The sequence below is a fragment of the Marmota monax genome, unplaced genomic scaffold (genome assembly GCF_021218885.2).
Source record: "Marmota monax isolate L192 unplaced genomic scaffold, Marmota_monax_Labrador192_F-V1.1 WCK01_AAM20220418_F8-fsc00247, whole genome shotgun sequence".
Lineage (NCBI taxonomy): Eukaryota > Metazoa > Chordata > Mammalia > Rodentia > Sciuridae > Marmota > Marmota monax.
Genome location: NW_026694880.1, coordinates 1,872,436 through 2,160,793, shown reverse-complemented (window position 1 = coordinate 2,160,793; position 288,358 = coordinate 1,872,436). Strand labels below are relative to the sequence as shown.

Genomic DNA, 288,358 nt, shown 5'->3' with positions numbered 1-288,358 from the left:
TATTAATCCTCTGTGAGACAAGCAGCTGTCAAAGATTTTCTCCCATTTTATAGTCTTCATTTTATCTATTAGTTGTTTCCTTTGCCATACAGAAACTTTTTAATCTGATGACATTTCATTTATTGATTCTTGGTTTTATTTCCTGAGATATAGGAGTCCTATTCAGAAAGTCATTTTGTACTTGTGTGTTGGAATGCTTACCTCATGTTTCTTCTAGGAGTTGGGAAATTTCTGATCTTATACCTTGGCCTTGGATCCAATTTTAGTTGACTTTTATATGGGGCAAGAGATAGGGATCTAGTTTCATTCTTTTATTTATGACTATCTAGTTTTCCTAGTACCATTTGTTAAAGAGGTGTCTCATATATTTCTGTTGCCTTTGTTGAGAATCAGATGACTGTAGCTATATAGGTTTGTCTCAGTATCATCTATTCCATTCCATTAATCTGTGTTTCTGCTTTTATGCCAGTATCATAATTTTTTTAAATTACTGTGACTCAGTAATATTATTTGGGATCTGGTACTATGATGCTTCCAGAATTGCTCTTTTTGCTCAAGTTCATTTTGGGTCTTTTATTTTTCCCCATGAATTTTACGATTTTTTTGGGGGGGTTTTGTAAAGAATGTTTTTGGTATTTTTATGGGGATTGCATTGCATCTTTACATCACTTTTGGTAGTACGGAGATTTTAATTATATCAATTTCACCTATCCATGGACATGAGAAATCAGTCCATGCTCTGGTGTCTTTTCAATAATTTTTATTGTAGAGGTCTTTAACCTCTTTGCTTAGGATTATTCCTAGGTATTTTACTTTTAAAAAGGCATTGTGAATGGAATTATTTCCCGATTTCTTTCTTACTTGGTGTATAGAAATACAATTGACTTTTGTGTGTTGATTTTGTATTCTGCTACTTTCTGAATTTGTTTATTAGATCTAGAAGTCTTCTGATGCAGCCTTCAAGGTCTTCTAAATGTAGGATCATATTACCTGCTGATATCGATAATTTGACTTCTTCCTTTCGTATTTGTTTCCCATTTATTTTTCTCTTGCCTAATTATTCTGGCTAAAATAATCAAGAATACAATAACAATGTATGCTGGTAAGTGCTGGGGGAAAAAGAACTCTTATACATTGTTGGTGAGAATGTAAACTGATACAGCCACTATGGAAAATAATATGGCAGTTTCTAAAAAACTAAAAATTTAACTACCATATGATCCAGATATAGAAGTCCTTAGTATTTATCCAGAAGAATTAAAGTCAGCATACTTTAGAAATATATTTGTATCCTTGTGTATCACAGCACAATTCACAATAAACAAGTTGTAGAACCAGTCCAGGATTCCATCAACAAAAAAAAGCTGCATAAAGAAAATTTGGTATGTGTACACAATGAAGTATTATAGAGTCATAAAGAAGAATGAAATTTTGCCATTTTCAGGAAAACATATGGATCTGAAAAACATTAGGTTAAGCAAAATGAGCCAGAATCAGAAAGACAAGTGTCATACGTTCTCTCTCATATGTGGAAGCCAGGGAAGAAAAGAAAGAAAGAGAAAAGGAATGTCATGTAAGTAAAGGAGTCCATTGGGGTAGAGGAAGGGATTAGAAGGATGGTTGAGGGAAAGGTAAAGGGAGGTATTAGGGAGTGAAACTGCTCAAATTATGTTATATGCATGTAAAACTATACCACAATGAAATTTGCTGCTTTGTATTATGAATATACACCAATAAAATAAATCATTCTTCCTCTTTGCCCCAAAATTTAATGAAGTTTTATTGTATACAAAACTAATAGACTAAGTTTTATAAGTGGTTGAAATAAAAACAATACTATTATTTAACTATTTTTCAAAGGTTAAATCCAAAGCAACATGATATACCCATACAAATAAGTAACTGGGAGCACTAAAGGAATACACTTGGATTTTAATGAATTTCCTCTTGTATGCATCCAAGAAAAATAAAGAGTAAAGAGAGTCGACATTACTTCTCCTTCACCTTTAGTTCTTCCCTATCTCCAAGGGAACTACCAAGGCTACTAGCAAAGGTTTTTCTGGTCTTTTGAGATCATCATTCAGTTTCATGGTTAGCAACCAAATGGGGCAGTTTATGTATCTGCTTCATTATTACAGAGCTAGGTGCGACTTGATCAGAATGGAAATTTATTTCTTTTTCTAGGGCAGCAAATGGTTAAAACATCATCTAATTTAAATCAGGAGAAAAATTAATTTAAAAAGTCATCAGAAAACAGAAAGAGTAATATACTTAATGACAAATTCAAAACCATTTATCTAAGACTGAGAAGATATTTGTAACACATGCTTAATCATGGTTTGTACAATTTTATTCAAAATAAACAGTCCTACTATGTCTGGAAGTTACCCATTGTAATTGCTTTCTATTTTTACAATTTAACAATCATATATCCAATATAGAAATTACTACAGAAATTTAAGTAATGTGGATCTTATTTTAATTTTCAGAGTACTCATTCTGAATCAAGGTGGCATATTATAAGCCTATATTTCTTTGAGTCAACATTCTTATCTGAATTGTAAGGAAACCTATCTTAAGGCCACAAAGGGAAATCAACCAAGTTGATGGTTTATGCTTAAGTAGTATTCTTATATGGCTTTACATGAAGTATACTATAAATATCCATTTTCTCATGGGCAATTGTTAACATACACTCAGTTTATATGTTGTTTAGTTAAATAAATTAGAAAATAACATTTCTCTAGAAAAGAGAGACCCTAGTATAGTCTTTGATAATGTAAAGGTAATTCTTCAGTTTTTAGTTATTCATTCACACAATACAAATCTATACACCCATGTCTACATCACTATAAATTTTAGAAAATAATAATAAAAACTAAAGGTTTTCAAAATATTAGGAAAGGTGCTTTAAGTTATTCTTCCAGATTTCATGTGGAAATTACTCTTTTGGGTAATTGGTTTTTGAAATACTAAGAAAAAAATGTGCCTGTATTCTTACAAAATAACACAAAACTTTAAAAAAATGTTTAATATATACGCCATGTTGTATCCTAAAGTTTGAGAATTGACACGTCAAAAACTTCTTTTCCCAAATTTCCCAATACAAAAGGAAGAGTGAGAGAGTTGTCAAAGAATGTATCTATTAGGCAGAGCAGTGAAAGTTTCTTTTCCCTAAGGCAAAGCCAGGAGTGGAGAACACATGTATTTTTTTCTCTACTCCAAATTTGAGTGGGAGACTGCTTAATGGTCATTCTGGATTTATCATACTACTATGGAAACAGGAAAATATACCATATTAATGATTTTGACAATCTAGGAGAAATGGGATTGTTACAACCAAATGGACACCTGGCAGGGGTGGAGTTGGAAGGGTGAGATGTGTGCCTGAGGGCTTTTCATTTCACAGCTATATTCAATAGTGAAGTTAACACAGGACTATTGTATACCACACAGAGTTTCTCACATGAGGAATAAAGGTTTGAATTACCCCACCAGAGGAAAGAGTCAACCACTGAGGCTCTAGGTGAAGGTATCGATTATACTTAGAACAGTTCCTGAAAATGAGAGCTGTAGTCTGTATCTGTATATGCTTAATGTGTTTCCCATTATTTTTCTTTCTCTTTTATGTAGGTTATGTTTAGTTTTTTCCCCAAAGATTGCAGACTATTGGGAAGATAACTGGTAAGGAACTGTGTGAATAAATATTTCTTTGAGGTTCAAGATTTGGGAAACAGAAGCCCTATAACATTACACAGAACATTCATTTATTGATGTATAAAAAAATCTAAGAAAAAATAAACTCTTCATGTTGATAAGTATAGAAATAAACTCTCTAGGTTGCTAAGTATAAAAATACCAGATAGAGAAAAATACAAAAAGTATTCATATTGAAACAATTATCAGACACAGAGAATTTTGGATCTCGATAATGATTTTTTCTCTTGTTAATGTTAGATTGGTTGTAACAAACCGACAAAATCAGAAGCAAGTTGGGGTATGGTATTGTTAGGAAGTAGCAGTGGATACAGGTCTTTAAATCATGACTTCCTGTTGCATATGTAAAACAAACTTCCTGGCTGGTACTCAAAGGTCATCCTAAAGAGATTGCTTAAAGAGGGTGCTTTCTTCTTATCCAGAATGCCTTTATAGTAGGGTGACTCTCCTTTTGGGGGCCTTCTTTTTTGAGCTGTCATTAAATACACATTTCCATTATCCAAATAAATAAAGAAAAGGTAAGCGAAATACATCTTCCTGATGAGTTCAGATATTTTTATCTGGTGGTTTGTCATGAATGGATCCAACAGATTTTATCTGAGAATCTTTCCCTTCTATGGACTATATCTTTTTATTATTTTAATTTTTGGGATAGGGTCTTACTAAGTTGCCTTGGCTGGTCTTGAAATGTTTCAGTCTCTGGAGTGACTGGGATAGAGGCATGCTCCACTGGGCTTGGCAGAATTCATTTTTAACATGCATTTTTCCCTCTTAGTATATTCATTTCTATCATTTAAATTTCTTTTCAACTTTTCCTTTTCACCTTCGCCTTTTCCTAAGAAAAATTGTTATTTGTGTGTAGGGGAAGGCAACAAATAAAACTCTGGCTAGAAAAAAATTTCATGGAGTCAAATAAATGGCCCATAATCAAAAGAAGACGTAGCACACTCAGGCAGAAGTGGCTTTGTGAAGAACTTTGGGACAGATGGCAGAATATACTATGTAACCACCCTGGCAAGAGTGGCTATGGTGTTTCCAGGCACGATTTCACTGCTCTCCTCCGCAAGAAAGTTCTCTAGCAGGACTGTTCCCTGGATTGCACTCCTCTTCAGAAAATCAGGAGCAGCATAGGTTTAATTCTGTGTTTTTAAATTAGTATAAAAAGGTATTTCCAAATATGACATTAAATTTGCTGCATAAATACTGAACAGAAAAAAGAAACATAAAGATTGTAGGTGATTTTAATTTCTTTAGGAAAATTACTTAAATTTTTATTCATAAATTTTTTTTGTTATCATTCATTGCTTTAAAAACCAGAAAAAGGTCTAATTAGAAATAAAATACAGCTGGGTGCAATGGCATGCATCTGTAGTCCCTTACTCAGGAGGCTGAGGCTGGATGATTGCTCTAGGCTAGGAGTTTAAGACCAACATGAACAACAGCAAATAAAAATAAAATAATTCAAGCATGCAACTGCATCCTCCCTATGGCTGAGGGAAGCTCAGAGGATAAATGCTATTTTCTGGACCCTGCCTTGCTATTGTGGCAGTACAAAAAGAACTGAAATAGTTCTCCATTCTCAATCACTTGCAGAAAAGTTTTTAAAAGTCTCCAAATGAATTTTCTTTGTTTTGTTTTCCTTTGCTTATAATTTTCATTAGATGATGTTTTAGAATTACATCACATCAACTCTTTGAAACCAGTTTTTCAAATAATTATATTTGTCCAGAGTCCTCTGTAACTAGTGGGCTTCAGGAATAAAAGTTAATAAAATAAAAAGCTCTTTTATAATAGATTTTAAATACAGCTGTTTTAATGATATTTAAAATAATTTGTCACTTACCTGAGTTTCATTAACTGAATTAAGGCAGAACTGTTTTCATTGCATTATGAAAGTACTATAGAACATTATTTAAATGTCATTTTTTATTTAATTTAAAAATATATTATCTATTTGGGCTGGGGATGTGGCTCAAGCGGTAATGCGCTTGCTTGGCATGCGCGGGGCGCTGGTGTCGATTCTCAGCACCACATAAAAATAAAATAAAGATGTTATGTCCACCAAAAACTAAAAAATAAATACTAAAAAATTCTCTCTCTCTCTCAAATACATATAAAATCTATTAATCTATTAGATAGTTAGAATCAAAGATGTATAATGTCAGAGTCAGAGTAGTAACAAATAATCAGGGGAATTAATTCAGGGAAAATTAGTTACAGGGTAAATTTCATTCCAAGGATCCTACAGGGAAGTATGGTAGGCCCCACAGAAGAAGGAAAAATAGCTGGTATGGTTCTATATATCAGTGTACTCTCATTGTATCAGGTTACACCTGTTACATTCAGAAGAAGTAGAATTGTTAAAATGACTTGTTCATTCTCTGGGAGCAAATTTGAACTTTTGAAGTTTGTCAAAAGCAGGGATTCATAACAAGGATCTCTGTGTATTTAGGTCCAGAATACTGTATTTCCATCATACTTACCTGAACCTGTGTGGAACCTTTTACATAGTGTCATTCTGACCTTGTCACATGTCTCATGTATGCAAAGACATCTGATTCAGATCAACAGTGACCAACTGTAGCTATAAGGTGCAAGTTTCCTGAGGCATGGACTTTCAGTGTAAAAACAGGGCAATCCCAGACAAACCAGGTCAGCTGACCTCTCCACCAAATCTCCTGTAAGGGATTAAATATTTTACCATCAGAGTAGGCAAAACTGCTTCAGCCCCTGTGCATCAATGAAGTAGTCCTAGTGTCCTTTATGGGAAATAGATATTTTCCTTTCTTTCTCAGCTTATTCCACAGTACCAGAAGGTAGCAAGTATGAAATCTTTAGATAACTTCTTGTTACATTTCTTTGAACAAGAGGTCATTAGATCATCCCCTATTGACAGGGAAAGAGCAATGATAAAGTCCTCTCAGTCAAAACTCAGAGATGATTTGCCTGGAGCTTAACTCAGAGGCAAACATGTACCCAGAAAAATCAATTGATATATTACAGCAGGTGGGCAAGTATCCAGATGTAGAAGTTTATTTTAAGTATTTTCCTTTGGTAAAGTTGAGAAAAGAAATTTGCTGAATTAATTTTTAAGCATAAGCAATAAAATAGAGCTGCAAAGGATCTATTATGGTTTGAATGTGTGGTGTTCTCCAAAAGCTCATGTGTGAGACAGTATAAGAAGGTTCAGAGAAGAAATGATTGGGTTACAAAAGCTTTAACCTAATTAGTGAATTCTTCACCTGATGGGATTAATTGAGTGGTAACTGAAGGCAGGTGGGATATGGCTGAAGGAGGTGGGACACTAGGTGTGTGGCTTTAGGGTATATAGTTTGTATTTAGTGAGTTCTCTCTCTCTCTCTCCTTCTCTCTTCCCCTCTCTCCCCTTCTATCTCCCTCTCTCCTCCTCTCTCCCTCTCTCCCTCTCCTTCCTGATCATCATGTGAGTTATTTCCCTTTGTCACACTCTTCCACCACGATGTCCTGCCTCACTTTGCGTCTCAAGGAATGGAGCCAGCCACTTATGGATGAGAACTCTGAAACCTTGAGCCCTCAAATAAACTTTTCTTCTCTAAAATTGTTCTGATCATATCTTTTAATCACAGCAGCGAAAAAATACTGACTAAAATAGGAGTCAACCTGTCTTTTGGACATCTTTCTATGGAAGGACATGATGAGCAGCTATTCCTGGAATTACTTTTAAGTTTCTTAATTTTTGAAGCATTTATTGAGATTTTTTCAGGAAAGTAGTAGTTCTCACTGCCAAAAGCTCTTCAGCAGAGATTTTGAGCCAGTTGTTATGAACTTTCTGATTAATAATAACGTGGTATCTTAAAGAGCTTTCTTCACTTCTCAAATTTAGAGTTCATTTATTGAATGTTCTGTTAACCTTCATTTCTACATCCACGAACTTCTACATCTGTCAACTTTTCAGTTTTATTGAAAAAAACCTCTATGGCTAAATTATATGTGGCCTGATAGAACTGCCTAGAGTTCTCTATATTAAAGCAAGGGCTTTTCCTTTACCATCCATTGGAATTTTGTCCAGTGAATTTCACTAAAGAAGCCATCACATTTTTTTCCCCTAACAATCAATTTTTCAGTTTGTACTGGAAAGTGATATATATATTACTTTAAATTTTTGTTAATATGTCATATTTTAAGGGTGAGAGGAGCAGGAGGAGAGGAGGAAGAGAAGGAGAAGGAGAAAAAAGGAAAAAAAAAGGACAGTGTGAGAAGAAATTTCTGATATCAATAAGGTTACATCTTGAAACAATGCAGAAGTTTCTTAATAAAAATGTTGTATAAGTACAGGGTTTTATCATTTTGGTGAAGAAATGGGCATGTCCAGCCTATTGTTTGGTATGGACTTTCTTGGGTAGCTATCTATTGATGAATCATCATAAGATCCATTTCTTGACCTGAGTGTCTTAAAGTCTAAACTTTATCATTTTTACTAGTTACAATCAGTGAACTCAATGAATTTATGAAAATTTTGTTGCCAGGTGTGGTGGCCCATGCCTGTAATCCTAGTAGCTCAGAAGGCTGATGCAGTAGAATTCTTAAGTTCAAAGCCAACCTCCTCAACTGAGTGAGATCCTGTCTACAAAAGGGTTGGGGATGTAGCACAGGGGTAAAATGCCTCTAAGTTTGATCCCACATTTTGCATTTCTTTATTTTTGTAAGCATTTGTTTATTCCGTTCCATTTCAGGAAGGTATCTTGTGTATTCTAAAATAAAATTTAAAAAATGTGTGCAGAGTTAGGGATCAAATTCAGAGTCTTATGCACACCAGACAAGCACTCTACCCACTGAGCTATGCCCTTACCCTTTGTTAAAATATTAATAGAAGAGTATGTCTGTGGTTGATTCATAAAGTTGTAAAATAAAATGTAAAAACACGAGGTAGTTTGAAAAAAAACAGTTTTAGAGTTTAATCAAATCATGTCTCATATTCAGGGAAGGTATTATTTAGATATTTTAAAAGGAGATGCAAATGTTACACATAGACAATTAATCATTATGCCTTCTTTCCTAAGACCTTTCCAGAAGTATGACAAATATATTCTTATTAGTATCATGAGAAAAAATGAAACTGGATTCTTGTTCTTAGAAAATTGTTTAATTTGACCTATTAATAGTATGTCATTAATTGCAGTCCTTTCTCAGTACGCATGAGGGCTCCGTTCCAGGGCCCCTGCTGATAACAAAACCTTGGGATGCTCAAGTTCCTTATATAAAATGGCATAATATTTGTGCATAAACTATGAATGTCCTCCTGTGTGCTTTAAGTCATCTTTAGATTACTTTTTATATCTAATGCCGTGTAAATGTCTTACAAAGAGCTGTTAAAATATATTGTTTAGGGAATAATAACAAGAAAAATGTTCATGTTCAGTGCAGATGCAATTTTTGTTTTGTGAATATTTTCTATCTGAGGAGGGGGACATGGAGGCTGACTATATGTTCTTCCAACAGCACATTTTATAGTTTGTTTTTATTATTGATGATTTTTACTAAAGTTCATGCTCTTCAAAGATTAAAAACTTGACAATATTAGAAAATAAAATGCAGTATGTAAAATATGCAAACCTTCTAAATGTAAAGTTCCAATTATTATTTTGTAGCAATCTCATTATTTTAATAAGAAGCTAGAAAACAATTCTATATACTAATTTATGTGTCAGCCCTTTCTACAAAGAAATTGTATAACTTATAAGAACTTAATCAAACCTTTAAAAATGTGAATCACTGCAGAGAAGACAAATTTTCCATGTCTTATATATATATATATATATATATATATATATAATATGTGTGTATATACGTGCACACACACATATATGTATCATAAAAATAGACTATTTCATTATTATAAATTTATTTGTTCTTCTTGTTTTTTATTTCTCATCTCCCACTACTTATGCCATAGACCTAAAACTTGATTTGACACCAAGGAAAGTCACTTAACTTCTGAGTCCTTTTTTTTCCTTGAGAATAAAAGAGAAAAAAAAACTCCTCTAGTATGGGAAGTCTAGCATGAAGTAAAATGTTTTCTCAATTTGCTTAGTTTGACACTATTTGGACTTAGCACAGGACTGTTGACTTTAGTTTATTGAAATGTGTTTCATGGAATGAAGAATTCCCTTCCCCCTTCGCAGAGATGAAATTGTTATGCTTGCCTTTGAGCCTTGCCTACTGAGCACAGAGCCTTGTCCTCAGAAACACTTGTTTTAGACTTATATTTATTCCTGTTCTGTGATGTTTACAAAATGAGTGATTAAGTCATCTTTCTTGTAGAATTTCTTCCTTAAACATATTTATTTTCCTAATCTAAATGGGTTGAAGGATTTATGGAGCTGAAATTAATGCCAATTAATTAATTAAATGTGATTAGTCCATATTCCTGGCTTCTGACTAGTTTGTCCTTGATTTCCCTATCACTGGTAAAACCCCAAGAATTATTTCTTCTGGGTGTAGGTTAGGTGTGATGAATGTGCTTGGTGATAGTAATGTAAATGATATATAAATCACATTATTTTGCTACAAATTATATATCAATCATTTATGGACCATACCAAGGATTCCTTTGCAACCTACCTATGAAAAACACCTAGTCCTGCTCCCTCCCTTTAGCCAACAGAGTTGAATCTTCCTAGCATAGTGTAGCTTAGAGAAATCAGGAGATTTAGTAGTGGATGCTAGAGGCAATTTTTACTCAGAACTAGAGGTTGATCAATGGGTTGAACTGGTTTGCATCTGGCATTTAATATTTCATAACTCTAAGTCAGCCACCGTATTTTGGTGAGATTCTTGAGAACTACAGTGAAGAAAAACCATATTATATTATTCATAAAGGTAAACAATCTTACAAAAATATAAATGGGTAGTAATTTTAATCTGATAGTAAAATGTACCTTTTAAAAAACACAACATCATCCCTTTAGTTGTCATGAATAACATTAGAAATGACACTTATCACCATTATCAGTCAGGGGTGTTCTGCAAATATTTTCTCATGCAATTAGTTGTACAAAATAAATAGCAGGAATGCAAATCTCCATCCTTTGCAGTTGTCATAATTATACATCTGGAAAACATGAGAACATGTTTTCTAAACTGAAAAATACATTCAAAATAATAACATGGTTGAGTAAGTTATTTAGAAAACAAGGAAAGCAACAGTAGTCTTCATACAAATAATAACCAGATGATAAATATAATGTAATAAAATACAGTCATACATCTCTGAATAGTGGGGATGTGTTCTGAGAAATGTGTGTTTAGGTGATTTTGTGGCTGCAGGAATGTAATAGAGTATATTTACAAAAAGTAAGATGGGCACAATGTCACTAGATGATATAATCTTATGTGACCACCATTGTGTATGTGATCCATTATAGACTGAATGTTGTTATGTGGCACATGACTGAAATGTGTAAAAGAAACAAATAATTGTGCTCTAAAAATATAAATATTACTTAAAACTATAATGAAGGGAATAAAAGACTAAAGTGAAAGCAAAGACAAAGACATACCTTGCTCCTGCACAAGAAGACTCAGTAGTGAGATACCACTGTCCTCCTCTTTTATTTCCCTATTAATTTTTTTATTAACATGTATTAATTGTACATATTAATGAGGTTCAATGTGATATTTCTATACATGCATAAGGTATGCACTGATCACATCCAGCCTCCCCTTAGTCACACTTTCCCTTTCCTTCCCTTTAGTAATTATTATTTTACATTTAGGTAAACTTTAAAAAGGTTTTTTTTTCTTTTTTACCTTCTACATATAAAAGTATTAAAAGTGAATATGTGGTGCTTGTCTTCTGTGCATGGCTTATTTCATGTGGCATAATTTTCTCCAGTTCTATTCATATTTTGCCAATGACAGAATTTTGTTCTTTTTTTGTGGATCAATAATATTCCACTGTGTGTATATATCACATTTTCTTTATCCATTTTTGTGTTGATGGATACCTAGGCTGATTATGTCTCTTGGGTGTTGTGAATAATGCTGCAATAAATATTGATCTGCAGGTATCTTGTTGGTATGCTGACTTCATTTCTTTTGGATTTATACCTAGGATGGGATAATTGAATAATATGATAAATCTAATTTTAGATTTTATTTAAAGGAACCTCCATATTCTCCATAATCATTGTACTAATATACATTCCTACTAAGAGTCAATACTCTTATTTTGTACTCCTTTAATGCATCTCTATAATGCAATCCTGCTAAAAATCAAAGATTTTTTAGTTAGAGAAAAATTATACTAAATTAATTTGAAAACAAATTAATGTGAAAATATAGAATACAGAAAATACAGCTTATTTCAGTCATGTCTGTTTGTTTGCTCATGTACAATTTCTAAGAGGGTGAATAATAAAGGTACATTAGCCCCAAGACGGGTGTTAAAATGTTTTATGATGTATTTTTACTAAAGTATGAATAAGCAGAGGGATCAAGAGAACAGAATCTGGTCTGATGTGTGTTTGCAGGTGAGATTGGAATCAAAAGGGATCTTGCCACACACTTGACAGAAGTAGAAACTCACTGCAGCAGAAAAGCCGGTTCCTGGTTATTTAGTTCTGGTGCAAATACTATGTATAATTATAATGTTCTCCTATTTTATATCTTATTTAGGGACAGGGTCTCACTGAGTTGCTTAGCACCTTGTTATTGCCGAGGCTGGTTTTGAACTTGCAATTCTCCTGCCTTAGCCTCTCAAGCCATTGGGATTACAGGCGTGTGCCACCGTGCTGGCTTCATAATATTCTTTTTTTTTTTTTTAATTTAAAAATGTAAGAGCTTCCATCATGTCCCTTCTCATTCCCTTACATTGATATTCTTACTCTCCCCCACACCTAAACACATTTCCTCCCTTCTCTCTCTTTCACTCCTTTACTTCCTATTTGGGGCTTTTCTTTATTTTGAAATATTTATTAATAATGTATGATTGTCCTGGATCCTTTCAATATTAAAGAACCCTAAAGAGACAAAACAACAACTACAACAATATATAAATAAAATATATATCAAATTTATCCACAATGTATGTATCTAAATTGGTGTCTTTAATAACGACAGGCCAATAACCTACAGGTAGAAATATGAGGATCTTGGTTTGTTTGTTTATTTAAAGTTCATTGAAAAGAAATATATTTTCTTGGTGTTTGATTTTATGACAGTTGTCAATAATCCAGTTGTACAAACTGTGAAGAAACCATTCAGATTTCTGGTGCTGTACTTTGTAAGAGCCATGAGATGCAGCAAACACTGGCATAGACTGGCTTCAGCCACCTGGTTTCAGGAGGGTCTCTTCATTCTATTTGTTCTTTTTCAAAAGTCTGCTCTTTTCTGTACCTTATGCCTTCTCTCTTTCTCCTCCAATATTTACACTTCTTTTTTAAAAAAATAATTTAACTTTTAATTTATTTATTTGTTTTTATGTGCTTTGAGGATCAAACCCAGGGTCTCACCTGTGCTAGGCAAGCACTCTACCACTGAGCTACAACCTCAGTCCTTATATCTACATTTCTTGAGTCAGCTTATTTCAGTCATGTCTGTTTGTTTACTCATGGATTTCTTTCAGGGTCTCCATTTCCTGAGGCAAAATTGCATGTTTAGATTTTAGTCAAGTTTTGTCCATCCCCAGGGGAAAAATGTCACTTGCCAAATTATTTGTGAGTTTTTAGTTCATCCCTCTTTGGCAGCTAACTCATCACACAGCACAGGTTGTCAACAGTCTCCATCTTAATCTCTTCTTAATACAGTTTTGATTTGTGAGTCACGCATCACTTTCAGGTTTCTTATGCTGATCATGTTCTTCACTGGTTGAACTTATTTCACCTCTGTCCATTTCCTCCCTTATTAGAAATGTTCCTAGATTCAGAATTGATAGTCAGCCCTGTCATTAGCATAGTGCAATTACTCAAAACTTACTTTAATTTGACTTTGCTGAAGGGCTAGCTTCATTTTGTAAGCTAGAACTTGGCGATCTGAGAGTTCTGATGTATTTTGTTTGGGTCACTAAGCTGAGTATGCTGCTCAGTCCAGCTGTCTGCTTCCTGTTCTATATTCTTACACCTGACATTTTCTTCTTAAGCACAAGGAATTTGTATCTGATTTTTCTTTTTATTTGTTTGACTTCATTAGAGGAACTTGCTACCTTCAAAAATGTGACTTCTTTGCAAGTCTAGATTAATAGGAATAAATAAAGTAAAATAACATGGTATATAATACTAGTATGATATGTTATAAAGCTAGTATAATCCTAGGTCACCTTATCATGTAACCATTTAAGGTTCATACTTTTGTTTATTTTGTAAAGTGTGAATGAAATTCTGAACAATAACTTGGGGTATTATTTTTATTCATTCATAGTCAGTGGTTCTCAGACGTCACCTTTATCATAATCACCTGGAAGATTGACTGCTGAACTCCATTCCCAGGGTTTTGAATTCAGTAGGCCTAGGATGAGGCAGAATAATTTGCATTCGTGATGGGTTCTCAGGTGATATTGCTGCTGTTGGCATGGAGAGCATACTTATGTGTGCTGATGTAAGGATTTTGTAAAAAAAAAAAAAAAAAAAAAGAAAAGAAAAGAAAAACTTTCATTTTCATCAATACATTGAATTTCCTAAGTTCTTAAGTCTGATATTTATACATAAAATTCATTGCAACACATACACGCACAAGGTCATGTTCCTGACCATCCTCATACGCTGCAATTCTTTTTCCCAGAAGCAAAGCACTCTTAAAGACAATCATGTTTATCAGACAGGATAACAATTTGCACCTGAATGAACCACCATCAAAATCTGTAAGACTTGAGACAAAAAAAGAGTGTAACAAAAGATAAATATGGGAGTAGGTGTTAGAATGGAAATACCCGAAGATGATATGACATGTTGGAAGATGCTGGTCACTTTGAACTTTGAGGGTCAGAAACATGAGTACCTAGCAATGGAAGAAGTCACCCAGAAGCTGGGTATTGTGGATGGTTTGGCTACAGTATATTTATAAACAAAGATACCCCTACAGACCAGAGCAATGGCTGTAAACAAAGAAGATTTGTAATATGTGTCTTGAAAGAGCAAAGACCTTGTCTGGGCTCTTCTATCAAATCAGTGTCCAATTCAATTCTAGAGCTTGCAGACAGCCTCCATTTCGAAAACCATTAGACACCAGTGGTCCTCTGTGCTACTCTACAGGCCAGTTTCCAACCATTGCTTTAGGCAGTGGCTTGACTTGGTCATTCTTTGTGGTGTTGGAATTGCCAGGAGTACTTTATTATCTAGAAAATCTTTTGATTCTTTAGATCCACGAATTCTTCAATGTTCTCATAGTCCTGTGGAACAATTCTTTTATTCTGGGTTTTATCTGCAGATGAAAACTTCTCTTCTTTTTACATACCCTCCTTCAAATTATGACTCTCTTTACTTAATATTGAATAGAAATCTTTTTAAGATTTATTTTTCATCTTTATATACTCATTTAAGATCTTCTGCCTTTAAAAGAAATTGTTGAGTCTGATTTTCATGCTGATTGATTCTATTTACAACTTTTCAAGTTTTTTTTTCTTTTCAAGACAGCAGTAGAAGCAATGTTGTATTTCAGAGATCCTTATGATAATTATGAAAACAAAAACTAGCTCAGTAGTGATAATTTAAAAGAAGAAAGTATTAATAGCCTATGTTGATATCTAAGGTTAATAGATTGCACTATTTTCTTTACCTCCAAAATTCAGAATTAATTGAGAAATAAGACATGTCAGGCAAATGCTTACAACAATATCAGTCTTATTAGAGATAAAGTTTAATAGGAACTATGGATGGGAACTGGGGCCAAATGGATTTTTCTAATATTCTTTCTGAATTTAAATGTCTATCCAATTATAGCCAGAGTTGGATGCCTACAGTTATATTGCCTACCCCACCCAGATTCAGTAACAGTATGTACCCAAATGAACTTGGGCTTGATGAAGATTGCAATTCATTCTGAAGAGAGAGAGAGAGAGAGAGAGAGAGAGAGAGAGAGAGAGAGAGAGAGAGAAAGAGAGATATCACAGAAGAGGGGAAGGAGGCTGTGGCCAGTCCTTTCTCCTGTGCTCACCAGTCAAGAATAGCCCATGAAGCCATGCCTCTTTAGGTGACTGGAAGATGTAGGAAATGCATCTTGTGGAAATCGGATGCAAATTTAAAAACATACTAAATTGTCTTAGGAGAAATTCTGTTTTTTTTTTTTTTCTTTTCATGAAGCTTCCTATACCACAATATAGATGGAGATAACACTGTGAAGTATGTAAATATTTTTGATCAGCCCAAAATTCCCAAAACTCAGGCTTGTTCTTCAAAAGCAAGAGCACTAAAACTATGAATAAAGAAAACAAACTCCAAAGGGAAACAATTTGGTGACATTAGTTTTTAAAAAACCAAATAAAAGTAGATAGAGTTTATATTTAAACTCCTTAGAATTGGCTTGGAAATAGTAAAATGAGAGTTTAGACAAGCAGAGATCTTGCAGACAATGCATTCTACTAATATCAACTGAACTCTTAATGATTTGGGGGTTTCATCCAAAGATATTGTCCATAAGGCAATGACACACTCTCTTGAGAACAATTTTATCTGCAACCTGAATGAGTTCAAATTTATGTATTCTACTGGCATAGTCATTCAGAATAAGGATGTCCATAAGACAAGGTGACTTTGAGAGCATTTCAGCCTTTACATTTAACAGATGGACCACAGAGATTGGCCAAGGGAAAGAAGTTTGCAAGCCTGGAAATAATGCCATGGCCTATAAGGGTGACTTTCAAAGAAGGATTTTTGTTTACCTATTTTCAATAAGTCCAATGAGCATGTATCTGTTTTTTTAGGGCCCTCTGGGTACTCATTCAATATGCTCATTTCTCTTTCTCCCTAGGCTTAATGAAAGAAGCTGAGTGCGGTGACTGCTTATTTTAAATTGTATTTTAATTTAACTGGAATTAAAATTAGTGAAGCTTCAAACATTAGTCAATAATTCAGCTATTTCAAACCATTCATCCATTAATATTAGTTCAAAACCTATACGTACCATATGTCCTGAGACTTACTGAAGATATAAAACCGAATGTTCCATTTTTTTTTCTCCTCAATCAGGAAATATATGGGTCCTTTGGGAAGACAAACTTGTAAACAAATAGTTAAAATACGTATGTATCATACATTACAGCACAAGGTACATTAGTGACACAAAACGAGAGACCCGCTCAGAAGGAATCAGGGAAGTTTGCATAGAAATAAATATCAAGAAACATTTCACTCTTTTTTAAAAAAAAGGGATATAAAGAGCATTTAAGCACAATCTTTTCTGTGTCAGGTAGAATAATTTTTAAGATGGTAAACTTTCGATAATATTATTTAGGAATACTCATGGAGGACAATGATCATTTATCTAAGGGTATTCTGTCATAGAGAAGAAAGTTGTGGATATTTTACTTTCATGTTTTTCTTGTTGTAAATTATGGAAAGAGATGGCAGATGCAAAGGAAACCCATGATTTCCCAGAACTTTAAAAAAACAAATTATCAAAATAAGTCTGAGGACAAATTTTGCAATTAGCCAGATGGTTTCTATTCTTTTTCAAAGACTAGGAATTTTGTATGTAGAATAATCATGAGAGAAGATTTTTGCCAAAATGTGAGGAGTTTTCAGGCATATGGAAACTGAAAAGCTGCATGATAAGAAGGTATAAAATTCAGGTTTTCTTTAAACTGAGGAATCAATTTACAGGCCAAGTTGCACAAGTGTTTGTTGTTCACTAGGTGGCAGAATACTAAAAGAATACTCTGGCAGAGTATTCCATTCTGGTTTCATGAATGTGCTAGGTCCTTTGAGTTAAGGGCTTTCATATGGTTGCAAAATTCACTGATTTAGAAGCATTCAATACATATACATATTCTGAAATAGCCTCTGCCACAGATGAAGATTGTTTCCTTAGATAAACTAGAGATTCTAAATTTGCAGGGGACTTTTGTTTATCATCCCTATTTCCTATGGCATGCTCCCAAATCTTAGCTTTATTCTGTTGCCTACTACAAATATTTTCATTTTATTTTTTTCTGGCTTCCCAACTCATAAGCCTAGGAGATATTCTTGAGAACTTCCTCTCTCTCACCCACCCTTAATGCTATAGTAAGTATCAGGACCGAGGTTTGTTGATCCACCTCTTCCACAGCTAGCCTTTCTGACACAGCCTCTCCCTTCCTTGTCCCTTCAATACACTGAAGACACTGCTTCAGTTAAGCTGTCCTCATCTCTTACAGTCTATGTAATTGCCTCCTATCTGTCTTTTCTGCCTTGGTATGACAAAACTAATCTTCCATTTTGTCTTAGTATGTTCTTCCCCAAAATACTCATTTCGTCATTATCAGGCTGTTTGAAAAATACTTCTTACTTTTCAGATGGGAATAAATTTTAAAACAAATTTGTTAAAAACTCCCTCTTGCCAAGAATGTAGGTTGATAGTCACTCTCCTACACTAAGACTATTGGATATCTCTGTTTATGCTGGGCACTTTTTCATTATTTCTCAATATTAATATTTCCATTGAACAATTCCACTGCTATTAATTTTGATGTGGCATTATTTTTAAGGGAAAAAAAAGAATTGAAATATTTATGGGCTGGGGATGTGGCTCAAGAGGTAGCGCGCTCGCCTGACATGCGTGAGTGTGCCCGGGTTCCATCCTCAGTAACACATACAAACAAAGATGTTATGTCCACTGAGAACTAAAAAATAAATATTAAAATTCTCTCTCTCTCAAAAAAAAAACTAAAAAAGAAATATTTATTAATACAAAAACTTATAAATACAATTTGGAATGTTTACATAATGGACTACTGTGTAGTCCCCAAATATAAAGGAGATCTAAATGTGTTCTTAAGAAAATAAAAGTATATTACCAAGAGGAAGAGCAAGGTGCAGAGTGAAATGTGGAGTATGATTCATATGTGTTAGAATATTTTTTATTTATTTTTTTTTAGTTGTAATTGGACACAATACCTTTATTTTGCTTATTGTTTTTATGTGATGCTCAAGATCAAACTCAGTGCCTCGCACATGCTAGGTGAGCACTCTACTGCTGAGCCACAACCCCAACCCCTAGAATATTTATTTCAGTTTTTCACACATATAAATCCATGAAAACACATGAAGCATTGCAGCATAGTTGCTTATAGTATAAATCTAGGGCCATGCTCAATGGATTGAAAACCTAGCTCCAACATTATCATTAGCTCTAAGCCCCTGGGAAAATTAGTCTTTCTGAGCCTTAACTTCAGTTTGAAAATTGGAAATTATAGTTTTAGCTACCAAATAGGGCTGTTGTTAGAATTTAATGGGTTAATAAATTATAACTTACTTTACCAAGTGTGGCAGCTGGTGCCTATAGTCCCAAACATAGCCAGAACATACTGAACCTTGTATAAAAACAAAACAAACAAAGGAAAAAAAGAAAAAGAAACATGCATATATTATTTATTTGGAAGAGTATCTTGCATATTATAAGATCTATATTAGTATTTATTATAAATTTGTTCATTAGTCTACTATTTTCTGTAAGGTGGGTCAAGGAGTTGAAGTATTTTTTAAAAATATGACATGTAAGTACCATTTTATAATATTTAAGAGGAGATAGCCTTAAAAAAAATCAGTGGTTCTCCATTGCTTTAGGTGAATTTCAAATTAATTTGAATGTTTTTTAAGTCCTCTCATGATCAGTTTTCTTCTTGTTTGGCTTCAATTCATGTTCCTCTTCTACACTATGTCACAGGACTTATTCAACTTTCTTTGAATCTATTATTTCTTTCCAATATTCCTTGATTTGGCAGGTTATCCTTCTCTTCTTCAGTCTTGTATGTGACCTACAAGACTCTCATATCACCCCTCCAAAAGCCTTCTCTTTCACCCTTGTGCCACTTTTTGTCACTCACAGCTCTTGGGCATAGACCTTGTCTACTTTGAGACTGCTCATTCAAATGCCTACCTTACCCATTCATAGTGAATACTTGAAGGCAGGAACTACTTTTCTTTCATCTTTGTATTTCTATTGCCTGTCACTATAACCATTCATTTGCTGAATAAATGTTGAATTGATTAATAAATGAACTGTAAACAGAATTCCACTTAACCCAGAAATTCTTTCTCAGATTATCACACATGGGAAAATAGAAACTTCACTTGGAATTTCAGAGTTGATTATGGAAAGGTTACACAGGCTTAAGGAGAGAAAAGGAGATAGATAGTAAAGTATTTCAGTTTAATTACTGTAATAAGAAGCTAGGGAAATACTATAATTTATATCTCAAATGTCCCCCCAATGTCTTGTTTGCCAGACTGTGGTGCTATTGCAAGGTAGTGGACCCTTTAAGAGGTGGGGCCTGGTGAAAGGAAGTGAAGTCACTAGGGGGCGTGGTTAAGAAAGGGGCTATTAAGACATCAGCCTCACCCTTTCTCTCTCTTGTTTCCCAGCTGCCATGAGGTGAGCCGTCTTGCTCTACAGTGGGTTTCCAGACACAACATTCTGCCTCACCAGAAACTTCCAAACCATGGAGCCAAATGTTCATGGAAGGAAACAGCTAAGACTGTGAGTCAAAATAAACCTTTCCACATTTTTAAGTTGATTTTCTCAGACATTTTGTCATACTGACAGAACACTAATACAGGAATAACATGGAAAAGGTGGGTTATAGAACTCAGGAGTTTAATGAAAGGTTTAGTGAGGCTGGTGTGTTAGAATTCTATACAATTTGTACTGGGCTTTTGAAAAGGGAGTATTAGGAGCGTGGATCTCAGACCAGGAAAGGAGATTTTGCCTGGTGGACACTCAGCCTGCTGATGTAGAGGTGATGAGTGGGTGGGTGCTCAGATGGTCCCTAGCTAGGATTCTGTTGATGAGCACATGGCTTGGCCGTTTCTCAGACTGTGAAAGCAGCACTGCTAGCTGCTGTTGGTATCTCTTAGGGGCGGTGGAAAAGTTTATGCTGGCAAACACTGAGGGATGGGATAGAAGTCTGCAGCCACAGAGGCAATACTGACAGGAAGTAAGAGGACAGGAAGGCAGCCCTTTTTCTTTGCCTCATGCCTTCTAATTTTCCTTCATTGCCTATCATTAGCATATAGTTCCAGAAAGACAACTGGCAAGGGGTGTGAGAAAGTAGTTTGCAGAGTTTTAGCTCTAGCATCCAGGAAGACAGGATAGGAGGTTGGACTTGTTGCTGAAAGACAATATTGAAAGAACTGGCCCTCAAAGTATTTTTATTACCTTCCCCAAGTTGGATTTGTAGACCTGAAATAAAATCAGCAGTATCTTTCTATTAAGCGTCTGACTCAGAATTTCAATAAAATATCTAATGTTAATGTAATACTTTAGGATTTTTCAGTGAATTTTCAAATACATTATCTTCAGCAACATAAGTAACCATTTCCATCTTACATGTTGCCCAAATATCAACTTAAGAGATCTTATAAATCTTGGATATTTTAAAAAAATTTTATTTAAAAGTAATTGTAGGCTTTAGACTTACAGGAAATTTACAAAAATAATACAGAGATGTATTTCCAGCAGCAATGTATGAGTGTGCCTATTTACCCTACAGCCTTACCAGTAGGATGTGTACTCTCATTTTTAAAACTTTGTCATTCTGAAATGGTTATCATGCTATCTAAGAATAGGGGATGTTTTCCCGTTTGTGAACATTTTCCTTTTTGTGTCTTCCAGAAGTATTTTAGAATTTTCTTCATATAAGTTTTACAAGTTTCTTTTTGTTATTCCTTTATCTTCTCTATTGCTATTATAAATGAGGACTTCTTCACCATATATCTCTACCTGGTTATTTGTGTTTGAAGGTTTTAATTTTTATGTCATTTTATATCTTGATGTCTTAATCATATTTGCTTGAGTTATTTTTATGATAGATTCTTGCTGTAGCTTCTACATATGAGAGAAAACATTTGACCCTTGACTTTCTGTGTCTGGCTTATTTCGCTTAGCATGATGTTTTCCATTTCCATGCATTTATCAGCAGATACCATAAATTCATTCTTCTTTATAGCTGAATAAAACTACACTCTGTATGTATATATCACAGTTTCTTAATCCATTCATTTATTGACAGACTCCTGGACTGGTTCCATAATTTGGGTCTTGTAAATTGTGCTGCTATAAAACATTTATGTGTTGAAATTCCTATAGTATTCTGATTTTAGTTGTTTTGGATAAATACTGAGGAGTAGAATGCCTGGGTCATATAGTGGTTTTATTCCTAGTGTTTTGGGGAATCTCCATACTACTTTTCAAAGTGGGTATACTAACTTGCAGTCCCAATAACAGTGTATAAGTATACTTTTTCCCTCACATCATCACCAGCATTTATTATTATTTGTATTCTTGATGATTGACATTCTGACTGGAGTGAAATAAAATATCAGTATAGTTTTGATTCGTGTTTCCCTGATTGCCATGGATGTTGAACAATTTCATATATTTGTTGGCCATTTTTATTTCTTCTTTTGAGAAATATATGTTTAGTTTTTGCCCATTTATCGATTGGGCTACTTTTATTTATTTATTTGGTGTTATATTTTTGAGTTCTTTATGTCTTCTGGATATTAATCCTGTTAGAGGAGTAGCTGGCAAATATTTTCTTTCAATCTGTAGACTCACTTATTATGCTTCTAATCATTACCTTTGCTGTACAGAAAGTTTTTAATTTGATGAAGTCCCACTTATTGATTCTTGGTTTTATTTCTTAACCTTTAGTGATTTTGTTGAGGATATTTGTGCCTGTGCCAATATGGTGGTGTTGATCCTATGTCTTTTTCTAGCCATTGCAAAGTTTCTGGTCTAATTCCTAGGTCTTGAATCCACTTTGATTTGACTTTTGTTTAGGATGGAAGATAGGGATATAGTTTATAGTTTCATTGTTCTACATGTGTATATCTAGTTTTTCCAGCAACATTTGTTAAAAAGGCTATCTTTTTTCCAACATATATTTTTTGTACCTTTGTCAAGTATCAAATGCTATAACTATAATGAGTTTGTCTCTGTGTCTTCCATTCTATTGGTCATCATTTCTATTTTGATATCAATTATATGCCATTTTTGTTATTATAGCTCTGTATATGATTTGAGATCCAGTACTGTGATGCCTCCAGCATCATTCTTCTTGCTCAGGGTTGCTTTGGCGATTCTGACTCTTTTATTCTTCCATATAAATTTTAGGACTCTTTTTTATTTCTTCAATGAATGTCATTGGTATTTTGATGGGGATTGCATTGGAAATGTTTAATGCTATTGGTAATGTAGCCATTTAGACAATGTTAATTCTGCCTGTCCAAGAACATGGGAGGTCTTTCCATCTTCTAAGGCCTTTTTTACTTTCTATCATCATATATTCTTTTTGGATTGTTCCCTTTATCAGTATGTGACCTTCTTCATTACTCTCTTCTGATTAAATTTTTCTTGAAATCTGCTTTGTCAGATATGAGAATAACCACTCCTACTTGTTTACATTTTGCATGGGATATTTTTTCCCATCATTTAACTTTCAGCCTGTGGGTTTCTTGCCTATGAGATGAGTCTCTTGCAAACAGCGTATAGTTGGATCTTGTTTTTTAATCCATTCTGCCAATCTATGTCTTTTAATTAGGGAGTTGAGACTATTTATATTCAGTGTTATTATGGATTGATCACCAATTTAAATATATCACATGGATTTTGTTATACAGTGTTTCATTGTCATTATTTTCACCCAAGTGTTGTTTAAAGGAAAAGTTATTGTTTGTGTGAGTGTTAATTTCTTTGTTGAAAAATTTGCTTGGAAATATGCTTAAAATTGGCACAAGCCCCCACCTACATCCTATTAAATGTGCACTGATTTTTCTGTGACTTCTGTGAATTCTCAGGGAACTAAAAAGTTCTAGGCTAAGGGTCAGTCACATTCAATCTAAGAAATATAAATATTTACTGAATTTTCCTCTTGTGCCCAGTAGTAAACTATTTTGGAGTGAGACAACTGGTCAATTTTTTTTGTTGTTATCAATTATACCCAAATAAATTCATTTTCTGCATCCTCATTTTCATAGACACCATGATAAGATAATTATTTTGTTTAAAACATGTAAATGGACTATGGAAAACTAAAACAGGCTAGATTTAAAGTATAAAACCTTGCTAAGCAGCCAATACTACAGCATATTTATTAAAGTCTAAAACCACATCTTTTTACATTTAGAAATGAATTTTTAAAGAATTTTTAGAGTTGAAAAATAATTTTAGAAGGTATTTGGTATGAAATTATACACGTTAATATCTCCAATTGGGTAATTAAATTTTATGACTATACATTTACTAATTTAGATTTAATTTTAATATTATATAAAATCTAAAATCAATGATACATTAAGTCAAGTTTATAATAGATGTCCTAAGAAATTTTATTTTAGATTTCATTTCAAGAAATGTATTGTTATTGGAGAATGTTATCTCTCTTTTCTTTTTTTTTTGCACACAAATGTCTTATTTTTAATCATATATTTTTGCATATGAAGTTATATTTTTCATTTTTTTATAATCAGAACAAAAATATTTTTAATTGGTATACATTTCAGTTGTACAAAAAGGTAGATTTCATTGTGATATATTTACACATATATAAAGCCACAATTTGATTAATTTCACTAAGACCCTCTTTTCCTCCCCTCAATATCTCTCCATCCCATAATTTTGAGCAAAGTAAGCCAGACTCAGAGGAAGAAGTATGTTTTCTCTTCAATGTAGAAGCTAGAGGGGGAACAAAAAGTATGTGTGGGAGGAAGGATGTCATGACATTAGAAAGGAGAACATTAGGGTACAGAGAAAAGATGGGGGGACAGCCTTTTCTTTTGTTACCATAATTAGAAGTAGTGCTGGTCTCTTTAGGTGACACCTTTTCTGAGTGTTAATATACAATGTGTTTGGATGCTTGCCTAATTTATTTGAGACTGGTTCTAAATGAAGTAAAATATTGAAGATTTAATTACTAACTTACTAAGTTACCTTATAGTATCAAATAAACTAATAGGCATGAAATTCTTATGTTTACTTTGGAGATCAATGAAACTAAGGATTTAATTCTATTAAATTATCAGAACAACATTGTGGGTATTGAGTGGACATGGAAAGTGGAATAAACACAGTTTGAAAATCCCATTTGTAGAAGTTGGAAATGTAACTCAGAGGTAGAATACTTGCCTGGAATGTGCCAGGCCCTGGAATTGATCCCTGGTACCACAAAATCCATTTGAATAAAAATAAATCAACATCAACATCACACTGAATAAACATGAAACTAAAATGATTAATTAGTTGAAGCTCAGAGTTTAAGGGAGTTTTAATAGTGATTTCATTTTTAACATTGCATAATGGCAATTGAACAATTTAGTAACATTGTTAGTAGTAATGTGTACAGTATTATAATATAATTCAAAAAATCCTTAAAAGACAATGAACAAAATAAAGAATATCTACCCTATTTTTAAGGAAGGTTAACTCCTGAATAAATATATCAGATTTATAATTTAGATCATTTTATTGGGTATTAATGAAGTATAATATAGCACATAAATTCTTGTACATCTTAAGTGAATACTCTGAAACGGAAATTTAAACAAATCATCTGACCTTTCTGTAGATGGTTCTTAGGATTTGGAAACTGAGACCTAGGATATATTGTAAAGGATCTTTAAAACTGATTTCTCTTTGAATCATATCGATAGAACTATGTAGTTTTTAGACAGAGAAGCATGATTAAACTCCCAGTTTCTAGATGACATAGGAAAGGAAAGAGAGTGAAATCTCTCTCTACATAAACAAATCGTGCCTTTTCTAACAATGCTTCCACTATGCAGGACAAACTAGTAGGATTTGTAGTACTTCAATCCTGTTATTCAGTAAAAACAAGGGAAATACAAATCATAATCCAGGATTTTACTTGGATATCTGAGAGATTATTTGGTGAAAGAATCATTGTGTGGACGATAAAGAGGAAGAAAAATTAAAGCTCCACTCCACTCCAAAAGAAATGAGGAGGACGGGGGTGGGTGGGGGTGGGGGTTACTTTATCACATCAACTGGAGGAATGCACAGAAATGTGAGAATGCAGGCCAAGCATGGTAGCTTGCCTGTCAACCTTGCAGACATGTCACCTGCGTTTCATTAGGATGAATTATCACATGGATGTTTGGAAGTTTCTAGGAGATTATTTCATTATCTTAGGGATATATATGTATATATGCATATCTAATATATAATATTACACACACACGCACACATGCACACACGCACTTTCTTAAAAATTTCTGAAAATTTATCAGGTGAGATTTTAGAGAACTGAATGGTTTTTCTGATGATTTATTCTCTGCTAACACAGTTCTGTGGCTTGAACTTTGGTTAGTCCTCAGTGTTGCACAGAAACATTAGGGAATCACTAAGTTGCTCAGAATCCTTCAAACCTTAGAGAGCTCCATTTTATGAGGTCATTGCTTCCTGAATACCTAGTTTTATCTAAAGTGCAGACCAAATATCTACTATATAACCAGTTAGACATTTAACATAGAAATTCTCTGACTTCTGAAATCGCATAACTCCTCTCATTCTCTACTCTTTGCACTCTACTAGTCTCTCTCCCTCCTCTCTTTTTTTCCCCATTTAGAAACTGGAGAAAGGTCCTGAATATGCCATTAGAGAATTGAAAAAGTGAGCAGAGAAGATTTGCTCCTTGAAGGAATATTTTCTGAGAATCTCCTAGGCATCAGCCTATAGGATGATGTTCAAATATTGTTTTAATTCTTTGGAAAACCTACAGAAGCTATTTTTAAAGGTTTATGACAGAAGAAAGTATCCTGTTTAAAACAAACAAAAAACACATTAAATTCACATTCAATCTGGCTAATTCTACTTGGGGGAAAAGACAATGACAATGTGGCTGATACCAAAGTAAATTTACCAGATGCCCCTCAAAAGTATTTTTGTTTTGTTTTCCAATCTTCCAATATTATAGTCTATACAATCTATATTTTAAATAAATTTATAATTGTCAGGTTTTTAAAAGAAAAACATGTTTATGCTTTAATAAGTTTTATGAGACTCAACTTCACCATAAAATAGTTCCATTTGTGAATGGAATTTCAGTTTATTTAATCTTCCTGGCTCTTTTCCAAACCACCACATTGATCATATGTATGTAGCTTGCCAAATTAACTGAGTACATTAACCTCTTACAGCCATCTGACATAGAGAATCACTATGTTAATTTATGAATTGGTCCTTGTATATGCTCTTGTCTTTTCTGTGTTGTTTTAATGTTCTGGTGCCAAACTATTCACTTGTTCTTTCATGCATTCATTCTTTTATAGAAAGGGTTCTGGTGGGAATATCTGCTCATTGCTTTCTTCTAGGACATCAACCTCCTCCCCCCAAAGTCCACTAGCAGCATTCAAAATTTGGTGTCTGCTAGCAGGCCTGTGTTCTTTTGTATGGACCAGAGAAATAAATAGAGAAGGCAAAAATGAAAGAGGTGCAAGAGAGACGCTAAGAACAGAGATGGATGAAAAGCCCTGACAGCATGCAGACCCCTGGTCCCAGTTGAACTTGAAACTCAACTCTATTCCTGATCTTGGAATTTGAGAGGCCCCTGTTTCCTTTCTGTACATTCCCTTACATTTAACCTAGTCTCAGTGGGGGAGTCTCTTAACTGTAAATGATTCACTTCTAACCAGCATAATTCAGTATTACTAAATGGTTATTATTGAAATGCTGATGGGTTTGGGGACTTTTTAGTAGGTGCTAGGAAACAAAGATAAATAAGACATGGCCCCTGATCTCAAGCATCCTTAATTTACACAAATGTTCTTAAGCACAGGGGAATGCAGACAAAGTATATTTTACACAGTGATGAATTTATCTTAATACCTAAAAAGGTCAATAGGGGTCACTCATGATTCACTGAACCACTTTTCACAACTACTTAACCAAAACACTAAGTATTTATGAGCTCATACATTTTCTTTCATGATCTTGTTAATAGGTTATACTAAATAACTGTATAGGAGTAAATGAGACAGATTTGCCTTTATAGTGCTAAAACAGCATTTATAATTCCCTAGGATCCTGACAATATTGTCTTAGTAATTTAAGAGTCAACATTTCCATTTCAAATACCAAACAATCAGAACAATTGTCTAAGTTGAAACTAATGGGATTATAGTACCCTTAGGGTGCTAGAAGCCACCACAAGAGAACTTCCCATGTACTTATCTACATATCAAGACAAAATGACAATATGTACCAATACTGAAAGATAATAAAAACATTGCTTGCATTTCTGTTGCCAGTATTTCCCTGGAAATAGAATTGTTTCCCTGTCTTGTGTGGCTTTTAAGTAGGGCTCGCTCGGTAAAGTTCTGAACTGATGAAGAGGGGAGCTCAACCCTTGATTTTCAAGCATATTTTACTGGTTATTATTACCCAATTAATCTCTCTTGTCTGAAGCTGCATGTATGCTCTAGTATCAAGGCCAGCTTAAGTACATGGCCAAATACAGGTGACTGGTGGGTACATGATTAAAGAATACATGTTAATGGGACTTGTGATGTGCTTTGGGATATGACTTCTGTGAACCTGATATATCTATAGCTATATTAGTTGGCCATGGCTACCATAATACAGTACCATATTTTGGTGGCTTAAACAATGGAAATGTATTTTCTCACAATTCTAGTGGCTAGATGTCTGAGATCAAGGTGTTCAGAGGGTTGATTTCTTCTGAGGCCTCTTTTCTTGGCCTTTCTCCTTATAGACAGCCACCCTCTCCCTGAATCTTCATATGAATTTCATTCTGCATGTCATATATGTAGCCTAATCTCTTTAGGGAGAGATTTTTTCTCTTTATTGGATTAGGGCTCAAACAATGGCTACATTTTACTTTAATTACTTCTTTAAAGACCCAATCTCTAAATTTAGTCACATTCTGAGCTCAGGATTTAAAAACATGAATTTTCAGGTGACATAATTCAGTCCATATATGCAACTTAACTATATTGACAACTACAGATGATTAGTGGGCAATTTAAAAAATAAATAAAAATAAAAACAAGTTAATGAGACTGGTCATGTGATATGCCTTGGAATAAGAATCCTGTCAACCACACTTGTCCTATTGGTACATTAACAAGAGAGTCAGATGAATAGGTCTGTCTGTGGTTGCTCAGACCTGGATTCAGGCTTTGAAGCTATTTAGGAATATCAGTTTTTCCCAAATCTGGATCTGTTTTAACTCACAGTTCAAAATATATATGTTAATCCTTCCATGTGTAAAAAATTATTGATGAACTTAATTAATGTCATGAATTGTAGTGTGTGTGTGTGTGTGTGGGTGGGTGTGTGGGTGTGTGGGTGCACGCAGCTGCTAGGTAAAGTATTTCTTAAGTGTTCAATAACAGGGAATCTTTAGGCTTTTGCTAAAAAGAAAGTTGACTATTAAGATACGGGTAGGTAGCTATTGTGCTTTTCTTTAGCATGGTTCCTTGAAGATTTGTAATCTTTGCTAAACACCAAAAAAAAAAAAAAAAAAAAAAAACAGCCACTTAGTAGAGTAACTGTTAAGCATCAGCTATTAAGTAGTACCATTGCTAAAAAATGAAAAACAAAAGAAAAGGGCCATCTGGGATACAAGAAAATGTTTTTATAGGTCTCCACAGGATCCTTTCAAGAATGCATGAGGAGAGGAATAAGTGCATATCTTTGGAAAACCAAAGAGTAATTTAGAAAAAAGAAAAATGTTATTTTTTTAAAATGAAGGACAACTAAATCATTTAATGTTTTCCATATGATAGAGTTGTTAAAGTTAAAATCAGTTTTGTTGTTAATCTGTGTTTAATATTTATCTGTGTGTTTATTTTTAAATATTTATTTTCAGCTCTTGCTATTTTCTAAAATAACTATTCTATGCAATATGCTGTATATGTAGGTAGTAAAAATTTAAGGGTGGTGTTTGCAGAGTTTATACTGACTATACCACTTGATGTATAAGGTGATCTTGAGAAATTATAGGATACCTTATAATCTTCAAAATCTGTAGCATATCAACAAAAATTTGAAGAATATAGTATCTCCATTAACCATAAGAAGATACTTTAGAGGCAACTTATTAATTCAATACAGATTTTACAAATCTGCTATAAAACAGAGCATCTTTCATTTAATCAGCCACTAAATACAGATCTGCAAAAAAAATCAGATAAACTTTCTTGTATTCAGAGGGGAAAAAAAAATTGGTCAAATGCCATTTCTTTGAAATAATACCTCTTGATCATCTGTACCAACACAGAAAGAGACTTGAGCTAAAGAGAAATTAATGTAGACTCTTAGAAGTTGGACTAGCCTCTTGGAAAGACTGTCTATACTTGTTGGCTTTCTAAGACCGGTGAAGTCTTTTTATTTGGCTTATAACCAGGCAAGAGTGAGGAGCGTAAGCAGTCATTCGAGCATAGTTCTTGGGTAGCTCTAAATAATAATCATATATATTTTGTTATTAGTAGGAAAATAAGAGGGCCGATCTATTCCTTGTTGAATACTTCATCAATGTTTCTTGGCCACTCCTTAATTTAATTTCTAGCAGCTCTAAGCATGAAAAATATCTATATTGGCACTGCAGTTCTAATCAGTTTTCTAATTGTGTTTGTGTGTTGTTGTTATCATTTTTGTTGTTGCTTCTTCCACAGATAGTTGCTAAACTGGAAAATAATTAAGTATGAATGAATATGGACAGTGCCACATAGTGGTAAGTAAGAACTGTGAGTTTGGGAGGCGGGGTTCAAATCCCTGTCCTGCCAGTGTGATGTTGAGCATATTATGTCTTCTCTTCTTCAGATTTATCCTCTGTTAAATGGGTATAGTAATAATATGGTGGACTTTTGTGGTTGTAGGAATTGAATTTACATAATAGATTAAGAAACTGGGAGTAATTTTATCATCTTGGTAAAAGTGTTAGCTGGCACAGTTTGCCAAAATAAGTACCTCATATAATTAACTCTCCTGTAAGATTTTTTTTGTTCATATCCCAAATATTTATGGTATGTCTGATCTTTTTTTGCTAATTTAATCAGGACCTATACAGGTCTGGTATGTTTGCAAGGCCCACAGGGGAACATTACTCCACTTCAGTTGATCCAAAGAGCCAGTCTCCTCCTTCCCTCCTTGCCTTCTCTCCTTCCATCCCTCTTCTTTTTTTGCTTCTCTTCTCCCTGTCATTCATTAAATATGTACTAAATTTAAGGCACTGCATTAAGGTTGAAGAGATGAGTATCCCCCAAACTTCAAGGAACTGATAGATCAATTGGAACAGGAGTATGTGGCACAGGTAAGTCAGCAGTCAATTTCGATAGAGCTTGGTTGCTGCTGTCACAGAACTAAGCACAGGGTCCTAGGAGAGCTGCTATGAAGGGGATTTAGCCCAAAGTGGGATAGTGGTCTGAGAGGAGCAGGAAAGCCACGGTGAAAAGCTTTCTGAAAAAGCTAAAATCTGATTCAACCTGGGGACTGATAGATTTGGGTGGGAAAGGTAGTCTGTTAGTGGATGGAGAGGAAAGAAGATACAAGATAGAGAAATGCATGTGGCATGTTGAAAGACTAGAGGTGAGAGGGTGTTTGTCAGATTTGGAATATGGAAGAAGATCAATGATATGTAGGAATCTGGTGAAATATGAAGGGGGTCAGTTAGTAAAGGTACATTTAGTCCATCTTAAAGAGTTTGGAATCCCCCCCCCAAAAAAAAAACTTTAAAGACTCACTAGGGATTTTAAGAAGTTAAATGTTATGACCTGACTTGAATTCTAGACAGAATCTTCTTAGCACTGTGGGAAACAGATTTGAAGGAGCTAAGGTTGGATGTCAAGTTGATATTTGTAAGTATATTACAGCAATATATGTGAGAAATTAGAGTCTAGCTAAGGAAGGACCAATGGGTTGAGTGAAATATACACAACCGAGAAGTACAATTTTCAGAATTTGGTGACTGCTCAGATTTGGAAAATGAGATAAGCAGGGATGCATCCAGATGACCACTGATTAGGGCATCTCAGAGGCAGTAAAGCTGGTCACTGAGATTAGTCAATAAATGTCTGGGGCTCAAAGATACATGGGAATAGAGAGAGATTTAGTGTAAGGTAAGAGGTCTTATAGCATTGGTAGCATGAAGAGCAAGAGTTTGGAGTGAGATGATAATTAGCCAAAGACAATAGTTTGAAGCATTATCATCTGAAGAGTGTTTATACTTTGTAATTGGCAGGTGGGGAAGAATACTGTGAATTTCTTTTCAAAATACCCAAGTGAATGTGGAAATATATTTAGATAAATAGGCAGCACAGGAAGATGAAAGAGGTGAGCATTTGACAGTAATCAGGGATGCCAGTAGAGGTCTGATGCAAGGATGTTTCTGCAGGTGCAGGCCAAGGTGGAGTTTAGTGAATTTTGACATTAGCTGTGTGGACCCTGATGTCTTGGCACTGTAGACTTTCCTCCTAGCATTAGAAGCATGTTTTAATCAAAGGTTCTCGTGACTGGATTGAAATCATTGTTTTTCCTTGATTCATGGTTGGGAAGCTTAGCAGAGGATGATTGAGAAAAGTCTCATTCTCTTGATGCCTGCCTGTTTTTCAATCCTAGTGATGAAAGATTTTCATTTCCATGGTATACTTAAGAGAAGGAAATTAACCCTGCTTGACCATCTACTTTGTTCCCAGCATTTGGACTCTTGTATTATCTGAATTATTTTACAAATAAGGAAACAGATTCATCAGGTATAAAAAAAAATACTGAGAGTTACACAGCTATGAGGTCACAGAGCAGGAATGACAAATTGGTTAGGTTCTTCATGTTACTTTCATTCTCAATTGCATTCAGGGTACAGAAACAGTATAAGTTGATTTATCTTAAGTATTTGGTGCAGTAATAGAAAGCTGGCTAGAGAATCGGGAAAGAGAAAAATACTAAAGGAGCAAATTAAGAATGGGAAATGGGACACAATCATAGATGAAGAGGATATTAATATTTAGAGAATGGTAAGGAAAATTCTATACTGATAAATTTAAAAAAATAGATATATTGGATGTTCTTCGAGGAAGATACAGAAAATATATGTAACCTAAGCTTATCAGGGAAGAAATATAAAATCTAAATAATTAGCCATGGAAAAACACAAAAAAGTTGATAAAGAATCATGAGACAAAACAGTGCCAGGTCCGAATGGTTTTTATAGGAAAACATTATACACACAAAACATTTGTTTGCTACCTCAACTGTCCCAGATCATAAAAGAAAAAGTTCTTGAATATATTTGTATCTTTTTAAAGAAAATAACCCCAAAACATTATAATTGTCAATATTTATTAGTATGAATTTTAAAATCCTTAATCGTTAAACAATATCTATAGAGATATATGAACACCAAATATAATTTAGAATAATAATGATCTAGAGTAGAAAAACGTAATAAAACAATAGATGTTAAAGGATTATAAAAGAAAATAGTTATTCCTAATAAAGGAAAAAAAAACTTTTGTGAAAGTATATAAACTTGCATTATGTTTATGCTTTAATATACAGAGTGTAAATTATCATTTAGATTTTATGTGTAAATCGTTTGTACAGGGTACATTTGGGGTTTGTGTGCTAGGGATTGAATCCAGAGCCTCATGAACAGCAAGCACATGCTCTATCACTGAGTTCCCCCAGCTCTTCCCATATGATTAAAATAGCAGATTGTGAATTGGAAAGAAATATACAAGGTTTCATTCTGGGAGTATATACCATGAGGATCACTGAAAATTGTTAGGATTATTACTACCTACAAACATTTATTGAGTGCTTAGAAATCACTGTGAAAAGTACACTGGATATTTTACTGAATTTAAATGTACTTGAGGCTTCAGAGGGTACACAGTGTGATGTGTCAGAGTCCATCTCAAACCCATAGCTGCTTGTCTGACAGAATGAGGTCTTCAACCATGCTCTACTGCTGGAACAAGAGAGTTCTGTAAGATGGCTAGTTGGGGACAAATGTGCACACTTCATTTTATAGACAACATTGCTGTATTTTTTTGCTGTCTATTATTATGGGAAGTTTAAGCAGAGAATATCCATTTTCACATAGCTACAACAATGACATATAACAAAGAAAAAATGATGACAATAAAAACATGCTTGGAATAATTTAAGCAATCATGTTATAGGAAATCACTGACTCCTGACGTGTGTGAAAGATGACTTAAATGGAAAGACATATCTAATGCTTGTATAGAACTACGAGGATGTCAGCACTTCCAAAATTATTCTATAATTCAACATCATTCAATCTAAATGATAAGGGTTCCACTTGATGTTTCTGAAGTTTATCTGGGATACAAGAATAAAATAATACAAAAGAAAATTATTGAAATGAAAGACATGATGTGTTACTTGCCATTCCAAATATTATAGGTAGTTTGAATCTCCTCCTACTACCACTGGTTTATATGAAGGTTATTAACTTACTATGAAAACTGTTATATATCTATATTACTTGACCTGGGAAAACACACACATAAGATATTGAATAAAAATAGAATTAAAGAAGTTGGTAGAGAATGAAATTATTTATGTAAAGTCATGTATGTCTGTAGTTATTTGTAAACCTAGAGAGAATTCTGGAAAGATGTTCACCAAATGTCGGCAAATGTCTTTGATTATTGATGCTTTGATGAGAGGTTTTAATGATACTTTTTGTCCTGTTTACATTTCAAACATTAAGCATGTATTAGATTCAAAAAGAAGGAAATAGGACAAAAGGTAAATCAGTTATTAGATTTACTATTAATAATAAGGTAATAATATTAGATCCAAATACATGAACTCCAGGGTTTGTGTGCCTTGGAGGAGAGAGGGTCTGGAGAGATGATAGTAAGCACACCATTCCACCAGCTGCATTGTTTCAGAGGAATTGGCACTTTGCTAAGCCCTTTAAACACCTTGATGTTTGGTCCAGAACTCCTAATTACAATATCAGATATTTGTAATAAAAATAATGCAGGGGCAAAATATCCCCATCTTTTTTATTTAGATCCTTGGCATACATTATTTGCCTGTAAGATTGTAGTGCTCATCTCATCCTTTTGTAGAGATGAAACTGTATTCCTAAAAAGACTAGTCTGTTTTGAAGTATACTGTTTTTATGGGCTTAAATTCAAAACCATAAATGATATGATAATGAAATTTGCAGCTGTTAAGAATTCTTGGAAGATGCCTTTGTGTTCAAAAGATAGGAAGACTGAAGAGGGAAAAATGTTTGCTTAAATTTAAAATGAAAAGCATTAAGATGAAATGAAGCTGCAGAAAAATTTAGAAAATTTGTTCAACCTATAGGGGTGGCTTGCTCCCTGGGGAGCCAAGTATGAAGGAGAGTCAGGTGTTGTGTGACTCTATTGTATTGAGGTAACTGATATTTTTAGTCTTGTATTTTTTTCCCCAGAAAACTAGTAGTCAATATCATTGTAATATTTTAACACTACTTGATCATTAATTATAAAGGCAGATTTTTCTTCTCATATCTTATTTAAGGAGATGCTCTATATTCTCCAATATGACTTAGTTAAATTTGGACCCAGTAGTCATAGTATTTAGCAGATCATGTTTCTGGCTTGCCTTTATATATGAAACATATTGTACAGGAATAGTTTGGAGAATATATAACATATTCATAAACAGAAGAAACTGGAAAATGTTAATGAAGTTATACTTTAACAAGTAAAATGACAGGTAATTCAATAACTAGATAATATCAAGAAGTGCTCTCCCGTGATCTATTTTATTCTATATCATTTATTAGAAGATATTTACCTTAATAATTTACTTTTAGCATATATCCTTAGCCCTGACCTTACATTTATGCAGTTTTCTCCATTAATCAAAATATTCATCATTTTCAGAAAATTTCACATTTATTGCCTTATTTGATATTCACAAAAACACTTGAAGATGAGAAAAATACTTAGTCCCAAGTTACTATGTGTATGTGTGTGTGTGTGTGTGTGTGTGTGTGTGTATAATACATAATTATTATTATTATAATTCTAAATTTATAGATTAAAAATGAAGGAAGAAAACTTATATATAAGCATAGCACATTACAACTCTTCCTATATATTTTAATGTTCTTCAAGTCTTTGACCTTAGGAGTAAGTAATATGCAGTATATGCAGGAACATATAGTCTAGTTCATTTATTCAGCAAGTATTTTTTCTGTGCCTATAAGTTTCTAATATCAGGAATATAGAAGAACAAGACAGATTATGTTTCTGCCCTCACAAAGCTTACATTCCAGTAGTTAAATAGATACATAAATGTTTGTTTTGTATTGATAGGTCCCTCAAATAAAAATGAAAGAGATATAGGGTATAGACTGAAGGAATGCTTATTCTATAAAGTGTGATTGCCAGTGCTTCTCTGATGGACCAACATTTGAACAGAAACATGACTTGAGTAGGAATGTGAACTCAGGGATATGGGGATGGGGCAGAATTCCAGGAATAGGGAAGAACATGTGCAAAGACCCTGAGACATGCATCTTCAAAAAAAATCAAGAAGGCCCATATGGATGAAAAGATCAATAGGTTAAGACAATATAGCTATGAGAGGCCATTTATACCTCTCCCTAGCCTGAGCAATCCCCCAAGCCTTTCTGGCTGACCTAAAAGATTTAAGGAATAGGAATGCATGAAGGGGCTACAGAGAGTGTATCTTGGTGCCATAGATAGGCAGGTAACTTCAGTAGCTGATGGTTGCTCAAAGACCTAATGAACCAGTGGAACCAAGTATATCTCAAATGATATGAGAAGAGGATTCTCAGTGATTTCTGGATGAAACTTGAATGCAGGAGGATAGTTGAGCCTCTGGAGACCATAGATTCTCTTGGGAAAAAAGAAGAAAGGAGTAATTAAAAAAATTCAATGGGTTTATATACTGAAACATCTGATTTACTAAGACCCAAAAGAGACCTTTAAACCTAAAAGGACCAAGCTCCCTTGAAAGTATTTGAAAGATTTAAATAAATTTACTGAGTAGGAGTGGAAACTTGAGACAGGATGACATCATCCTTGGATTTTAAAAGTGTGTTTTTTGTACATCTGAGTTATAGTGTGCCAATTCTGTCTCTTGCTGCATTAGTGTATTTGGCATACTACACAGTAAAAGACTATCACACGGCATGTAAGCTGCCATGAATCCAAACTGATTAATTTGTAGCTTTTAAACCACAAACCATCCTCAAGAGAGGTGACTTTCCACATTTCTACAACTCTTCTTTATTTTTATGTCCCTGAAAATTTCCACTCTCACCCTAGTGTGGTCAAATTATGGTTCAGATTCCTCCCAGGGTACTCCTAATGCCTCCCTGTAAATCCGTCGGTTTCCATAATTTAGCAGCTCTACCTTGGTTGCCTTGCTTCCCTCGTGTCTGCCCCAGCTTATGGTCTTGGATCTAGAGTGGCTGTCTACATATCTTGAGCTTGTCCCAACCAATATCAATATATCATCCATGGACCTGCCTTTTCCTCTCAAAGCATGATCTAACTTTTTAAAAAGTCCGTATCTGAAGACATGAGCTCATACTCCATCTTTAGTCGGAGACATTGACTCTCAAAGTTTACATGGCCCTCCCCTCCTCAGCATCCCCCACGATGCTCCTCTAGCACTGATAAATCATTTGCTTTAAACAAGTCTCTGGCCCTCTGGGAGGGTGTTCTAAGTCCATTACTGCTTTTGGCACTTTCACTTTGTCCCTCAGAAACATTCTGCTAAAAGTTTGGTGTCTATGGTAGATCATCTTCATTGGTTCAGTTCTAGGGTATAACTAGGTTTGGGAGCAGCTAAACAATCTGCTTTGTATTATTCAGAGTAAATGACATTAGCTGCTATAAAAAAGTCTTGGTGATTTATTTCTCACTGAAGTCTGAAACAGGTTGAATGCTCTCTTCAAAGCAGTCACTTAAAAAGCCTGCCTAACTCTTTCCATCAATGTGACTACATCATCTCAGAATCCTTTGGTTCCAGCCATGTAGACAAAATAAAATGTTTGCAAAAGACATTTTAAGGGTTAGGCATAAAAGTGTGCAGAGTTCTATCTGTGTGTGCATGGACCTGTCTTCCCTCTCAAAAGGTTATTTAACTTTTTGATGAAAGTCCATGTCTGAAGAGGAGCTGCCAAATACAGAGCAGCACATGCATATGGAAGAGCACTAACAGTGTCTGCCATTATCTATTCTTTGGGATACCAAAGATCAGATGCAGGTGACTTTTATACAAAGAAAAGACCAACTCCATCCTCAAGGGAGATGACATGAATCTCAGCCTGTCTGTCACTCTATCTAGCTTCCAAGTCTGGGACAAAAATGCCTTTTCTTTATCCTATAATCTACAAACTAAAATAACAAATCATTCCTCCTCCCACCCTACATGCCTGTTGTACAGATAGGGATAAAGGCCAGGAGCACAAACTTAGTGAACTTTTCAGTGGGAAAAGGGAAGGAAGGATGACCTGCAGAAGTCACTGATTCATGGCAACGCTGGAATTCTTCACAGCAAGTACTGTGATGACCTGCTTCTTGTGCAGGTGGGGAAAATTCTCTGTTGAGCTCCTGTTTGTGCGTCTTTTCTCTGACTTTTGAGAGGATTGTTTTTTTTTTTTTATTGTTCTCCTTGATCATGTCAAAGATGGCTGTTGGTGGCTGTAAGTATCAAGGATTTAAAAAATCTAGAGGAAGGCAAGCATGGTGATGCACTCCTTTAATCCCAGTGGCTCAGGAGGCTGAGGCTGGAAGATCACAAGTTCAAAGCTAGCTAGCTTCAGCAACTTAGCAAGACTTAACTCAGCAAGTCCCTGTCTCAAAATATAAAATAAAAAGGTCTGGGGATATGGATCAGTGGTTAAGTGTTTTGGGGTTCAATTCCTGGTACCAAAGGGTGGTGGTGGCAATCTATAAATCATGGAGTAATAAAGCTTTGTTTTAAGAGTAAATATGTGGGGTCTTAGACCTCAATGTGTAAACACATTAAAAATACACATATTGGCAGTTTATACAGAAAGTTTTACTGCTAAGGTGTAGCCAAAAGGCTCTAAACTATAGGTAGCACATGGTTTTACTGTGGTTGCTGTCTACATGCAAGAAGATTTTCTTAGCAGTGGCATCATTCAAACTTAAGAAAAGGAGAGACAATAGGAAAGCACCCAGGCTTTAGCAAGTATACACTATAATATAGGAAAAAGTAATTACTGGCTTTTGAGACATGGTGGGTTGAACAACATTTGCTTTCCTTAAACTCAGAATGAGTCTGACACTTACAAAGCTCACTGCTCTAATTAGGTAGGCAGCGCTAGATCAATTAAGAGTCAGGGAGAAAATTTAGGGGCCTTAATTCTGAATTCCTATGGCTAGTTCACAGGCTCAAGAAAATGCAAATATTGTAGATTGACATGTAGACAGCCTTAGACATGGGGAACCATGCCTAAGAAATACACAAAATTTGAAATGACAGGGGTACTGAAATGTATTAGTTCCCTGGAGCAGAGAATGAGTATAAGCATCAACAGCAACTTTAGTTTACATATCTGCTCAGGGTGATTCTCCATTTGAAACTAAGGAAAAGCAGTGAGCCTCTTCTATAATAGTCAAGTTTCTTAGGACTAGAATTCTTAGGACTAGAATTCCTAATAAGAAGTAGTGGTATTATCCTAGTGAGCTATTACAAAATAGCTATTGCTGTACATCTGCTCTTAATTCAGGCTCTTCACAGTGTGACTTTGTAACTCTTCTACTCAAAAGTTCACTCAGTAGTCATTAATAGAGGCAAGGGCTGTAGCTCAGTGGTAGAGTGCCTGCCTCACATGTGTGAGGCTCTGGGTTTGATCCTTATCACCACATAAAAGTAAATAAAGCTATTGTGTCCATGTATAACTAAAAAAATTTTTTTAAAGTCATTAAATATAAAGGAAACAAACTTCATGATGAAGATAAGCAAAAATAATAAGGATTTATATCTTCAAGGGCCTAAAGATCTAAAACAACTACTTATGAAATATTTGAAGAAATAAAAAATACAATAGAAAGTCACATAGAAAAAAAAGAACATTACCAACAAACATCTAGAAATAAAAAAATCAGGTTTTTGAAGATGAAATTTTAATGAATGGGTTAAATAGCTTATAAGACACTGATGAGGAAAGCATGAATGAGCCTGAAGATAGAGTCATCTATTCAACAAATACTTAACAATTAATTCAGCATTGTATGTATATTACTAGTCCCTTGCTATGTGTCAGTGAATAATACAGGTAAAGATGCTTGTCCTTAGGGAGTTCATTGTCTTATGGGAAGAGAAAGACAAAAGAAAGGAGCAATTTGCTTAAATTCCCCCAGAGTCACACAGAAAAAATACTTTCCCAGACTTTTGAGTCTAGAAGAAACATGAATACTTCTGATTAGTGGTGGATAGGAGGAGTCATTATGCACACCACATTTCCTGATAACAGTGCTTATAAGACACCGACTTTAACTTGAAACCAATAAGAAAAAGACAAAATTTAAAATGTATGAATTTGTAAATTAAAGCACTTTCAAAGTAGCTTATGGATTGAAGAAAAAATTCTAATGGTAATTCAAAAATATTTGGGGTGACAATCATAATAGAAACAGTATAGAGAATTCTAAGTCATATGAGACTTTGATACATTTACAGATGCGAATTTTCCAAAACAGTATGGTAAGTTGGGATATCCAATATATGATTCTGAAATTATTGATACACAGATTGAAAAACAAATAAATCTCTGCCTACGACATATGAAAAAAATGAAATTTATATTGTTAAATACTTAAAATGATATAAAAACTTTAAAACATTTATAATGTAGGATAGGAAAGTGTCTTTTTGGCTTAAGGGGAAAAAGATTAATTTAAAAGGACACAAAAGATGTTAATCATACAGAAATATTTGACATATCAATTCATTAAAATTAAGAATTATTTTATCATAAGAGGCAAGTAAGTCACTGAGAAATGGTGTTTTCAATATATATTGACAAGAAATGACTGGTACCTAGAATATATAAAGCACTGCTGCAAATTAATGTAAAAAATGACAAAAAACCCATACCAAAGACAAGCAGGTATTTCACAAATGGCCAAGAAACATAAAAATATATATAACCTTGTCAGTAATCAGAGCTATTAAATTCAAGACCATAATAAATGAACTTTTTCATGAAGGCTTGGTTCTTGTTTTTTCTAGGACAGAGGAAAAATCATTGCCAAGAAAGATGCTATGATGTGTTCTTATATTTAGTGATTGATGAAAATAAATAAGATTAAGCATTATTCATTTATTTAGTGATTGATGAAAATAAATAAGATTAAGCATTTATTCATTTATGTATTTAACACGTTTATTGAGTATCTTCTATGTACTAAGAACAGTGCTAACATTGCATAGTTTTCTAAAATAAATCATTTAATTATGGAATTAGGAAGGTTTACAGAAAATCTCTTAACACTGCCATAAAAGTTTTATAAGTTTACATTTACTATACTACCAAATATGTTTCCATAATAGTTGTATAAATTTATAATTTTACCAATAGTAGATGATACTAGCACTGAATATTATCACTATTAAAAACATTTACCACATGTAGACAAAGGTATTAATAGTCAACTTAAAAAAGAATAAATAAACATGAACACTGAACTAAATTTAAAAGCATGTAATCTCATTTATATTTAGAAATGCAAATTAGGTAGCACTATATCTTGTTCATAGTTTGGCAAAGATAAAAGATAGAACCAAGCATTGACATGAATGTAGGGATAATTACAAATACTACTCTTAGGACCTCAAATTGGCACATCCATTTTGGAGAACAATTATTTTAAAAGGTTAAATTGACAACACTTTGACTTAGAGATTTCACTGAAACTCATGACACAGATGCACAAGTACATTATGTAGAAAACTGTTTCTTGAGGATATTTTGTAATAGGAATGAATTGTAAAGAATTAAAATATTCAAAAGAGTTGGTTAAAGAAATCTTGTTATTTTTCAGGTTGGTAGATAATTATTAATAATTCTTGCAGGGATATTTATTTATTAGCATGAAGAGTTATTCATTTTATATTAAGTGAAAGAAGTAGGTTTAAAACAATACATATATAATACTTGTATATATATTTTTCATTGTGCACAAAAATTCATACATATGTATGCATAGGAAACATCAGAAGATAAGCATAGGAAAATTCAAAGAGCAATTATTTCTAAATGTTGAAATTTTAAGTGATTTTACATTATTTTCTTTTTGGGGGACATATTTACTTTTAAGCTTCCTTTTATTAGGTGAACATGTATTAACTCTGTATAATTTTTATAGTAGAATTCAAATTGAATGGTAAAGATTATGATGTTGTTAATATGTATTATTAGGATCCTGACTAATTTGAAGTATTTCCCTAATATTTGTTTCATTTTCTTTTTTTAAATTTGTGATTTGGAGGGAGGAGGGAGAAGATGGCGGCGAGGGGAGTGCATTACCCCCGTGTGCTGCTTCACTGTGTGGGAGTATGACAAGTCAGGACGGCTAAAGGATATCTTGTTAGGAATTTCCAGCAATAGTGGGGTGCTCCGGAACCTGGAGGAAGGATTTCCATCGCACGAGGATCGGCTACGGGGACTCAAACGCGAGAGGTTTGTCGCACGGAGGGTAAAACTGCTTATTCAGCAAATCGCCCCGCGGCTAGAGTCTGCAACGCGCGCTGGGATAGAGACGCAGGGTTACAGTGCTGCAGTTTCTGCCAGACGCGCAAGCACCGCACTCAGGGCTGAATTCTGGGTTCGAGACGGGGGAAGGAAGCGGTCCATCTCGGTTCTCCACACCGGTCAGACCACAGAGGAGGCCAGCAGCCACCATGTTGGTAAACTGACGTCACCACACCTGTTTTTGACTGACCGCAGCTCATTCAGCCATAGAACAGGTAATTTCAGGCTGCAATTCGCCTGTGGCTCGCAGACAGATTGCTAGGGTTCAGCGCCTGGGTGCTTCTTAAAATCTGATCTTATCGGAGTGAACACGGAGCGCGGGGCGGCCGAGTTCCAGCTCCCGGAACCGTCCCGGAACCGCCCTGGCTCAGGGCTGCGGAGCCTGCGGAGGCTGCTTCTTGGACCCTGCTACTATCAGAGCAAACACCAAGCACCAAGAAGCCGAATTCCAGCTCCCGGAACTGAGCCCGCGGGGACTGCTTCTTGGAGCTTACACTTATAGGAGCTTACACCGAGCACGGAGCGGCTGAGTTCCGGCTCCCGGAACTGTCCCGGAACCGCCCTGGCTCAGGGCTGCGGAGCCCGCGGAGGCTGCTTCTTGGACCCTGCTCCTATCAGAGCATACACCAAGCACTAAGAAGCCGAATTCCGGCTCCCGGAACTGAGCCCGCGGGGGCTGCTTCTTGGAGCTTACACTTATAGGAGCTTACACCGAGCACGGAGCGGCCGAGTTCCGGCTCCCGGAACTTCCCTGGACCCGGGCTAGGAGCCAGCGGAAACTGCGTCTCGGTCCGGGTCCTGCTGAGGGCTGGTCAGGACTCACCCGTTGCTTGGGTTGCCCTGCAAGGGGAACGAAATGCTGCCATTCGCATAGGATACCAACATGGCAGAGATCTGATGTCAGCAGAAAGCGGTGGAGGAGAGATCTTCATCAATACCAGCGGTGACATAAGCAGTTGGTCTCCTGGTAAGGGGGGTGAGGCTCAGTCACCCGAGTCTCCTCAATTTGTCCTCGAGCCAGAGGGAAGGAGCCGGGCCGCCGCCAGCCCCCGGAGCAGGCCCAGCGGCTCGCCAGCGTGGTGACCGCGTGACCCCAATTGGAGAGGGGGCGGAGCGGAGCCGCCACCCACACGCGCCAGGTGGGCAGACCCACGACCCAGTAGTACATGGGCGTGGTAGGAGGGGCAGGGCAGAGCAGCCCTTCGCGCTTGCAAGGTAAACAGACCTGTGACAGCCTGGCGGGTCAGGCCCAGTGGCCTGCCAGTGTGGTACTCACGTCACCCCAACTCGAGTAGGGGCAGAGCAGATCCTTCTCCCACGCCCGGATCAGGCCCTGCCGGTGTGGTGGTCACGTGACCCCAATTGGAGTGGGGGCGGAGCGGAACCGCCACCCGTGTCCGCAGGGTGAGCAGACCAGTGATCAACCTGCAGATCAGGCCCAGGGGTCCGCAGGCGTGGTAGGAGGGGCAGGGCAGATCCGCCGCCCGCGCCTTCAAGGTAGGCAGACCTACAACAGACCGGCGGATCAGGCCCAGGAGCCTGCCGGCGTGGTACAAACACCACCCTAATTGGAGTAGTGACAGAGCAGAGTCGCCTCCCTTGCCAGGAACAGACCCAGCGTCCTGCAGGTGGGGTAGTCACGACACCCCAATTGGAGTAGGGGCAGAGCAGAGCCTCCACCCGTGCCCGAAAGGTGGGCAGATCTGCGACCGACCAGCGGGACAGGCCCAGTGGCCTGCTGGTACGACAGACACGTCACCCCATTTGGAGTAGGGGCAGAGTAGAGCTGCCGCCCGCGCCTGCAGGGTAGGCAAACCTGCAACCGACCGGCGGATCAGGCCCGGTGGCCTGCCGGCGTGGTACACTCGTCACCCCAATTGGAGTAGGGGCAGAACAGAGCCGCCACCAGCTCCCAGAACAGGCCCAGTGACCTGCCGGCGTGGTAGCCACGACACCCCAATTGGAATAAGGAGAGAGCAGAGCCGCCGCCCACGCCTGCAAGAAAGATACGCAAGCAGTATGAAAAGACAAGGAAAGAAAGGACCACAAGCAATGCAGGTCAACGCAACTTTAGAAGAGGTAACAGCTGCAGCAGATGGAATGTCAGATAAAGAATTCAGGATATACATGCTTCAGATGATCTGGAGTATCAAGGAAGACATTAAACAGCAAAATCAGACAATGAAAGATCACTTCGACAACGAATTACGCAAACAAATCCAGGAAGCAAAGGATCAACTATACAGGGAGATAGAGGTTATAAAAAACAAGCAATCAGAAATCCTAGAAATGCAGGAAGCAATAAACCAACTTAAAAACTCAATGGAGAATACTACCAACAGAGTAGAACACTTAGAAGATAGAACATCAGACAATGAAGACAAAGTATTTCAACTGGAAAAGAACATAGACAGCTCAGCAAGACTGTTAAGAAACCATGAGCAGAACATCCAAGAAATATGGGATAACATTAAGAGACCAAACTTAAGAGTCATTGGGATACAGGAAGGTACAGAGCTCCAAACCAAAGGAATGAGCAGTCTATTCAATGAAATAATACAAGAAAACTTCCCAGACTTGAAGAATGAGACAGAATCCCAAATCCTAGAAGCCTACAGGACGCCGAATGTGCAAAATCATAAGAGATCCACACCTAGACACATTATAATGAAGATGCCCAACATACAGAATAAGGAGAGAATTTTAAAAGCTACAAGAGAAAGGAAGCAGATTACATTTAGGGGCAAGCCAATCAGGATAACAGCTGATCTTTCAACACAGACTCTGAAAGCTAGAAGATCCTGGAATAACATATTTCAAACACTGAAAGAAAATGGGTTCCAACCAAGAATTGTGTATCCAGCGAAATTAAGCTTCAGGATGGAGAATGAAATTAAAACCTTCCACGATAAACAAAAGTTTAAAGAATTCGCAGCTAGAAAACCATCTCTTCAAAACATCCTCGCCAAAGTATTACAGGAAGAGGAAATGGAAAATAACAATGAAAACCAACAGTGGGAGGTAGGACAGTAAAGGGGGGGGGAAATAATCAAAGAGGAAAACAAACCATGTTTAGTAACAGAAATAAACAAATATGGCTGGAAGAACAACCCATATCTCAATAATAACCCTAAATGTTAATGGCTTAAACTCACCAATTAAGAGACACAGGCTAGTAGAATGGATCACAAAACAAGACCCAACAATATGCTGCCCACAGAGGACGCATTTGATAGGAAAAGACATACATAGGCTGAAGGTGAAAGGTTGGGAAAAATCATATCACTCATATGGACTTCGGAAACAAGCAGGCGTGTCCATACTCATATCAAATAAAATAGATTTCAAGCCAAAGTTAATCAAAAGAGATAAAGAGGGACACTACATACTGCTTAAGGGAACCATACACCAACAAGACATAACAATCATAAATATTTATGCCCCAAACAATGGTGCAGCTATGTTCCTCAAACAAACTCTTCTCAAGTTCAAGAGTCTAATAGACCACCACACCATAATCATGGGAGACTTCAACACACCTCTCTCGCCACTGGACAGATCTTCCAAACAAAAGTTGAATAAGGAAACTATAGAACTCAATAACACTATTAATAACCTAGACCTAATTGACATATATAGAGTATACCACCCAACATCAAGCAGTTACACTTTTTTCTCAGCAGCACATGGATCCTTCTCAAAAATAGATCATATATTATGTCACAGGGCAACTCTTAGACAATATAAAGGAGTAGAGATAATACCATGCATCTTATCTGATCATAATGGAATGAAACTGAAAATCAACGATAAAAGAAGGAAGGAAAAAGCATACATCAATTGGAGAATGAACAATAGGTTACTGAATGATCAATGGGTTATAGAAGACATCAAGGAGGAAATTAAAAAATTCTTAGAGATAAATGAAAACACAGACACAACATATTGGAATCTATGGGACACATTGAAAGCAGTTCTAAGAGGAAAATTCATTGCTTGGAGTTCATTCCTTAAAAAAAGAAAAAACCAACAAATAAATGATCTCATACTTCATCTCAAAATCCTTGAAAAAGAAGAGCAAAACAACAGCAAAAGAAGTAGAAGGCAAGAAATAATTAAAATCAGAGCTGAAATTAATGAAATCGAAACAAAAGAAACAATTGAAAAAATTGACAAAACTAAAAGTTGGTTCTTTGAAAAAATAAACAAAATCGACAGACCCTTAGCGATGCTAGCGAAGAGAAGAAGAGAGAGAACTCAAATTATTAGCATACAGGATGAAAAAGGCAATATCACAACAGACACTTCAGAAATACAGAAGATAATCAAAAACTATTTTGAATCCTTATACTCCAATAAATTAGAAAATAGTGAAGGCATAGATAAATTTCTTAAGTCATATGATCTGCCCAGATTGAGTCAGGAGGATATAGACAACCTAAACATACCAATATCAATTGAGGAAACAGAAGAAACCATCAAAAGACTACCAACTAAGAAAAGCCCAGGACCGGATGGGTATACAGCAGAGTTTTACAAAACCTTTAAAGAGGAACTAATACCAATACTTTTCAAGCTACTTCAGGAAATAGAAAAGGAGGGAGAACTTCCAAATTCATTCTATGAGGCCAACATCACCCTGATACCTAAACCAGACAAAGACACTTCAAAGAAAGAAAAATACAGACCAATATCTCTAATGAACCTAGATGCAAAAATCCTCAATAAAATTCTGGCGAATCGGATACAAAAACATATAAAAAAAATTGTACACCATGATCAAGTAGGATTCATCCCTGGGATGCAAGGCTGGTTCAATATACGGAAATCAATAAATGTTATTCACCACATCAATAGACTTAAAAATAAGAACCATATGATCATCTCGATAGATGCGGAAAAAGCATTCGACAAAGTACAGCATCCCTTTATGTTCAAAACTCTAGAAAAACTAGGGATAACAGGAACATACCTGAATATTGTAAAAGCAATCTATGCTAAGCCTCAGGCTAGCATCATTCTGAATGGAGAAAAACTGAAGGCATTCCCTCTAAAATCTGGAAGAAGACAGGGATGCCCTCTCTCACCACTTCTGTTCAACATAGTTCTCGAAACACTGGCCAGAGCAATTAGACAGACGAAAGAAATTAAAGGCATAAAAATAGGAAAAGAAGAAATTAAATTATCACTATTTGCAGATGATATGATTCTATATCTAGCAGACCCAAAAGGCTCTACAAAGAAACTATTAGAGCTAATAAATGAATTCAGCAAAGTGGCAGGATTTAAAATCAACACGCATAAATCAAAGGCATTCCTGTATATCAGCGACAAATCCTCTGAAATGGAAATGAGGACAACCACTCCATTCACAATATCTTCAAAAAAAATAAAATACTTGGGAATCAACCTAACAAAAGAGGTGAAAGACTTATACAATGAAAACTACAGAACCCTAAAGAGAGAAATAGAAGAAGATCTTAGAAGATGGAAAAATATACCCTGTTCATGGATAGGCAGAACTAACATCATCAAAATGGCGATATTACCAAAAGTTCTCTATAGGTTTAATGCAATGCCAATCAAAATCCCAATGGCATTTCTTGTAGAAATAGAGAAAGCAATCATGAAATTCATATGGAAAAATAAAAGACCCAGAATAGCAAAAACAATGCTAAGCAAGAAGTGTGAATCAGGCGGTATAGCGATACCAGACTTCAAACTATACTACAGAGCAATAGTAACAAAAACAGCATGGTACTGGTACCAAAACAGGCGGGTGGACCAATGGTACAGAATAGAGGACACAGAAACCAATCCACAAAACTACAACTATCTTATATTTGATAAAGGGGCTAAAAGCATGCAATGGAGGAAGGATAGCATCTTCAACAAATGGTGCTGGGAAAACTGGAAATCCATATGCAACAAAATGAAACTGAATCCCTTTCTCTCGCCATGCACAAAAGTGAATTCAAAATGGATCAAGGAGCTTGATATCAAATCAGAGACGCGCCGTCTGATAGAAGAAAAAGTTGGCTACGATCTACAGTCTGTGGGGTCGGGCTCCAAATTCCTCAATAGGACACCCATAGCACAAAAGTTAATAACTGGAATCAACAAATGGGACTTACTCAAACTAAAAATTTTTTTCTCAGCAAAAGAAACAATAAGAGAGGTAAATAGGGAGCCTACATCCTGGGAACAAATCTTTACTCCTCACACTTCAGATAGAGCCCTAATATCCAGAGTATACAAAGAACTCAAAAAATTAGACAATAAGAGAACAAACAACCCAATCAACAAATGGGCCAAGGACCTGAACAGACACTTCTCAGAGGAGGATATACAGTCAATCAACAAGTACATGAAAAAATGCTCAACATTTCTAGCTGTCAGAGAAATGCAAATCAAAACCACCCTAAGATACCATCTCACTCCAGTAAGATTGGCAGCCATTAGGAAGTCAAACAACAACAAGTGCTGGCGAGGATGTGGGGAAAAGGGTACACTTGTACATTGCTGGTGGGACTGCAGATTGGTGCAGCCAATTTGGAAAGCAGTATGGAGATTTCTTGGAAAGCTGGGAATGGAGCCACCATTTGACCCAGCTATTCCCCTTCTTGGTCTATTCCCTAAAGACCTAAAAAGAGCATGCTACAGGGACACTGCTACATCGATGTTCATAGCAGCACAGTTCACAATAGCAAGAATGTGGAACCAACCTAGATGCCCTTCAATAGACGAATGGATAAAAAAAATGTGGCATTTATACACAATGGAGTATTACTCTGCATTAAAAAATGACAAAATCATAGAATTTACAGGGAAATGGATGGCATTAGAGCAGATTATGCTAAGTGAAGCTAGCCAATCCCTAAAAAACAAATGCCAAATGTCTTCTTTGATATAAGGAAAGTAACTTAGAACAGAGTAGGGACGAAGAACAGGAGAAGAAGATTAACATTTAACAGGGATGAGAGGTGGGAGGGAAAGGGAGAGAGAAGGGAAATTGCACGGTAATGGAAGGAGACCCTCAGGGTTATACAGTGGAGGGGGTAGAGAGAGAGGAGGTGAGGGGAGGGGAGAGGAGGGGAGGGGATGGGAGAGGTGGGGAGGGGGGAGGGGGGAGGATGGGAAAGGCAGCGGAGCACAACAGACACTAGTATGGCAATATGTAAATCAATGGATGTGTAACTGATGTGATTCTGCAATCTGTGTATGGGGTGAAGGTGGGAGTTCATAACCCACTTGAATCAAAGTGTGGAATATGATATGTCAAGAAATTTGTAATGTTTTGAACAACCCACAATAAAAAATTAAAAAAAAAAATAAAAATAAATAAATTTGTGATTTGTAGTTTGTTTCTTTTTTACGGAATTTTGAGGTCTTTATATATTTGGTTTTTCATTACAATTGCATTTTTAATTCTATTACCTGACCACATTTACATTTACAGTATTGTATTATGTATCTATGTTTGTGTCTTCAAAACCAAGAAAACAGTTCCACACATTTATTTCGAATGGCCCCCAAAAGCTATTCCAGACCATCACAGCTCAAGTCAGACTTGTGTTATTCCATCTCAACACACAATGTAGATAACCTGACTTCTAACTTCATAGACTGAAACTCTTTCAAAATCCTTCCTCTCTACTCTTCCACCTCTCCTACTTATAGTCACACCAGTATTTATCTGCATGTACAAATGCTTCTATGTCCATCACCCTTGAGTGCAGGGAGTGAATCAGCCTTCCTTCTACCTGTGTCCTGGATCCCATCCTCTGCCACCTTATGAATGACTTTTAACCTGTTGGTGATCCCTCTTTTCTTCTGTGTGTTCCTCTTTGCTGCTTCTCCAAGCAACAAAGTTAAATTAAACTATAAGCAAGTTTAATTTCCATCTACATAACAAAACAGAATAAACCAACTCCCACTGCCAAGCCCAAATCCTTCCTTGAGCTTTTCTTTACACAGTGGGTGACACGAAGGACCAGTTATATTGGGCTCTATACATTGATGAGCACTCAAAATGCCTGGAGCTGCAGTAATATCTGGAGTGGCATGGGTAAGTCAGTTACATGCTCCAGAGTCTGACTGTTGTTCTTCATGGCCTCTGGGTGTGACATCATGACCTACCTCTTAACAATGGAATTTCACTCAAGTAAGAGTTCCTTCTATGAATTTTCTTGGGAAATCCCTGAATAGAGGAGAAAATGGTTAATTAATTAAGGTCCCTGATCTATTTAAATCTTAAAAAAAAAACTATGGATATTAGTTGGCTAACAAATATCATCTCTCTTCTTTCCTTTGTAAGGGACCGGCGAATGACGGAGGAAGAGACCACCAAGAGACCGACTCATGCAACAGCAAAAGGAGGTTTATTGAAGATCCAGCGCGCTGGGGCTCCGTGCTCACTCAAGAAGGGAGAGTGGCCAAGAGCCCCGAGCAGGAGTTAAGCAGTGCTTAAGTACACTTTTTGTGGAGGGCGGGGGCTTTGCATACATCAGAGCAAATCATCATGAGGCCTGGGAAAATCAAACAACAACTCTCAAACATGATTAGCACATTCATTGGCGGGAACAGGTCGGGCGAGAGTGATAGGTCAGTCCTAAGGAGGGGGATACATTCAAACTGATTGGTTTGGGCCCTAAGGTGCCTATGTGCTGAGCTGCACAGGGTCCAGGTTGTTAAGCAACTAAGTGGTCAGGGGGGGATTTTGACACATATCTAATGGGCAGTTCTGGGAATTGTCTTAACTGCCACAGGAATTTCAGGTTCTGAGTGCAGTTTAGAAACTTTACAATACCTGGTCCTTTGCATTTTAACTTCAGTTTCTTTTATCCTTTCATTCCCCACTCCTTTTTCTGACTATTTTTAATCTTAAAAGTAGTGAATCATAATTATTGGGGAGTCTCATTCTCCATCTCTGTCAGTGAAGCATATTGCTGTCTGATTACCATGAGTTGTCCTGCGTTTCCTGGAATCATTTTCAGCATGGCCTCCATTTTAGATTTCACTCGGTATTAGACCCCGATTTACCTAACTACACTGACTACCTAACTTTAAATCTGGCTTCATTCCCCCCTCTAATTTGGGAACTTCTTACTGCTGTAAGGAAGGGGGGCGAAGAAGATCTTTCTGGCTTCTTCAGGCTGAAAAGGGACTGTGTGGGGCAAGCAGTTTGGAGTCCCCCTTTAAAAATCGGGTCTATCGAGTGGTCCATGATAAAAGTCCGATTGAGAAGTAATAGGCTGGAGGGCCATTTGAGTGATGGGTGGTCTATAAGAGAAACAAGAATTCATTAGTACTGGAACCATATTGATGCAGCAATAAATGCCACCACACAGGAATATGCCAATGAGTATGATGGCAAAGACAAAGACTAACAATGTTTTCCACCAGGAAGTACCAAGAACCAGGAGCTAAGATGTTGTTTCCATGACAAAGTTGCTGAGGACATGGCTTCTATCTGAGCATGTAAATCTTTAAGGATATTTGTCACATTGCCAGAAATGTCAGGGATGTAAACACAACATTTAACATTTAGGTTTACAGATGTTCTTTCCCTTAAGATATAGTCTAATAATTTAATGTCATCTGATCTAGCAAAATCCTTTTACTAGTATGACCTGTGTCTAATAGAGAAATCTTTAATTCTGTTACTTAGGGCTGGATAACCATACTAGCAAACACTAAGCCTGCCTGTGTAAATTAGAAATAAAGGCTTTAAATTAAAAACTACTCTGGTGGTCCCTTTTGATAGTTATCAGGCATTCCTACCTAAGAATCTCTTTTGTAGCCTCCAGTTTACTTATTTATGGAAGTTACATTTAACTATTATTATTATTATTATTATTTAAAATGCCCAGGAATAGCTGTGTTTTGGCTTTGACTGTCTTTGCTAAGTGTTTAAGATGAAGCAAGTCAAACTGACTTTTGTTTCTATCTATTGTTAACAGTCAGCTGAATTTCCCTGGGAGTCCTCGGGAAACTTCACAGCAGCTTCTCAGTTCCGCTAGTGCCATTTGCGCTAGGATGGGTCCAGGCCTTGCTTGACCATGTGGCTTCCCTTGGAAGCACCCTCCTCTTCACAGCAAATGCACTGATTGGCTTTCTGTCCTCCACTGGTCTCATTAATCTCCCTGATCGGGAGGTTATGTGGCCTATAGTTGCAAAGCTCTTTTGGAGAAGTCCCCTATCCCCTGATTCAGACTGACTCAGAGGGCAAGAGCCGAATATTGGTTTTCTTGGCCCTTTTAATTTAACTTTAATTTTAAAACTTAATCTTAAACATCCAGCAAATAAGTTAACAGCCTTATATTAAGAGCACTGGGCTTTAATGTCTATCTCTCTATCCTGTAGGTGATAACTCCTTATCTGAAATTAACCCAGGTTGTGTGTTCTTAAATCAGTACCTCTGCAAAACATTAACAGGCAATTTTCAGACCATTTATAAGAAAACTACAGAATAAAATTAACTAGGGTAAAAACATATTTAGTTTATGTAATAGCTACCTTGAATTTTGGCAGAGTTGTACATTATAATCCCCTGTTTGAGTTCCACGTAATCGTGACAAAAACCAACTTTTGGACACAACTTTAAATGTACTGAAATCTGGCCTACTTCTTTCATAGTCATTCTCACATGTAGTGAGAGGGGACATAGAGCCTTATCTCAAGAAAGGCGGGGCTCTTCATAAATCTTAAATACTATAGTTCTGAAGCTGATCTTTGCTTTTTAGACATCACTTTACAAAGCCTACATAAATTGTTGCTCAAGTTCACATGAACATTAGCTAACACAACATAATATCACATCTAAAACATGAATTAAAGAAAGTCTGAATGCTTTTAACCTTTTGTAGAAAAGTAGCAAAGTATTTTTGTGTTTTACAATAAAACCTTCACACAGATTAGGCTCTCATTAACTTAAAAATACATTTAAATTGTATCTCAGTGTAAAAAGTAACATAGAACTTTACATAACTTATTGATAACAAGTCCAGTTATAGAACACAAATGATATAAATAAATCTCCAACATGTTTTTTTTTAAGCCTAAAATTACCATACAACTTTAGAACACCAGCTTGATATAATGTTCTTTTGAAGCTTCTACCTTACAGACTTGTATACCTGGAAGATATGAACACATTAATAGCACCATAATTACATTGATGATTTTATATTAACCAAGGTTAGCTTTTAAACAAATAACAGCTGTTGTTTAACCATAGTTGTATAATTTTTAAATTTTTTTTTAAGATTACTTGCTCAAAAACTTACACATATAACCAACTTACACAAACCTTCTTTATCAATTACTTAAACCCTCTTAATTACTTAATCACTTAGACTCTCTTATCCAGAAACACATTTTTTCTCTATTAAATCCATACCTAGAACCTTTAATTTTTTTTTATCTGTTAACATTCTTTTTTGTTCACATTTTGAAACAATACTTGTAAATTTCTGAATTTAAGCAGATTTAACATTCTATTAAGGCCTTTTTGAACACCTAGAAAAACTTATAAGCTTAATTTTAAAGACATCTTTTTTTTATCTATTTACCAAATTTAAATTGAGCCATTTGAATCACGTGAATCAAAGATATTTGGATCCATTTTTTAAATTTTTTTTATGAGCGCTCCTCATATATCTGCCAATTGTCATATAATTGCATGATATATGGACATACACATACAGACATACAGACATACAACACATAACACAAGTGTGCACACATACACAAGGCCTTGTAGCTGTTTTTTTTTTTTTTTTTTTTTCAGGTGAAATCTCCATTGCAATGTTTAAAAACTCCACAGTTGATCAAAAATAGAACTGATCAGAAAACACCAACCCATCTGCAGGATCAAAATCATGAGCTCCTACAGACAAGTTAATGTTCTCTGATAGGCTCTAGGAAATACCATACAATTTACTTTTTGGTTTGGTCTAGTTTGAGTTCAGGTAAAAAGACACTTTTACTCCTTTTTTTTTCTTGGATCTCAGATCTGTCCTCTACTGAACCCCAGGCTTCTTCTATTTGCATATCAACTTAAGTCCTGGCTGAGGTCTGGAAGGAACTGGGAAAACTGGAATTCTGAGCAGAAACCTCATGCCTAAGGCATTTTAACCATAAGTCACAATTTTCAGGTTTGGATGTTGAAAATTATGATACAAGTTTAAGATGCAATTCTCAAAATTTTATATCTTTATATATTTCTACACTAGAAAAACTTGCTCACACAAAACTGAAAATAGGATCTTACTTAATAATATAAAGCTACCATCAGAAGAAATTCCTTCAGGATCATTAAGCCACTTTCTTTGTTCTTAAGTTCCTAAAGTAGCATTAAGTTACATTAAATCGCCTGAAAAAATTTTTAAAAAGAACCACACACTACCATGTGTATCCAAAATTAAGCTTTGAAAATTCCCAAGACTGTTGCTAATTAATGTCATTTTAATAAGCCAGGCCAACGTTCCAATTCAACACTTTTTTTTCCTGACTCTTACACACTGAGGGGAACAGATATCATATCATAATTTACTATCCTTTCCCAAGTTAATGTACTGGTACACCTAGTGAAATCTTTTCAGGCTACCCAGTTCAGAAATTGATGAAAAAATAAAACTAAATGATTGGGAGTTACTTGCCAACTTGGAAGTAGAGTTCTTTAATTTTCTATCCTAAGTATTTAAGTTTTCTAGCATGAACTATCTGAAATCACAAGCTAAACAATTACTTGAACCCAACTTTTAACTGCAAGATTGTGCAATGCTTTAGAAACCCATTCAGATACCAGATTGTTACAATAAAAAAATCATCTTTTAGATACACATTCAGCCAAGATCATCCCCAAGAAACAATCTATAATATCAACACATTCCTGCATTCATTGTCCCCTTTTTTTTTAAGTAGACAGAGGTAGAGTAATCCTTAAAGTGCAGGTAAGGAAGAGGGAGTTCCCCAAAGCAAAATGGCTTTGGCAGCTGCTGTGAGTCCCTTAGTCCCACCTTTTACTTACAGGATTAGTTCCTCTGGTTTGCTCTGACCCCAGGCACCAGGCATTTTCCACATCTCCTAACTTTTCAGTAGTCAGCTCCCAAAAAGTTCATCCTCTGCTTGCAGTTGTTTCAAGTGCTAGGCTTCCCCAAGAAGGCAGAGTGGGGACTCCTCTAAAGTCCCCTCTGGGGTGCCAAAATTTATGACTGAAAGTTTGGTTCCCATCCCCAAAGCCAATTAATGACAATTTAATAATGAGGACAGGGTTTTGAGAAAAGTTAAAGCGAGATATCAAAGTTATTTAAGACACAGCTAAAAGGGGTGTAAAAGGTGAGAACAGAAAAGCTGGCAGTTCTATTGACTTTTGGTCCCTTACAGAAGAAGCATACTAGGGACAATTTAGGCTAAAATTTAGCTAAAGTTGACTCAGGGAGAATGGAGGGAAGAGGGGGAGGAGCAGAGGGTTTGAGTGATAGGATCGTGGGGGAAGGGGTAGGAGTGGGGGCAGGGACTAAGAAAGGCTTCACCCAAGGAGGAGATTCCGGCATTTTACTGAAAAAGAAAGATTCTGGGCCCTTGAGCGGACATCAGTCCAGTGATCAAGGGTCAGGGACAGAGGCGTGGAATGGCCTTGTCCCATAATGGGAGTTAGTCAGACAGTGACGACACAGACAAAGACGAATAGTACACGTTTAACACGAGTCCAAAAACAAAGATTAGAACTGAGTAACTGGCAAAAAACCTGATGGGTTAGACCATAAAGACAGACAGTAAACTCAACCTGAGACAATGAGTAGCCGGCAAGACCTGACGGGTTGGCAGCAGAGTCACTGAATCCGAGTCAGTGGCAAAAACACACCTGAAAAAAACACACACTCCTCCATCCCCCAATTCCCCGACTTGAGGGCCCTTCCATACCCCAATATCCCGAGTCCTCCAAGGTGTCCCTTGGGGACGTGGCCTGTGGCTTCAGGACACGTCTGTCCACCACCGCCAGGGGGAGCTCATGCTCTCCGCTGGCAGCCACTCTGCCAACCCTTAAACTGAAACTAAACTGAGAGCTCTGAGCGATAGCAAGAAAAAGAAAAGAGTTGCCTTACTTACCCCTAGAGGAGTCCATTGGGGTCTCCTTGTCTGGCACTGCGGGGTTCCCGGCCAACGCACCAAATGTAAGGGACCGGCGAATGATGGAGGAAGAGACCACCAAGAGACCGACTCATGCAACAGCAAAAGGGGGTTTATTGAAGATCCAGTGCGCTGGGGCTCCGTGCTCACTCAAGAAGGGAGAGCGGCCAAGAGCCCCGAGCAGGAGTTAAGCAGTGCTTAAGTACACTTTTTGTGGAGGGCGGGGGCTTTGCATACATCAGAGCAAATCATCATGAGGCCTGGGAAAATCAAACAACAACTCTCAAACATGATTAGCACATTCATTGGCGGGAACAGGTCGGGCGAGAGTGATAGGTCAGTCCTAAGGAGGGGGATACATTCAAACTGATTGGTTTGGGCCCTGAGGTGCCTACATGCTGAGCTGCACAGGGTCCAGGTTGTTAAGCAACTAAGTGGTCAGGGGGGGATTTTGACACATATCTAATGGGCAGTTCTGGGAATTGTCTTAACTGCCACAGGAATTTCAGGTTCTGAGTGCAGTTTAGAAACTTTATAATACCTGGTCCTTTGCATTTTAACTTCAGTTTCTTTTATCCTTTCACCTTCAGTATTAAGATTCTGAGAAAACATCAAATGGTTGTTAACAGTTGGGCTTCTACTCTGTTCACTTCCCTGAAATGACAACAAATGATGGATATTCTGTATTCTTCTCTTTCTTGGCCTGTAAGAGACATTTGACACTTTCCATCTTCTTCTTGAAAACTTTTTTCCCTCCACTCCATGTTGCTTAGCTCACCCATGGCTGCTTTTTCCTGGAGATCATTTATAAGCTTCTCCTTAGTCTCTCTGCCATGAAGTACTTGCCATTCTTCCCCTGGCCTATTTTTGTTCTCATCTTCAACTTCTATTCCCACATGTATATTTGAAGTATTGAGGAAGAAATAGATTAATGATTATTTAATCTACTACAATCTTAAGAAAACTAAGGAAAGAAGCAAATATCATTTCCAAGAACTCATATCTAGTAAGAAACAGAAATATCCTGGACTCAAATGGGATTTTCTAACTCCACATCTCATTTAAATTTCCCTACACAATCCTTCTGAAATGGCTTTGGAGCCTTCCATCTCTTCATGCATGTGTTACATCAGGAATAATTGAGTTGGGTCCTTTCATGTGTCACCTCTTTTTTTTTTATTTGATGATATAATTTTTTAATCATCAGAAGGTGTAAGATTTCTCCTGGATTCCATGATGACTCAAAGATAAAATTCTTAAAAGTGAGAGTAACTTAAAACAATGTAACTTGGCAGAGCCCTGTGAGAGATACAGTTGGATATAGTGTGTTTCAGCTGGTCTGTGGTGCTGCTAGTCCTGGGCCTTGCATAAACAGTCCTTGTCCATCCAGTGTTCCACTCCACCCTGCTCTTCTGATTCCTGTCCAGTATAATGAGGCATCTCTACAAAGCCTATCTATTGTCTGTACAAAGGAGGAATGACCCACTCCCAGCCCAGGCACTTGGGTTATCTGATGTGGATGAACTATGGAGTCTCTGTTTCTGATTCCCACAGAGAAGTTGTAGGAGTAATGAGGCCAGTTCTAGTCAAGAGGGGTGGGGTGCCAAAGAAGCTCTTCTTGTTGAAGCTCTGAGTGCCTCTGTTGAAATCAGCATGCTACATAAACCTGGGCCCATCTGAATTGTAAACAGCAAGTTTTATAATTTGTGGATTAGGTGTGTATGTGTATTTAATTCTTTGTTACTAATACTGATTGTTGACATGCAATATTTAAAAGTCTGATTACTTTAGACCTCTAAATTTTCAATATATCTTCAAGAAAAACATAAATAGAGAACTTTCTGGACATGCCTAGAACAAAAAATCCTGAAAGGATTTATAGCAAAAATGTAGAAATTTGTTTGAGTATTATGCATACTTATTTTCTTTATTTTACCTTTTATAGATTTTCAAATTCTAAAAATAAGAAATGCATTTGTAATAAGTCATGAATATGAAATGAATATGAAATTCATAATATGTCATGAATATGAAACTTTGGTCTATTTGCATTAGGACTAGTGACCTAGAGTCTGAATTCTTACTAAATGATTTTGTAGATTTGATAATTATTATTAAGATAAAAATTCTGACTCCTATTAAGATTTGTTTTGCTGATCTTATTTAGTCATTTTGCTAAGTTTCTGCAGTATTTGTTTTAAAAATAAAAAAAATATATAGGCAAATACTTTGGGTATTGCTCAATCAGAACATTTTATTCCCTCCAATTCTCAAGCTGTTAACCAAAGAATGAAATCATAATGAGATCATTAAAAAGGCAACTTGGCACTTAGGAAACCATTCCACACACTATTTAAGACTTATCTATGCCAATGAAATCACAACAACTAATAGTTTTAACATTGATGTTATTTTGCTGCATTAAAGTTCCTACTTAATTATAATGTATTAGCATTTGAGCATGATTTACAAACTCTACTGGTCCACATATATTGTCCTCATTTATCAGAATGGGAAAAATGCAGAACAAATATTAAATGATTTACCCAAGGACATACACTGTCATTTAAAACATCTGGAAATGGAATTCTAATCTTCTGACATCTCATTAAGTGCTATACTCATTAGAATATATTTTCCATCAAATATGTCATTATCATTAACTAGTTCTTATAGAATTAATTTATTTAAAATATGGCCTGTTGGTAGTGATCATAATTTGGCTTTTTTATTCATAATTTTAGTTTGAATTTTAAAAATCATAAAAATCTCTTTTGGGGGAGGTCTTGAAAATAGAAAGTCAGAGTATGGAGAAATATCATGTAATACCAATAAAATAATTGTGAATGTTTGGAATAAAAATTCCAATATAAAGTTCTTTTATTTCACATTTTATTTCCATCTCAATTGATGACTCAAACTTTGTAGCACATGAGAAGTATCATGCAGAGAAGCTTTTCTTAAGCCTCAGACATTTGCTTCCGATTTGAGCTGTCAATGTTGCAATTCTCTTTCTTGCAACTTTTGTTCCACTTTGTTTTAGTGCTAGTGATACCATGAGGAAAGAAAAGTGGGGGTATTTTAATATTTCTAAAATTTGGGTAAAGTTTGAGAGACATGGAGGTCTTATTTTATATTTGGTTTTAGTTACTTTGTTCACTTTTAGTTTTAATAAAATGTGAAACAAGACAAACTCTCTGGGGTACAAGCCTGTTTATTTTATTGTGCTCTGTTTAGTTATTCAAGGAAAAAAAGTTACAGAAGTGTAATCGTTGCCATCTGTTGTATTTGAGTAAAATCTAGCCCAAAAGTCAAAAAAGTCATGGCAACAACTTATAAAAACAACTGCAATAATATCAACTCACTATGGTTACTGGTGAAACCTTATTTTTCTCCCAAATGAAGTAAATTTCCTTAGAGGATTATTTTAACGTTTGATTTATATCATTATTAAATTTGCCTCCAAAATCATCAAAATCTCTAATAACACTGTTATTTAACTCCCTGCCTGATAGGAGATTAGCAGATTTTTCTGTCATTCTGAGTCAAACCTCATCAAAACTCCATCTTTGGAGAGTTATTATTTTAAGAACTTTTTGAGATATGATTTTTAGGAGGAATGTGTATGTATATGTGTATACATTTTCCCATGGCATTAACTGACTACTGTTACTTGCAGATATAAACAACATGTATGCAGAGTAGGTCAAGGGTAGAGTTTTCATTGTGGCTTAAAACATTTGTTCCTGTAAAGGTACTGCTTGAGGCCATGTTTTTGTCATGTTTTCCTTTAGAAACTGTGTTGTAAAACATCAGGTGGTCTTCAAGATCAACATGTTTTGTACAAAATTGTGCTCCCTAGAGAGAACAGAGGTATAGTATGACCCCAACTGCCTTCTTTTGAAATCAGGAGGGCTAATATTTAAAGGCATTGATTGGAATTGCTTATGTATTTACTATTTTCTTTTTCTTTTCCAGCAAGGAATTCTGATTACCATTACTTAAAGAGGAAAGAACTTTCTATACTTACTTATTTAAAATCACAGATTTAACAGTTTCTGAATGTTTTTCAAAAGAAAACATAATCTTGGGATTGGGGTTGTAGTTCAGTGGTAGAGCACTTGCCTAGCATGCACAAGGCCCCCTATTTGCTCCCCAGCACAATAAACAAACAAACAAATAAACACATAATAGAAAGAAAACGTAGCTACTATGAATATTCAAGAATATAGCTAACATATTTTGGAGATATTAGCATGAACTTAGTGTCGAGTGATTTAATTATTCTTCCTATACTTCTAGGAGTTAAATAACTGTGTAAATTGAAAAAAAAATAAATTATATACCAAATTTTCAATTACAGTATGAAATTAATATGAATACTTTTTACTACCTATGAAAAGCATCATGATTTATCCAAAGTAAGATTTTTTTTTCAGAAAAAAAATTTGATTATAAATTCTTATATGAGTAAAATGTGTATTAACAAGATTATGGTGTCGGAAGGATTTTTATATGGATGTGCACTTAGGTAGTGAAGAAAATTGTATAGAAGGAAAAGGCTTCAATTCATTTAACAGATATTTTGTTCCCTTACCTATGAGGCAAGGTACTAGGCATTGTGTAGGGTTCATAAATGAGCTAGAAGAGCTTATACTCTAGATAAGATTGAGACAATAAATACATATGTGTATCATTGTATGCCTGGAGATAATTATAAAAAATCATATTTTTATTAATACACATTATTTATTTCACTGTATTTACCATCACTAAAATTTCTCAACTATTTCTTAGGGTCCATGGATGTTTCTCAGATGTGTTTAAGGTGAGGAGTTTTAGCTGGAGTAACCATATAACATTTTTTCTTTTTGATCTGAAACAGTCTAATTATACATCCTCAGGAAAGCTGGTAACTACAAAAAAAAAAAAAAAAAAAAAAAAAGGTGTGTGTGTGTGTACTCCTTATTGTCTCTCTTTGTTTTCAGAGACACCAGATTCATTTTCTGCACTGGGATGGCTTTATTCTTCCCCTCAAAATCCCAAGCAGCAAAGCCATTAATAATAAGAATGGGGTTTGCTCAGTCTGATAAACTTGCTGTTAACCACCTGCTGAATATGTATAGTCAATTATATGCCATGTCCCAGTGAAAGCTGCTCCATGAGCTGCTTGAAGACCCTTTAACATTATAGGAGCCTATAGCTTTCAGGTTTTAGTGCTATGGTAATGTATCCTCACATATGGAAAATTCTTTCTTTTTAACCTTTATGATGTGTATAGCAATAATATTCAGAATTTTAGTGAAGCAGTCATTTATTTTTGCTTGCTATTAATTTCCTCTATCCCTGGCATTTAGATATAAATCCTCAGGTGTAGGACAGGAAGACTATCAGAATCACCTGGACCCTCTAATAATGAGGGTGCTGTTATGGAGCTTATCTTCTGTCCCTAACCTTACATATCTTAAAGTCTTTCCAAGGTTTTATTGTCTTGCAAATATATTACTTGTTCCTACTTCACCTGTCCTGCCAGTTTATCTAAACTTTAATAAATCCCCAAGTGAGAACAATTTGTACAAAACTGGGATCTCTGCAACAGAAGAGTTCACAGATAAGGAGCTACAGGACTTCAGAGAAGAAAAGGTATAATTTTGTCTAAGGTTTCACAATAAAAGTAATATTTAACTTGATGTCTGGGAGGAATGAGAAGATTTGCAATACATGCATAGTCTTTAAAAATCAAGTAGCAAACATGTACCAACAAAACCAGTTGTGTAACAAAAATTTTCCGTAAGGAATCAAGAGTTTATAAAATGTGTGGAAGCCCTGGAGGAGTGGGCTCTAAGGTGGCCCTCTGGGGAATATTCCAGAGTTAACCCACCAGAATTTTTTCATGTTTCCTTGTAGGTTGCTATGGGCACTACTTAATTTAAGAACCCCAAAGGGAGATAGTATGCAGAGAATAGTTGATCCCTGCCTACATTCAGGAACCCAGAGAGGGAACAATGGAAAAATGTGCAGGGACATCTCAGGTCCCCACGACTTTGCTTCCCACCAGAGAACATTGTCCTACTTTTCCAAGACTATCTGTCCTGAAGTTCATCTAATTGTTGGCATTGCATTTGCATCCAGAACCCTAGCTGCAGTGTAGATAAGAAGTACTTATACCATTTTAATAGACAAGCAAATACACTTCAGAGCCTGCTTGACCCCCAGGCTGATTTTTAAATATTTATAAGGTCATAACTGTCACATTGTTTCAATCTATATTATTGTCCATATTTTGCCCAGGGTATATAATATGTAAATAAAAGTGTAAAACAAGATTTGAATTTTATAAGACTTTAAAATTAGATTTTTGAAGAATGATTTGGTATCAATATATAGATATTTCTTCTTTTTTCTTATAAATAAAAGCACTGGACTTTATAATACCACTCTGGTATGGCATCTTAATGAGTTAAAGTAGAAAATTAAAATAATAAGTGGTACCATTTGTGAGCATATCTGTAAAAGTAAACCTACTAATATGTTCCTGTTCAAGAATATCATATTTATTAACAACTCATTGTCTCCATTATGACCCAATTTTCCAGTTTGAAACTGTTGAGAAATAAAGATACTCTGTACATAAAATATGATGACTCCACTATTTATTTTCTATCATCCAAACATCATTGGCAGTATGTTCAGTGGAATTAAAAGTCACAAATGGCAAATAATATCACTTTCAATTAGAACTAAATATATTCTTAGCAATGAACAGTTTATTTGTAAGAGAATAAATATTTTCAGTTTACACAATAAAAATTATTCTAATATTAGTTTTTTTTTTTTTTACAAACTTGTACATACTTTGGGAGAAAGGTCTTCAAATTTTATATTGTTTCATCTTTATAATTAATTATTTAACAATGCATTTATTTTCACTGCAACCATACTAAAATGAATTTTTCCTCTTAGATATGAAAATATTCCCAAGTCTTATGAATATATATTGAAGAAAAATCAAAATGACTTGATTATTTTATAGAATCAAGATTAGATTTTATATGGGAAAGATAGCCTACCCTCATAAATTACAAATAAGGATGTTGAGGATATAGAATTTTTAAGAATGGAATTAACTGATAGAAAGCATCTGTGATCATGTGGGTGCTTGATATTTTTTGAGCAAAAGACTCTGTACTGCCTACTAGAGCTACACAGATGACTAAATCACATTATTTTGAGGAATTTACAGTAGAGCTTTAATACCCTTTGGCTCCTAATGATGTTTGGCACAACTGTTGAAAATGATGCTTCTCTCCGGTAGGAACAGCTTCCATGAATTATGTAGGGAATACTTAATAAAAGGAAAATGGCTGGTTAATCAAGTAAAGATGTAAGATTATTTCAAGTCTACAGAAGAAAGTCTGGCTGTCAATTGTATGATCAGCCTAAAATGATGTCAATGGTAACAGCCTTTGCCTAGTCCTTTGTCCTGCTGAGTACAGGGTGGTAAACTGACCCAATGTCAAGGGACTTGACCCCTGAAAAATTTTACAACATGAAATGAACCCTGCAAGAGTAGAATCTATAGCCAAAGTCTGTATTTGACTTTGGAGAGTACTATTCTTCCCTTGTCCTGTGAAGTCAGAGACCTGCTTGTCACCTATTGTTAGATATTAGTTTGGCTCATTCTTATTAGCAAATGAGTCAGCTTGTTCAATTGGGTTTTGTTCCCAAATATTCCAAGTTAGAATATGAGTTGAGAGAGGGATGATACCCTTAAAAATAACCACTTCTTGGTAATATTGACCTTTTTGATACTAGAGTTAAAAGGAAAAACAGACCAATGTCAGTGATATCACTTCCTCCTGGAAGTAAGTTAATGAGTGAGACAAAAATTTCTGATCTAGGATTCCTTTATTTAGCTAATTTGTATTTCTTTACATTGATTATTCTGACAAAAATCGGCAGTGATCATTACAACAAAACATAAAATAAACTTTATTATAAATATGTAAAAAATAGAATTCAAATGTTATGAGAAATACTTTGCAAAATAACATTAATAACCTAGTTCTAAAATCTCAGATGATATTATTGATAACGTAATAGGGATCTAAATGGTTTTATTCATGGAGGAAGGAAAAGTATGAAAATTTTACCATGGATCTAAAGGAAAATTTATATATACTTTTTAGTCTTCATAATTGGAAAAATTTATATTCCATTTTTCATTAGTAAACACATCAATAGTTTTATATTTTTGAAGTCACCAGCCAAAGAAATATTTAGAAAAATATTGATTACAATGGAAAAGTGATGATATATAAAACATAAGACACAAAGTAGATCACAGATGCATGCTCAAAAAGCAGGAATGCTACAGATTATGTAACCAGATCACAATGTAGAAAAGGAAAAACTTAATAATAATATAGATTGACACCAAATATTTGAGCTATTGTGAAAAATGCTTTCTTTACATTATTTTGTAAAAGTAATAAGTTAAAATTGAATAACATTTATAAAAAAAATGCTGAAAGTACCTCAAATAAAAATTATGGGATTTAACTAAAGCCTTAGAGAAAAACTCATAAGTAGATTTTATAAAGTATGAAAATTAATAAGTATTAAAGTAAAAACTTACTTGAAAACTCAGAAAATGGGAGGGTAATTTTAATAAGCATTAAATCAGAAATCAGTGACCAAAAATTATGAAGAATGAGAAAGTATAATAAATTGCTATGGGCAACGATACATAAAATCTTTTTTTTTTTTAGGATAAGATTGTTTATTTTGATATTAAATAAAATGTTCCCTATAATGTGGATATTGGTTGTACAAAACATTACAAAGCTCATGATATATCATCTTTCATACATTTGACTCAATTGGGTTATGAACTCCCATTTTTACCCCAAATACAAATTGCAGAATCACATCTGTTACACACTCACAGTTTTACATAATGGCATATTAGTGACTGTTGTATTCTGCTACTTTACCTATCCCCTACTATCCCCCCTCCCCTCCCCTCCCATCTTCCCTCTCTACCTCATCTGCTCTTGTTCAATTCTCTCCCTTGTTTCCCCCCCCCTTTCCCCTCACAACCTCTTATATGTAATTTTGTGTAACATTGAGGGTCTCCTTCCATTTCCATACAATTTCTCTTTTCTCTCCCTTTCCCTCCCACCACTCATATATGTTTAATGTTAATCTTTTCCTCATGCTCTTCCTCCCTGCTCTGTTCTTAGTTGCTCTCCTTATATCAAAGAAGACATTTGGCATTTGTTTTTTAAGGATTGGCTAGCTTCACTTAGAATAATCTGCTCTAATGCCATCCATTTCCCTGCAAATTCTATGATTTTGTCATTTTTTAGTGCTGCATAATACTCCATTGTGTATAGATGCCACATTTTTTTTTATCCATTCATCTATTGAAGGGCATCTAGGTTGGTTCCACAGTCTAGCTATTGTGAATTGTGCCGCTATGATCATTGATGTGGCAGTATCCCTATAGTACGCTCTTTTAAGGTCTTCAGGGAATAGTCCGAGAAGGGCGATAGCTGGGTCAAATGGTGGATCCATTCCCAGCTTTCCCAGGAATCTCCATACTGCTTTCCAAATTGGCCTCACCAATTTGCAGACCCACCAGCAGTGTACAAGTGTACCCTTTTCCCCACATCCTCGCCAGCACTTATTATTGTTTGACTTCATAATGGCTGCCAATCTTACTGGAGTGAGATGGTATCTTAGGGTGGTTTTGATTTGCATTTCTCTGACTGCTAGAGATGGTGAGCATTTTTTCATGTACTTGTTGATTGATTGTATGTCCTCTGTGAAGTGTCTGTTCAGTTCCTTGGCCCATTTGTTGATTGGGATATTGTTTAATTATTGTTTAATTTTTTGAGTTCTTTGTATATTCTGGATATTAGGGCTCTATCTGAAGTGTGAGGGGTAAAAATTTGTTCCCAGGATGTAGGCTCTCTATTTACCTCTCTTATTGTTTCTCTTGCTGAGAAAAATCTTTTTAGTTTAAGTAAGTACCATTTGTTTATTCTTGTTATTAACTCTTGGGCTATGGGCGTCCTATTAAGGAATTTGGAGCCCGACCCCACAGTATGTAGATCGTAGCCAACTTTTTATTCTATCAGATGCAGAGTCTCTGATATCTAGCTCCTTGATCCATTTTGAGTTAACTTTTGTGCATGGTGAGAGAAAGGGATTCAGTTTCATTTTGTTGCATATGGATTTCCAATTTTCCCAGCACCATTTGTTGAAGATGCTATCCTTCCTCCATTGTGTGTTTTTAGCCCCTTTATCAAATATAAGAAAGTTGTAATTTTGTGGATTGGTTTCTGTGTCCTCTATTCTGTACCATTGGTCCACCTGCCTGTTTTACCAGTACCACGCTGTTTTTGTTACTACTGCTTTGTAGTACAGTTTGAACTCTGGTATCACTATACCTCCAGATTCACACTTCCTGCTTAGAATTGCTTTTGCTATTCTGGGTCTTTTGTTTTTCCATATGAATTTCATGATTGCTTTATCTATTTCTACAAGAAATGTCGTTGGGATTTTGATTGGCATCGCATTAAACCTGTAGAGAACTTTGGGTAATATCGTCATTTTGATGATGTTAGTTCTGCCTATCCATGAACAGGGTACATTTTTCCATCTTCTAAGATCTTCTATTTCTCTCTTTAGGGTTCTGTAGTTTTCATTATATAAATCTTTCACCTCTTTTGTTAGGTTGATTCCCAAGTATCTTATTTTCTTTGAGGATATTGTGAATGGAGTGGTTTTCCTCATTTCCATTTCATAAGTTTTGTTGCTGATATACAAAATGCCTTTGATTTATGCATGTTGATTTTATATCCTGCCACTTTGCTGAATTCATTTGTTAACTCTAGCAGTTTCTTTGTAGACCCTTTTGGGTCTGTTAAATATATTATCATGTCATCTGCAAATGGCGGTAATTTAAGTTCTTCTTTTCCTATATTTATGCATTTAATTTCTTTTGTCTGTCTAATTGCTCTGGCTAGTATTTCAAGAACTAAATTGAATAGAAGTGGTGATAGAGGGCATCCCTGTCTTGTTCCAGATTTTTGAGGGAATGCCTTCAGTTTTTCTCCATTTAGGATGATGCTAGCCTGAGGTTTAGCATATATAGCTTTTACAATGTTGAGGTAAGTTCCTGTTATCCCTAATTTTTCTAGTGTTTTGAACATAAAGGGATGCTGTACTTTGTCGAATGCTTTTTCTGCATCTATCAAGATGATCATATGGTTATTGTCTTTAATTCTATTGATGTGGTGAATAGCATTTATTGATTTCTGTATATTGAACCAGCCTTGCATCCCAGGGTTGAATCCTACTTGATCATGGTGCACAATTTTTTTGATATGATTTTGCATTTGATTCGCCAGGATTTTATTGAGAATTTTTGCATCCAAGATCATTAGAGATATTGGTCTGTAGTTTTCTTTCTTTGAAGTGTCTTTGTCTGGTTTCGGGATCAGGGTGAGGTTGGCCTTATAGAATGAATTTGGAAGAGCTCCTTCTTTTTCTATTTCTTGAAATAGCTTGAAAAGTATTGGTATTAATTCTTCTTTTAAGGTTTTGTAGAACTCCACTGTATACCCATCCGGTCCAGGGCTCTTTTTGGTTGGTAGTCTTTTGATGGCTTCTTCTATTTCTTCCTTTGTTATTGGTCTGTTTAAATTGTGTGTGTCTTCCTGACTCAATCTGGGAAGATCGTATGACTTAAGAAATTTATCGATATCTTCACTATCTTCTATTTTATTGGAATATAGGGTTTCAAAATAATTTCTAATTATCTTCTGTATTTCTGTAGTGTCTGTTTTGATATTGCCTTTTTCATCCCGTATGTTAGTAATTTGACTTCTCTCTCTTCTTCTCTTCCTTAGCATGGCTAAGGGCCTGTCGATCTTATTTATTGTTTCAAAGAACCAACTTTTAGTTTTATCAATTTTTTCAATGTTTTTTTTGTTTCAATTTTGTTGATTTCTGCTCTAATTTTAATTATTTCTTGTCTTCTACTACATTTGCTGTTGTTTTGCTCTTCCTTTTCTAGGTTTTTGAGGTGTAGTGTGAGTTCATTTATTTGTTGTTTTTTTTCTTTTTTTGAGGAAAGAACTCCAAGAAATGAATTTCCCTCTTAAAACTGCTTTCATTGTGTCCCATAGATTCCAGTATGTTGTGTCTGTATTATCATTTGTCTCTAAGAATTTTTTTTACCTCCTCCTTTATGTCTTCTGTAATTCATTGATCATTCAGTAGCATATTGTTCATTTTCCATGTGATGTAGGATTTTTCCTTCCTTCTTTTATCATTGATTTCCAGTTTCATTCCATTATGATCAGATATGGTGCATGGTATTATCTCCACACCTTTATATTTACTGAGAGTCACCCTATGGCATAATATATGGTCTATCTTTGAGTAGGATCCATGTGCTGCTGAGAAGAACGTGTATCCACTTGATGATGGTTGATATATTCTATATATATCGGTTAAGTCTAGGTTATTGATTGTTTTATTGAGTTCTATAGTTTCTTTGTTCAGCTTTTGTCTAGAGGATCTGTCCAATGGCAAGAGCGGTGTGTTGAAGTCACCCATAATTATTGTGTTGTGGTCTATTTGACTCTTGAACTTGAGGAGAGTTTGTTTTATGAACATTGCAGCTCCATTGTTTGGTGCATACAAATTGATAATTGTTATGTCTTGTTGGTGGATGGTTCCTTTTAACAGTATATAGTGTCCTTCTTTATCCCTTTTGATTAACTTAGGTTTGAAGTTGATTTTATTCGATATGAGTATGGCCACTCCTGCTTGCTTCCGAGGGCCATGTGTGTGGTATGATTATTCCCAACCTTTTACCTTCAGCCTGTGTATGTCTTTTCCTATCATATGAGTCTCCTGAAGGCAGCATATTGTTGGATTTGTTTTTTTGATCCAGGTTACTAGCCTATGTCTCTTGATTGGTGAGTTTAGGCCATTAACATTTAAGGTTACAATTGAAATATGATTTGTACTTCCAGTCATGTTTATTTATTTATTTATTTTAGTTTGGCTAGTTTTTACTTTTTGGTTATTTTCCTCCCCCTTTACTGAGATACCTCCCACTGTTAGTTTTGGGCACTATTTTTTTTTTAATTTTTTATTGTTGGTTATTCAAAACATTACATAGTTCTTGATATATCATATTTCACCCTTTGATTCAAGTGGGTTATGAGCTCTCATTTTTACCCCATATACAGATTGCAGAATCACATCAGTTACCCATCCATTGATTTACATATTGCCATACTAGTGTCTGTTGTGTTCTGCTGCCTTTCCTATCCTCTAATATCCCCCCTCCCCTCCCCTCCCCTCCCCTCTTCTCTCTCTGTCCCCTCTACTGTCATTCATTTGTCCCCCTTGTATTATTTTTCCCTTTCCCCTCACTTCCTCTTGTATGTACTTTTGTATAACCCTGAGGGTCTCCTTCCATTTCCATGCAATTTCCCTTCTCTCTCCCTTTCCCTCCCACCTCTCATCCCTGTCTAATGTTAATCTTCTTCTCATGCTCTTCCTCCCAACTCTGTTCTTAGTTACTCTCCTTATATCAAAGAAGACATTTGGCATTTGTTTTTTAGGGATTGGCTAGCTTCACTTAGCATAATCTGCTCTAATGCCATCCATTTCCCTGCAAATTCTATGATTTTGTCATTTTTTAATGCAGAGTAATACTCCATTGTGTATGAATGCCACATTTTTTTTTTATCCATTCGTCTATTGAAGGGCATCTAGGTTGGTTCCACAGTCTTGCTATTGTGAATTGTGCTGCTATGAACATCCATGTAGCAGTGTCCCTGTAGCATGCTCTTTTTAGGTCTTTAGGGAATAGACCGAGAAGGGGAATAGCTGGGTCAAATGGTGGCTCCATTCCCAGCTTTCCAAGAAATCTCCATACTGCTTTCCAAATTGGCTGCACCAATTTGCAGTCCAACCAGCAATGTACAAGTGTATCCTTTTCCCCACATCCTCGCCAGCACTTGTTGTTTGACTTCATAATGGCTGCCAATCTTACTGGAGTGAGATGGTATCTTAGGGTGGTTTTGATTTGCATTTCTCTGACAGCTAGAGATGTTGAGCATTTTTTCATGTACTTGTTGATTGACTGTATGTCCTCCTCTGTGAAGTGTCTGTTCAGGTCCTTGGCCCATTTGTTGATTGGGTCGTTTGTTATCTTATTGTCTAATTTTTTGAGTTCTTTGTATACTCTGGATATTAGGGCTCTATCTGAAGTGTGAGGAGTAAAGATTTTTTCCCAGGGTGTAGGCTCCCTATTTACCTCTCTTATTGTTTCTTTTGCTGAGAAAAAACTTTTTAGTTTGAGTAAGTCCCATTTGTTTATTCTTGTTATTAACTTTTGTGCTATGGGTGTCCTATTGAGGAATTTGGAGCCCGACCCCACAGTATATAGATCGTAGCCAACTTTTTCTTCTATCAGACGGCGTGTCTCTGATTTGATATCAAGCTCCTTGATCCATTTTGAATTCACTTTTGTGCATGGCGAGAGAAAGGGATTCAGTTTCATTTTGTTGCATATGGATTTCCAGTTTTCCCAGCACCATTTGTTGAAGATGCTATCCTTCCTCCATTGCATGCTTTTAGCCCCTTTATCAAATATAAGATAGTTGTAATTTTGTGGATTGGTTTCTGTGTTCTCTATTCTGTACCATTGGTCCACCCACCTGTTTTGGTACCAGTACCATGCTGTTTTTGTTAATATTGCTCTGTAGTATAGTTTGAAGTCTAGTATCGCTATACCGCCTGATTCACACTTCCTGCTTAGCATTGTTTTTGCTATTCTGGGTCTTTTATTTTTCCATATGAATTTCATGATTGCTTTCTCTTGGAGTATTACTCTGCATTAAAAAATGACAAAATCATAGAATTTGCAGGGAAATGGATGGCATTAGAGCAGATTATGCTAAGTGAAGCTAGCCAATCCCTAAAAAACAAATGCCAAATGTCTTCTTTGATATAAGGAGTGTGGTGAGCCGCTTCTGCCGTTTCTGCAGACTATGGTCGCCATTACAAGATGGCGCTGGCTCTGCTGTGGTCTGTGACAAACAACTCCTTATTTGGGAGAATTGGCGCATGGTTTTTCACCACCCTATGAGAAAGCTCCACGTGGCAGCTTCGCATTGGGGCTTGAGATGCTTTATTAAGGCTGGGAGGGGCATCCGAGAGAGAGAAGAAGAGATATCAAGGGCCTGAATAAACTGCTGAAAGAAGATTCCTGAGTTGCGTCTTCCTTGCGGGCAAGGGGTCGCGACAAGTGGTGCCGAAACCCGGGAACCAGAACTTTCAGCAGTCAGGGGTGGTGCACCGGTTAGTCCCAGGTAAGTGGGATCCGTGACCAAAGCGGGGTTAGTCCCAATAAGTGGGATCCGCGATCAAAGCGGGGCAGCTCCTCTGTAAAGAAAGAGAGAGCATTACATTTTATTGCAGCTGCACTGTGTACTTTCGCTTCTACTTTCGCTTTTGTTTTCTGTGTTTCTTTTGTTGTGTCATTTCGATTTTGTTTTCTGTGTTTCTTTTGTTGTGTCATTTCGCTTTTGTTTTCTGTGTTTCTTTTGTTGTTGTGTCATGGGTGCCGCATCTTCAAGTCCGCTTCTCCTGGCCCTAGATGGCCTGTTACGTTCCAAGGGCCTGGAAGTGAAACATAGTACTTTACAGAGATTTTTACAGAAGATAGATATCGCTGCACCGTGGTTTGCATTTTCGGGCAGCCTTACTGTACCTAGTTGGGATAAATTAGGCAAAGATCTTGACTTTGCTTCTGAGCATGTCATATTAGAGGGTGGGGTGATACCCCTTTGGAAAATGGTCCGTAGTTGCCTTACAGATGGCAGATGTCAGGAAGCACTTACTAAAGGACAGGAAGTTCTAGAGCAATTACATGAGGAGAAATCAGAGATGGCAGGAAGTGAGGTGCCTCAGGAGGATGGGAGTGTGCGGAGCGTGAAACAGGGGAGGAGAAGATTGTCTCCGGCAAGAAGTGAGGTATCTCAGAAGGATGGGAGTGTGCGGAGCGTGAAACAGGGGAAGAGACGATTGTATCCAGATCTCAGTACGGTGTGCACACCCCCATGTGAAAGTGGGTCAGAGGAAGAGGAGGATGAGGAGGAAGAGCTCGGGAGGCTGTCTCGTCAGCTAGAGAGTTTAGCTATAGGAGAAGGGAACAGAAATAAACAGGGGCTCAAGAAAAGCGATCCCCCGGATCCACCGCCACATGGTGGGGGTGTTTCGGGGAGAGCTTTCCATGCCCAAACATGGAGGGCTGTTAACGCTGAGATGGGTCTTGCTTATCCAGTTTTTCAGGATGACAATAGGGGAAGATTCCATGAACCCTTAGATTTTAAAATTGTGAAGACCCTGGCGGAGTCTGTCTGCACTTATGGCATAGATGCCGCTTTCACTCTCACTCAGGTGGAGGGACTTACTAGATTTTGCATGACTCCCTCAGATTGGGCTAGTCTAGTCCGTGCTTGTGTTTCCCCAGGGAAATATTAGGAGTCCAAAGTTGGCTGTTTAATGTTTCTGGCAGTACCCAAGACTCGGAGTGAGGTAGGAGACTTAAAATTACTTCACACAATTCACAATTGTTTAATGCTACATTACCCTCCGCAGCAGTCTGTCTCCAATCTCCGTTCCTGTTTCTTTTGGCTAATGACACCTCGTTGGGGATGCTGGATTGTTCTAATGTTACCTGTTATTTGTCTGAGTGTTGGAATGGCTCCTGGACTACGGCAGTGATTATGAAAATTCCAACCTTTGTCCCGATCCCGGTTACTGCAGATCCAGAGTCTTTTCCTATTGTTGAACTGATTAGAGCCCGTAGAGATTTTCGAATTATGGCAGCTATAGTGACAGCTGTGGCAGTGTCTGCTGCTGCAGAGGTTACGGCCGGAGTGGCCATGGCCAGTCAAGTACAAACTGCTGCCACCATTAATGAAGTTGTTCAACAAACTTCCACCATACTTGAATCCCAAAATACAATTAATCAACATATTTTGTCAGGGATTTTAGCTGCCAACCAAAGAATAGATTTACTCCAAGCTCAGGTAGAAGAATTGGCTGACTTGGTGCTTTTGGGTTGTGTTGACCAACGTGCACATTTATGCATAACCTCTGTCAGATTTAATGATTCCAGGAATGCCTCCCGCATCATTGGCGAATATTTGGCTGGAAATTGGTCCATGGCAGCGGAAGACATGATCCAGTCTCAACTAATCCAGATAGCTGTCTTGAACAGTACCTGTGTCGATCCCGTGACTTTGGGTCAATTCACCGATTGGATATCTTCTGCTTTTTCCTTCTTCAAAGAGTGGGTGGGGGTAGGCATTTTTGGTGCAATGTGTTGCTTCGGTATGTTCCTCTGTTTGTGGTTTCTCTGTCGCCTTAAGGCCCGCAGTGCTCACAATAAGGCTATGATCATACAAGCTCTTGCAGCTTTAGAAAATGGCAACTCACCTCAAGTCTGGCTTGCGCATCTTAAACAGTAAACCTTTGACATGGTCGTTACACCCCAAGTTATTATAACATTGCACTGGGATCGACATGACTTTCCTTGTTATTCTCTTAGTGTTGGAAACCCCTTGCACTCTGCCGGTCTTACTGCCATTGCACGCAGATGGGTTTCCACACTAGTGCTTTTCTATCGCCTTAAAGTCCGTGCCTTTCTTTCAGGGTGCTGTCAACTTGTTTGTCGTTATAAACAGCCACAGTTCAGCCTCAGCTATCCCCCTTCGTCCACCATCGTCATGATACAGGATGCGAGGCAAGGCACTGCACTTGAGTGATCCTTGACGTGGACCTCAAGGAGAGCATGTCCTATTGCATGCGGGTTAGACGCGTCCACGCCCCGCCCCACGAAAAAAGGCGTCGGCTGATATGGCCTCAGATCTGGGGAAGGGCCCTCCTTAGGACTGAGCCATACTATGCAGCCACTTCTGCACAGTGGGATAGGACCTCTACTCTCGCCTGTATTGTTTTAAGAAAACAGAAAGGGGGAACTGTGGTGAGCCGCTTCTGCCGTTTCTGCAGACTATGGTCGCCATTACAAGATGGCGCTGGCTCCGCTGTGGTCTGTGACAAACAACTCCTTATTTGGGAGAGTTGGCGCATGGTTTTTCACCACCCTATGAGAAAGCTCCACGTGGCAGCTTCGCATTGGGGCTTGAGATGCTTTATTAAGGCTGGGAGGGGCATCCGAGAGAGAGAAGAAGAAATATCAAGGGCCTGAATAAACTGCTGAAAGAAGATTCCTGAGTTGCGTCTTCCTTGCGGGCAAGGGGTCGCGACAAAGGAGAGTAACTAAGAACAGAGTAGGGCACTATTTTTCAATTCCTCTTCTTGTAGTATTTTGCTCAAAGTGCTTTGCAGTGCTGGTTTTCTGGCTGCAAATTCTTTTAGCTTTTGTTTATCGTGAAATATTTTAATTTCATTGTCAAATCTGAAGCTTAATTTTTCTGGATACAGTATTCTTGGTTGTAATCCATTATTTTTCAGTGTTTGAAATACATTGTTCCAGGATCTTCTCGCTTTCAAATCTGTGATGAAAAATCAGTTGTTAACCTAATTGGTTTACCCCTGAATGTAATCTGCCTCCTTTTAATATTCTCTCCTTGTTCTGTATGTTGGCTATCTTCATAATTATATGTCTTGGAGTTGGTCTATTACGGTTTTGAATGTTTGGGGTCCTGTAGGCTTCCAGGATTTGGCAATCCATTCCATCTTTCATCTCTGGGAAGTTTTCTAGAATTATTTCATTTAATATGTTGTCCATTCCTTTGGTTTGAATCTCTATGCCTTCTTCTATTCCCGATGACTCTCAAATTTGTTTTTTTTATGACATCCCACATCTCTTGAATAGATTTCTCGTGGGATTTCAGTATCTTTTCTGTGTTGACTATATTCTTTTCAAGTTGATAAACTTTGTCTTCATTATCTGATGTTCTGACTTCTACTTGATCTAGTCTATTTGTAATATTCTCATTTGAGTTTTTAATTTGGTTTATAGTTTCCTGCATTTCTAGGATTACTGTTTGATTTTTTTTTAAGATCTCTATCTCCTGGTAAAGCTCGTTCTTTGCCATTTGAATTTGTTTGTTTAATTCATTTTCAAAATATACTTTTATTGCTTGGACTTGCTGCCTCATGTCTTCTCTAATATTCCTTTCCATCTGAGTTAGGTATGCCTTGAGTTCTTTCCCTATCCCTGTTTCTGATGCTTCTGGGTCCTTCTGTAGAATTAAGTTGTCCTGCACTGTTTGTACTCCTTTTTTCCCTTATTTTTTTCATGATGTTCACGTTACTTTCCAAATCTATTTGATTGCTGTGTTTCTGCTCTCTTCTATAGATTTGTTTTGGTTTTGTATATCTCTGTTGTCTCTCCTTTGTGTTGGTAGACTATGCCTGCTAAAGTGGATTCCGCTGGGAAGGAAGTCCGACGGCCAAGCTCCAGTGACGTCACCTCTCTGCTATGGCTGGCCCCAGGCTCCTTGCCGGGGTGTCCGAATGGGGGGGTGGGACTGGACTGTCTCTGGTTGGTTTCAGCTCCTGGTCGCTGGTGGGCGGGCGGTCTCCAGCCCCCCAGTCACGTGGGCAGGGGGTGGGCTGTCGCCGGTGGGCGTGCGGTCTCCAGCTGCCCAGTCGCAAGGGCCTGGCCTCTAGTCCCCTGGTTTCTCCTGCTAGTCCTGGTTTCTCCTGCTAGACCAGATTTCCCTTGAGTGATGCCTCTTGGCAGTTCAAACTGTACTCTGGGCCTGCCGTTTGTTGGGTGTGGAGGGTGTCTATTGGGAACCCCGGAACTCTATTGTTTTGATTTTTTCTGCTTGCCCCTCCCCCAGTGCTGGCTAGACAGGTTTCGTTTTCGAAGCTGATGAGAGGGGGAGTTGAAGGTCAGGTGCCTCTAGTTTTCCCCTTGTCTTTATGCAGGTTCGCTCTGATAATTCCTCCCCCGGAAAGCCTAGGAGAGATTTTATGTGAATTCCCTGCTGTATGGGAGATGAGCTGAGTAACACACACCTGTTTTATTGTTGCAGTCTGTCGGAGACTGGCGGTGGTTACTTCAGCTCTCCAAGATGGTGGCCGCTGGTTTCCTTGGTGGAGTTTCTGTTGTGGGGGATAGAACTGTACCACTTCCTTCCCCATCTGAAATCCCGAACTCATCCTGGGGCTCAGTGGGGGCTCAGCCGGCAGGATTCCACAGAATCCCTGCTTGCTGGTTGCTTCTCGGTGGTGTCCCGCCGTCTGTAGCCATGGGGCGGGCTGCGCGGATCAGTCAGCCCAGATCTCCCATAAAATCTTAGTAAATCTAATGAAGTCTAAAAAATTACACTCCTGAGTAATTATATTAACCATTTGAACTCAAACCCAAAGTTTATAGTCATAAAATCAAAGGTTACATAATCATCTTCATAATATTTGTTACAAACTATTTACTGAGTATCTATTTTGTGTCATTCTTCTAGTTTTAAAGGTGTACTAAACAAAGATGTATGCCTAGGAGCTTATATCCTAGCAGTGGGAAGTGAGACAATAAGTAATAACCATAGTAAATAAACAAGTTAGAAAATAATACAGACTCCGGAAAAAAGAAAAAGGAGAATAGGGAAAAGATCATTGGAATTATGTTGTGCATCTAGAAATTTAGTGGTCTAGCAAGAAAGTGACATTTGAATAAACACTTGAAGATAAAATTTTCACTGTCTTGATACCTGGAGAAGAGTGATAAAGGCAGAGGAAAGAGCCAGTGCAAAAGCTCTGAGGACTCTAATCAGAGTGCAGGGACCAAGAGGGAGACTCCTATCAGGTAACAGATGTGTGACCTGATCATTTAGGTCTCGTAGGCTGTGGTGGAGACAATGCTGTGTTTACCACATCTTTTTCATTTGCCTCCTGGACACATAGCTAAGTCATTTTTCTCTGTAGTCTGGGAGGGGGTACATAGTGAATTTTGAGCAGGACAATATAGGCAGATGTGATTTGTGCCTCTTCTAAAGGTGGCCCCTAAAACCCCCAATGAAATCTTCCTTGGCTCCTCGGATAGTTCTGTTTCTCTTTTTTTCTCTTGTTTTTGGTCAGTTGAATGGCAGAGATCCAGAAAGTATTCCAAGAAGGTCTTATGGAACAGCGGATTTACAGGATGAAGGAGTCTGAATTCCTGAGTGACCCTTGAGAAGATAACCACCTAATCTGTATCATATTGTGACATTTTGTTGAGCCATTCAACATTTTTTTAAATATATAAAACCAGGAAAGTAGCATTACTTATGCTTACTAACACAGAAGCAATTACAGGGACTTGGAGTGTACTGGGGAGTCAAGAGTGTTGTGCAGAGGGGTGATCTGATCTGACTTAAAGAGTTTGGTTTGGGCTACTGTATTGGTAATAAACTGTGGAGTTGCAAGAAATAAAAGCAGGGGAAACCATGTAAGAGGCTGTAGGAATAACTCCAAGAAATGACGGTGGCTTGGACAACTTCACCAGCAGTGGAAATAATGAGAAATTATTAGCTTCCAGGTAGACACTGAAGATAGAGCCACCTGAATTTATTTTATTGGATGATGCCAGTGTTTTTGACCTGAGAAACTGGGAGGATACAGTATTTAATCACTGAAATGGGGAGTGTGGTGTGCGGAGAGGTTTTTGGTGGAAAGATGAATTGAATATGTTGAGTTTCAGATTAGATATGAACCCAGTTTCAAACAGAAATAATAGATTAAAAATATTAAATAAGTCACCTAATTCAACTGAGTATATATTGATTTTTATAATGTAAACTTTTAAAAAACACCCTATATGAGAAATTATATCAGAAAGTATCTTGATAATATTGGATATTTTAATTAATCAATTGTGATCCTCGAGAATAATATATTTAATTTGCATTTCTTTAGTTACTCTTGAGAGTAAGATTTTACCATGATTAATCCCCATCTGTATTTCTAGGAATTGCATGAGAGTTGAACATTTCTCTCTGACTTATTTTGATATTATATTCTACCATTTCTTTAGTTTTCTCAATTACTAAATCTCAGAATTTTGACCCAAATCATAAATAAAAATGTTAATTCCTTATTGTCTAGTCTCTCATATAAAGACAAAAGAGAATAAGAAAAAGAAAGAAAAATAAAACTTCTTCTGCTTACTATACTTGTCTAATTTGGATCTTTAAAAAAATAAGTTTTCCCTTCAACCATTTTCAGTTGTTTCCTACTCATTTGTCAAAATATTTTTCCTCTTTTAATACCAGATCCTATGTAAGGCAAAGGCTGAGATCAGAGGAAACGGAGACCTGTCATGTTCCTTTGGATGGTGGCTAGCTCCAATTTATGAACTAAGATTTTGTTAGATAATGGTTATCATCAGTAGGTGGCCACCAGGAGACCATGGGAAACTTCCAAGGAGGCTCTGAAAGCTGTGACCCTGGAGGACTGTGAACTCCTCCCAGAGAGCACTGTCAGTAATCAGGAGACTGGAATGTGAATTGGTAGCAGAGAAGACTCAAAGAATTTTAAATAAACACATTCTGTTGTCTGACTTGTTTTTATTGTGACATCTTCACCACAGGTAGCTTTTGTCTCACTGGGAAGCTGACACTTTGTATCTGACAATTGAATGGTTTTGGTCTGAAGATCTCAATCTGGAGCGGTTTCTGAATTCCAGCATGTCTCCTCTGTGACTTGTTCCCTTGTCATGGAATAACTCAATCCTCCCTGCCTTCTCATCTATTTTAACTGCCTTTGCAAAGAGTCAGCTTTTGGCTTTGTTTGCCTTCTGCATCTTCTCAGTTCTATAGTTTGTTTCTGGAATTGTTTTTATTTCCTCAGTGTTTCCTTTAGTTAGTTGACTCTCTTATCCACTTCCTTATGTTGTTTTATTAGTGTATTAGTTACCAATCTTCCTTCTATAATATAAACATTTATGCTCTTGTTTCCCATTAAATACTCTTTCACTTTTATTTGACAAGTTTTATGTGCAGTTATCACATTATATATTAGGTTTAGGTATACAATTATTTCCATAATTTCTTTGTTGACTCATGAGTTAAGATGCTTACATTTTAAATAAAAATATAAAACATTTATCTTATTGACAATGATTTCTAGTTTATTACATAAGACTGAGGCTGTCTTTGTACTACACTAATTCTTTGGAATTTGTTCAGAGTAGGTTATGGACTATTACATGATGAATTGCTTGTGTTTAATTCAGTAGGATGTGTATTCCTTAATGGCGAGTTGAAAATTCTATGTAATCTCATTAGATCAAGTTTGTTAATTCTGCTGTTTGAATGTTCCAAAAGTTTTCTAGTTTCATTGACTGAAACTCATTAATTAGAGATATATGTTAAAAGCTCCTACAGTGTAATGTTTGGTGATTGTTGAATTTCTTTTTGTGATGTTCTTAAATTTTTTGCCTTATCTATTTTGTGGCTATCTTATCAAGTGTATAAAATTGTGGAAGTATTTTTCATCCTTATTAGTTAAAATATTTGTTATATGATAAATCTCTTTATTTTAGAGTATCTCATAAATAGTATGTACTTTGACGTTTTTATCCAATCAAGTATGGCAGTTTTTTGTTTTCACTCATGAACTTAATCCATTTACAATCATTATAATTCTTAGTTTATTTGGATTTAATTCTACTATTATATGTTGTGTCCTTTCCATGTTTCTTATTGTCACAGTGCAGGTATTCTTTTGAGTATGTTTTTGTAGTCTTTTCAACTTTAGTAGGTAATGCTGAATTGTTTTCCAGTTACTAACACTAGTCATGTTGGGAGCGGGTGGTGGAATCTCTTTGAAGTTTTAATTTCCATATGCTTATTAGCCATTTGAATGTTACTTTTCTGTAGTGCTTATGAAATCTCAACATAGTTTTTCTGTTGGGTTGTTGGCCTTTCATTTACTGACTTAAGGAAGTATTCCTAAGTTTCAAATACATGATCATTATAAGTAATATGAGTGGTAACTATCTTCTCCCAAACATGGAATTTGTCATTTCAATTTTCAATAACCATGTATTTTTTTATTTCTAGAAAATCTATTTAACTCTTTCCATGTACATTTTATTAGCTTTTGGTAGACTTTAAATTTTTCTTTACTTTTTAAATTATTCTTTTTGTTTCCTTATGCATTTAAAAGTATTAATATTTTGTATTTCAAGTTTCAATATCTTAACTGTTTTTGAATCTAATTCTGCTCCTTTCCCAGAATTCTGATTTTCTTTCATGTTTCCTTCAAGCTTTTGTGTAATGGATACAGAAAGATGTCAGGCAGATGTTTATGCTTTGGTTGTTTCTCTAGTGAGAATTGGCTGGTTTCTTCTTATTATTTTTTTAAAATATATTTTTAGTTGTTGATGGACCTTTATTTCATTGACTTATTTATATGTGGTGCTGAGAGTCAAACCCAGTGCCTCAAACAGGCAAGGTAAACGCTCTACCACTGAGCCACAACCCTGGCTCCCACCTGATTTATTTTTTTCCCCTGCCAAGATCCTCTTTGTGATAACAATTTCTTGACTTCATTTCTCATGGATGGTATGAGGCATTGGAGTTTGTACTTAATTTGGTAAATGAAGGGAGACACTGTTAAGTTTAAATATGAATATGACATGAGTAGATCTCTGATATTCAAAAGAAAGAGGGAGGAAGAAGGGGGGAGAGAAGAGAGTGAGAAATGAAGTGAGAGAACAGAAAACAATTTGGGTAAGCAGTTGGAAGTTGAAGGTCAGTTAGGACATTATTGCTATCATTCTGCTGATGGGGAGGTAGACAGGTACAATAGTGGAATTTGGAAGAATGTAATTACTCAGAGACAAAGTGGGTTTACAATTAATGTCAATAAAGTAGAAAAAATAATAAAAATATAACTTTTGGTTTTGTAAAAAGTCATTTTCACTTGCTGCTGGTTGAAATATAACTTAGACACTTCTTCAGATAGGGAATTTGGGATATACACTAGAAATTATAAAAACAAATGGATACAGTATACCCTTTGTCAGCAATTCATGCTAGAAAAGTTAAGGAACTCTTTAGATATATATATATATATATATAAAAGTATATTAACAAATCTTTTCCCTGTAGCTTTATTTCTGTGGTACACATTAGAACCAATCTATGAATTTATTCAATAAAACAGCATGGAGTTATTAAAAATGAACATATAAATCCCTACCTTTGGACATGGAAAAATTTAAAATATATTGCTAACTAATAAAAAAGTGACATTGTAAACTATTATATCATTAAAACAAAAGAATATACACATATATGTAGAAAATGAATATATTTGTATATATATTAGCTATTTCTTTAGGAGTGTTTATGTCAATGTTTTGTCCTTTCTAGTTATATTTTTTGATAATGCAAGTAGATTATTATGTTTAGTTTTCGGAATTTGGGTTTTTGCAAAGTAATTAAGTCATGAGGGTGGAACCCTCCTTTATAGGTTAGTGCCCTTATAAGAAAAGACAGACAAGAGAGATAATTTTTCTCTACCATCTGACGATATAAGCTGACACCAAATCTCTGAGCACCTCAATCTTGAACTTTCCAGCCTCCAGAACTGTGGAGAAATAAATCTCTGTTTTCACATCCCAGTAGAAATGGCAAATATCAAGAATAGTAAAGATAATAAGTATAGGAGAGGATGTGGAGAAAAGGTAAACCTTGCACAGTATTGGGGGAATATGTACAGCCATTATGAAAAACAGTGTAGAGGTTCTCAAAAATTAAAAATAAAATAGAACTACCATATGATCCAGCAATCCCATTGCTGAGTGTATATCCAAAGGAAATGAAATCAGTATGTTGAAGAGACATCTGCACTCCCATGTTTATTGCAGCACTGTTCACAGTAGATAAAAAAATGAAAACAACCTAAGTATCCACCAATGATGAATGGATCAAGAGAATGTGTCACACATATGCAATGGAATACTACTTAGCCATAAAAAGAATGAGATCCTATCATTTGTGAGAACACAAATGAAAATCCAGATCATTATGTTAAGTGAAGTAAGCCATTCACAGAACAGCAAGAACCCCATGATCTCACTCATTTTTGGAATCTAGGAAAGTTGATTTCACAGAAGTTGAATACAGAATGGTGGTTACCAGAGGCTGGGGACAGTGAGGGGGGAGAGAGAAGGGAAAGACTGATCAGTGGGCACTAAGATGTTGTTAGATAAGAGCAAGAAGTTCTGGAGTGCTATTGCACACAAAGGTTGACCACAGATAACAATAATGTACTATACATCTCAAATAGATTGATCTTGAAAACTTTCACCAAAAAGAAATGATAAATGAAGTGTTAAACTTGATATAAACATTATGCGCTATTACATGTGTTGACCATCACATGATACCCCATTAATGCATACAACTCCTATGTTTTTTATGTATCAGTTTAAAATAAAAGTAATGAAAATATAGGAAAAAATTCCTTTTTAATAGCCTGATATTGTGGGGTGACCAGCACCCCACCAGGGTAGGTTCCTGCTCAGGAGGTGTGAGTCACCTGGGAAATAAAAAGTTTGAAGTAATTAGTAAGAAATAGAGACAGAGTTAAAAATTAGTTATAAAAAGGGGAGCATCTGATAGGTCTTCCAGTCCTGATAGGAGCTGAAAATGAACAACCGGGAAAGGATCCAATTCTTTATTTATGGGGGAGTACATCAAAGGCAGGGATGAGGAGTCTTGGGTGCTTGCTTCTCTGTGTAGCAGGGGGTCTTGCAGTAAACAGGTTGATTGGCATTTTAGCAAGCCACACCCATCTCTGAAAGGCTGTGTGGCTCCAGCAAGTCACCCCATCTCTGGTGCTGTGCTGAACTTGAGATGGAGCTAGAGAGGAAGCCACATGAACCAAACCAGGCATTGCCAAACCAGTGGGGTTACCACTAGGAGTTCCGGATCCCAGATTTTCCTGCCTAATGGCTTCATCATCACTTTTGTTCAGGCACAGGGCTCAGTTCACATATGGGTCATGGATGGCTTCTGGCAGCCTGAACTGACTAAGGCAGTATGGTAATCTCATTAGATTAACACATGCATAAAACACCAACAAGAAAGTATCTCCCAAGCAAATACCACCTCCCCCTCTACCTCCAAAACAAATAATGGAATAGAAAAAAAATTGAAGATTGTTTAAATAGAATTTCAAATGAACCTGTTCCCTCATATTGGCTAACAATGGCCTTGCAGCCTTTGATTGTATTCAGAATTATTGCCCTTTCATTATTATTCAGTTATTATATTGTCCATGTAATAACTGAAACCACTTAGTGTTCTAAATGGGAAGGAAATGTATCGGTTGTCTTGCATTTGTATGATGCTTAATTTTTTTAAAAAATAGATTATTTCAACATCTGTGAGAAATGTTCTATTTCAAATTTCAGTTGAAACAATACTACACTCAATACGAGGTTCCTTTTCTTGGTTATTGTAATGAACTGCTTTTAAAAGTACTCTTTTAAATGTACTCTTCAGGTACATTATTACATAGTAGTTCATTATTTAAATGCTTTAAAAATAATATTCTGCATAAAATATTTTCATTGCCTATATTTATTATTATTCTTTTAAATTAGGCATTAAAGTAACTTTTCCCAAAATCACAGGTATTGGTATTGTCTCTTCTCCATTAATCATATTTTTTTTCTATTCTTCATGTCCTTGCTCTTCTACTGGTTGAAGCATAAAGAGCAGGGCAAAGCTGTGGCTTTCCTTTTCTCTTTTAATTTTCCTTGTTTTCAAACATCACTTAATAAGACCACAATAATTTTTTTTTCATCTTAAATACGTTTATTCTCATACTTTTAAAACCTGCGCCTTGGTACCATTTGACAGAACATTGATAACTCAAGTCAGCTGCTGTCTGGTTTGAAAGTAAGATTATATCATTCTTTGCTTGTATCACTATCATAGACTTCCTAACCAATTCTGAATTGTTTCTTGGTTAAGGAGCTCTCTGCTGTCAAAATCCCTATTTGGCTTCTCTGACCTAATAGGTCTTTCTAAAACGAAAAAATAAAAATAAAAATAAAAAACAGAACCCTAAACCATTGCAGGCTTGAGCCTCTCTGACTGTGCCAATCTTCAGGGGTGCTCCTTTCCCATTATCTCTTTGTAACTCAGAAACTTCTTCTCTGAAAAAATGAGTCACGTTTATCTAAATCTTACCTTTCAACTCTTTTTTTTTCTCCTTCTGTTTCTTTCTCCCTTCTTTTACTTATATTTGGGGCCTCTGGAAATTTTAGCCTAGGGAAAAGAAAAACAAATGCTCTGAACTTTTCTTCCTAAGAATGACTTGGCTGTTACCCTTTCTCTGTCTGTGCAGCAGATACAAAGCCTCCATATCCATTTCATGTAGATCCTTCTCCCCAGAGCTCTTTTATTCCAAAGTAAAGTGAAGAATTTATAGTCATCTGGTGATTCCAACACAGTGATTCAACTTTTATAATGGGAATTTTACTCTGTAATATTTTGACTAAGCTTATCTTATTACTCAATATTGTTAATTATGTTAGTGATAATACCCATTATTGACATTTAAAATGTGCCTATTGTTCAGTCATTTACATTGTTATAATAAGATTAGCATTATATAAGATTAGCAATCTCCCCTTCACCTCAGTCAATACTGTGTTTTTTGGTCCAACTTTTTAAATTTTGGTTTGTTTAATTATTTTGCTGTGCTGGGATTTAACCTGGGACCTGTACAAGCTAGGCAAGCACTCTATCATTGAGCTATACCCCTAGTCCAATGTTACTTAAAGCAAGTCCTAGTTAAATCTTTCAAATTTTCCCACTTTTTTTTCTTACATAGTCTTAAAAATCATTATTTCATCTAGGAAATAAGTGATTAAACAATGACCTTGATTCTCTACTTTTAGAGAAAATTCAAAAGACATAGGTGCTTCAAGATGTGACATAGTACCTGGCATGGTGGAACAAGCCTATTATCACAGCTACTGGGGAGCCTGAGGAAAGAAAATTATAAGTTTCAGGGTAGTCTGGGTTACTTAGTGAGAGGATCTCAAAATAAAAATCAGAAAGGGCTGCGGATGTAGCTCACTGGTAGAGTGAACCTGGGTTCATTCCACCACACAAAAGGGAAGAAAAACAAAAAAGATGTTTTTGCCATTGGCTATTTTTCTTAATGTGCTAATATTCTCAGGACACAATAGAAGTTCTAAGCTTTGAAAATTTTAGGAAAAGTGTCTATGAAAGTATAATTTTTGTGCAGTCATAATAAAAAATAACCAGCTCCAATTCATCTAAAAAAAACCCCAAAGACAATAAAGTGGTTGTATGTGTTTTGACAACTTGTATATAACTTCAAGGTCAGGTCTGAACACCTGAGCACTAGATTTAAATTCTAACCTGCTTTTCATATTTTTATATTTCCATGGAGCACACTGAGATAAGACTACTTGCTTCCCTATGAGGACACTACACAAACTGATGCTTTTGAAACTTTACTCAGGTATGATCTTTGCAGGATATTTGCTTCATGTCCAGCCCCACCCTTGTTCTCTCCTGTCAAAATTCCAGGATGTTTCAAATCTCAGTTTGGGTCCTGTAACCTTTTCTTTTTCTATTTTTCCCTATTATTCTTACTTTTCATATTTCTATAGCATTTAGCAATGTATCTCTAGCATAGTATATTTTTGAGTCTGTGTTTTGATTTAATTTATTTTTTAATCTAAAGCATTTGTAATATTTTAAAAATTGAATTATTAATCATCTGTACAGAAAACAACATCTAGGCAATATTATAACTAAATTCTGTAAAATTTTACAGGGTTATATTATTTAAGTCATATAAAAATTTCAGATAAGAGAAAACAAAGGAGATTCTCCTTCCTTTTTTTTTTTTTTTTGTAACTCTAAAATAGCCTTGATATCAAACATAGATAAAGGTAATAAAATAAAAGTAAATTACAGGCCAATCCATGTATGAAAATAGGTGCAAAAAATCCTGTAAAATGCTGGCAAATGAATGCAGGAAATATATAAAAAATATAAATTGAAAATCTTGTATTCTAGATTTAAGCCTGGCTTGACATTAGGAAGTGTAGTAGTGAATTTGTTATATTAATGGATTGAAATGAGGAAAACTTGACAGAAATACATAAATAATTTGATAAGATTCAAAGCTTTTGGAGGATTAAAAATATCTTAAAAATAGGAATAGAATGCAGTCATACTAACATTCTACAGCAAATAATACACTTTTTTTCTAATTAAAAAAATAGTTGTAGATGGACACATTATCTTTATTTATTTATTTTTATGTGGTGCTGAGGATCAAACCCAGGGCCTCATACCTGCAAGATAAGTGCTTTACCACTGGGCCACAGCCCAGCCCAGCAAGTAATATACTTAATGAGAAAATGTTAGATACATTTCTTTTTGAATCAGGAATAAAAGGTATGCTCATTATCACCATTTGATATTATTTAGGTTCTCTGGGTCCTAAGAGTAAGCATGCATGATAAGTTCCTCTGGCAAGACTTAGAGAACCACATTTCTCCTATAGAATCTGATAACTGAAGTAGTGTAGGGTGGCAATACAGACTTGCCAACTACATTGTCTTGAGTATTTTTCTCCCTGAATATCAAAAGCCTTAGTCTCCTCATGTATAGCAAATATCTAGAACTTGGCTGTGCATTATGGTAGCCACCATGTACATTGTTATGGTTTGTATATGTAGTGTCCCCATAAAGCTTATGTATGAGACAATGCAGGAATGCTGTAACCTAATTAGTAGATTAATCTATTTAGTGGATACATAATTTAAAAGGACTGCTGTGCTGGGTAGTATCTGTAGGCATGTGGGTTATAGCTGGAGGAAGTAGGTCACTAGGGGCATGCCCTTGTGCCTATTCTTTCTGCTTCCCAGCTGCCATGTACTGAGCAGCTTTTCTCTGCCATGCACTTCTGCCATGATATTCTGCTGCATATCAGGCTCAGAGCAATGGAGTCAACCAATCATAGACTGAAACTCTGAAATCATGAGCCCAAAATAAAATTTTGCTCCTCTAAATTGTTCTGGACAGGTATCTTGGTCATAGCAATGAAAAACTGTCCAACACATATGTGTAGCTTTTTAGCCCTTGGCAGGTGGCTAGTGTGAATTGAAATGTACATTAGATCTAAAATATGACACTGGATTTCAAAGATGTAATACAAAAATGCAAAATCTCAATAATCTCTTGATAACATGGTAAAAAGCAAGTATGTTTGATATATTGGGTTAAATGAATACATTATCAAAATCAATTTCACTGATTCTATTGTAGACTTATAAAATAAAGCCACTAGAAAATTTAAAGTCACATATGTGGCTCTGCTGAGTTGAATTATTATTTTTGCTGAACAGCTCTGGACTGTGGTAAATTTCGGTCAGAGAGCATTAGTCTGGGATGGAAGGGGTCGGGATAGCATAATGCTAGCAGAATAAAGAAGGAGGAAGAGGCAGCCACATCATTCACAATGGTCTGCAGCCATCATGTCTGGAGGCCTCAGCTGTGCTGACTGAGGAATTGGAGCTGAAGACTTTCTGGTTCCATTTTAAGGTGCTGCTGCCATGACTGTCTGAGGTGGCAGCCAGTTTGGGACTGTCATAGTGCCATGACTGATTCCCGGTGGCTTTCCTAGACATGCTAAATTTGGAGATTGACCTTTGAGGCTGGAGCAGTAATCTTATGTATTAATAACTTTCCTGTTTCTTGCATTAGACTTTAATGTTCTTGAGGAAGTATTGTAGCTTACCTTCTTCCTCTCTCATACTATGTAACACAAGGTGTTTGGGACATGAAATACGTTCCAAATTTATTTCCTTAATAAAATTGGAATTATTTCTTAGTTTTAAAACTTTCCACAGGACCATTATTATTTTTCTTTGTTCACTACCACCATCCTTTAGGATAATGAGAAAACAGGACCCTTTAGCTTCCTCACACTGCCCAGTAATAGAACCCCTTCCAAACACACAGTGCATGATGTCTTTAATGTATGTTGGAGATTCTAGTATTAGTATCATACTATTTGTGTACTTTATAATCAATTTTAAATGAATTCTCACAGCCCTATTTAAGAAGCCCTTTAATATATGATCTGTGAAATTCCAAAATCATAATTAGTATAGAGGTATTTGAATGTCTCAGTTATGAAGAGACAGTAAAATAGTTCTGTCTTATTTCTTTCCCTTGATTTTCTTTTCCTTGACTCGTTTTGCACAAACATTCTTACAGATTCGCATACTTTCTCATATTCTGAAACATCTACAGAGTAAAGCTCTATAAGGGCTAAAACGTGTGAGGCATGTTCTCTGATCTTCATACATCTAATTACCTCGTAGGAAATATACACACCAATAATTTCAACACTGACTCCATGTGAAAAGTGTGATAGAGGTTGTAAAAAATTTAAGACTGTTAGATTACTCAGGAAAAAGGGATTTCTTCCACCTGAAGAGATCAAAGCAAAAGTCCTTGTTGAGAGGACATCCAGACTGAGTCTTAGATGGTGAGTAGAATTTGGACATGTGGTAAAATTGGAGACAACATGATCTACAGGCAGAGGGAAAGAGCTGAGCCATGTTATGGTCTTATAAATATGAAGTGTAGCTATTTAGCTGAGCAACAGTTTTGAGGGATTTTTACTCTCTGTAAATTAAAGTACTGTTTGCTTTATTTGGTGAGAAATAGGAAAGTACTGAAAAAATGTAAGCACCACATGATCAAAGCTGTTCTTTAGTAAGTTCATATTAGAGCATTATATAGGTCACTTAGAAGACTAAGAAGACATTATACTTCAGGAAGTCTTGATAAGAGAAAGGGATAAATGATAGGGCAAGTGTGAAAACTACTACAGGGAAACAATATATAGCATTTGGCAACTTGTTTTTAATAGATGATGCATTAAATGAAGAGAGAAGTATAAGCAAAGATCTAGCTGAGACCAAGGAACTAGTGAAAAAATTATGTTCTTCAATTCTGAAAGCCACAACTAGTCAAACTTTCACTCTTAAGTTTCCCTTTGATGGCAAACCTTTCTTTCCCCTTTCTGTCACTTCCCTAAAGTTTTTTTTTTTTTTTTGTTATTGTTGTTGTTAAATAATTGTACTCATTTACTATTTCCATACATTGCTTTACATACACTTTGAAATCTAGTTTCTGTGTAGGCCACTCCACCAGAATGTTTTAGGCAAAAGGTCTTTGATGAACCTCTAAGTAGGGAAGATTCCTTATCTTACTTGGCTTCTCTGAAGTATTTGCTAAAGGTAATTAATCCATCCTTTGAATCTCCTATCTTGCTTTCTGTGACTTGACTATCTTTTTTTCTTTTCATACCTTTCTTGCTGTTTAAAGAACAATGCTTCCCCAACCCTATTCATATGTATTGGTGTCTCTTAATTTCTGTTTCTAGCTATTATAACCTGGATCCTACATTTGTATTCCCATTTTCAACAATCAATTCTGTTTTTTAAAACAAGTATTTATTAAATACTCTCTTTGCCAGACATTTTATTGATGAATATCAAATCAGCTCTCTCCTGTGCTCCATCTCTCAGAAGTTCAACTACCTTTTTTTTTAAATTTTTTTTATTAGTTGCTCAAAACCTTACAATGATCTTGACATATCATATATCAACTACCTTTTTGAGTCAATCTCTTTGATTGTCACCCAGGCACTGGAAAGATAACCTTCTTCATTATGACTGATACTCAGGTTTGCTCTTCTTCCTGTCTTTTTTCCTTATGAACTGTAATTTCATTTATCCAGTTGCCCCAGTTGGAATTCCAGGAGCCACAATTGACTCCTCATTCCAATAGATGACAGCATAGACAGATGCTAGTGGTCAGAAACTGATGTCTTCTTTTTATGACATAGAATTAAAAACCTTCTCAAGAAAAGGGGAAGTCAAAGGACAATCTGAAAAGCACTGTTTTGTTTTAACAGAATTGACTAAAATATTATAGTGGAGATTTAAAATTGAGATTGAAGTAAATTACAGAAAAAAATGTTAAATTTTTGCCTATGTGAGTGTAAAACTTAAAAATATGGGTTAAATGTGTAATATTACAATATACTTCTAAACATTTTTTTTTCAGAAAATTTTGTATGATATTCAGGATGTATGGGAACCAAGACCCTTTGCAATCTGTTTCACATTTACTTCTCTAACCTCGAAGCTGGCTGTAACCACTCTCTTAGTCTACCTTTGAATAACAATGCCTTTTCTGATCTCTGTGTTTGCACTTACATTTTCCTACAATGTTCCTTAGCCAGTGTTCATTTGAATGATTTCCATTAATTAATTAATTCATAAACATTTATAGAATATCTAACTGTGTATATAGCATGATCTAGCACTGAAGTCCCAAAGATTGAGTATGTCAAAATGAATCCTACTATTATAAATAACTATTATGTGCCAATAAAAATACTAAAAGTTGGGGCTGGGGATGTGCCTCAAGCGGTAGCGCACTCGCCTGGCATCCATTCGGCCCGGGTTCTATCCTCAGCACCACAAACAAACAAAGATGTTGTGTCCGCCGAAAACTAAAAAAAAAAAAATAAATAAATATTAAAGTTCAAAAAAAAAAAGAAAAGAAAAGCAAAAATTCCTGCCTTTAATTGGACTCATTATTGATTGGAGGAAGAACACAGAAGAGATAAGTTTATCAATAAGGCATTAATAGAGAGATATCACAGGTGGTGTTCTGGAATCAAGGGGAGGATCTTAGAAGACATCTTGAAAGGCATGAACATATGAGGACAACCATGTTTTCCATGATCAGGAAGTGCTTTCTCATGTTCAGAACTTTTTCTTTTTGTAGTTAATCTTGGGTTTCTCCACTGAAGAATGAGTTAATTAAATTCTAAGCCAATGCCAAAATTTAAAGTGGTGAGATTTGGAAAAATAAGATGGCTTGGCCCCATTAGGACCCCGTTGAAATAGGTCCTTCAGTTGGAGTGTAAGAGTTTCAATTTTGAAAAATTCTGGAGGTAACAGTGATTTACATATAAGTAAGTGTTGTTATTAAGAAATCTCCACTGCAGAGCACACAGAAGAAACCCAAATGAGAGTTCTGTTGGCAGTTTGCATTTTATTCAAAATGTATCTTAGGTAAATCTTACAGAAATTCTTCTAGGATAATTGAAGTCTGGGATAGGTACCCATAAAAAAATCTGGGCTTAGCTCTATCAAAATTATGCATAATATGTATACTCCCCTAGACTTGAAGGTAGGAACAATGTTATTTGCTAAGAATAAAAAACATATTTTAGCTTTATATAGAAAAAGCTAAAATAGTATCATAAACAGAGAATGTTTGATAGATAGTAAAATGCATACACTCTGCACTATGGAATATGGGGCTCAGATTTTGAAAGGTAGAAAATAAATTTCATTTTTCACATAATGTGCAATTTGTTGATGCAGTTGTAAGTGACCAAAAACTAGTTTTAGCTTTAATTTTATATATAATGTTTTAGTTGTGTATATTTTGTTCATATGTAATTTTATGTATGTTTTGCATATTTATGTATATGTATTTATATGTATATATAATTAGAGGAGCAGAAGAGGATGAAGAAATAATGAAAAAGACATTAGAGTTTTTCCTAAATATAGGAAGAAAAGGAGGAGAATCAGTGCCATATAATTCAAGAAAAAATTTTAGGATGAAAAGTATATGGTCAAGATTGATAAATATAACTGAGATGTCTGTCAGGTGTTGAGAGCTACAAGAAAGCCAAGAAAAGAGAAAACATATTTTGTAATATAATTAGGAGATCAAAATTGACATGCAAGCAAAGAGTTTAGGTAAGTTGTGGGGACAAAATCTTAATACTAGTTGTTCACAAAATAGATGGTGTTAAAATAGAAGTCTGGCCAGGAGAGAGATTGAATGATAATTTGAGGGATTAATAGATGAAAACAAGTAATTCAGACAGTCATCCATTGGTGTCCACAATGGATTGAATCCAGACCATCACACACCCATGGGTACCAAAATTTGGGGATGCTTAAGTCACTATGTGCAGAATTTGCCCATTATCTTAGAAATCCTCCTGTGTATGTTAAATCATCTCTATATTACTTATAATACCTTGTATAATGCAAATAGTTGTTATAGAATATATAGTTCAGAGAATAATGAAAAGAAAAAAATATGTACAAGTTTAATTCAGATGCATTTTTTCCTGAATACTTTTTGAGTCAGAGCTGGTTGAATTCACAGATGCAGAACCACGTATATGGAAGGTTGACTATTATATTGAGACATTGGTGAGGGAGGAGAAAAGGACTGACAAGGGAGGGTGGTAGAAAACCTTAAGAAGGGAATGGATGGTGGAGGATGACTTGGGCAAGATAGAATGGAATGGAAACATTGCCATTGTAGGGCATTGAAGAGTTTCAGGATCATCTCTTTGCATGACATAGAGGAAAGAAGGTAGATAGGGATATATAGTCATTTTGAGGAAAAAGGGAATTTCAGTTTTTCTAGAACTTTTCAATAACATAGCATCCACTAAAGTTGTGTAAAGTAACTATGGAATGGGAATAGAAGGTTGAGGTGACTAGGTAAGTCACTTGGAGAGTCGCTGTGAAGATTTTAAATACAGGTTAGCAACTTACTCATGGTAATAAATGACTTCCAAAGTAGTGATCAGAATGACTGTGAACAGAAACAGAGGACAATCAATAGGTATGAGAACAGAAAGAGATTATTTTGATGGGGGATGCTAAACATTTTTTTTAATGAGGCATTTAGAGGTCTTATTATTCTGCATCAACTGAATTAAGTGACCATTTGGACTGCATGAGTGAAACAGTTATGAGTGAATGAATTGAGAAATGTGCTGCAGGAATCAAATGTAAACCCAGAAAGAAAAACCAAAACAAAGGATAAGAGGTGATTTCAGTGAAAAGAGCATCCTTTTGTACTCCTCATTGGGTGTTTTTCCAAGTTTTCACTCCTAGAGTAAGTGGCCCATAAGAGTCTTATCGTAAGAATCTCTCTGATTCTCAGATATTTAGATTTTACAAGCTGATACAATTTCAGATTTTAATGGCATACCATTCCAGTTTTAATTTTTAAATTTATTTTGGTAATTGTTTACAATAAATGAAATAGTGTATGCTATTGCTATCATTGTTTACATCAAATGTGTTTTAATATAGAAAAAGCAAGAAAAGTATAATCTCAGAATAAAGTTCCACAAAATTAATATTTGTAGTTACCTTAATGTCTGAGTTTAATTTTTACATACATATGAATATGTTTGTGAGTGCATTTATCTATCAAATCATTGTCATTTTTTTGCTTTATTTTGTTATAAAATCTTTACCATAATCTGGTACTAGACTGATGACTTGCATTTGAGGAAATGATTTTTCACCTGAATGCTGACACATTTGGCATAATTAGGTGTGGGGTGCTACAGAGAAAGGTACTTCAGGTAGAAAAACCTACAATCTAAACACCCTACTGCAAGCAAGAATATGATAAGTTTGAGGGACTGAAAGAAGGCAGGTGTGACTGAGAAGCAGAGAATGGCAGAAGATGAAGATTTATAATAAAGCTGAAAGGAGAGGAGGGCAAATGCAAAGGTGAAGAGCCAGTTTCTTTCCTCCCACTGACTACTTACCTCCTCCACCAGGAGCTGCCTTTTCTGATCATTCTGGGAATTTAAATGGTGAGGAAGAGAAGAAAACATACTGGGTTAAATATAGTCCTCAAAAATTGATGTCCATCCATAATCTCATAATGTGCCATCATTTGGAAATATGATTTTTGTAGATGTAATTAGTTAAGATCAAGTCAGATCATGGTGGGCCCTAAAGCCAATCTGACTTGTGTTCTTATAAAAAGAAGAGAAAAAGACACACAGGAGAAAGGACCATGTGAAGAAGAAGGCAGAGCTTGCAGTTATCCATCTCCAGGCTCAGCAAGACCAAGGACTGCTGATAACCACCAGAATAGGAGAGGCAGAAGAAGGTCTTTGCCCTTTAGCTTTACAGAGAACATGACTTTCTGACACCTTATTTTGGACTTCTGTCCTTCAGGACTGTGAGTTCATACTCCTGTGGTCATCACTCGGTGGTAATTTCTTATGGCAGCCATAGGAACTAACCAATACAGAGAGGTGGGAGCAACAGGTTATTTCTTACATGGGAGGAATAGACAAACTCTAGATAGGGCAGAGGGGTGGGAGGGAAAGAGAGGGGACAGGGGGTGAGCAAGGATGGTGGAATGTGACAGACATTATTATCCAAAGTACATGTATGAAGACATGAATTGGTGTCAACATATTTTATATATAACCAGAGATATGAAAAATTGTGCTGTATATGAGTAATAAGAATTGTAATGCATTAAATTGTCATTTATTTTTAAAAAATCAATTAAAAAAAGTCTTCCTGTTCTTCATTCCCATTCACTGGGCCTGCAGATCTTCAATATTTATCCTTTTCTAAAGCACTGATGTGAATTCTTTATTTTAAAATATTTAATTGAAAAACAATGATTGTGTATATTCAAAAGGTATACATGATGATTTGATATCTGTATACATTGTATAAAGGTTATCGTAATCAGATCAGTACATCCATCACCATCACTACCCATGCTCTAAATCAGAACCTCAGAACTTATTCATTTTATAATTGGAAGTTTTACCCTTTGATTAACATTTGTCCATTTTCTCACCTCTTGTCCCTAGCAACCACTGTATACTTTCAGTTTCTGTATTACTTTTTTAGATTCCACACACAGGAGATCACACAGTATTTGTTTTTCAGTGTCTATCTTATTTCATTTAGCATAATGTTCTCCAGGCTCATTCATATTGTTGGCAGGGTTTCCTTATTTTTTATAAATAAATAGTATTCCATTGTATATACACACTAAATTTTCTTTATCCATTCATTCATTGATGGATATTGGTTGTTTCTGTATCTTGGCTATTATGAATAATGCTTAAATGAACATTGGTGCAACTATGTCTCGAGGATGCTGATTTCAAAACAAGTAAATAGACAGAAGGAAGACCAAATAGTAGAGGAAGGGAACAGGGAAGGGAAAAGGAATTGGAAAGAGGTCGCACTGCACTAAGGATTAATATGGAGAAAGCTGTGCTATATGCATTTATCAATATGTCACAATGAATCACACTATCATGCATAGCTATAATTCACTAAAAAATAAAAGATTTTAAAATGTGAGTGAGAGAGGGGACCCACGATGAAAGCTACAATAGTTTTATGACCTAAATCTGGAATGAAGATCACATTACTTCTTAATGTTACTCATTAGAAATAAGTCAGTAAGATTAGCCTACACCTAATGGGAGAGTATTATATATACTAATCAAGAGGACTGTGAAGCCATTTTAAAGGCTACTTATCTTACTCATCAGAACTTCAAGTCAAAGTGAGAAATTTCTTGAGAAATTCAAATTTCTACTTTGTAGGCTATGTGAAAATCCTTAGCAATAGCAGTTTTGAAGTCACTCTTACTATTTGACTGCCTGCACCACAGAAAATCTTTTCTGATTATTTCAAGCAATACTTAGGAATATTATTAGTGATGACTTCTAAGGTAGTTATTTTGTAAATTTATGTGTAAATATTGTATTGAGACAAAGACCCTGAATCTGTTGAAGAGGAACCTGCAATAAATAATGCTTTACAGAGATATCCAACAATTTATTTTTCATATTTCCTTCTCTTTACTTTTTTTTCTGGTACATATGGAACTAATTCCTCTGGTCTATTTTCTAGTTCATTTATTTTCCCCTTTAACTGTGTCTAATTTGATTTTTAATCATTTAAAAAATTTGGTGACTATATTTTTATTTCTGTAAGAATTTTGTTCTTTTAAAAATCATTTTGTTCTTTCAATCTCTTTTACTTCAGGTGGTTTTATCTATTCCAGTTTTCTTAGATGTGCATTATCTCTTGATGTTTCATTTGATGACTTTGTTCACTCTAAATCTAAATTGCTTTCCTTGCTTGGTTTCTAATTTTTAATTTTGAACTATTTTCAGTAATTAGACCCCACCTCCAGCCCCTGTTGGAAAATCATGTACTCTAGCTTATTGAACTGATGCTAAGCATCTATGTTATGTTAGGTTAATTAGTTTACAACTAGTTTTTAATTTCTAGGCCTGAGAATTCTATTATTCTTAAGATCTCCACAGTACCATTGATGGTTTTTGTTTTAATTTTTTTAAAAAGATCATTTTGTTTTCAAATTAGAACCAAAAGCCAAATCAAATATTCTTGTTACTTCCCTAGGTATTATCATCTTATCCCTCTCCTCTGTCACTTAGGGGTTACCCCTTCATTTTCCTGGCTTTTCTTAGGAATTTCAGGTTGAATGTCCAACCTCAATATACCCGAGTTTATGGTAGTGCCTCTTTGTGGGGCATTTAATTTGTAGAAATGAGGCTCTATTTGAGTCTGATAAAGCCCTGAACATCTGCTGAGTCATTTACACATTCTCTGTGTAAAATTCCTTTTTGTTGCCATCACCTAGGAATTTCTCTTTCTTAAGTTCATTCCCATTTTGTTATTTTGGTTATGTATTTGATTCTGTTTCTTTTTGCAGTTCTGGTACTTTAACCCACAGGCTTGCACATTTCTCTTCTTCGATAGCCAGAGAGGTTCTTTGTTAATACAGTCGACCAGGTTGTGGGAACTGAACTGGGGGGGAAAAAGAATAGTTTGCTATTTAACAAGTTTCTTTCTTTATTTTATTTTTAAAAAATGCCTTCTCTCATATTTTTGATTTTCCTTGTTTTGTCTCCACTTTTAAATAATCTCATACTTTCAGATTCAACCCTAAATGAAAATCTATGTCTGTGTATATATCTTCACTTCTTCATATCCACCAATTAGTCCCTAGATTTGCCTAGGCACCTACTGTATCATTTCTACCCTGTAATTTAAAACTACTTATGAAGTGCAAAGGCATAAATCCTTATGGCTGAAAGAAATACAATTAATGCTTTGGTGAATTTGATTGTGACCTTGCAAAATCATGCTTTATTCAGTAGTGGTGTGGTCTGATATAAACAGATGTAATAGAAATGTACACAGTAGAGCCCAAGATATGACCACTTCTTTTTGTTTTTCATTACTGGGTCATTACTTGCCATTCTTTACAAAATAAGCAAGAAGAATCACTCTGAGTCTCTAAAGTTCAAGAGTTTTTGGATAATCTTAGAAGATTGGGAACTGAAATACTGAAAATACTGTAACTGAGAGACAAAAATTTAAAGATAAATATTTTCATACCAACAGAGACAGGATTTCTACTTTAAAAAGCTGAAAGTATGAACATTTCCATTCAAAAAGGCTGCAGTGAACTTCTGCAGCTTTGCAATTTATATAACCAAAAGGTGGCAGTGTTCCATTTGGTTTCCTTAGGAACCACATTTTTACAGAGGTAAAATTTTCAGCTGTATTCTGCCCCCAGTTGATTTTTTTTAAATATTAAGCAATACTACTATCATCACATGTATCAAAAAATAACCTGATTGAAGACACATTATGTTTCACAGTGGGATCATTATAGATTTTGCTATATAGAATGGTTTGATCTGAAGCGCCAAAATAAAATGAAAGAGAGAGAGAGAGAGACACAGAGATTTAAAAAATCAACATATGATGTTTCATATCTAAGGTATTTTGTTCTTAGACTATCTCTTTGGGGGTTCTACTCTGTCTTGAGTATTGATTGATTCATTTTATAATATTATGCAAGCAGTGATATATTTTCAGTCTAACTAGTTATCAAGAAAATTTTGGATTTTGTGTGCATAATGATATATTTCCATCATTGTGCTTTAAAGTTTTCTTTAAGAAGCAAATGACAAACATTTATAATTGATGAGTAGATTGAAAATAGATGCAAATATATCCCTAAGTGACTAATATTATAATGGGCATAACAAAAACAAATAGCTCAAAGAATTCAATTCCAAATTCTGTTCCAAAATCTTAAACGAAAGCTTACTTAAGGCAAAAATTCTTCTGTACAAGTAAATCCTGGCAAGAATCTACTTAACAGTCAATTATTATAAACGAAATCCAGGTTTCTTAATTAAAATACAAAATATTGGCTTACCCATTTACTCTGAAATAAGTTATGTCTTACGAAGACTGCAATTATGGTGGCGCCTTCTAATGCCATTGATGGTCAGAGTCTGTCAGTGTCTGTATAAAACTCTTTTACTTTTTTTTTTTCCTTCAGAACTTTGCAACAGTGCTCTGGATTGCTATTTCCTTAGCTAAAGCTTGGCGTCAACATTCTAAAGCAGAAGAAGTTTAGGGATTTTTGTTTTGAGTTTGGTCTGAATGCCCAAAGACTTTCATTTTTACTCTCATAAATGCAGGAAAAAGTAAATTCTTCCATTCATTATGATTATAATTTTGAACTCCAGAATTTTTTATTCATCTCCTTGTACTATATATAGAAGTTATAAAATGGCTACCTTTGGCAAAGAATAGAAAATACAATCAATGAACTGCATATAGCATTTTGAATTTTAAATAAACTTTGAAGCAAAGGCTTTATGTATTTGCATGATAGCTATTTTTAGTTGGTGAACAAAAATAATATTTTATAATTGGTTTTATGAAAATGAATAAAAATACATCTACTTTTGAGTTATATGCGATAGTGGCAGGGTTTTTTTTAAAATGACTCATTCATTGAAGTTCCTTTACTACATGGCCTACCCTAATTTCTGGTGCAGAACAGGTTAGGCTAGTTTCATTTTCATCTTTCTTATCTTCCAATTGAAAGAACCCAAATGACAGTCAAATCGTCTGTGGTTGATCAAAGAGAGAAAGTAAAAGTCATGAAATAATTTTATACCTCAGACTCATACAATGATTACTTACTTCTATGTAGTATTTTTCAGGATTATGTAATTTGAAAAAGTAAAATATTATCTTTTTAGTTCAAGGAAACTATTGTTAAAAGTGCATCTTTCTAGGTTCAAATTGCTTATAGTTTATCTGTGCACTTAATAAAACAGTGATTAGTGTTGTTATAGGTTCTGTGGGCTAAGAAAATATTCTTTAAGAGTTAGGTGTTGTGACCTGTTGTTTAGCTCTAGGTTGATGCTTAGAAAAAAAATTTTTAAGGGACTGGGGATATAGCTCAGTTGGTAGAGTGCTTGCCTTGCATGCATAAGACCCTAGGTTCAATCCCCAGCACTGCAAAAAAAAAAAAAAAAAAAAATATATATATATATATATATATATATATTTTTTTTTTTTTTTTTTGGTGGCGGGGATTTCCAGGGCCTCATATATGCTACATATAGTATATAGTATTCTAGCACTGAGGTCTTTTAAAATTTTATTTTGTTACTTGGTCTTGCCAAGTTGCCTATGCTGGACCAAACTTGTGATCCTCCTGCCTCAGCCTCCTGAATACCTGAGACTTATAGGCATACAGCACCATGACTGGCTTAGAAAATATTTTTAAATGAATATATGGATGTTTAGCATATTGGGCATCTATATTGGGCATGGGATATAATAGTGCATAGGAAGAAAGTTCTGTCCTCTAGGAAGTAGTGGAAACTAATGCTATCTGACATTGACATTCATTACTTATTATGGGACAAGACCCATGCTAAGTAATGAATCTTTCTTTTTTCATTGGTTCTTTTTCCTTATATGTAACAGTAGAATTTATTTTGATTTGGCCAGGGTTCATGATAAGCACACACTCTCCACAGAGCTACTACCCCCGCCCGAATTCTTTTTAAACTTATTATCTTTTTTTTAACATCTTAAAATTTCTTTTATTACATGAGAAGAATTATCTTCATGACTACATTTGATTGAAATATGATATCAAGATCATGATCAAATGCAGATTTTTGGATAGTTGTTTAACCTGTATTAAAGTTTACGTAATGGAAACCATCATTATCCTCATTTTATAGACCAGGAAACTGAGGCAGAAAATAGTTAGCTGTGAAATGTGGAACCAGGATTCAATTTCAGTCAGATTCCTGAGAACAGCTCTTAATCACCACATTATCTTGCCTCTCCAATTGTAGTAAGTCAGATTGATTCTTTTCCAAAATGTGCTGGTCAAGGATCTGTTTTGCATAACCGCAATCAGTTTCTTAAATGAATGACTTCACGGTAAAATTTGTTTGGAAAATGTTGCATACTATATTTCTCCATCACCCCCATCTTTGTTTACTCTAAATGCTCAGTAGCATGCTAAATGCTTTGAGTAATCTTTCTATAAAGGTATGGAAATTAAACAACTCTCAGCAGCTGTGTTCTGAGTAATATGTTAGCAAATGTTGTCACAATAATTGCTTTGCATTAAATGAAAGAATATTTATATATGATGTCATTTAAGAATTATAGCAATCTCCTAAAACATAAATTATAATATTCAATTTTTTAGATGAAGAAACTGAGGCAGAGATGTTATGTGAACTTTGTTCCATGTAACAAAATAGTAGCAAAACCAACACTTGAATCTATACTTTCATCTGAAGCCTCAAATGCTTTCAATCTTGTAGAACAGATGTCTGCATTGGTAAACACCATGACCTTGCAAGCAATTACCTATATGCTAAAATTAAATGTAAATTTAAAGAGTAAATGTGAATTAAACTTTTTTTTTCCTTGTTCAGGAGTCAGAACAGTTAGCTAATCAAGCCTGTTTTTCTTTTTTTATTTATTTTTTAAATTTTCTTTTTCTTTTTAACTTTTGCCATTGCACTGGGATACAACAGTAAATAATATGAGATAAACTAATGAAACAGTGAGGCAGTGAGGGAATATCACCAAGGAGAGAAATGCTTCAAGAGATTGTGAATAAAGATAACAGCATGAAATCCAAGGCTTTGTCTAACTTTTTCTGTCCTTAGACATAACAACCTTATTTTGGAGAATGATATTTCCATAGTAATTCTTAAGTATTTTTTTCTGCATTAAGTGATTAAACAGGAATAGAAACATTAGGTCTCTGTTTCTTAGTGTAGACCAACTAATAGCAAAACTTAACAAGAATTTCAATTTTAGTGGGCTGTGACAATAAGTTTATAAAACATTGATTTTAATGAAGCATTTTCTCATACTTTAACTTAATAATACCTTTGCCAATTCTATGGGAGATATTCCCCCCCATTTCATAGATGAAAAAACTTTGATTCTGTAAAGTGACTGTTTGCACTCCATTCACATGATTCCAAAGCAGCTTTTCCAAGGTCATTCAGACACTAAGTGGCAAAACTAAGATAAAAGTTTAGTTTCCTCACTGTAAATCCCATGCAGTTTCCTTGCCAAATACAATGTTCTTCAAATATCCCTTGCATAATTCATGAAAGTGGAAAATAATGTAAGCAAAAGGATTGTAGAATTTCTTACATTCTTTGAGTATATGTTAAGTGATAAGATAAAATGAATGCCTATTAGAATGCCTTTCAGATAGCATTTGATTAGTTGCAAATATAATAGTGTGCAGATTATAGGCCAATGAGTTTTAAGCTTGTGCCCTGTAGTTTGGGGTTTTATCCTTCTAAGTGATTCTGATTCCACTGTATTGTGATGATTTATACTTCCTTTAGGTGGTGGTGGCAGGGAATCATGCTGGTACATTCTTGGTCTTACTTATAAAGCTAAGTACCCAGTGAAATCTGTATAATTAGAACAGAAAAAACTTAAGAGTATTTGAACTTGTGCAGATTTCCATGGAAATAACTTTTGCCAATTAGAACCTTAGAGATGCGACCAGTTGTATTGACATTTGTTCCACTCTGACCACTGGATGTTATCAGACTGGTCTTGTCTAATGAGGCTTACTCATTGATTTAAGAAATATATTTGAAAACACATGTAAATGAATAGTGTATTTATATATACTATAATATATTTATAGTATATTTATATATCCCTGAATTAAGTTAGAAATTGTAAACAATTTGGCTTAACTTTATTTTTCTAAAACTGATTGGAAAACGATATACAATTGATAAAATATTAATTATATCTACAGATTTTTCTTTTCTAGAAAATGTGGTAAAATCTTAGACATTTAGAAGACATACCATGAAGTAATAGTGCACTAAGTAATTAGCATCTACTATTAAGACAAATATATTTTACATCAGAATAAAAAATTTTGAAAGTAAGAGGTTAGTGATTTTGACTCAGTGAGATTATACTTTATGGTAAATATGGACTGACATTAGCATATAATTTTAGTAGTGGTAAGTAATTAAGCTATTTTCTTGGATTTTTATTATGTGGCTGCATGTCATTAAAATTCAGACTTCTTATTATTTGCTTTGTTATTGTTATTGTTGTTATAACTTTGTCCAGAAATATTTAAACAATTGTGAATGTTTCAAAGGGATTGGTATATACTATGAAAATTCTGATCTTCTAGAGTTGTGTCAATAGACTACAGAATTTGCAATGATTTCCGAAGAAGCATCTTAAAACTAAAATACATTTATCATATGGGAAGAATACTATCTTATTGTAATTTTATATCACCACTGCCTTGTTAATGAACATGCAGCTGTAGAAAATACAACTCTTCAAGAAGGAAGAAGAAAGAACTGGAGATTGGTGGGGGAGGGTAAAATCCTTCTCTGTAGGAAAAGAGGAGTGATGAAAGGTGAGAGAGAAAGAAAACAGTAACACATTTGAAAGGGAGTTCTAGATAAGAAGACTAGGAAAGATAAGGCTTTAAAAACTGGAGACAGATAAGAGTTTATTGTGAAATGGAGGAACAAAAAGATATAAAGAGAATGAAATTTTTAGGAAGAGAAAATCAATAGATTTTCAATGTTAAAAGTAACTGGGAAATAAAGATAGAAGATCCAGGGTAAGGGAAACCTCAAAAATAGTCATGTATATGAGGAATGTTAGTGTGTGTGTGTGATGCATGTTCCTGGTGACACACCTCTAAAACCCAGAAAAATGGGAAAATTTTAGAACTGAACATACCCAATATAGGCATGAAAGTCACCTGTTGTATGAGTTCAGATGACTGAAATTTTAAATTGAATTTTAAAGTTATATAATGGAGGAGTGTTATGATTTTAATTCAAGAAAGAACAGCAAATGAGAGCAGAGATAAATATGTAATAAGTAGATACCATTTTGAAAAATACATTATTACTCTGTGATATAGTAGCACTTCATGTATAACAACTTTCATTTTAAACTTGGTATTTACATGTGTGAGGTCCTGGGTTCAATCCCTGGTATTGGGAGAAGAGGAAGGAAGGAAGGAAGGAAGGAAGGAAGGAAGGAAGGGATGGAGGGAGGGAGGGAGGAAAATTTAAGTTCTGTATTCAAATACAAACATTCAACGAATTCTTCTAGAAATAACTGACCTTTGGGAAGAGCAAGGATTGTCTGTTTTATTTAATGTTATAGAAGGTATGAGAGAAGATAGTATTTATTGTATATATAGGTGTAAAATGTTTTCTAGAGGTAAGCATTGTGTATTTGTTTAAATAACCACTCATTACATACCATGGAATTTTATTGGCAATCAAGGAAATTTAAAAAAAAAAATCTTCTTTTAATTTGGAAATCTTTTATAATATTGAAACACAGTCTTATTTTATGCACAGTTGTTGCATGTTGCCAAAATTATTTCTTAGGAGTTCTCAAAATTGTCTACAAATTAATAGTATTGCAAAATTCTGATGTTTGAGTCCCTTCCTTAGGGTATGACCATAAATATTTCTTAAAATCATCTCCTGTTCCCAATATGCAATTCTAATGTGAAATCTGGTTTTGAGGACATTTGCATTAGAGGGATATTATATACTTGCAGCTTATATATTAATAGTGATTATCCGTCTTCTCCATTATTGGTCATATTTCCTTAATATTAAGTATTAAGAAGCAGAGTCATATCCTTTTAATGTTGCAGAATATTAATGGATCATGAGTAAATACACCTCTTTTTATTGCTGATGGACAATTTCTATCATTTATTTGGGATTAATTTGTTAGCCTCTAAATTTATTCTGCAGTTTCTGAAGAAGATTCTATGAAACGTTTTCTGTTTCCTGGGACAAAATATGCTAGTAGAACCCTTTGATTAAAATGTTACAAATAATAGTAAGCATGCGATCAAAACAATTTTGTGTCAGGTAGTTTTAAATCTTCCTTTAAATTGTCTCATTTTGAACATACGATTAGTGACATAGATTTTATTTTCTACTGGTGATCACCTTGCTGCTGGGGAATTATGGAATAAATTGGTAATTGTGCCTTTCACCGAACTATTGCATTTCTGTGGGTTTTTATTGTTCAGATGCTTGTAGTTAGAGTCAGCCATCTGCACAAGTGAAAAGTATGAAAAGTGTGGGTTTAAGAACTTGGGTACTCTACATGCTTTATTTGGGGCCTTTTCCCATGTGCCCCTCCCCACCTCCCACACCAGAGTTTATTGTGTAGTTCATCTCTGTTCAGCTTTAGCACGTATGCTGTTAATTGCTAAAGTTTGTTAAACAAGTCTTCATTTTCAGGGCTTCTTGCATTATAATATGGGCTGTTAAAATGCCACCAAAATAAAACACAAAACATAAAAAATCCATTGTAATTCAAGGAATGAGGTATTGACAGGAACAGACATTGCTCATATGGGTCTGGGGTAACTTTAATTCAGTATAGGGTTTTTCCATAATAATAGTCCAATAGATTTTGCAATTGATGATGTAACTTATTGTATAATGCTTTTCCTTCTGAGTCATGATAGTTGTCTCCTATTGATAGGAGCTTGTAATTGTATAACTATGGGATAAGACCTATGATAAGCAAGTTTTGTTTGTTTAGAAACTTTAATAGGTTGGGGAAACCTAGCAACTAAGAGATACAGCATTCCATCAACTTGTAAACTTAGTGAATCCTTATAACTGTGCTTCTAGAGAGAACTGTTGTTAAAAATATCCCTTGGAATATTGTTCATCTTTGTTAAAAAATCAGTTATTCAACAAACATTGAGCTCCCAATATGTTTCACATTGATGCACAAAATAAATTCAGGCCCTATTTTCATTCAGCTTGCATTCTAGCTAACATATGAAGGGAAAAAAGTAGAGATATACTTTAATTAATAAATACATAATTTTATGCCCTAAATCAATTGAAAAGATAATTCTGTATGATTATAAAGCTGTAACAACGTGAACCTTGTGAGTTTGTTGTCCTGTCTGAAGTATGTAGTACTTAATATTTTCATCACAAGCGTATGATAAATGTTTGTTGAATGAATAAATGAATTAATAAATAATCCCAAATGTTGGATTATTGTGAATTAATTTTTAAAATTACAAAGTGCTCTACAAATGAAGATATTATTTTACAAATGACTACAGTATTGCTTACTGAGCAGCCTACCTAATTATTTAAAATCTGTTGCTATGGATGATGGATGAAATATCTTGCCAAACAAACTGACCCAATGTTTTGGGGTGAGCTAATTGGGGTCTACTTGCTGGATATTGTCACTAGACTGGTGGTCCTTTCATAGTGTTGAATTTTTAATGATTGAATATTGCTTTATTCTCTATAAGTAATTATTAGAACACCTACTCATAAAGTAATATAAAAAATCTTAAAAACACATAATAATTCAAAGCACTTTGAAAAGTCCTCTGCTCACTTAAAACTACTCAGTATTGCCACCATTCATTAAAAATAATACCAAACATTCCAAAGTTTTGGTGAGTATTTTTACTATTCATTTCCAGGTTTTCTTTAACAGCTAGTAATCTGATGGAGGAGAAGCAAAACTAAGTCAGATGGTGGTGTTGTAGCTCTGCTCTGCCTTCCTTTGGACCACTGCAGTACACACCATCTTCTGTTTATACGTTTGGCTTAAAAAGAGAGTGAACTGAAGGCAATTTAATATCACAGATGCTGCTCTGTTATGCCCGTGCAGCTGCATTCACTAGCGTGATTCCAGAAGGGGCTACCTTACCTGTGCTCTCCATTGCTACCAGGTGCTTCTTCATCCTCCTGAGCACCTTCATCTCCACCTTTTTGCCTTAGCCACTCAATGTAACCCAGCTTCTGCTTAAAAATTTTATGATCATATTATAATGGTTTTGTATTATTTTCCAAATTTGAGAGATACTTTAGGAATTCAAATACCATTTACATTGGGTATCTCTAGCATTTGGTGTAGTCTTATTTTCTGAAGGGAGATTTTGTTTCAAGGAGAAAACAACACACCAGCAAACAACAACAAACTAGAAGTGAAATTGGAAGAACCTTCTAGAACAAAACAGACTAGTAATCAACTCAAATTCCTGTTGAGCTAGTGTCTTTTGAAAAAGCTAGAAAAAAAATGAAATTCGTCAATTGGACATGGTTGATTTCTATATCCATGGAATAAATGTGTCTAATTTTAATGAGGAAAAGAAACCTGAACAGAAAGAATGAGTTGAGAATATTTCCTATGTGGATTCTATTGTCTCTGCTTCTTGCCAGAAGGTCATTATGTTAGTATAGACCCAGGCAAAAACTAAATTGTGAGGGGTGGATTTTTACTAAGGTTCCTCTTCCTGAAGTGTACTTTCTTTAAGAACAAGTCTTGTGATGACCTGGGTTGTCTTCAGTCTTCACCTTTCTTCTCCTGCATATGATTATTCAATAGGTTTAACTCCTTGTCTAATATCAAAATGCATGCTTTGAAATTTGGAATGTTTATACTTGGCAATGACAAAATATTTTATCTTTCAATTTGCTTTCTTAAAGATACAAATCCTACCTAGAAATTCAAATGATATGGTTAAAGGCATTTACTTTTCATAAAAAATAAATCAAACATTTTGTTTAGGCACTAGCATTTCCCCTTTATTCTTGGAAGGTTTTGTCTTTATTTTCTTTTCCTCATTGCACATGTTGATCTTTTTGGAAAAAAATGAATGTTTGCCAAATCTAGTCTTAAGTTAGAAGGGAAGGTAGGGGGAGGGTGAACACTAAAACTTGTGACCAAGAATAGTAGCAACTGATTTCCAAAAAGGAAGGCTATGTGCCTGGGTAAGTGATTAAGTTATAATTATACCAGTTGATATCATAAATCATACTTTGGGAAAATGAGTTTTTGAGACTTGTGACACCTAATCTCATTTTTATTTTTTACATGTATTTTAGGGAAAACCACCACATATGGAAGATAATAAGAATGATTTCTTCCTCTAGTGTGGTGCATTTTAACTTTATAACTCCATGCTTAGCCCTAGAAAAATGAAGCAAATTGATAACATTGATAATTTTTTTTAAAACACAGAGGAAAAAAGTGTAACCTACTATATCTGGGATATGTCTTATAAATACAGAGAAATATTTTACTTTTAAAGTAGCTTATCTGAATCTCTGTTGGACCAGAAATTATTAGTTTGATTTGCATATTAAATAAACTATTTCAAGGATTTAAGTAGTTCAAACCATTTTTTTTATTGTTGTTGAAATAGTATTTCTTCACTTACTTCCAATCTGTACTTCTGGTATTCTTTGCAATTGCTGCTACTGTGGCATCCTGCATGACTATTAATAAAAAAAAAAAGTTTCAGCAAGGCAAATATCACACAACATCATTGAGTTTTAGTGTCATGAGTTTGTATAAGACAAATGATGCACACAATAAGATTCTGCAAGCCCTTTCAGCATCTTGCATTTACCAATAAACTGAAAACTTTTGAGAAATATGACTTTTCTTTATGCACTCAGAGGAAATATGTAAAAAGAAATTAAACAAGAAACCAGGCGCCTCTAGGTAAAGGAAAAACATTAAAATTTCATAACAGTTCTAGAATTTGCTCAATAAATTTATGTTGGTATCAGAATGCTATGCAAGACAATGAAAGTACTGTGAGTCCTAAGGTTAAGTGAGTGCTTGTGAGGAAAATTATAGCTGCACAAAAATATTGTAGACTTCCAAATTTTAAAAGCATTAAACATTAAGGATAAACACGTACTTTGCTCATTTCCTTGGATTAAGTATGGTATTTTAGAAAGGTGTACACTTTCCCCATTTTACCCATCAAATTTTAGAGACTCAAATTTCAATCTACATGTAATCATGAAGAATATTAAATCCCAGCCAACTTGTATTTATTTGCATGGGTTAAAATAAATTAAAGTTCTGAGAAATATTTATGGGAAATATCTAGTTTGTAAGACTGTCTACATTTCAACTGAAACAAGTTAAGAACCATGATACAACATCTTAGGATATATGTGTTTCATCTGTACTGATTTAATAAGAGAAATATGACTATGCTTTTCTATTTAAAAATTTGATATGTAAAGAAACTTATTAGAGCTGTGTTATCTACTGAAGTAGTGTAGCAACTATTTTGTGAGATATATTTACAAATGATTAAATTTCTACTGTGTCATTTTAAAAAGTCTAGCTATCATTTAGAAACAACTAATTAACCCCAATTTTCAACCTGTTCTTTTACTTTTTTTTAAGAAGAATACATCAATGATTTTTAAAAAGCTAGAAATAATCTCATATAGAACTTGTTAAATTAGCTACAACCAGAGACTTAATGTAGAAGTGTATTAAATATGTGCCCTTAAAAGACAGAGAGCTCTAAAGGAGTGCTATATAAAGTGGGTGGCAAAGTTTTTAGAAACTTTGCTACTTGAAAAACCAGCTTTTATTCCCCCTGGAACTCGTATGTCCCATACATCACTGTTCTATGTTAGATGTGTGGTTATAAAATTGTGAAAATGGAGGCTTTTCTGGTAGCAAAAGGGTTAAGTTCTTTTTGCTTTACCAGTTTCAAATTACAATGAGAAGCCTCTTCTTTCCCAGCAGGGTTGTGCTTACACTACTCTTTAGATCTCTCTGGAAGAGGGCTGGTATATTTGTGCCTGCTGGAGGTGGAATTAACAGTAAGAAGGAGAAAGGGATTGAATGGACTTACAGGAAGGATTTCAAGTGAATTCAGGGAAACACATTTACTTGAATAGTACAACCTTGAGTCTTATTTTATACTAAGACGATACAAAAGATGTTAAAGTTATCACCAAGCTGCCGGACAAATATATATTCCAACACCAAGGTGCAGATCAGCATAGATCTGTGATTCAGAAATCAGGATTTGTCTTGGAAAGAGCTCAAGGGTTGAGAAGAACTCCAGAACAAGTGAAGATAACTTGGGAACTACAGTTTATCAGAAGATCAGCTTCCGTTAATTCAAATACCAAAGGCCTGATTATCATAAATTCATATAGGAATGCATAGGTCATCTGATCACATAATATTGGCCGTCTTCTGCTCCATCAATGCAGCAAAAACTCTTAGCAACTGTGGATAACTGGAAATCTGAGTTTCAGCTTTCCTAGAAATAACTACTCTTGACACATTCCAAAATATTTAAAATAGGACAGGAAAATCAGTGAGGATGTCGTGTTCAGAAATGTCACTGTCATGAAGATAGGTAAATTTGTTTTTACAGCTACTGGGAAAGTGAACCTCCTAGCAACTTAGATTTCTTTTTAAGAACAAGGACAAGAAGGACTAAAAATATCAACTTTTGCTTCTGGACAAAAATGCATCTGACTGTATTTTTACTTAGGGGTGTTGTGGGTTTCCTCTGGAGCTGCTGGGTTCTAGTGGGTTATGCAAAAGGAGGTTTGGGAGACAATCATGTTCATTCCAGTTTTATTTATAGAAGACTACGGAACCATGAAAGACGGGAAATACAGAGGGAAATTCTCTCTATCTTGGGTTTGCCTCACAGACCCAGACCCTTTTCACCTGGAAAACAAGCATCCTCTGCGCCTCTCTTTATGCTGGACCTGTACAATGCCATGACCAATGAAGAAAATCCTGAAGAGTCAGAATACTCGGTGAGGGCATCCCTGGCAGGAGAAACTAGAGGGGCACGAAAAGGATACCCAGCCTCTCCCAATGGATATCCTCGTCGTATACAGTTATCTCGAACAGCTCCTCTGACCACCCAGAGCCCTCCTCTAGCCAGCCTACATGACACCAACTTTCTGAACGATGCAGACATGGTCATGAGCTTTGTCAACTTAGGTATGTTGTTCATTTATTTGTTAATCTGTGTTATTACAGAGTGGAAGTTTTCCTAATGGTAAAGTAGCTGCTTGGTAGGTGGCCGTGTTTATACAAAGTCATTTTCTGTAACTCTTCTCTCTAGCTTCTGTTTCCTTTCTTTCACTGATAAAAGGTAAGATTTTCCTTTAGGCAACAAAGTCATGTCTATATCTATATATTTAATGTGAAATGCTAGAATTAAAGTTATAGTTTGGGTAGATTTGGGTCTCTTCAGAGCTTGTTAAAATGTCAACCTTGCTTAAATATATGAAGAAAAAGGCCATAGTCTAAAAAAGTGAAATTTATGAGGATAGCAATGCTTTAGGCAAAAAAGAAAAAGAAAAAGAAACAAGCACATATGGGGAAGTAAAAGTAACATCCTGTACCATTTTTTTTTGGTTGGAAATTTAAAGAACGTATACTTTCATGTACTACTTAAAAACTCTCATGTAGGGGAAGCAATTACTATAAAATATTAATAGGAAATTAACCAAAATCAAATAATACTATTAAATATTACTATCAAAGAATCTGGGATGCAATTCTGAAATTCTATGAAAACTATTTTAGAAAAGAAGCCTCAACCTAACATTTTTTTTAACTATAATGATGAAAATATATCATACCTACTTGATTTTTTCCACAGGCAAGAGACATGTAAATCATGCTTTGATAATCTTTACCTATATATAATTTTTCTTTTATTTGAGGTAAAATATTTAATTGAGGATTTCTGTAAGTAGCAATAATATTTGTGAATAATTTTTAAAAATTATGTTTTATTCAATGCTGGAAATTTAGGGTAGTTTTTAAATGTCGACAATATCAAATAGTAAATTGGTGCCCCAAATTCTCTCTGACAATAATAGTAAAGAGTTTATCAGTTCAAAAAGCTTTTACAAGGGATGTTGTTCTTTTAAATATTTCCGTAAAAACTAAAGGTTAATATACTATCCTTAAATATTCGAAGGAAAATAACATTGAATGTTTAATTTTTGAAGACTAAAAATTTTACCAACAAATTTAATCAACTGGAAAAAGCTGAGAACTTTATAATGCAAGAACTTTTAAAACACTATTTTAAAAATTACAATCTGCTTTGACTTAAAATCGACATGTTTTATTACACACTTAATTAAAAACTTCCTCATATCTCAAAGCAAATATTCTTTGAAAAGTCAGATAGCAGCAAATCTTAATGACACATGGATGCTTTTATAATATATGTTGCTTAATATGCTGTGCTCATTTGCTTTTAGCAGTGACTCCTAGCATGAAGGATAAGGTGCTTAATAAATAATATGTCTTATGTTGGTACACAAAGCTCTCATTATTAAGTTTTCGTAAGTCATCATTTGTGGTACTGGTCAGGTATTCTGGAGGCCTTTTCTTCTATATATAATTAACAGGTTTCACTTGGACTTCTAAAACAGCTTAATTCCAAATTAGTTTGATTCATTTTTCCTAGTGTAAGAGGCATGAAAATGTAGCTCAGAGTACATTTGACTCTGTAGCATTTCTAAAGTATTTTCAAGACTTTAAATTTAAGCTACAGTATTTTAATAGTAAATTTCCAATCTAGCATAATTTACATATTCAAAAAAATTTAAATCACTCAAAGAAGTATCAGTTCAGGTCATCTAAAATCTGACAGACATCCTCTTTTTAAAGTATTATATACTTTAAAAAATCAACTCAGTCATTAATTTATTCTAATAATGTTTTATTTTAATTGAGTATTTTGATCATTTGTAAGAGAAGTATATGATTATTTTATAAAAAATTAAGTCTTTTTGAATTCAGGTGCCATTACATTTTAGAAATCTACATACAACAAGAAAGTAAAAAACAATAAACAGCTTTATTAAGTGATTTCTATGTTCTTTTTTTATTAAGAGACATATTTTTAAATCATTGAAATTTTGGTTATATTGTTTATATTATAATAGCACAGTGATTTATAAGTTTATTACCAAGAAATATGTTCATTTATTTAATTCTAGAGAAACAATATTGGATATAAACTATAGAAAACTATTTTTATTATACTTGAACTACTAAATAATGGCTTATCCTCACTAACAAACCATGTCATTTCTTTATCATCTAATAATTCCAAACTAAATTCTTACAAGAAATTATTGATTCTGATACTGGCTGAATGCTTCTAGTAGTCTCTGAGGAAAATAGAACCATGATTTTATTACCCTTATAACATGCCTTCTAATATATCCACTTCTTACACCCAATCACTACTTAGTAAAAATTTATTAACTTCTGTATTATTCCACAGTAAAACAGGTCAAAGCATACTCAGAAAAAGTATAAATGTAATATTATTATGAACTGCCCTAAGACTATTACCTGCAACATAATTCATGATCTTATAAGACCCAGGAGAATTTTATTTATTTTTTGTATATCTTACAAGATGTATATATAGTGGAGACTAAGTGCAAATGAGACAAATTAACAGCAGCAATGGATTTGTACTCAGGAAGTAACTTGGACATGTAAATATGTGGAAAGAATCTGTTGATATTTCCCATAATAAGGTGAATTACATAGAAAGGATCTACTAGAATACTTTTAAAAAAATTCTTTCATATTGTCATCTTCAAGCCAAATAATGGATTTGGTGCATTTATCTAATCATTTAGAAAGACATATTTTCCAATATAGATTTTGCTTATCAAGAACAGTTAAACTTAATCCATACTCAAAATCATATTTCATGAAACATCTACTTTTTAAAAATGTGCAATGTATTTGTTATATCTACTTTTAAAATTTCCAGTGAGATAATTTTGTGTTCATAAGTGGAAAATATAATTTTCTAAAAGGCAAAATAAAATGTAAATAAATAGATTTAAGTCATGTAAACACCTAATACAAAACCCAAGTTGTCATTTTTAACTTTAAATTATTTTAAGTGATTTGCTCACTTTGAAGAAACAAATACAAATGATTAATTGAATGAAGAGTAACTTTCTACTCTTTTGTATGCATTTTTCTTAGGCCCGATTTTGTCAGTCTCATAGTAGGAGATCTTTGCAGGTTGAATTCCCTTGTTTTTCCCTGAAACTGCTGATTACCAGTGGAAGTTTTGCTAAATCAATACCACATTATTTTGTTAGTAATAAAATCACCTTACTGGTAATTTTATTTTTTAGCCTCTCTTTTTCAACAGTGTTCTGTTAGTTTATATATTAAATACCCATGCAAAGGAAAGTAGTGATTAGATTATGTGCTTTCACTATTTAAGTATATTCTCGTTTATATAAAGAAAAAATGCAGTGTATTTCTAAGATTTTTTTTTTAATTAGAAACCAATTTTTATTTGATCTTGACAGTATAACTAAAATGACATAACATTGTGGATGTTTCAGAGGAAATTACAAAAAACAGTAAACACAGGAAATTCACTTTTGTATTATTCTTTGTATGTCCTTTTATGAAAAAGTTGAACTTTGGTTTTCTTAATGTTATTTTATTCACTGATCAGCTAGTTGGCTTGCAGTCAAATCTATAGATATATTTCAAGAATATACATTAATGCTCAAGCGTTAAAGTATGTAAATATGATGCTTAAAGTTTTTCATGTTTTCTAACCACATATTTAGTGTGTTAGATATGAAAGAAAACAAGGCTTTCAAAACTTTAAATTAACTCCTCCTTTTCAAAATCATTGGACTCTCATGATATTGGAAGAAAAAAATGTTATGTCTTAAATTGACAGATTTGAAGGACATCACTGATATTTATTGTTGTTTCTGGCTAACTCAAGTGCCAGTAGAGAGGAATTTATATAGACATCTACCTGAAGATGCCTATCTATGTTCTTACCAACAGGGTTATTAACACCTGTGTAACATAAACACAGCCATAAACACATGCAAGAATTTTTTTTTTGAAGTGGGGGATGGGTTGAGAGGAAAGATAATTTGAAACCAGTGTAATACATGCTCATGGCCTATGCCTGGAATAATAAATGCTAATATTGGATAAAACAGCAGTCATTCTTTAAAAATTTTAGCTTTTGAAGAGAAAGACATTATGGAGGGAAGAAAAAAAATTTTTTTCTCTTCCTCAATGACCCTTTACATCCATAAATGTGACCACAAGGATTATTATTCCACTTAAAAACATTTGATTGTCAAATGCAGCTGCCATACATAGTTATAATGAGAGTTTAATTAAACATTTTTGAAACTTGCAGGGGTCACCGACAAATAGCCAATTTCAAAAGTTTAATGAGAAATAACAATGGGAATAACATCTGAAGACAAGGCCTTGAAGGATTTGGGAGTCCCCCACCATCACCTCCAGCTCCTTCCCTCTTCTCTTCTCTCTTCTCACCCCACCCCCAGCATTCTTTGGTCCTTCCTCTTTAATTTTGTGGTCTCTTTAGCCCCAGGCTCTCTGGGCACCTCTCTCCCTACTACCCCCACCTTCCTGGGGTCTGCCTTTGGTCCTAGTTTCTTCATACTTAGAGGCTTAGATTAGTTGAAAATCAATTAGTTCCAGTTTGAGAATTTAGGTACAGTCTCCTGTTTTCTCTCTGGTTAAGAAGGAAAGGTTAGGATGTGCCAATTGCAGCCTCCACCCACTGGGAGAAAAGCTCCCCAGGGCTTCAGAGCAGGTCTGGGTTTGCCAGACCCTGTAATTGTTTCTCCTTCATCCCCTTTTTCAGGGTCTCCTCATCTCTCTTGGAGGCTTCCATTGAGATAATTTAGTATTTCTTTTCCTCTAGCCTTAGAGAATCATTAAAGAATTAAAAATGGAAATTCAAAGGAAAGTGAAAGAGAGGAAACAGTACAACATTGAACAAAAATAATTTATCAAAATCCAGTTCCCATCTAGTTTATAAAAAGCTTTTGTGTTTATTATCTTTAATTAGTACACATGTCACTATAGTGAAGAAATTATTATTCTTTTTTTTTTTAAATTCAGGAGAGATGATAACAGGATGAAGAGATCAAAAGTAATAATTGGAAGCATAGAACAATGTTGATGACACAGACAGAAAGAAAACAGTTTGTAAAAAATACTTGAAAGAAAGAAAATGACTGAAACCAGTCATTAAAGGCTGGTCTTTGAGTTTGCAGGTGGAGGGTGTGTTGGGAAATCCTCAGTCTACCTCATACTGACACAGCAGCTAATTCAACATCCCCAACCACATCAGCTCCAGGGAAAAGCCTTTCATCCTTCCACACTAAAATACCAAAGTGGGGAAAAGTGGGCGGGGATGTCTCAGTATGTGTATACAAGGAGCATACAGAGGGTCTACTCATATTTACAGTCATAAATAATGTAGTAGCCCAGCTTTAAAAGAAATAAAACAAAACAAAACATAAAAAACAACCCACATGTTAAAGGAAGAGGCTTCCCTGACGCACAGAGAGGGGTTGAGATCAGAGGAGCCACTGAAGAGTTGGAGGGAAACAATGAATCCCTTGTTCTAAGTAATATTTATGAGTGCTTCTTTGCACCTTTGGTTCATATTTTATTGGCTGGGCTGTGGGATTTCCCCATTTGCTCATCTCTTAAAATAATACCCTTGGCTAAGATGTCCTTTAAAACACACCAGTCTGTTCTGACAACTAGCTCATTTACTTGGGAGGGGAAGGGGAACTATTTTGATTTTGATGTCAGATTGGGATGATTAAGATTCAACTTACAAAGTTTGGCAGTAAAATAAAAATAGTGATGATAGTATTCACCTGCTTTTTTCAGAGATGTTTAAGAGAATCCAAATAATCAACTGGTAACCCCTTGGTTTGTAAAAGTCTTATCCAAAAGATGGTTAACACACTACAATCTAAAAAGGTAGACAAAAAAATCTATTAAAATATACAGAGTTTAAGATGAGGAGGAAAGTCATTTGTAGGTTGGTAAGAAAGACCTTTGGCACTTTGAGAGAAAACAATTACAAAAGCAAACTTTTGTATCCCGAGACAATAAATCATCCTCTGCTTGCAAGGCAGTGAATTCAAGGGCTCTCCTGTAATATTTCCATACCAAAGCCTTGTTTAGTTATGCAGAATTTTATGTAGAAATTAAACTAGGATTCTGCAATTTTACAATTTCTAAGTCAATGAACACCTTCTCTTCATAATCTATCCTTTTATTTTTCTTTTCATAAATAGTATTGGTGTTTGCATTACAAGAAATAATTTTGTATTTTAGAAATGACCTTCATTGTTTTTAATTAAAACAGGATTCCTGGAGTAGTTAGAAATAAAGAAAATAGTTTAAAGAGATCAGGATCAATGGATGTAATTATTTATATTTTAGTCAGGATTATGATTTAGGTCATGTCTAGGTCAAAATTAAGAAAATATTTGATTTTTATAACATTTGCAAAAATCCTTTAGCTATTTTTATGCCATCATGATATGGGAAGTTCAATATTATTTGTTTTGCATAGATTTGCAGCCCCTATTGTGAATCTCTGATGAGCCTGTCTGTATAGGAAGCACAGTCCTTTCCAGAATTTAAAGTCCATAGCATGTTACTGCTCACATGGCTTTAATTTACAATTAAACCTAATTGTTTTCTTTTCTGTGCTTCTATCAAAGAAATAGAGTAGCATAGAAGAAGCCAGAATGTTTGGATAGGAATCCCATATTTCTATACTTACTAGCAGTGTGTCTTTGGGGCAAGTTACTTCAATTATCTGTGCTCTGGCCCATTATCTAAAAAGTAGAGATAAATAATAGCACTTGTCTCATTGGGTGTTGTGAGGATAAAATGAATTAAAATGCATACAACTTTAAGAACTGTATTTGAAATACAGTAAGACTTCAATAAATATGTCATTGTTATTAGTTTTGTACTTGTATCCATCATCTGTACCATATTTGCAGAAGTGGTACATAATCTGTGAAGCCCAGTACAAAATAAAAATATAAGCCCCTTGTTCAGAAATTACTAAGGATTCCAAGATGGTCACATCAGAGTATTAGACCAGACCCAAGGTTGTTCTGAGCCCAGGGCACCCATACAGACCTCATGCCCCAAATACTGGCCCTACAGGTTTGAATACATATAGTGACAGCAGGACCATATCCTATTTATCCTTTTTTTTTTTTAATCCCCTTAGTGGTCTATCAGGTCACTGAAGGAGAGACAACATGTACAAACTGAATCATTTGAAGAATGTTTAACTAATGTTATGACTATATAGTTGTAGACAGAGCTTTTCAGCCAAACAAGGGATAATGCAATACTCTTAGATGGGTGGGGAACTTTCTTACTCTGGGGCAGAGGGCAGAAACTGTTGTTAGAAAACTCATAGGAGAGATGTATGGAGAATGTACAAAGAAATGCCATCTAATCAATCCCTATATTCAGAGTGAAGAATAAATTCCCAGACCATACTTTTATGCCAGGTTTCCCATTCATTGATCCTGAATGATAGCCAGAGGATCAAGGAGCCAACTAGTGCAACTCATGGAAGTCAACTTTTTGATACAGAGGGTGGGGTAATGAAATGTGAAGATCTATTTGTGAGACATAAATTAAAAATGTTGGGCAAAATGGATAAATTAAGGATTGGGTATATGGTCAATAATCATTGTAGAATTACTTCAATTTCAGTGCAAGTTACTGATATATATATATATATATATATATATATATATATATATATATATATATATATATACTGTTTTGCTTTGTCTTAGCTAATTTCGGATGAATTTCAAAAGAGAACCATAATTTATAATGGTAGGAAATTACTTCAGAAGTTGATGAAGTAAAGTGATAAAAACCAATCTTGGGTTATGAAAAAGATACTTAAGTTGTATATGGGTAAGTAATTTCAGCTGATACATTGAAACTAATTTAGAGAAAACTGAAGTTAACAACAAGGAAGCCAAGCAAAACCTCTCAAACAGGGAAAAGTAGCACTTTGAGGTCACAAAACAAAAAAGAGACTGCAATTTCCAATCAACAAACCCAGTAAGGAAAGTATTAGAGTATAGGCAAATATGTAGAGGAAATACAAAGAACAATACTTTTTTTAAAACCTAAGCCTGTTTATTTTCAGTCCTGATCCTTCTGAAATGATCCCTTGCTGTGTGTTAAATTTTTTGAATTCATAGTGGAATCATGAAACTCACATTTACCATTTATACACCACGGCCAATGTTACAGACAACAATAATGTTAGGATGAAGTAAATTTGGTTTATTTTCTGTCTTGTTTGCTATCTTTACTCTCCCTGAAGTTTTTGTGACTCAGGCAGAATTTAGTGGAGGAGCAGGTATGTCAGCTATTTAGTTCTCATAAATAACAAACCACTAAGCCTTGAGGTCAGAACCATCTCCCTGCCCTTTCATCACACAAAAACACTGACAAGAGAACAGCTTCTTTCCTATATGGTCTATGTCCTGGCTTCAAAGCTGCTAAGGATGATAATTTTACTTCTGTTACTACTGTTATTATTCTATAGTTATTAAAGGTGGAAGAGGAGAAAATTCAACTTGAAAATTATGTAGCTTCCTCTGTAAATAATCTTGATGCATATGGGAAAGAAGTGAAAGTCACTGATTAGATAGGGTTTATGTTAATGTTTTGAAGATTTTTTTTTTTTTTAATTGAGGAGGAATCATTCTTTCTCCCTTAACTATCTCAATAGGGTTTACATGTAAGGGCTTTGAAGTCAGACTGGTTTGAACACCAGCTTTGAATTTAGCAGCTACATATCCTTGAGCAAATCATTTTACTTTATTGGAACTGTTTTTCATCTTTATAGTGTAGATCATAACACAAAATTGTAGTTAGGATTTAATAAGGTAATGTTACAGGCCTATAAGCCTACATGAGATAAGTATTAAATAAATGGCCCCTACTGCTACTAAAACAACTGTTACTATGGTAGATTCTAAGTAGTCCTAAGGAGATTTTAAGGAGATCTACATATATATTCCACAAGACTTTGGCACATAAATGTCAATGAAGTTGTGAAAGATACACATCACATTTCCTCTGTCCAAAAGAAAATGAATCGTTGTATTTTAATGACTGTCTTCAGGTTGAACAGTTCATGGACTTGGTTCCCCCATTGGGGTGTTCTGAAAAAGTCATTCTGTGACACTGCCTTCATGTGACTGATCATGGTACTTCCTTTTGAACACCCAAGGCAACTTTCTCTAAGATGAGTTGCTGATAGTTGTTTTTCATATTACCTTTGGTCAGTGCTTCATGGTTTTACTTGAGTTGTAGATATTATTATAAAGTAGGGGGAAACTGATTATAACCTAAAGTAATAATAATACACAATTAAAAGAAGTCTCTGTGAAAGAAGGAAACAACTTGAACAATTTTTAATGCTTGCTTTCATAAATCAACTTGTTTTCTGAGTTTTAATTTGTGTGTGTGTGCATGCTTGTGTGTGTGTGTGTGTGTGTGTTACTGGGGATTGAACCCAGGGCCTTAGGAATGCTAGGCAGGTGCTATATCACTGAGCTATATCCTCAGCACTGAGTTTTAGTTTTTTGTAACATCAATTCATGATGAAAATACAGGTGAATAAACTATTTAACTCTATGTAGGAAAGCCACTATGCTTAAATAATTATTCAATCCTTAAGCTTTTAATATTGTCTATAACTTAAATCATGTTTGAACTTATGATTTATAATTTTTAGCATTAACATTACTATTTGTATCATTATACAATTTTGGTTTTATTTAGCCATCTAGCCTTAAGTATTGTGACTTTCCTGGTCTATTTATTTGGACTGACTTGTTTTTTTCTTCAGCTGACATCCAGATCTTTGTGTCAATTTTCTTGAGTTGCCATAATAACTGTTATAATATTTAAAGCAGGATGGGAATTTATGAGTTTGATACCAAAAGGCACAGAAAAAGCTATTCATGAACTGTGGACATATTTGGTTCATGGTATCTACATTGTAAATTTATCACAATTATTTTTGATATTTCAAAATATATTAAGTGAGAAAATAGGGGTTCATTAGTTTTTTATTATTTGGCAAGTTGGTAATGGGTGTTAAAATCATCATTTCTAGCCTTTTAATTGTGGTGAGTAAAGTTCTTAAATTATGAATTTCAACTACATGTAGCTATATGTTCAAATTAGCATTAAAGATTTTCTTCTTCCACATGACCATTTCAAAAACAGTTATAATTCTATAGTTGTTTATGTTGAGGAAGAATTTTACTTTTTAGAGTTAAGTGAACCAGGGCTGGGGTTGTAGCTCAGTGGTAGCATGCTTGCCTGGGCCCGGGTGAAGCACTGGGTTTGATCCCCAGCACCCCATAAAAACAAACAAACAAACAAACAAACAAACAAACAAATAAATAAGGTATTGTGTTCTTCTACAATTAAAAAAAATAGAAAAAAAAAGAAGTGAACACCATTTATTGCTTTTTTTGTGTGTTCAAGACTTTTAATGTATATGACATTGTCAAGTTGTAGTATAATTGTAGCAGCAGTAGTATTTAAAACAACAATAAGAACAATATAATTTTATGCCAGAAATGAGGATAAGCGATTTGCATGGATTAATTGAAAAATTAACCCATATATTTTTTTGTTTTGAGTACGAGGGATTGAACCCAGGGACACTTAACCACTGAGCCACATCCCCAGCACCCACTCTTTTATTTTTTATATTTTATTTTGAGATAGGGACTCACTAAGTTGCTTAGGGCCTCTCTAAGTTGCTGAGGCTGATATTAACCCATATTTTAATTCTATTGATAAACATTTTTCTCTCCACATTTTATGCATGTGAAAGTTTAATGTTATCAGCAGATTAATGACTTACAAAAGACATCCAGCTAGTCATCCAGCTAGTCATACTGTAGCCATGATCTGTCTGGCTACAGCTTTTATGTTCTTGGCAATTATTCTCTAGCTTTATAACCCCCTACTGAACAGATAAGAAAGGTGCAACTTTTAACACTAATAATGGTTATGCTTTGAAAAGGCATCTGAATGTGCATTATGTAGCTTCATCCAAATTGCTGGTGTATATAGTACTCAAGGAATTAGATATGATTCCATAACACATATCTATGGAAATGAGCTCTGAAAGGTCATTCATTCAGTCATTTACAAATAGAAGCTGATTACCTACCATGGGGCCTGCCACTGTGTGAAAGACTGTGCATGTTTTACTGCCAAGATCACAGTGCAAGGGAGACAGGCCTAGGCCCCAAATTCTTGATTTTTGTGCCAGGATTTTTTTTTTTTTGCTCAATGTTGCATATTTAAAATAAATCACATCAAAAATATAACATTAAATAAAATTGAAAACACTAACAAAAACCAAAACAATGCATTCTTTGTTATTTAAATAACCAGATTTATTTAACCTCCTACACATAGAAAATATTTTTGAAACCTCAATCCCTTTAAAGAAAATTAAAAAAAAAAAATCTGTTACCTTAAAACAGAACCCAAGGGCAACTTTTAGTCCAGAAAACAAGGAGTAAAGGCAGAATCAAGCTGCAGCAAAACTTAAGGGCTCTGCCAGAAACCTGTTTGTGTAGCATAGGAACTTGGTAATATGGGGCCTCCAGTGATATTTAAGGAAAGGCCTAAAAAGAAGGTTAGATTTTACACAGGATGCTAACTGTGAATTCCAGAGTATAAGCATAGTTCAAATATTCATTTTTTGTTTGTGTTGCACTCAGGAAAGGAAAGTAAAAGAACAGCCAATTTTTAAAAATTAAGTTGTTTGATCTGTCTCAGTATTGACCCTGGTCTAACCTGACTTCTTCAATTGTATGTAATAAAGCTTTTTACCTGTATTCTGTTGCTAACAGGATTAAGTTCAGTGTTTACTTTGTTGCTGTCTATACTGAACATTATGTGGTTTCAGCTTATAATCAGAGTCAACAGAGATACTCTTTACAACTTAGAAAATTTTAAAAAATTTCAAGAATTGGTATTAGGTCCTTTTGGTATATTTTCTTGAATCTACACAGGATGTTGGACATTAAGTAATAATTATAAGTTAATTATTGGGAAAATTTGACCAACATTCTATGATTGTTTCACACTTTACCAACAGTCAACTATGATTGTAAAAGGAAGATTGCAGCAAATTGTGGATCTGAGTCTACTGGCGGATCATCATCATTGTTGAATATCCACCTGTCAATTCACGTTAACAAAACCCCAGATCATCTAAGTGTAATTTAAAAAGTAGATCTCAAGACCTGTAATGAGTCCTGCTCTATTGGATGTTCACTGTCTTGGGTAGATAGTACTGCTTATGATATACAAGTGGATATGCAAATATTCTTTCAAGTGCTAACTTATCTAAGTGACCCTATTTTATAGAGGTGGAAATCGAGACCCTGAGATCTGGAGTCATTTTCCCAAAGTGCTACATCTTGGAATAGGGGGAACTGAATTAGGAGTTCAGTCTACCCATTGCTGTGCTGCGCTGCCCTTGAAAGGCTGTTGTAGGGACATTGCTTAGCTCTTAGTAAAACTCTATATATTTTCCCAACATATTGTGTATAGAATTTGCAGTATTTTTACTTAATTAGTAATGGACATAAAAATGTCATACAGTGACATAAAATTTTTATGAAAAAGTCTAATAATGAGTTTACCAAGAGTCTTCCCCCTGGAGTTCAACTCTTATGGCCTTTGATCTAAGAATTATGCAGCTGGGGCTTTCTCAAGGAGGCAAATACTATAAAGAAGTACTTTGCAGACACCAAGCATACTGACCTTTGTGCCATGCAAACTAGCTGATCACTAACAAGGAATAGAAAAAACTGATCTATGTTTTTGATTCCTATCTTTAAAAGAGAAACTGGGCAGGAAAAGGAGTAACATTTGACAAAATGGGAAAGAGGTAGAATATTAAAGTTACAAACAGTAATAGGCCGCAAGAGCAGGGGTTAGAGGTTGGAATAAATAATAGAGTTCATTTGGGATGCTGGAAGATTTCCAACCTATTGGCCAGTATAGAAGGCCACACAAGCAGGGTTGCACTGCAGCTTCTCTGCTCTCACCCCAGATTGGCCAGTGAATCTCGTGAGAAACCTACTAAAGTGGAAGTTTGGGCTATAGAAAGATCTACAACCTATCAGTTAGGAAACCCCTGCTGCTGTAGATAGAAACTGGCAGATAACATCTGTTCAGTGCAGCAGAGCAGCAGCTCCTCTGTATTCCATACATCCCCGAACACTCCAGATTTGATACGCATCTCTTAATCTGTAGCATTTACAGCCCTACTCATTTGTATGTGTAATGTGACTTCCATTCACATAGCTTACTCTTTGCACCTGAGCTGCGCAAAAGCTAAATGCATTTTGTCTTCTCTTTACGTATATTATAAATTAAAAGTTAAAGACTTTGGGTAATTAAATATTTTCCTATAATAATACCTCTGGAATAACAAAATTTCTCAAAATAAAATGCTGAAGTACATGAGGACAATTCAGTCCCAGTTATCCTCAACTCTCAATACCATGCAGGGGTAAAACAGCAACAATAAAACCAAACAGGGAAAAAAGAGATGATATTGTTGATTTATTAACTTTTAGCTAACTGCCTGGGTATTAATCTCTGAAAAGCCAAACAAGATGTAACTAATGAGAAAAAGTTGAGTGTTTAGGATATCATATGCTGCTTTTTAGAAATTCAGTTTCTCTCCCTACATCCCTAAACTTAACATTCCTTCTCTGTCCACCTATACCATGGCTGTAACATAGGGAGTTGTATGAAGGATCTTGACTTCTCATTTCTAATAATTTAATCTGACCAGGAAGTCAGATGCTGAAATTAAAAGCCAATGAATAAGCCAAATATTTTATTTAAATTTAATTAGATGAATTTCATTGACATATGATAACTAAAGTATGTGTTTAATCATAATTGTTCAAAACTCTTAGTCATTTTCAATCATTTACTTTTAAAATCATAATTCTTATTCATCATTTACTAAAGTATATTTCATTGAAAACATTTCTATCTCCTTTCAGGAAGTGTTTTTAGAAAATTTGGAGTCAAATAGATTTGAAATATGTGAATAAATAGTAATTGAATGGGGTTTTCCATTTTCAGGACAGGATTCTGCATTCATTATGCTAATGAGCATGTGAATCTCTGCAAGGCATATATGGATTACAGTGTCTCACATCCACATTGCAGTCTGGACCCTCTAACAGAGCACCATATGTGTGTGCCTAGTATTAAAGGAAGTCATCCTGAGAAAAAGTTGTCTATGAGGAATGTCTATTTTATCAGAGCCATTTTGGAAATACAGCAAGTAGGGCTTTGTGAAAATCAACTTTGTTGACACTGTGGGCACACCGTACAAAAATTTTAAGTAAGCAGAAAAAAAAAGAGTATAATTCCATGATATAGAAAACTATTATTGATATTTTATATATATATATATTTTTAGGTGGTGCTGGGGACTCAAACCCAGGGCCTGAACTACATCATCAGCCCTATGCCTTTTTCATATACTTGAACAATGTTTATTTACTTTATTCTTGTTATTTTAGCATATGACTTTTCTTATTTGTTCATTTGCTTTTTTGAGCATAGTTTTTATTTTAACTGATACATAAAACATACGAATTAAACATATTAATGGCATAACATGTGGTTTCAATACGTGTATACATTGTGTAATGTTTACATCAGGCTAAATATATCTTTCTCTTAAAACATTTACCATTATTTTTTGGGGAAACATCCAAAATCCTTTCTTCTAGCTTTCTGAAATATACAGTACATTATTGTTATTTGTGGTTCCCGTGTGTGGTAATACACCAGAACTCTTTGCTCCTATCTAACTACATTTATCAACATTTCCTCATCTCTTCCTCCCCTCTGTTTTCCTCTGGCTTTGGTTACCACCATTCTATTCTCAACTTCTATGAGATCAATATTTTTAGATTCCGTAAGTGAGTGAGATCATGGATTACTTGTCTTTCCATGCCTGACTTATTCACTTAATGATCTCTGGTTCTATCTATGTTGTTGAGAATGACAGGATCTATTTATGTATGTATGTATGTATTTATTTATTTATTTAATGACTGAAAAGCATTCTGTTGTGTGTATGTGCTCTAGGTTCTTCATCCATTGATGGAAACTTAGGCTCTTTCCATTTCTTAATGTTGTGAACAATGCGTCAGTGAACATGGGAGTGTAAATTTCTGACATACCGATTTCATTTCCTTTAGGTTCATACTCTGTAATGAGACTGCTAGGTCATATTGTAGTTCTGTTTTTAAATTTTTTGAGGAAACTTCATGTTGTTTTCCACAATGGCAGTGGCCTTATCAATTTACATCTACCAACATTGTGTAAGATTCACTTTCTTCCACATTCCCACTAGCACTATTTTTTTCTTTGGTCTTTTTGATAATAATCATTTTTACTGGGATGAGGTACTATCTCATTGTGGTTTTCATTTGCATTTCTCTGATGATGAGTGATGTTGAACATTTTTTTCATATCTGTTGGGTATTTGACTTCTTTTGATCAATGTCCATTTAGTTCTTATGCCTATGTTTCAATGGTATTATTTGTTGTTTTGCTGTTGAGATTTGGAGTTCCTTAATTCTGGATATTTAACCAATCAGATGAATGATTTCAAAATATTTTCTCCCATTCTGCAGATTGTCTCTTACTCTTGATTTCTTTTTTCCTTTGCTATGAAGAAGCTTTTTAGACAGATATACTTCCATTTGTCTGTTTATTTTGGTTTACTGTGCATCTGGGTTTTTCTTCTCCAAAAAAATCTTTGCCTGTTCCAATATCCTGAAGCATTTCCTTTGTTTTCTTCCAGTAGTTTCATATTTTCAGATTTTTGCATTTAAATTTTAATCCATTTTGAGTTTTTTATAACTTATGATTAATAGGTGTCTAGTTTCATTCTTCTGCATATAATATGGACATGTTTTTAATGACTGAATGATGTATCAGTTAAACAATTCCACATCATTTACATAGATATTCTTCAATTGAAGGACATGCCAATTTTTCCAGTTTTTACTATTGCATATTCTTTTGTAATGGATGTCTTTGTACATAAGTGCTAATAAACATTTCTGACTATTTCTGACCATTCCTTAGAGAAAATGAATATTTAGAACAAATGGTATGATTATTTTTAAGCCTCCTGAAAAAATAATAAAATGTTTTTCAATAAATTTGCTATAATTTCTATTTGTACTAGTAGTTGATGCTAGTATTTATTTACCAGATTGAAACCTGAATGAAGCATAATATATATTTTATTACTGAAAATCTAATATATGCATTTTTAAAAATTTAAATTTCTTTGAGATTTATTGGTTATTTATATTTTCTTTCTTGGAAGTTCTCTGCCAATAGTTTTGCTCATTTTGTTTATCATAGTGCATTGTAGCTTATGCTTAGGAATTGCTCCTGCAACTAGCTATTTGATAATTATTCCCTGTATTTTTTTTTCCATTTTATGCTTTGATTTCTTACTTTCTCGAGGACTTATTATTTGTCAATAACAACCATGTGAAGATATTTCCAGATATTTAAAAAATTGTGAAATATATTTTATTTCTCTAATAATTGCTCAAAGGTATACTGTAGCTGATTGCTGATTAAAAATTAAATGGGAAATTTGTAGTTTTCTAGGGTTAGAGTTTGAGAATTAAAATCAGATGAACAAATAGATGGTATAAATAGCTTTATGTTCATATAACTTTCCATGATTTGTGAAACAATAAGATACATGTGACTGAAGAGTAATCAGAATTATGCAGGTATAATCCCTCATTAGTTATACTATCTAAAGGTGCTATTCTGGTATTGAAGGAAGGGACTAAATGCAAAACTTTATTTAGAATTGATCAGTAATTATATACTTTTACCTAAAATTTACATATTTTTAGTTCAGTATCAAATCTGATTTTTGAGTCAAAGCCCTTTCACCTATGTGAAATATTCTAAGATGTTTGGGAATCACTTTATAGTATGAGCCATTTATCTATCTCTATCTATCTATCTATCTATCTATCTATCAATCAATCAATCATGGTTTGTATAAGAGTAATCTATTTACTTTTTATATTTGTATAAAGAAATATTGAAGGGCCAGGGTTGTGACTCAAGTGGTAGTGTGCTTGCCTGGCATGCACGACGGGGCACTGGGTTCAATCCTCAGCACCACATAAAAATAAAATAAAGATGTTGTGTCCACCGAAAACTAAAAAAATAAATATAAAAAATTTTCTCTCTCTCTTTCTCAAAAAAAAAGAAATATTGAAAAAGTATAATAAATGTTTATCGGTCTGTGTGGTTATAGTTGAAGAACAGAATGAATGGGGCACAAGCAATATCTTAGACCATGTTTTGCAGAACTGTTATTTAAATGATCACATTGAATGAATCTATTAACCCACTTTTATAACCTTGACATCTTTAGTGCCTTCATGGTGGATAGTTATTTCTTATGGTTATAAAAGAGTTCCAGGTACCACTGCATTTTTGTTTTGGCTAAAATTGGCTTCTTAACTGATAACTGATGAATTTTCAATACAAATATACAGCATCTTATCAGTTTCTCAGCATTAAAAAATTTTCAGTCATTCATAAAAACTCTTTGAGTTTCATTACTGTATTGGAGTGCAGTTTTTAAAAAGGAATTTTAGTAACAATCAGAAATATATACTCACATAAGATATTGTATTAACTATAAAAATAACTCAACTGAACTATTAGTCAGAAAATTAAATTTTGAATAATAGAATAAATTATATTAAGACTAACAAGTAGAAGAAAGTGAGGGTCACAGTTTTCTATTAGCAAGCCTAGGATTCAAGGAAAAATGAATGTCACAAAGCAGAAAATTCACTGTATAAAAATAGCTATAAAACTTTATAAAGCTCTGACATTGCCAAATCTTTACATGAAAAGAAATTAATCAGGAGCTGGGGCTGTGGTTCAGTGGTAGACCGCTTGCCTAGCATGCGTGAGGCACTGGGTTCGATCCCCAACACCACATTAAAAAAAAATGTATAGGCAAAAATTGTTAAAAGTGCAAGTAAAAATTAGTATAGGCAGATCTGTAGTATGAAATCTTATCATATAATTAAAACTGCACAACATAGCAAGCCCACATACTAAATGTGAAGTAATAGTGTGTTTGAATAATAACAACTAATAGCATTAAACTAATTTGACATACGCCAAGGATTGTACTTTGAAATAAGTTGACAAGAATCAAATTGTGTAGAAAATACATGTTTTGAGATCCCACAGAAGATTTAAATAAGTTACTAATCAGGTGTACATTCCAAAATATAAACATTATGGACAGCTAATAAAGACACAAAAACACATTTGAGGGCGAACAAGATCATAAAGATGGGAACAGATTAGTGTTTGTCAGGGATTAAAGGTACAATAAGAAATTGACTACAAAGCAACTGTAGTGATGAGACTATTCTGATTGTTGTGGTGGCCACAGGATTCCACACAGTGAAAAGCTATAAAACTAATGGAAAATTTTATTTGAAAAAAAAAAAAAACTAGATGAGGCAGATATTTTATGTGTCCTGTCTACAGTTGAGTATATAATTTCATAATATATTTTATAAACATTTAAAATAAAACTTTTAAATAACTAAAGTAAATTTACTGCTTATGAAATAATATTTAGGAAATACCATAAATAAAAATTTATCAAAATGTAACATTGATTGCCAAAACTATACTCTCTGATAAATTAATGTCTTTAGAATTTTGTATTTAAAATATGGAAATGAATGTAGATTAATAAACAACTGACTCGGCATACCCCATTAAATCCTGAAACAATGACATGCAGAAACAAATTCAAAATAGACAAAACTAAAAGATAAAAACTATAGAATCATTTAAGGCTTGTTAATAACTGATCAATAAACTTTTGGCAAATGTAATAAAAATAAAAGGAAAGCAAATAAATAAAAAGAGAAATAACATGTAATTAAAATATCAACCATAATTCTTTATATGTTACTACACTATTTATTAATAAGTTGAAAAATCTTAATGAATTAACTCAGACATGATAAACAGGAATAAACAACACCAGTAGTTACTGTTACTGACAATTTGATCCTATCCTATTTTTCAAAGGAATTTTGAAGTTTTGCCATTTTGTTGAAAAGGGAATAAAATAAGATTGAGTTAATAAGGTTTTAAATGCATTCACAATGAAAATTTTCTGCCAAAATATCCTCATGAGATAATCAATGAGTCTTTTATATTGCTTTAATGTATTTTTTGATTTACCTTACTATATTTTTGAAATAAAGAAAAATATTAACCAATATAAACATATTGGTCAGACATTTAAAAATAAAGATAAATTTGTTAGAAATTCATAAAAATTGTCTTTCACTATCAACTCCAGAAATTGCAGTATGACATGGTTTTGTTTGTTTGTGTTGCAGCTAGAAGATTTCAAATGTTTTCACATTTGAAAAATTTTCAATAAGATATCCTCAGAAGAGAATTTGCCATAAGATAAGATGATATTGTATTTGGTATAAATTTCTAAAGTTCATCATTATTTGGAGTTGTTTCAGCTTACTCAGGTGCTGTTTGTGCCAATAAGTTCTGTGATACTGCATATTCCTGTGTCAAAAGAGATTTGATTTAGACAATGATAACATGGTGCTTGTAAAGAAAAAATAGAACTAAATTTTTGCTCACCCCTTGTAGTTTTGGTTATATAACCAGTAATTCTTCATAGAGTACTATGTATATTAAAGTATAGATAATAAAAATGTGCTTATTGCAATTTCATAATATATTCTGAAAATGCAGTATTCATAGTGACAATTTTTGAATTTTTTTTTTTTTTTTTTTTTTTTTTTTTAATTTTTTATTGTTGGCTGTTCAAAACATTACATAGTTCTTGATATATCATATTTCACAATTTGATTCAAGTGGGTTATGAGCTCCCATTTTTACCCCATATACAGATTGCAGAATCACATCAGTTACACATCCATTGATTTACATATTGCCATACTAGTGTCTGTTGTATTCTGCTGCCTTTCCTATCCTCTACTATCCCCCCTCCCCTCCCCTCCCCTCCCCTCCCCTCCCCTCCCCTCCCCTCTTCTCTCTCTGCTCCCTCTACTGACATTCGTTTGTCCCCCTTATATTATTTTTCCCCTTCCCCTCACTTCCTCTTGTATGTACTTTTATATAACTCTGAGGGTCTCCTTCCATTTCCATGCATTTTCCCTTCTCTTTTTGAATTTTAACACCAACTTTTTTTTTCTGAGAGGAGTATTTTGTTACACTGTTTAAAAATATTGAGACATATGGTAATAGAAAGCAGAATGACTTATAGTTGATATTGTTTTGCATTTAAGTTCTCTGCAGAAATAAATTTCTTTCTTTCCTGGACATGGCATGGCTCTCTCTATCCTCCTACCCTGGGTACATCAGTGATCTTCATAGAAAGTTAATGGTGTCTGATAAAATCAACCTGGTTCCTAGAGAAAGGGGTGGGGGGAGGCAACAGAAACTTGACAGCAAAAACTAATAAGTGTGTTGGTTTATCACCACCAAAAATTAACATAGGACTGAAAGTTCTGAAAATGTGGAAAGTCTCAGAAGCATAGAGTCATTAGTAGTGCTTACCTCAAAAATTAATTGAAAAGTTACTAAAATAAATTGGTATGAATAAATGAGCAGAAATAAAACTAAGAACAAAGCACAGTAGATTTCTTCAGTTTAAACTACAGCCAGTTAGAAACTCTGATGAAAAGATTACATTCTGATACAATAGGAGTAAAAGATATACCAGCATAATAGTGAAGAAGGTTTCATTAGAACCCTTAATTAAAAAGAACAGGTAAGACTTCTGAGTAAAACTATAAAAATAAAAAAAATAAGTTCAAAGACAGATAATTTCATAAATGAGAAAAAAGATGTAAAATGTATATAGATTTGCTGTAAATATCACCAAAGTTCTTAACTAGATTTTTCTTGAATCTTGAAGAAAACACATAGGAATTCATCTTGCAATTAAAACTAGATAATAAGTAGCAGAACAGGAAGTTTAGTAAGTCTTCTTACCAAATCTTATGTACATTATAAAGCTCTACCAAGTAATATAGCATCTTGTCGTAATGTAATAGTAGAAGCAGTATAGTATTTGGGTATAAAAGGGTATATATCCATGAAAGAGAATAGCCACGAAAGACATATCATTCTATATAAGTCTATGTGCAATAAGTGGGTACTAACTAGTCAAATGGGAATTAAATGTTTAATTAGTAATGTTTATTTAGAAATATTCATTGGAGAAAGAAACTCTATAGTTAATGGAAATGGAAAAATCTTGGGAAAAAAGACAGCTTTTTTAACTAGACAGCTATATTTAACTATATCACAAATGAGCAATTTCTCAACCTGAGAAAAAGAAAATCATCAGAAGATCAACAACCAATTGGACTAAAATATTTGGAATAAATGTAAAATATAAACATTGCCTACTACATGGATAATGAGCTTATATAAATTAAAAAATAATAAGTCTCAGATAAAATGTGCAGAATGTAATAGATGTATGGATCAAACTACACTTAAGGAATATACAACTTCTTATGCATATGTTTTGAAGACAAATCACAAATTGCATAAGAACTGCACCAATGTTCTTATTCACTTAGTCTCTGAGTAATAAATCTTATATTTTCTTCTTTATATTTTATTAGTATTTTACAAGATGGTATATAGTATTTGTATTATCATAAACAAATATTATTAAAGTGCCTATACCAAAATTTCTTTATGTATGTATTTTATATAAGTTCTAGAGTTTTCTTGCATGCTTTTCTTGTTTTCTTTTTCTTTTTTATTGAGCACCTGTTATTGTAGATCAAGATTTTATATAGCATGTTTCCTGATTTGGATTGATTTCAAAACAGTTAGGACAGATAGACATAAACATTAAAAAAAATTCTGGATGTTTTAATAAATTCTCATTACTGTGGCTGGGGTTGTGGCTCAGTGGTAGAGCACTCGCCTCTCACAAGCGAGACCCTAGGTTCCATACGCAGCACCACATAAAAATAAATAAATGAGATAAAGGTATTGTGTCCAACTGCAACTAAAAAGTAAAAAAAAAAAAAGAAAGAAAAGAAAAAGAAAGAAAGAAATTCTCTGTACATAATAAGGTTATCATTCTTTTTTCTATTTTTCAGTAAAGAAAAGCATGAAATTTGTGTTAATGAAATTTTTTTTTCTGAATGTACTCAAAATTAATGAAATCTTTAACTCTCTTGCAGAGCCATACACTTGAGATAGCAATGAGATAAATTTCTTAAAATCTGACACAACCCAAATCTAAACTAAAGGAGGCTTTTCAGAAATCATGATATGAAGTTCTCTAAGATAAACTGAAATGCCCTCCATATTACAAATTCTCAGATTCTTTTGATGTCCAATGTGGCTCACTGCCCATCCCCCTCTCCAAGAATATTTCAATAATATTTTCTGGGGTTTAAGGCCCACTTTGTGTTTCTCTTCCAAGGGCACTACTTCCTACCTCCATGAATAAACTGGCTTTGGGCTACCTCCTTAGTCTTGTTGCTCCTGCCTGTCTCCTCAAAAGCATTAGCCCCTCTGCTTCCTCCTCTGACATATGTAGCATAGTCCCTTCAGTTGCATTCAATTACTGGTCCAAAAAAACAGTAGGAAGGGGAGGTTTTCTACAAGTAACCTTTTTTTCTGTAGTAAGATAACCCCCTGAAAGAAAAGATAGCATAACAACCTATTTAACTCCTTAGAGTGCAGAAAGGAAAATTAATGGAAAAAAATTATAAAGAGCTTTCCTTTTCCTTATTCTCTTCAAATAACAAACAAACAAACAAACAAACAAAAAAAAACAAGCAAAATATACTAAAATTTCATGACTCCATACTTTAGGGAATATAAAGAAGAATGGGCCACAATTTTTTTTTTTTAAAGAAGTGCATAGTAAGCCAGGCATGGTAGAGCACACCTGTAATCCCTTTGGCTCAGGAGGCTGAAGCAAGAGGGTTGCGAGTTCAAAGCCAACCTCAGTAACTTAGCAAGGCCCTAAGTTACTCAGTGAGACCCTGTAGCTAAATGAAATACAAAAAAAGGGCTGGTGATGAGGCTCAGTGATTGAGTGGTTGAGTAGATTCACCCTCCAGTACAAAAATAAAAAAAGAAGTGCATAATCTATTAGATAGTTCCAAATGATAACTTTATTATTCCCCATTTACAGATGAGGAGCTTGAGGCTTGGAGAGGCCACATTTACACAAGTCAGGAAGATGGGATTATGATCTTTCTCCTAACCACTGTGATGAATAACCTCCATATGTACATTTAGTGGATGCAAAATAAATATGTGATGAAAGAATTTTTGGTAGCAAGCACACAGCTTATGATATACGACAGTGCCCCTGTCAAATAAGCATTATTTTGAATGCCTTCAAAGAGGTCAGGATGACTATGAGTAGACAGAGGGTGCTGGAAAACAGGTGCCCCAAACAAGGCCCACATTGAACAGAATTTGGGACAACAGAGCTCTGTGGGATAGAGTAATGGTTTGAATAATGCCATGCATATATTTCTTTATTTATTTTTAATGGTGCTGGGGATAGAACCCAGGGTTTCCACACACTAGGCAGGTATTTAACAAACGAAGCCACATCCCCAGTCAATGGTGTACATACAGATTATGCATATAACATTGGGTCCCTGGTAAAGACATATCTACCTACCAACTATCTTCCTATCTAAAAATCTTTAAGTGCATATGTGTATATCCGTAAGCATATATATGTGTGTGTACATATATAAACATATAGTTAAAATCTTATTAAAATAGTTTAAAATACATATACACACATAGTAGAAATAGTTAACATTTATGTACCACATGACATCTGCTAGGCATATCCTGAGTACTTTATATGCATTATTTATTTATTCCCCAACAACAAAGTTATGGTGAAAGTATATACTATTATTAACCCCCATTTATAGATAAATAAAATAGAGTATAGAAAAGTCAATTAATTTTGTCAACACAGTACACCTAGTAGATAACACCTGGGATTTGAATCCAGATCATTCAGGAAAAGGTGGCATATTAGAGGTGAACTTGAAGTTCTGCTCTAGGCCAAAAAATAGAAAAGAAAATTACAACACTGACAGACCTTAGTAAAGGCCATGTGTGCAAAAGATTTGCAAGTGATTTTTGACCACAAGCTCAAGAGGAAACAAATTTTGCCAGAAAAACTTACTGAAAATTTAGGTTTATTAATAGAATAGATTATCAAAAACGAATGGTGTGACTCTACTTTGTGTACAACCAGAGATATGAAAAATTGTGCTCTGTATGTGTAATATGAATTGAAAAGTATTCTGCTGTCATATATAACGAATTTTTAAAAAGATGGAAATAGTTCTATCTTATTTGTCAATCAGAGAAATCTAGGATTATTTTTATTTATGTCTGTTCCCTGTAATTTGAAGTACATGTAGAAAAAGTACAACAAGTTCAGAAGAGGCAAATGTTTGGCTGTGAGAGTATTCTAAATAATTTAATTCAGAAGCACTTGAAACATTTTAAATGCTTTCTATCATAATTAGGATAAAATTCAAACCCTTATCTGTGTTGAACAAGGCTCAAAGTAATGTAGTTTCTGGTGAGCTTTCCTACAAAAAATTTTTTATTAATATTTTCTTCAGATCACTCAAATACAGTCTGCTCATTGTTCTGTTTCTCACACAAGCTAGTGCCCTTCCTCAGGGCCTTTGCACCTGCCTTTCCTGCTGCCCTACTATTTGTCTACAATATGTGTATGCTGCTTACTCTCTTTTTACTAAACAGTTACTTCCTCAGTGTCTATCCTTGATCATCATACCTAAAGTAGCATTCACATTACTTTCTATCTTGTTATCTTGATATATGTATGAATGTGTGTGTATATAATACACACACATTCATACATATATATCTGGATTCATAATAAGTCATAGTCAATGCCTGATAATACATATGTGTTCATCAGTTCTTAGTATTGCTATAGTTTTTTTTTTTTAGGAGATAAAACATGAACTCTAAGGATAGGGGCTTTGTCAGTTTAGTTCATTTCTATAGTCCCAATCCCTAGCACTATGCCTGACATACAGTGGGCTCACTGTAAATACTCATTAAAGGAATAAATGACAGGCCATTAACTTGGACAAGGGAAAATGCAGTGAGGAAAATTGCTTTCATCAAAATATTTGAATTGCTTTTTTAAAAAAAAAATTTAGATGTTAATAGACCTCTATTTTATTCATTTATTTATATGTGGTGCTGAGAATTGAACCCAGTGCCTCACACATGCTAGGCAAGTGATCTCCCACTGAGCCATAATCCCAGTTTTTAATAGTTGTATGATTAGACATAATCTGAATGAAGCTAAATTACTAATAACCACTTTTGGGCTCAAAATGAAGATGGATCTTGCCACAATTGCAGCTATACAGAGAAAAGGTGAACTGTTTGTTACAGGTGGTGTTCCTTCTTACCAAAGATGCTCTAGCATTGATGGCCTCATTGAGTAAGATTTACAGAGGATCACACTTGGACAAGATGAACTCCAAGAGACAATTGAACTTGCAGTCTTTAGTTCATGATTAGAAAGGAAAGAAAAACATCCCTGCAGCATCCTTTGTCCTACTTGACACCTGAGTCATGTTTCTATTTTAGAGCTGCGAAAGACTAGAGAACTCATAGAAAATCAAGTTGAAAACTAGGAAAAGATATTACCCCTTGCAACAAAGTCCATGATAGACATCCACAGACTACAGCATAAAATCTTCACTCTTCAGTCATCAGTAAATAATTATTAAGCTCCAACTACATGCCAAGCACTGTTTTCATACCTGAGGTTACACAATATGGGAGGAATAGGATGTTTTTTTCCTCATCTTGATGACATCCATCATTTGGTAGCTAAACTTATATGTATAGTTAGGAGGTACATGTATGTATATATAGTATTTATACACAACATAAATATATTGAATTTTGACTAGTACACCTATCAAACAGCTAAACTTTGTGCATTGCTACTGAATGAAACAAGTCAATAAAATGTGGGGACTGGGAAGTGCTGTTTTTGTTTTGTTCACAAATTCGCATTCTTTTGGCTGTTGAATGATTACACCAAAGTGGCAGTGTTGGTCAACCAGCAATTAGGAGTCAGCTGAATTTTTGCAGGATATTTATTCTTACATTAGGGTGGTCTTCCAGGAAACCAGAACAACAAACAGAACATTTTACAAGCAGCATTATAGAAATATACACAGAGAAGCATTCTGGTTGAAAGTGGAAACTTTTGACCTCACACAGGGAAGTCTAAATGTAACAGCCCACACTAGCAGTTTTGACTAAGAAAGTAAATAAGTATTTGAAAAGTTATTTGTAAAATAATGGCTTAGGCATCTTAATGCATAGAAGCATTCATCCTTAGAAAAATTAATTGGCATAAAATGAAAACGGCTCTTACTGAGAATATTAGTGATCTATGTGAAAAAACTATTGGTATGACATGAGTTATTGTAGAAATCCTTTTGAGACTTTTGGAGTGCAATTATCATCCTAAGAACATTGACATATATGACTGACATTTTGTTTACTGGAAACCCTGTAAAAATGGACACCCTGTACAATCAAGATCTGACTGTTTCTTGTATAAATTTCTAAATGTATTAGGTGATGGAGATGCTAAATGCCCTGATTTAATTATACAATATGCCCATGTATTGAAACATCAAAATGAAAAAAAAAAAAAAAAAACAAATAGAGCAGACTTTCAGGCAGATTTGAGTATATAAATTACTACGAAGAAAAATAATACGGACCTGGGTCACTTACACATGAAAAGAGAAAGAGGATAGTAATTAGTGTGTGGATAAGAGTTCAAGTTTAATTGAAGGAGGAACACATGACAAGAGAAATGATCCGGTGCTGAACTCGACAAACTGAGAGACTATTATTTTTTCTGAAATGAGGCTGTAAATAATTCTATCATGAGGCCTTCATGCTTCCATCTTTTCTAAACTACCTTCTGTGGCATTTCTTGGGTGATCTTCAACAACTATAATAATAAAACTACTCATGAAAGAAAATTATCAAGTCAATACTTGAACTTTCCTTTTTATTTTATTTAAATTATACATTGACTAAACTACAGAGAGAAAGCAAATAATAATTCAAGATAGTGCCTTTGCCCCAAGTCATCTTCCTTATTCATGTTGAATATTTTTGTATTTTCAGATAAATTCTTATAAAATAACTTTTTCTTGTTATTAATATATGCACAATCATTATTAATGTATGAACAATTTATATTTATGGAGTTTATAGTCTCCCAAGTCACTCAAAGACTGTGTGGGACCCATGACAATTTATTCACTATGAGGAATTCTGACATTCCAAAATATTTTTGCTTTTCCACCTAGATTCCAAGGTTCCACATGTTTTTATACTCTCTGTATAGGACATAGTTCTGCCTCTGAGATTTTTGTGTCTTGAAAGAGGATGATGATAGAAAGAAGAAGGAATTAGATTTGTGTCTTTGTTCCCAAATACCTTCTTTCATAAAAGGACGTGAATAAGGAGTTAAAAATATCTGCCTAAGGGTACAATGTGTTTTCCAAGAACAATGGCATGGAGAAATTTTGATAAATTGAATCCAGAGAGTTTATAGCATAACCTTCATGTAACAGAGGAACAGAAGCACCTCTGCTCCTGTATCAGAGGGAACTGATTCTTGCTTCCCAGTGTTTCCTGAAAGGCTTTCTGCAGTGCTTTTTATGATAGTTCAATCTCACATTTTAATCAGGATGAATATGGTGGAAACATAAGTGACATCAAAGTGACAGTTCAATGTTACTATCACCCAAGTATAAGCATAGAAAGTAGAAATCATCTTAAGATAGTAGGAACATTTAGTACAGTAAGTGGAGCATTGCACATTCACACAATTTATGGAAATTCCTCCTCCCTAATTATATCACTACATCAAAACATCAAGATCATAATTTTGTTCCAGAAATTGCTACACAGACTCATTTTAGGTCTCAGCTAAATTTGTTACAGTAATTTATTTACTTGCAGTTGTCAAGTGATTTGTATGGTAAAATCATATCTTGGAATAATGCATAAAATTCCATGTTTGTTTTTCATTGTCTCAGTGAATCTGATTTGTTGTGAGACTAGGATTTCTTGGCAAAAATATAAATCTCATTATAAATGTCCATTGAAGTAAGTATGACGGCTCTGTTTCTTATTATGTACATGTGCAGTGTGAAGATATTAGCCATAAAATTTGGTGAATGTCCTCTGGGGAATTTCAAATTTTAGTATGTTTCAAATAATGTGCAGAATAGCATTTGTTTATGGTTTTTCATGTGTATAGGAAATAATAAATACAACTGACAGTCATATACATGGTGAATTAAACCAAAGCTATATGATATATACAAGGTGTCATATTTTGCTTTTTAAATGAGTTTAGAATGAATTAAATGTGTCGTAGTCAATATTTCAAAATGTACAGTTTTAGTTAAACATCTAAGTCTTTTAGAAAATATTTTGGTTGGTGTTAAACAGCATCATTACCTTTTTCCTTGATAACTTTTATATCTTGATGATTCCATTTATATGAGATCATAGGTATGTTTCCGTAGAATTTCAAAAGTTCTGATGGCAGGAGTTAAACTGTACACTTACCAGATTTTAAAGGTTAAGGAAAGAAATTTTCAGAAGAGCATGTAAATTAAAAAAAAAAAATCTTAAAAAAAAAGCATTAGGATTCCATTTATTGAATACACATTGGTTTTTAACTATCTGCTATGATCTATTTTGGAATCTCAAGTTTGGGTAACAGAGTAATCTACTAATTTGTAGAAATCATAAAATCAGTCTTAAGGAAAAAAGGTTCATTGTAAATAGGAAATTACTTCTGGTTTAAATTCATGATGTTAAAAATGAGTTAAGATATTCATAATCTATTTTAGTTATAAAGTTGTATAGTTTATGGTACTGTTACTTTCCCATATTAATAGTTTTTGGTTTTGATTTTTAAAAACTTCCTGTCTTTATAGTGACATCCAATGAAAGGGAACTTGATGGTGTTTTCATTGATTATTCAATTCAAAATCAGGATTAATAAAACATATTGAGAGAAGCATAGTTAAAGAACAGATAAATTATCAGTGGAGTACCTCTAAACTCTGTTCTTCCTCTTTTGAGCCTAATGTCTTTACTGGGTGAAATGGCTTAGTCTAGAAGAGAGAATGATCCATTCTTATGCTCATGACTTACTGAGTCTTGACTTATATCAGAATATATTTATAGCTTTCTTACTTTGTCTATTCCTGAATGATTGTACTTGCAGGAGAACCATCTAGTACTTTACAGGTATATGCCGTCTATTCCATGGGAAATTCAGTCCCCAGGAATTAGGTTAATGCAAAAAACAATGTAACTCTGAATTTGGAGGAAAATGTGATTACAACAAACATGATCAAGTGTTTAAGATAGCATGAAAGTCTTTGAAGCTTTAGCTACACTTGTCTTCATGGAGATGCACTCTTAATCTTTAGTTGGTTATATTTTCTGAATTCAAAAGTATCTTAGTTTATGAAATGCTTAAAAATTTAAAGGAAACTCTTTAAAATTTTAATGCTTTCATAAAACTATCTAATGAGATGATCAGTTTATTTTAAAAGCTAGTGATTTATCAATAGTCTAAAAATCATATATCCTAATTGATAATGCTGGAGAGAAATAGAAAGGTTATTTTTACAATAGGATAAAGTAACCATGAAAATTAGTTGTCTTCTTTTTTCAAATTCAATATGCCTACAGAAAAAGCAAATTTGGAAAATGTCTTATAGCATTTTTATTTTATAATACATTTATGTTTTTGCTTTAAAGTTTTCATAATACTCTGTATCAGTGGTCAGGAAGAAGTTTTAATGATATTTGTTCTTAGGAAGGTGAATTTGGTGTGATCAAACAATTAGTTTTTTTTCAGCCCCATAGCCAAAAATGTAATTGAGTGAAGAAAAATAATACTTTACAGTTGAAATTAATTATTTTAGCTCAAAAATTTAAGTTATGTAAATATAGTTTATTCTTTTGGTTGTAACAGACTAACTGGTTTTAGACTTATAGTCCAAATGTTACAACCAAACCAAACAAAAATCCAATAAATCTGGAGAAAAATTTTAGGTAACATTTCTAGGCTTTGAATAATAGTCAGTAGAGAACTAAATCTTCAACAGAGTGGTTACACACAAGGTAAAACCCCCATAATGCATGAAAGTGGAACCTAAGCAAAGAACAACAATCAGTGAACTGTGAAGGTAGTGAAGGGAGTCCTAGACTCCCAAGGTGGATGGGAATTTTAGGAAAAGGTAGTATAGGAAACCGCGTAGAAGTACTGAGCTTTCCTTAAGAACTTGGCTTAGGTTTAGCCTCTGCATGTGCAAGTTGAGACTCTCAAGGTCTAGCAGGGAGCAGCTGCTACAGGATGACTATTGCAGATATGCCAGAAGTCAAGCCACAAGAGACCTGGGGGTTATTGCCCAACCAGAGTAGAGAGAGCTTGCTGATTTCCTGGACATTCATTTAGAATCCCAGAAAGGCCACATGTTAGGAATAAGAGTACCTAAGCTAGAATCATCCCTAGAACTAAGACAAATTGAAGTAGATTCACTCTGAGGAATTTTACAATGAATTGTGACTGGATTAAGAGAACACAGTGGGGCCTGGGGTTGTAGCTTAGAGGTAGAGCACTTGCCTTGCATGTGTGAGGTACTGGGTTCTCTCTTCAACACCACATAAAAATGAAAATAAAGGTTTTGTGTCCATCTATAACTAAAAATAGAAAAAGAATTTTAAAAAAGAGAAAATTTATCTGGCATTTAATTTGCTACTAGAATAAAACTCATCCAGCCTTAAATACTGGAAACATGTATATTGTCTCCAGAATACCATTCAAAATGTCCAACTGGAAGAACAAAAAAATGATGCAATCATGATCCAAAGCAGTCAACAGAAATTGACCCAAAGATGATACAGATGTTTGGATTAGCAAATAATGAATTGGGCATTTAAAAGCATGCTTAAGGTTGGAAATCAGCCTATCTATCTATCTATCTATCTGTCTGTCTGTCTGTCTATCGGATTGATCTTCTTTATCCATGAATGCTTTATTCCTTCCAAATTCATATTTTGAAGTCCTAACTGCCAATACTCCAGACTGACTACAGTTGGAGATGGAGCCTTTAAAGAGGTGATTAAGTTGACATGAGGCCTTTGGGTTGAGCCATAATCTGATGGAACTAACATCCTTATAGGAAGATGGTATTTGGACACACAGAGATACCAGAGGTGTAAGCACACATGGACAACATTGTAAAGAGGCCAAGAAAAGGCCTCAAAAATCAAATCAAAACAAACAAACAAACAAAAAACCTACCAACCTATACTACTTCTAGCTTCCAGATCTATGAGAAAATAAGTATCTGTGGTTTAAGCAGCACAGTGTGTGTGGCATTTTGTCTGGCAGCTCTAGAGAACTAGTATAATATATAAAGGAATCAAATGAAAGATGGAATGTGGGTTAGTGAACTTGAAGACAAATGAATAGAAACTATTTAAAAGTTTAAAATGAAGAAAAGATTAGAAAATAAAACAGCTCCAGTGACCCCTGGGATTCTCTGTTAAGTGGATTAAGAAAAAAAATTTTGAGTAGTCAAAAAATATATTTGAAGAAAAAAATGGTTGAAGATTTGGTAAAAAATGTCAACCTAGAGATTCAAGAAGTATAGTGAAGCCTAAGCAAGAAAAAACAAAAACAAAAACAAAAAACAAAGAAAATTACACCCAGTTACATTATGTTTAAGCTGTTGAAAACCACAAATGAAGGAAAATTCTAAAAGCAACCAGAGCCAAAAAGGACACATTACATTAAAACAGTGATTCAAGCAATAACTGACTTCTTATCTGACACAATGGAAAACAGACAACAAAAGAACAATACCTTTAAAATGATGAATTAAAGTCAACCCAGGACTGGTGTTATAGCTCATTGATAGAGCACTTATACCCTGGGTTCAATCCTCAGCACCACAAAACAAAACAAAACAACAATAAAACTACTATAAGAAACACTAGATGAAAAATTTCAGGGCACTGGGTAAATATATTAGTATTTTAAAGAATGTCTATGTGACATCTGTAGTTAACATTATGCTAGAAGTTGGGATAGTAAGTCATTTCCCTCTAAGATATAGTATTAAAATAAGTATAACTGTCCTTACTGAGTCTCCTATACATTGATGGAGGTCCTAGTCAGAAAATTAGATCGGGAGAAATAAAAGACATAAAGGTTGAAAAAGAAGTAAAACACTCTTTATTCATAGATGACATAAATATATACAAAATACTAAAAAAAGTTTACACAATCAAGGAAAGAAAAAAAATAGTGCACTTAGCCTATGAAAAGGATACAAAGTCAATACAAAAAAAATGTATTTCTATATCTGACATCCAAAAATTGAAAAATAAAATTAAGAAATACTATGTACTATAGCATTGAAATAAATTCAACAAAATATATTTAAGACTTAGATATGAAGATTATGACATATAGCTGAAATAAATTTAAAGAGACACACAATTGGAAGGAAAGATAAACTTCATGGGTTTAGAAACTCAATGTTATTGATATGACAATCTCCCTCAATTTGATTTATACATTAAATGAAATAGCAATTGAAATACCAATAAAGTTTGAAGACACTGAAATTGATAAACTGCTTTTATACAGTATGTGAAAATGTGAAAAATCTAGAATAGCCAAAATAATAATGGAAAGTTGGAAGACTTTCACCATCTAATTTTGGGAGTTAGTATAAAATTACACAATGATCAAGGCAGTGTGGTATTGAAGTAAGAACAGACATATACAACAATGAAACATTTGAGAAATCCCCAAAATAAGCTCACAGAATTACTTATGAATTTTTGACAGTGTTGGCAAGGGGAAAAGGAACTTTAACAGATAAGAGAAATTCCTTTTAATAAACGGTGCTGACACAACTCGAACATTTTTTAAAAAGCGGCATCTTAACTCCCACCTCACCCTCTGAATTTATATTACTTAGATCATAGTATTAAATGAAAAACTTTAAACTATAAGGTTTCTAGGTGAAAACAAGATGATACTTTCATGATCTAGAAAGAAAGAACCATTAAAAAAAGGTAAATTGGACTTCATCCCCTCATGAAAATTTCTGATCATATGTCACCATTAAGAAAATGAAAAGTGCTGAGGGCCATTGCTAAGTAAGAATGATGCATGGCATGACCCAGGTCATTTGCAGTGACATTGCATGTAAGGTGACCTTGCTCAAGGACCAGGGCGGAACCGGGTTTAGGGTGGATGGGGGGTTTAGGGCGTTCCTGGTTTAGGACAATCCAGGTTTAGGGCGGTTCCAGGTTTAAGGTTATTCCTGCTGGGAATAGGGCGTATCCTGCTGCCTGAGTTCCCGTTGAGTTCTCAGGGGATTCAGAGAGTATTTTGGGAGACAGAGCCCAGTGGAGATGTGGATTTTGCCCAGAACGGGGATTTTGCCCAGAACGTGTGTAGAGTGCTTGTGTGAGTTCTGGAATAAAGAATTGCTGTTTGAATCTACAAGGCTGTGAGTGGCTCGTGATTTTGTGCCCAGCCAGACTGCGGCAGAAAAGGAATTCTTGCATGGTGTTACACACCTATAATCCAGCTATTGGGATACTAAGGCAGGAGGATCACAAGTTTGAGGCCAGCCTTAGCAACTTAGTGAGACCCTGTCTCAAAATGAAATCCAAAAATAAGGCTGGAGGTGTTGCTCAGCTGTTCAGTTCTTAGCATGTGTAAGACCCTGAGTTTGGGGGGGGGAGAGAGAGAGAGAGAGAGAATGGTGGGGTGAATGAGAGAGAGAGAGAGAAAGTCATATCCTCAGGGGAACATATCACTATACATATCCACCCAAAGGACTGACATGTAAAATACATGTTGATTTCTACAACACATAATAATAAGATTAATAACCCAATAGCATATGGACAAAAAAAATGATCAGAAACTTCAAAAGAAGTGAAAGGGCAAAAAAAAAACATGCAAAAGTGTTCTTGAATATCATTAGTTATCATTAGGGAAATGTAAATTATAACTATGCTGACTAGCAAAATTAAAAAAGAAGATGGCCTCAGTGTTGGAATAGAGAGATAATAGAGATGCTAGAAGTCTCCATGTATTGCTAGTGGAAATGTAAAACAGTACAGCTGTTGAGGGACATATGCCCTATGACTCAGCAATTGTATAATCATATACTTGAAATTCTATGCATTTCATTATATCTCAATTGTATCTCAGAAATTAACTCCATATGATTTTCCCAATAACTCTGTCTAACACAGTCTGTGTGTGTGCTACCATGTGGTTGTCTGTAAAATCACACACACACGTAAACCTTGCCTTTGCGTGATGGCATGTTAACTGAAACTTATGCATGTTAGAACCGTGTCTTTGCTCCGAATGGTTCCATGCAACTGAAACCATGACAGAACACTGCCAAGTGAAGACAGATTCAGTATGCACAAGTTTCAGTTAACTTTGTATCATGCAAAGTGAGCTTGCCTCTGTGTGTTTGTGGATGTCTGTTTTTATTTTTTTTTCCACAAAGTTTACCAATTTTTTAAATTGGTAAATTTAAATTGATAAATTCTGCAATCTTACTAATTTTTTAAAATACACAATCAAAATATCACTTCTATGGCTTTTGGAGTTGGGTTAAATTCCAAAGAAAACAAGAATTAAATGGTATTTGGAACATATTATTTATAATATTTTATGTTCCACACAGGTATAGCAGCAAAAGCACCATAAGAGTGTGTAATTGGATGTTTCCCTGGTGTAATAATAGGACATAAAAAAAACTTCTTTAAAAAAGATATAAATAACTTGGAGGAGGTCCAGATATGGAAAACACCCACAGAAGTATTTGAAGCAGTATTTAATGAAACAACTTTAAAAGGCTGGGATGATTCAGGCCAAAGTAAACTAACTCTCTCTCTCTCTTTCTCTCATTCTCTCCCCAGCCTCCATCCATTAATTATATCTTATTATGGCATAAAGGATTGTTTTAAAACTCATTTATAAACTATCTGTCAAAATAATATTTTAAAAATAATACAAAGCGTTATTTTAAAACTTGCTCTATTTAGGTAATTTTCAGCAATTCTTTCCATATTTTCAATTCTGGGAAAAAACACACTTGACACTAATATGTTTTAAAAAATTAAAGAAGCTTATATATAATTAATTTATTTTAGCCTTCCATATATTTTTCCTGATTTGAATGTCTATATATCTCAAGTTCAGTATAAGAAGTGTTTTAAAATTTTAGTCTGAGATAGTATTTACATAAACTTTCTTAACATTGATATTTTGTATTGAAATAAGAGATTACAAAAGAATAACTTTTGAATCCGTTATTGGTTAACACCACCCTCTGGAATATGTTAACCTGGAATGTCTCTACATCCTACACCTTGTCAACTGGCAGTCTACAAAGTCAGCAGACAAGAATCTCATTCTTACTACTGATTCATCACACTTGATGTTTAATTTCATTTTGCCAAGTTCAGTTTTCATGCTGGACAAAGCAACTATTGCTTCTAGATGTATATTTCCTTAAAGTGGTAGAGGAATGTTTTTCTTTGTTGGTTTTTTCTTTTGAAATACATCCTCATCAAAAGTTCTACATACATATGCATTATAGGATTCGGTTTATATTCACTACTTAATGCTAACTAGTTTTATTGCAAAAATTCAGTAATAATCACTTTTAAGATTACTTTGCATAGATTTATTGATTTTTATATAGCAATAAGACAATGATTATTATTCCTAAATATACTGTATGACATACTTTGAGCCCTAATAAATACCACATGTAATTAAAATAATTATTCATTCTCTGGTGTTTTTAGGAATCCTTTGCATATCTTCAAAAATTTGTTAATTTTTCATTTTGTTTTGGTTAGGGAAATTGAGCCATGTAGCCTTCACTTAGATAAATATTTATATGCTATTATAATTCTATTTCATACATAAAAAAGAAGTCAGTACTTCATTATGTTAAACCAAAACATATTGAAATCATACCAACAGTGGTATGGATTATATGTTATTTTTTAGTTCTAAACTAGTGCTGTTTAACTTTAAATTCATATCTCACTTTAGTTTTAAATTTAAATTGAAAAGTGTTTGTAACTCTTTCTCCCAAATTGTTTCTGACAGAAAATTTCTCTCTTGGTCCCTTGTCACTGAAGTGATTTTCAAGTGTTTCGAATCTGCTGTATCTGGTACTCTCTTTTTGAACACAATAAATGCTAGAGTTGGCATTCTAGAAAAGAAAAATGGGTTACTAGAGACTGGATAAAATCCAAGTCTCAGACAAAGAGAGATGGAAAATGGAACCATAGGCCCTTGAGCTCTGAATAATCCAGATTAGGGTAAAGCAAAAAAGTAGTGTCTATAATGTCTATACTTGGCAACAGAGCTGCTTCCACTTTGAACTTCAAGCTGAGCACTCTATGCATAATATGTGCTCAGTAAATGTGAACAGACAGACCCAGATTTGCAGTTTATTTACAAGTTTATTTGCAGTTTATTTGCAGTTTATTGTTGCACTGATATGCAGTGCAAAAGGTAAAACAGCATTATTTAACTTAGTTTTTCTATACATGTGTATTTGAAATCCAAGTTTAGTTACTCAGGACATTGTATCCCATTCACATTATTCAATTATTTTTATAATCTTTGATGAAATATTGGGTGTTATTATCTTTTCATTGTTGGGAAGTTGGTGAGGGAAATTTGAGACAGTGTACAGGTTTTCATAAAATTATTATTAGACACTCCCTTAAAAAATAACATGAATAGTTCCCTGCAAATAAGTTTGAATTAGAAAACTAAACAGATTTCTATTCACAATGATGTCTTCTCAAACTACCCCTATACAGATTTTGTGTCACTTGTTTAGTATTTTCCAAGCATTTATATAACTTGTTTCTGTCAATTAAAATATATTCTTTTACTTATTTATAAGTAAATTGTTGAGAATATATAAGTATTGAGTTTCACTTATTTGGGGGAAAGGGCAATGTGTATTCTCATGGACATCTAGCACAGTGTCTGCCATATACAACAGTTTAATAAAATGATGATTTAATTGAAATTTTGTAACAAAATTGAAATGAATGGGTACTGACCTGTAAAAGAACTATATAAACCAGCTGAGCTTGTTTTCCTTTGTGATAGTTCAACATCCTACAAAAAGTAAAGACAGCCTTCTATATCACAGACAAGTGGCAAGAAATGCTCCCCCAAAATATGTAGTTTTACTCATCAATCTAATGCAGGTAGTATTGATAATATTTATGTTTATGGAGTTATTTTCTCAAAATATAAGAGTGAATGAAAAGTAGGATTTGGGGGAAGATAGGACATACCTGTTCATAGAATCTAACCTAAAGTGACTGAGAACAGGACTGTTTTATATTACAAGAGAGACATAAGACACACATGGAAAATGCTTAATTTAATTAACACTGGTTTTGTACTTCTCTTCATGATCTACATTTCTTCTATATTTTAACTCTCTTGGGGTAATTCTTAATTGCCTTCAGTAAGATCACTTTTTGTTCTCTCCTTCCCCACCTTCCCTTTTGTTCACCAATCTTCTCTGCCTAAAATTGGTGACTTAAACATTCAATAAATTTGAGCTATACTTCCTTTTTTTTCTCTCTCACTAAATACATATTATTTATTCTAAAATTGTCAGCATTCAATATAATGTCTTGTAAATATTAACTTATCATTTTTCTAGTTACTAGTATTCTTGTTATTGATTCTCTGAAAATTACATATTCAAAATGTCTACACAATCTTCATAAACTCATTGGATCATTCGATGACTAAATATGGGATATCTTGCATGATTTTGAGAAAGAAGAAAGAAGACACTATAGTCTCCAGTTTCTGCGTTATCACATAGTGAACAACACAGAATTGGCTTTATTCTTCTGAGATTGTTGTCCTGAGTACATCATATTTTATGACATCCCTTGCTTGAGTTTATTACATAATGAATCTTAACACCATATTCTCTCAGATGCATTCAATTTCTCTTTCAAATGAGTTTACTTGACTATTTCCTTTACTGTTGTCTGTTCTATTTCAGGATTATTTATAGCTTCTTAGAACTATTTTTAGTTTTACTGGTTTCCTTCAGGAAAGAAAAAAAGAAAGATTAGTTCTAACTGGAAATATGTGAAGTATCTCTTAGGTTTGAGATAATTTTGTTTTTCGAGTGTCCCTGAGTTCAATCCCCACCCCCTGTCCCTGCCCCTGCCAAAAAAAAAAAAAAAGAGTAATTTGAACATGTTTTCAAAGTCATGACTTGTTTGCTGCTATGAGCATACATAAAGAGGTGAGAAAACAAAACAGAACTTTAAAACATTTATATACAAGAACAATTTTTGGTGTGTTTGGATGTGATTATAAGAATAACAGAGGGATTTTGGAGAGTCTAAATAGACTACACTCTGATCAATGCCATGTGATTTACTGAAAGTCCTCTCCAAAGTTAGATATTCCAAATCAACTCTATGATTTATTTTTAAAGGAGAAGTTGAAAAACAGTAGCATTTTGGAATTAGCATAAATATTGGGACAGTATGTAAAGATAAAATTTCAAAATCCATGTAGTAACCTCACGGAATGTTTCGTAAAAGGCACTGTTAAAACTAGATTTGAAACCATGGTTCATGATTTTCCACATATATGAACTTGGATAAGTTATTTTTTCTTCCTCAGTTACATATGTTATATTTTATCAAATACATTTCACACATAATTAAGTATAAAACCAATTACTATTAAAACAGATGGGAGGAACAAAACTCGATATTTAAGTAAAGGTATTTGGGTGAGTGTTTCCAGAAGATGAAATAAACACAGCATTTGAGTAAAATTTTGATTCAATTGCTTGATAGATTTTAAAGACTCCTTTCTGGGGAAGTATGCCATGGGAATTTGGGGAGACTGCTGTGTGGCAGGGCTAGTTAGGGTCCAGCTAGTCAATCCACAGTGAAAGATAAGAGCTCTTCTGCATTTCCAGCTTCTATGCTCACCAACAGTGCTGAGTCATGCTGTCCCAGTATGGGCTATTTGTCTTGGTGCCTGGAGCACAGCTGTCATTTGAGATCTTCCTTGATCAACATTCTGGGAATTATCTTTCATTTTTGTGTTGAACCTTTTTTTTTTTTTTTTTTTTTTTTACAATATCCATGTCTTCATCTTCTTTCTGAGTTACTTACTTGTTTTGGTGAAGCAAATTCTTTAGGAAGTTACCAAGTTGTTTTTGGGGGATTCAAATTTTTGATATCGTTGATGTGTGGAAGTACCCTTATTATAATAATGAAAATTTGATAGTTTGGTTGGATATTGAATTCCAGTTTGAATATTGACTAATTTTCCATCATGATTTTGAAGCACTATTCTCTTGTCTTCTGGAGAAGTGTTGGAGTGCTGCTCTTGAGAAGTCTAATTTAATTTTGATGTCTGATTTCTATGTATGTAATTTGTATTTTTGTCTCTGAAACTTTGCAAGAGTTTTCTGACTACTTCCAGTGTCCTCAATTTTCATGACATTGAGTGTTCACTGAACTGAACACACAGTAATTTTGAATCTTGAAAATTTGCATTTCAGATCAGTGAATCAAAGTTATTCTTCACCTCTTGTAGAAACACTATTATTTGGGTTAATTCTGGACTATTTTTTCCTTACTTTTAACCATCCTCACTTCTTTTCCACTCCTTTGACTAATTTCTTTTCATTTTGACAGTTTCTTCAAGCCTGTCTTTCACATTGAGGTTGATTTCTGTTTTGCTTCCAAGACATGTTTTAGCACCAAGTATTACTTTCATACAGCATTTTATATTTGTTTCATAGATGCAGCAGTTTCTCTTAGTACTCAAAAGATATAATGGTAGTTTTATAGTGGGTTACTTCAAATTCCACTTTTTAAAAGTTAGGCCATTTTAAAATTTATATTTCAAGGTTGAAAAATTTCTGAGAGTTTATAAATTTCTTAGAGGGTTTATAAATTCAGACTCAAAACCAGATACTATCAATCATTTAATAGATATCTATTAATCTTTAGTTGTCTGCTCTTATTTAATAGCCAGATATTAAAATGTTGATTAGAAGCTCTTCATATATGAGTGAAACTTGTCAGTGCCATTTGCTCTCTTAATATATTTTACTTTTACCTTCTATGGAGATAATCTTTTCTGCGGTAAGCTCAGATTTCAAGGAGAGGTCTCTCATTCTCTTATCTAAAAGACAAAAAGCTGGCTGTCAATGAGTGAGGAAAAGAAACTTGGGAACTCAGCATCACATATACATGTAGTTGCTGTTCTTCTGTTGTTGTATACTGTACTGTCACACTCTTAGCTATGCCTAGTGATGCCAATCAAGGATTCTCTGTCTTTCCCTCTCTAGAAAACTTCCAAAATTCTGCTCACAATTACTCAGAAACTCAGAATGTGGAGGGAATCTGAAAATTTACCTGATTTGTAAACATTTAATGCTCAAGAATACTTATTTTAACTTCACACTTCTATCTGTTCTTCACAGTTGGTTTTGAAGGTACTATGTTTTATCAATGTCTGTCCATTTTGAGGAATATGCTTTAAATCAGCTTTTTTTTTTCTATTGCTGAATTCGGGCCTTTATGTAACAGTGCATATGGGTAGATTGGATGGATTACTATGTTATTACTTATTATGGGTTATTATCATTAAAATCAAGTCAAACTTTCAACAATGAAAGCATTAGAAAAGAGCTTTCTAATAACTAGTATAAAATTGGATTGGGAGGGGAGGGGGGATAGTAGAGGATAGGAAAGGCAGCAGAATACAACAGACACTAGTATGGCAACATGTAAATCAATGGATGTGTAACTGATGTGATTCTGCAATCTGTATACGGGGTAAAAATGGGAGTTCATAACCCACTTGAATCAAAGTGTGAAATATGATATATCAAGAACTATGTAATGTTTTGAACAACCAACAATAAAAAATTTAAAAAAATAAAAAAATAAAAAAATCAGAACAACAACAACAAAAAAATAAAATTGGATTGGAGATTCAGGAAATTATTAAATTTGAATCCAAAATGAGATGGTTTGACATGGATCTCAAAAGACTTATTGTTCCTTCCAGGTGTGCATCTTATGAAAACTTAGAGGGTTTACAAATTCTGACTCAAAACCAGATACTGCTCATAGATTCACAGCTGAATTTTGTTCTGAGTTTTGTGGTTGACCTTAAATCCCAACACAAAGGAAAGGCTCTGGAGTGTGAAACCAGATCAACCAAAATCTGAGACTGTTCATATGAAAAAACTGTGACCTGAGACCACTAAGGATCCCATAAGTCTAATTACAATGTGGTCTTATTCAATGGATTATTATAAATGTAGGAAGACTGTGTGATTTGTTTATTGATTCTGGCACTTGTATCTTCATTAAATCTTCACGTGTTCTGAAGTAGGTCTCCAGTCACAGAAAACATCTCTTAATGCAATATATTGATTCATATAACTCATATTTTAATAATGTATAACTAAAACTTGTTAAACAACTCATGTACAATGTATTCAAGTTTCCAGCTGTAAACATAAAAACTGATCAATTGAGCTTTCACTTTGGAGGATGATATTAGAAAAACTTCAGTCATATAAAAGCCATTGTAACATCCAAGCAAAAAATAAACAAACAACCTACCTCACAAAACAACCATATTTTTGATGCCATTAAAAGCCAATTTTTATAATTTTTACCAGAATAATTAATATAAAATTATATTAAGAATTCAAACAATCAGAGTGCATCTGGTTAAAAACAGAAGACCCTATTTCTAGCTCTTAGAATCTGTTTCCTAGAGGTAACCATGAATACATGGTTCATCATGAAGACAATTTCTTCTGACTTTTTAACATGTGTATACAGAGACATTTAGGCACACATATGCATAAGTTTGGGATTACCTTGAGTATATTACAGATGGGCTGTTTAAATTATCCTTACTCTTTCTACCTCAACTTAATTAGTTGCTGTACCAGGAATGAGAGAAAGATAGGCAATAAGACAGGATGAATGAAATCAAGGAAAGGAAGGTGGGTGGAAGATGGAAAGAGGAAGCATGAAAGACAAGGCAGGGCAAAGACAGGAGGAGCCTACATACTGTGATGCTGAGGACAAAGACTATGCAAACCCAGAAATAGATACATTCAACCAACCCTACTCTCCTGCCTCTGGAAGTTCTGGAAATTGCAGTGGGTATGGGGCTTATGATGGATGTGTAGAAGCTTACATTTTTTGGTGTTTGAATGTTATACCAGTCCTGCATCCCTGGGTTGATTTATATGGACAAGATTCTCATTTGGGATAGTACAAACAACCATATTTTTAAGGAAACCAAACATTTTCAACATTTTAGAAGTTTAAAAATTATGAATATATTACCAAATATTTGGAGTAATTATGCATGCACACACACCCACAGAGAAGTAAAACTTTTTTATATGTAAAACTTTTGATTAGTTTTGTAAGAAACAACAGTGAGCATATAGGAATTAGATTATTTTTAAAAACAGAGTACATAGTGTCTTCTACAACATATCATTCATTCTGTAAATTATTTTAAATAGAACTCTATTACTTATCATAACTTAAAAGCAAAATTATTTCTGTTTTCATTTTTTCTCCTTCCCCAAGTGTAATGTATTCACTAGGGAATCATAGAGTTCATGACTAGCCTTAGCTAACATGTATTTTTAAAGACCAACACACCTAGTATAAAACTGAAAATAAAAACATGACCTTAGGATTCTGTCTAAAATATTGTTATTTATTTGAATTTCTTTCAAGCAAAGGAAAAAATATAAATATATTTTTGGACTAATACTGATTTATAACATGGGCTGGGCAAATTTAAGAGATGTTTGAGAGGTTCTGCTTTTGAATTAATTGGAATTACAAGGTCTGGATTTACTCTCCTTCCTGAGACAACCAACCAACTAAACCAAACAAAACACCCCCCAAAGCTAGACATGTATTTCTACAGTCATTCATTATATGTGTATGTATATACTGAACAGGTACTGTGTAATAGGGATTGAAGTAGAGACTGAGTACAGCAATGAGCTAAGCAGAAATACTTATATTTTAAAGCTTAAAATCTACTGTGGGCGAGAAAAACAAATAATCACATTTTGGAAACAAACACAGACCACCAGTGGCCCCTTGCAGTGCTCCCTTAAATAGAATGGACAAATCAGCTCTTACTATATGGAGTGTATATGCAATATATTCATATTGTTTTATTTATCTTAGAAACCAAGTAGTTGTTTTTCATAAAATTTCTTTCTTTTCTTTTGGTTTCCCTTTAGTTATATATGACAGTAGAGTCCATTTTGATAAAATTATACATGATTGGACTATATCTTATTCTAATCAGGGCCCCAGTCTGTAGATGTACATGGTGGTGGGATTCAATGTGGTCTAGTCATGTATGTACATAGGAAAGTTATGTCAGATTCTTTCTATATAAACTTTATATGTCAATAAGTCTAATCATATTTCTCTGTAGTTCCTTTCAACATTCCAAACTTCACAGATATAACCCATTTGGCAAAAATAAATTTACATTTGTTTTTGTTTCAAAATGACAGATTGAATCACAAATTGAACTTGAGTGAACCCTATAAAAGTTATCAAACCAATTTAAACTTTAAAGCAGTTAATTTGAGAAAGACATTTATTTGTTTGTTCAGCTAAAATATCTCAGATCCTTTAAACTATGCAAACTCTGTCTTAAACCCACTTCCTTCATCCCCCATAGAGAAGTCCTGAACCAATTTAATGTCAACTTTAAAAATTTTTCAATGATTGTTTTCATTGAGCATAATCATTTTTTTTCTGAATAAAATGTTCTTAAAGTTCTACAAAATAAACATTGAATACATTAAAATTGTGCCATAAAAACTTTGTTAATAAAAACCCTAACTATTGATAAACTTACGGTAAGAAGCTTCATTTTGATGGCATATGTAAAATGACATCTAGATTACCTCTAACTTGTGACCAAAAGAAGTGAAAATGGATTTCAGGGCAGGGAAAGAGCTATTAGAGGGTAATAGACATTTGATGTCTGTCTTTTCACAGTAGCACAATAGCTAATCCTGTGACTCCTGACCTTTTAGTGTCTTGTAACCAAGTATTGGCATTAATCTGCTGCTTATCTGTCACCCACCACATTTGATAGTCCCAGTCTGTTTTCAATTATCAGTCATTAGAGAAGGCACTGAGCAATTTCAGAAGAAAACTCACAAAACCTTTGACCTCTTGTTGTCAGATAACCACAAATACTCACTGTAGAGAAACTATCATTTTATTGATTTCCAGATGTAAAGGAAAGTTCTTCGCTGAGCATGGACTTACTGTAACCTCTATCACCTTGAGGTGGTTAAAAAAATGGACTGTTTTATTTTACTGATGGAGCAGAAGAATTCAGAAGGTCATTAAGTGAAATCTGGATAGATAAGAATGGTTGACCTCTAGCTGCCAGGCAATCTATAAAAGGAACAGGTTTTTCCACTAAAGAAAACATGAGAGCTAAATATTTACCAAAAGGTCATTATGGAAGAGTCGTGCCTTTGTGTTGACTCTTTATAGGCAAATGTGAAAATTTTTCAAATATTTGTCCACAGTGTGATTGAAATCCATTACTTACATTGTAAATGTATTCATTAATCTTTAAGGATCATTTTTTTTATTATACAACATGAATTAATCAATTACCATCATCTGTATTTATTCTGAACTAGTTTTTGACATTTAATACTAATATTTAACCCGCAAGAGATGAATATTTGTTTTTACTTCCAAATAATACTTTCCTTTATGAAATGCTCAGAATAAACCAATAGCAAAATAATTCTACATATTAGCATGTGTTTAAAAATAGCTAGTGAATTTAAGTCTCCTGTAGAAAGGAGTGTGTCAGAACTAGCAAAATTTTTTTTTTTCTGATATTTCTGGTAAATACACAAACATAAAAATATGTGTTACTATATGGTCTATATCTTGTAGATGAAAGTATCTAAACAAGATATCAAATAAATTTAATTATTTTCTATCTATCCAGTTTTGTAATATCTAGCCTATAGACTTAAAAAAAAACCTCTACAATAACAAATTTTTTAAAAAAAAATCGACTTTACCATTAATCTAACCTATGTTACAGATAAACATAGGTTTTTATTTTTATTTTGTGCTGAGAATTGAATCCAGTACCTCACACATGCTAGGCAAGTGTTCTTCCACTGAGGTAACTGCCCAGTCCTTTTAATTTTTATTTTTGAGACAGAGTATCACCAAGTTTCCCAGGCTCCTCTCATACTTGGAATTTCCCTGCCTCAGCTCCCCGAGTAGCTAGGATTATTGGCATGTGCTACTGTGCCTAGCAAGTTCTTTGGTTTTTATGTCACTTAGCAATCCTACATAATTAAAGTTATATTGATCATTTACTATTTGGCTAGGTGGAGAAACAAAAAGATAAAGTGCAAAACAGAAAATATGGATACTTCTTGGAAATATACTACTCACATAGTAAATAAAAAGTGACTGAATAATTACAATGCAAATAGAAAGTGACAGAAGTAGCTATCATGACAGCAGTTTCTTTTTGAGAACTTGCTATTTTCTAGGTACTGTGGTATAATTCTCTCTCTGCCCCCCCCTTTGCTTCCTCCCTCCCTTTCTCTTTCTCTCTCTTTCTCCCTCTCCCTCTCCCCCTCCCTCCCTCCCTCCCCCCCCTTCACCTCAATTTCTGTCTTTCCTCTCACCTCATATGAGAAATACCATTTACTCTTTACAATAACACTGTGAAGAAGGCCCTTTCATCATTTCCATCTTGAGCTCTTAAGTCTTTTCTTTTTGCATTTTCTTAACTATTAGAGGTCATCTCAGAGCATGCATCTAATAATTATTTCAGGGTTGGGTAAATGTAGTAACAAAACTGCTTTTAGGAAAATCAAAGTGAGTGCATAAGAAATGCATAAGGAAGGTAGAATCTGACACCACAAAATGCCTGGACTTATCCCCTGTGTCTTGTAGTTACTAGAGGGGATGGCACCTCAGTTAGCCTATTAAATGTGATCAATGTCACAGAACAACCTAATTGGACAAGAATTCTGTTACTATGAGGGAGGAATACAAAAATATCACTTCATAATCATATCTGACCAATGTTCTTAAAAACAAGAACATTTTTCAAATTTCAATAATGATCCCTCTCCTTCCTGAATAACATTACTGACTGCTGCTTCTTTACCAATTAAAGTTTTATCCTTCCTCCCTTATTCTCACATTTGATACCAAATGATAAAATTACCTCTTCTTCCTCAGAGCATACAGTCCTCAGCAAAACTCTGCCTCTTATAGCCCTCTACTACTCCCTTAAGATAATCCCCAATGAACCCTTTCTAACACCTTTGCACTGAGATTCCATCTGTGGTAACTGTCCCATGACATGTGTTAGTCAAATTTCCATTGCAGTGACAAAGTACCTGATATAAACAACTTAGAAGGAGGAAAGATTTATTCTGTCTCATGGTTTCAGAAGTTTCAGTCTATTATCAGCTGGCTCCATTGCCTTGGGCCTGAAGTGAGGTAGAATTATGGTGGAAGGGCATGGTGGAGAAAAGGTCCTCAGCTCATGACAGCAGGGAACCAGAGAGAGCAGGAGAGAAGGAGGTCAGGGACAAGATATAGTCCCCATAGACACACCCCTAAGAGTTTAGTCCTTTCATCTTGGTTCCATCTCCTACAGTTTCTACCATCTTCCTATAGTGCCACTTGAATATGAATTCTTCAGTGGATCATCTATTGATGAGGTCAGAGTTTTCATGATCCAATCGCTCCCCCAAATGTCTACCTTGAATGTTGATGCATTGGGAAACAAAGTCTCCAACATATGAGCCTTTGGTGGATACTTTACATTCAAACTATAACAACATATATTGAAACAAGTAAAGAAACACAGCTTTATTACCTCAGGGATATTCCCAGTGCTCTATTTTCTTCAGGGCATTGACATAGGAGAAGAGAGTAGCTAAATACGAAAGAAGAGAAAGCAGAAAAATGGGCGTGGGAGACTGGGGTCAAGTAGAAATATTGATCTTGGGATGGGAGAGAAAAAACTTTTGTCTTGAGGCAGAAACAGCAAACATTACTAGTTGAAACTATGGTATAAATAAAATCTACAGGCTATTCATAGCTTTGTAGAAATTATTGTTTTTTTTTTTTCCTTTGCATTTTGGGAGAAATAATGGGGATTGTATCTTGTTAGACCAAATGAAGGAGAAGAAAAGAACATTTGGAATATATTAATTTTATTATATCAATCATAGATTAATTGTTTTTTTATGATCAATTTAAATGTTGAATGTATTAATTTTTAAGCCAGTTCTTGATATGTTTAGCTATTATGATTATAGTATCCTAAATAATCACCAAGGAGGGCTCAGTGCTGGTTCAGGAAGGCAGGAATAATTATGGACCATTTTCATTCCAATTCCAAAGATTTACTTAGATAAGACTTAATTCTTTGTGCTCTTAACTTGTTTATATTTTTTATTTTATTTTTTTATTGGTTGTTCAAAATTGTTTATATTTTTTGAAAGCGAAATAACATAAACATCTAGGCTCCATCTCCTATAGTTTCTACCATCGCCTTATAATGCCGCTTGGATGTGAGTTCCTCAGTAGATCAATCTATTGATGAGGTCAGAGTCTCATCAAATTTCAAAATATATGCATTTTATTTTATTTATTTTAAAAAAATTTAATTTGTTTTAATTAGTTTTATATGACAGTAGAATGCTTTTATGCACTATGGTATATCATATATAGATGGGATATAATTTCTCATTTTTCTGAGTGTACATGTTGTTAAATCATATTGTTCATGCAGTCACATATATACATATAGTAATAATGTCTGTTTCATTCTACTATCTTTCCTATCCCCACATCCCATCCCCTTTCCTCCCATCATTTCCCTCTATCTAATTAATCTAAGGTAACACTATTCTTCCCTAGTGCCCCCTGCCTTATTGTAAAATAGCATCCACATATTAGAGAAAACATTTGGCCTTTGGTTTTGTGAGATTGGCAAACTGATTTTGGATGATATTATTATTATTATTATTATTATTATTATTATTATTATTATTACTATTAGCTATCAGAGTATTTAAATTATTTAACTATGTCATCTTTTGTTTTGATATTTTCCTTCTTTATAAAATTGTATTAATGGAGCATGTGTGAGTAAAAATATTTCAACTACTGAAAATTTGAATACCAATTGAAATTGTTCTTTGAAACCAAACTTTCAGGGGTCACTTTGCTTTTGTTCAGGTCACACATTACTGTTGTTAAAAGGCTCTCAGGACTTCTGGAATCTGCAGTTTACCACACTCTCTGGAATGGTTATCCATTCGTACAAAACATGTACATATGCATTCACTGACCAATAAATAGGTCTTTATAGGGCCAAGTTTATGTTTCTCGGTGGACTAGTCAGTGAAAGATGTCTTGCAAAATGATACATTTTGGTAGTCACATGATAGCTTTACTCTTTTTGTTTTGTTTTGTTTTGTTTTTCCCTTTTATTTTAAAATGAGACACAGATAAGTAATAATTCTATGAGTAATCTCTTAATGATTTTTTGCACTCAGCAGCAACCAACAATCTGTATTCTTTCAACAGCTGGCTAGGCTCCTGGGAGAATGCTATCTTTGCCTGCAGCTACTGATCCTAAGTTACAGCTCTTGTGTGGGAGATTAAGACTGATTGCCCATGAATGCATCTTCTTAAAGCTGCACATAAATCACTAAGTAGATAAAATTGTAATCTTCTTTTAATTAATTCTAGTCTTCAGATACTGTAGACAGGAAACTATTTAGCATGGGACATTTCTATTCAATTTCTATTAGTTACAAAGTCATTCAGAGAGGTATCTGTTTGGAGAAAAACAGTCATTAAATTCTGTTATATCTCAATAATAAAAGGTTTCAGTGTGTGTCTTAGAAGTTTAATCTTTGTAGGACTTTGGCAATTTATGATGTAGTTTGGTGCTTACAGAAAGGCAATCCTGTTTCCTTTTACTATCAGCCCATTAATCATGGAATGTGAATTTTTTTTTTTCTGGTACTACTGGGGATTGAACCAAGGAACTTTTGCATGCTATACAAATGCTCTACCATCAAACCAGACTTTTTTAAAAAAAATTTATTTCGATACAGATTCTTTTTAAGTTGCCTGGGCTGGCTTTGAACTTGCCATCCTCCTATCTCAGCCTACTGAGTAGCTGGGAATACAGACATAAGGCACCATGCCTGGCTGAATTGGAATCTTTTGATTCAAAATTTTACTCCTTGCTTTCTTTAATATTCTGCCTTTTTAACATCAAAGCATAGAAATAAGTTATTTCTCCTTTTCTGCCATAGTAATTCAGTTTTCGGTTGCTCTAGATACCTGTGGTTTCACAGAGATAGAAGTTTGGGGTGTGCATAAAATCTTAGAAGCAAAAGAAAGTGTATTTACCACCATGATGATGATGATGATGACGATGATGATGATGATAATTTGGGTGGTAAAATGTTTAAATTTTGCTGATCTTTTGATGGATTGTTTTCTGTGAGTTTGTGTGTAATAACACAGCTTAATATATATGTATATACATACATATTTACATATATACACATGTATATACAAATATATAAGAGAGTAGTGTTTGCAACCATCAGTTGCTGAAATGTGGGATTATCTAGATGACCTCATATAAGAAAATAAACTGTACCATTTTAAGCTATATATATATATGATATGAAAATTTAGAGAGGTACACATTCTTTTTAGATACAGGGATGATGGGTGAATTGATTGATACAGTGTGTGTTTTAAATCTAGCTATACTTGTTCCTAAAATATATTTCTTGTTCACATGAGAGAAATAATATCAATGGTCTGGATAAAGGAATAATTTCTACTAAAGAAGTAGTAGATCTCAGTAAGTCTCCACACTATGTCCATCCCCTTAGGTAAGTCTGGATCTGAATGAGTTAGCCCTCCTGCTTTTGTTGGTTGGTTGTTTTTGTTTTATTTGTTTTTGATCAGTTAGTAAAAGACTTTTTTAGCACTAAGCAGGACTCAGGCTTTTATGGAGCCTCAGAATAGATAACATTTACTTGTTAAGATAAAGTTGGAAGGCAGTGTGTTGAAGAAGAATGAACAGAGTCCATAAAGAGTGATATTCCCTACTGTAGAAATATCTTAGGGGCCAGCATTCTTGGAGAGAGGAGAACAAAAGCACTTAAAAAATATCTACTTTCCCCCCAAAACAGTCAGATTAATAAAACAATCAACAAAACTATAGCCAGAAAAACACTTAGAATTATATTGATGAGGGGAATTGAAAATCTTGATTCTGGGATGAAATCTTTAGCCTTCCAATTATAAATTTTGGGCTCTTAGGCAAGTCATAAATCTGATGAACATAAGTAGGGCTGTGAGAGTTAAATGAGACATGTGTCATACAAACAATACTTAGAGAAGTTACTATGCCTCCAGTTGGTGGGGGGATTCATCAAGATCACACTGGAAACAGAGGACTGGTGTTTGGACCATTTATTCATTCATTTAACTCACAAGTGTCCACCTCCTTTTCTGGATCAGGTATTGTATTTGTTAGATGCTAATTACACAGTGGTGAACCCCTTGTTCTCTAGCCTCCTTTTTACTTCCTTGTGTACTTCTGAATGACATTGTTTAAATATACTAACAGTGAACTTGTCTTTAAGTGCAGAAGAGGAGGCTGTCACTACTTAGGTGGTATGGGCATTAACAAGGATTTATAATGAGCTTTAGGAGACAGACATCTATTATTGCCTAGCTGTCATCACCCAATTTCTTATTTTTAAGTCAAGGATATTAATATTTGCCACCTCCCTAGCATTACTATTTGAGGTAACTGAGATTACCCTGTTGAATATTTGTGGGCATCATTAGGAGTGCAAGGCTATATAAATACAAGTCTTATTCCATTACTCACTCCAACATGTCCCATGGAATTTATTGTTGCAATTATGATTTAAAGCAATAGGATCTAGGAATCTGAATCACTAGACAAATCTGCAATGCCACTTTATTCTGTGTGGTATATTTAATACAACATTTTATTAAACTCTTTGAAAATTTGTCCCCTTAAGGGTTTAGGTTAAATAGCCTGGATTAGAAAACTGAAATTTTATAATAACAGCTGAAATTCTAGCTTTCCACTTTATTACACTCACATCTCACATGGGATCCAGAACAGTAGATGACTTTACATAACATGAATTCAATACTCATCTGCATTATGCAGGTGCACACTTTAGATGGGATCCTAAGAAATTAATGTCCCAGCTCTTATTTCTAGGACTGTTAGTTTTTTGGTTTAAATTTCAAATATAGAATTTATCATTAATGAGAAAATTGAATAATTGTTATTATCACTTAGAATTTTGAATACTGTCTTTCTCAATGCAGAAAATACAATAATGCTTGGTTGGTGCATATATCATGGTATATGAAACTCCGTAAGTGGGCTCAGGGACAGAGCAACTAGGCAAACACATGAACATTTCTACAAGAAAGTGATAAAGATTTAAATAAACTAGGATAGACAGAAACTGTAAATCACTTTGTATATCTTAACTTTCAGTTCATATTTCAAATGAGATTAGAGCCAAATTTGATTTTTTAGAATTTTTTTGAATATTAGACTTGGAAAGTCATGGCTTTAAATCTGCATTTTAAAAAAAATGGGACAAAGAACATACAAATAGAAACAGCACATCCTGGCATTTAAGAGTCATAGGCCAAATTCTCAGGTTCAAATCTGTCTTTGAGGCATTTATTCCCTAATATTCCTTAGTTTTTGTTTTATTTTCAAAATGAGCATAATAATTGGACCTATCTTGAAGGCTGTTATGCAGTACAATATTAATAGTAATAAAATGATAAAATGCTTTGAATAATATCTGGAATGTAACTGCTACTTAACTACTGTGACATGATATCATCTGCTTAACTTTAGGATTCCAAAATAAGAAGGGAGTGAGTTAAATTTAGTTCTCTGAAGACAAAATTTGTGGCTAGTTTTAATATTCATACATGCACATTGAGGTATTAGATATCCAATTAGTAGGTATTTTTTACACTTAAAATTTCCCTTTCCTGTGTCTTAGGCAGGAAAATGGAGAAAAGGAAGATGAAGTGCTCATAGAAGTCTGCACTATTGCTAGCAGAAATTTAGAAAGAAAAAAAAATGTAAATTATGGAAACAAAAAAAAAATTAAAATAACCTAAAACAAACAAAAAAAATTAAAGAGAGAAAGAAAGGGAGAGGGGATTTCATCAAAACAGAGGAGAGATCAGTAGAGTAGATGAAGGGGATTGAAGAGGAAGGAAAAAATGGACAATAGGAAAAGGGAAAAACAGGGGAATGAATCTGACAGAACTTCCAGATATGCATGCAAGAATGTGGCAAGGTGGGTCCCAGGATCATGTATATACACAGGACACTAATTAAAAAAAGAAAGGAAGGAAGTAAACCATAAATGTATTGAAGAGGGCTCTGTGGAGCCAAGGGAGGAAAGCAGGTTGGAGGGAGTGCTGGGAACTGAATCAGACAGAGCAGGTTGTGTTTAATACTTTTGTGACAATGTCAGAGTATTTCCTGGTGCTGTATGTAACTAAAATGAATAAATTTTTAAAATGGAATTTTCATCCTTATTTAGGGAAAAATTGATTAATGATCCCTCTGGAAATGGACCTCTCTAGGAATAAGATAATGATATTATTTTCAGCACCCCTGCTGAGCATCGTAGGACAGACATGCCTCCAGATGTGACTGACTTCTGTGTGTAGCTTAGGTATCTGAGGTGCAGGTGGAGATGAGCTTCTGTTGTCCTGACCACGTCCTACTTTTCTGAAGAAAATAAACCAGAGGCTTTGTGGAGAACAAAGGCAAGGACTTTGTGAGCTTCCTTCAGTCACTGAGCAATCCCTGGAACACAGTTTCCTGGGTGTTCCCAGATTGTCACGATCTTCTCTATCCTTTAGCTAATTCTTCCTCTTAAACTCCCAAGTCTCATGTATTTATGACCATGTTGATATAATTTCAGTTGAATTTCTAAAGGTATCTTTATCTTAATCAAATTTTTGAAGCTTTGAATCCATTAGTACCACTTGTAACACAATTTGAGCTATAAAATACATCTTCGGAAAAAAATTTTAATTGCTATAGGCTATAATTATACAATACCTTGAATGGACTTTTTGTAACACTGCCCTATAGTATCTGAGATACCTGAGATTTTTAGAAATCTACCAATACTGTGAAGCTTAGCTCCATCAAATGGTAGTCTATTTCATGAATGAATCCTTTGTATGGGTAGCTCATTAAGAAAGTTTCTAGTGTGCACTAAATGTATACTATATCAGGCAATACACTCTCTAACAAAAATGACTCAATAAACCTAAGACTTCTTGTCCTAAATCCTTTATTATTTCTTTAAATTCTCAAGAAAAATATTTATTTGACATTATTTGGTAGGAAGGTTGCTAAATTCTAGTTTCCCCTCTCAATTCTGAGGAAGAAGACAGAAGTCTTTGGAAGACTTTATGCTGTATATGTATGTTACCTATACAAATGTGTGTGTTGCATACACACACATAAAGAATTTATAAAATTTGTCAGAAGAAGGAGGAGGAGGAGGAGGAAGGGGTATGGGGAGGAGGTAGGAGAGGGAGGAGGAAAGAAGGAGAAGGGAGGAAGGAGAAAGAAGAAGAAGATTCCATTTGCTGAAGGAGAGAAACTTCTGGGGGAAACATTCTAGAAATAATCTTTCTCTTGGCTATGAAGTTATAGCTGGACAGGAATAAACAGCTGGGCTTGTGCACAGAGGATGGCTCTAGATAACAAAGATGTCCTGCAAGAAAGAACTTTCAATGTTTTCACCATAAGAAATGATAAATATCTGAGGAAATATGTTTAACTTGGTATAAACCAATTATACAATGTATGCATGTATAAAACATCCCATGGTACCTCATTAATATCTATAGTTTTTTTTGTATCAGTTGAAAATAAATTTAAATGAAAATATAGTATTTCTGTAAAGAATAATTTGTTGTATTTACTTGATCTTTAAAATGCCACTAATACAGTTCTTTGTGCCTCCAGTTCCTTAGCTCTCCTTCCCATTTTCCCCACTGTGCTAAATTCAACACTGACTTACCTGGAATTCTGGAGGTTTCTATGACATCCTCCTAATTCCTGAATGAAACCTTCTGTGTTCTGGTACTTGAAACATACTGGTAATCACTTTACCACCTTCGTTTTCAAAAACGTTTCGGATAGCCTTTCCTTTAGGATCTGGAATTTGTATAAAACCACAGAGGTTACACTGCTTTTGAACTAAAGGCTGTTGGTTTGTGGAATTTCCTTTAACTGGAAACACATACGAGTCTGTGGTTTTAGTGTTTTCTCAGTTTTATACTATCCTGCTTGTTTGTTTTCATTTTCAAAGGTAGATAATTTCCATATTTTATAAAAAGCTAACTTTTTTCTCTTTTTTCTTTCTTTCTTTCTTTTTTTTTGGTTCAGTTGAAAGAGACAAGGATTTTTCTCACCAACGAAGGCATTACAAAGAATTTCGGTTCGATCTTACTCAAATTCCTCATGGAGAAGCAGTGACAGCAGCTGAATTCAGAATATACAAGGATAAGAGCAACATTCGATTTGAAAATGAAACAATTAAGATCAGTATATATCAGATCATCAAGGAATACACAAATAGGTAATAACTTTATATCTAAAATGATTTTTCTGCAAACAAATGTTAAATCCTTGTTAAAAGTTGTTGATAAGCTATGTGATCTGTCAAACCTTGTTTTCTTTGGGGGTAATGACACTTAGAACTAGGTATAGAAATATTGAAAAGTAAGAGTAATTGATCTAAAACTTTCCTTTCTACTCTTGACACCAATCCATGTACTAAATGGATTCCCCCTGGGCTTTCCAGATCTTTTCATGCTGTAAATTTGTCCTTCACCTAGGAAACTGCCATTTTATTCTGCACATACGAAATGTTTAAATAGGATGATTTAAATCATTTGCTGTTCTGTAAGTCAGGGGAGAGCTGCTTTACTTTTGTCCGATACAAGTGTAAATTGTATGTGCCTTCTCATGTGTATTTTGAGGTAAAATGGTTCTTTAGCAACAGGTCCTAACAGTTAACCTTTATATATTCTGTCTAAAGATGCTTAATTAAGAACTGTACTAAACGAAGTATATGAAAACTTCACTGACAATTACTACAAATGAACCCTCAAATATAAGAGCTGAAAAGGGATGTTAGAGTTGTTCTCTGACCTTTAACCTGATATAGAAATCATTTGAATAGCACCTTTTACAAATAATGTTATTTTTGTTGTATATGTATGTTACCTATACAAATGTGTGTGTTGCATACACACCAACTGAAACTCCAATTGAAATCCTATATCTGTCTTCTAGTAGTGTCTATGCATCAGAAATAGATCTTTCTTTCAGTGAAATATTGTGTCTTTCTTTGATGAGACAAATATGTTCAAATAGTTTTCCTGTCCCCTCTAAAGCACACTTCTGTCCTTTCTGACTATTTCTAATTCCTGATGTTTAGATTTTTTTTCTTGATCTTCCAGTGTACCAGTTTCCCAGCAAGTCTTCCATTGGAATACTAGTTCCCCATAATATTCAAAGAAGATAAAAAGCTTCTAAGGTCACAATACATTTGAAAAGCCTACCTGTAAACCATTTTTTTTAGAAGACTCATAATGCAAATCAGAACATTAAGGTCTTAAAAAGGCTTTGTGGTAATGATAAATACCTATTCATTTTATTTGACTGCAGACTTTGGCATGTAGTGTACTCCTGGTGTGTGGTGCTGGGTATTGAACCCCGGGGCACTCTACCACTGAGACACATCCCCAGCCCTTTTCATTTTTCATTTTGAGACAGGGTCTTGCTGTGTTGCCAAGACTGGCCTCAAAATTGCCATCCTCCTGACATAGCCTCCTGAGTCATTAGGAATACAGGCATGTGCCACCCACCTGACTGGTGTATAGTACTTATTAATATCCTGTGGAACACTGGCTAAGCAGAACATATTTTAATATTTACTAATTTATATGCATCATATCATTATTTTTACAGCAGTAATTTTAAGGCATATAGGCCTGTATTCCTATCTCAACTTTATCACTAACTATTTGTCTGTGGGTAAGTAATGTTCTTTTATTTTTTTTAAATCTCAGTTCAGTGGTTGTATTTATAAAATGAGGACACTAATATTGTTTTCTAGTAGATAGAGCCTGGCTTTCATAGTGAATACTGTAATACATTCTTTATATTAAATAATTATAGTGTTTTTTGAAATAAAGTGGAATGAATTGAAAGCAATACTCAAAATATTACTTAATAATAATATTTCCATAATTAACAAATTATTTTATTTCTAATTCTATTTCTTGGATTCTACATCTGGACTGTACACTCCTTAAAGAATGGTTAATGATGTTGGGTATGATGGTGGATACCTGTAATCCCAGCTACTCAGGAAGCTGGGCCAGGAGGATTGCAACTTTTAGCAAGATTAAAAAAAAATTCAAAAGCAGTGGGGATATAGTAGTAGAGCACCCCCTGGGTTCAACCCCAAGTACCAAAAACAAAAAGAAGAAGAAGATGAGATAATATCTTAAATTACTTTTACTTATCTCTAGCCCTACTAATTTGCTTAGTTTGAATTAATATTATGAAATAATTATAACTCATTGTTGAGATAATTCTTTTATCAACATATTCTAAAATGTTTGAATTATGTTTATTTTTAGTCAGTCACATTTTTATACATTTAAATTGTAGATAGTTATTTATTATTGAAAGTACTTTTGGGGATCCAACATGGCGGCGAGAGGGGAGGCAGCGCTTTCAGTACCTCCTCAACAACGGGATCAGAGAGACGCATGGATACGCTTAGATTCGACCTGCTGAGAAACTCCTAGCAAAATTCCACTAAAGAGAGACCGGCCGGGAATTGGAAGGATTTTTGGAGGTGACAGTCTGCGCTAGACGAGTGAATCTCCGCCACGCAGCGCAGAGATCCAGACCCGCCAGCCGCTGCCCGCGCGACTCGGCAACTGTCGGCTGCCTGCACCGGCCCCCGCGTCAGGGCGGATAGCCTCCGAGGCGCAGCGCAGCAGGAGCGGTGCAGGGACTCTAGGAAGAGGTCTCTGGCCAAGCCTTCATGAAATAGCAAATCGGGAGCTGAAACCAACCAGAGACAGACCAGTCCCACCCCTCCCTTCGGACACTCCGGCAAGGAGCCTGGGGCCCGCCATAGCAGAGTGGTGACATCACCAGAGTTCCGCCGACAGAATTCCTTCCCAGGGGAATCCACATTAGCAGGTGTGTGACTCCCACCCCCTCCAGATACAAGCAGCCAGGAAACCACCGGGGGCGTGTCTGTAGGGAAGCAGAGGGGATTCCAGATCCCCACCTCCCCTTAACACCAGCAGCGACACCCAAGATCTTAGCCACCAGTTTCTGGGGGCGTGCCCACCAAAGGGGTCCGGAAAAATTAAACTGTTGGTTCCCAGATCACCCCACCACAGCACTGGGGCTTAATTGAATGACAGAGAGGGTGTTCATCGTTCGGGATATAGGACACGCGGTGGGGCTGCAAGTGTAATCAGATCCTTGGGGAACCGCCTCTGGTGAACAGGACCTGGCTGGCTGGCTGGGAGGAGGAACAGGGGGAGGGGCCGGATAAGTGAAAGGGCTCTGGACTAACAGGATTGAGAGACTCCCAGGAGCCACCGTACAGGGATTTCTGTCAGCACATAGAGGGCAGAAGCTCGGCTCAGAGGGCACAGCTCCGCCTATTGGAAGAGAAGAAAATGGGATTCAGCCATAGAACAGGGGATGCCAGCATGGCAGAGATCTGATGTCATCGGAGAGCAGCCGAGGAGAAAACTTCATCGGTGCCAGCGGCAACGGAAACAGTTGGTCCCCTGGTAGGGAGGGTGAGTCACAGATACCCGAGTCTCTCTCGCTTTGTCATCGAGCCAGAGGGGAGGAGCGGGGCCGCAGCCCGCGCCCGCAAGGTAGGCAGACCTGCGACCAACCTGCAGATCAGACCCAGCGGTCTGCAGGCGTGGTAGGAGGGGCAGGGCAGAGCCACCGCCCGCGCCGGCAAGGTAAGCAGACCTGCGACAGACCGGTGGATCAGGCCCAGCGGCCTGCCAGCGTGGTACACACTTCACCCCAACTGGAGTAGGGGCAGAGCAGAGCCTTCGCCCGCGCCCAGATCAGGCCCAGCGGCCCGCCTGTGTGGTGGTCAAGTGACCCCAATTGGAGTGGGGGGGGAGCGGAACTGACACCCGTGCCCCCAAGGTGGGCAGACCTGCGACCAACCTGCAGATCAGGCCTAGCGGTCCCCGGGCGTGGTAGGAGGGACAGGGCAGAGCCTTCGCCCCCACCTGCAAGGTAGGCAGACCTGTGACAGAACGGCGGATCAGGCCCAGGGGTCCGTGGGCGTGGTAGACACCTCACACCAATTGGAGGAGGGGCAGAGCAGAGCCCCCGCCCGCACCTGCAAGGGAGACTTTTCAACTATACAAGAGCAATATAAATATGTAGGGGGGGAAAATTGCAAAAACACAACAGTTTCACCAAGAAGAAAGAAACGCAAGCAGTATGAAAAGACAAGGAAAGAAAGGACTACAAGCAATGCAGGTCAGCTCAACTTTAGAAAAGGTAACAGCTGCAGCAGATGGAATGTCAGATAAAGAATTCAGGATATATATGCTTCAGATGATCTGGAGTATCAAGGAAGAAATTAGACAGCAAAATCAGACAATGAAAGATCACTTTGACAAGGTATTACACAAACAAATCCAGGAAGCAAAGGATCAACTATACAGGGAGATAGAGGTTATAAAAAACAAACAAACAGAAATCCTAGAAATGCAGGAAGCAATAAACCAACTTAAAAACTCAATTGAGAGTACTACCAGCAGAGTAGAACACTTAGAAGATAGAACATCAGACAATGAAGACAAAGTATTTCAACTTGAAAAGAACATAGACAGCTCAGCAAGACTGTTAAGAAACCATGAGCAGAACATCCAAGAAATATGGGATAACATTAAGAGACCAAACTTAAGAGTCATTGGGATACAGGAAGGTATAGAACTCCATACCAAAGGAATGAGCAATTTATTCAATGAAATAATACGAGAAAACTTCCCAGACTTGAAGAATGAGACAGAATCCCAAATTCTAGAAGCCTACAGGACGCCGAATGTGCAAAATTATAAGAGATCCACACCTAGACACATTATAATGAAGATGCCCAACATACAGAATAAGGAGAGAATTTTAAAAGCTACAAGAGAAAGGAAGCAGATTACATTTAGGGGCAAGCCAATCAGGATAACAGCTGATCTTTCAACACAGACTCTGAAAGCTAGAAGATCCTGGAATAACATATTTCAAACACTGAAAGAAAATGGGTTCCAACCAAGAATTGTGTATCCAGCGAAATTAAGCTTCAGGATGGAAGATGAAATTAAAACCTTCCATGACAAACAAAAGTTAAAAGAATATGCAGCTAGAAAACCATCTCTTCAAAACATCCTCGGCAAAACATTACAGGAAGAGGAAATGGAAAATAACAATGAAAACCAACAGTGGGAGGTAGGACAGTAAAGGGGGGGGGATAATCAAAGAGGAAAACAAACCATGTTTAGTAACATAAATAAACAAATATGGCTGGAACAACAACCCATATCTCAATAATAACCCTAAATGTTAATGGCTTAAACTCACCAATTAAGAGACACAGGCTAGTAGAATGGATCTCAAAACAAGACCCAACAATATGCTGCCTACAGGAGACACATTTGATGGGAAAAGACATACATAGGCTGAAGGTGAAAGGTTGGGAAAAATCATATCCCTCATATGGACTTCGGAAACAAGCAGGAGTGTCCATACTCATATCAAATAAAATAGATTTCAAGCCAAAGTTAATCAAAAGGGATAAAGAGGGACACTACATACTGCTTAAGGGAACCATACACCAACAAGACATAACAATCATAAATATATATGCCCCAAACAATGGTGCAGCTATGCTCATCAAACAAACTCTTCTTAAGTTCAAGAGTCTAATAGACCACCATACAATAATCATTGGAGACTTCAACACACCTCTCTCGCCACTGGATAGATCTTCAAAACAAAAGTTGAATAAGGAAACTATAGAACTCAATAACACAATTAATAACCAAGACTTAATTGACATATATAGAATATACCACCCAACATCAAGCAGTCACACTTTTTTCTCAGCAGCACATGGATCCTTCTCAAAAATAGATCATATATTATGTCACAGGGCAACTCTTAGACAATGTAAAGGAGTAGAGATAATACCATGCATCCTATCTGATCATAATGGAATGAAACTGAAAATCAACGATAAAAGAAGGAAGGAAAAAGCATACATCACTTGGAGAATGAACAATAAGTTACTGAATGATCAATGGGTTATAGAAGACATCAAGGAGGAAATTAAAAAATTCTTAGAGACTAATGAAAACACAGACACAACATATCGGAATCTGTGGGACACATTGAAAGCAGTTCTAAGAGGAAAATTCATTGCTTGGAGTTCATTCCTTAAAAAAAGAAAAAAACCAACAAATAAATGATCTCATGCTTCATCTCAAAATCCTAGAAAAAGAAGAGCAAAACAACTGCAAAAGAAGTAGAAGGCAAGAAATAATTAAAATCAGAGCTGAAATTAATGAAATCGAAACGAAAGAAACAATTGAAAAAATTGACAAAACTAAAAGTTGGTTCTTTGAAAAAATAAACAAAATCGACAGACCCTTCGCCATGCTAGCGAAGAGAAGAAGAGAGAGAACTCAAATTACTAGCATACGGGATGAAAAAGGCAATATCACAACAGACACTTCAGAAATACAGAAGATAATCAAAAATTATTTTGAATCCTTATACTCCAATAAATTAGAAGATAGTGAAGGCATAGATAAATTTCTGAAGTCATATGATCTGCCCAGATTGAGTCAGGAGGATATAGACAACCTAAACAGACCAATATCAATCGAGGAAATAGAAGAAACCATCAAAAGACTACCAACGAAGAAAAGCCCAGGACCGGATGGGTATACAGCAGAATTTTACAAAACCTTTAAAGAGGAACTAATACCAATACTTTTCAAGCTACTTCAGGAAATAGAAAAAGAGGGAGAACTTCCAAATTCATTCTACGAGGCCAACATCACCCTGATACCTAAACCAGACAAAGACACTTCAAAGAAAGAAAACTTCAGACCAATATCTCTAATGAACCTAGATGCAAAAATCCTCAATAAAATTCTGCCGACTCGGATACAAAAACATATCAAAAAAATTGTGCACCATGATCAAGTAGGATTCATCCCTGGGATGCAAGGCTGGTTCAATATACGGAAATCAATAAATGTTATTCACCACATCAATAGACTTAAAAATAAGAACCATATGATCATCTCGATAGATGCGGAAAAAGCATTCGACAAAGTACAGCATCCCTTTATGTTCAAAACTCTAGAAAAACTAGGGATAACAGGAACATACCTCAATATTGTAAAAGCAATCTATGCTAAGCCTCAGGCTAGCATCATTCTGAATGGAGAAAAACTGAAGACATTCCCTCTAAAATCTGGAACAAGACAGGGATGCCCTCTCTCTCCACTTCTGTTCAACATAGTTCTCGAAACACTGGCCAGAGCAATTAGACAGACGAAAGAAATTAAAGGCATCAAAATAGGAAAAGAAGAACTTAAATTATCACTATCTGCAGATGATATGATTCTATACCTAGCAGACCCAAAAGGCTCTACAAAGAAACTATTAGAGCTAATAAATGAATTCAGCAAAGTGGCAGGCTATAAAATCAACACGCATAAATCAAAGGCATTCCTGTATATCAGCGACAAATCCTCTGAAATGGAAATGAGGACAACCACTCCATTCACAATATCTTCAAAAAAAATAAAATACTTGGGAATCAACCTAACAAAAGAGGTGAAAGACTTATACAATGAAAACTACAGAACCCTAAAGAGAGAAATAGAAGAAGATCTTAGAAGATGGAAAAATATACCCTGTTCATGGATAGGCAGAACTAACATCATCAAAATGGCGATATTACCAAAAGTTCTCTATAGGTTTAATGCAATGCCAATCAAAATCCCAACGGCATTTCTTGTAGAAATAGAGAAAGCAATCATGAAATTCATATGGAAAAATAAAAGTCCTAGAATAGCAAAAACAATGCTAAGCAGGAAGTGTGAATCAGGCGGTATAGCGATACCAGACTTTATACTACAGAGCAATAGTAACAAAAACAGCATGGTACTGGTACCAAAACAGGCAGGTGGACCAATGGTATAGAATAGAGGACACAGAAACCAATCCACAAGACTACAACTATCTTATATTTGATAAAGGGGCTAAAAGCATGCAATGGAGGAAGGATAGCATCTTCAACAAATGGTGCTGGGAAAACTGGAAATCCATATGCAACAAAATGAAACTGAATCCCTTTCTCTCGCCATGCACAAAAGTTAATTCAAAATGGATCAAGGAGCTTGATATCAAATCAGAGACACGCCGTCTGATAGAAGAAAAAGTTGGCTACGGTCTACATACTGTGGGGTTGGGCTCCAAATTCCTCAATAGGACACCCATAGCACAAAAGTTAATAACTAGAATCAACAAATGGGACTTACTCAAACTAAAAAGTTTTTTCTCAGCTAAAGAAATAATAAGAGAGGTAAATAGGGAGCCTACATCCTGGGAACAAATCTTTACTCCTCACACTTCAGATAGAGCCCTAATATCCAGAGTATACAAAGAACTCCAAAAATTAGACAATAAGAGAACAAACAACCCAATCAACAAATGGGCCAAGGACCTGAACAGACACTTCTCAGAGGAGGACATACAGTCAATCAACAAGTACATGAAAAAATGCTCACCATCTCTAGCTGTCAGAGAAATGCAAATCAAAACCACCCTAAGATACCATCTCACTCCAGTAAGATTGGCAGCCATTAGGAAGTCAAACAACAACAAGTGCTGGCGAGGATGTGGGGAAAAGGGTACACTTGTACATTGCTGGTGGGACTGCAAATTGGTGCAGCCAATTTGGAAAGCAGTATGGAGATTTCTTGGAAAGCTGGGAATGGAGCCACCATTTGACCCAGCTATTCCCCTTCTTGGTCTATTCCCTAAAGACCTAAAAAGAGCATGCTACAGGGACACTGCTACTTCAATGTTCATAGCAGCTCAATTCACAATAGCAAGACTGTGGAACCAACCCAGATGCCCTTCAATAGATGAATGGATTAAAAAAATGTGGCATTTATACACAATGGAGTATTACTCTGCATTAAAAAAGGACAAAATCATAGAATTTACAGGGAAATGGATGGCACTAGAGCAGATTATGCTAAGTGAAGCTAGCCAATCCCTAAAAAACAAATGCCAAATGTCTTCTTTGATATAAGGAGAGTAACTAAGAACAGAGTAGGGACGAAGAGCATGAGAAGAAGATTAACATTAAACAGAGATGAGAGGTGGGAGGGAAAGGGAGAGAAAAGGGAAATTGCATGGAAATGGAAGGAGACCCTCAGGGTTATACAAAAGAACATACAAGAGGAAATGAGGGGAAAGGGAAAAATAATACAAGGGGGAGAAATGAAGGTCAGTAGAGGGGGTAGAGAGAGAAGAAGAGTGGGGAGGGGAGGGGAGGGGGGATAGTAGAGGATAGGAAAGGTAGCAGAACATGACAGTCACTAATATGGCAATATGTAAATCAATGGATGTGTAATTGATGTGATTCTGCAATCTGTATATGGGCTAAAAATGGGAGTTCATAACCCACTTGAAGCAAAGTGTGAAAGATGATATATCAAGAACTATGTAATGTTTTGAACAACCAACAATAAAAAAAAATAAAAAAAAAGAAAGTACTTTTCACAGGAGCCATTGGTATACCACATTTCTATCTTCTGGAATATATATTTTGATTGAATCTAAATACAGTATTTTTCATTGACCACAATTAAAAGATCTAACATTTATTTATGTCCTGTTGTGGTGTGGGAGGTGCTATGGACCTTTAAGGGGTAGGACTTTAAGTGAGGTCCTTAGATCCTTGGCACATACCCTTAAAAGGGATTGTAGAATCTTGTTGCCTTGGTTTTCAACACTTGCTTCCTGGCTGATGAAGTAAGTCGACTCTGCCACAAACTCCTACTATGATATGGTACCTTATCAGAGGTCCAAAGCTATGGTGCCAGTCAGTCATGGACTAGAAGTTCCAAAATTGTGAGCTGAAACAAATGTTTTAAGTTAATTACCTCAGGCATTTTATTATAGTAACAAAATTAACTAATACAGGTCTGTGTAAGCACAGGTCTGTGTTCTATGTGTTCAGGATATTGTTTTGAATATCATCTTCTTAAAGCTCTCTTTGAACTTTATTTCACCTATTTTGTAAGAATATGATTCATATAATTTAATACAGGATAAAATGATAAAAACAAATAAATAATAGAAGAGTCTAGTGCTAATAAGTTTTGGATTTATTTCTGAATGAGCTAGAGATGATTTTATTAGGAATACATTTTGAATATTTATGGTTATTGATGTCTAGTTTATTGAATGTGCTAGTTTGGGAAATTGTAATACTCTTAAAAATGGGACATTTTCTATCTTGAACCTCATTATTTTCTAATTACACTTGATTTTTAAAATATTACTCTCTAAGTTTCTGAAATTACATCTGTAGTTTCATTTAGTATTATATAATTTGTCTAAATCTTCACTTATTTTGATATATGTTTAAATTACTCTTAGATACAGTATTTTAATAATTTTTTTCCTGTGTCTTTTGAGTTGATTTATAAAATCTAAAGTACATGTATGTATTTGCTTGGAATTCTCTTGCATTGCCATTCTGTATTCTGGTCTGGCAAAGGTTCCTAACCAACTTCCTGAATAGTATTTTTAAAAATTCACTTCAAACAATTCAATATTAATTCAATTCTAGAAAATTTAATATTTTCAACATCTAATATTAAATATTGTTGCTTTTCATATTCTAGAGTTATATTGTATCTATTGTGCCTCGTGGTATTTGCTTTTGCCAATGTATTTGAAATTTTCTTTTACCAGTTATCTTTTTCAAACTCTAAAGCTTTCAGACACATTCATGTATATCCTATATTTGAATTTTATATATTGTTGATTAGGTTAGAGACTCTCTGGCAAAACACCTCCATTGTCTTTGAAATAGGCATTTGCCTATTACCAGGAGTTCTTTATTCTTCATAGTAAGAAAATGTAATCCTATACACAGATTGCAGAATCACATGGGGTGAAGGTGGGAGTTCATAACCCACTTGAATCAAAGTGTGGAATATGATATGTCAAGAAATTTGTAATGTTTTGAACAACCCACAATAAAAAATTTAAAAAAAAAAGAATGCATAGGGCACTCCAACTCAGAGGAAGTTAACCTTGTAAATCTTGTGATTAACATGAGATTTCTCTAGGTATAGTTAACATTTGCTGAAAATATTTCCCCAAATAAGTCTTTGATCACACCAACTAATTATAAATGTGATTACATTCCTAAACTGTGGTTAGATCATGAATTTTATCATTTTCAAAATGCAGCTATAGATCTAATTTATGCCTTCAAAGGAACTTTGTAATTCTTTTATATAAGTGAGGCTAAATTATACAAAATATTAAAGTCATTTTGTTAATTGTCATATATTTAGGTACTATTCCACTTGTTTGGTGATACAGCATAAAATAGGAACTTACCAGTTGAAAAGTTTCTCATAATTTGTGTATTCCTAAGTATTATATTATAAAAACTTGCAAAAGACTTGAAAAAGTAAAAAAAAAAAAAAAAGAAAATGTAATCCCATGCCTGTATATACAGGATTCACTTTTTGCACTCCCCTTTTTCTTCTATAGAAAAATGTTCAAGGGATAAAATATTTCAGGGTTCTTTTTTTGCAAATTTTCAAGATCACAATTTATATGTAAAACCCAAACCTAGAAAATGACTAGAAGAAAACATAGGGTAAATGCTTTAGGATGTTGGTCTAGGCAAAACGTTTTTGAATATAACTTCAAAGCCCAGGAAATAAAAGAAAAAATCAACACATGAGATTACATCAAACTAAAAAGTTTCTGTAGCACAATGGAAATAATCAACAAAGTAAAGAGGCAAATTATAGAATGGTAGAAGGTATTCTCCAATTATACCTTTGACATGGAGTTAATGTAAAGAACATATGAGAGACAAATAAGTCAAAAACAACAAGAAAAAAAAAACAATCTGATTGAAAAATTAGAAAGTGCAAAAGTTCTGAATATATCCTCTCAGAAGAAGACATCCAAATGGCCAAGACATCTATGGAAAAAAAAGAGCAAAAATGCTTAATATCATGGAGACACAAATCAAAACTACAACCAGATGTCACCTTACTCTACTTAGAATGGCTTTTATCAAGTAGACACAGATAACAAATGCTGGTGGGGATGTAGAGAAAGGGGAACTCTTATACATGGTTCATGGGAATTAAATTATAGCCTCTTTGGAAAACTGGGGAGGTTCCTCAAAAAATTAAAACTAGACCTATCATATGGTCTAGCATTCCCTGTGTTAGGTATATATACTAAGGCTATGAAATCATTATGTTGAAAAGACATCTGCACTCATCATATATTTATTGCAACACTATTTACAAGAGTCAAGAAATGGAACCAACCTAAGTGAAAGTATGGCAAATAAAATATACACCCACTTACTGGGATACTTATCCAGCAATTTAAAGAAAGAATAAAATCCTGTCATTTGCAACAGACCTGGAGATCATAATAATAATTGAAATGAGCCAGGCTCAGAAAGATAAATGTCATTTGATTTCACTTATATGAAAAAATTTTAAAAGCTGAGCTCATAGGTGCCAAGAGTAGAATAGTGGTTTCTAGAGACTAGGGAGGGTAAGAGTGAGAGGATATGGGGAGAGATTGGTTAATGAATGCAAAAATACAGCTAGTGAAGATGCATAATTTCTGGCATAGTATTATATAGAAGGATGATTATAATTAATGATATTGTGTTGTGTAAATCAAAATAGCTTGAAGAGAGAAGTTTGAATGTTGCCACTGTAAAGAAATGATAAACATTTAAGATAGAAAACTAAATATCCTGAGTTGATCATTATACAATGTGTACATATACTTAAATATCATACTGTAATGTATAAATATACAATTATTATCTGTCAATTTAAAAAATATGAAAATAATCTAAAATAATATAGCAATATGAGCAAGGATTTGGGGATTTATATATGGGAGAATGCTGTACCTCTTGGAATCTCAGTTTACAAATCTGAAAATAAGAAAAACAAAAGGGTAAGTATTACAGTACAAGAAAAAGTATTTCAGATGTTTGGAAAGGACAAATGTTTAACCCAATGCAAAGACTATAGTTGATATGTAATAAATAAACAGCCAATATATATTCAGGTGACATAATTGGGGCATCTATTTTGGTTTGGAGAATTGAAAGTTAAAGGAAGGAAAAGTCGGTGTTACTATAGTAGCAATAGACACTGTTTGCTAACACCTATGTTTATGCAAAATAAGGGAAGTTTTTTTTTATGCTGGGTGCCTTTATTCAATAAATAATTATTTTTATTACTTGATCTTTGATGCATTCAAAGAAAATCAATATGTGTGAAATCAACACCTCCCATTTAATAGCAATTCTGTTAAAGCTCTCTGTGAACAGGGAAGCTGAAAACTCAAATGTTAGATAAATGATCAAATTTTTCTTTAAAATACTCCCCCCCCCCGTTTTTGGCACCAGGGATTGAATTTAGGGCACTTTACATTCAGCCACATCCCCATCCCCAGACTTTTTTCATATTTTATTTAGAGATAAGATCTCACTGAGTTGCTTAGGGCCTCACTAAGTTGCTGATCTGCCTTTGAACTTTGGATCCTCCCGCCACAGCTCCCGAGCTGTGGGGATTACAGGCATGTGCCACTGTGCCCATCCTTTAAAACACACTTGAAGTGATATGAAGATGGGCTGGGCTGAGGTGGGGATTTCTTCATAAGTTGATCTAATAGAAATATCAGACACATATACAAGTGTAGACAAAGACTCATGTAAACTGTCACTGTATTATTATTTATAATCATAAATTTAAACCATTTCAAAGTTAAATGGAAAGAGAAAAACAGAACTTATGTTTTACTCTATTTCCTGGAAAGATAATAGCAAAAAATAATTTTGTTGTTAAAAAAAATATTTAATAACACTGGAAAGTACCCAGGCTATAACATCAGTTGTCCAAAAGGAGTAAACATAATTATGTACAGTACTATGCTAATTTAAAATAAAGTTTTGTTTAAACAAATTGGAAAGAAGAAATCAAATATTCATTGCAGGCTTGTGAAGAATTTAAAATTTTAATTCTTTAACCTTTTCTGTATTTTCTAAAGTTTTATGATGAAGATTATTTTGATAACTTAAAATGAACATAATTATAGTTGAGTGAGAGAGAGTGAAAAGATAATGAACAGTTTTATGCTACTTTTATGTTTTTACAAAACATATAAAAAGCAGAATTCTCAGCTTCTCCCTGATAGACAGCAGCAAACACCCAAGCACTAGGATTTAAAAATAAGTTGCTCTTATTTTTTTCTTAAGTTATGGAAGACATTTTACCCCCAGAAAAAAAATGAGGATAAAGAACTAATTTTTTCTTTCATTTATTTGAGAATAAAAATTTCCTGCTAATTTGAAAATTTGACTTTAAATCTCTGAAAGGAAGAATAGGGTCAAAATACTTACAAATCATACAATCACAGTTAAAAATGGAAAGTCTTTAAATAAGAAAAAGTGATTTTAAGATCCAGTTAAAAAGTTTATTGATGGTAAAGGAAACACACACACACACACACACACACACACATTTCCTTTTGTTATTTTTAAAGCAAAAGTCACATATCAAAAATTCTATCATTAGCCAAGTGTGGTGCTGTGTGCCTGTAATCCCAGTGGCTTGCGAGACTGAGGCAGGAGGATCTTGAGTTCAAAGCCAGCCTTGGCAATATAGCAAGGCACTTACCAATTCAATGAGACCTGTTTTTAAGTAAAATATAACAAAAGGGCTGGGGATATGGCTCAGTGGTTAGGCGCCATTTTGAATAAAACTCAAAAACATTTGAAAGGTCAGTGCAGTTTGTGCTCTATGCATTTAACACATATATAGTTCCGCATATATAATTCTTACTTTCCCTAAGGAATTTCCTAGATGTGTCTGGGTAGGGATCCTTGCAGTAATCTAGACTGATGCTTTATGGATGTTTCATATTCAAAACATCATTCAATGTAGTAACCATATAGTCTATGAATACTTTTGACAATGCTATGTAATCAAATTTAAAAATTGGCAGATTCATTATGTCATGTCTTGCCCCACTTACTTACTTTAGTAAGCCTCACAACTCATAAAATTATATGTAGTATTCCTACCATCTATCACCCCCCAATTTATGCCTACATGTATTTAAATGTGTGTAAGAGTATTCTGATATTTATCCAAATCTCTATTTTTCTTGGTATAAAGTTAACACACTTTGTATCATTTCACTTATTTAATCTTTCATATAAGGCTGACAGCCCCAAATTATTTATAGAAGGCATTGCTCTTCAGTCACACCTCATATATGTGGCATTATTGGGAAATGAGGTTTCCACATGATTGAATTTTCCAGATAATTCTGCTGAGTTTGGCATGCTTTTGTTAAGTGTCTACCATGTGGCAAGCATAGAGGACATAAGGCAGGGTAAATAAGACCTCAAAAGCTTATAGCCTGAGGGCTAGGGGCTGTGGTGGGCCTGCCTCACACAGACTTTAATAACTATAATACAGGGTGCTAAGCACTATGATGTAAGTATGCACTAAGTGTTGTGGAAATACAAATGAAGGAAAAATTAATTCTTTATGTGGGAGGGTGGGGACCTTAGGGGAAGCCTCTGAGTGGTTTTACCTTTCAGTTGAGTCTTTTGAGATTGGCTATAGGCAAACAGAGAGACAGAGAAAGAGACAGAGAAGAGAGATGTCATAGAGGAATTGTCCATAAATATTAAAATGCTTTAATGAATAATTAATTAAATAATATTGTACAAATAAAATGATCCATGCCAGTATTACCACTAATAAGAATGGTAGGTAGCACTTAATGCATTTAAGAGATATTCAGTATGTGTCTGGCTCTATATTTAGTGCTTTACTTGAATCAGATTTTTCTCAAAAAAAAAAAATATATATATATATATATATATATATATATATTCACATCTATATAAAAATCAAAGAAAATGTGCTATATATAAGTCAACATTTTCCTAATGCTTTGCTCTGAATATACATTTCTGTACTCCATTGCAAAAATATTTAAGCTAGCCTGTTCGATGTCATTAGCCACCTTCACTACTTGGATATATTTAGTTAAGCTGTCATCATTCCAGTTCACAGTCAGCTTCATTTTTACATCATCTCCTTCCTCCTGATTCTTTAAGATTTGGGATTCTTCTGTAGGCATTCTTTGGAATATACACTGACATTTTCTTTTCTTTTTTTAAATACCTTTATTGTATTTATTTATATTTATGTGGTGCTGAGGATCGAACCCAGGGCCTCACACGTGCTAGGCGAGTGCTCTACTGCTGAGCCACAACCCCAGCCCTACACTGACTTTTTTTTTTTTAACTGACATTTTCTACTCAGGGATATTTCCTAAGCTCTTGAGAGCAGTATACCACAGCAGAGAACTCAGATGTTAAATGATGTTGTCTCTAAAGCATATAAGAACAGTATGCAAACATAGCTTGTATACCTCTTTGTGCAGAAATCATCTTCTATCTCAGTGTTTCTCAACTGGGGCATCTTGGTCCCCTAGGAAACATTTAGCTATGTCTGGAGGTATTTTTGATTGTTACAGTTAGTGAGGTTGGGGTTGGAGCTGTATGCATGCTGCTGGCATACGTGTGAGTATACTGAGATAAGTTATGTGGGTAAGGACATTACTAAAACCTTCTGCAAGAGACAGGGCACTGTTCTCCACAACACATATCACTAAGGTTGAGAAATTTCTGCTCTATTAGAATATTTAAGTCTTAAACCTAAATAACATGTATCTTTTAATTATTCTTTGACATTTGTCGTTTTGGGTAATAAGATGAATAATATAAAAGAGCTCTTAGGAACTCGTTCTAGGTACATTGCTCACTCATTGGGTACAACATGTGGCTGGCTTACTGGTTGTAGTTTATCTTTTTTACTTGTTAAATAAAGGACCTACTATTTGTATACCTGGTAGCAACATTTAGATTTTTTTCTGCAGGGTAAAAATATGGAATGATGTAATTCAGGAAACCAGCTAAATATTAAAAATATCTTGATTGAATTTTCTTAGTCTGAATTCAACTTCCTTTTTATTTCTGCTGTAATATTCTTTCAATCCCAGGTAACATTATTATTTTACCTATTTTAATCTAGATCTTTTAAATATCAATGAAATTAGATATTCTGAAAAACTGATATTTGGTGAGATTCACAGAATTTTAAAAGTTGCCATTCAAAAATATTAATCATTGAGTAAATACAAATTCTATTACTTTTAAGCCAAAACTGCTTGTGAAATAAACTTTTAACATAAACTCTGGAGAATATAATTTATTAATTTAGAGTCTCTTGCTAACATTCTCAGTACAAGAACTGTAGATTGGGTTCCTAAATGTTATAATGGCATTTACATCAAATACCTAGAAAAAGATGGATGTTTTCTCCTTTGGTGGCCATCATTTCACTTTTACTAGACTCCATAAGCTATTCAAAGAAAACAGGAAATGGAAGGAGGTGAAATAGTTACAAAAATAGAAACGCTGGGAAAAGTGATGTCATTGTGGACTGTAAGCTTTGTGCTTTGTGGAAATGAAACAGTATAGCATATTTTCCTCTAAAATTTATCTGTGTAGCCTCCAGCAATTTCCCAAAGCTTTTCTTGGCTTGGTTTAATGCTTCATGATTAGATAGGGGAGTAGCTAACTCTTGGTTAGCTATGTCTTTTCTTTCTCCTTATTCATACACACACACACACACACACACACACACACACACACATACACATACCCACCCCTAATGAGGAAACTAATTATATGACTATTTTAGATTTTGACTTTTTGTCCATGCACTTTTCTTGTGTTAAAATGGTGAGAGATGTTCTATTTTCTGAATACGAATTTAAATGCATCCTATAAACATCTCATATATCTGTCAATGAAAAATCTCTCAACTTGATTCTGTTTGCACTTACTTCCTCAAATTTTGCACTATTTCTCCTTTCCATATTTTTAACCAAGTTCACAGTGTATCTCTTACTCTGTCTCTCCTCTGATATAAGGATACTTGTTATATTGATTTAGGACATTATCTTTTGAGTTCAAATGCAAAACTTTTTATAAATAAATAATATTTTAACAAGAAGGAGAGAGTAAAATAACATGCACTGAATGGATCCTTTATTGGACTCCCATTTATCTTTCACTACAATCATTTTTATCAAGTGTACTATATCACAGACTCATGACAAATAAATATTCTTGCTCTATTTTAAATATGATTAACAAACATCTTAACTTGATGACCTTTACAAAGATACCATTTCCAAGTAAGATCACATTCACAGATGCCTGAGTTAGGACTTCAAGATACTTTTTTGAAAGACACAATTCAAATTATAATAGAGAGTAAGTCTGTTAGTATTTGGTAAGAGGAATGGAACCATTTTGAGTGACAGGAAATAAGGGATTTGTTGTAGGGATTTTACTTTCTGCCATCATGGGACCTGGATAAACAATTCATGTAAGGTTGTGGCTTTGACATCTGGTTGTGGGACTAATGTTGGTAATATAAATAAGGAAAAGGTAAGGAAAATTGATAAAAGAGAACAAGAACTAGAACTTGCCAGGATAAACTGGAAATCCCTGGACAAATTGAAACCCTTGTCTGACTCATGCTTCTCAAGCCTTCAGCTTCCATGATGTGAGTAACCTGCAGGGGAAGCTGATATGCTTCATCATGAGTTGCACATAACTTTTGCCCAGCATGTACAGAAGCTGAAGGAGGTGATCTTGCAAGGGGAATTACAGGCTAGGTTTTCAGAAAGCGGGTTGTATCAATACTCAGTGGGAGCTGGAAGAGCTACAGCCTGTTCCCCAGCAACAAGGTGAGCCAGTAGAGCAGTGACAATGCATGTGAGCAGCCGGTAAGTCTGGCACTTTACTCATTGTCTAGTTATAAACTCAGCTGCTTCTTTCCTTCCACTATCCAACTCATGTGCAGATTTTTCTCATGGCTAACTTTTAACAAAGAACCAAAGAGGGAAGGGAATTTGGGGATACATACTTCCAGTTTAATTAATAGGGCAATATACAAAGGTACAGCAGCCCGATCAATACCTTTTATAACCATTCATAACTTCTAAAAGTATAATAGCAAAATAATTCTTCAGCCTTTTATTCCATCATTGGATGTTGTTTACTCCTTATCTGGCTAAACTGTATTCCCCGTTTGATATGCTGTAACTTCAGTCCTGAAATATGAGGTGAGGTACTATAAAAAACTACTTTTATTATATACTAAGTGGATGAGGAATGGAAGAGGAAAAAGAAAACTGGTTAATATATGCATACATATGTTAATATCAAAATAAGGAAGAAATACCATAATAATATACTCCTCATTTCTATAACTGGTCATATATTTGGAATTGGTATGTGTAAATTCCTTTTTCCACTATCCAGTTCATATCCTCTTTGTTTTAGCAAGAACTATAGCTTGTTAATTTTCTGTACCTAGTGAGATAAACCAAACACTGATTCTTTATTTTATTACATTAGCACTGCTGGGGATTGAACCAGAGCCTCATGCATGCAAGGCAAGTGCTCTATTACTGAGCTACATCCCCAGCCTTTATTTATTTAATTTTATTTTGTGACAGGGTCTCACTAAGTTGCCCAGGCAAGTCTTGAACTTGAGATACTCTTGTGTCAGCCTCCTAAGTAGTGGAATTACAGGCATGTTTGGCGTTGCCCAGCTAAACACTGATTCTTAAAGTCTTTGGCTCATTATTAGTAATGACTGTAGAGAGCTACAGTTTCCCATTGAATTGTGTTATATGAGAAGAGATTACTAAGAAATAATACTCCAGGCAACTCCTTGTATTCTTCCTTACTCATATTATGGTGACAACAGTCCATTTTATTTTGATATTTAGGATCATTTATCCCACATAGTATAGTAGATTCTTATTGACTTTTTGATTCACAGTCATGAGAACGCCAAAATGGCCAGGTGGCTTTTTCAACTTCCAATTTAAAGGAACCATTGCTATCTCTATTAGTGTCAGAATTGTGCCATTGGGGACAAAGAGCTTTAGACCACTCAGAGACAAATGTTTCAGCAATCAGAAGCAAAACTTTTGCTAGTTTGATTAGGCAGAGTGAGTGAATAAGAAGAGGCCTGCCATTCCTAGCCTTTGATTTCCAGACCTATGATTCATCTGGCTATGAGAGAAAATAGTTATACTGGCTATCTTAGTTATTGATTTAGATAATATAAAAATCTTATTCCTTTAGATAGTATTTCTATGGATATAAGTTTATTCTTGTAAGACATTGGCATCCAATTTGTGGAATAACTCAGTCATCAAAATACCATTCCATTGTCCTGGACCAGGATTTCAAAGTGATGTGAAACCTCAACGTCAGTGAATTCCATGAGCATGAGAACATTCTGCCCTCTGTTTTCTCTAAAATGAATTTGTGAACCAGTAGCAATGCTGTATACAATTCTATGAATAAGTGAATTAAACATTCTATAAGTTCATGATTGGTGATTTTGTGAGAAGCATCAAGGGCAGATAAGGCAAATCCATGTTCATCATAACTATTCCAGGGCTGGGGATATGGCTTAGTTGATAGAGTGCGTGCCTTGCATGCACATGGCCACATGGCCCTGGGTTTGATCCCCAGCACCAAAAAACAAAACAAAACAACAACAACAACAAAAAAAAAACCCCATAATACCTATTACAGAAAGTACATAGTACTGTCCTTCTAGTGCTGAATTCAGTTGTCCAAAATGATAAATCAAACACAAGGTGGCTGTCTAATCCCTCTGGGGAACACTACCAGAAGGAGTTATTGCAGAGATTTGACTTCCACGATGGTGTGACTTAACAGTCCACGTAAGGTTTTTGTTTTGCTTTCAATGCTGGACATTAGGTTCACAGGACAGTCAGAAAGGAAAGATAGGTGTGAGTTTGAGGAAAAAAGAAAAAAAAAAGCACAACTTGTGAAGATATCTGGAACCCATGAAGACAAACAAACCTATCCTCAAGCCACCAACTTCAATGATGCAGGTGTTTTCTGGCTACCAGATCCTTACAGGTGTTCACATGCTTTGCCCTGGATCCTGAGAAACAGAATTAAGGAGAATTAGTGGGATCTTAAAAAGCTGTGAGTACAACTTCTGCTCACACCAATAAATGGTGCCAGCATATGTTGACAATACTCCTAAGCTATAATAATGCTTGATCATAAAGCAGACTTCCAAGCATAAATAAGACTACTGCTTTTACTTTCACTTTCCAAATGTTATCTAAGTTTCTTTTGTAGCCAACCCTAATCTAAAATCATGCAGAAGGCTTCCAGTTTTGTCGAATTGACATAGTAATATAAAACTACCATAAAGAGTGTATAAATGTTAAACTGAAAAAAGTGAATGAGTTAGTGAATAGATGGATGGATTTGTGTGATGTTTTAAGTCACTCTTTGGCTCCATTTTGACCCAAGTGGGTTGTTTTAACCTAGTGGCTCAGTTCAAACTTTTAGTGTTCCAATCCAAAACCCCAATGATTTTTTTTTTTTTTTAGAATAACTAAAACAATTAAGGCATAGTTTGGGACTAAAGGGAGCTGTTATTTTATAAGAGAAAGTTTTCTGAAATTGGCATATGGAAACCTGAGCTGTTCCTCCAATTGCCTGAGTGACCATGGGAAATCAATTTATTTCTACTGAAAATTCCTCATGAATAAACTGCTTTGCTAAGTAATTCATATCTCACTAATTCTAATATTCTGTGATTTATTTTAATTACTTTCAGGGGTAAAAATCACAAACAACTGATTTCACATCAGACACTTTCAGACATAATCTTTTTGTGGTCTGCTAATAAGATTATCCCATTTATTCAGCTCAATAGGTGGGAAAGAAAATGAACATTTCAAACATCCGATACAACCTGCAGGGTTACTACTAGGCATGTTTTCACTTCTTATATGCCTGATTGTAAGGAGAACACATTATCATGATATAACCATATAAATAAAGATATTCCCTTTACCCAGGTAAAAAAGTCAAACAAATGAAGAATAGGAAATTGAATATTTATGCTCTTGGATTTGTGTCTAGACATAGGTATATGATGAGTACACTTAACATGGTCATAACTATAAGAGTTTATTAACATAATTAGTTTTACTCTTTTTTTCCCTTAAGGTACGGGGGATTGAACGTTTCATGCATGCTAGGCAAGCACTCTATCCCTGAGCCACATTCCCAGCCCTATGTATGCATATTTTAAATCATGATTATAAAATAATTTATTTTTCTTGTTTTACTCTTGAAACATATATGTGATGACTATTTTCAAACATGTATTTTTGACATTATATATTTATCACTGGAGTCATATTTTGAATCATATATTACAGAGTTAAAAAGTAAATGGTCTTCACTTCCATTTTCGTTACTTCAAAAAGAGTGATTTTTAAAATTTGTGTATGATATTGTCAATAGAAATACTGCCATCAAAAGCCCAAGTATCCACAGGTTTTTGCTGTGGATAAATGTTGTATCTCAAATGCAATATCTACTTCTATGCTTATGTAAGTTGTTTTTAAAAGGGTGAATTACTAAGACAGGCAATAGTTGGATATTTGAGACAATATTCTTAGGAATGATTATTATATTTCTTGGGTCTTCTTCTTTTGTACTTCCTCCTTTTTCTTCCTCTCCTCTTTCTGTTAACCCCTCTTTCTCCCTTTGTCTTTTTTTTCCTTCTAGTAAACAATTCTAACAGCTAATTTGAAAAATCCAAATTGAATATTGATTAATGTCATTTGAAGGCAATGTGGCTTCCCACATATTACATTTCCAAATCTCACAGGTCAAAATTAAGCAATTAACAGACGTTTGTGTTATGGTAGATCATGTAAAGATTCAACAATAACTTGTCTGTTCTTTCTTTCTAATATATATTATATATTGTCTCCATATTATATTATATTGTATTATATATCAGTCTTGAGAAAACCTTTTAAGTTTTTATCATACCATGTTTTTATACACAGGGAAGCAGAGGCTGAGAAATTCCTTGGTGTTCAGGTTCTGTCCCCAAATCCTTTTATTTCATTATAGTCCACAGATAATGGAATAAAGAAGATAAAGTTAAGTTTTAGCTCTTCCATCATCATGTTTTTAGATATTTATCTCAGTTTTCCATTCTACCAATTTGTATTCTCAGATGAGTCATAAAAATGGTGGTAACTCAAATTATGCCTCCTGCCGCTCAGTCTTGAGTAATGTCTCTACCCTTCTGAAATTTTAAGATTCCCAAGGCTTGTATGCAAAATTCTTTTCTCTTTCAATAGATAAAAAGCACTCTCACAAATAAGTATGTACCAACCCAATGATTTCCCATACATGATTAGACATATCTAAACCTCTGGTTAAAGTCAGATCTGCTCAAATGTATTTGTATTGAATATAAGAGTTTATAAACAGTGTATATTATATTTTTTATCTTTGAATACTTATACTTAATATGCCTAGATATTTCATATCAAATAAATCTATTTGGGTGAGTACTGCAAATTCTTTATCTTTTTGTTGTTGGTTGTTTGCAGTACTACAGACTGAATCTAGGGCCCCTGATTGCTAAGCAAGTGCTCTACTACTGAGCTGTATCCCCAGGAACCTTCCCCCTGCTTTTAAATTTTTATTTTGAGACAAGGTCTCTCTGTGTTGTTGAAGTAGGATTGAACTTGCAATCTTCCTCCTTGGGCCTCAGAGTGGAAGAGATAACAGGTATACCTTGTCACACCTATTTGACAAGGTATACCTTGTCAAACCCATTAAACAAGATTCAGCTTTCAAAAATGCATGATGACTTCATTGGCTGGAAAGCAAATTATTATGCTGATTTATATCATGATTTATATCATTCAGGCAAATGCCAAAATTTTACCTGAAATGGAAAAATACAATTTTAGTTGTTATAAATCTCTATCAATATAAGTTTATTTTCACATATTTGTTTTTGCAAACATTTCACTATTGGTAAAATTGCTGTAATGTCAACAAATACTGCATATTTTCATATAGGATTTTCCTTCCTTTTATAAAAGAAATACTTTTAAACAGTGTTCTAGGCTGAATTTTGAGTCCCTCCCCACAAATTCATATGTTGAAGTCGTAGCCTTCAGTAAGACTTAGCCTCCATATGAGCTAATTTGAAGATAGGTGCTTTGCAGCGGTAATCAAGTTGAATTGGGGTCATTAGGGTAGGTCCTAATTCAATTTGACTAATGTCAAAGTTGGACACAGAGACATTTATAGAGGGAAGATGATTATCTATATGCTGAGAACCCTGGAATAGCTTCTTCCTTCAGACTTCCAAATTCTGCTAACACTTTGAGTTTGGAAGTATATCCCCCAAAACTATGAGACAATAAATTTGTCTTGTTTAAATAACCTAGTCTGCGGTATTATATTATGGAAACCTTGAGAAATTAACACAAATACCATTCTGAAATATTTGCTTGCATTCATTCATGTAAATGGATTTTATTTACTTTGCTAGAAGGTAGATTTTAATTTTAGTTTTGCTAAAGTTAATTTTCCTGAAAATTAGTTTTATTATCATTGTATGAAATATAAAGGGATTATAGAATTATTTCTGCTTTATAAGTAGATATATTTTTCTATATGTGATTTCTCTCTACTGTATACTTTATAAATAAACTTTAACATTTTTATAAGAATTTCTTCAAAAAGTTAAAATAGTGAGACAGATCAATTTTGACAAGTTTATTTTATACTGTTCGTAGGAAATGCTTAGGATATTTTACTATTTCCACTGATACAAGTTCCATATTTCAGCGGACAAATTTTATGCTTCAAAAAATCATATTTAACTTTTGAAGAATGGGTGGGGATTTATTTTAAGATACTATTATGAAAAGTGCTCTATGAGCAAAAATTATAGTATTGCTTTCACTGAGATTATTACTAATAGCTTTGATTTTCTAAAGAGATGTCTTTCAAAAGTTATCTTTGTTCTTTTTTTATTTTTTCAAGTGTTTTAAGAATGGCATTATATGCTTTGTGGAGTTGATTAGGATATTTTTTACCATATTTCAAGTGAAACTTGAAAGCAGTGGAGCCCTTGAGTATTTCTTAAGTCACAGAGTGACTCCTTCTTCTGTTTAAGAAGTGAATACTGTGGTTGATTCCAAGATTACAGTCTGAGAGACATTTAGCAAATATCTCAAAGCTTTAAGGACAATCCTTCTTTTCTTGGATTATGTTTTTTTTGGTGGGTTTTCCAAGTTAGGAGAAAGAGGAAGAATTTGATTGACATTCTATGACGCTGTGACTATAATGGGTCCTTAAAATTCAAGTTTGAACTAAATGAATACTTTTATCACATTGTACTGTATGTTTGTCGTGTCTGCAGTATCTGAAACTGAGTCATTTGTCACATCTAACAAAGCAGCTGAAGGCTTCCTCTAGAAAACACTATTATTGAAATGGTATAGAGAGAGTAAAGTAGGTGTAGTTCAATATAGGATAGCCAGATGATTTAATTGATCCTATTACACTTATTTAACTTATCTAGACCAATGGGAGAATAGTATAAGTCAAATTAAAGAAACAAAGATGTCAGTTCTAAAATATTCAATGGGCGTGTTTTACTTTCATTTCTGTTAAAAATAGTTTTATTTTCAATTTTAGGGTTCTTTGCTAAGATAAATAATATATGTGATTTATTCAAAAATTGTTTTTTACATTTTGTAAGCCACTTTTGAAGTGACTTCTATGATGTAGATTGATAGCAAATGCAGTAGAATAGTACTGTACTTATGACATACCTCATTTTCTCTATATAAGTAAAATGCTTTTAAATAGATTCAGCATAGTATAAAAGGTCATAAAATGTATAATAGTACTATTTCTACTTTACCTTGAAGGAGTTTCAATTTCATTATGATTAACCTATTTGAGCTTTAATTTCATCTATATGAATGATTAAGTGAAATTTAATAAAGATAAAATGTCAGAAATAGTTAACATTTAGCTTAGAGGCTGCTGGTAGTAAGGAAACAATGAACAAAATAATCTGTTATATTTCAACAAGTATATACATTTGTGAATTTAATGATAAAATCAAATTTCATAAATGTTAACAACCACACCCTATGCAGACTATCCTGGAACAGGCGAGTTCCTTTTCATAGCCACAACTGTCCCTGGGGACTTACTCTTGCAGAGGATGTTATTTTCAGTCATTGTAGGTTGTGCCTCTCAACTCATGGGATTCATCACTTAATCCAACAGTGCCCTCTGTGACCCCTCTTGGCCTTCAGTATCCATATAACAATTATAATGAAAAATGGAAAATATTAGAAAACTATCCCTGAAACAGATGCTTGACTCATATCCTGCCTGTGCTCCATTCTTTTGAGAATCCATATTCATCCAACATGGAGCAGCTTCTTTCATTTCTGACTGTATTTATTTGATCCTTTGTTTTGAGTACTACTTACAGATGTTAGTTTGAGGGAATACTGATGACCAGGGACCAGATTAAGACCACTAAGTCAGTTTGGATAGGCCAGGAAGAAGCAGGAAAATGGAAATTACTTTCAGATATTACTAATCTGCATCAGGTTTGGATTAGGAGACCAGCAATAAAGGGTTATGTATCTTATTACTCATCACTTGAGTCACTTGTTCCCTTGTACTTTAATCAACTTCTGTTATTTTAAAGAGTGCTTTTGAAATGTTTTCACTTAAGGATAGGAAATGATGATCTTCATTCAAACCTTTAACTTATTTTTTGTTTCTTTTCTCCTTAGGGATGCAGATCTGTTCCTGTTAGACACAAGAAGGGTCCAGGCTTTAGATGTGGGTTGGCTTGTCTTTGATATCACTGTGACCAGCAATCATTGGGTGATTAATCCACAGAACAATTTGGGCTTACAGCTCTGTGCAGAAACAGGGGATGGTAAGCACTGAATTTCATTTTTTTTTTTTTGTGGGGATTCATTGAATACATTGAGAGTCACTGCTTTGTGTGGGATTTAACCAATATGTGTTTTACACTTATTTATAGAGTATAACACATTCCATATGATCATGCAGTATATTAATTAGTTAACTGATTTAGGTACTCGTTCATCCACTACACATTTCTTTGCAGGCTTTGAGGATGGGAGGTAAAGAAAAAGATTATACTGCTCCTGACCTCAAGGAATTTTCAGTCTGGTGTTCAGGACCTGGGTGAAAACAAGTAACTACTATAGAATAAGAATACCAAAAGACAACCATATACAAAATGCTATGGAGCTATGTTTTGATTGTGGTGGTAGTTGTACAACTATTTAATTTGTAAAAGTTTATAAGTCTGTACATCAAAGAAGAGTGAGAATTACTGTAGACAAATTTTATCTCAAAATGGGACTAAAAAGTGACAAATATCCAAAAAGTGCTAGAGAAACCAAGGAGATATCAGGGATATAAGGGAGGAGAGAAGATGAAATTCAAACAAGAGTCTCAAAAATTTCATAAAATAATATCAAATTAGGTCATAATACAGTCCCATGTTTGGTCAAAGAATTTGTTCCAGAATTGTTTGTGGGAGGGTCTGTAGGAAATCTTTTATTTAAAAAGCCACAGAAGAAATTCTAATTTTTATGCTCCCAATTTTTATTGAGTGCCTACTATTTGCCATGTGTTTGGTTGAATATTGGAGATACAATGGTGAACAAAGGCAGAGTTGCTCTAAGAGGTTTATAATCAAATGAGACATGGGATAGTAATCACACAGTAACCTTGGTGAACACATGCCACTATAAGCTGAGGAGTCCGGTGGACATGTGAACATCAATGAGAAGATCTGAATTACAATCTGAAAGATAAAGAATATGTGATTAGGGGAAGAAATTGGTAGGGGTGGGGACAAGCGTTTTGGAGAAATGGAACATAATTTGTAAAGACTATGTGAAGAAAGACTTTGGCACATTCAATTAGAAGGTCAGGGAAGCCAAGGCCAATATATTCAGAGCATTGTCAGCCTCTAATCACGCCAAACATTCCAAATTGAAATTTAGACTTCCAGTTCATTTGAAATCATATTTCTCAGGATAGGAGGATAGAGCATAATATCTTTAATGATGTGTTGACTTGATTAATGATTTTAAAACATTTAGAAATACACTATGAGGATATATGTGGTGCTCATGCCTCTACCTTACAAATGTTACCATCAGTCTTATGGAGGCTAATCTTTAAGAAGAGAATAAACCTTATTTAAGTTCACTGCCTTTAGCTTTCCTCAGAATCAAACAAGAGAATATTAGCCACAGAGCCTGTCTCATTCATTCCTCCTCTGTGTATTTCACTAAAAGCCTACTTAATAAGCTACAGAGTGAAGTACAAGTTGGGTCTGTTTGGGACAGGCTAAGACTCCATTGGTGGCATTTTTTCCACCTATAATAACTCACAGCCTGTGGATCATATCATAAACAGTGTTGTAACTCCAAGGATTGAACATATAGAATGAGGATGACAGAAACAAATTAAGTAGATCACAGGGTTAGTCTAGTGAAGATTTCATGAAACTCAAATTCTGATCTGGATAAAGAAAGTTCTTTCTCACTGAGAGTGTTAGGGACAAAGTTTCATACCTTTCCTCCACCCCAATCCAGACCTTGCTATAGATCTTAATTACAACACTGAACTTTTGAATTTTTATAAACAATTCAAGTATTTTGGATTATAGGTTATTTCCCTATTATGGTTTTGAGATTATTGTTAAGGATCCTCAGAGTTCAAGCATTATAAATGTAGGCTGAGAAAAGCACATGTTTAAATAATCTTCCAAGAATTCTTACAATGTTAAACTACTGTACATTTATGGTCAGAAATGTGACTGGGAAATCTGCACCGTGGGGGTAAGCCAATAGTTTCTTCCCTGGTATGTGGCCCAAACAAGAAAAATTAAATTAGTGGTATGTGCTTCTCCCAGTCTTTTCCTTGGGGATATGCTTGAAATGTCTAACTAAACAAATCAAGAAATCTATGAAATATGATCAGCCTGTTTCCTTTTGATTTCAACCCCCCTCGTCCCACATGAATTTTCTTAAATTTCGTTCTTTTGTTTTTTTTTTCACTCTTTTCTTATATTTCTTTTACAATTTGTATAACTTAACTTCTGTCTTTCTGTGAATTTTTCTTTTTTTTTCCTCTGAGAACTACTTTGTATTTTGAGTTTTCCTTTCTCTTATTTCTCTTTTATCTCATAGGTAATTTTACTTTAAGTACTATTATATTATTTCTCTATTTTTTGATCCTAAAATGAACTAACATTTAACTCTTCAAAGGTTTCCAAATTTTAGGATTTGTTTTGAGATATGGCCTTTTTGTTTTTCTAATATCGTCTAATTTGAAGTATATTAAAATAGTTGCATGTGCTAGGCTAGCTGGATTTTTGCTTTATGCAATCCTTAAAATAGATTTTAACCAGAAGTGGAGACTACATGGCCTTGGAAAAGCAAGTGACCTTCCTGGTACCTTAGTTTTATTAACTGCAATCTCATGGAGAATAACACATGACGTTTTTCTATAAATATGAAGAACCAGATGCTTCAGTGTGTTAGAGTGTCACTCATTACCACTGCTGGCATTCCTAGTGCGACATTGCTTCTAACTGAACTAACAGACCATCTTTTATTGGCAATAATTGTTTCTGAGTATGTTTATTTCTCAGCAAAAGAATTTAGAAATCAAAAGTATACTACTCAGGAAAGTCTGCTTTCAAATTCATTTGCTGGCTATTATTCATTTACCTGACATAAAATTACTGTCTATACATGTTAAAAGTTGAAATGTTCAAAGAGCATATACCTGGGACACAGATACATGTGTGTGTATTTAACTATAGAAAGAATAAAATGCCTTCCTGATAAAAAATATGCAATTAAGACACTGTGAAAGTCAGAATATAGATGATTAAGAGCAAATAGAACAAAGCCAAAAGAGCCTTGGTTGGGGTGGCTTTTAAGCTGCATCAGCTGGGTAGGCTGTTAAGTAGTAGAGATGAAGAAGAAATCACAGGGGTGGTAGGGAGAACAAGAGAGAATTCATTCCTGGATGAGGAAACAATGTGAGTAAATACATAGAATGGCAAATGCATGGCATATTCTAGAAAAAAGTTATAGTATAGAACTGGATAAAACAATACTTATGTATAAAATATGGTTGCAGATGCTATTAGGAAAGTGATCTAGGAACAATTCATGGGAGAAACATGGCATCTAAATTAAGTATACTGTATTCTTGTAACTTAGTTCCTAAGTCATAAAAGAACTAGGCTTGTTGCTTAAATAAATCACAGGAACACAATTATGATTACATAGTTGAATGAATATCCATTTCAGGAGGTCCTGGCATGTGTATCTCTCCTTCATGACTATATCCTTGATGCTTGGCATAGTGCAGGTTGTAAATGCTAAAAAGATGTCGTGGATGATCATTGAATGAGCTTGTTATTTAAGAAGTTCTTTTAGGCCATCTGCCAGTGAACATGTCTAAAGAAGATTTTTTGATGTTTATTTGGGGTGATTCTTAACCAAACCAATTTGATATAACACAGAAGCAAAATTTTGTAGAGCAAACCTGTATACTGCAATAGTTAAATAGTTTCGATTATAAGGTGAGAAAAGTCAGTGATGTATATTATTAAATTTAGTTTACCTTACCTCTGTAAAAAAAAATAGCAAAAAGGACTAAATATATCTTGGAAATCAAAAGGCTGTTGAAATCAAAAGTAGCACTATGATTCCTCAGAGCGCCTGTGCAAAATATGGCAGTTTGTGGAATACTCTTGTTAGAAATTTGTTAAATGAACTGCAGTAGATTTGGCAAGAGAGTGTAAGGGTATTTTATTGATTTTTTTTTTTTTTTGCTAAACAGATAATTATCTGAGCTCCATATGTTTGTTTCAGCAAAATAAAACAAACACATGAGCAAGCAAATTAAAAAAAAAAAAAGCATAGTTGCTTCTTAGTGGCAAAATCTAGAGATTCCAGACAAATTGTTTTATACAATTGTGCAAAATCATTTTCCAAGTTCTCAAGCACTCTTTTTGTCGTTAATAGATCTCTATGATAAAATAGGTACTATTTTTATTTTTAATAGCAAATGAGTAAGCTTAGATCTATATATTATAGTCCATTGTAAGATTTTCAGTTCTCTAAATTGGAAAGACACATTAATCATCTTACTTATTAGTTCTTTATAAACATTTCTAATAAATTTATGGTGATGATTTTTTCCCTAGATGTATACACATGGTTTATTATACATATAGCAATTTCATTTAGCTTTTAAGACTTGGATTTTCCCCTAAAAACTATAATTTTCCATTGTTTGATGCTTTATATAGTTTTAACTTTCCAAGTAAATTAATTCTTTTTTCAATCATGGGTTTATAGAATAATTTAAAGAAGGAAAAACAAAGATAGTATTTTTGGGTTCATTATAATGTCTTTTAAAAACCCCTATGTTTTCAAACATTTTAGGGCTGGCAGTACTCAGAATGAATTTTTCCAATGACTTTTTTCTTTTTTACTCAATCCTGCTTATATGTCAAAGAAAATTCAGTCCGTATGTTTCTGATTCATTTGTATTCAAGTCATCAAAGTGTTGTTTTGTCAGAATATTGTTTAATGTTCAAGAAACAGTGTGATGTCCTTTTTAAAATAAGACTCTAAAGGCCATTTTTCTTTGACAAAGCCACAGTCTAATATCAAGGTAAAATTTTGGGTTTAAATTCAGAGATTTCAATTTTCACTGAATTTTGTACCAATATCAAGAAAAAGATTTCAGAAAAGAGAGGTATTAAACTGTCAAATTAAATCCCATTATAATTGGTGCTTAACGGTAAAATGAATTTATAAGTATTGCTTATAGATAACTTAGAATTTAAAGTTTTAATAGTTAATTTAAATGAGAAGGATAAATAGAATCTATAAATATTCTGGATATATAAGTCACAAGAAGAAATCATTAGGAAAATAGATTAAAATACCAATGTTGATGCACATTAATATTTTAATAAATATTAAAATAAAATGAATATGATAACAATTACCCCACCAAGAAGTGTGAGGTTGTGTTGGCAGTAGTATCTGGCATGTGGAAGTGCAAGAATTCAGGTCTGTACACTAAAATGAACTACAGATTACACAGTGACTTTTCACTCACCATAGATCTGGGAGGTTCTCCTTTCAATTAGGAGAAGGTCTTTTATTCAGGCAGTTGAACAGATTATTTAAAGAGGGTTTGAATAAATTTACAAGTCAAACTCTGTGTGTGTGAGAGAGGGTTCTTCACCTAATTTTTTTAACTTAATAAATCCTGGAATATATTCTTTTTAGATGGAAGTTTCTGGATAAATACATAGGGGAAGGATAAAATTGATACATGATCTAAATTTGAGTTGGCAGCACAGTGTATAAGTTGTTTTGTTCTTAGGTTCATTTTCAATAACTTTGATAAGCTTACTGATAAGAAACTTTTAAATATGTTCCAATCTAAGACACAAAGCCAAGAGATATTAACACAAAGAGACATGTATCATGTTTAATGGAACTTTGTATTGGTTGGCTATTCATAGGTAACATAGAATATTAAATTATTATTACTTAATGTGGTAGTAAGCCTCAATTATTTTATTTTTAGAAAAATAGCAGTTATTTTGGGGGTAATTAATTGCACCAAATGGAAATAGGACAGATTTTTGTGTCTCAATATGGTTATGTATACAAAGCTAATTTATGATAGGCTGATCTACATTAACATCAGAAAAAATTTTCAATTTAAAGATGCCACTGTATAGATTAGTATTTGACTCAATAACCTATTAATCAGCCTCAGACATTACAAGGACTTCTTACATAAAAAGTAGAATTACAGGCAGGACTTTAATGCTCATGGAACACATGGTTCAAGAAATAGTGATATTCTTTGCTAAAGACTAGGAACTAAAGATTCCTAATAATACATGTTATACTGATATTTATAGCAAACTATATAAAATCACTACTGTATATAAATAATATTTCCCATAAAAGAATGAGAAAACAAAGAGATTTCTTGAATTGGTTGGAAGAACATTAAGACAGACCTTATGGGGAGGGTTCATGGGGGCAGGAAAGATGGTGGAATGAGATGGACATCATTAACCCAGGTACATATATGATTGCATATATGGTGTGATGCTACATTGTGTACAACTAGAGAAATGAAAAGTTGTGCTGCAGTTGTGTACAATGAATCAAACTGCATTCTGCTGTCAAATATACCTAATTAAAATAAATTAATTAATAAAAAATAGAAGAGAGGTTGGTAAGGAAACACTGAATTTTTCTCTTAGTTAAAATCAACCATTATGCCAAGATTACACTCATTTCTAAGAGTCAAAATACAATTAACTAATTATATTTTACCAGGTACTATATTCTAGACAAACTAAAAAGAAGTTGCTACACTAAGTATTTCAGAGCTTTATTCATATTGAGAATAACCATTTCTATCATCAAACAGCATCATACATCAACAACAAACACTGTAAGTACTAAAAAAAATTCAAGAAAACAAACCACTGTAGGGGTCTCCTGCTCAGATTATAAACTGCACTGGTCTGCATGTATTTCCCACAGATGTAAAGAAGTTAAGTGTTTACGTGTGTATGAATGTCACAATGAAAGCAGCAATATGAATAATCAATCTGCACCAATAAAAATAATAACAAGGTACATTTACAGCTTTATTCTGCTTCTAGGTTCACAATAGTTTTTTCTATTTCATTTGCCATAGTCTCAACAATTTAGTTCCCTTTTATTTTCTCAAAGTTATTGTAAAAAAATCCAAAACATCTTCAGTCATCAGAAAAATTAAGTGTAAATGAAGATATTAAATTTTATAACCCATATTTTTTCCAACTTCTATACTCTTTAACCTGTGATTATTCTTCATTCATTCCAGAAATTGATAACTGTTATGGCTATGTTAATAAGGTATTATGGTTGGATATAAAGTGTCCCTCAAAGACTCATGTGTTGAAACATTGGTCCCCAATTCAGTAATATTCAGAGGTTGGGATTTTGGGAAGTAATAGCATCATGAGGGCTCTGACCTCATCAGTAAATTAATCTATTGAGGGATTCATACTTTGATGGTATTACTTGGATGTGGTAGAATCTGGAGGAGGTGAGGCTTAGTTGGAGGAAGTGGGTCACTAGAGGTGTGCCCTGGAAAGGTTTACCTTGACTCAGACTTCTTCATTACTCTCTGGTTCCTGGCTGCCCTGAGGTAAGCAGCTTTTCTTCACCATACCCTTCTGCCATGATGTCCTAGTTGACCACAGGTCCAGAAATAGTAGAGCCAGCTGACCGTGGACTGAAACCTCTGAAAACCAAAAGCCAGCATAAATCAACTCTCTGTTAATTAGGTTTTGTTTCATGTATTTTTTGTCATAGCAATGGAAATCTAACACATGGCATGGGATTAGTTGTTTTCTATAACCTTGATTTTTAAAAATTTATATTGTTTCTTACTATATGAGGAGTAATTTAACATACTAATAAAATTTGGGTTAAAAGTTTCTATACCCTATAATATTTCCTAAATATGCCCTGTTAAAATCACATTTTTCCAAAATTTCTTAGTATCTTTTGAATAACAGCATATTCCTAGTTAGAAAAACAGTCTAACATCTAATGTTTGCATGTGATTATAGAGTATACAAATGAGTATGTTGCTAATTTGTTCCTTTTACCTTTATTAGGGTGGGATATAGCTCAGTTGGTAGAGTGTTTGCCTCACATGAACAAGTCCCTGGGCCCAATCCCAGCACCAAAAAAAATAAAAATAAAATAAAATATAAGAATAAGTGTGTTTGTGTGAGAGATAAAGAGATTTTAATATGTACTTAATAAGTGTGGGATGTATTCTTTTCAAATATAAGTTTATGATTAAGTAAGTTTGTCGTATTATCCTTACTGTCCTTAAGACAGCCATTTTTACCTCAGGGAAAAAAATCTCAAAAGTAAGCATCTGTTGTTAAAAGACTATCTGTGTCAAGGATCAGTTGATCTATGTGGCTGGTTGATCTGAATATCAGCTGACAGAGCTAATAAGTAGCAGAAGAAATTCAAAGATCAAGGGTGATATTTTTCTTTTTCTCCTGCTGTTTTGACTACAGTTTCTCATTATTATTTATCTAAGTTCACAAAGTTAAATTATGTCCACTTATCACAGGATCTTTTAAACATCTTAAGATTTGATAATATTCCTCTCCTTTTTCTGAATGTTATCTTATAAAGCAATTAAGTCATTTTTGTTTATAAAACCATATGGCTCCCTGTGTGCTGAATTTATGGTGATGACAATTAGATTTAAATACATGAGAATCTCTATATCCAGGAGACAACAAGTTTTACATATCTTTCTAGATGTTCTGAAAGGAAAAACACACACACTCCCATGATTTGTTCTAGATAAATATTATAAATAAGTAGTCCTTTATGCTTTATGTATTCTTTCAAGTTAAGGATAAGCAGAGCTTCAGTCTTAAATAAATATTTAATAATAAATTAGGAAGATAGTTGAAAATAGTTATCTTCAAATACTTCAAGAAATTAAATTAAAAAGTTGGACTCTCTCCGTAGTCCAGAAGTCCTATAAATGTGTAAAAAGGGCAGATTTAGAGCCCAATGCAAGAAAAAAGTGCCTGAGAAATGAAAGTTAATGGTCATGGAATTGTTTGTTCTGTGAGGGAGTGAACTACATGAGACTGGAAGAATTAATCATTTAGCTGATTAGGGATGATAGCAAGAAATAATTTCTCAGGTAATTTCAAAGGTTGCTTAGAATGTTGCTGAACTACATAATGTAAGCCAATTAAAACCTATAAGCACATAATTACACTTTAAGCATCATACATATGTAAATAATATATGCAGAGATAGTACTTAAATAGAAATGAATCATTTTTTTTAAAAAGCTGGTATTAAATAGTTATATTCAAAACAAAACTCAAGGTATTGATTTTCATGTGTAAAATATGTGACAAGGAAACTGGCAAAAGGAAGCAAGAAAGATTAGACATTTTTCTTTATGTGTGTAAAAGGGAAATATCCAGGCATATACACATTCTCAAGTATTCATGTGAGAGATCAAATATAAATTCTTAATTGAAAGTCTGTATTTGTTGAGGTTATCAGAAAACTCCTCTTCATTGCATTTAGGCTTATATTTTCTTCTACTTTTAACTGTGACAGTAATGTACTTAGAATCACAACAAAATATAAAACTCAAACTAAATTTTTCCAGAACACATCAATTTTCTTTGCATACTTTAATTTTATTTCATTTTTTTGCTGGACTGGGGAGTAACCCAAGACCTCCTACATGGTAGGCAAACCTCTACTACTGAGTGACACTTGAATGCCCAGAGCATTTTAGAGTGACTTCTGTTTCTATCATATTTCTATAGAATTTCATAATCATTAAAACAGAAATTAATCTTTAAGAATGTATTAGATTCTGAAAATCATTTTCTGTATGAGCCAAGCCTTGGAGAGATAGTTCAGAGATGGCTAAAGGAAACAAGTGCATTTGTCATTTTTAAAAAAATATTAATTTTTTAAGTTGTAGGTGGACACACAATATCTTTTTTTAAATTTTTATTGTTGGTTGTTCAAAACATTACATAGTTCTTGATATATCATATTTCACACTTTGATTCAAGTGGGTTATGAACTCCCATTTTTACCCCGTATACAGATTGCACACACAATATCTTTATTTCATTTTTACGTAGGGCTGAATATAGAACCCAGTGCCTCACACATGATCTGCGAGCGCTCTGGTCATTTTAATGTGAATATTAACAAAAGTAGACATTGAAAATAATTCTTGTACATTTTTAAAATGTTACTAGATTGTAAAAATTACTAGATTTCTACTGAAAATTACCAGATTTCTACTGAAAATAAAGATGACATAAATTTCCCTTGGGGATTAAAATCAGTATTTGTTAATTTGTCAAACCCAAGTAGGCTGTGACCCATGGGTTTTCTAACTGGGGTAACATCTTAAAACACATTATGAATATAAATCTTTCCTGTTTGCTTAGTTTTTTTGCCCTTTGCCCACTGCTTAAAATTTTCAAAATCATCAATGTGTCTTTTTTTATGGCTAGAGTAAATAAATGCAATTATTGGAACACTGATAAATTTCTACTCTATTCAACCAAAGAATTCATATTTTTTATTAATCATGATTTTCATAAACTGTACTTCATGTGTTTTCAAACATATCAACATTTATTTTCTGTCTATACAAATCTGCTTTATATATTCTTATTTTGGCAATATTTTTACTAATAGCAACTGTTCTTCCATGCTATTATTTCACCTTTTTAAATTCTATATTGTCAATTCAGGTTTTGCCTCCTAAGGACATCTTTAATTCATTTTTAATAAGTATTTTAAACCATGAATTTGCTGCGATGGTCAATTAAAATCATGTTAATTATATTAGTGGAAACTAACATTTTCTGACAGCTTACTAAATGCCAGGCATTTTGCTAAATTCTTTGAAAGGAATGTCTACTTTTTCTTCTCTATTATTATCTCATTTTGTACATGAAGAAGCAGTCTTAGAAAGCATAAAAATCTTTTGCCCATAAATCTAAAATGGACTGGTTTTCAGAGCCTGTCTTTTATATACTAACTCTTGATTAATCTTGTACAAATTCCAAGCTAAAAAAAATGTACTTTTATAATTTCCTGATAAAATGATGTTATTAAAAATGATTATTATAGGACAAAATTGAATCTTATTTTGGATCTTTTGGGAATTACCTTTGAGTTTCTTTACTTTCTGCCTGAAGTTTAATTGTGATCTGACCCACACAAAACAACAGCATTTCTACCTAATTTTTTTTCCTAAATCTAACTACTTCAATTTTTCTTTTAGTCTCTTACATAATCATAGTTAATTTGATAAATTCATAAATTGGAAAGAGGAAAATGTAACTTTTGTTAGTCATTTACTTCAACATCTAATTAAATTTAGCTAAATTTAATTTATTTTAATTTGATAATGATCTTCCCCCTTCTTTTCTGTCTTATGCTGCTTAGTAAAGTGTTCAGACTTCCTTCCCTAATTTTCTCTATTTTTCCCTGGCTCATACTCCCTACCATGGAATCTTTATATGTACTCCTTTCCCCCTACCTCCTCTTTAAAAGACTTTATTTATTTATTTTTCAGTATACAGCAGTTTTAGGTTCAGAGCAAAATAGAGAGGAAGGTTGTGAGACATCCCATGTGTCCTCTTCCCCCATACATTCATAGCCTCCCCCACTGTCTACATGCCCCACAACATGGTACATTTGTTACAGTTTATGAGCCTACATGGACACAGCAATAGTGCTCAAACTTTGTATTTGGGTTAACTCAGTGTTGTACTTATGCTGAGTATTTTTTATGCCCTAAAAATGTTATATGTTCTATTTTATGCCTCCTTCCCCACCCTGGCAACCACTGATCTTTTTACTCTAAAGTTTTGCCTTTTTCAGGATATTATATAGTTGGTTTTGTTCGGTATGTAGCCTTTTCAGATTGGCTTATTTTATTTAGGAATACACATTTATGTTTCCTCCATGCTGGGAGGTGAATGAAGCAGGAGGATCATAAATTTGAGGGGAGCCTGGACAACTTAGCAAGACCCTGTCCCGAAATAAAATTTTTTAAATGGGCTGGGAATGAACTTCAGTAGTTTAGTGTTTTCCCTACTCATCTCTTTTTTTACTGAATATTATTCTACTGTCTGTATGTATCAAAGTTTATTTATCCATTCACTACTGAAGGTCACTTTGGTGGCTTCTATGTTTGGGTAATTACTAATAAACCTGCTAGGAATATTCATATGATGATTTTAGTGTACATACACTTTTTCCTACTTACCAAGGTTTGTAGGATCCCATAATAAAAATATGTTTAGTTTTATAAGAAACCACCAAACTTTCTTTCAAAGTGGTTGTGCCATTATGAATTCCCATGTTGACCAGTGAGTCCTATTGCTCCATATCTTCACTAGCACTGGTATGAGTGTTCTGGATTTAGGCCCTTCTGATAGGTGTGCATTTCCCTGAAGAAACATGATGTGGAGCATCATTTTCTAGGCTAATGTGCCATCTGTATATGTTCTTTGATGTGGTTCCTATTAAGATCCTTGGCCCATTTGTTTTTAACTGGGTAGTTGTACTTGAGTTTCAAGAGTGTTTTGTGTATTTTATCAGATATGTCTTTGGCAAGTATTTTCTCCTTCATTCTGGCTTGTCTTTTCCTTCTCTTGACAGAAGAGATTTTTAATCTTAATGAAGTCCAGCTTTTCAATTTTTTCCCCCATGGGTCATGCCTTCAGTAACCCCCTTCTCTACCTTTTCTTAAAATGTCATCTGATGCTTAAGCTTGTAGTTTAAAACAGGTACAGCAGACTCACACTGAGACTAGTCAATTATTCAGTTTCTAAAACTTATTTACTTTTACACAAAATTTCAGCATAAAATCCATCCTTTCTCTCAACCTACTATCCCATCTCCAAGTATCAAAGCTGATAATCAGCATTATCTCAGCCATAAAGAGTCCTTGTGCTACTTGGATTATATTTTGGGGAGCAACACATTGGATGAACTTTTCCACCCAAAATTTAGAAGAAATATTCTGTCATTTAAACCTATTTTTATTTGTCAGTGTGTTTTGCTTTTCTAAAAACCTCATATTTTGAACAAAATGGTTTGAATGTAATTTTGTTCAAAATATGAGGTTTTTAGAATTTGATTTAGTTGAAAATGTAGAATAATTATCCTGATTTTAAAAAATTATGTATATTTTTAATATCTGTTTTTATATTTTTCTTCAATCAGTACTCTGAAGTGGACCTTATGCATAGTTCAGTTTAGTCCTGTATAATGATTCATAGGGAGGCAATATTTTTTCCTTAATAAATAAGTGTGTTTATAAAATATATTCAGTAATAAACTAAAAGATTCAAATATGTTATTTTATCATGTCCACTATATATACAACATTATAAAATTAGGTTTTAAAAGTGATTGCTTTTGTTTGAATAGTATATTTATATTTGAATGAGAGCTGCATGGTGAACATAATTGCTTATCCAAAGGTTAGCATCACAACTCCAGAACATACTTGAAAAGGGGTTTTTAAGATCAGTGATCTAAAGTAAGCAGTGACAAACAGGAGTTAGTTGTGGTTCATTATCTGGTGAAAGATGTATTTTACCATTTTTAAATATTTCTCTTAATGGAAAGAGATATGAAAGTATTTAGCTACATCTGTATTTCTGTTTTTGATTTTCCCTAATTCAGAACAGTAACCATGGAGCACCAATCTTGCCAAACAAATGCCAATGTCAGGAACATATTCCAGGTTTTGTTGCTTTATTCCTATTCTAGACTCTTAACTATGGCTAAACTAATGATCTGAGGAGTAAATATTTTTCATGGTAATATCAAGTTGCGGCCATGAAAAATGAGAAATAGTACTTATTATCATCATGCACTTCAGTTAACTCTGTCTTTTCTATTCTTTCCACTTAAGTTTAACTTCTTGCTGATACTGATTTCTCAAAGATATATTGCAAAAATAACAGTAGAGCTGAGTGGGAAGAGAAAACCTTTCACCAGGAGAAGGGAGGAGCTGTAACTGTGGTTCTGTGCTGCCAAGAGTTGAACTTTGGCACTCTAGGAAAACCCAACAGATATAAACAAACAAACAAACATAAAACTAACAACCAGAGCCATAGTATGTATTGTGAATTGTGATCCCAATTTGGAATTAGAGGAAGCATACTATGATAGAGTGATTATATATCCCAGCTTCTTAAAAATGCATACTAGTTTCTCTGTACTGTGATAAGTTTGTTTCTTTTTTTCTTGGTACTGGGGATCAAGTTCAAGGTTTTCTGCAAGCAAGGGAAGCACTCTGCTACTGAATTATATTTTCTTTTTTAAATTAAAAAAAATTTAACGTGATATATATGACAACAGAATGCATTACAATTCATATTACACATATAGAGCACAATTTTTCATATCTCTGGTTGTACACATAGTAGAGTCACATCCTTTGTGTCTTCATACATGTACTTAGGGTAATGATGACATCACATTCCACTGATTTCCTTCCCCTACCCTTCCACTCCCTCCCCCTTTTCCCCTTTGCCCTAGAGTTCATATACAATGGAATATTATTCAGCATTAAAAGAGAATAAAATCATGGCATTTTCAGGGAAATGGATGGAGCTGGAGAATATAATGCTAAGTGAAATTAGCCAATCCCAAAAACCTAAATGCCAAATGATTTCTCTGATTTAAGGATGCTGATTCATACTATGTTGAGCTACATTTTCAATCCTTCCATTTTTATACTCTAGACAGGGTCTAGGGTCTCTGTAAGTTGTCCAATCTAGTCTCAAACTTGTGAACCTTTTGCCTCAGTCTCCCAAGCATCTGGGATTCTAGGAAGGCACCTCTGTGCCCAACACAAATTTCAGCTTGAATGATAGAAACTAGGGAAACCACCAGCTTTCTCACAGCTGCCAAGGAGTATTGAATCCTTATATTCCTACTTCTTAGGAAAGACTGAGAACTTAATGAAACAGGCAACTATCACAATACTAAGTAAAAAAAAAAAAATATATATATATATATATATATATATATATATATATATATATATATATCATGTGACACTGACAAGCATGAGATGGATGGTTTTCCTCAATTCTTCTTAAGGTGGAAAGCTTTTATACAGAGACCCAAGATGAAAGCATCAGCCCTAACCAATTACTAACACTGTAATCTGAGGGGAGAGCACACTACTTTAGGAATAACAGGGCTGGTAAATCTGGCCCTTCGTTAGATTGATTGATTAATTAATTAATTTGGAACTGGGGATTGATTCCAGGGGCACTTAATCACTAAGACTCATCCGTAGCCCTTTTTATTTTTTATTTTGAGACAGGGTCTTACTAAGTTGTTTATGTCTTCACTAAGTTTCAGAGCCTTGCTTTGAACTTGCAATCCTCCTGCCTCAGCCTCCTCAGTTGCTGGGATTAGAGACGTAAGCCACTGTGCCCAGCCTTTGAACATTATTTTATCATTTTTAAAGATGTGACTGTCATCTTATTGTGAAAAGTAAATAAGATGATGTATGTAAGTCAACAGGTAAAACATCTGTCTTCAATAGTTTGTAGCTATTTCTTCTGTTTTGATTTCAGAAGTATTCAATTTGTAAACCTCTCAATTCCCAACTTCCTGATTCATTTGAAAGACATGCTTCTTATTACTCTTAGGTATGATTTATATTTATGTGTGGAGGTATTCTTTATAGGATTTTTCTCTGAGGTGACACAACTAATAGAAAAATGAAAATTGTAGTTATGCTATGAGGTCAGATGTTGCAGCTGAACTGAGTTGAGCAAAGGATAAAAACTCCTGGAAACCAGCTATCATTTTGCAAGCAAATGGTTCAGAAGGATGCTTTTTCTCTGGGTGCCACCATGAAATCATGGTGTTATGCCTGGTCGCTAATGCAGGGTAAGCCAGATTGCGTTTTTGACATAATTAGAGACATGAGAAAACAATGAGGAAAAGATCCATTTCTTTTTACCTGGAAGAATGCTTTGTGATCATACCATTCTATGTGAAGGAAAGAATTAAGCCCTAAATGTCTTAACTCCACATTTTTGGAAGTAAAAGTAGATACTTACTATGGCATATTATATTAGGTATTTCAGTATTAGTTCTCCACTGTGTATTTTAGAAAATACCTTTACTTTTTTTCACTCTTCTCTTCACTATGTATTAAAATAGTTTATTTTCCCTCCATTTTGGTAGTATAAAAGTAGCTTGTAATCATTTTACAGATTCATTTATCAAATAAAAGTGAGATCAAATATTTAATGAACTATGATTTGCCATATTATATAAAGCTTTTGAATAATATATCAAATTAACTGATAAAAAAGAACTCTTAATATTATATTATAACACATTATATTTTTAAGACTTTTGGTTGATTTCTGCTAAAACTTTGCTTCTCAATAATTTTATTTAAATCTTCCATGCTATTAAAAGAAAGAATTCTCTGTGTACACTTTTTTTTAATTTAAAAAAAGCCATATAATAACTGGAAAATAAACTAAAAATAATTCACTCTTCCCATGGTTTTGTGAAAAGAATGTTTCTCCTTTCTTAAAATAAATGAGGGCTAGACAACCAACTGCTAACCAATCTTTTGGGGGCATGTGAGAAATGATGTCGGTAAAGCTCATAGGGCCTCTGGGGAAAGGTGCTATATAAAGACTAGAGCTATTAAAAAATCAGGGCTTTTGTGGAGGTAAACCACAATTCTTAGTATGAGATTCATATTTCAGCCAGCAGAAAATATTGGGGCCCAGGATAAACCATCTGTTGGGCTTGTCATGCCTGAGCTAGCGAGCCCCTCATTTGAGACCCAAGTCCATGGAAGGAGACTTACCATTATTCATCACCTCATCTCTGCCCTTCATGCAGTCAAAGATTTTAACATTTTGGGCAACTTCCACAATCGTGAACAAACCTTGATCCTGCTCCTTTATGACTCTCCGTCTCTTGGTCCCCAGGCTCTCCTTCCTGGAGTGTCATGGGCTTCAGTTCCCAAAGGTTTGTGTGTGTTTTTCTTGTCATGCCTTTAGTCATCCTGCCTGTGTTTGTGACCAAATATCCCCATTCCTTTTCTAATCCCCACCATGTTCTCAAACTGTAGGGTATTACAGACTCTCTGTACAATTTTTAGAAACAATGTCAACTCTTTTAAAAAGCTCTTCCCCTTTAAACTTCTCCACTCCTTGTGTACCCCAGTCAGAGAGGAAAATGAATTTCTTCTGCTGCTATAAGTTACCAGGATCCTTACCACGTTACTCATCCTCAGAAAACTCACAGTTCACATCCCTGTGTCAGGGTATGTTCCCCAGTGCCCTCCTTGGATTTTATGTCTCCAGTGTGTCTGTTTTCCTTTCCTTCACCAGCAAAAAATCATATGCTTGTTTACATATATTATTCATTTTTCCTTGTCTTATTTTTATAAATTTTAATATTAAAATAATTATAAATATACTTGATGTAAAACCAAGTGGTTATGTTTAAATTACTCTTATAAATGCCAGTATACAGATGAGAATGGAAAATTCTAACAAAGCATTGCATAAGAAGCTTTGTTTGCTAAAAAGAACTCAAGAATGACTGTGAAGAATCACTTAAAAATCTTACCTTGCACTTCACAGTTCAAAGAAATATTTTTCAAATACCCCTTAACAGTGAGTTTCCATTACCACTGAAACAGTTTTAAATCACAGCTTTTCCTTGTTTTTGTTTAAGTTTATAAGGCCATGTAAACCATTTTAAAATTTGAGCAGAAATGTTAAATTACATTTGTGGTATTTCATATCTGTGGCTTATATGTGGAAATGGGTCTATGTTTTTAATACAAAACTGAAAAATATGCAAAATTTTCATCAAAGTATAACAAAGTTGAAATTATAACTAGATTACAATATGCTTAATTTAAGGCTACACTGAATTAAAGTATATATGGAATTTAAGTAGACAAAATTCTATCTTCCCTACATTTCTTAAAATTTCATGTAAACATGATTTAGTCTATATGCTGGGTAGCAAGTTCTGGACGTTTTAAATCATCCCTTTCCAAAAAGAGTAAAATTTCAGTATAATTTAGAGTAACAGAATCTGTAATTGAAAAGTATCAGAACCAAAGTTAACCACAGGTTGAAAATAAGTGAAGATCAAGTAGATATGTGAATGAGAAACAATGAACTGGTTTGTCTTCCATGAAGTAGTCTATAAAGGATGCTGGAAGTCTTTCTCTGAAAGTCTTTCTCTGAATGAATGAAAGATAATTTGTCATCAGTTTCATCACAGGTGTTTTGGGTTAAACAGTCATTGCTGTGGGTTTATAGGAGAAAAACAAAAGTTGGATTCTTGCTAACATCTCCGAATGATATCAACGTTTAGACTCTGATAAATCCTCAAATGAGCATTTTTCAAACTGTGTATCCTACAAGGAAACTAAATGCTCATATTTGGAACCACTTATCCTTATAACATCAACATATGTCTAAAGAACTGTTTTATGTCAGAATCTCCTTTAGTAACCGTGTTTTAAAAGAAATAAACAATTTGAATGCCACATTTTGCAAAATGAATGGTCTGAAATACAAAACCAGTGAGTTTGGGATGGATCTTTGGTTCACCAGCTGACCTCCATTAATATAAATTTGAAATAATCTCAGTTGGGTTCTTATGAAAGGGATATCCTGGGACTTTACTCAAATCTATACTCTGTCCCAGTACTCAGATAAAGTCCTAAGGGTCAGAGTGTTAGAACTGGAAGTCGGCAAAATTTAGTAGCCTCACAAACTTTAGTCTTAATTCCTGTAAGCATTTCTTTAGAAGATACCAACCCAACCCTACCTTTATTCATATTTATCAACAAAACAAAAAATAAAAAAAACAAAACAAAAAACTTTCTTTTACCTTGCTATCTTTACAATAAGCTTGAGGTGAAAACAAAATGGCCAAGGTACAAATAGTTCTATAAAACCTTTCCATAAGCAAAAATTATTGGACATCTCAATACCAAACTCTGGACTCCTATAAATTTTTCATTACTCCTTGTACTTCATCATCCAAGCATTCCATAATCCATAAACTCGGGATAACGAGATACAAACTGCCATCAGTGAGATCAGTGGAAGACTGGCACATTCTTCAAAGAATCTGTTCTATATCCTCTTCATCATCTCCTCTCCTTTTCCACTTGTGTGGGAGAACACAAGTGCATCTCTGCTTGAACAATTCCCAGGAAACATGTTCTTCACTTCCTGTTATCACTCCTGATGTTTACCAGATCGCAGCCTTACCCCAATCCTGGTGTACATCATAAACACATGTGTATTCCATAGGGATTTTTTTCTTTCTCTGAGAGCATATTCCAAAGGGAGTTTTCATCCCATGACTGGGCATCTCTTGCTCTAGTGCAATTGCCAGGGTGCCTGAAGAATGTCATTGCTGTCTGATTACTATTCTGATCAATTACCTTCTCTTTTCTGGAGTCTATGCTGATGCCACACGGGAGCAGATGCGTGATTTCGAGCTTGTTCCATTGCTGCCATCCTCTCCCATTGCGAAACTGCTCAGAAGCTGTTTGTCTAATGTAGGGAGAATATTTTTCTACTACTGTGTCACATTCTGTTAATCAAGTGCCAAAGTAGTGCTACCTTGTCCTCCCACTATGTTACAGAGACTTTGGATTAAAGAGTTCATTAGATTTTCTTTGAATCTCTTTCCTTTAAAAATTAGAAATTCAACCATTGGAGCTATGCCAGAAGTAACTGAATTTATAGGCTCAAAAATCACTACTTCCTTTTGCTCCCTGAGATATTGTTATTGTTTGAATCTATGCTTTCGGGGTTCACCTTTCCCTTAGGTTGACTTTTTGCCCATGAAGTAGCTCCTCTTCATTCAAATACATGTCTGTTAAATTAAAACTACCAATGTTCTCGCTATATCTAAACATGGCTGAAACCACGGTGACTAAACTTGAAATCTAGCTGGTTTGGTTACCATACTTTTATTTTAATGCTCATCTTATAAATGGTCTATCTTACTTTTGGTTGTGTTGTCAATGTCTCCATCTGTCTAAACTAGAAACCAATCAAAAATAAGGGTCAGCTCTGAAAAGCATATCCATGGTGGTACACAGACCATGTATAGTTTTCCTTAATCAAAATGCTTTAGGTAGTCATCTTTAATTATGTATTTGTAATATCTTAAAACATACTATATATTTAATAACAAAATTGAAAATGTTCAAATAAACTTTTATAAAGTATTCACTATTTTAATATATGCAATATAGACTGGATTCCTGTCAGTATTTTAAACAAAATTAATTGTTCAGCCACTCAAAAAGCTTTAGTTAATATAATCAGTGTAGGTATACTATGTCTTAAGAAGTAGGCTAAATAGTTAATGCTTCTGTGTGTAGTTCAAGACCAAGGGTAACTGAGCAAGCACTAACTTATGGAATCTTAATAGTCACCTCATTGCTGGAGTAAAAAGGAAACCAAGAGGAAACTTAATAATATTAAAAGTTATTTTAAAGGGAGTTCACATTGATTTGAAGGGTACTTTGCTTCACATACAATATCTACCTTTGTAAAACCTAAGAAACCCATATTTGTAGCATACATCTTTATAGTTTTCAGAACATAAATTTTAGAGTAGTATTATTTCTCCATAGATAAAAATTAAAAGATTGAAAGTCTTTGGAGTAAAAATAAAAGAAACCCTCTTGCAAACCAAAGGAAACTTGGAACTTTGAGTTAAGTGCATATTTAACTTTAAAAGGGTCAGTGTGTGTAGTAATGAATGGAAAACTGATTTTATTATATTCCATTTGTGAACATCTAGCAGCAACCTATTTTAGCATTAGAAAGATCATATATTAAAAATGATTTCTGTAGTCATCAATGTATACAAGTAAAAATTTAGTTCCTGTTAAATTAACACTTCATTAAAACATCAAAATAAAAGCTTTGACAAATACTTTTTTATGTCATACTCCAAGACAGAAAAAAGTTAGAAAATTTGAAGAACAGATTGCCAGTTATTCTATTCTGTAACAGTTAAGTTTCTCAGTTCTTTTTTTTTCTTTCTTTCTTTCTTTCTTTTCTTTTCTGAGCTCTCTGTCATTGGAAACATCTTAAACCAATTTCAAGTGCTACACCTGAATAAACATGTTGTAAAAGTGTTTATGTATTGAAGTGGGTCAGTTCAAGGTATGGTATTTGGCTGGAACTTCTAATTTCTCTTTTTACAGCAAAAGGGCTGCCAGAAGGAGGAAGTCTGAGCTGAATTAATACATTTGTTACAGTGGAAGTAGAATGGAAACTACTCTGACCACAAATCAAACTGCCTCTTTCATTTATGCCAGTGATAGAGTTTTTCTAAGAAATGTAGACTCTGGCATAGAGCCACTGTAAGTTTGCATTTAAAAGAGAAATCTATATGCTTATTTGTTCAAGGTTTACTGCTTTGATTATTTGTAAGTCCTTTTTCTAGTAGGACTGAATGTAGTGGCATTTGTGAGGCAGATGACCATTTTAATACTTGTATGCATTAGATAATTTTCCCCAGTATGTTGTAGTACAGTTGTTGAGGACACCTATGCTGCCTGGATTGGGGCAGACTCTCTTTTAAAAATCAATATCTCCACATTTAAAGGACCTCTGTGTCCTTCCCAACAGCTGCATAGTCTCACATGACACAATCTCATATTCTGACAGTAGAAGCTCTCTGCACAATACAAGTATACACAAAAGTGTTTATGCTGCCAAAATAAATTTTGTTAAGAGCAAGGGTTTATTTGCTAAAATGCCATTGATGCTGTTTCAGGACTTGTTTTCTTTTTCTTTCTTCTAAGGTGGGTCAGGTCTTATAATGGACGGAGACTGCTCCACAGACTTTACAGAATAAATATTTTAAGAAAACATGCACATTTCTCAGGGGGAAAGCCGGAGTCAATCATGCACATATTTCAAACCACATTATAAATTATTCTTACAGGATTGGTAGTGTCCATATCTAAGTAGTAACTTTGTATAAGTTTTGAGTAATTCTCAACTAAATTTACAACTTAAGGTTAAATAATTCATCCTCTTTGAGTGACTTTTAGGGAACCAGATATCAGTCAATGGTTTTCTTTGTATACATAGATATTATATATAAGTTGATATAGTACTTCTATAATTTTTACATAGACTATATTTAATTTTTAGTGACAATTATTTTAAATTAGAAAAGGCTAACAAAAGTGAATTATAAAAATTCACCTGAACATTTTTCTCTTTCCTGAGAGTCTCCAGACTTGGTTTGCTTCTTTTGAAACTTCTTCAATAAACATTATTCAGGTATGTCAAACTCAGGAGAGGAATTCTAAAATTTCCTAGTTTACTTCAAGATACTTCATAATGAGGATGAAGTGCAACTTAAAAGCAAACCTCCAACCCTGGAAGGGTCTTCCAGAATGACCTGTGAAGAGCTTTAAGTAGAGCACAGAGTTCTCAAGTTTGCTAAAGCCCTGGGCAGAGGCGAAGGCGGAAAGGCTCTCAGCGTTAATTACTACCTGAAAGGCTGAAATTAGCTGGAGAAAGTAGAAACACCTTCTAGGCATTCAGTTTTTACCACTTAGAGGAAAATTATGAGGTCTTTAGTGTGGAAGAGTCTGCAGATGAGATTTATGGAATTTTTATTCAATGTGGACATTTCCAGGCTGATGGGTAGTCAAACCTTTCTAGGAGTGTCCCTGACTTTGAGGTCTGAGAAGGTGTCAATGAGTGAATGTGGCCCAAGGGTGTTCTGTGGTGAAAGAATGATCACAATAAAAAATTAAGCATGAATGTTTGTCTGTAATAGTAACCCCATGAATGATAAGAAACTTGGCCTATAAAGAAAAAAAAATTCTGATACTGCTTTAAAACTTTTGCCTTTTTCAAAGTACCTTCAGAATTGATTCACATCAGGTAAATTTTATCTCATAAAATAATTACTTGTGCGTTGTATTCTAGGACGCAGTATCAATGTGAAATCTGCTGGTCTTGTGGGAAGACATGGGCCTCAATCAAAACAACCATTCATGGTGGCCTTCTTCAAGGCCAGTGAGGTACTTCTTCGATCAGTGAGAGCGGCCAACAAACGGAAAAATCAAAACCGCAATAAATCCAGCTCTCATCAGGACTCCTCCAGGATGTCCAGTGCTGGAGGTAAGATAAAACTAGAGCAGCAGTTGTGCATAGAGAGTTATGGGGTCATATGTTGCAAATCAAGTAGCCACAATAAATTTATCCTATGTATAGACCTTCATTTGGTATATTAAATCTTCCAGTGATGTTTCTAGCATCCCTAGAATGTTTTGTCAGTGAATCACTCAGTAATTCATTTCAAAATAAGTAGGACTTGTCTTCATATGTTGAAAGATTCAGTTCAAATTAAAATCAAACTGACATTAATTAAATTATGAAATGGCTAGATCAACAAAGTCAAGCCCAAACTAAATGACATAACTTGCTTCATTTAACCTCCCCAGGGCCTCTAAATATGGATGATCAACCAGGAAAATCAGCATAAATTCTTCTGTTTAGTACTATTTTCTAAATTCTTACTCTTTAGTACTTAAATAGGGATCATGCAACTCATTTCTTATCTGAATATAGGAACAGGATAGATTATATGATAATTAACATAATATTTATATTTCCATAAATTATTTGGAGGACTGTTATTTGGTGTATGACTGCATATATATATATATACATAAAATGTTTTGGCAAAATATTGATGTTCAACTGATATCAGTGTACTAGGAGTTTAATCTGTTATTTAATAGAAGAGGAGATAAAATTACAAGTGATCAGAACGCATCTAACTACCAGAATCTAAAGTGACGAAATCAGGCTAATTTTACCAAGAAGAACTTTAGTGAGTCCAGGCTACAAACAAGTTTGAATAACTTGTTCTTAGATGAAAATGATGGCTATTTTATTCCAAGAAATTATTTTTATCTATAAAAATATGTTTGAACAGTGATTCACCTAGAACAAAGTATTGGTTCATTTATACAATATGTATTCATTTTTGTTAATATCCCCTGAATCATGCCAGGGACAATGGGTGAGCTGGTACCCAAATAGACATCATCCCTTCATGTGGTATTTCTGCAAATTACAATTGTAATTTGAAATTGCCTTTGACATTGTTCCCCAAATATTCATTTTCCCAGGTTTCTTGAAAATGAAAAAATCATCCAGCAGCTATTTATTACTCACATTTATTATGTATGAGTGTTTAGATAAGAAATAGATTGTAAAAACTTTATTTTTTGTTTTTATTTTTCTGCATCTGAAATTCTCCACAAAAATACTAAATGAAATTCAGTGAAGATTTCCCAAAGTGTGAGCACCAGGAGAATCATGTTATAATGAAGTCCCTTTCATGTCCAGCAACAGAGGCAGGAGGGAAGAATTATGCATAGAAGAATTATACATTATACTGAATTAAATACTACATAAAAATGATGTTTTAAAATAATTTTCCACCAAAGACATTTAACCCCTCTTTCATTTGAGAGTAAACATGATATTATGCTGTGTTACAAAGCTATTTTGTAAAGATCTTCATAAGATATTTAGTTTGGCAAAAAGTTGTAATTGCTTAATATGAAGAGGGAGAAAAATAACTTTCCAAGACCCTTTCTTCCTTGTAAATACTAGCCTGTCAAAGTTGTATATTTTTCTTTTCATGTAGAATGGCTCTAAATTTGGTTAAAATGTTTTTAATTTAATGTAGCAGACTGCATTAAGAGAAGGGTTGGCTAAACTTTGAATAGAATAGTAAATAATTTTTGAGGAAATTACAAAGAGAAAAGTAGAAGTCACATGCTTAGTATTAGAATTCCTAATTACTCTGGCAGAGGAGTTCCAGCAATTGAAATCATCAAAGTCCTTTTCCCTATTGGCTAACTCTATTTATCTTCTTCCTGGCCACAAGTAACAAATGTACTTCTATACCCATAGATGAATAAAACACATGGAGCAGAAATCACGTAACTTTTCACCAGTTTCCTAACACCATTTAGAGTACAAAATTATTCTAATATAGACCAATATTTTCTTTTTTAAAAGTTTGTCATTGGCAACCATTTCTGTGAAATATGTGGTAGATAGTTTTGGAGCATGTTCATATTTTGATAATAAGAAGAAAGAAGGTAGCTGGTTTGTGTCTATGAGACTTAACCTTTCAATAGGTAATAATCAAGGGAACTGGGAAAAGCCTCATAGGATTTGGCCTAAAAGACAGGGGTTTAAGGAAAAGGAACACTTAGTATAAACAGAAAATTTGATACTTAGGGGACTTGAAATGCCAATGAAAATTTTAAATTATCTGAATATAAATAATAAATGCTATAACAGTACCAGGCTTTTACAATAAAATACTGTTTAAAGGATCATTGGCTAAGAAGGAATAGAAGGTGGCTTTTAGGGAAGAGAGTTGTATTCCATGTTTAGTTGCATCTATCTTTCTTGTCTTTTTTTTTCTCCCTCCCTCCCTTTCTCCCTCCCTCCCTTTCTTCCTCCCTCCCTTTCTTTCTCCCTCCCTATTTCCCTCCCTCCCTCCTTCCTTTCCTTCCTTCAAAGCATATCATTAAATGTTGAAAATATCAAATAGCACAGGATACAGGAGGATTAAAATCCAAGTTATTTTTGCTGTCCTTACCCTCATTTCTTCCCTCTTTCAAATTGCTGTCCTCTGATTTCTTAATGCATTTATTCTTCCATATCCCCATGAGAAAGCTTAGAACAGTGTATAGCACATAGTGGAAGTACCCCGAATCCCTATGGAATAAGTTTATGTGCTGATTGCATGGGGGAAAGTAGCTTCCATAAAAACCATTGCATCTAGGTTTTCTGCAAAAACTGCCCATCTCTCCATTGTTTTTCTTCAAGGTTTTGGCAAGAAGTTTGAGCCAGGCATTCTGTGGGAGATATTGCCTATTTAACATTAAGGCAACACAATGAATATTCCCTTGAAATTTGAATATGTGTGGGAAAGAAATGGAAGCAATAGCTGAATTTTAAGGTAGCTACTCTTTAAAATATGAAGACACTAGATTGGTAGGACCTTTAAGGAACTACTTAAAGAACTAGTTCTAAGAACTACATAAAATGCTGAAAACAATTAGCAGGGAAAATAGTAAGTCCTGTTGTTTTAGTCATCTTTTTCATTGCTATGACCAAAAGATCTGTCAAAAATAATTAGATGTGAAAAGTTTATTTTGGGGCTCATGGTTACAGAAGCCTAAGTTTATAGACAACCAGATCTATTGTTCCTGCCCTGAGGTGTGGCAAAACAGCAAGGCAGATGAGTGTGGCAGAGAGGCTCAGGGCATTACACAAGGAAGCAGAGAGACATAGACAGCTACATTCTTGAGGGATAAAATATATATCCCAAAGGCACATCCCCAAAGACTCACCTTCTCCATCCACACCCTGCCTGCCTACAGTTATCACCTAGTTAATCCCCATTAGTGGAATAATGCATGGATTAAATTAAGGTTCTCATAATACAATCTTTTCACCTCTAAACTGTCTTGCATTCTCGCACATGAATATTTTGGGATCACTTTATATCTAAATCATAACACATGTCATTACAGGATGGTGAAAAAGATTATTTATAGCATGTTCACTACTAAGGATTCTTGAAAGTGGGTCAAAGTATGTGGTGGCCTTGCCTAAAATTATGGTGTTTCTTAGGGTAATTCTTTCATACAGTTTCTGAATGAAAAATTCTACACTTATTTCTCAATTTAAAAAATTTTATTTATTTTTTAAATTTTAATTTGTTATATATAACATCAGAATGCATTGCAATTCATATTACACATATAGAGCACAATTTTCATATCTCTGTACATTTACTTCTCAATTTTTATAGGCATTGTCTCTTGCCTAATAGATTTTATATAAATCCATGTCTCTTGACATAACAGATACTAATTAAAACAAGAAAATAGAATTTTTTGGAATTATTTCTTCAAAATATTTTATATTACATAATTAATGTACTCTTTAGTATTTAAAAATAATAAAATCATAATGTTTTCCCTTATTAATTCTTCCATGATGTTGCCCTGCTCTACTGATATTAACATGCTAGGTGTACTTCCAAATTTTTTCTCCACATACATTTTCTCTCTCTGTCTCTTGAGGTACTAAATATTGATTCCAAAGCTTCCCACATACCAGACAAGCACTCTACCACTGAGCTACATCCTCAGACCTTTTTAAAATTATATTTTGAGATGTTACAGGGTCTCACAGGATTGTCACAGGGTTTCACTAAATTGCCAGACTGTCCTCAAACTCAGTGATCCTTCTGACTTAAACTCCTGAGTAAATGAATCTCTTATCCACATTATTTATATAGAATTAACATTAATAACTATTATCTGTTCCATGAATCATGCAAAATTCAGATACCATTCCTAAAAAAATAATTATTTTAATGCATATAATATGCAGTCAGCTAGCTTTATCTGTGCATTTTTTCATTTAGTTATGTATTGTCTATCTTTAATATAATCTTGGCTCTACCACTCTACAGTCATATAATCTTGGATTAGACATGAATTACTTACCTGAGGAAAAACATAGACTTTTTTTTTGGAAAGTGGAGGGATGGATGAAACCATTGCAGACAGATGTACACGGTTCCAGGATTATGTACATGTGTTGAATGGGTAGTATATGCAAACATTTCTTTGTGAGAAGAGTAGAATATCAACTAGGAAGCTATGCTTAGGCCCTAAACCATAATACATATAATCAGAGACATATGAAGAAAGAGCTGGAAATGTAACTCAGTAGCAGAGGACTTGCCTACACAAGGTAGTGAGTTCAATTCTCAGTAATGCAAAAAATCAAAAGTCCATAAAGAAAAAATAAGAGATGTGTGAGGTGAACAGAAATGAAGTATTATCCTAGGATTCAAAGTTACTGGAAGAAGACAGTGTGGAAGGATGAGGTAACCAAGAGTGCAAAGGGCTTTCACTAGGCTATTAAAACTAGAATAGTGAAGTGGGCCAAGTAATGGGGCTTTGTGGACCAATCTAACATAAGATCTGAGGGAGAAATAAAGAAAATCAAGATTCTTTCTAAATTTTCAGGTATGGGCTGATGATATATTTCAGGTATGGTGACTGATGATCCTGTTAACTAAAATAGTGTTGAAACAAAGTAAGGTCAAAAGTAGAAATAGTCAAATGGATAAAGAAAATGTGGTATATATACACAATGGTGTTCTACTGAGCCAAAAAGAAGAATACATCTATGTCATTTGATGGCATATGGATGGAAATGGAGATCATCATACTGAATGAAATAAGCCAGACTCAGAAAGTCAAGGGTTGAATGTTTCTCTCATATGTGGAAGCTAGAGAGAAAGCTAAAATAAAATGGGATCTCTATAAAATAGAAGGGCAAATAGTAGAGTAGAAGCAGGAGACTAAGAGGGAGGGGAGGCAAAGGGGAAGAAATGGGAAATGAACTTAATGAAATTATATCATGTGCATGTATGAATGTATCACAATATATTCCAATTCCACATATATAACTGAAATGCACAAACAAATAAATAAAAGAAGGAAGATCAATAGAGTAGAGGATCAAGGGGAGGAAAATGGGGAGGGAAGGGAATAGTACTTGGGATTGAAATGGAGAAAACTATTTTATGTATTTATTATATACATTTCTATTATGTAGAAAATTATTCATATGTCAAAATAAATACCACTATTATGCATAATTTCAATGTACTAAAAATTAAAAATGGAAACAAAAAATAAAAAGCAGAAATTAGAGGCATCTGGGAAATTTTTCAATTAGAAGTCTTGCAACCAATTGGAAGCTAAATATTTTGCTTAAGTTTTTATTCCAGTGGGTTCTCAGGTGAAGATGTTAATTGGGTCATTCAGATGTATGACTTGCTGAGCAGAATTAAGGAAATAAACCAGACAGTTATTAGTTTAGGGTGTCTGTTTTATGTCACCCATTCATACCTAGACAAGCACAGATATCCCTATATTAGGAAATAACATAAATTGTTCCTGGTTTGTGCATATATTCAAACAGTTAATTTGCTGGGGTGGAATGTGGTGAATAAACTGGAGTAGCTATAATATTTTTAAATCCCCTTCTTTGGATGGGATTGCTGTTGTTTGTCAGTTTATCACATATTTCTCTACTCCCAAGGTCATATCAAATCTACGTTACAGAATAGTCTGTTGCTGTAGCATCATTCTTTCTTTTGTGCCTCTTTAACAGACCTTCCTTTATTGTCATTGTCCATTGGCTGCAAGTAAAGTCCTTTGTTCTAATGCTGCAGGTGCTGACTTCCTTTTCCCTTTGGGCACTGGGAATGAGAAAACTAACATCCTGTCTTGCTGTAAAGCTGTTGTGATGCTTAAATGCTAAATTCTATTTTGAATGCATGATATCTCTCTCTCTCTCTCTCTCTCTCTCTCTCTCTCTCTCTCTCTCTCTCTTGTTTTACCTCCTGAAGAAACTAATACTATTTTGAGACCAATGTTGATAGATGGAATTTTTTGGATTTAATTATTGTCTGTTGTTCTCTTAGCGAGGCTAGACTACATTTATTTGTTTTCTCAGGAACTAGTATGCGTCTTAATGTCTATGCAGATTTCATTTTTAATACCACTTTTTATGTCCAAATCTTTCTTTTTCATATTTTCTAATATTTTAAAGTCAGATATGAATGTGTGACAATAAAGCCCAACAATATGTAGAACTATAATACACCAATAAAAAAGTAGAAAAAATTAAATTTATACTGCATCTGGAAATTAGCCACAAAGAAATTTGCATAAAATTCTAATAATAGTTTAAATGTTTTTGCTTTGTTTTCTGGACATTATTACCATTAAGGGGGGAAAAAACAGGAAAGTGCTATACTATAATGCCTGCATTTTGTTTGAGGCATGTTAGTGTACTTTTTCTAGGATCCACTGTGGCAACAGAACATTTTAGTAATTTCAGGTATGACTTTATTGTAGACAGGTTCATCAACAATAGAGTTATCTCCATTTCATTTTAATCTCCTAAGGGCTGCCAATTAATATTTTTAAATATATAAATCTAATTTACTTGCCCTTTATCCCACAGCTTATTCTGCCAGTCATTTATTGTAAATCTAACTGCAGACTTTGCTGGTTTGGGTACAACATTTACTTCACTCGATATCCATTAATTTTTATTTCTGACAGAATAAGCATATGGTCCTAACTCTATGAAATCAGACTCTTGGAACCAGATTTCATTATAAATTTCATTGCTTGTTACCTTTATGTGATGTTACATTATATACATCACTTAGCCTGCATGAAAGCTGCATTGATGGAACAGATATATTTGGACTTTAAAGTTTTACTTTCTTTCTTTTTTTATAAACATGGAATTCAAATAACCATGCATGTAGTTTATGGCTTTTCATATATACTTATCCATTTCATGCTTAAAGTACAGTTGTCCATTGCCTGAATAAAGTTAATTCTTTGTGATATTATTTAGATTAAGGGAGACTTTTCCCTGAAGAACAATAGTACCAAGTCTCAAATAATTTCTTTTTTCTCCATTTTTTATTATTTACTTTTAAAATTTGTTCCAATTGCACAGTAGAAATAATTGATCTAGAAATTTTAAAATCCTCAATTTCAAAATTTAATCACTCTCTTGTTTCCTAGACTGATATTAAAGATTATTTGAAGGATCCAGGAATGGCAGACAACAGGGCCCCCCATGATGGACCCCATTTGATCTCTGGTTTTATTGACGTTTGAATAATTAAAAAGGCAGATAGCACCTTAACACAAACTTTCTTTGAAATAAATATTTTTTTCTCTTTCATATTTCATATTAGAAACAATCGAAGTGAATTAAGATGTTATTTGTATAAAGCATGAATATGTTCCAGAGAAGACAACATAGAAAAATGTTCCATAAAGTTCTATGTTTCTTTAGTATTTTACAATGCAAGATTGGAGTTCTGCATTTATACTTACCTTTTAAACAATTATAAAATATTATGGGTATTCCAGATTACATTCCAAAATATGTAATGAAAATAATTTTTGGAATACTGAGAAATTTGTTTTATTAATCCTTCAAATGTTTATTGAATGCCTACTGTGTGTCACTTACTGTATCAGACCCCAGGGATATGTCAGTGAACTACACAGAGCCAAATAAGACTCTTGCTCTGGTGAATTTACATTCTAGTAGGAGAAAACAGACAAGCAGCAGTTTATATAATAAATGAGTGAACATCATAGCTAGCATTTGACAACACAGTAAAGGAAATGGGGGAAAAAATAGAATAAGATTAGAAAAATCAAGAGTATCAGGTTTAGGGTTGCAACATTAATAGAGTAGTCAATGAAGGCCTCCTTGAAATGATGTTTAAGCAAAGACTTGAAAATAAAGCCTTGTAACCACTGTAAGAACAGTTCACTCTCCCTGAGATGGGAACATAGTGGGACTTCCTCCAGGGAAGTTCCACAATAAAGTTTACTTTTTATAAGACCCACTTGACTTTTTTTTTTTGTAGGACAGCAAAGGCAAAAGCAGGGAGGCTAGCACTGAGGATATTGAAGTAATTCAGGCTAGAAATGGTGGCTTGTAATGGAAGCAATGATGGAGGTGAGGAGAGTGGGTGGATTTTGGATCTATTTAAAAATAGCTCATAAAATGCCTGGACAGACTGGATGTGAAAGTGAAAACAAAAGATGTGTTTAGACTCCTGGTGTTTCTTTTAATTTTGCTTTGGTTTTTATGCCTGGGGCAACTGATGTCAGTCAAGAATGGAGAACTCTAGAAGTGGACAGGTTTTTGAGGAATGATCAGAAGCTCAATTTGGAGGTACAATGAATTTATATTAAAATAAAATCAACTAGTAAGATCCTAGTGTTTGCTTGATGGAAGATGTTAAAAAATATTGTAAGAATATTTATTATAGAAAAATATATCATGTATGACTAAATTAATGAATGAACACATATTGAACAGTTAGTATGCCATGAGTGGCAATCACAAAGTTATGCCCTGTCATACAGGTGGTAACATATAGGGCAGAAGATACTGTCTAGGTTTTACAAAAGAAGAAAGAACATGTAGCATGATTCAAATGCATGTGTTTTGTCATTGGCTCTAGCTTTAGGATTCAAACTGATAATTTAAATCTTCAAATATAACCCCTTTAAAATCGTAACAGCAATCTTATAAAAGAAATATTGTATACCTGATATTCAGCCATTTATATAATATGTGATTTTTAAAACAATCTTCAGATTATAATACAAGTGAACAAAAACAAGCCTGCAAGAAGCATGAACTCTATGTGAGTTTCCGGGACCTGGGATGGCAGGTAAGGATTTTAAGTCAACGATCTTTGTCAGTAATTTTCCAAGTATAGTTTTTGATCATTTTGAATGACTCCTCAGGATATATTTTATCCACATAATTTTCATTTCTCCCTTTGGCTTGCTTTCACCCTTGATGCATAATAAGTATATTTTATGGTATAATGCAGTTATCTGAAAAGAAGTATGAGTCTATAATATTTAGGAATTGAAAAAAAAAGAATAGTGTTGTTTAAATACCCCCAACTTTAAATTGAAAATGGGTAACATATTAGTTCAGATTAGTACTCTTAGGTTCTCAAACTATCAGCCTAGAAAACAGAACTATAATCAATAATGTCTCTGTCATAAAGTAGATGTATAAAAGAGATGTTTTTTTCACTTACAAATGTATTATTAGTAACAGGGTGTGGTAGTACACACCTATCATCCCAGCTACTCAGATGGCTGAGGCTGGAGGATTGCAAGTTCAAGGCCAGCCTGGGAAACTTAGACCACATTTCAATATAAGAATAAGAAGGGCCAGGGATTTAACTCAGTAGTAGAATGCTTTCTCAGCAGAAGCAAGAGCCTTGGTTTAGTCCCCAGAACAAAACAAAAAATCATATTGTTGTTAAAATATGCTTCATAACTAAATTGAGGAAGAGAATTTAACCAAAATAATTTTTAATGGCTCTGTGTGAAAAGAACTTAAAAATAAAATAGAATAGTCATTAAAAACTATTTTGTTATATTTCCTTTAATATTCTATTACAATGGATTCTCAACATACAACAATTTTATTAATAAATAATATTAATATGTAAACATTTACAAAATTTTCATAAACCTTCAACATGAATATCACAATAATTTTTACATTTACACTAAGTTTTGTTTCTCTGGAGAGAAAATTCAGGGCAACAATTCTGCATTGCCAATGATTTAGCTTCCTGAAATTTTTCATGTATAGTTTTAAGGAATTTGTTCCAATTTATTTCTTCTAAGGGGTCCATAAAGTCAATGCAAGAATGAAAAGAAAAATAGCACATGGAATAAATATTAAAGCTTTAGGAAGTTGTCAGACTTCTAAAATGGGGAATGAATTATTAAGAAATAATGAGAATTATCTCAATTAAGTTTATTTGTCTTATCCTTTCTGGTTCACTTGAACTTTGTGGAGTTCATCGTTTCCTGTTTAAACAATATTTAGAATGCTATCTCATGATTATGTTTTTATTCATGAATACATACATGGATTAATGCATGCTATAAATGTCTTACATAGCAACCTCCTGGGAGAAATGAGAAGAGGACAAATTCTTGCAAACACGTTTATACTTGGTTGGTAAATTTTAATTTAAAATTAAAGTGTGTGGGAGAGGCTATCCTATTGGAATGCTTGTTGGATCAAGAAATAAAACCTATTCAGATGAAACTTCTTTGAGTCTTTATTTTCAAGTAGGTGATTTTATTTTCTCTTTTCTCTGTGCATTTCAGGACTGGATTATAGCACCAGAAGGATATGCTGCATTTTATTGTGATGGAGAATGTTCTTTTCCACTTAATGCTCACATGAATGCCACCAACCATGCTATAGTTCAGACTTTGGTATGCTCTGTTTTTGTAGGATTGAAATGGTTTATAATGAAAGCACAATATAATGTTTTTTTTTTTTTTTTTTTTTTTTTAATTTTTTATTGTGGGTTGTTCAAAACATTACAAATTTCTTGACATATCATATTCCACACTTTGATTCTAGTGGGTTATGAACTCCCACCTTCACCCCATACACAGATTGCAGATTCACATCATGAAAGCACAATATAATGTTGTTTTAAAGAAAAGTTGTCCATTCATAATCATCAATGCATTAGGATATCTTCCCAAGATCCCTTGTTATTTTTTATAGCTAAGGTAACAACTGTGGATATAGTGGCTTAAGTATTACAGAACAGGGAAGGATCTAGTTGGGAATATTGGAATAATCATGTGAAGCGATCCTCTGCACTAATTTCTTCACTACACAGTATGACTAACTAGGCAGGTTCCCAGGGAACTGTGTTTAACGGAACAATTCATTAGTAATCATTACAAAAATATTGACTAATAGCTGTGCTGAATTTCATCTGAGAGTTTTTGCTTTAAATGTTGAAGGATGTCCTATAACATTCTTTAGTATTATTACAGTTCTTCAATAAGGTATTAAGTAGGAGACTGATTGCCGTTTCTTGTTTCCTTCTTTCCAGTCCTCCCTCTCTCTCTCCTCCTTTTTCTCCCCAGCCCCATTCTCTTTCTTCCTGTGTAATCTTTAAAGTGGAAATGATCTTCCTTTTTCCTCTTCCACACTCTCAGAAAATTATCGGTGTTTAAATCTCTAGTAACTAGGCTTATTTTGGTGAACAATATAGTGAAGTGGTGTTGACTTTTGATGGTCTCTGATTGTACCATCTCTAACAAACGTATAAAACCTCTCGAGAATCAGATGTATCTTATGAGGTTCCCAGAGTGTATACTAGATTATGTGATATGATTCCAACTCAATGTTTGGATCATTATGAGATTTATATATCTATGTATGTAGGAGGAAAAGGGTGGAACACACACTACTTTAGAATCAAGAATTAATGTTAGAAGTAGAGCTGCTTGGTGGATGGCAACAGAGAGGAATGGATATTAGGGAAAAAAACCTTTCTTTGGAGTGAGGCTGGTTTATGACCCCTACCAAAAAATAATGATAGTACTCTTAGAATTTGAGAGAAATTGACTTTAGAATGTTGACTTTTTCCCCATAATTAATTTAAAATTTAAAGCCAGTATAAGGAGTATCCCAGTTTCCTCCTGAATAAGGATTAATATATACATATAAACTGACAGATCAAATACTTGAATGCACTGATGTTTTACTTGCATCTTCATTAACTTCATAAAATGATACAAAATAATTAGGATTCAGAAATGCTCATTGATGGCAACTACAATATGGGCATTATAAAAATTTTGGAAATAACCTTGGGGTAGAAAGAAACATATAAAACAAACATGTATTTCTGGTAGGTTGTCATTTACAAATGTATTTCTTTTAATGAGATTACCCCAGTGCAAAATTCAGGTATAGAGTGAGTTCCTGGGGAGTGCCTTCACCTTTGCTGTCTATAAATGCACACTCTTCTTGATATAACATAGCACTTCTTGGGTAGTTGGGAAGTAGGCAGGGTCTGCAAAGACAGTGTGTCATACATACCAAACCTCAACCAGTAGACAGGGGCATGCTGCAGCTTCACCTTTTGAAGGGACAGTCACAATTGCCTTCTTTCTGTAGAGTCACAGAAGAAATAGCTCCTATTTGCTTATAAAGTAATGTCACTTAATTTCTCTCAAAGTTCTTTGCCCCTTTTTATTGTTAGTTCAATAACTGCATAACTTTTCTTCCTTTGATATGTATTTATCTATATCAAAGTTCCCCTCAGGCCAAGCAATGTTTGCTTATTGGCAGAAAGCCTTTATCAAATATTCCCTTCTCTCATCTTTTTCCTATAATAGATAATTATTATTGCAAGTCTTAAGGCTGAAGTCTAAAAGTCAATGTTGAGCAATAAACATTTAGAAAAGATTTGACATGAACTTGGAAGAAGACCTTGCACTGCATTGCTGTCCTGGGTGTAGGACATCAGTCTCTGCAGAACTCGAGCAGACATGGGAAGCTTGATATATTTTTTTTCCTGGTGTTGCTCATGCTCTTCATTTGTTCTATGAAGGACATGAAACAAGAAGACAGGCATGTTTGTTGTTAAAAGAAAGCATGTTTGTGACTAATAGACTTGAGAAATCATTCAAGAACAATCCGTTTTTTACAGAGTGACTGCTTCGTGGGGCTGCCAAGGCCATTGAAACGTGTGGGTTATCCATCATATATGTGTGGGTTATGGAAGATAAGCTGATGAGGGACACAAGCTGCATCTGAAATTCGTAGAAGCTGTCCAACTTTTAGTTTTGTGAGGTCTTAGGAAACTTCAAGTTCATGTCAGAACACCTCATTTTTTCTGCTGTTTCTGTCCACATGCAGGGCTCCTATATCATTTCAGCCAGAGAATTATGCAGCCAAACTCCAAGAGGCTGCATTTGCTTTTTGTAGATCCCTTAAGACTCATCAAAGGGACTTCCCATAAACTCCTCTGGGGGAAGGGCCAGAAGTGGGTGGGAAAGGGGGGAGGCACGTTCTGGCTCCTTGCTCGATTATTGCAACTCACAGGCAAACTGCCAGTCTGATCAGAATGAGCATGAATCCTTTACTTAAGCACTTCACTTTCATGTATGGCCACCTTTTTAGGCTTCTAAGGGGATGGATACTCAATTTATAAAGTATCTGGTCCCATTGCTTCTGGTTTAGCTTTGCTTGCTTCTTGGAGCACTTGTCTAGGATTGGGCAGGGGAGAAAGAACATACAATGATGTTAAACTTTAGTGAATCTGATAAAAAATTCTGTGAAGAGTTGAAACCATTGCTTTAAAACAAATATTGGATTATATCTGGACTTCATTTCATTATGATTTTTATTCTTTTTATTCTTCCTTCAACATGGAAAATTAAGAGTTGACATAACATTTATGACTCATTGTTTAATTATCCTTTTAAAAAATATTCCATACATTTAAATATTTCTGCAGTCCAACTGTGTGTCTTCATTGATTTGTACTTACAGCTTACATATTTCTCATGATGTGAATAGAAATTGTCATTTCAACTAAAAGCAACTCAGTGCTAGTTGTCATGTTCTTTCCCCAGGAAATTTCCACTGAAGAGAGAGTTTTCTTTATTTGATGGACTATTTTCAAGCCTCCCACCCCTGCTTAATTAGAACGGGGACATTGATTCTTGGTGTTAGTGCTTAAGAATACATCCTTCACTACCAGCCCCAACCCCACACCAGTCATGGAACATAGTAAGAGAAAGTTAGTCAAATTAAGGGTGTGCCTGATGGTGGATGACAAAACAAGCATATTACTTTAAAGCTGCAAACAAATGTCTCTTTACCCTATTTCTTAAAAAGACATTTTTTTTTCCCTTTCTCAGGTTCATCTGATGTTTCCTGACCATGTACCAAAGCCTTGTTGTGCTCCAACCAAATTAAATGCCATCTCTGTTCTGTACTTCGATGACAGCTCCAATGTCATTTTGAAAAAATACAGAAATATGGTAGTACGCTCATGTGGCTGCCACTAATATTAAATAATTATGGCAATAATAAAAGATTTGTATTAAGGTTTATGGCTGCAATAAAAAGCAGACAAAAGGGGAATTTCCTAAAATTAGTCTGGCTCATTTCATCTCTCTTCCTATGTATAATATCATGTATATAGTCATTTTTATTTATTTAAAGGTATATATTCTCCTTTGTGGATGCCTTATCAGTTAAATCTGCTATATAGGTCACTAATGTTATATAGCATGCTGACTCCAATTTCATTCCATTTCAACATTTTTCCTCATACAATTTTTATATAATTTTTTGAGATTAAACAGAACTCCTTTGACTGTTTAATATTGTTGAAGGAAATTGAATGCATTTGGTTACATTGTGCCAATGAAAACTATGATAGGATATTTATTTAGAAATAAAACTTAAAAAAATAACAACCCAAACAAAAAATGCTTGGATAAACATAATTTTTCTTTTACACTTTCTGCTTCATTAGATAAAGTGAAATGTTGAACTGGATTTGAATAAATAAAGGGTAGGCAGAACATAGAAGCTGAAAGATTGCACATAATTGTTATAACCATTTGGTTTAACAAAATTTGTGTAACTGTAGGAGCATGTTTCTTCTTGGCTTGTGAACTGTAGATTTTGCAAGGAGCTCAAAGCTTCAGGAATTCTGTGGAGACAGGCTTCAGCCTGTGTCCATAACTTTCCAAGTTAACACTAAAAAAATTGTAGAACAACCTTCTTACCTCAAATAAATCATGTCTGCCTATTATCTAGAACACTACTGCTGCAGATTTTTTTTTATTCAGATTTAAAAACTTAGTCCAAAATAAAGAAACATTTACATGTGCTCCATTTCTCTCCCTACAGACAAGAGTCACTGCATGCATAAAATGTGCTGGGGCCAAGGATGCCAACAGAGCCATTTTCTTTAGCCTTCCTTTATAACTGAGTTTGCTGATTGATGTGATGCAAGGGATTTTATTTGGAGTAAAAGCACTGAAACTAAACTGAAGGAAATTACCAAAAATCCCAGAATGGCTTTGACAAAATTGCCATTTTGAAAGAACAGCTGAAATCCATTTTTCATATCTTTGAGAATGAGCTCAGTGAAAACCTTTTTGTAAAGGGATTTTGTAAACCTTCCTTCAAGCACAAATAATTTCAAATGGGAAGATTATGTTGTGTGTGAGAGTATGTGAGTGTGTATATGTGTGTGTCTGGTGTGAGTATTCTTCCCTTAGAAAATAATTTATTTTCTCTGTTGAAATGCTTTTAAAGGCCTTTCTTTAACAAACACTGATGTTTGGAAGCATGACCTTTAGACTGATAATTTGCTACTTATGGTGGCTCTATGGTTAGGCTTATTTGCAGTTCACTGAAAATATTTCTAAAACACCATTTATTAATCATTCCTTTGGATCTTTCAAACAAATCTTATATTAGCAATGTTTTCAGAATCATTCTTGGTTTGTTTGTAATTCAGGTATATTGCAATATTGTTTTAAAGTACAGTTTATCTTACAGAATATGCTATTAACTATATTGGGGTACATTAAGTAATATATTTTTAATTAATAGTGTACCATTGAGAGAATAAGAAATGGAAGTCTATTATATTATTCTTTAAATATGCTGTTTAAATATATTTTAAAATACATTAAAATTGAAATGCAAGTTTCTGCTGTGCTTGATTTGGTTCTTTATTTAAGATAAAATGTATTTATACCATAAATGTAGAGTATAAGAATATTTCTCAAATGTAAAACATTTCTGAATTATGTGATTTGATATATTACTTCTGATTACCACAATTTAAAAAAATATTTTAATAATTAAGTCACTATTAAATAGACAAAGCACCAATTCATGAACCACAGATTTTCTTGATCTATTCAAACAACAAAGAAATATTAATAATAGTGAAAAATAATTACAATGAAAAATGCCTCATACTTTTTCATATAAGAAGGGAGATAATTGGCATTGTTATTTTTGCATTCTTTAAAAGTATATATGATTATATACTCACATTCTCAACTATTATAATAAATTTTTAGTATTACTTTACAATACTCATCAGAAATCAGAATAATGACCTATTTTAACAGATAAAATTCATATCTGGTTAGATAGTTAATGTACTGTTGTTTGTTTATATATTTTCATTTTTCTGCTTTACATGTGTTTTGTTATTGTTGTTTATAAAATGATCCTTATCCATTTTGGAAATAGAAGGCCATAAATAATAAATACTCACGTGTTTTAAAACTAAGAAAAAAATAGGCAATATTGAACTAAAGAAAACAGAAAACCCAAAATTCTTTTTTCTCAACTCAAGAAGTATCCTTTTCTAATTCCTGTATTGGCATGTGAGTCAGCTTCTACTGGCTACTTAACAGTCTGGCAAATGTCATCTCTCAAGACATTTACAATGAATAATTAGCTTCTGCTACAACTCCACTCAGGACAGAAGAAATCCTCATTCTTAAACACAAGCAACCATCTCATAACAGTTCAGTCAAGTGCTCAATTTATCATCCAGATTGCATCTCAAATTACCTGTTTTGCTGTTTTCCCTTTTTCTTTTACCTTTTGGCCTGGAACTTTTTAAAGTTAGAAGTGAAGATATCTTTGCTGATAAAGCATATACATTACTAAGTACATATGTATACATCTGTGTTTTATCAAGTTTGGTTAAGATGAAAATTGAAGAGAAAGTAAAAATCAATGCCAGCATTTTTTCTTATTTAGATAGAAAACAAAACTATATTTAAGTTAGCAATTATAAAGAGTGAGGGTTCTGCAAAAATTCCAAAGTCTGTTATAATATTTGTTAAAGTCATTACAAAGACAGAGATTTCAAAGAAGAAATCAGATCACATAGAGCCTTTAAAAATCACAAAGATACTTTCAGAAAATTTAAAACATATACCTGAACCTTTGCATCTGAGTTTCAACTTTCCTTGAGCAGCTAGGCTAAAAATCAACAAAGGCACAATGGGGAGAGGATTGCAAAAGTGTTGTAGCCTTAAATTCTGAAAATTTTATTTATATACATATGTATACACACACATACATATATACACACATATATATGTGTGTACGTGTGTATGTGTGTGTGTGTGTGTGTGTATGGGGGTGGGGTGGGGAAGAGTGCTAATGGTGCACAAGAACTTCAGGTTTCAGCTAGTCTTGAAACAGGATGGTTTAGTGGGGTATGAGCAGTGTTTTTCTTTTCAGTTCATTGTGGATACCACTAAATTGGGAAATATAGTAGAACCTGCTTAAAATGGTGGACTGTATTTATTTTCCTGCAAGAACCTACAGAAAAAGCCCAGAGTAAAACAGTTCTTAAACCTGTGTACAAAGTCAGTAAGATAGTTTAGACTATATGGAAATCACTATATTTTTCAATGAGATACACAAACATACATTTACACACACTTGTGTGTGTGTGTGTATGTTTTTTAAAACTGTTCTAAGATTGTGGAAAAATGAAATTGCTAAAGACAAGGAGTAATTTCAGAGAAGCCAGAGTAGACATCCAGCAGAGTGAATGAATGCTGAATTCACAGACTGCTGAGGAGCATGGCCTCTCTGGCCTGGAGCTGTGCTTCTAATGATCATGCTTTAAGGACAGAAGCAAAGCCTTATGTATAGACATGCAAAGCAGGGAATCAGATCAGAGACATTAACATAAATCCGGAAATCAGGAAGGTCTAGACAACAAGGAAATTTGTCTTGGCTCTTGGGTGTGGGAGGAGAATATCATTCTGGATATTCACATGATTTGTAACCAGAAATCACACAATGTGAGATGTCTACACAGACTTATATACTTATGTGTGTGCTCATGACATAGTCTTGATTTTTTAAAAGTCCCTGATCTTATTGGTGAAGCTGAAAAAGGATTTGGATGAAGAAAATGCAAATCCTCTCTGGGGGCCTGTACCTTTAACCCAGGCTCCAGGGAACTCCTGTTGAAAATATGCCAAGAAATATAAACTCACAACCCAAGCAATGCACAAAGAAGCTATCATAAAAGTCAAAAGAACAAAGGGCAGAACCAAACTCATAAACAACCTGTTTATTTTATTACTGAATATAGGAGATAATAAGCATCTTTGTGTATTTTATTTTAAAAGAGATTACAAACAAGTAAGTATAAAAATATTTTAAATAAAAAGTGTTTAAAAGGAAAAAATTTAAACTCTATGGGATATGATAAATAGTGTTTTAGATGTTATTGAAAAGATAAATAGTGAGCTGGAAGGTAGATCTGAAAAAAAAATTATCCAGAAGGAAGGATTGAGACAGGTAAAGTAAGAATCAATATTTAAAAAACCCTGAAGTTCTGAGCATCAAAGGAAGTTACAACATTTGTTTAATAAATATTCTAAAGAATTAGGAATGATTTTTGGACTAACAGTTGACCTCTCAATCAAAACTCACCTCAAACAGGAAGATAACTATCTTCAAATGGCTAAAGAAAAACTAGGGAAAAATAAAAATATATTCAAGCAAACAAAACTGAAAATTTATCATTAACACTAAAGCTACTGATATGCCTAAGAAAAGAAGAAAATCGACTCCAAAATGAAATATATGCAAAAGTAATGATTAAGAATATGGTAACATGGGGGTAGATAAAAAAATAACAATTGCTAACAATTGTGATTAGAAAAACAGAGCAATGTTAAAGAGTGTTGAAATAGAATTAAATAGAGCTAATTTAGAACAATTTTAGAATGCATGCTGGGAGGTAGAGGGTTGATAACATAGGTTTTATATTTTACCTAATGATAATAATTAAACATGATTTATCCTCAGAATTCTTGGTAAAGTCTCAAATACAAAAATGAAAGATCAGGAGATGTAGCTAAGTGATGGAGCACTTAACTAGCATGCATGAAACTGGGTTCTGTGCTGAGTACCACTCACATGAAAAAGAAAATAAAGAAGACATCTGTATCTTCTAAATCAGGATCAACAAACTTTTTTTTTATAAAAGCCTGATAATAAATATTAAAATATTTAATAAAGTCTTCTTGTCTGTGTTGCAATTATTCTAATTCTGCTTCTGTATTTTGAAAACAGTCTTAGAAAATATCTAAATGATTGAGTGTAGCTGCATTACTTTACTGTAGTACTTTCTTCACAGAAACAAGTGGTGGGTGGCATTTGGCCTTTAAGCTGTGGTTTTGTGACCCTGTTTTGAACCAGCAGAGGGGATAATTGCAATATGATAAAATGCAGCCAATTTAACCAATAGAAAAAGAAAGATTAAAAAAACAAAAGGGGAAAGAGTGTATGTATAATACTACTGTAGAAAGAAATCAGATTCAAAAAAAGAAAGAAATCCAGATATATAATATTTATTGCAAACAGACTGAAAAGATCACTAGAGCATATGAAATTTAAAAATAATTTCAACAAATACTTAGATGCTATTCAAAAAAAGCACACCTAAAACTTAAAATTACAGGAAGGCTGAAAGTAAAATGAAGGAAATAGAGATGTCAGGATAATAACCACCTCAGGAAACCTGGTTTAATCATATTAATAAGGGTATTTACACTTTAAGACCATTTTGATGGAGCAGACACATCCAACTAATGAACATGACTTAATGAATACATAGAGAACACTGAGCAATACACAATATATTCAAGAAAGTATTAAATTGTTTTTTGAAATTGATCATTTCAATCAAATTCAAAATATCATTTTGTTAAACCAAACCACATTCATGGCAAGAGTATATGAGCATATTGTAATAATTTATTTCTTCTTTTACTCTGAAATTTGTAAGAAAACCATAAACATAGTTCATCCTTTAGAAAGATTTCACCTCTGAAAAGAATGTCTTCTTTTTGAATATGAGGACATAGTGTTATTGCCTATTCAATTTTTAGCATGTATTCTCAATAAGGCATCCTCCTTCTATAAAATGACTTTTAAAATTGTTTGCTTAAAAGAGAGTTTTATCTTGGCAGTTAGTGGCATCCTTTTCTTTAGGTTATTAAACACTCCAATTACTTGAAAACTACTTTAAGATAAAAGTTGACAATATTGTATCCAACAATACATGTTAGTAAGCATTTCTAAGTTGTTCTATTTAGGAAATAAAATAGTATACAAGAAGGGGCAAATATTTCTCCATGGATGTTATGGTAGATAAGAAGAAATATTTGAAAAATCTTGGCTATTGAACATTATGAATCCAGTGAATCCCATTTCATGTGAACCTTCTATAACTAAAGACTATTATTAAGTGAAACAAGTTAAACTACTTTCTAATATACTAATACAGCTTCTGAGCCTTGATAGCATTTTTTATTCACCATGAATGTCCTCCCTATATTATGCATGTCTTTTCTATTGATTCCTAGAGACTCTTATCATTTTCTACTTCCCTCAAAAAGACCAATTACACCCAAACCAGATAAATCTGATTCCTCTAATAAGTCATTGCTACACTGGTATTTATAAAATGTCCCTCAGATTATCTCAGCTACTATAGTTATTTGGAAACATCTTATACTCTTTTAATATTTTAAGATAAAGAAATCCTACCAGTTCATTCATTCATTAATCCCTTAAAATATCACAATGATATTCTCAGAACTGATGCTCAAAAAATCACTTGGGAATTTATAAAGTTTTGTTTTATTATTTTAAGGGAAAACAAATATCACACATAAAACAAAATTGAGAAAGAAGACTACATTCTATATTTTGAAACCAATAGCTCCACAGTTTCTTTCGATTTTAGGATATTCTAATCTGGAAAAAATGAGGAAAACAATCTGAAGCCCACAGGATGATATTGTTCTCCTAACGTAAAGCTAGAAAACAAAGTCTCCCATTAAAGTAGAATGTGATGCCCTATTATATAGATATAGATTTGGGCATAGAGACAAAGAAATGAGAGTGTTCCAGACAAAGGAAGCAGCAATTGCAAAAGTGTGTTTGGCATTTCAGAGACACAGCAGACTAATTAACATGACAGTGTAGCTCTTATGGTTTGGATATGAGGTATCCCCCAAAAGCACCTGCATTAATGTAGAAATGTCAAAGGTGAAATGATTAGATTGTGAGAGCTATAACACAATCAGTACTTCCTAGTTTGAATGGACTAACTGGGTGTTAACTTCAGGCAGTTGGGGTGTGGCTGGAGGAGGTGGGTCACTGCGGAATGCCATGGAAGGGTTTATCTTCCTAAAAACTCCTTTCCTTCTCTTTCTGCTTCTGGCTATCATAAATGAAGCAGTGTTCCTCCACCATGCCCTTCTACCATAATTCTACCTCACCTTGGGCCCAGAGAAATGGACTGACCTTCTAAAATTCTGAATCAAAATAAACTCCTTCATTTATGTTGTCTTTATTAGGTATTCTGGACACAGCCACAACAACTGAGGAACACAGGATTGAGTATCAAGAAGTGTGGTCATTTTTATGACTAATCTGACCATGTGTTTCATAAGTCTTTGGAAATGATTTGTGGGATGAGTTTGCAAAAGTTTGGCCCTCAGAGGCTACTGCACCAAGGTCCAAGGAGTTCTATTGCTCAGGTTATTTTGGTCATAGCAATGAAAATCTAACTAACACAGTTCTGTGCTGAGTGACAGGAAGAGAGAACGTGTGAGTGCAGACTGGGAAGAGAAAGTGAGATTATGCAGAGTCATGAATGTCATCGCAAAGACTTTGAGTGACCACCCTGAGATGTACAACCATTCAGAAATTTTGAGCCAAAGAGGCTATGACTGGGTTTTAAAGGAATACCAGCTATTTTGAGAAAAGCAGTGGGTCAAATGCAAAACGTAGCAGGGAGGACTGTTTTGGGGACATTAAAATAAACCAGGACTCATAAGGATGGTTACTTTGCCTAGTGTGATAACTGTAGAAGTTATTAGAAGTAGTTGAAAACACTTCAAGCTATATATTTCAAGTATATCAGGTGGCATTGATAAGATTTGTGGATGGAATGTGAGAGAAGAAAAGTTAAGAATGATTCTTATTAATATGACCTAAGAAACTGAAAGGAAGGAAACATTATTTACTGAGCTTTAGCACAGGACAGACAGAAATTGTTCCCAGAAGTTGAGAACTTGGTTACACAAGTTAACTTTTGAGTGAGATGCTCAGAAAGTGGTTAGAAATATAAATACTGGGATTACAGGAGAGGTTCTGACCAGAGTTATAAATCTGAAAGTCTTCAGTATGTGATGGCATTTAAAGCCATGCAATCAGTGAGATCACCACTGCAAATATAAGGTACTAGTAACAGAGAATCCTTCACTACCTTTTATTACCACAGCTTAATCACACTACCTGTGGGAAATAGGTATTGACATGAAGGCATTCAGCATAGTACCTGGAGAAGTTTCTTGTGCCAAAGGGCTTTTTGAATCAGGTTATCACTATTTACTGAGAAAGGTCATTTGGGAATCCCTGTAAATATTACAGAAAGTAAAATCTAGGTATTCAATCACTAAGCGTCTTTACACAATTTTGTAATAAAAATGCCTGCTTCACCTTTAAATAGTCTAAAAAGTTCTTGGGAAGGTGAATACCATATGGCAGTGAGAAAAAAACAAAAGATATTTCTAAGTATCTGTATAAAATTTATTGACATAAATGTTATATGAATATGATTTTTCAAAGAAAAATTAATAATATTTTATAATTAATTATATATATATATGTAATGAGAAAAATAAAGAACTAAAATGGTAGCATAATACATGTAGGATAGAAATAAGGATGACATCGCTGACTTAAAATACTTGTAAATATTAAAATGGCTCTTCAAGGAAAGCTTTTGAGAAACCCTTCATAGAGGTGTTGTTGACATTGGATCTTCTCCATTGTCTCAGTAGTGACAAGCTATCCCTGCCCTGAACCTTTCAACTGCAAGTTCCTTTATATATACTTAAGATTTCGTTGGTTTACATAGTTTTATTTTGAGTTACAATTATTGCTATTTTCAGTTTCTAAAATTGAACCTTTTTTTTCAGACCTAAGTAGCAAAAAATATTTTCTAGAAAATGGTATATACACTAGTACAAAAGAAATTAAGTCATAGGGAAGCAATGTGACAATTAGTCTAAACTTGCCTAGAAATAAAGCAAACTATCTTATACATTGTAGGCATATGTGCATATATACATTAAAATTATAATTGTAGAATTAGTGGAAAAATCTATAAGAAGACAATGTTATTATTGGGTTAGGACACTTTTTGTGATTAGGCATAATCATGTATTATGTGTCATTAGGCATAATCATAGTATTATGTGTCAATACTAGTTATATAGACTATATAAATCTTTTTGATAACTTTTTTGTGCTAGATGTTCTTATTTCATTTTTTACTAACTTAAATGTCAGGGTTGCAAATTTTGTTTCTTGAGCCTAAAGCAGACTTTTCAGTATGCTTTTTATTTTATCTGTTTTATTATTCAAGGTTTGTAACAGTTCTCTTAGGGAGTGCTGCATCCTAGATGATGCTGTAGGAGTTGACTTAGAGCTCAGCCAAGTCCTTGTGTGTTTAAACAGAATGACCATTTTGAAGAAATCTGTTATCTTAATTTCCTTGCAAGCATCTCTTCATAAGAACATGGAGAGAGTCTTACAATGAAATCCATCTGATAAGTAATCCATTTAGTAATAATCATATCACACCAGTTATGCCCAAGTAATATATGAAACAATATTCAGCATCAGTAACATTTATAAAAGTCAAATAAAGACCCCAAATTCAATGTTTCACACTAGATTTGAAAACAGCTTTTAAAGAATGTTGTAACATTGATTGTTATAGAAAATATGGGTTATTATGTTTTTTGAAGGAAATACTAATTGATAGAGATAATTTTGAAAACACTTTCATGCTCATGTTAAGAAGAACATTTACATGCCTGTTCCCTAAGTATTCCTATCCTATGTACTTATCTCGGAAATACTCCTGGGGAATCTGAACTAGGAAATTATATAGGAAGGTTTATGACAAAGCTGTTTATCTTGGCTAAAAATAACAAATACACGCATGTATGTTATTAGTAAAAACATGGACAGATATTAATCTATAAAAAATTAACAAATACACCATATTACAAAGCAATAAAGATAAATAAGTCACAACTGTATGGACAAAATTTGCAAACATAATGTTGAAAAAATAAAGTACATCGTAGATGATGAGTATGATGTAATTTTTATACATCTAGAAATAAAGCAAACCAACTAATATATTGTAGGCATATGTGCATGTGTACATTAAAATTATCAAGGGAATGATTAAAAAATCAAAATTCAAGATAATGGCTATCCCAAAGGAATAGGAAAGTGATTTAATAAAATAGGGGCTATTTGTAAAGGTATTTCTTTACATTAATGGTAGTAAAAATGACTGTTTATTGATTTTTTTAAATGCATAAATACTTTGGTTCTCAGCTATCTTTGTGTAAGGCAATATCCCTACATTTTAATGGCTTATAACAATGATTGTTCGGTTCATGATTCTGTAATCAGCAACTTGGACTAGGCTTAGCTATGGTCAATCTATTGATGTTGCCCAAACTCATTCCTGTAGCTCAGTCATTCTGTGCATCTGCTGGGACTGAACTGTTTTCCACACCCAAGCTAATGTACATGACACTTGGTGCACACTATTTGCTGGTTCGGGCAGCTGTATATATGAGTGACAGTGGTGGCAGTCCATAGGACTCCCATAGGCTAACCCAGTCTTACCTGGTAGTGATCACCACTGTCTAAAAAGATAATATGAAGTCTTGGCAAGAAGAACAAAAATGATTTTATATGCATGTCCATTTTTACATATTGGTAAAGGTTTCCTGGAAGATTATTGAGGAAGGGTCTTATGGTAATTTTATACATAGTAAATTAAATAAAACAAAATATTGAAATCCTTTAACAATGTCACTGCCTTTAATTCTAGCCTTTATTTCTTCTTATCACTCCTACTATAATAGCCTCCTAAAGAGCCTCTATTACCATTCCCATCTGTGGCAAGGTTTATGCAAGTTCTTTCACCAGAGTAAGTCATCTAAAATGAAACTCAGATCATGCTATTCCCTTACTTAAAATTCTTCAATTACTTTCAGTCTTCTACAGAATGAAATTCTAGATCCTTAACATGCCACACAAGACTCTTAATGTCCTGGAGTATGTGTACTATTTTTTCTTTGGGGATAATAACAAGCCTCATCTGGTTTTTCTTAAGAATAACAATAACAATTTTTTTCAAATATAATTCTTGACACAAAGAAAGAAATTAGTGAGTGATATTCTTGTGGCAAATAACTCTAAGAAAACTCCACCAAAAATTACCATGGGGTTGAGTCAAAGGCATTTCTGTATATCAGTGACAAATCCTCTGAAAGGGAAACAAGGAAGACTACTCTATTTACAAAAGCATCAAAAAATAAAATAAAATACTTGGGAATCAACGAAAGAGGTGAAAAACCTCTACAACAAAAATAACAGAATGCTAAAGAGAGAAATTAAAGAAGACCTTAGAAGATGGAAAGATCTACCTTGTTCTTGGATTGGCAGAATTAATATTGTCAAAATAACCATACTACTAAAAGTACTAAACAGATTTAATGAAATTCCAATCAAAATCCCAATGACATTCCTCATACAAACATAAAACGCAGTCATGATATTAATTTGGAAAAATAAGAGACTCATTTTAGATAAAGTAATCCTCAGCAAGAAGAGTGAAGCAGGTGGCATCACTATACCAGACCTTAAACTATACTATAGAGCAATAGTAACAAAAACAGCAGGGTATTGCCACCAAAATAGACTTGTAGACCAATGGTACAGAATAGAGAACACAGAAACTAAACCACACAATTACAGTTATCTTATATTTGACAAAGGTGCCAAAAACATACATTGGAGAAAAGATAGGTTCTTAAACAAATGGTGCTGGGAAAATTGGAAATCCTTATGCAACAGAATAGAATTAAACTCCTATCTCTCACCATGTACAAAACTCAAAGTGGATCAAGGACCTAGGAAGTAAATCAGAGACATTGCATCTATTAGAAGAAAGAGTAAGCCCAAATCTCTATCATGTAGGATTAGGTCCCAACTTCCTTAATAAGACTCCTATAGTGCAAGAATTAATATCAAGAATCAATAAATGGGACGGATTCAAACTAAACAGCTTCTTCTCAGCAAAAGAAACAATCAGTGAGGTGAGAGAGCCTACTAATTGGGAATAAATTCTTACCACACGCATGTCAGATAGAGCACTAATCTCTAGAATATATAAAGAATTCAAAAGTCTTAACACCAAAAAAAAAAAAAGTGAAAACCCAATCAACTAATGGGAACTGAACAGACACTTCTCAGAAGAAGATATACAATCAATCAACAAATATGTGAAAAAAATGTTCAACATCTCTAGCAATTATAGAAATGCAAATCAAAACTACTCTAAAATTTCATCTCACTCCAGTCAGAATAGCAGCTATTGAGAAGACAAACAACTATAAATGTTGGCTAGGATATACGGAAAAAGGCACACTCATACATTACTGGTGGGACTGCAAATTGTTGCAGCCAATATGAAAAGAAGTATGGAGAATCTTGGAAAATTGGGTATGGAACCACAATTTGACCCAGCTATCCCACTCCTAGGTCTATACCCAAAGGAACTTAAAAACAGCATACTACAGAGACACAGCACATCAATGTTTACAGCAGCACAATTCACAATAGCTAAACTGTGTAACCAACCTAGATGCCCTCAGTAGATGAATGGATAAAGAAAATATGGTATATATACACAATGGAATATTATTCCGCATTAAAAGAAAATAAAATTATGGTATTTGGAGGTAAATGGATGGAGCTGGAGAATATAATGCTAAGTGAAATTAACCAAGCCCAAAAAACCAAATGCCAAATGATTTCTCTGATTTAAGGATGTTGACCCATAATATGTTGTGGGGGTAGGGGTTGGGAGGATTAAATGAACTCTAGATAGGGCAAAGGGGAGAAGGGGAGGTAACAGAAGAGAGGGGGCATAGGGGTAGGAAAGACAGTGGAATGCAATGTTCATCATTACCCTAAGTACATGTATGAAGACATGAATGTTGTGACTCTACTTTGTGTACAACCAGATATATGAAAAATTGTGATCTATATGTATAATATGAATTATAATGCATTCTGTTGTCATATATAACAAATTAAAATTTTAAAAAATTACCATGGCGTATGACTGTAGAAAGTGAGAAGTTATAAAGGCAAACAAATTAGCTAACAGAGTTCATAGTGTAAAAAACAAGCAATGTAGAAAGCTATTTTACCCATGGAATTAACAGAACATATCTTTGAGATGATTTTTGAATCATGCTTCCCTAGTTTATGAATTTATCAAAATGTAATGATAATGATTTTAGGTCTTTCTCCACTATCCTGAGAATGTTCTTAGAAATTTATTTCTGAGTACATAAGCACTCACGTCCACAATCAGAATGCCAAAAAAAAAAAAAAAAAGAATGAAGATGATTTATTTCCTTTGATTGAAGCTACATAATCCTTGAGAATACAAATTATTTATTTTAAAAGAGACAGAACTTCAGTTTTGCCAAATATTGCACAAAATAATGCATGATATTATAGAAAATTAGAAAGCCTGATACTATAATTTGTTCATGATTATTATTAAGATCCTTGTGACAGTTATAAACTCAGTATAGAGACTCTGGAATAGAACCGGGCATGGTGGCACATGCCAGTAATCCCAACTACTCAGGAGGCTGAGGCGGGAGGATCACAAGTATGAGGCCAGCTTACACAATTTAGCAAGACCCTCTCTCATAATAAAACTTAAAAAGTTTACTGAGGTATAGCTTAGTGGCAGAGCACTTACCTAACATGTGTGAGGTCCTGGGTTCAATCTCTAGTACTACAAAATAAATAAAACTCCAGAAACTCTGGAGTTGAAATCTAAACAATTTCAGGGCTGGGGATATAGTTCAGTTGGTAGAGTGCTTGCCTTGCATGCAAAATGCCCTAGGTTCTAATTCTCAGTACCACAAAAATAAATAAATAAATCTAAACAATTTCAGGGAAAAGCTAGATAGTTGTGGATGAATGTCTAAATTTGTTCAAACTAAAAATAGTTTCTAAATATTTCTGAGATTTGTTTACTTTCATTATTTACCTCTGTCAGATGACATGTATATATGTGACTCATAAGGAACAATTTGAAAACAGATGAGGTTCTGCAATAAAGCCAACAATTTAGAAAAAAATTAATTCAATATTAATATTACCCTAGGTGCAATTTAGAAAGTGGACAGTAGGCAGGGGTCCCAGTAGGAGAATGCCCACTACATACGCACACTGTGTTATCCATTGTGCTTGGTTATTGCATTTATGGTGATTTGCATTAACGTCTCCTAGGGCATCATGTTCAAGTAATAGCTCATAGTATCCACTTTCTCCAAATAATGAATCTCAGGCACCATGTTTCTCTAAATCACTTCCTCAGATAGACAGTTTGGAAGAGATATTTATTGTCCAAGTGAGGTATGTTTAACTAAAATTAATTGTGAATGCTTGGTTGATGCTTAAGTGAGAAATTGTATTATCTGTGTTTAAAAGCACATAAAAACCTACAGTTACAAGTGTCAGGGCTCTTGGGACCCATGGAGGTAAGGAAGGCAGTCAGAGGAGACACTGGGGAAAACTCCTATGTGCCCCAGTAGGGGTGCAGACTAATAAGAGATCTAGTTATTCACTCTTCCCTAGTTATTGATACCCTTAGGCATTTTACTTCAAAGTTCCTTTCCCTAGAAGCATGAAGTGGATTTATCCACTTTGAAGCTGATAAAAGATTTATTTTATCAATGTATGTCTGATGGATTTGATGTGAACAAAGCTTTGGGAGTATCTGTGTCACTAGGCTTTCCTTATTGTACCTCTATTAATGCCACAAGAAGGACATGTCTATGCTAATCTCCCGTTCAGCAGAAAGATGAGACACTCTTGGAATTAAGAACTAAGACCATATGAAAAGGTAAGACAAGATCAACAGAGCTGCCAAGATTTGCCCAATTTGAGTGGCCGACCTATAGGTAACTTGAAGACTTGTGAGTCAACAAATGCTAATTCCTGCGTGCTTGTGGGCATTTTTAAAGTCAGTTTTTGCATAGTATTCTTGTGGCTTTAGCTTAATGCCAACAAATTCTACACATATGTTTTAACTTTGTTGCAAGAGTATTCTTCTCTTTATCAGTGGTAAACAAACAAACAAACAAAAAACCCACTTGGTTGATTTAACAAAAGCTCTAAGTGTGGTACTTTAAGTTCTCATTTATCAGAAATGTTAGTTCTAAGCCTGGAGAGTGGGTGCACGCCTATAATCCCAACAGATCAGGAGGAGACTGAGGCAGGAGGATTGCAAGTTCAAAGCCAACCTTAGCAAAGGTGAGGTGCTAAGCAACTCTATGAGACCCTGTCTCTAAAAATACCAAACAGGGCTGGGAATGTGGTTCAGTGGTCCAGTGCCCCTGAGTTCAATCCCTGGTAACACACCCTGGGCCCCCAGAAAAAAAAAAAAAAAGAAAGAAATGTTAGTTCTGGGTAAGTGCATAGATTGATTTTTTGTAGGCTTATTTCTAGAATAAATATGCAAATTTTTCATGGAAATTAAACCTGAGAAATACTCTTAGGATCGCCTTCCATATTACATTAGAATAAAAGATAAACAATTCAAAGTTAATTTTGCTGTACATGTAAAAGAGATTTCATTGTGGTTATCAAGTAACTAAAGTTATTATTTTTGTTTTTATTACTCCTGCTACTACAACTATTATGCCATTTAAATAGTTACTTACCACTGGAGCTGATCATGTGAAACTTTCTTTGATATGAACTCTTCCTTTACAGATAGTAAGCGTATATAGTTCTATATTATATATACCTTATTTTCCATTACTTCTTGTTATGGTTGAGATGTGGTGTCCCCTGAAAGCTCATGTGTGTGAGACAATGCAAGAAAGTTTGGAGGAGAAATGATTGAATTATAGCCTTAGCTTAACCAGTGAATTAATCCCTGATGGGATTAACTTAAGAGGTGGAGTGTGGCTGGAGAAGATGGGAATTGGGATGTGGCTTTGGGATATATATTTGCATCTGGTCTCTCTCTCTGCCTCCTGGTCACCATGATGTGAGCTCCTTCCCTCTACCACACTCTCCAGCCATGATGTTCAGCCTCACCTCAAGCCCTGAGAAATGGAGCCACCTTCTATGGACTAAGAGCTCTGAAATCCTGAGCTTTTAAATAAACTTTTTCTCCTCTATAATTGTTGTGGTCATATCCTTTAATAACAGCACTGAAAAAGCTGACTAAAATACTTCTGAATGAGTTAATTAAGAATAATCTGGTATATACTTGGTGAAAGTTTTCAAATTATCACTTCGGGAAGCTGAAAGTCAAATTCTCTCCCAAGAATATTTGTTTTTAAATCCTTCTTACTTTGTGTCAAGATAATAATTATTTAGTGATGATATTGGGGGAAAAGAAAAAAGAAATATAAAAAAGATATTTTATAATTTAATTGTACAGGGGAAGACTCTTTTGTGGGGAGTATAAACAAATTTATTGATATAGAAAGAGATTGATAAATGAAAATAACAGATTACAAAACAGCATACATAGTAAGACTATCCAAAATAGTGCTTTTCTCTCTCTCTCTCTCTCTCTCTTTCTCTCTCTCTCTCTCTCTCTCTCTCTCTTCCTACTACAAACATAATGATATATTATTTTATAACAGTGGAAGATTCTTGATACTGACCTGTCTCCTACCAGCTGATATATTTTGTTTTGTGATGATCTGTGTAGTTCTTCACAACTGTATATCTATATATGCAGATATCTGTAGCAACCTAAATCAAAGCCAAATACCAAATACTACCAGGTCTTATTCTTTTTCTTAACTGAAATAATATTTGAATATTTAGTATGTTCACAAAATTGAGAAATTGGAACTTAATGGGTTACTCTTTTCTCTAGCCAAGCTAAATTACTAAGTATTCATAAGGGTGGAAACCATACCTTACCTTATGGAGGAATGAATGAAGAAAGAACCTTTGGAACAAAATAATGCTGTAAATACATTTTAAGTTTATTTGCCCATATGTTAGTCTTTTGCCATCCAATCATAACCATTCTATTAGAAGAAGTAAAAACTACATTTTATGTTTTAGAACATAAAATATGGAATTATATATATTAGAATTTTAAAAAAATATATGCTTTGTTTTCTAGGCCAAGCATCATATTAAGTAATTCACAACTATCAAAAGTAATATAATTTTTGCCAGGTGAGGTGGCTCATGCCTGTAATCCCAGTGGCTTGAGAGGCTGGGGCAGGAGGATCAGGAGTTCAAAGCCAACCTCAGCAACTTAGTGATGCCCTAAGCAATTTAGTGAGACCCTGTCTCTAAATAAAATATGAAAAAGGGCTGGGGATATGGCTCAAGGTTGAGTGCCCCTGGGTTCAATCCCTGGTACCTAAATAAATAATAATAATAATTCTTAATACAACCCTACACAATAAGTATTTCTGATTTCTATTTTTATAGTTTTAGTGCATTGTAGTTATACATAATGGTAGAATTCATTTTTATTCATAAATGCATATAACATAGTTTTCTTCATTTCAATCTCCAGCACAATCCCTCTCCATCCTCATTTCCCTCACCCTAGTCCCCTTCTTCTATTTTATTGGTCTCCTTCTATTTATTTATTTTTAATTGGTGAATTATAGTTGCATATAAAATTGGAATGTACTGTGATATATGCATACATGCATATGGCATGATTTGGTCAGCTTTATTCACCATTTCTATTCCTTTGCCTGCCCTCCTCCTGGTCCCTTGTTCATACTTTATGGCTCACCCTTCTATTTTCATGAGATCCAGTTTTTTCATTTCTTTTTTTTTCTTTCTAGCTTCCACATATGAGAAAAAACATTCAACCCTTGACTTTATGAGTCTGGTTTATTTCACGTAGTGTGATGTTCTCCAGTTCCATCCATTTTACAGCAAATGACATAATTTGATTCTTTTTTATGGCTGAATAGAAATCATTGTGTACATATACACCACACTTTCTTTATCTATTCATCTATTGATGGGTACCTAGGCCATTTCCATAATTTGACTACTGTGGATTGTGCTGCTATAAACATTGGTATGCACATGTCATAATCCTATGGTGATTTTAGATCTTTTATATAAGTACCAAATTGTGGAATCACTGGGTCACAATGATGATGGTTTTATTCCTAACATTCTTAACTCTCCATGCTCCTTTCAATAGTTGTACTAATTTTCAATCCCACCAACTATGTATAAGTGTTCCTTTTTCAGTTTTTATATTTTTGATGATTGCCATTCTGACTAGTGTGAAATGAAATGTCAGTATAATTTTGATTTGCATCTCTCCGATTGCTAAGGATATTGATTGTTTTCATATATTTGTTGGCCATTTGTATTTATTTTTTGAGAAATATTCCTTTACATTTTTTCACCTATTAATTGTGTTATCAGTTTTTTGTTGTTGTTGGTTTTGTTTTGGCATTTTTTTAACATATTCTGCTTATTAATCCCCTGTCAGAAGACAAGCTGGTAAAGATTTTCTCCCATTCCATAGGTTCTCTGTTCATGCTTTTGTTACCCTTTGCTGTGAAGAAGTTTTTAATTTAATGCTATCCCACTCATTGTTTCTTGGTTTTATTTCTTGCACTAATATGCGTCTTATTAAGTAAGTCATTATTTAATAACATTCTGTACCAGAATGTTGGAAAGTCCTCCCTATGTTTTTCTTCTAGCAGTTTCACTGTTTCTGGTGTAGTTTCTAGGTCTTTGATGGGCTTTGAGTTGATTTTTGTGCATGGTGAAATGTAGGGATCTAGTTTCATTCTTCTACATATGGATAGCCAGTTTTCTCAGCATCATTTATTAAAGAGGCTATCTTTTCTTTTCTTCAACTTATACTTTCTTATGCTTTTGGCCCCTTTGTCAAGGATCAAATGACTATATTTATGTATACTTGTCTCTGTGTCTTCAAGTCTATTCCATTGGTTCTTAAACTAGTATCTTGCTGTTTCTTTAGTACAATTTGATGTTAGGTATTGTTTCCAGCCTCATTGTTGATACTCAGTATTGCTTTGGCTATTCTAGGTCTTTTATTCTTCTACATTAATTTTAGGACTTTTTTTTCCTGGTTCAGATAAGAATGTCATTCATATTTTGATGGGGATTGCATTGAATCTGTAGATTGTTTATGGTAATAGAGCCTTTTTTTTTGCTATTCTGGCCCTCTAATTTTTTAAAATTAATTTCATGACTGCATTTTCTATTTCTATGAAGAATGTCATTGGAATTTTAAAAAGAATTACATTAAATATATATAGCATTTTTGGGGGCGGGGGGGGAGGTGGAAGGTTTACTGGAGATTGAAGGCAGGGGCACTCAACCCTGAGCCACATCCACAGTTCTATTTCATATTTTATTTAGAGACAGGGTCTCAATGAGGAGTTGTTTAGTGCCTTGCTTTTGCTGAGACTGGCTTTGAACTCTGGATCCTCCTGCCTCTGTCCCCTGAGTTGCTGGGATTGTAGGCATGAGCCACCATGCCCAGCCATATAGTGTTTTTGGTATCTTGTTGATACTGGCTTCATAGAATGAGTTTGGGAGTGTTCTTTCCCTTTCTATTTTATGTAATGATTTGATAAAGAGTGGTATTAGTCCTTTTTTAAAGGTCTGGTAAAACTCATCTGAGAGTCCATCTTGTACTGAGCTTTTCTTTGTTGGAAAGTTTATTATTACCAGTTCAATCTTTATGTGTCTCCTATAAATTTTCTTGCTATTGATTTCTAATTTATTCTATTATGATCTAATAATGTGTCTTTTTTATGTCTTTTTTTGTACTTGCTAGACTCATATTTTGACCTAGCTCATTTGGAAAAGGTCTATTTTGTAAAAGGTTCCATGAGCTGCTCAGAAGAAAATGAATTCAGTTGTTTTGGAGAGACCATGGAGATATACGGTAATAGCATCAAGAACCTTTCAAGTAAAATGACAGCAGAAAAATTTACAAACCTTAGAAATGAAATGGAAATTCACATACAGGAGGCATATACAACTCCAGATAGATAACTGAAATAATCTTCCCAAGATGCATCATAATCAAAATGCCTAACATAGAAAAAAGAAAATAATATTAAAGCCATAAGAAAAAAGTCACATTTACAGGTGAACCAATAAGGTTCACTTCTGACTTCTCAACTAAGACCTAAAATTGAATTCACCCATTATAATTGTATTAGTGTTTGTCTGGGAATCAATGTCAAGAAATGTTTGTTTTATGTAATTAGGTGCACAAACATTTGAGGCATAAATATTTACTATCATTATGTATTCTTATGTGATTTCTCCCTTTACCAGTGAGTGAGTGATAGTGAGTGATTATCTTTGTCTTGTCTGATTAATTTTTCTTGACATTTGCTTTGTCAGATTGTCAATTAGCTACTCTTACTTGTGTTTGGACTCCATTTGCATGGAATATTTTTTCCATCCCTTTACTTTCAACCTGTGAATGTCTTTGCCTGAGATGAGTCTCTTCCAAATAGTATATAGTTGAATCTTGTTTTCCAGTCTATTCTGCTAATCTAGGTCTTATAACACTCAGTGTTATTGTGAACAAATGCTTATTTCCTGCCATTTTTGTTTGCTTTCTGTATTCATTTTTTTCTTAATTATTAAATTTCTTTTCTAGATATCTCCATTCATTTGGGAGATTTAGGGTTTGTTTCTTAGTTCTGCTGTGGGTAATATATTTTCAAGTATTTTTTATTGTAGTGTTGGCTTAGAAGTCATGAATTCTTTTAGTTCATTATTATCATAAAGTTTTATTTCTTCTTTGATTCTGAAAGAGATTTGCACAATATAGCAATCTTTGTGGGCAATTGTCTTCTTTCAAAGCTTGGAATATCTCATTCTAAAAATAAATTTATATGAATATGTATGTGTATGCTTGAACCCATCAGTATGGCAAGAACACACATACAGAGACACAGAATGGAAAATAAAAAAGAAAAAAATGCAAAAAAAAATTATTAAGAGAGACTTGGTTCCACTGAAGTGGACAAAAGTGTTTATAAGGATGGATGTTAACTGCCTGTGCTGTGGAGCCCCTCTTTGTGTTTCTTTTTGGGCTATGTACCCCTTGGATCAAAGGTGCAAGGTTGTTAAACCTGACCTCTTCATGTTCCTCTCCAATCTGCCAGCTGGTGTGGCATGGAACTGAAGCTAGTTTTAGTAGTTCCCAGGTTCCCTTCTCACAGTATAAGGTAGGACAGACTAGAGAGTACTGAGAATTGGAGTTTTGTCTGGATAGACCAGGTTGATGCACTCCCGGAACATGTCTGATGTATAGTTCTAAATGGAAAGCCCAGGGGCTGGGGTTTAGTTCTGACTTTCCTTTGGAAATTTGTTAGGTGGTATTACTTCAGAAAGATTAGATCCACACCCCTGTTTCTGGGAAGATGCTGATTTCTGCTGGATGTCTGAACCTCAGGAGCCTCCCCACAAATTCTACTGGTACAGTGAGACAATCAACCCCTCCACAGGTCTCACATATTCCCCTGTCTGGGGTTTCCCTGGAGTGCAGCTGTGCCTGCCTAAAGAGTTTCTGGCCTCCCACAGCTGGTCACAGGAGCCACCATAAACAGAGAGAAAACAAGACTCTCTTTCTTTAGTGTCCCTAGTCTGGAGCCCCTGGGCCCAATCCTCTCTGCTATTTCCCACTAGCTGGACCCAGCACATGTTGGGTCCATAGCTTTTTATGAACTCCTGAGCATTTACTGCTAAAGGTGCCATGTAGCCACTTCCAAATGGCTCCTACTTCAACTTTCCACTTGCCCACTGAGGGAGTCCAAGCACTTTTCAATCATCAGCTTCACCAGCTGTCTTTAGGTCAGTTAAGATCAGCCTTCCTCTCTGTTTCACAGGTTCTCCCCTGACAAATGTGTTTGCTTTTCTCTCTTTCTGCCTGTGTGATTCCCTCCCCTCTGTGGTGAACCCAATGTGCCAATGCTACTGATAGCTACAATGCTTGCTTCTCTCTAACATATTATTTCTTGTTCTATGTTTGATGATCCTAAATTTTTGAGTCTCTATTATTATTTTACTGTTCAGTGCTGAATTCCAGTGAATTCCCTCAGTTACCCACCTGCTGACAAGCAATGCTCCTGATGCTTTAATATCGAGTCATGGGGCCTTTAAATTTCCATCTTTTCTCTCGTCAGCTCTTATTTGGTTCTGTTCTTGTTGTATTAAATCTGAGAAATTGCCAGGGTGGTGTCACTAGTTTAATATTTCATCTTAGCTCTAGTAACATATTTCATTATCAGTAAATTGAAGATTCTATTTGAAGATAGAAACTGTAGATACAATTTGAAAGGGGTTAACTTTATAAATGCAACTTTACACACTATTCAGTGGGGAAGGTACTTTTGTATGGATGAATTGTGTGAACAGACAAAAGTGGTCAGTTACTGTAGTTTGCTTTTCCAGGGCTCAACCCAGAAGGATTCAGTCTGTATAACAATAAGTTTAGAGACTATACTATTCCATATCCAAGTCTATCCAATGATATTATATTTATGTGTTAGTCAGCTTTCCATCACTATAATGAAATACTGGAATAATAAATTTATATGATGAAAAGGTTTATGTTGGCTCACAGTTTTGGAAGTTTCACTCTGTGATCAGTTGGCCACATTGGTTTAGGTCTGTGGTAAGGCAGCATGTCACGGTAGGATCTTATGACAGAATAAAACTGCTTACAGCATCACAAGCCAGGGGAAAAACAGAGAGTAAGGAAGAGGATGGAGTTTTCTTCAAAGGCACATCTCCAACAGCCTAAGCACTTTCCACTGGGTCCTACCTTGTAAGATTCTACCACTTCCCAGTGGTGCCACCCTGGGGATAAAGCCTTTAATACGTGGGATTTTTTTGGGGGGGGATAATCAAGATGCAAACTAGTAGTCTTTATCTTTTAACAAAAACAGTATTAGTAGCAACATAAGATATAATCTGCAAAACAGCAGCAGCAATGATAAACTATTGAGAGTTGATGAATAGTCTTAGATGCTACACAAAACTAATGAAAATTGAATTTACTAAAAGTAAATACTGTAGTAGTCTTTGTGTTAGCAAAAGAAAAATACTTTATATGCTGAAAAAGTGTATGTTAAAAGCTATACAAGGAAAGCAAAAGAAATATATTATCATTGCCTCATATCATGCATTTTAATTAACATTAAGTTTAGGGCCTTTTATAACTATTGACATTTTAAGGGATCAATCTAACTTAATCATATTTTTCCCCTAGAATTTATCACATCTCACTGAATTGGCAAACTGGGTGTTGAGTTGAATTTTAAACATTCTAGTAGGTTGCTAAATCCTCAGTTTTACCTTTAAATCTTTGGGTATAATTTCAACTCCAGGAAAATTAAGCACAAACACTTTGAACTTAAAATTTAAAGAACTTCAAGGGGGCGCTGGAGATGTAGGAGAGTGCCTGCTTTGCATGCATAAGGCTTGAGTTCAACCCCAGCACCAGCAAAAATAAATAAATACATAAATAAACAAAAACTTCACACAAACAAACTTCAAGGAAAATTCTTACAATCAAAAGAATGTAACTTTTAGTTACTCAGTCATACAAAATCGGTACAACTTGAGTTTCTTTTTTAGTTGACATATAAATGAGAATATTTTATAGGGTAAAGAAATACTTTTCTTAATGGAGTCATTTATTTTAGAATCAACAATTCCAAGTGTAGGATTGTATAAAGTCTTGATATAAAAATTCAATTTCAAAGTACATCTCTTGTACCAATGGATTCCTGAATTCCCATCATGAAATAGTACAAGCTCCATATTAGTTTATTATGAAGAAAATGAAACATGGGTAAAATAATAAACAGCTAGTTTTATCTGCACACAGTAAAATGCAACACTGATCTGATGAAAAAGACAATTACCTATTCATGTGGTGAAGATGATGATGATATGTAATCTAGTTTTTCAAGCAAAAGCTGATTTAAAGTGCTTTGTGTGTTGGTGAGAAAGAATTTGTGACTTAGACTGGGCATTTCATCTCCCCCATATTCTCAAGGTAACTATTTAAAAACCCAGTATCTCTTGAAATTGTTTATCTTACATGACCTAATTTCCAGACTCTAAGTTTATTAGCATTAGCTTAATGAACTTAAAGTATTTAAATAATATATGTGATTATATATATATTGTTTGTTTGTTTGTATTTAAGGACTGGGGTTGAACTCAGGAGCACTCACCACTGAGCCACATTTCAGCCCTATTTTGTATTTTTATTTAGCGACAGGGATTTACTGAGTTGCTTAGCACCTTGCTTTTTGCTGAGGCTGGCTTTGAACTCAAGATCCTTCTGCCTCTTCCCCCTGAGCCACTGGGTTTGCAGGTGGGTGCCACTGCACCTGGCTTAAATATTTTACATTTATTAAATGTGTGGGTATTTCGTATTTAAGTTCCTATTTCTGTCATACACGACAAGACTCTAAGCTTCTTTTTTTTCTTTTTTAATTTTTTTTAATATTTATTTTTCAGTTTTCGGCGGACACAACATCTTTGTATGTGGTGCTGAGGATCGAACCGGGCTGCACGCATGCCAGGCGAGAGTGCTACTGCTTGAGCCACATCCCCAGCCCCAACTCTAAGCTTCTTGATGGCAAAGATTATTTGTAAATTTGTGTAGTATTGTCCTTATTATTTCTAGCATCTAGTCAAGGGCTGGCATTTTACATACATCACTCAAATGAATAGATAAAAGAATAAATGAATTAAATAATTGATTAAAGTTGTTCCATTTATTAGATAAAGGGCAAATATTTAAACTTTAAAATATATGTTATTGAAATTATGCCTTGAGCTTAATATTTAGTATTTAAATTTTTTAATTGCTTTTGCTGTAAACTTTCCAAATCCAGAATCAATTTATCTCTCAGTCTTTGATTCATTTACATTACTTACACTGCTTCCTACCACCAGATATTTGATTACTAATGATCTTAAAAAGTACATTTAGTGAGATACCATTACTGTTACTAGAAATATTAATATTAATAAGACTTTTAGTGCCTTCCCCCTATTTGTGTCAGATAACCAATCTCAAATTCTCCACATTTCTCTCAAAGCTTCTTTTATATAACCTATTTTCTTTGTTGTTCAAATTTTATTTTGCAGGAAACAGAAATGGACTATATCTTGGTCAGAAAGGGACTCTGATAGGTAGAAAACTAGAAAGCAGAGTGATAAAGAATGAGTTGATTGCTAGAGATTTAGGTTTGGAAAATGGATATTTAGAGAGGTCTCCCCTTTCTATAATCCTAAACATTTAATAGCAGAATTTTTAAAACTCCAATTATGTGAAGAGAGGAAGAGCAAACAATGTTCTGTTCATTCCAGAACTCTCTGATCCCTTTTTACAATTTTCTGCTATCCCCATCTCAGGCAGAAAGCCAGAAATACTCTGTCATATGATCAACAGGGACAGGTGTGGCAGGATCAAAGTCTTTGACCTGCTGAACCTGTGGGGCCACTCTGAAGCAGGTCTTATATACCCTAGGAGTCTCCTGTAGGATCCAGTGAAAGATGCTTTCTGATGGATTTTTATCAGAGATTTCACCTTTATTAAGTGTATTGTCTATAAAAAAATTGCTACTCACTTTGAGACTTAAAACTATCAAATTATCATCATAGTTCTGAAAATCAAAAGTCCAAAGTCAGTTCCTATGGGCTGAAAGTTGCTCCCTTTTGAGGCTCTAGGGAGATTCACTTCCTTATACTTCCAGCTTCTTCAGAACATATGTACTCCTTGGCTTGTGTCCTTTTCCTTCATCTTCAATGCCAGTGTCTTCAAATTTCCCTGTCACTGAAACTCTCACCTCCCCCTTTCACTTATAAGGGTTCTTGTGTTTATATGTGGTCTACCTGGCTAATCAGGATAATCTCCCCATTACATGAACCAGAGTGGGGTGGTCCTTTTACTATGTAAGGAAACATATTCACAGGTTCCAGAAGTTAGGACCTGGACATCTCTGGGGTGGCAGTATTCTTCTATCACACTTGGCACCCTCCCTCCCCCTCTATGCTGCTCTGTCTACTCTCATTTTGTTGTTGTTTCAATAAAGCACTTGCACAAGATTCATTGTCTCAGCATATGCTGTTGGGGGAACATGACCAAATACAGGGCGGTTGACCATAAAAGAGTGATAAATATCTATTAAAGTCGAGGTCTGCAATTGACTTCAGGGAGTGTCTGGTTTGCATGTTTATTTCTCCTCCTGCCCATAGTTTCATTGAAATAATTATGATCACATTTTAAATAAGGAATTAAAACACAATAGTGTTGGAAAAACAGAAAATAGAGCTACCAGTGGAGCAGAAAGTTTAAACAAACCCTGGAAGCTAAAAAGCAGGTGGGATGGGAGTAATGGAGAAAACAGAGCAGAAGAATCCATGCCAAGATTCCAGAAGTGAGAGCAATCAATCCTAATGGAGCCCATGAGAAACTCTAAAATCAGTGACATCAATACAAAGAGTAGGAGAGGGTCCTGAGAATCATCAGGGAAATTAATTAATTAAATAACTGCTTTAGCAATAGCTGTGTCTAGAGAGACTCCTTCTCCCCCACCCACCTCTGCCATATATGCAGATGATATGGCTGGCAGCCTAGTGTTTGCCTCTAAGCTAGAACCCAATGCCAGTCTGGGGAGATATTCTAGAATGAGTTTGGGCCTGAGAGAAGTATAGAAACATTTGAAATGATTTCAGATCTTTACAAGAGATACCGAGAAGATATTAAATTAAAAGAAGAAGAAAACAAAAATAAAGTCCCATCTGGTAGTGAAATGCAGTAAATAACTTCATCCCTCAATCAAATGGCTCTCTGGCCTGCTGATCCACACTCAAGCATCCTTCTATAGTATTGGTTTGTTGACATGATCCCCACCCCAGCAGAAACCAATAGTTGGCCCTCTCATTTAAGGGAGAAACTGTTGGGAAAATAGATAAACACAACCCGAGAGAAAATCTATGAGTCAACTTTTTATTCTTTGAATAAATTTGGAGTCAGAGGTAAGATCACCACTTTTTGGAGGAAAAAAATAAATGAAAAAGATAGAAGAAAACATATCCACTTACTCTGGAGTGAAAACTGATGTATGAAATAAAGAGAATTTTTTATAAGTATATTCCAGAGCTTCTCAACTTTGGTACTACTGACATTCTGGGCCAGAAAATCCATTTTTTTGTATGGGGCTGTCGTGTAAAGTATAAAAGAGACTTGGCAATACCTATGGTACCTACACACTAGATACTAGTAGCAACTTCACAATTAGGATGAGCAAAAATGTTATTTCAGATGTTCCCAAATGTCCCCCCAGAAGGGGCAGGGGATTCTTATGAGGAACACTGTCTACTCAGAGAGATTTTAAGAGAATATCATATTGATAAATAAAGAACAGGTTATTACTAAAACTAAAAAAAAATCAATATCAAATCTATAAGAAATACATATTATTTCCAAAATTGAGACTAAATTCCTTGAAAGGAGTAAAGAGTTGATGAAATAATTTACATGCAAAAAATTAAACCCAGTGATGATAGTGAATACTAGGAAAAATATAACAGTGTCTTCAATTTCTTTTAAAAAATTAAACTTAGAATTCTATACCACTACACTGCCAAGAAAGTGAGAAAATAAATTAGAGTAGTAATATAATTTAGAATATTTCTTGTTCATATATTTCAGTGACAAAATTACTCAAGAGAAATAAAACAAACAAACAAACAAAAAACATTTAGAAAGCACTGTAAAAAAGGGAAGAGAGTGTGTTCAGTACTAGAATAGTGGTAGTTGTCTGCAAGTATGAAAGCAAAGAAAACTGAAAATATGAATACACAGTATATTGGACCTTGGTGTTTGGGACGTTCTCCCATGAGTTACAGAGACATAGTTACAGAAATGCAGTTCTTTCTGTAGGGATTTAGTCTGTTTCTTAATTTTTATGACTTTTAATTTATATAACCATAATATAACACTACATTTAGTTTTAATATAATTAAAATGAACTATTCAATAAATCAAAGAAAACTAAACTTAAAAAAAGTTAACTAAAATGTCAACTTCTAAAAGAATGCTGAGACAATAAAATTTAATAATATAAAATATAACTGGGACAGTTATTTCTGACCCAAAGTCTAGTAGCTTAAAACAACAGTAACATGTTACTATTAACACTCATGGTTCTGGGGATTGGCCAGGCTCAGGGAGGTGTTCTTGCTCTGGGTCTCTCATGTGGTAACTGTCAGACAATGGCTGGGACTAGAGTTATCTCCAAGGCTTCCTCATGTGTCTGGCAGTTGATCCTGGCTGTCAGCTAGGACTTCAGCTGGGTCTGCTGGCTAAAACACCTACACATGGCCTCTCCTTGTGCTCTGGGTTTCCTCAGAGCATGGTGGCTCTGTTCCAAGAAGGAACATCCCAAGAGAACCATGAGAAAGCTGTATTGTCTTTTATGACTTATCCTTGGAAGTCAAGTAGCATCACTTCTGTTGTTTGTACAAGCCTGGGAGAATCAGGGAGAGAACAAACCTTTCACATCTTGATGAGAGGAGAATCAGCATCCCACTGTAAGATGAGGGCTGGGAGATCCTTCTTAATGCAGTTATCCTGGAAAAACACAATCTGCCACAATCATCAACATGCTAGGGATGTGAGTGGAAGGTAATGAAGTAGAGCTTTGGTAAATTCTGCATCTTTTAAACAGGCTAAGCAATAGGTACATTCTACATCAAAATAAGGAGTAAAAGTATAATATTTAAAGTCATAGCTGTAGCATTGAAAGATGAAAAAAAGCAGGATTTGACAGTGCTAGGAAAGTGTATGGGGGTAAAGAATGGGGCAGTGCAGTTATTTTTTTTTTAATCCTCTGCAGGTATTATTTTCTAAGACTATCATAATGAACTTATATTTAGATATGCAATTAAATATATTAAATTACATGATCTTTTGTTAATATAACACGATTATATAAAAGAATTCTAAATATAAGACAAGTTCAAATATTCAACAATTATAGCCATTTGTTTTACCTTGGACAACAAATATACCTTGAGTACTATCACTTATCACTATGCTAAGGTCAGGTGATTTTAAGTAAAGATAAAGAACTGGGAAAAGAAGTTAATGTTTACTTGGCCAATTTCTTTTTTTGTTGCCATGCTAGGGATTGAGTCCAGGATTTCATGCATGCCAGGTAAGTGCTAAGCTATATCTGCAGCCTTGGCCTACTTTCTTAATTTTGCAGTGGAAACCTGTCAGAGGAAATACTAAGCAGATGCCTCCTTTCCCCAGCATCACAGAATTCTAAAGATGTCTTTCCAAGATTCCCATCTTGGGTTATCAAATCAAACATTAGTGGATGCATTGTTAAGGGAATTTGCAAATGGAATTTGGGCTGCTAATCAGATGGCTTTAAATCTGGGTGGGCCCATGTAATCACAGGAATTCTTTTATTTTTTCTTTTTTTTTTTAAATTTATATATGACAGTGGAATGCATCACAATTCTTATTACACATATAGAGCACAATTTTTCATATCTCTGGTTGTATACACAGTATATTCACACCAATTTGTGTCTTTATACCTGTACTTTGGATAATAATGATCATCACATTCCATCATCATTAATAACCTTATGCCCCCTCCCTTCCCCTCCAACCCCTCTACCCTATGATAGTTTGTCTATTCCTCCCATGCTTCTGCTCCCCTATCTCACTATGAATCAACCTCCTTATATCAAAGAAAACATTCAGCATTTGGTTTTTTGGGATTGGCTAACTTCACTTAAAATTGTTTTCTCGACTCCATCCATTTACCTGCAAATGCCATGATTTTATTCTCTTTTGTTGCTGAGTAATATTCCATTGTGTATATATGCCACATTTTTTTTTATCCATTCATCTATTGAAGGGCATCTAGGTTGGTTCCACAGTTTAGCTATTGTGAATTGTGCTGCTATAAACATTGTTGTGGCTGTGTCCCTGTAGTATGTTGTTTTTAAGTCCTTTGGGTACAGACAGGAATTCTTAAGAACAAATGATGAAGGCAGAAGAGTCAGACAGAAATAGGTAGCCACAGAAGAAGACTGGACATGGGGGGGAAGAAGATAGGTCAGACTGTGCAAAGACCTTGCTGGCTTTGAGGATGGCAGAAGGATGGCTTGTGTGAGATAACGTGAGTGGCTTCTAGAAGCTGAGAACAATCATCAGCTAACAACCATCCAGGAAACTGGACCCCAGTCTTAAAACCACAAGGAAATGGATTCTGCCAAAAATCTGAGTGAACCTGGAAGCAGATTCTTTCCTAGAGCTCCTGGGAAGAGTCTATCCTCAATTATAGCCTCATGAAACTCAGGAGAAACAAGTTGAGCTAGCCCAGACTTCTGGCATGCAGAACACGGAGGTAGTATGTTTGTGTTGCTTTAATCCACTCAATTTGTGGTAATCTGTTGTGGCAACAATAGGAAACTAAACCAAACAATAAAGCAGGGGCAAGCTCTTCTGACACTTTAGATAGCCAAAGTCTAGAAGAGACAAAGAGACTGTCTCTTCTCTCAAATTGTTTTCAATTTAGTTTGCTGGGGGTGGGGTGGTGGAAAATATCAAAGGAAGAAAAGAAAATATCAAACGAGGTAGTCCAAAGTGACAATGATTTACATAGCAGACGTGCTGCAGATTTGCCATCGGTCAGTTTCTCAAAGCCAGTCTCAGACCAGAGCACCCACATAACATGAACTTTTGTAAGCCCTGCTTGCTTTGCGTCTATCTATGTTCCCCACTTATTTCCTACTTTCTGTTATGTTCCCTTGACCCTTGATTTGGACTCATTACTAAACTCTGCTTCCAACTCAATTCTTGACTCTTTAAACTTCTCTTATTTCAGTCTCCCTCACAACTTTTGGTAAATACTTATTCTCTGCTCATCCTCTGGGACCTAATGAATGAATGACCCCACCTCCCTTCCCAAATGTGACTCTTGGCCAAAATATCAAGTTTGATTAAAGCTCTACTTTTACATTTATGACCTACATTTTCTTTTAAGACAGGAAAGACTAGATTACAGAATGTGATTTTTAAAAATCAAGAGAGTATTTCTCAAACAAGTTAGCACTTTTCTTTGTGCAACTGGTATTTTTTAAGACACGGTCACACTGGATAGATCACAGGTGCTACAGTATACGCCTCAGTGCATTCTATCTTGCCATGATTTACAATCATTCTACATTTCAGTACGTGTGACTGTGCACATAAACATACAAAAACGAATATAGAGTGTGACTTCAGGTCATTAGTCTTCTCAATTTAAAAATGTAAAACTAATTTGGCTAAAACTAAACTATAAATTATTGAAAATTCACACAATGATAGTGCTGTGCATAGAGAAACAGGAAGTAGCTATGGATTTTATTAAAATCCAGGGAAAACACCATTAATAATTAATCCAGAAAGCCAACAAGCTAAGTATCAAAATAAATATGCGGGACTCCTGAATGCATGAAAAGAGTGCTGCATCTCCCAGTTTTTATGAACAACTTTTTTCTTCCCGTTTGCTACTCAGAAGCTTTATTTTACTAAATATCCTATTCAGGTCTAGTCTATATTTATGTTAATAATGTAAGTATGTTATTAACAATACTTTTACAGGAAAGAAAGCTATGTGGAAGGCTGTTTCCAAAAAGTGGAAGAGAGGTTTCCAAAAGTCTGTACAAAGCTATTTTCTCTCTCTTGTCCCAACTCTGCTTTTCTTCCTCCTCCTCATCCTTCTATACAGAGAATCCCTTAGAGATAGATAATTCAAAGGTAAAATGGTGTCTGGTACTTCTTTCTTTTGTACGTGTTGAAGGTTTTCACAGAAGTAAAGATTAAGTGTTTGCAGAATCTCTATTAATGCACCTGGCCTGTGTCTCTATAGGTTGTATAAAGTCCCAAAGCATTATGGGTCATATTCTGATGTTTTTTGTGTCTATTCCAGCCTTCCTGCCTTGGAAGTCACATGTTTGAAACAACTCATCATTCTTTACATATGATAAAACATCCATCAGATGGTATTTTTTGGGTGCTAAAATAACTGTTTTGCTGTTCACAGAATTTTCAAATTTCAGCAAACTTTAAGCTGATTTGTTATTCACACATGTGGGAGGCCACCTTGCCCATGGGCTGAGCATCCTCTCTCAGCCTTGAGTAGGGAGGGTGTTTGGTCTGGCATCACATGCCATGCTCTGTGCAATGAAAGTTTGCTCTAGCCCTGTGCTTGGGTGTTACCCAATGGTATTGGACAGCCCCCCCCCTTTTGAATCCCTATCCCCTGCCTCATTTGGTGAAGAACATTCCATAGAAGCTCCTTTGTGTGTCCTCCTCTATAAAATAAAGAGATTCCGGGTGTACACTCTCTTGCCTCCCACCATGGAAGAGGACCCTTGAGGTGGCAGAGCAGTCACACTCTCAACCTGAGAAGCTCATGTCCGTGTATTGTGTGATTTCTTTGCCGTTTTCTTAGTTTAATGGTGCACCCAGCTCTTTTGAACCTAGCTCATCTCCTCAGCCTATGCAGCTGGCGAGACACAGAGATTTTCTAAGAATCTTTCATTCTTGCGAATTCTATTTAATTATATAGAAAATTGATCTTTTTGAATAAATGAATAAAGATGACCCATTGTTTACAACATTTTTAGCATCTTAGCTGCCTAAAGGATATTTTTTTTTCTTTAAATAGCTTTATTTTGGTCACCAAAATACTTAATCTCAGGACTATTTCAAATGTTTAATATGTTCATGACTAAATTCATAGAAGCACCTTTAGCATGGCAACTACATTAAAGGAGTTAGATTATTTTCAAATAAATTATTTTCAAATGTCAAATTTTGTTTTGAAATGAATATTATTAACGACAATTACTTTTGTATACTCACCCAATGATGTTCTGAGAACCTCAGCAGCAAAAAATTTAGACCTTTTAAGAGTATATTTTCTTTAGAAAGATAGAGCAAGAAAATTAAAACTCAATTTTAAGAAATGAAATTGGTGGTCAACTTCACAATGCTCCTTGAGGTAAAAAATGAAAATATAAGAATGATTTTCTTTTGTGGTTGGAGTACTTTCCCTGGAGATATTTAACATAATAGCATCAGATGCTGAAATCATGATGGCTAACACTATGGAGGGCAATATACAATTGTTGAGCTGAATTTATAAATTCTGTTGACTTAATTAATTTAAAGCAAATTTATTTAGTTTATATATTATGGCCATTCTTCAGCAGTCAGTGAAACCCTTTTTCCTCTAAAAATGTACATGGAATAGAATTTACTTCTTAATTTGGAGCATATGTTTTTAATATGAACAGATGACATAGTTCTACGTAGGTAAATAATTTAAGTATTTAGAATTCATTTCCTTTACTTTAGCTGCAACATAGTTCACTAAATAACATAAGTATAATTATAGCTCTTCCTCTTGATTGCTTTGTCTGCTGCACATTTAACAACAGAAATGTCAAAACAAAGTATTTTCTAGAGTATTGTTGAACAGAAAACCACTTCCATGGGTCATTAATGAGTGTTTAAAAAAATGGAGGTCTTAAATATATAAAAGTATAAATATATATGGAAATGCTGAATTAAGAAATTTAAACATATTTATTTGTAGTAGAAATTCTTGGGTGGATGTGCATTTTGGTTTTCCAGTAAGGAAATGTAATATTTATTGTGTATCAAACTAGTTTATGGACAATGGAACTTTTTTACTATAGAGAATATCGAAGTAGTACTGTTTTATCGAACACTTTTTCTGAAACACATGAGGAATAATGAGCATATAACTCATCATTCAAAAATGATTTTGTATTATTTCTTACAAATTTATATAATAAGAGGTAGACAATTTATTGTGGTTAAAATAATAAAAACCTAAGAAAATTTAGAAGGCGAGAGAAAAATAGAAGGCCTATGTGTGGCTGAGGAATAAAGGGGAAATTTCATCCATTAGTCGGTACATCTTCTGGGTCTCCAAATGTTTGCCAGGAAAAGGAGATGTTTCTTGTAGATGAACAGAAAGTGTTTTTGCAAGGTTTGGAACTACAAAGAACCTAAAACCACAGTTTTACAGTTCATATACTGAGAGTTATTCATTTTTTTCTAAATTAATTTTCTTTCTGTTTAGAGTTTCAATCACTAATATAGCCAGCATAATGTATTATTTAATAGCTGATATGTTGAATATTGAAAAACCAGAAAAATATGTGCAAATTTATGCAAATGATTAGAAACTCAGGTCAAAGAAAAAAAAAAACTATATGAACATTTAAAACAATAGCCTCACAAAGTTGTATAGAAACACAGATTTGTGTGACAAAGAATGTGGAACTCTAATGCTGTATAATTAACATGAGGGCTAATACTCTTGCCCCATTTATATGATGAAGGACAAGAAATTCACACTGATAATTCATATAATGATAGATTTTTTAAGACCATTGTAATCCAAAGTTTTAAAAATAAGCTACCCTTATTACAAACATTTGGAAGCATAATGAAAAATTATATATCTAGGAATAAATTTAATGAAAGTTGTGAATGATATATACAATGAAAATTACAAAACATTGATGAAAAAATTGAAAAGGACAGAAAAAATAGAAAGATATCCCAAGTTCAAACATTGGAAGAATCAATAATGTTAAAATAGCCTGCTCCCCAAAGTGATTTATAGATTCAATGCGATCGCTTTCAATATATTGATGGCATTCTTCACAGAACTAGCAAAACAACTCTAAGATTTATATGGAACTGCAAAAAATGCTGAATAGCCAAAGCTACTGTGAAGGAAAACAAAACAAAACAAAGCAGAAGGCATTGTGCAAGTTGAATTCAAAACATACTACAAAGTTGTAGTAATCAAAACCCTATGATATTGGCATAAAAACAAACACATAGACAAAAGGAACAGAATAGAGAGCCTAGAAGGAAACCCAGGCATCTATAGCAACTGATTTCAATAAAGCCGTTAAGAATGTGCATTGGAGAGAGGATTGTCTTTTTCATAAATGGTTCTGGAAAATCTAATATCCATATGCAGAAGAGTGAAGCTAGCTTCCCGTCTCTCACCAGTTATAAAAAAGAAAAATCAACTCAAAATGAATTAAAGACTTAAATGTATGATAGGAAACTTCTAGAAGAAAACACAAGGGAAACACTTCAGGAAATGGGAATGGGCAATGACTATTGGGATAAGACCCCAAAAGCACATGAAACAAAAGCAAAAGGAGACATATGGGATTATACCAAACTAAAGAGTTTCTGCACAGCCAAAGAAACAATCAACAGAGTTCAGAGACAACTTACAGGATGGAAGAAAATTTGCAATGTGTACATCTGAAAAGGGGTTGCTAGGCAGCAAATGTAAGAAACTACAGAGACTCAATAGGAAAAATTTTTTTTTTTAAAAAAGGACCTTGATTAAAATGTGGGCAATCAATCTAAACAGACACTACTCCAGAGAAGACATACAAATGGTCAAGAAGGACATGAAAAATTCTCACCATCAGTAATCATCAAGGAAATGCAAATCTAATCCATAATGATACATCACTTTACCCCAGTAAAAATATCTCTCAAAAAGACAAAAGATAATAAGTGATGGCAAGGATAGGAAGAAGAGAGAATCCTTGCACGTTCTTGATGGGAATATAAATTAGTACAGGCCATTATGGAAAAATAGTATGTGTGTTCTTCAAAAAATTAAAAATAGAACTACATTGATCCAGCAATACCACAAGTGGGTATATATCCAAAGGAAATGAAATCACTATGTCAAAGAGATATCTATACTCCCATGTTCACTGCTGCTGTATTCACAATAGCCAAGAAATAGGAACAACCTAAGTGTTCATCAATTTGTGAAAGGATAAAGAAAATGTGGTATATATTTACAATGGAATACTATTCAGCCATAAAAAGAATGAAATCCTGTCATTTGTGAAAGCACGGATAGAACTGGAGATCACTATGTTAAGTGAAATAAGTGAGGCACACAAAGACAAGTACTGCATGATCTCACTTGTTATGACTTGGGTATGAGATATTGCCCCAAAGCTTCTGTGTTAATGCATGGATATTCATAGGTGAAATCAATGGACTGTGAGAGCTGTAACCTAACTAGTTTTAGTGGACTAACTAGGTAGTAACTGTAGATGGGTGGTGCAGAGCTGAAGGAGGTGGATCACTGGGGGCACACCCTGGAAAGGTTCATTTTACCAGCACCCCACCCCCACTTTTCAGCTACCATTCAGTGAGCAGCTTTCTTCTGCCTTGCCCTTTGGCCATGAGTCCTGCCTTATCTTGGGCCCAGAGCAGTGGAGCTGGCCAACCACGGACTAAACCTCTGAAACTATGAGCCAAAATAAACTTTTCCTCCTCTAAGTTGTTCTTGTGAAGAATTTTGGTCACAGTAATAAGCGGCTGACGATCACATCATTTATGTGATCTAAATGTAAAAATAGTTGACTTCATAGAAGTTGGGAGTAGAATGTGGTTACCAGAGGCCTGGGACAGTGTGTGTGGAAGGAGAGGATGAAGGGAGGTGGGAAAAAGTTAATTAGTGGGTACTAAATCACAGTTAAAAGCAAGAAGCTCTGGGATACTGTTGTAGTTGGTGACTGTAGGTACCAATAATGAAGCGCACCTTTTAAAAAGCTAGAAGAAATAGTTTTGAAAATTTTCACCACAAAGAAATGATAAATATTTTAGGAGATAAATTTAAATATTATGTGATTTAAATATTATGTGATTTGTACATGTATCTAACATTACATGGTACTCCATTAATGTGTATACCTTTTATGTTAATGTGTATCATTTAAAATAAAAACAAGAAATAAAAACAAAGTTTTGTAGCATGAATATGTAAATATGTATATTATATATAAAGGATAAACATAAACTACTGGGATAACAGACTATAAACATTATACAGTAACATTTATATGTATATATATATATATATATATATATATATATATATATATATATTACACATTTATATCTATATTAAATATATAAACATACATTTACAAGAGTAATGTAATTTGATAAGTTTGAAAATTGATAAAATTTTGAAATAAATTGATAAATTCAAAATATATTTGAAATAAATGATATTTAGTGAAATTTAAATTTATTTTATCTAGTTAGTGGTAGAAATCATTGTCAATACTAATATTGTTGTGAGTGCAATGCAATTGAATTTATTTTGTTATTTTAATTTTTGATTACAAATATTTTTTTAATCAAGCCTGGTTTTGATACTGTCATAGCTAGAAAGACAATTCACAATTTATATCAGTTCAAAAATTTGTCACAGTTGGCTGGTTTATTTCCATAGTGTTTGATGCCAATCTGTTTTTCTTGCAAACTTTTTTGAAGTTGTAACATTTTAATAATTTTAATAAATTTATTTAAAAAAAACTACTGATAGGGTTGGATGTCTATTTCAGTGGTAGAGCAAGCCTAGCATGTATGTGGCCCTGGGTTCGATACCCAGCATTCAGCACTGCAGGAAAAAAAAAATCCCCTGATAATCTATATTTGAAATATTTTTAAAGTAGTTAATAAATATCTTTCTCACAAGGTTTTTTAATATGATACATCTATAATTTTTGCAGATAATGCACATAATTTTTTACCATAAAGTCTTGTAATAATAAAAACATTTTCTAATAGGACTTTTTAAAATTTTGTTTTACTATGCCTTTTAAAGACACTATATTTAGCTTGAAAGTCATGTAAAATGTTTCTCATTCCCCACCATCAAATATCTTTGGCAACATATATATGTTTGGCCAGTTATCATTACAGAAAATGTTGCAAATTTGGAACAGTCATCCATTTTGTAAAAATGAAAAATTCCTAACTCATTCTGATTTTCTCTCTCCATGCTTGTCTGTTTGGGCAATAATAATTTTTGTAATCATTAAATATATGCCAAAGTGAATGAAAATAAACATGTCTAAATTAAAAACAACAAAACGTAAATCTTATAGGCATCATCATAGCTTAAAACAAAGACAAAGACAAAAATCAAGAACCTTATACCATAGCAGTTTCTTATCAAATTAGCTAGCACTCTTACAAAAACCAGTTAACCATAATACTGAATTTACTTGTTTTACTTACAGGTGGCAAGTCTTCAAGATTCTAATTTAATGTTGCCTAAGATTGTCTTATTTTTCTACTTCCTTAATGACTTCATTTAATCTCTTCTGACTAGAGGTGGGGAAAATAGTTGATCAATGTCTTAAGTGAAATCCATTTTGTTAACCCCAACAATCAGATGGTTTGTACCCAGTGTTGAAGCCAGAAAGGCATGCTTACACGCCTGTGTCCTTGAAGTCACCAGCTTCAAATTTAGCATAATTAGCAGTAACAATCAGATAGTAGTCAGCATAAGATGTGCCTATAGTCATATTTTGGATAAATCACTGTGTCCTGGGGTGTCAATAGTAGTCGCATAATATTTATTGGTCTATATTTCCACAGGAAGATGCCAATGGTAATTCTACTCTGATGCTTGGCTTTCAGTTTGTGAGTTTTTCAGGAGCCCTTTCTCATCTCAGCAGCTTCCTTCATTAATTTTTTTCAATGGCCCTTTTTATTCAATTAAACATTTGAAGATCAGATAGCCAGCATTGGTGGACTTATCCCAAACTATATGTCTGTTGAAATTAATCTTTTCCTTTTCCATTTTGGCTTTGATTTAGTAGTGGTTTTTGTGACACCCTTGTTCTGATAGTCAACCTGTTGTGAGAAAGTTTTTTGTTCATTTCTATTGTTGATGGATTTGAGGGTTAAGGGATATTTTGTTTGGTTCATTGGTTGACTCTTGTTTGTGATGCTATTATTAACATTGTTGCTATAAAAATTAGTCTACATATCTTTTGGTAAATATGTGCATGAGCTTCCAGCAGGGTAACCCTTGAGTGGTAAGCATACTTGGATAGATACCATGTGCATGTGCAACCTTACAATGAAATACACATGGTTTTTAAAATATTTTGCATGATTTTTTCACTCACACCAGCAACAGTAAAAGAATTTCTATTAATATATATCTTCACCAGCACTTGGAAATGATGGGTGTGAAGTGACATTTCCTTGTGGTTTTAATTTTCATTTTCCTAATAAGATGGACCACTTATTAGAGCAAGTTTAACACTAATATTTTTATTTTACATACAATAATGGGAGGGAGGTGTTTTATGCTTTCTTGTTGTTTTGTAGAAATTCTAAACATATATTCAGAACAGTAATTCTTAGCTATACAAGTTACAAGTATGTTCTCCCAGATTGTTGCTTAATTTTCTTTTAACCATTTTATGGTGTTTTGTTAAGTATATATTCTTGCTTTCTAACACAGAAAACACAGACTTTTTCTTTCTTTTTATACTTTTTGGGGATCAAATTTCACATTCAACAACTCCTTTAAGTATCTTGCCATACAGTAACTGATAAGACTATGTGAATACAAAAGGCCTTTTTTAAAAAATAATCACCTTCTATTTTATATCAAAGAATCATAAATGTTCTGTTATTTGTACTGAGGAATGAAATTAAGCAAATAATACTGCTATGTTGTGTGCATGTAGGATTGATTATATAACAACAAAGCTCACTGTTACGTGTAATTGTAATGCATCAAAAATAAAAATAAAAGAGAATTATCAAAATTAACCAATCAGAGTTCTTTTTTCTGCACTGTGTTCCAGAGAGTTCAGCCATTCTCTGTTAAGTGAGTGAATCTGTAAGAAGGTAAGCCCCAGACTTATGAGGGGAGTGGTGCAGAAATATTTCCCGCCTTGAAAACCAGAGCAGCTGAGGCATCTGGTCTCCAGAGAGAAAAGGCATGAAGCAGAGATTAGAAGGAGATACCTATGATACATACTACAAATGGACGAACGTTGAAAATATTATCTAAGTGAAAGAAGCCAAATGCATATAGCCACATATTATATGATTCTGTCTATATGAAATATCCAGAAGAGTCAAATCCTTAGGAACAGAGAGCATATCCATGGGTGCCTATCACTGGAGGAAGAATGAGAAGTGACCGCTACTAGTTTTGGGATTTCATCTGGATTGATGAAGATGACGAGTTCCGTAAAGGATTGCACTTAGATGGATACAAGAATCTCAGATTCCTCGTGGTAATGGTTGCTCAAACTAATGAATATATTGAACCATTGAATTTACACTTTAAAAGCATAAACTTTATGGTTCATAGATCATATCTCAAGAAAACCATTATTTTAAAAAATGAATGCACCAGAGATTCTGGAGCAAGAGGGAAAATAAAAAACATAAGCCTGACAAAATTTTGCTAGTTTCAGGTTCACTTAAGTCTCAGCGCTCTTCTAATTCAGGGTATGCTAGAACTGTGCTACAAATCATTCATAAAATAGAGTTGAGTTGGTTTTCTTTCATTTCAAATGAAATAATTCAATGTGTACTTTTTATAACCCCAATTATATATGAGATAATTGAAGTCCAGACAGTTAACTGATTTAAAATAAGGGGAACATTCTTCCCTTCATACTTTCATAATAATTTATTTCTATTACCTTCAAAGAACTTAAATCTATTGTAAATGCATTTTTTTTTACATTTAATATCCCTCTACTATTTAATTGTTCCTTCCACTTTCCAATGTAGATAATTTTGCTCTTGGAGTTGGGATTTTCCTTTTTGCATTTTGTTTTGTCTTGGTACTAGGCATCCCCAGTCCTTTTTATTTTTTATTTTGAGACATGATCTTGCTAAGTTGCTGAGCCTGGTCTTGAGCTTGAGATTTTCCTGCCTCAGCCTCCAGAGTTGTTAGAATTACAGGAGCAAACCAAAGCAACCAGCTTCTTTTTGCATTTCTTTTGTTTGTGCATTAAACAGTAATCCCAATCCTCCATTTACATTCTGCATAACAAGTCCATTTTCTCAGAACTATTTCTCATGACAGATCCAAAGCAGGAGCAAGAAGCAGGAAGCTGGTATAAATTGGAATTAATATAAGAATACCATGGATTATTCCTGGGAGCAGAGAGAGGAATGCTGTCATTTCATTAATATCAAGGGAGCCAGGGCTAGGGAGCTTTAATTTTCCTGTCTGCTTCCCTTGAGAAATTGTTTCTTCTCTCTCTCTCTCTCTCTCTCTCTCTCTCTCTCTCTCTCTCTCTCTCTCTCTCTTTTCGTAGACCAGCTACTCCTGCTCTCCAGGACACAGAATAAAACACACATCTCTGGTTCTAAAGATTAAACATACATTTCTTACCTTATACCATTGTTTCTCAACCTTAGAGCTAACAACCTTTAGGACATGGGATACCTCTTTGTTGTGAGCACTGTCCTGGCAATAGTAGGATATTTAGTGGTGTCCCTTACCTCTCTATCCACTTGGTGCCAATGTCCCTTTTGAGAACAATCTAAAATGTCTTGATATATTGCCAAATGTTCCTTTGGGGACAAAGTCACTCTCGGTTGAAAACTGCTGCCTTAAAAGAATTCACCCAGATGGATACAAGAATCTCAGATTCCTAAAAAAAGAAATCTCACTGGCCCAGCTTGAGGTTAAGGGCAAAAGAATACTAAGCTTTGGCTAAAATTCAAGGGAAGTTCCACTGCAAGAACACATCCTTTGGAGCCCAGCCCTGTGCTCCAGGATCATGTGGTGTGAAAGTCTACAAGTAAGGCATAAGCTGAAAACCAAAGAATTTTCTAATGTAGGGGTTTCCAATATAGGAAACATTCTGACTAATTGATCTTGACAGTGGTTGAAAAAGATTGGCAATATGAAGAAAGGGTCAAACTGGTCAGATTTTCCCCTTATATTTCCCCATGCTAGCTGGGCTTCTAATCATGAAGTTAACCGAAGGGATTTCACAGCCTTTTTTGTTCCCTTTATTGAAGAAATTTTTAATAAAATAATTTTCTTTAAAAAATTGTGTATCTGAATCTGTTTAAAAATAAGCAAGCAAACAAAAAATACCCATAGTTAATAACTGAATTCAGGACTGTTTGGCTTTCTCAAAACTAAAGAAAGAATCAGCCAGCATCCTGTTTGTTCATGCAGCTGAGATTCAGTTTTCTGAGAAGGCAGTGTACAACCATGGTTTCAGTTCTAAAGAGAATAAAGTGTCTCATGCTTTCCTCCTCCCTGAGAGTTCTGCCCAGATTTCCCCAAGGTAAGAAGGCTACACTAATTATCCTAGTAAAATTAGTCACTTATTAAACCTCAGTGGTTTTTGCTTTCCCATACTTTTCTATTGGTATATATATTTTTTATAGTTGTACATAATGATGGCATTTGTTGTTACCTATTTGTACATGTGCACAATATAACAATAAAAATTGGCCACATCACTCCCCAGTGCTTCCCTCCTCTTTTCTCCTCCCATCCCCTGGTCCTTTTCCTCTATTTTAGTGATCTCTCTTTGAGAAAAATTTGAGCTATGTGATCCAGTTCTTATATGCCTATAGTCCAATGTCTGAACTTGATATCAACAGGAAAGGAAACAAAACCCAACCCAACCAATCAAACCAAAAGACAAGACAAAACCAAACAAAAACAATAAAACCAAAAACACTTTGGTTCACTCATGCACTTATTAGGTGTATATTCAAGGGTGTCATCAGATCAACAACCAAAGGAATAATCATGTTGATTGCCAAATTAAATTATCCAAGTTTAAAAACAAAACAAAAAATGTCTAATTAGCACCAGTATGTTCTTTTAGCTCCTATAAACCTAGTTAATTGTTTACTCTTAAAACCTGGACTAAAGTGGCCCAACATATATGTACTAAGAAGTTTTTAAAACATTTTTTTTTATAAAAGGAAAAATTTTAAATAATTTTAAGGTCTGGTAGTAGGGTATTGGTTATATAAACTGTGTTTCATAAGTAGGTTACAGTTTAATACCTTAGGAGAATACAAAACTCCACTCATAGTAAATAAAACAAACCAATCAACCAACAAACAAAGGATACAGGAGATAATAAAGTAGGTAGACTGATTCTAAAAAGACTTAATATTTGTAAGGAGAAACCAAAATTTTAACCATGGTTCTCTCTGTATGATGAAATTAATGTGAGATTTTTTAATGTATTTTTTCTCATTTTTATAAATCATGCAGCATGCTTTAATAAGAATTAAATCATTAGTTTTAGACTGCTAAATGATATCATTGAATGAATTCTTTAGTAAAATATTATTAATTTATTTGGGAACTTATTGCTCAGGTTTAAAAAAAAATTGTTAATCATGCACTAGTTTCAAAGAAGCTATAACCTCTGGAAGGTTCTCTCAGGAGAGCCAGAACAGGACTCAACTGCAGTGAACAACTGGAGTAGAAACAATGGGTTTCCTGAAATGCCCCAAACTTATTTAGTCTGTGTCTGTGTGGTTCCTGAGTAAAATCAGTGCTGTCAAATCAGATAATCCAGGAGCCAAATTCAGTAAAAAGTAAAAAAGTCAGTCCCAAAGGTTTTTTACATTTCTGAAATCTAAACTGAATGTACCTTTTGGTCAGATGTTTTAACAATTGCCTTGAATTATATATTTCTTTTTCAAAACAAATTATGCATTTCTTTTTCTCCTTGTTGATGTTGTAAAATATTAGTCTGGGCCTGATGATACTGATTTTTCCTTACATTTATTAACTTACCAAAAAGAGAATTGTAGCATTTCCATATCAATGTTCCCTGTGGGAAAAGCTTCAAAATATTCTTAGAAACACCAAATATGTTTAAAACCAAACAAAACTGCTATCCATAACTGGCGAGGCACCGTGAAGACCGGTGTCTGCCCTGTCCTCTGAACTTGTTGGCTCCTCTTGTGTGGATTTCTTGGTCGTTCTGAAGAAGGATGACACTTACAGTCCCTCCTGGGAACCATGTACTTGCTGCTCATTCTGCCTAGTTTTAAATCCCATATTTTCCCCAGATTGAGTCTCTCTCCTATTCTTATATCAGAAGATACTAATCCCAGGGAGGGAGGCCTTCCCTGGCCAGGAACCTCATCACCCCCACTAACATACTCTTCTAATTTTCTTTCTAGATCAGTCACTGCTTGAAAACAAGTTGTTTATTTATTCATGTATTGTCTGTCGATTCTCAGTAGCATATGGTGGTCTGCATCTGAGCCTGTAGAGTCATGGATTGTCTTGTTCAGATTGTATCTTCAATTCCAAGAACTGAATACTCATGCCCTGCGTAGGAATTAATTCTCTGAATAATACTTATCGAATCAATAAATGATCTTCCTTGAACAAATAACATTTAAAGTTAACCACAAATATAAATTTCACAGAAAATATTAAATTGGTGCTGACTATTTTCCTAAAAATAATAATTATTATTATATTGTATGTGTGCATAGTTTTCAGCTCTTGTTTTCTGATAATGTAATTGTTTCATTTGGACAGATGGGAGATTTCCTTTTTGCATTTTGGCCACATTCAGCTCTGATTTGTTATTGTTTGAAATTCTGAGAATGTTTTACACACGTTTGAAAAAACATTTGGCCTCTGATAAACGAATGACAAGCATGATATAAACGCTTGGGGATGATCCTTTAGGATCTGTGCAGAGACCTGCACATCTGCCTCCAGCTGTGCAGCAACTCAGGACTGAAATGACTAAGCCTGGTTTGGCCAAAGTCAGTAATTATTTTCACTGTTGATCTGAAGATCAAAGGTTATTCCCAGGAAGGAAGGACAGGGCAATGGACTTTGCTATCTGACAATAGAGGAGATTTATGCAAGCTATCATTTAGTTCACGGTTTGCACATTAACCTAGTGCTAATGCATATGGGTGACAGCCCCAATGTAAACAGCCTTGATGTGATATTAATTATAATTGGCTAAAAGTAAATTAATCCACTGGTTTTGAATCATCTTTGCCCTTTTGTCTGGCCTTAAATCCTGACTCTGAAGGTTAGGAAAGTCTGTAGCAACTATGTTACGCTTTTAAAAGAGAGAGTGTAATTCTGAGTCCTTGCTTCTCTTTAAAACTTTTTTGACCCTATCCATGTTAAATCATTTTATGTTTACCTTACATTCTACTTTAAAGAGCTTCCACGGGTGAGATTAGTGCAATTCTCAGAGGTTGTAACCCTTCATTCAAGTGAATTCTTTAACACATAAGTTTTCAATATTATTATTATAAAAAAATCTCAGGTGTGGAAACACACAGAAATGCTACCTGATTCCATCCCCACTCATTTTACCCTCTTTTCCTACCATTTCTGGCACATCCCCTTCAGATCTTATATCCAATAGTGTGTTACTAAAGTGTCCATTTCTAAAACAGAGACGGCTTGGGTCTCAAATTCAGATTTAATCATTGATCTGTTAGTTTGCTAAATATGGATAATTCTTATTGTCATTTAGGTACGATGCTAGACATTGAACATACTTTATTTTCTCCAGTCTCCACAGTTCAAAGTGGGTGTTATCATCTCCATTTATAGATAAGAAAATTGAGACTCACTAAACCATATGGAAAGGCTGAAATTACAATGTCCATCCGACAAAACTCAAAATATTTTTTTTTATAAACTATACAATATGGTTTCTAGTAAGTCATAATGAAGATTGTGGGGCTGGGAATGTGGCTCTGTGGTAGAGTGCCTTGTGCCTAGACTGCATAAGGGCCTGAGTTCAGTCCCCGGCACCAACGGAAGAAAGAAATTAAAAGGTCATAGTAAATGTTATAGTTATTCTATGTTAGAAAACTTAAATTAGCCTTTACAGTGTCACTTATAGAAATTTGCACAAAACAGGCACTCAATAAATTCAATAGATGTTTATACAACAAATAAAAATTACAGTTAACTTTAAAAGTAGGTCAAGTAATTAAAAATCCATTTGGCTTTTTCCACAAAATGTTTCTGTTTACCCGGCAATGAGCACATTTGGACACAAGATTCTCTCTGTTGTTCATTCTATAATTTACAATTTTTAATCTCTGTTTCAAAGACTTTTCTTTATGAGGGTTGCTTTGATTTTTATTTGGTCTAGTGAAATATTGAGTTTTATAAAGGTGCACAAGTATATTGCTTGAGCAAAGGGCTTGTTGAGGTGATGACAACCGGAGACAATTGATTTAGCTAGAAATGAGGCTGCAATGAGGAAAAACAATGCTTATTACGGAATTCATTTCCTAGTGTAATAATTTATTAAGTAATGTGGGGCAGCTCCCCAAAGCATCTCTTCATCTCCCACAGCAGGATTGTAGACAATGCTTTTCCTACCTAGACACTGCAGAGACCTCTTAACTCATTATTTGATCCCTACTTTCACCTCCTTGTATCTGTTTTCCACACTGTAGTCAAACAATAATCTAGTATTCATATATTTTCCAGCATAAAAATCCTTCAATGATTTCTGAGTGTCTTTGGGATAAAGAAAAGACTCCGTCATATGGATGTAAGACTTGTGATCTGTCCCTTCCCACTTCTCCTCCATCATTAGGCACCCTGCCCGCTTACCCTCTGCAGTGGAGATCATCTGCCTTTCTAGGACATCGTATTAACCATTCCTATGGTCCCAGGATTTTGCTCATGCTATTCCTTTGTGCCTGTTCCTTTAACCCCAGTGTTGAGCATCTCAGAGTCCAAGGCCACTGGGTCATTCCAGGAGCTTTACCTTTTTAGAAAAAAAAAAAGAGTAAAGAAGGATAGAGAAGGACTTGAAAGAGCTTCACAGTTTCCATAACTGTTACCACAGCAACCACTTATTGAGCACTTATTATCTGCCAGGCATTTTAGATGCATTAACTAATTTAATTCTCACAATGACCCTAGTTGATGCGATAATTTAAGCAACTAGTAAATAAGAGAATAAAGATTCAAATGAAAGTGCCCACCTAAATGTCAAATGTCAAATATTTTGTGTGACTTTTTGTGTGTGTGTGTGACTTAATTTTTGTTAAACTAAATACAAGCCAAACAAGGAAGTTTTCAATACCACAGGTTTCTGGGTCTAAAAGAGACACTGGGATAAGACTAGACATGTTTCTAGGCAAATTTACGGAATGCTCTGAAATAATCGTATTTCCTTCAAGAAATGTGTTAAATAATTTCAAATTGATAGCCCACTATTATCTCAAACTTTGTACTATAATATTTCTTTCAAAACTTCCTCTGTGACCAATGTTTACTTATATGTATTAAAATATAAACACACTTCTCTAATTAGATATCAGGGAATTTGAAAGATTCTATTTTTTTTCTTTACTTGTAAAAGAAGATATAGTTACAAACCAATCTATGTATTTAATATCCTGAGGCATTTATGCACTACTGAGTTTAAGGTGAATACCATCTAGAGAAAGGCATTTGTTCCTGGTATAAAGCATAAAGGCAAAACTCAAAAGAAAAGATAGAAGTTGTTTGTGAGCTTTGCATTACTGTAACAAAATACCTGATATAAATATCAACTTTTAAGAAGGAAAGTTTATTTTGGTTTGAAGTCTCAGAGGTTTAAGTCAGTGGTGGCTTGGCTCTATTGCTTTGGGGCTTGTGGTGAGGCAGTGCATCATGGTGGGAGAATAAAACAGAGGAAACTTCTTACCTCAGGGTGGCTTGGAGAGAGGGGCCAGGGGATAAAAGCCAGGAGCCCCAAAATTCCCTTCAAAGACATCTCCAGTGATCTGACTTCCTTTCATTAGACTCTATCTCTTAAGGTTCCACCACTTTCTGATAGCACTACTTTGGGGATCCCCACTATCATATAAATGTATTAACAATGATATCATAATTGTGTGTTTGTACATAATTAAGAAGTGAGTTCTACAAAAACCTACTAAAAAGTAAGAGTATTTAGATGTATCATTGTCCTTCTTTGACATCCTATTTCAGCTCAACTGAACCTAGTGGAAGTCCCTAAGTCCTAGTAGCTGTTTCTCACTTGTTTCTCTCATTTACACCTCTACCCTCTATTGACAGCCTTATTCTTCTCCCTTGATTACTTTCACTTCCTCTCCTGCTTTCTTTTACTTTTAACTGACCGCAGGAAAAAAATATTTCTGTGGATTTCATGTGTAGAGGGCACTAATCAAATGCTTAAAAAGTACAGAACTTTCAATGTAAGGAGCATGAATATGGCAGTGTCATTGCTTTTGGGCACAGCTGCAGTGACCAAAGTTCAACATTCAGCAACACTGTGGGAATATGGAATAGTCCTTGGAATGAGTTAGGAACATAGACCTGTATCTAAATTTCAGAAAGCTCTTGCCACAAGCACTGCAATCATGGCACTCCTCAAAGGAATCAATGTGTGTTTCTTCACTCTAAAGAAAAAATAGGCAACTCATGCCTGTTATTTTTTTCTGACTTCTTTGAATATGGTAGTGAACATTTTCTCAAATGCTTTTCATTTTGTGGTAGAATTTCATAAATTCTAAATGAAACACAGCAAAAAAAAGACCTTTGAAATAATTGGGGGAAAAAAGGTCCCTTTCTTTTACTACTTTCGGAATGTGAGGAAACTGGTCTTTTTGTGAACTTTTCCTACCACATTACTCAGGTCACCATTTCAAAGTTTACAAAGTTTAAGGTTCTTTAGGATTTACTCAAAGAGATCCCCCCTCAAAAGTATGCTTTCCAACCAACTTGAAATTATAGGTCCAATATTGTGTTTAATTTAGAAATGTTTTTATTTTAGGGCAGGGTGTGAGGCAGAAATGTTTTCAGCTCCCCAAATCATCACTAAATGTGGTTAAGGCAGAGTCGAGCTTATTGCTCTCCATAGAGATGGAGAACACCATCTGTACAGAGTGCTCTGGTGACGTCTCAGAGTGTGAAGGGCAAGGTGTTTTGATTCAGATCTGAAGTTTGGTTTCAGAGGACAGTGGTGAGGGGAAGAAATGGCGGCAGGAAGGGAACTTGCAGAGGTGGGAGGACTAATACGACAGGACAATTTAATATTGGGGTAAAGAGCACTGCCAGGATTTTTAGGCAAGGGATTACTGTCTATCAAACTTTTTGATTTAAAATTTGGTAAGTCTTTCCAGAAGTTTCTATAGGGAGCAACAAATACAAATCATTAAAGACAAAGCTATGGGAACAGTTTTAAAAATTTGTCTCAATAATATTGTTTTAAAAAACATACTATGGATTACTATGATAATAAGCTTTCTGTTTCCTCCAAATAGGAAAATTTTTGTTGGAATTTTTTATATGCCTGTTGAGATCACATGTTTTACTATGAGTTGGGTAAATAATCATTAGTCATGAATATTTGTGGTTATAGATTTGTCAGAGTCATAAAAGAAAAATATAGCTCTCTTCTTATCTTTCTACTTTTTGATTTTTAAAAAAAGCAATTCTATTCTGGAACACATTGAAAATATTTGAAATAATAAAAGCAAAATAACCCTTCTAAATTGAATATTATTTGCTTATGTAGAAGTAAAGTGCACAGAAGTGTACTACCAACTGCGGCAACCAGCATGATTAAATAATATTAAATTTCTTTAAAAAATAAGGGGTGGTCTGTTTAGAAGATGAAAAGTTGACTAGTTAACCAGGAGTGAAATAATTTTCAAATTGATAGAAAATATTAGGTCACATGAAAGATATTTGTGAATACACTGAAGCCAAACTAGTACAACTATTAAAATAACAGAAGACAGAATTTTGGAAATATTGTCTGTAGTGACTTCTAAAATAAGTAATTCTTAGGGTTCCCATTTCATGAATGAGAATGCCTATGGTCTGTATTCAAGTTTCATAAAGGCTTTCCACAAGGAATAAATGCCACCCAGCAAAGGATAGCATTTCCATGTCACTTCTGGGCTAATGGTCAATCCCAAGCATCTTTAAATCAAATTAATTTCACTGTTGTAGAGAAAAGGCTAATTTATATTATTCTCTGTCATTACACAGTGGCAGGAATATTCTTAAGTGGAAACTGACCAAGGAGTATAAAATACTTGAAATACCACTGCTATAATTTATATCTTTTTGTAAAGTATTACCATCTTCAGAAACTTCCCTTTAAAACAAAATATTCTCAGAGGCATCCTTGGAGAAAATCATGGAAGAGCACAAGGAACTCTGACAGTTTATTGCTGTGAAGTAGGATAAATCTGAAGGGACTTTGGAGGTCCAGCATGATATTTCATCTGCCTGGAATCTTTGAGTAGGGTCTCCCCAATTGTAGGCATGTGTCAGGAGCTATTTGAGAGCCTGCTGGTGGGTCTTCTTTGTAAGTTTTATGCCTACTGAGCAAGGGAAGTTTGTACATCAATGTTTTCCTTGAATTAAAAACAAAGTAAATGGGCTGCTAAACAGAATGCATATTAATTCATTGTTTCTAAATTGAAAATAATGGAATTAACCAGTTAAGAATTTGTTTTTGAATTAGAAGAAACTTTGAAACTATTCGAACTAAGAAAACATTTAGTATTGTCAGTTAGTAAGACATTTTTATAATGAAAATGTTCAGAGCTTTGTAGCTTTTGACCTGAGTAATAATAAACAGACAGTTATGATGGTTTGGATTAAATCAATAGTTGAAATGGAAAATTACTCAAGTTCCAGAGATTGGGTATTTCCGTTTGTAAAGTAGCCTCTTACCATGTAGATACAAAACTAATACTCAGGGCTTACATGGAAACGAAGGCTGTCAGAGAGTTAATTTCACTTAATAAAGAAAGCAAATTTTCAAATGATTGTTATCAACCATTCAATCATTTCGATTCTTTCACCACCTGAGATTTACAGAGTAGGAATTGGAGGACTTTGTTTTCTGGCATTTTATCCTTAGATTTTAAACATTATAGTGTCTCTTTAAAAAAAATAACTAAAATCCTTGAGCTGTAGCTATTGTTTTGCAAGAATGAGATAAGGTCTTATGTAGAGTTAACTTCTTTGTGTAATTTTAATTTTTTTGTAGTCCTTCCTCTTCTCCATAACCTCAGCTTCTAATGCCTTCAATACAACTTATGCAGATGTGATTCAAGAAATCAAGGAGTAGAGCTCAAATGCTTGCTTTTTATTTTAAATATTTAAAGATTCAAGGATAGGCACAATTTTAGCTGATTTTTATAAATTCCTGGTCTTCGTCTGTTTTGGGAAATAGAAAAGGAAACTTGCACTGCCATTCTGCATGGTGTAATTTGGATCTTCAGTGTTCTGGCTTTAGTTCGCATGCTAAGGATTTGGCTTAGCAAGGCCAAGACTATTATAAATAGACCCTGGCTTCTGAAATACTAGGAGCATTATGTTCATAATGTAGGAAAGCTTAAAAACGTTGCTTTCATTATAATTGGAGCTGCTATAACAATCCTGTGGACATGCTGTTTGTATCTAGATTTATTTTTCCCAATACTTCTTTGTAAAAGCCTTACATTTTTTATTTTGTAGATGGTTGAAAAATTGGTTAAATGAAGTCAAGATGCACTGATCCCAGAAAGATGTGTAAGCAATGAAATATGATGACTTAAAAAGTAGTCTTTGTTCCGACATCATCCAGGCTTACTGCTAACACTGTTCATGTCCATTGGATTCTTGCCATTTTTCTACTTTGCAGTAAGAAGAACTGGCCCACAAGTTTCCTCTTCATATATTTATGTGGGTGGGACAGGAAACCCTCTGGAAAAGTTACTTCAGTAAAAGTTATTGTGATTTCTATACAATGAGTTCTCAATACTCACAGAAAAATTTATCTTGTAACTTACTTTACACCAAATTGAACTGGTAACTGAATATCACAGGGGACAAACTCAGTAATAATTGTGGTCTTCCCTTATGTGTGTCACTATACATACTGTTGTCCTATTACTGCTGACACATATTATTTGACAATGATCAGTGTGCATGTAATCTGTTCTGCACTCAATTTTTTGGCACCACTAATGTTCCTGCAGTTCAATTTAATTCTGATGTTAACTACCCAGAGTTCATGTAAACGCACAAGGAAGGGCATACAGTTATGATGACAAGACTTAGGATACCAGCTGCAGACCTTGAGGATATCTATACTTCTGAAAGGCCAGCTATAAAGTCAGCTGTCCCTACTATCCTGCCCTTAGGCTTAGTAATTTGCTCATAGATACTCATATTTGCAATTTCAGTTTTATCATTAAGGATATAGATCAGGAATCATAGAAGGGAGGAGACAATAGGCAAAGTGTGTGGTTGGGTAAGTGGCGGTGGGGCACAGAGCTTTGTGACCTTTTTGTGGAGTGATATCACCTCCCCAACCCAGGAGCTCCATTGAGACTCAGGTACAGAATTTTATTAGGTTTTCACTATGCAGGTGTGCCTGACCAAATCATTAACCACATGATTGAACTATAATCACCATTCCAATCATAATACATGTCAGGTCTTTCTAGGGACCAGCCTTTGTTCTGAAGCAATACAATTGTGTGGATTTTTATAGGCACTATCACAGTGATCTCTTGCATTGCTTTCTCCCTCTCCACAAAGATAGCTCCGCAAGGGCAATGTTTGAATTTATTTCGTATCCTAGAACACTGCGCGGCACCAGAGGGCATATCATAAGTATTTGTTGAATGAAAAAATGACAGAGATGCCATTAGTTTCTGTATAAAGTAAAATAAAATAAGTCTCTGTTAAAGTGAACATGATCAAATTATATCACAATCTATTTTAAAATCATTTGTTGAATTATGACCATCTTGAGGGATTAAAATATAAATAACTGATGTAACTTCTGACAGAAGACCAGTGTTTTGATGGAAATTAGAAGGCAAAAAAAGAAATAACTGATTTTTTCCCTTAAAATACACATATGCAAAACCTGGATATTGTATTATAATTAGAACAGTTATTAAAAGTTAAAAAAAATGATCAAGCATAACACTTGATGATTATCTGTGCTTCTATAAAATCAGTAAACCAGTAGGGAATAATATTTTTTGGAGAAAACACTAGGTGCACATTTTCTTATATTAAAAATTAAGATAAAAAATGTCTTTTCAATCAAAAGGATTACAATCATGAAGAAATGTTATTAAATTGTATTGGAACATGTGAAATAGAAAAAATAAATTTTAGGAAATTATGAAGATTCATATAAGTTAATATGAAACACTAAGAGAAAAAGAAAAAGGAAAGAAAAATAGATGAAGAATAGCAAATAACAATTGTGTTTCCTAATGAAAATCTACTGACTTAACTTTCCATACCAGACACCAGAATCTAGAAATGGTGGACAAATCGCCATGTGGTCATCCCTCAACTTTCTATTTGTATGGTTGGCTGATCTTCCTGGATGGAATCTTTATGTTATAGTTCTTTTCACTGCCAACAGCAGCAAGATTTTGACACACTCAGTTCCTTTTAGGAATTGATTACAAGGAAATGGGGAGAAATTAGGATGAAGATTTATGTGCCAAGAATTCATTATTATGCAGTTCAGAATAAGGTTATATTAATCTCTTACAACTGCTTTTTTATTCAAGTAACAAAAAAGCCAGTTTCAGTCTAAACTTGTAAAATAAAAGAGAAACAACCAAAACACAAAGTGTGAATGAAGTGTATTCACCAAAATTGTGGGAAGGATTCCAATGGGGAGCTGGATTTATACATGAGTGGTTTAAGAATCCGAAAAAATGCCAAGACTCCTATATCCTAACTTTGTATCTTGTCTTCTGCTTCTTCTATGTTGTCTTCTCTCAAACTGTAGCTGACTGTTCTTATATGGTATGGTGCATAGATATTATTTTAAAAGTATCTTTAAGTCATCCAGCATCCAGAAATAATCACAATTAACAGCTTTTCTTATAGGTCTATTCATGGTATTGTAGACACACATAACACCCCTTAAATGAGCACAGCATGCACAAACATACATAATTATTTGAAGGACAAAGTATACATGCATTCTTTAGTTACTTAGCACTCATTTATAAAATATTCTTTGCTATTAAACTTTACCTGAAAATGATGTTCCTACATTATCCAGTGTTTTATTCTTTCTACTTCCATGTAACCATTTCCTGCAAGGTGTTTCCAATTTGAGATATTTTCAATTTTTAAATAATACAATACTAAATAAATTCTGAAATAAAAATAACCAGAAACATGCACTTCTTATTGTGTCCTAGGAAAAATTACTAGATATAGACTTAGTGAGACCAGACTTTGTACAATTCTGACATTTTAAAAAGAAGGCATAAAAATGGTCATCTGGTAAAAAAAAAAATGCTGAGAATCGTAATTGAAACCACAATAAGATATAATCTCATCCCAATAAGAATGGCTACTATTAAAAGACTAATAATAGCAAGTGCTGGTGAGGATGTGCAGAAAAGGGAATCCTTTCCCACCTACCAAGGTTATTAGAAAAGTACCTCAATACATCCCTTATAAAAAATTATACATAGATTCCTTAAAAAATTAAAAATAGAACTACCATACAATTTAGTAGTCCTACTAAAGGGACTGGAACTGGACATGATTACCTTCAGTGAAATAAGCCAGGCACAGAAAAATAGGATTGCATGATTTCACTTATATTTGGAATCTAAAAGAGTTAATCTCATAGCAATTGGGAGTAGAGTGGTGGTTACCAGAGTCTGGGTAGAGTGGGGTTGGGTTGGGAAAGATTAATCAGTATGTATGGAGTTACATTAGATAGGAGCAAAAAGTTCTGGTGGGCTATTGCATGATAAAATGACTATAGATGATAATAATATACTGGACATTTCCAAAAGCTAAAAGAAAGGATTTTGAAAGTTTTCACCATAAAGAAATGATAAATGCTTGAGGAAATAGATATGTTTAACTTGTCTTAAACATTATATACTATACATATCATGGAAATGTAGCTTGGCATTCCATTACTATGTACAAATTGTACAATAATGTATTATCTAAAAAATAAAAATAACTTAAAAATGTCAAACTGATTCTAAGTTTTTCTGATTTACATTTACACTAGAATGAGAATGGTTTTATTACTATTAATCTGCTAATATTGGATATTGTGATTTATAAATACTTCTTCCAATTAAACAGGTGGTTCAATTTGACTGAATAGTTCTTTATATATTTGTTATTAAGTTGTGTTTGAGAATTGCCTAGTTTCTGTTTGTCAATTTTTATTGAAATTTTCTTTTCCTTATTGATTTGAAAGACATATTTAATAGGTAAACTTACTAGTATTTTAACATATATCCTGCAAATATTTTTCCACTTGCTCTTTGTATTATAACTTTATAAAGTTACTGCTATATAATAAAATTGGATTCATAGTCAAATCATTAGCTTTTCTTCTCCACTTCCCAGTCACCAGCAGCTACTACTATATGTAGACATCATCAGTATTACTGTAGTCCCTGAAGAGTCTAACTTCAATCAAGCCCCCTTTTCAACTTTCCAACTTATTCCCTCTAATACTGACGATAGTAACCCTTCTTGTCTACAGGATTTTCTATACATCAACCCCATTGCCTTTCACTCTTCTGTTTCTCCTTCAAGTCCTGATTTCCCTCCTTACTCAGTAAAGATTCTATCAAGAAATAAATACTTAAAATACTTCATAAATTCACTTGACCTTCTTATTTGACCATTGCTGGTTCAACAGAAGCCCGACCCTAATGGATTCAACTCTAGACTGTGTGCCACATGACTCAGTGTGAAGAACAATGCAGCCTTGTTATCTGATTTTTTTCAATAAATCAATGACCACCAACCTCAAATGGGCCTTTCTGTTGCTGTCATATTACATTTCCTGAAACTGTTAACAAGTCTTTCCTCTTCAAACTACCAACTAATGATCTTACTTCTTTCACATTCTCCAACTGCCACACCTGTATGTATAAGGAACACTTTGCCAACCCTCTGATTTCCTGGGCGTCCAGTCAATGTAACTATGAAAGACCAATGTTACATTTATTCACTCTACCCCTACTGAATGTTACTTTACTGCATTCCAGCAGCAATCGCTGTTTTTACTGTATCATAGTTACATCTAAGTAGACATTGAGCAATGGCCAGATCAGACCTGTGACTCTGCAGCACAGTTTCAGAGGTCACTGTGTAGCCATGAGGCTTGCTTCTCCACCATGATGAGATGCAGCTGGAGCAAAGCCAGGAATGGGTGATGGTATTGCAAAGACTGCCTTTCTCCCTTGAGTTTGTGTCATTCTTTAGAAAACTGTCCTAACTAGGAGATAAGTTTAGTACAAAGACAGAATCTAATTTTTGTATTGGTGGAGGCATTTTTTTCTGTTAACATTTTTGAATAATATAGTAAATCTTCAACATACAAAATGAATTTCTAATTAAAGACGTAAATAAGCATCTTCAACCTTCTCAATTGGTCTGAAGGACATCTGAATAAACCAGGACCTTAAATTATAGAGGTTCCAATTTGTAGAAAATAAGATCAAGAAATCCTATTAGGAATTTAAATTATTAGAGCTCTGAAGAAATGCTTGAAATTTGAAGCAGAAATTTTATTTACAATAGTGAATTTGAAGGTATTTATTTCCACACTTGGAACAGAAACTATTACACATATTCTTAAAAGGTCTTAATGAATGTCCTATTTCAGAATGTTTATGACTTATCAACCATGGCTAACATAGACATTATACAGTCATTTTAAACAGTAAGTAGATAAGCAAAGATGCAGAGATAGGCCCTTAACCTTGCAGGCAAGTGGTCTGCCACTGAGCCACACCCCAGGCTCTAACATGTGATTCATTAATATAATCTTTCCAAAAATATACACATTTGACCATTGGAATATATTTGTGAGATAATAAATTCATAAATGCTCACTCTTTCTACATTTTGATAGACTTGTACAAGTTTTCTTACTAATCACATCAACATGAATAAAATTCTCCATATTCTTAAGAGACCAACACATTGTCTGTAAGCCTATTTATCTCACTTTAAAATTTTTAACTTTCTTTCCAGTCATGACTACACATGATGAGAATAATCTATTATGTGTATAGTGCCAGAGCTTCCTTTCTTTATAGAACTTTTATACTCCTCTTACTGAATTACTTCTTTTCCACATCCGCCTGCTAAGGCTGGCAAGAGTTGAGTTTCTAATTTGGAAACAGAGACACAGAAGTGTTAATTTTGCTGAAGGAAAATTAATGTAGTGCAATGGGGAGAGGAAAGAGGTGATTTCATTTCTCTCTGAAGTTGTATGAAGCCATTCCTTAGACTCGTGGGCACACTTATGCTGCTTTCAGCTCCTTCATGAGAACCTATCATAGGATTGCTGGCCACTATCTGGAACTTCCAGACCCAGTTCCCCAAAGAGATGCTCCTTCCCTCCCTCAGCACTAGTAGTGAGTCTGCTGTGAGGTAGTGAGCCTTCAACTTGCTGTCTTGTCCCCTTCCCTCACAGCATTAACACTTAGTGTTGCATGGTTTTATAAACTTTTCTCAAAGTTTGTTGGAAGTATAAGGAACTCGAACATGAGAGGCAGATAATCATTTTATTATCAAATTGCACTTCCTGTACTTCAAGAGTTTATTTCTAGAACATACATTTTTTTATTTTTTTTTAATTTTTTTTATTGGTTGTTCAAAACATTATAAAGCTCTTGACATATCATATTTCATACATTAGATTCAAGTTGGTTATGAACTCCCAATTTTACCCCAAATACAGATTGCAGAATCACATCGGTTACACATCCACATTTTTACATAATGCCCTATTAGTAACTGTTGTATTCTGCTACCTTTCCTATCCTCTACCATCCCCCCTCCCTCCCCTCCCATCTTCTCTCTCTACCCCATCCACTGTAATACATATCT

General features: G+C 34.4%; 1 protein-coding gene across 2 annotated transcripts; it reads left to right on the top strand.

Moving 5' to 3' along the window:
- Nucleotides 1-109,757: 109,757 nt before the first annotated feature.
- Nucleotides 109,758-231,989, top strand: Bmp5 (bone morphogenetic protein 5). Of its 2 annotated transcripts, XR_006847786.2 has the most exons (8): nucleotides 109,758-110,975; nucleotides 165,949-166,141; nucleotides 192,775-192,923; nucleotides 215,706-215,900; nucleotides 225,056-225,132; nucleotides 226,395-226,450; nucleotides 226,607-226,717; nucleotides 230,180-230,317. XR_006847786.2 is itself a non-coding variant. In XM_046426714.2 (7 exons), the coding sequence occupies exons 1-7, from the start codon at nucleotides 110,486-110,488 to the stop codon at nucleotides 230,327-230,329; spliced, it is 1,365 nt and encodes a 454-aa protein (XP_046282670.1). In that variant the 5' UTR covers nucleotides 109,758-110,485; the 3' UTR covers nucleotides 230,330-231,989. The 2 variants fall into 2 exon arrangements, 1 of the variants encoding a protein (XP_046282670.1); XM_046426714.2 differs by lacking the exon at nucleotides 226,395-226,450 and having other exon boundaries at nucleotides 230,180-231,989.
- The last annotated feature ends 56,369 nt before the right edge of the window (nucleotides 231,990-288,358 follow it).

What these genes read in the sequence shown, in the direction of transcription:
- Bmp5 (XM_046426714.2), top strand. Translation starts at nt 110,486, where the DNA reads ATGCATCTGACTGTATTTTTACTTAGGGGTGTTGTGGGTTTCCTCTGG. An exon ending in CATGAGCTTTGTCAACTTAG is followed by an intron (nt 110,976 to 165,948) that starts GTATGTTGTTCA and finishes TTTTTGGTTCAG; the next exon opens with TTGAAAGAGACAAGGATTTT. An exon ending in CAGGATGTCCAGTGCTGGAG is followed by an intron (nt 215,901 to 225,055) that starts GTAAGATAAAAC and finishes AACAATCTTCAG; the next exon opens with ATTATAATACAAGTGAACAA.